Source organism: Adiantum capillus-veneris, chromosome 9 (assembly GCF_014529385.1).
Source record: "Adiantum capillus-veneris isolate H3 chromosome 9, ASM1452938v2, whole genome shotgun sequence".
NCBI lineage: Eukaryota > Viridiplantae > Streptophyta > Polypodiopsida > Polypodiales > Pteridaceae > Adiantum > Adiantum capillus-veneris.
The window spans coordinates 75699157-75987514 of NC_140939.1; the positions used below are offsets into that span (position 1 = coordinate 75699157).

The window sequence follows — 288358 nt, forward strand, 5'->3', positions numbered from 1 at the left end:
TCCAAAGGAGTTGAAAGTTCTTCATCAATTACAACATCCTCAGCCGCAATAGCCTGAGCTCTGTGTAAATCTTTCCTTGTTGACTCCCACATCCTTGGCCTAGTGTGCTCCTCAGATTCTTGAGTAGGGATAGCAGAGGAGATATCAACAGTGAGTGGCTTCTTCAACATTGCGAGGAAGTTTAAGAAAACACAGCAAAGGAGGTGCAAAAAATGCGCGTAGGAGAAAGAGTTGGTGTGTTGCCAAGTATAAACGTCCTGGTAATGTTTAAAAGTAAATTTGGAACTCATCTGACATGACATTCCGACATCCACATCACCAATCCATACGAAAAATATTCCATGTGCTAAACCATGATTATTTTTACTCTCTAATAAGAGATGGCTCACACCCACAAATGGTTTTAGCCTGAAGCCATTAATTGCCTTTGGGAAAATTTTGCCCTGCTCATCTGCCAGCAAAAATGTTGAATCTCCTATTTTTTCTGCTATCTGAAAAGGTCCCAAGTACCTTAACTTGAGTTTACCAGGTCTTTTTCCAAGTCTGTTGTTGTACATAAGTACACAATAACCTTCTGCAATGGATTTGTATTTAATGTTCCTGTCCACCCAAGCTTGTCTTCTTCTCTAAAATGCTTTAGTGATATATGATGCGCAAATGCTTCTCTCCTCTAATTTCAGTAATTGTTCCTACCTGCAAAGTGAAGACTCATCCCCTGACAATTTATACTGAATTGCAATCCTCAAACTTGGAACTACAAATTCCATAGGGACTATGGCTTCCAGACCATACACCATCTTAAATGGTGTCATCCCTGTGCTAACTTTAAATGTTGTCCTCAATGCCCACAGTGCTGAATCTAGTTTGGTATCCCAATCCTTCTTGTTTTCTCAAACAATTCTCCTCAGGATCCTCACTAGAGTTTTGTTGGTAGACTCTGCCTGACCATTAGCTTGTGGATAGTAACTATGGACTTCCTGTGAATAATCAGGTGATATTCAGTAAGATTCCTAATTACTTTATTGATGAAATGTCCGCCCTAATCTAAAACTAGTTTAACTGGATATCCAAACCTAGTCATTATGTTTATGTAAAGGAACTTTGCTACACTCTCTACCTTGTTATCCTTCATTGTGTGTGCTTCTACCCACTTTGTATAGTAATCTGTTGCCACAAGAATATACTTATTACCTGTAAATTTTGATGTTGGCTTCACATCGCCCACAAAGTCTAATCCCCACTTCTGAAAAGGTTCAAGTGGTAGAATAGGCTATAAAGGCATTCTATCAGCATTGAGAGGTCTATCATCCCTCTAACAAGTTAACAGACTTTACAAACTCATGGGAATTTTTAAAAACTGATGGCCACCACAATCCTGCTTGTAATATTTTCTTTTCAGTAATCTCTCTTGAAAAGTGACCTCCCGCACCACCTGAATGGGCTTCATTTAAAACTGCATGTTGTTCAAACTACTCAACACATTTTCTGAGTATCTGATCAATTCCATTTTTGTACAAAATTCCCATAATTACTGTGAAGGAGCTTCTGTGCCATGCAATTTTCTTCCTCTGGGTAACCACCATCTATCTGGGTAAAACCCCATTAAGAAGAAAGTATAACATATCTGCATACCATGAATCTTTGTCTTGAATGACCTAAACTGGAAATAGGTGTGCATCAGATAAGTCATCAATTTCCTGATTGGGAACTTCACTTGTAGCCAGAATTCTTAGGTAATCTGTAATAACCTATTCTTGGTCTAGTTTATGAATGACTGAATAATGAAATTCCTGCATCAACAATACCCATCTAGCCAATCTCCCTGAAAAATGAGGTTTATTTACCAAGTAGCAAAGATTGATGATCTACATGAATTGTCACCTGATTAGCTAACAAATAATGCCTGAACTTTTAAAGTCCAAAGATCATCCCGAGGCATTCCCTTTCAGTTATTGAATAGTTCCTCTCTGAAGAACATAAAACCTGCTTGCATGGTTTGAACCAACCCTTCTCAGCTTCCTGCATCAAGACTGCACCAATAGCTGATTGAGAGGCATCCACAAACAAGTGGAATGCTTTTTTCCAGTCAAGAGGAATCAAGATAGGGGCAATTACTAGCATTTTCTTCAACAATGTAAAAGCCCTTTCCTGCTCTTCTTTCCATGCAAACTCCACATTCTTTTTTGTTAAGTATGACAAGGGTAAACACACATGAGCCAGATATCTGAGAAACCTGGTGTGCCATTTAACCTGTCCAATGAACCTCATCAGTTGCTAGCACTGCAGAGAAAGCACCATAACTTTTGACCCCTATCCCATGAGATTTTTGTAAACCATATAGCAAGACTTTGTATTGATGACTTTTAGATCCTCGTGCCACCTTCACATCTTGAGGCTCGCAAATCTATAGATTGTTGCCCCAAAAATGGAGGAAAACCATCTAATCACCAGATATCACTATAACCTTTTGACTTTGATTAGGGATATCTCACTGCTCAAAACTTTGATCCACATTTTGTAATTTTCTTGTGGTTTACATACTCTATACTACCTCTAAAAAGGCTCTTGTAATCTTGAGACACACCTCTTTGCAAGGCAATCAAATCAATGTAGAGTCGGCCCTCGACAAATCTTCATTCACTTATAACTTGAGCCTTTAGACTTCGATTGTGGATTTGAAAAGATTGGCAAGCACCACAAATTAAGCACTTCGATCCTATTATCATGCATGTGACTGTAGCCATTGCCACACTTTTCCCACCTAGTACAGATCTATAAACCATCCTATCTTTCAAACCGCAATATCTTGATCATTATAGCCCCGATTGACGAGCTATCTAGACAAGCCCGGAGAGCACCATGAAGATCACCTTGTGCAACTTTATCTTTGCACTTTTAGAAGCTTCTAACATTGATAGTGATTGGTCCTAGAGCATGAATGCTTGGTCCAAAAAACACCAAAAGCATGAAACTCTGGATATATTTCACTGCATTGGCCCCTCATACCTCCAATTTCACTTTGGCATGCATTTGTATATTACCTTGGCTTGTCTTATATCCACTTCTAGCTTTGACACTTTTTGGCTATACCATTGTTGGACAACCCATTTGTTGAACATTTAAGTTTTTAAGAAAAAGAATGCTTATTAACTTAAAATCTACAAAACTAAGCAAATAATTGAGCAAACATAAACAAATTGGCAACAGTATATACAAGGTTTTATTTTGATGTCCTAGGAAACGCCACTTTAAGCTGGTTGCCCAAACCCCTGAGTCACAATTTGATGCACGTTTGGCACTAATTCCCTGTCAAAGTACTAGTTGAGATGCACCCCATTGACTTTGTGCCTGAGATGTTTACCATTTACTTGCATCAGCTTGTAGATACCATTAGGGAAAGCCTTGTACACTTTATATGGATGAACCTTAGGGTCTTTTAAGCACATTGTTGCACATTGCTCTTTTACAAATGCCCCCCCCCCCCCCCCCCCCCCCCCCCTTTGGATCCCTGCCATGCATCTATTAGCATGCATATCCATGCTTGTGCACTCTGCCATGGTCGACACACTTTGTCTCCACCAACGTATTATATAGTGGGATGGGTGGTTTGGTTTCAAGATATATATAATCTGTATGTCACTATGTTCAAGCATGGAGGGGAACAACTTCTATCTAACAACATAGAGAGATGCAAGTTGTACCACTTCTTCAAGTTAGTCCAACCTACACTATGTTGTATTATGGAGATTTTGGTTTGAGATTCAAAAGTTTCCTGCCTAAATTTTGGTTTAAATTCATAATTTCTCACTTAAACTCAAATTTAACCGCCCAAACTTAAAATATCTTTCCCAAATTCAAGTTGACCACCTAGATTGTAAATACTCTCTTAAATTCAAATTCAAATTCAAGTTTGCTAAAAACGATGTGGTTATCCCGCCTAAATCCAAAATATCCTACCTGAATTTATACCACGTTTAATCTAATTATATCGCCTAAATTCAAAGTGGCTCATCTCGAAACACATTTTTGCACCTATATTCAAACAATACCACCTAAATTTGAATTATGTCGCTTGAATTTGGATTATCCCACCCATATTTATGATAACTAGTCTAAAATGATACTAGTTTGTATGGTTTCAACCTATCCCACCTAAAATTTGCTGCCATATCAGAGCAAGTTGTATTCAAACAAGGTCCACCACCTGTCCAATCTATATACCAAGAAGGATTGAGTGTACAAGGTCTTTTTTTTAGGGTCCTTATAGTCCAATGGCCTAAAGGTTTACCACTTGTCCAACCTATATCCTATAGACAAATGCGAACATCATACATCTACCACATGTCTAACCTAAGCTACTGAAAGGGGAGAAATCACTAGTCTAGTGAACATTTCTTTGGATCCCAATAGCATATCATCTTTCTATCCACATATTGCTTGTTTACTTATCATAGTCTCAATTATTTACGCTCGTTAGGCATATCCCCAAACTACATTACTTTTTTTGAGAAAAAAGATTACAATGAAATTTACAAATGGATAAGAGGAAAGGAAACTCAAGAGGGCTCCATCACTTGCAATAAGAATTGATCTTAATGGATCACACAAGTAAATCATCTATCCATTCAAGTTTACAACTAGTATAATGTTTTATTTGTCTTTGATATCTATGTATATACTTATGTCTTCTATGTGGGTCAGATGTAAATGTGTATCAATATTCTTCATGACTATTACAATGAAATAACACACATCTACAATTTGATGAATCTATGTACTTAAGAGGGAAGAGCACGAAAATAACAAGAGTGATAGATCATGAATTTGTGTTTTCCTAATTTTTGAGAGAGGTAGTGAGCAAGAATGACAGATTTAACCGATTCATCAAGAGGAAAGAGGAGAAAGAGAGCAAGAATGATAGATCGTGAATGGGTAAGGATGATAGATTTGACTATTTTGTTGTATGTGCAAGACAAAGAGGGAGACAGTTTGGGAGATTATATGAATTTGTATGTGTTTGTACATGTGAGTTAGGGATGCAAACAACATTTAGAACTTTGGATCACAAACTCTCTACCTATGCACACAAGAAAGAGTGACAAAAAATGTTTAAGTATACATGGAAAAAGAGAGAGAGAGAGAGAGAGAGGACCTTTCAAAAGGTTACTACTTCTTCCACATTTCACTTATTAGCATGTATCTGTAAGGTGTGCAATGTGTCTTTCCTTTCTTGAGCACGATGATGTTTGCAATGCAGACTTCGTATCTTGTGCACGATGATGTCTTGTTGTCTGCGTTGTACGTGATGTGTCCATTGTTGATCCATATACATGCACGTATGCTCTATTTGCATCCAATGTCTGTGTGCTTCCTCTTTGTTTTTGTGATTTGTGTACGCATACGTTTCATTCTACGTAGGGTTTACTTACAAGACTACCACATAAGCTACAAAGCCACTTTTATAATAATATTGATATTGATAGGTTTTATGCTTTCTACTTTTTGGCCAAGACTTTTAAAAAGCACAAATCACATCTTAATGGGCAAAAAACATGATTCAACATAAAATTACAAAGGATTTTTTTTTTTTTGAAAGGCATGAAAAATGGCTCTTTTCCAAAGCAGGTAACTCAAACTTCAACAAGAATTTAGAGAGGCTTGTGAGAACTTAAAACGTTTGTATGAAAAAGATTTACGACCACCGAGATATCAAACTTTTTGAGTTTCACTTTCCTTTTCTCTAAAATTAGCCTGCAATTTTCAAAAGTCTAGAGAAAGAAGAAAATACAATCTTTATTTTGCTTTCACTAAATTTTGGAGTATCAAACAGAGCTCAAAATGAACAAATCCTTTTGAACATTCAAAGAGACAAAGTTGTTCTACATTAGATGAATTATATTTTGTATGTACAAAACGTTTTTCAATTCTTTCATTAATGTATTCACAAAAAGTTCTTCTACATTATGTGAACTATATCTTGTATGTATAAAACATTTTCCAACTCTTTCATTAATGTCCTCAATAGTAGCACATTAAAAGCACAGGCGTAGAGGTTTAGAGAGTGTAAAAATTTATAAAAACTATAATTTTTTCATTTGTTTATAATGACTTGAAAACCACTTATAAACATCTACTATATGCATATTTTAAAAAAAAATCAGCACATAAAACTACCCCCAGGAGGCTCATTCACCCAAACAAATTATAAGTACCCCTTACACACCTTATGTACACACGTTTTTGTAACTCTACAAGAAAACAAAGTCCCTTCTATTGATGCCATGTGCTATGTTACATTTACTTTAGTGAATTCTTTTGGTTGAAGTCCTTAAAAAAAGACTCATTGTAGTTGTGTGGTTTGAACATGCATAATTTATCGATTCTACGCACTTTTATAGTAGTAAGAGGATTGTTATTTTTAAGTATTGACCGTTGATCCATTCAGTGATAGGAGAACCTTGTCCAAGCTTAAAACCAGACATTCTCTTGATGGGATTTCTTCTCAAAGTCCACCAATTTCGTGGAGTATTTTTTTTGGCGGGGGGGATGGGGGGGGACTCTCCAAGCAAGGAATTGGCCATTAAAGCTAGATCCAACACTTGTCCAAGCTACATTCTAATATACCAAGGGGCTTTTGTTTTTAATATCCATCACTTGTCCAACTCCTTGTCCGACGGTGTTTCCATTGAAAGAAGAAAGAACTACTTGGAAATTGGGAAGCAACTTGGTCCTCCAGTAGTTTGCCTTTGGCACTCCTTTGACATTGGCCACTAGTCCTGTAAAAAATTCACACCTTTTATGGCTTTAAGAGGCTTTTATATAAAAAATTTCAACAGCTATTTAGATGTCTAAATATAAAACCCTCTGTGGGAAATACACCCAACACATAGTATGAGTTGATAAAAAATATTGAGAAATTAAATAGAGGGTTGAAGTTGTCTTTTCATGGCCATCTCTAAGGGATAATTTGGTAAAATGTGCATAGTTTTACTAAATTGACTTAATGGTAAACCAATTATTTTTTAACAAAATTAAAATTCTTTGAAAAATCCTTCAATAGGTAGGTAATGAGCCTATCACACTTCTATGTTGCATATATTAAGACTGAAGATACTGACTACTCACCCAAGTTAAGTAGTAAATTAGAATTTTATACAAAAGAGTTATTTTTAAAAAGTAAAAATTTTATTGTTAGCATTTTCAACTCAAATATGGCTCTCATAGTCTTAAAAACATCCTCACAAGATGCTCAAGAAGTTTCATGAACTTTTTATGTTATATGAAAAAGTTATGCTTAAATTACTAGAATCTAAGCATAAGCCACTTTTGTGGCCCATTACAAATTACAAGACTAGTGTTTAGAAAACTAAGTCCACCACTTAATCTAAACTACACTCTAATATAGAAAAGAGCTATTGGTTTCATATCCACCACTTGTCCAACCTTGCTTCAATTGTAAGAAGTGCTACTTAGACATTGGTGGGAAGCAAGGTCTTCCAATAATTTAGGATGAAATCAAAGGTTGGTAGTACAAAACAAGGGCTAACTTTTCCTCCACCTATTTGGTATTTTGGAGAAAAAGTGTGGAGGCAGAAGTTGTTTGTATTTCTATTTCCTTTAGATAAGATATTTCTATAAGAATGTTTTATATAGGTTTCATAATGGGCCACCTGTGTGGGAGTAGTGGTATCATGAGTGGATTTAGTGGTTCCAAATTTTTTTCCTTATATTTTGAACTCAAACTGCATAGCATGCTCTTCTCATTGCCTTGCGCACTCTCTCTCTCTCTCTCTCTCTCTCTCTCTCTCTCTCTCTCCTAATCATCGCATGTGCTTGTAGCAGAGCTGCTCTACTCTCTCCCATCAATTGTCCAACCATGAGGACCCCAAAGGCCAAGGGATATGTTTCCAGCAAACTAGAATCAAAGTCCAAGGAGATAATGTCCTCCCCTGGTAGAAGCAACAACAAAGGTGTTTCCACCCCATCCCCCCATAAATAGAACCAGTCTCAACACAAGGGCTAGTGCAAAAGCAAGATTGTTGATTTTGACTTTGAACAGACCTCCCTGATCTTTGACAATGATGAATCAAAATCTGCCAGCAAGTGAAGACGTGGTATGCGATTCATTATCATTAGGAATGTTTCAATTAAATGGTGCATGCTCACTCCCTTTGCTTGATATGACATTTAAAGTTAGATGTATAATAGTGAATTCGGTACTCTGGAGTATCCCATTTGATACTGTAAGGCATCACACCACATTTCATCTATATCTCAACATTTTTATTTCATGTTTTACAAATTTTAGATACGAAAAAAATGGAGGAGTACCTTCACCAAACCAAGGTTTATTACACAACACAAGACCTTCATAAGGAGTATGGCCTCAGTCTAGAAGGCAAACTCCCTAAGGACCTCGCTAAGGACCTGACTAATGAAGGCTTTCTACCCGAGCAATGGTGAACTATTTTCAAGTACTAGTACCAAAAGAACAACAGGATCTATTTAAGCCATTTGTAGCCACGTATGGTGGAAGACTGTAAATTTCTATTCTCCAAAGTTTATTAGGCCGCCCCCTTTATGTGGGGAATTGACCAACAAATTTGCTAGGTGATATGCTTTCGAGAAATGCTATGCATAAAAAAAAGACCCACTAGGGCATAAAGTAGCATGGGCCCGGTTTGAGGAAGGAGAGTTGCAGATGATAGCATCTAGGAATGGCGGTCTTGCCCATAAAATTGTGGTATGGAGAAGGAAAAATGGTTCCTTCCTTGGAAGTATCCTAGATTCAGATAAGAAGGCCCGAATGACTCAAAGTGGAAGCAACAGTTGCACAGAACCAGAGCAAGCTAGGAGAGGGGCAGTGGTTCACTACCTACCTGATTTGAGGTGTTTCTACAAAGACTGCTAAAACAGGTGTCACATCCAGGGTCGTCAAATCTAACAGACTTGAAGGCCTCTATTCAAGCAAGCAAGGACCAACTACTGGTATAAAAAGGTAAAGAGGGCATGGAAAAAAGTTTGATAGAGGACATTAATACCTTGGAAGCACACATTGTTCTACTGCAGCAGCAAATCCCTATCCATGATGAAGAGATCAGAGAGATTGAGGCCAAGCTGGGAGCGGGAGCAAGTCATCTCTTGTTACGAGAACTCAAAGTTTTCAAAAATATCCAGTAGCTCCAAGCTGAGGTTCAACAATAGGAGGTATTATATTTCTAGCGTATTGCATTGTTTATGACTGTTGAAAGTGTTTATTTTGCACATGGTTTGATGATTTGACATGTTTGACGTTGGAGAAGGGGAACGGGGACGACACCCAGCACGACCAGAAATGCCTCTCTATAGCTCAAGGTCAACACAGCACCCCAATCCTCTCGAAAACACCTTCGAAATGAAAATCTACACCTAATCCGCTTCACCTGCTCAGTTCCCAAGCGCACACACGCTATCCAGGACCGAAAAAGGAGCCGACACCTCACTGCACCTGTTGTGCCTCCCTCCACACATACACTTACTCTCTCTCTCTCTCTCTCTCTCTCTCTCTCTCTCTCTCTCTCTCTCTCTCGCTCTCTCTCTCTCTCTCTCTCTCTCTCTCTCTCTCTATGCAAAGCACCAACAATCCGGGCGTACACACGCTTCACCGGCACCGAAGTTGGCAACAGACGAGACGACAAAGAAAAAGGGGAAAGGGGGATGCGATACAGCACCACAGACCAAAAGGGTTGTGCATTAATGGCTTCCAAGCTCCATTACAATCCTTCTCTGAGCTTCTCTCTATTCTCCTCCCATGTACAGTGCAAAAAAAGAACCCCTAGTTACAAAAAAATTTTCCCCCTTATTGGGCTCGTTTTTGAGTTCTTTGGCATTTTTCATGGTAGGCCAACATGTGGCACTCCCCTTGGGAGGCTCAGCTGGACTTTGACTAGCTTGGTGTTCATCCCGAGGCTTCACACTTCACTTTACACACAAGCACCCTCTAGGGAGCAACGACGGCGCCGTCGTTGCCCCCCTAAGGGCTCACATTGCCTTCAAAAAAAGTTTTGGACCAAATTTGTCCGCGGGAAACAACCCCCCCATGGGCGGGCACCACGTCATCACCTTCCTCGTGCGGGCGGAGCCACCCGAAACCACCACCTACCGCCAACGCAGCGCCGGTGGCGCCATCCGCCATAGCTCACGAGCTCCCAAGGAGCCTCTCTTTCCCTTGTGACACTATAAGGGCCTCACGGCCCTGCCTTTATATTCTGAGCTGCCGGCCCGTCGCCCCGCATGTGGGTTCTTCCTTAGCCACATGGCGGCTCCTGCTTGAATGGCCCCCAAGGCTTTAAAGTTTTTTTATAAAAAACTCCATAGAAAACTCCCTTCTCCCCTCTTTTCTCTTGCCTGCCAAATGGCACCTGCTAAACCAATCACCGAGTCGTAAAGTGGTGCCGAGTCTCCACTTTGCCGGTCCCTGGCCGTGCCAACCCCACGCCATTTCGGATTCTTCAAGCTAACTATCTGAGGCCGCCAAAAACCGGGAAATGCATCTGCTAATCTTTCACTATCAAATGATCCCAACTTCCTCTAGCTGTATCTAACTAACCGAATATCCGATTGACGTGCAGTCAACTCGTGCTAGCTCCACATGGTAAACACTTCCACCGAGAACCTTGGCGAGACTCAAAAGACGCTAGATGGCGCATTTTCCAATGTGGCCAAGTGGGCTCAGACCCGGCCCCCGGAAAATCTTCAAATGGCCATTACTTGCTATCCAGAGCTCCGATTCACAATCCGAGAAGACAGGCATGCTCCATAACTCGAGCACTACACACATATGCACTGACATCAGCCCAGGCCAACTGTCCGTCGGGGATCTGCTACACACTTTACCTTTAAACTGCAATATCTTGAGCACCGGGACTCCGTTTGACGAGCCGTCTGGACCGGCTTCTAGAGCACGCTGAACTCTACATTCTAGAGCACTGACTTGGCATTTTGGGAACCTTGACTTGCCATCCCAACTGGACCATTCCACTGCACTTTTGGCCTAAAAAACCACTTCAAACACACTTTCCCGCTATCCTTTGGCTGCCAAGGGCATCGGCACCTGCCCTAGCATTTTGCACCGCACTCGATTGCACCCTTTGCCTGGCATAGACCACTACTTAGCTCCGACCCCCAACTTTAGCTGCACCATCATTGCCCAACCCTCTTGTTGAGAATTCATGCTCAACTAAAAGCACACTTTTGAACCTGAAAACTGCAACACTTGACAAGCATGGAATGAAGTAAAAAACCATAGCTGTATGTGCATGCTATGTACAGAGTATGTACAAGGTGTCCTCTCTCTTCATAAGCTTCTTCTGTCTAGGTTGGTTGCCCAACCCCCGTAGCTACAATCTGGTGTACATCAGGCACTAACCCCCTGTCAAAGTATAGCTTGAGCCGTACGGGCCATTCACCCTATGCCTCAAATGTTTGCCGTTGGCTCTCACCAGCTGATAGGTTCCATTTGGAAAGGCTTTATGCACTTTGTACGGACCCGTCCATTTCCTCTTGAACTTCTTTTGGAAGGTGAAGTCCAAGTAGCTTTCATACTTCATCACTAGATCTCCCTCTTGAATCTCCTTGTTTGGCAAGCTCTTGTTGAACTTCGCCACTCGCTTATCCCTCTGTTTCACATAAAAGTCTGCCGCATCCTCCCTATCCATTTGTAAAGCCCTTAAACTAGTGATCCGATCCTGCAACACGCCCTGTTGAGTGGGACTGACATGCCACATACCCTTCAATGCACCTAGTTGTGCATGCATTGGCAAAACTGCCTCTTTACCATAAACCAGATCAAATGGAGTGAAGTTTGTGGCCACTTTGTAGGATGTGCGGTAGGCCCACAAACACTTCTCCAAGTTTACCTCCCACTCTTTCACCTGCTTATAAACATATTTGGTCAACATCTTCACAATCTGCCCATTGGCACTCTCTACCAGACCATTGCACTGCGGGTGATATGGCGAAGGGAAGCGGTGTTGGATACCCAGCTTTTCCACTAAAGCCTGCATCAATTTTATTCGAAATCCTTGGCCTCTGTCCGAGATCAGCACCCATGGAACACCAAAACGGCAACAAATGCCGTCAAACACGAAATGAGCTACCACATTTGCATTTACCTCTTTGATAGCCTTGGCTTCAACCCACCTGGTAAGGTAGTCAATCGCCACTATAATGTACTTTTTATCGCTTGCCGACTTCGGGAGTGGACCAATGGCATCCAAACCCCACTTTTCAAAAGCATCTTTGGCAATGATAGCTCCTTGTGATTCGGCTATCAGCCTCCTCTCACCCATAGTCTAACATTCATGGCAGGTTTTGCACCAATAGTGCACATCCTTCACAATGGAAGGCCACCAAAAGCCTGCTCTGAGCACTCGAAACAGAACTTGATCTTTACCTTGGTGCCCACTTTCTTCATGGCATTGCTCCAGCACCATTCCTATCTCCTCTTTGTACAGCACCCTTCTAAGCACTCCGTCATGCCCGTAATTCATGAAATCTTCACCTACCAGTGTGAATTTGCAGGCCTTTTGCACCACTCTTCTCTTTTGTTGCTTGGACAAACCCTCTGAACATTTCCCTGTACTCAGAAAGCCTTCAATCTCCTTTAGAGTCTCTCTACCTGCATAAGTGGCTGGGGCCACATATAGACCTGCAACATATACCTGTACTTTGTTGCTAGCTAGTTGATCCGCCTCTTGATTCTGCTCTCTCCTCACATGCTTGAATTGGACTTCTTCAAAAGACTTCAACATCTTCTTGATGGAAAAGAACCAATGCTTCAAAGAACCGTGCTTTACCTGCCATTGGCCTAACAGTTGCTTGATGACTAGCAATGCATCTCCCTTCACCACCAACCTTGAAATGCCGAACTCTATGCACTGCTTTAAACCCAAATGCAGAGCGAGATACTCTGCCTCATTATTGGTGTGGACATCCTCTAAATCATACCCCTTTGAAAATATTTTTTTGCCATGTGGGTCGTGTATCACCACACCTCCTCCTGCTTTCTGCACTACCCTTCGATATGCTCCATCGAACCACATAGTGAAAGCATCTTCCAAGTCAGGTTCCTCCTTAGCTTCATCTCGCACCACTCTTGGATAGGTTGGCAAATCGATAGCCTTGCTGAGAAGAATGTCTGCCAGGTGAGACTGACTCGTGTGATCCACCTTAAACTCGAACTCGAACTCCTGTAGCTCCAACATCCACTTCATAATCCTCCTTCCTGGCTTCAAATGTAGCACTACCTCTGGCAATAGATTGTTAGCCATCAACACAACAAACTTGCGCACAATCAAATGGACTTTGAACTTCCTGCAAGCAAAGACTAGAGCCATCACCCACTGCTCCGCCTCAGTGTAGGTAGCCTCTCCTGGGCTAATAACCCTGCTCTCGAAGTATATCAGCTTGTAGCTTCTCCCTACCTTTTGCAATAGAACTGCTCCAATAGCAACTGTGCCCACTGTCATAGATACATAAAAGTCGTCCTCTCGATTGGGAGGACACACCGCTGGCAACTGGCATAAAATCTCCTTGACTCTATCAAAAGCCTCCTGAGCTTCCCCATCCCATTCATAGCCATGCACTTGCTGAGCCCTCTTTTGAAGAGGATGCACATATTGCGACAACATCCAAAAGAAACGTGACAAATACTTCAACTTATGAACAAATGAAGCCAAACCTTGAGCATCTGATGGCGGCTCCATCAACACCAATCCCTTCACCTTCTCAGGATCTGCCTCTATACCATTTTGTGACATTACATGACCTAACAGTTGCGCTCAAGGCTGTGCTAGCTTGCACTTTTTGGGATTCAACTGGCCTCCTTCTTCATCAAGCCTTTGAAAGCATAGCTGGAGCTTCGATAGGTGCTCCAACCTCGAACTATAGTTGCCGATATCATCCATGAAGACCCTAATAAAACGGCCCAAGTATGGACCAAATACCCTGTTCATCCAACCTTGGAAGGTAGCATATGCATTCACCAATCCGAACGGCATCCTACGGTAAGAAAAATAGCCCCATGGAGATATGAATGTGGTCTTCAGCTGGTCTTCAAGTGCAATCCCTATCTGAAAGTACCCCGAAAAGCCATCCATAATCGAGTACCTCTCATGCCCAGCCACCTGGTTTAGGATTTCGTCTTGAAATGGCAAGGGTAGTGATTCCTCTTGGTCACGGCATTCAATGGCTTGTAGTCGACACACACTCTCCATTTCCCATTTTTCTTAGGGGTTATGACCACTGGCGAGACCCACTCTGACTCCTTCACAGGATATATGATGCCTGCATCCAATAGTTTATTGATCTCCTGCCAAAGGGCTTCTTTTTGGATTTCCCCTAATCTTCTCAGCTTCTGTGCTTTAGGCTTATGTCCCTCCTGAAGAACAATCTTGTGCTCTACTCCCTTTGCACCTTGCAAATGATTGTACTCCGTTGCAAACAGATTTGGATAGGACTCACACAGTTGAACATAGCCCTCCTTTTCCCCTTTGTTAAGGTCTTCACTTATCATACTCAAAACCTCCTCTATGCTTAAACCATGAGCTTGAGGCTACATACCTTCTTCTTTAGGTGGAGAGTCATCTATGGTGACTCCGAAAAAATCCGCATCTATCTTCAACATGTCATCCTCGCTCTCCTCTTCCTCTGTGCTAGTATAGCCTTCATCATAGCCTGTCTCAGTCTCGTACTCATAGCTCGTCGTGTCGCCCTCATCTTTAACTGCCATAGGACGAGAACTGCTCTCCTTGGTCTTCAAATCAAGCACAATTTGTTTGCCTCTCTCTTTGTCAGGAAAAGTGAACACTTTGCTCTCCCTATCCTGCTTTGCTCCTATAGCCCAAAGCCATGGCCTACCCAAAATGATAGGGTAAGCATTATCCCTTGCTTTCATCACAAAGAAGTCAATCAGGCACTCTATGCCCATCACCTTGACCTTCACATCCTGCGCCACACCCAGACACCTGGCTTTAGTATGGTTAGCCATCCTCATGCGCACATTTGACCTGACCACTGCCTTGACTCCCGTCTCTTTTATGGCTGCTTCTGTCATGACACAAACCTGTGCTCCACCGTCTATGTAGGCTTGTACCTGCATCCTCTTCTCTATAATCGCATCCACCAATGGAAGAACGTCAGTGGGGCTACCCACTCTCAAAGCCATGTTTTGCACTGCTTGGACATTTCCCTTAGCTCTTGGCAGCCTGGTGCTAACACTCGTGGACCACTGCCTTCTTAACTTTGGATTCAAAGCTAACAACTAACCAAATTTAATATTTGCCTTTTGATTTTAATTTGAACATCACTCACCAGATTGTACTCGGGGTAGCCTCGTCCTAGCTAGAAATCCGCTTGCTTGATCTTGCGACGCCTCCTTCTTTTGCTAGGCTCAGGCTGCTCTCTGCCTTCGTACACCTTCTCTTTTCCCTTGCGAACTCTAGTTTCCCGTTCTACCTCTGTCTCCCTCTCAACTCTTGCCCTCTTATTGGCCAAAACTTCGATATCCTGCTTGTCTACCCCTATGATGTTCACTCTTGGAACCTCACCTCCGTTTTGCGAAGCTGGCTGCACAGGATTCTCCACCGCTTGCTCTGTTGGACCATTGTATTTCCCTTGACCCCGAACTCTACCAAAAAGCGGGTACATGCCTCCTCTTTCTCTCTGTGGTTGAGGACAATCAGGTGCATAATGCCCTTCTTCTCCACAATTGTAACACCTACCAGGCAGTGGCTGTGCCCTGCCCCTTGCTCCTATTGGATGTCCTCTATCCATGACACTGAGCCGCAACTCTTGCATGACACTGAGCCCCTTGCTCCTATTGGATGTCCTCTATCCATGACACTGAGCCCCTTGCTCCTATTGGATGTCCTCTATCCATGGCACTGAGCCGCAACTCTTGCATCTGCTCAGATAAATCTTGCACTGTGCGCACCCAATTTTGCGGCACAACAGCTACACCTCGAATTCCCTAATTTTCTTCATGTCCAGCCTCTTTCGGGCTCTGCGGTTGAACATGGTCCATCGTCTCGTAGCCTGACACGCCCTGCTCTATCTTCTTCTTTATCTTTGTGCTCTTCGACCGTGCAATGGCTACCGCACCATTATAATTCTTTGGGCTCTTAAAGTCAACTTTTTCTCTCACCTTGGGATGCAGACACGCCATGAATTTGTCTAGCTTGAAGTAATCTCCATTGGCCAATTGCATGGATGCCGCTAACTCTGCCCAACACTCCTCAAAATGACCCAAAAACAAATTGAACTCTTCACTTACATCTTGCTTAAGCGCCTTCAACTTTGCATCCATTTTGACTGGGGAAGTCTCCTTGCAAAATTCCTGAAGAAAACTCGCCCGTAGAGCCGGCCATGCTTGCTTCGGCTCACCTTCCAATGCGTCGTACCATGCTTTAGCTCTACCACGCATCACCAAAGGAAACGTCCGCATCTTGCTATCCTCGTTCGGCATACGCAACGATAGCATGTACAGCTCGAAATCTGACATCCACTCATCAGGGCTCTCTTCTCCTGTGAAAATGGGTCCATAGCTTCTACCTGCCATGACTTCCAGCACGAATACTGCTTCTTTTCGATCAACTCGGAGCAATAAGTGTGCTCCTCCATGGGGGCACCAGAAGATGGAGAGGGGGAATGGGGACGACACCCAACACGACCAGAAATGCCTCTCTATAGCTCAGGGTCAACACAACACCCCAATCCACTCGAAAACACCTTCGAAATGACAATCTACACCTAATCCGCTTCACTTGCTTAGTTCCCAAGCGCACACACGCTATCCAAGACCACAAAAGGATCCGACACCTCCACACATACACTTACTCTCTCTCTCTCTCTCTCTCTCTCTCTCTCTCTCTCTCTCTCTCTCTCTCTCTCTCTCTCTCTCTCTCTCTCTCTCTCTCTCTCTCTCTCTGCAAAGCACCAACGATCCGGGCGTACACACGATTCACCGGCACCGCGGCTGGCAACAGACGAGATGACAAAGAAAAAGGGGGAAGGGGGATGCGACACAGCACCACAGACCAAAAGGGTTGTGCATTAATGGCTTCCAAGCTCCATTAAAATCCTTCTCTGAGATTCTCTCTCTTCTCCTCTCATGTACAGTGCAAAAAAAGAACCCCTAGTTACAAAAAATTTTGCCCCCTTATTGGGTTTGTTTTTGAGTTTTTTGGCATTTTTCATGGTAGGCCGACATGTGGCACTCCCCTTGGGAGGCTCAGCTGGACTTTGACTAGCTTGGTGTTCATCCCGAGGCTTCACACTTCACTTTACACACAAGCACCCTCTAGGGAGCAACGACGGCGCCGTCGTTGCCCCCCTAAGGGCTCACATTGCCTTCAAAAAAAGTTTTGGACCGAATTTGTCCGCGGGAAACAACCCCCCCATGGGCGGGCACCGCGTCATCACCTTCCTCGCGCGGGCGGAGCCACCCAAAACCACCACCTACCGCCAACGCAGCGCCGGTGGCGCCATCCGCCATAGCTCACGAGCTACCAAGGAGCCTCTCTTTCCCTTGTGACACTATAAGGGCCTCACGGCCCTGCCTTTATATTCTGAGCTGCCGGCCCGTCGCCCCGCATGTGGGTTCTTCCTTAGCCACATGGCGGCTCCTGCTTGAATGGCCCCCAAGGCTTTAAAGTTTTTTTTATAAAAAACTCCATAGAAAACTCCCTTCTCCCCTCTTTTCTCTTGCCTGCCAAATGGCACCTGCTAAACCAATCACCGAGTCGTAAAGTGGTGCCGAGTCTCCACTTTGCCGGTCCCTGGCCGTGCCAACCCCACGCCATTTCGGATTCTCCAAGCTAACTATCTGAGGCCGCCAAAAACCGGGAAATGCATCTGCTAATCTTTCACTATCAAATGATCCCAACTTCGTCTAGTTGTATCTAACTAACCGAATATCCGATTGACGTGCAGTCAACTCGTGCTAGCTCCACATGGTAAACACTTCCACCGAGAACCTTGGCAAGACTCAAAAGACGCGAGATGGTGCATTTTCCAATGTGGCCAAGTGGGCTCAGACCCGGCCCCCGGAAAATCTTCAAATGGCCATAACTTGCTATCCAAAGCTCCGATTCACAATCCGAGAAGACAGGCATGCTCCATAACTCGAGCACTACACACATATGCACTGACATCAGCCCGGGCCACCTGTCCCCAGCTGCCCTGTCTGTCGGGGATCTGCTACACACTTTACCTTTAAACTGCAATATCTTGAGCACCGGGACTCCGTTTGACGAGCCGTCTGGACTGGCTTCTAGAGCACGCTGAACTCTACATTCTAGAGCACTGACTTGGCATTTTGGGCAACTTGACCTGCCATCCCAACTCAACCATTCCGTTGCACTTTTGGCCTAAAAAACCGCTTCAAATATACTTTCCCGCTATCCTTTGGCTGCCAAGGGCATCAGCACCTCTCCTAGCCTTTTGCACCTCACTTGATTGCACCCTTTGCTTGGCATAGACCACTACTTAGCTCCGACCCCCAACTTTAGCTGCACCAACGTCTTGAATGGTTTATTTACTAACATTTTCACGTGTTTTGGTAATTTCTTGAAGTACCTAAACATTAATACCTTGGAAGCACACATTGTTCTACTGCAATAGCAAACCCCTATTCCTGATTGAAGAGGTCAGAAAGATTGAGGCCGAGAGCAGGGAGAAAGTCATCTCTTGTTGATGACACGACGTTTTCAAAAATATACAGTAACTCCAAGCTAAGGTTCAACAACAGGAGGTATTGTATTTCTAGCTTGTTGTATTGTTTATGACTGTTGAAAGTGTTTATTTTTCACATGGTTTGGTGATTTGACATGTTTGACTTCTTTAATGGTTTAGTTACTAACATTTTTAGGTGTTTTGGTACTTTCTTGAAGTGTTTTGGTTCTTTCTCTAGTTGTTTAGATGCTTTTTTTAACACTAGCTGTTATCCAGGTACTTTCCTCAGTAGTTTATGGTGCATATTTATCTCATTTGGTACTCTCTTGAACTATTTTTGTATATTCTTGCTACTAGATTCTGAGTCTTATACGGTACTGGTGGTTTTGTCATGGGTGCTAAGTTGGCACAATCCATGGTACTTTTTGCTACTTTTTTGCTCATTTGGTACTCTTAAGAACTATTTGGAAGCTGCTTTCGTACTTTCTAAAACTGTTTTGATTCTTTTTTTATATATTTTTATAGTGCTTTGGTAAATTTTTGAACTGTAGTAGTACTTTATATACCTATTTGGATAATTTTTTTGAAGACTAGGTGCTTTGGAGTTTTGGATTTCTTGTTGTACTATTATAGTGTTTTTTAAATTTGTTTTGGTACAATTTGACTCGTTTTGGTACTATTTTGTTACATATTTGGTACTATGTTGTTATTGTTTTGAAACTGTTTTGGTGCTTCATTGTTACCTATTTACTACTACTTGGATTTGTCCTAGAACTTTGTGATACTTCATTGTACCAATATTAAGTGCTATTTAGAACTATTTTGGTACAATTTTACTTGTTTTGATATTGTCTTGGTCCCTATATGGTACAATTTTGAATTCATTTGGTACTGTTTTAGTTCCTATTGAGTATTGTTTTGGTACTGCCTTGGTATGTCTTGGAAGTTTGTGTTACCTTGTTGTACCAATTTAATGCTATATAGACCTATTTTAGTACAATTTGATATTTTTTGATACCATTTTGGTACCTATTTGGTACTGTTTTGGTTCTATTATGGTACAACTTGTGTTCTTCCTTACTAGTTGTTTTTTTTTAATACATAAGTTAAAAGAGTATGTTTGTTTTGCAGATGGAGTATGCCAAGCTCTAAAGTGAGTGCTTGGAAAACCAAGACCATTACAATTTTGCGAGCAAGTTGTTGTTGATGTGAAGAGGGGGATGAAATACACATTTACTCCAAGCCCTCATCTGGACATTGAAAACCCACTTCAATTGTTTGGTACTTGTGTTACATGTGACCATATACATGTGGTAGTGATGTGTGTGAACACACTAGGACCGTCATGGCAATTTTTTCCTCTTTAGGAGGTATTTTTCCCTGTGCATTGTATATACGTCCATCACTCTAGGGCTAACAATATTTCTATTGTACACTAGGTAATACAATCTCAATTGTGGGCCTTGAGCTTCCTTCGTCTTCTCCAAGCTGTGTGTGTTCCTCTCAACCCTAACTCCAACAATTGTATCAGACCGGGTCACATCCTCCCGGGCTTAGTCGCAAGCGTTGCCAAAACATCCCTGCTCGTTTTCTCAAATTTCAACGAGCTTTGACGAGTGTTAGCAGGTCGATTAAACATTTGGGAGAGCTCGTAGACCATGGTCTGCTCAGAAATTTCATTTCGGGCTAATTTCGACCTCCGTTTCCACACCACAAGAGAGAGAGAGAGAGAGAGAGAGATTGATTGATTTTACCATCGAGTTCATAGGGTTTGTCTCACCAAGGACACCCCTCAAGCCCTTCAAATTTCTAAAATATTTTGATTTTGCTGAAATTATATAGTATTTTCGAAAGCGTAGCTACCATTTCACCTATAGAAAATGGATAAAATGCTCGACAAAAACCAACCCCCACATTAGCACCCCAAATGGGGAGAGAGACCGGCGAGTCGACGGACCTTTTACAAATTCTCGGGGTTTCTTTTTTATACTTTTAAGAGTAAAATGCAGGCCATGCTTAAAAATTTATAAACTCTTTAAATTTTGACAAGCAAAGGTGCCAAAAAATGTGTGTGTGTGTGTGTGTGTGTGTGAGAGTGAGTGTGAGAGAGAGAGAGAGAGAGAGAGAGAGAGAGAGAGAGAGAGAGAGAGAGAGAGAGAGAGAGAAGAAGAAGAAGAAAAAATAATAATTTTACCCCATAGGAATAATCCCAGAAGATATATTTGACACTTGCATGTGAATAGAGTTATTTTTGTTTCGTCTTTTGACACTCTTTCTCTCTCTCTCTCTCTCTAACACACACACACACACCTCTTTGTAAAAGAATAATTCAAAATGTTGAGGAATGATCCAATAAAGATTGCAAAGATCTATTTGATGGTCTAAAGTTCAAGACCTTGTATATCAAGTACTACACCACTACACCACGATGACAAGTCATCTATATATGCACACACAAGCTCCACACAAATTGATATGCACCCAACATGTGTGTGTGTGTGTGTGTGCGTGGGGTCCCAGAGAGAGAGAGAGAGAGAGAGAGAGAGAGAGAGAGAGAGAGGGGGGGGGGGACCTTTTACAACTATGCCGATGTGGGCATAGCTACAAAAGGCCATGCTTAAAAGAACCGAACGACCTCACTTGTGTCGGCGTGACCACAATTGAGGCTAGGTAATTTGCCGAACTTACAGCCTATTGTGACCAGCACCTAAGCTGAAGCTGTTTTGAAGCATTGTATCCAGCTCAGCCATGGAAGGGTGTCTGTCCACCGGCATCGTGTGACAGCGTAACAGCTTAATAACGCATAAGTGGACCTTTCTTTTTCCGTCCTATGCTTTTTCATGGTAGGACAGAGGTGTCTACCGCTCTCTCCCTCTCTCTGCTGCGGATGTGTGATCGAGATTAGTACTGAACTGAACCCATAGATACAGATAAAGAACAACATACACAGTCCACTCTCACAGCCTGCGTCATCGTGTTCTCGTCCCCCCCTACCTCCCCCCGCCGCCGCCGCCTCTCTCTCTCTCTCTCTCTCTCTCTCTCTCTCTCTCTCACACACACACACACACACACACACACACAATGAGCGCACCTCGGCATTTTGTGCTAGTGCATGGTCTAGGACATGGTGCATGGTGCTGGTACAAAGTGACTGCCTTGCTGGAGGCCTCTGGTCATACTGTAACAGCGCTCGATCTCGCTTCCTCCGGCATCCACAAGACTGACGCCAACTCCATCACCTCCGTAGCGGACTATTTGGCTCCCTTAACGGACTTCCTCGCCCACTCTGTTGCGGATCATCAGGTACTTATTATTGCACTCCCGATTGCAACCCTCATCTATAGGTGACATGGGGAGGGATTCGTGGGATCGATGGCAGGGTGTGATCGGCGGAGCGGGGTGTTTTGGGCTGTCAAATCCCCCCCCCCCCCCCACCGGTGTCTAACTCTCCCTAGTGTCGCATGCTTTGCATTCACAGGCGCTAGGACTCCGGAGGACAGGTTGAAGTGATGCTCTGTGGAGTGTTAGCCCAAAATGTAAAAGGATGTCCATCTTTTTTTCCCTAAGGGGAGAGGTGTGGTGTGTGGTGGGATTGCCCTTAGTGTGAAGTAAGTACGTGCTCTCTCAAGGTAGGGACACACTCAGATTCAGATTGGACCAATCTGGTGCACACCACATTTGTGGTGTGTGGAGGGATCGCCCTTAGTGTGAATGTACTTGTAACTATCTCTTATGCTAATATATGGACGTGCTCTCTCAAGGTAGGGACACACTCAGATTGGTCCAATCTAGTGCACACCACACTATATTACCTTGGTTTTTTAAAAAAAATTGCATTTTTTCAATAAAGGTCAGGAAAAAGAAATTATCCCAAACATACACAAATCCCTTTAAGCCATATATTCATAAGCGAAAAAATTGCAAATCCAACTATGCTTTTCACTAAATTTACACTATTTTCTTGAAATTCTAAGTAGAAGTTTTCCTTTTCAATTATTACCTATTATAAATTTCTAACTGACTCAACACTAAGCCGCGAGATACTTTTCCCAAAAACTGGGTCCAAGGGATTTGATTTGATTTGATTTGGTATTAACGTCCGCAGGGGGGCAGAAATGACCCATGGGACTTCAAAGTGATACATAGTCTCCCCTCACGAGAGTGTATGGTGTGGTGTGTGTTATTCTCTTTTTGTGTTCCTATGAGTGTCTTTTGATGCTCAAGTATGCGGGTGAGGTATGTTCCGAGATCTGTAGGGGAGGGGTCTGTCTTGGATAATAGGTCCGCAAAGGTAGAGCAACCGCTTAGAAGTGGTTGAAAATTAGCTCGGATGTGAGCGTATTCTGGGCATTCCAATGTCACATGTGCTTCATCTTCGGGAGTTTGCATTGTACATGATGTGCATATCCGTTTAGAAGCATCAATTTTCAGCCAACCCTCTATTTCTATTTTGAGCATATGTGACCTTGTGCACATCAAAGAGATGGCTCTTCGTGCCATGTGGGGCATGGGTGTTCGTATGTGGGCCTGGGCTTCCATTGTGTTGGTGCTATAGTCTTCCCAATACTTTGTGTTGACATGCTCAAATTTCGAGCGGTGTTGTGTTGTCTTCCACTTGGTGTGGAGGCTATTTAGTAATGCAATTTCAAAATTCAGCATATGTTCTCCCTCCTTGCCCTCCTCAGTAAGCATGTCCACATATGTCTCTACATTCCATTTAGCGAACCATTTCTTAATGTCCTGTATGAAGCTCGATGACAGAAATTTTCTTTTTTTTGTCTTTTGCGGCGCACATCCCATTTCCCATGCAATGCGGGGGATTCGAGTAGTAGGCATCGCTTTGACCTTCATGATATACGTGTACATTTTTTGCAATGCTTTCATTTCTAATGGTCTCTTGCCTGTCTCCAAGAGTAGCACGGAGTATGGTGTCGTCTTTTTGACCCCCATGTGTCGACATAGAAACTTTTTCTGAATTTTTTCAATTTCATTCCATGTGTGGGCTGAAATGCTTGCTCCCCAGATTTCCACTCCATAGAGGATGGCTTGCACTACGCATGTTTAAAAAATGGTCGCTTTTATCTCCCATCTTTTTATGCTCCTTTGTGTGCACATGTTTTCAAATTGATAGTACTTGGCATGGCCAATGTCAATTCTATTATGTGCGCATTGTCCCCAAGCATAGTTGCACGGGATGTCCATCCCCAAGTACTTGAAACTGTCGACTTTCTCAATTTGTTTCCCTTGATACATGAGGGGGGAGTCGATATCCATCTTACGAGTCTTTACAATCATGAACTTTGTTTTGTCTACATTGATTGATAGACCCACATTTTCACAAAAAGCATGTAACGCATCGATCTATTTCTGTAGAGCTGTAATGTCATGGGCGAAAAGAGCCACATTGTCTGCATAGATGAGCATGAGAAGTGTAAGCATCCCGATGGCTAGTTCATCCCCTTCTAGTTGAGGGAGGAAGCTTTCTATTTGATCAATGCACAATCCAAAAAGAGTAGGGGAGAGAGGGCATCCTTTTTTGAACCCCATGTTACTCGAGAAAGCTTTGGACAGTCCTTTGTGCGTTTTTAGTTGACATATGACTCTGACATATGACTCTGACAAAGTAAGGAGGAGGAGAGCTCTCCTCGGCAGTAAGGCACACCATGCATTTAATGAGGGGGACTAATGGGGTCGAGCTCGGGGTTCACGAGCGTGAGCTTGAAGCGCATTAAACCCAAGCAGTGCAAAAATTGAGATGGTATGGGGACTTCACCATTCCCCACAACTAAGAGTTGAACCTTCAATGGACTTCTTAATTGTGGATCCCTTCACCCTAGTCCCTCTTTAGTAAATATCGATATTACTTGGTGTTGGGGAGAGGACTCCTGAGAAAGAGTAGCCACGATGTTGAGTCCCATGCCGTGCTTTCATACCATGTGAGAATGAGAGATCCCAGATCATGTACACACTCGTGTACACAAAATGAGGGAGTAACAGAACGAGAGCGAAAGAGCAATGATGCAAAAACACTAATAATAAAAATATATAGAGAGATTTGCCCAACACTTACACTAGTTTGATACCAAAAAGGATACTTTACTGTCCTTGTTTCATCAATTTAAATAAATGGCACATGAAATCTACAAAACATCTCAAGAAATTCTTTTTCAAACTTAAAAAATATAAGCCAAAGTATAATCACTCACCCCCGTGTACACAACCGCAATAGAAACTACACTCATGAAAAGCACCTACGTAAAAAAATAATAGTTGATAGTCTAAGAAAAAAGAGCGGATGCATGCAATAATCTATGGGAAAGAAAAATGAGCGGATGCATGCAATAATCTATGGGAAAAAAAAATTATATGTCCTTGTAACCTCATGTGAAAAAGAATTTCTTTGTAAATAGAATTAAATATAACAAATCATGTGGATCAAATATACATTGTTTGGAAATTCAATTAACGACCACATAAAACATTTGGTTTTATTTAAATTTGCATTGTGTTATGTTGTATATATACTAGATCTACTACTTCATTACTCAATGTGGTATAATTTGATGGTTATACAACCCACGTTTGATAATTAATTTCATATCCCAAAAATCGCATATTGAAATTTTATTTTTTATTATCAAAAATTGTCCTTAAAATAATGTCCACTTTTGCAATTTTTTCATTCATTTCATTTATTTTTATAAAAATGTGGCATGTCTTATATGAACACAATTGGAGAATCTATTTGGATACTTTCTTGAGTTTTTCATAGGAATGTTTATTTTGCAAAAAAATTATGCACTATAAATTTTCTTATATGAGCATAGCACTAGTTTTGTGTTATAACAAGACATAAAAAAAACTTATTCGGGGTTTTGGAAAAAAATCAAATACTCATGTTATTGTATGTGTTTGTAGAAGTTTCCTTACTTCAACTAAAAGATAACATCACAATTTATGTGGATAAAAATAAGAAACACTCACAAATCTTGACTCTGTGATCAAGAAGGAGCTCTCAATGTTAAAGAATTTCTCAATCGACCAAAAGCAACATATTTTCTATGTGAACCCTACTTTACACAAGGTACAAAAATCTCAAGACAGCAAACCTGTTTTGGGATTACATAAGGAGTCTTTAGTAAAGCGTTGGATTTTTTGTGCAAAAAACTTTCTTTTTTAATGTCTTTGTGAGGGGTGTCTACATTTGTGTACCTCTCTCTTTAGTACCATTGAATATTGGTTAGCCATTTTTTTTAATGCTTTTGGAATATATTTTTATATAATAAGTCATTGGTACAATTGTTTTCAAAAAGTGTAATACTCTATTTTGAAACAAGAGAAAGGATCACGATGGCTTTCTAAAACAAAACAAAAGTGATAAAATCATTAGGTTGAGTTCAACTGGAATCAATATTCGAGAAAGGATTGCCTCAGCTTAGCTGTGAGCTAGTTGAAAATCAAAACTAGCCGGTTGCAAACCATGGGTAAAGGAAAGAAAAACCCGTGAAATATGTGAGAAAATAGTTTAAAAGTCATGAGAATTTAAAGTTTTTGTTTAGTATTTCTGGTTTGCTACTTTGACTGACGATCGTTTAATAAAAGAGCCTTTTTCCAATATTGATTAAAATTAGGTTATAGGATGCAAGAAAAATCAAGAATGTGAGGTTGTGAAATGAAATGTGAAAAAAAATCATAAATAAATAAATATATATATCTATGTGTATGTGTGTGTGTGTGTGTGTGTGTATATATATATATATATATATATTTGTATGTGTGTGTATATATCTATAGAATTTATTAGAAATATGCAAGGTTAATGCAAGAGAAGTCAAGACATGTCACATGCGAAATGAAATGTGAAATAAAAAGATCCATTTATTATTTTCGAGCTAAAGATAAGTCTCCATTAATCACACAAAAAACATTTATAATAAGTCTCCATCATCACACTTAAAATAACATTTAAGATAAATCTCCACCATCACACTAAAAACATTTAAGATAAGTTTTCATCATCACACTTAAAATAACATTTAACATAAGTCTCCATCCTTTCAAAAAAAACATTGAAAGTATGCCTAACCCAACTCAACACTAAGGCTTTTTTTTAGAAAGAAAAAAAAAAAAACTAGTGTCACTTTCTCAATTTTCCTGTCACAAAGAATCCTCTTATTATTAAATTCATCTTAATAGCGTTATGTGGGCCATAGTGAACTTTCAGCTTGTTTCCATAAACGTTAATTAGTTCTTGAACAAAGTCTATGGTTGCTATAGGCTCAAAATTTTTCATTTGAACATAATACTAAGTATAAGTAATTGTAATTTTTGACAATTTGTTGACTTATCATTGGTGTTTCCATGCATAGGCCTATCATCACCTTTATACACGCTTCTACTTTACACACTTCGGTTCTTTACTTTCATGTTCAAGCATAAAAAGCATCAAAACATATCTCCCTAAGGAAACTTGAAATACACATATGAAGTGTAAAAAATGCACGGATGAAAAACTTGGCTTTCAGAATGTGGCATTTTGCATAGCATATAAACCTAACTAGTTGGCATTCTGTATGGCATATAAACCTATCAAGCTGACACCAAATTGAATTTGTATGCTTATATGTGGACCTAAGCTTAAAGTTGTGTGAGATTTAGCAATTTAAAGACAACATCGTATTTTCTCAAAATGAGTGTCATTCTAGTAAAATGAAATAACACTTCTCCCCTTTGTGTTGCTTTCAATTTGGGGTATTAGGCCTCCCAAAACTCAAGGAAGAAGAGTTGCATAATGATAACTCCGTAAATACACTCAAAACTTGTGATTACAAAGATACATCCAACAAAATGTGAATTTTACTATCAACTTAGTACATATAATTTATTTATAAATAGGTCATAGATTCCCATACATAGGCTTTCTATCTTCTAGAAGCATATTAACACATTTAGAACTATCTATGCTAGCTATGTAACACTTTAAATATCTTTGAGCTGAGTTTTAAGGTGATCTAATGCCAATTTCATGAAAATTGGCCAAAAGCAGTAAACATTGTTTGACTCGAGGTATGTTAAAAATTTTATTCAAACCCAACTCTAAAGGTGGAATCATTAGCCCAAAAAAACCAAGTTTTTATGGTAGCTATGTGGATATAGGGCAATGTAGAACTTCCTTGGCGTCTCAAGCTATAATTCTAAGAAGTTGCTAAGTTAAGAAGATATAAAAGTGTCCAAGGACATAATAAGTGTCCTATTACACTAGTGTTAAAGACTACACATAAATCATGTCAAAAAAGGATAATAAACTAATAATAATGTCAATATTAATAAAAAGGCTAAAAAAATTTATTAATCCCTATAATTTGTGGAAAATATTCCTCAAGTTTCATAAATTCTTAATATGCTCCTCCTATTTGGCAAAAAATTCCCCAAATAAATGCCCTTCAATTTTTCCAAAAAAAAATAAAATACCCCTCGTTAACCTCTTAAAAACCTTCAACTACAATCATTTTTTAGCTTTCTTTTCTATGCATGGGATTAATGGTTCTTTCTCAAGATAAAAGCTAAAAGAACTAGGATTATATATAGTACTGTTGGCTCTATCTCAAGATGAAACCGTTCATAATTTTTAGCCATGGACACCTCTATTTGTGAGTTGATTGGTCGATTGGTTTTGTCTAAGATAGATACTTGAAGATAGATCTCTATTGCTATGAGACATAAAACGATTCAAAAAATTGGGGCAATTCATTCAAAAATTATACAAGGCTATAATGTGACTTTTTAAATCTGAGGGGTGTTATTTAGGAAATTTCTCAAATTTCACCTTTATTTTAATAATTTTCTCATACCTAAACTAAGTATCAATAGGCCAAATGCATATGCTGCGCAAAAATAGCCATGCAAGAAAGAAATCCATGTAGATTCTAATTAGCATATTGGCCTTGGCACGCGTCATGGGGTATCCATTCCTTTGAAGGAACAGATAGACAATAGGTTGAAGGATAATTTAGGTCTCATAAAGGATTGCCCTTTTGCTGAAACGCGCTTTGACTCTTTGATGTAGGGTGTTAGTCGAGGTTACAGTGTAAAGAACAAGGGGCCACATTAAAGTACTTGGGGGAATTATATGTTGACATGCTCTGAATTTTAGCAAAATCGTATAAGTTTTATGTGTCTATGAATGCATTATCGACTGGCGAGTTGTAGATCAATAAGCTATATATTGATGCATACGAAAAACAACCTCACCTGCTCCCAACCGCCATACCAACCCCATGTACAAGAAAAATTCTCTAAAAGATCATCCTTCTTATTTAGAGATTAAAACTTGATATTTATATGCCTTAATTGTTTTTTTCAAAAAGTATTGTTGTATGTGCTTGTCTATACCTATATAAAATAAAAGAAGCCAAACGTGTTATTGAAGCTTTTTCAAAACTTAATATCTAGTAAATGTCCAGCATCATCATGATTCTTACGAAACCCAGATCTTAATACTAAAAAAAACACATTCAATACATCTCCATTTAAGTGATTATGTGTTTCAAGTGGCTATATCGTATGCCCTTTTAATATCTCAAAAGTTTTTGGTCGGCCAAAAACGGTGAGGCCTTAGTGATGCCTTCCCTTATTTTCTTTATAAAACGGAGAGGTTATTTTTTAAAAACCCACAATCTTTTCGTTGATCGAAAGAGATAAAATACACTCATTGTAAAGACATTCACATCGTCATTGAATCATAGAACATAGACTCATCAATTGTAGTCACAATGCATCCATGATGAGTTCTTGTGCCCCATGCGATTGTGTGTGTGTGTGTGTGTGTGTGAGAGAGAGAGAGAGAGAGAGAGAGAGAGAACCTAGCCTAGGCACTAGGGGAGAGAGAAGACTAGAGTCACAGTGAACAAAGAAAAGGGAGGACTAAGAGTCATTGGCAAATCAATTTAGGCTAAGAGGGCTAATTTAAGGACAATGATAAAATTGGGCAAGGAAACTCTGAGGGCCTATAGTGAGCACACAAAGCTGTAGACTATTGCATTGTGTAACAAGTGGGATCTGATTAGAAACCAGTCGAGGGGAGTTTAATGGCTATGAAGCTAGAAAGGATTTAGAAGATTGTCTTAGCAAATCATAGACTGACACATCAAGGATCTCGGGAGGTCATGAACGTGTGACATCATTTGCACTATTCTCTCAAATCATTTGAGAGGAAATCAAAACTGTCCTCTTGTGTGTAGACCCTCAGGACTAAGTAACACGGGGTCTTAAATGAACACCCCGTCATGGAATCCATGGCGAGCAGCCATGCGCACAAAAGCAGAGGCACACACGGCCGTTCGATATTAAACGGACGTGTCCGTGTTTACTTTTCTGTCCATGTTTACTTTTTGCCATTTAAGTTTAGCTTATATAGTTTATGATTTGCCTTGTTGAGACCGAAATGCACGCGCATGCGTGGTTAGCTCACCAAGTTGCCTTGGCCAAGGTGTCGGGTTCGAATCACCGAGCGGACGTTGACTTGCATTTTTGTTGACCGTCCATCTCCCTCGAGATTCCCTTGTGCCAAGGCCACCGTCGATCCCATGACAGGGTCTTCATTAAAGACCCCGTGCTCCTTAGCCATGAGGTGTGTAGACCAGAGTGGTCCACAAACGTGAGACAATCGCTGAATTTGATGTTGTGACCAATGCTTAGAAAATCTTTCAAAGCCTTTTCACTCACAATGAGCTAGTTTTTAGTAATTTTGAGAAGGTAAAATACACATAGAAGACAAAATTAACACTAGATTTAGTGGAATTTGAGGCTGTTGTTACTCCTTTTCACCCCAATGTGAGCGAGCCGATTTTCAATTAAAGTTATCTTTTCCCGAGCCTTGGTTGTGACCGCTCCACAATAATTTGGTGCGGCTCAACTGCTAGTCCACCACCACTCGTGCCCTACTCCATGCAGCTTTCTTCTCAAATATTGCCTTCTCTCCCAATCCTCCCCTCCTCACCTGTGCAACAACGAGGTTCATCGCATCGTCGTGTCCATTGTCCTCACTGTCCATCAGAGGTGTAGTGGGTGTCTCACCTTCTCTTATTAGCCACTGTAGTTGGCGAGAGCATCGTCTACACTAGCAGTGAGTAGTCCAACAATAGTAGTCGGCCGCACCTTCAACAAAGAACTTCACAAAGCTTGCTCTCTCTCTCTCTCTCTCTCTCTCTCTCTCTCTCTCTCTCTCTTATGTGTCCTGCAGGGAGCAACTATAGTGGCATAGATACTGTGAGGCTCAGACCTCCATAATTGAGAATTTAGTGTAGAAACCTACAAAATATAATCAAATTTCCGCGAGCGGCAATAGCACTCTCTCTCTCTCTCTCTCTCTCTCTCTCTCTCTCTCTCTCTCTCTCTCTCTAATGCGTGTGCTTGTGTGGACGGGCAACGTCCCTTATGACTAAGTGACACAGAGCATTTAAGAGGGGTGGTGAAGGGATCAATGGATGTGAACTCCACCCGCGGCCGTCAAGGCGATCTGCACCATAGATAGCTTGTTAAAACTAAACCTGGCCAAGAACTAAACTCGGACATGTTGCCTATCCGAGTTTAGTTCTAAGCTAGTCCAAGTTTATCCTTTATAACACCATGTAAAATGCCTTTGTTTTCACATGCACGCGGATGAGCGACGTGGTGAGCTCAAGCCTCAAAGGCATTGGGGCATGAGGTTGTGGGTTCCAATCCAAGCTCCTCACTTGTGCCGCCATTTTTTGGGGGGGAACTTGCCCACCTCGGGATGCTGCCAACCCTCCTCCATCGTCGATCCCCTTACCCACCGCCACGTGTGCCCCCGTATAACTTAGTGCCATGGGGCGGCCTCTACTAGAACACAGACTTGGATGGATGAGCAATGTACGAGGCTAGCAAGGTCAATACGAGGCTAGTAAGGTCAGTATGCTGTGTGTGTGTGTGTGTGTGTGTGTGTGTGTGAGAGAGAGAGAGAGAGAGAGAGAGAGAGAGAGAGAGATCCATGCATATACTAATTCCACCTACAATGCTCAAAAGTAAATGTACGCGCATATAAATTCAAACTACAATTTTGAATTTTGCCTTTACATTTTTAATTTGAAGGTGAGAATGTAAAAATTCAAGAGAAATGTTCTGCACAACTTTAAATATATTAATTTTGCTCAATACAAATATACCCCCCTCCTCTCACAATATAAAAAACACAATTGAAGGGTAAAACAAAAAGACAACTAAGAGTGATGCAAAAATGTAGGGTTTTGATTGGGATCACTGCTGGAGAAAAATGTGGCCCCGTTTTTCATTTCGAAAATGCCGGTTGATGGAAAGCGCAAAAACGTAATTTTAAAAATTTTCCTCTTGGCAAATTCAAGGATTTTGTATGATTCGGAAAATGGTTTTTCTCGAACATTGATTGGGACGTAATAACATCGCTAGACATAGACTAATAATGATATTAATGAAGTGGAAACGAGAAGCCACACCCAAATAATTAATTCTACCCAGATCAACTCTTTTTAGATGCATGTGAGACACATTTCGTTATTAAAACTACTCTTTTCTTTCTACTTCTACATAAATTTTAACCTCATAAATTTTATGTACTCTATTCTACTAGAATGGCTCTACTCTTTCGCTTTCATTAATTAATTAGGAGAAGAGATTCCTTTTGCAAATTAGAATCCAAAGCCAAAAGTCGCATGCCACGTATAACCTATCCTCCCCCGCAAAATGGGTCGCCATGGAGACCTGACCTCTCCTCACGACCATCACCTCATGTTGCACTCCACCTTGCCAAAACCTCACGACTATGGTATCCTCAGCTCTCGCGTTCAACCCTGTAAGGTACAAATCCACCCCCTCAGCACGAAATTTCTGCAGCGCAACCATTGGCAGACAAACGAAGACAGAGAGAGAGAGAGAGAGAGAGAGAGAGAGAGAGAGAGAGACCCCTGCATTGCCAAACAGAGATACCCCCCTCACATTCCTACATGCTTTCCTACATACACAGTGCGCAAAGATCCAGCGACTGGGCTACAGCGCAGGCCTACCAGCGTGCAAGGAAAAGAGAGAGAGAGAGAGAGAGAGAGAGAGAGAGGCCGATGTGCCCCTATGCCACTGCGCAACAAAACGGCCCCCAAAGTCCTACACGCCCTCTGCCCTGTCGCCTCGTACTGTTGCGTCATCACTGCCTTACCTCACCCTGCATCAACCGAACCTCACCTACCATCCAAGCTTGCTTCCTTGCACCTTCGCCTACACAAATCATCTATGTCCTTGTCGTGTCGACCTGACACATGAGAGAGAGAGAGAGAGAGAGAGAGAGAGAGAGAGTGAGAGACAGAGAGGGACAGTGACAACACTCCCGCACCCGTTCCAAGAGAGAGAAACGTCGCCAGCTCGCCTGAACCCCAAAAAAAAAATTTGCCGTTCTCTCTCTTTGCCACGTGTCGGCTCCACATTTTTTGCACCAGCTGGCAATGCTTGACTTGTCTTTTTTCCTTCAACCACCTTTTTCTTCTTAAGTGAGTGGTAATCTAGGTTGATTCTTTCTAATAAGCCCCAAAAAGGACGTTTTGGCCACCTACTCAAGTAAGTTGTTCATTAGTTGATTTCTTAAATGGCATTGACTACTCATCACAGATTGAGAGTTGATTTGGCAAATGACATTGATTAATTGTCACAAATTCTCTCTCTCTCTCTCTCTCTCTCTCTCTCTCTCTCTCTCTCTCTCTAGCTAGAGAATAATCTGTTTATATAAGAGTAAAATACAATGGCGACAAGTAGTAATTAACAGTATATTAACACTAGAATGGTAACCTAACAAGACATAAAAGTGTCCTAGTAGATCCACTCATTTTGAAAAATCCTTTCATGAGCTTATAGTTCAATAACTACTACATAGGGAAAAAATAAGAAACTTGTAATTTTTCTAATCCCTTGGTCACTACAAGCCTCCAAAGTTGATGGACCAATGCATTTTGCCCAAAAGAGCAATTTCTTACGGTTGATTGCATATAAATAAGAGTGGGGATTTTTGTAGGACATGAGATAAAATGACCCGTTAACTTCAATGGGTTGGTGACCAAAACATATGGTTGCTTTTACTTCACTAATGTTTTTTTGTGCAAAAAAAATAGGTACAAAAAAGTTGCATTTTTTCCATTCTGCGGACCTATCATCAAAGTTTCTATAGTCACGATCAATCCAGATACTATATACATGTTTTCTTAGTTCCCCTTGGGCCTTTGGATTCAAAAGGATCCATGGAGCATGTCAAAAGGATAATGGATCTCTTACAATTGGAACCTTGGGGGCAATGATAAAGTGCTAAATACAGCAAACATGAAAAAACTGGGTTTAGCATTATGACCTCTAGAAACCCATAGAAACTACTCAATATCTAGCCAAGTTTGTAGTCTATGATTAGATATAGTTACTACCTACAAAATGCACCCAATTGGCCTAAGAAACATGCAATATTGAGAAAGTTATACGTGATATCTAAAATGTATCATATTCTTCAGCAACAATCAAAAAACTCAACCATCATCATATACTATGCTATATAGCATATTAGACTCAAGGAAGATTAGCTTTATGTTATACATTACACTTACACAATCAAAATTGAATTTGGATATCAAGAAAGCCACCAAAAAAATCATAAAATTGCTAATTTTGGTCAAAAAACAAGATTATGCAATTCTTGTAAATTGGTCATAACTTTCAATTTTAACATTTAGCTCTCCCTAAAAGCATCAAAACATGCTGAGAACTATGAAGGCCTAACCTCTAGCCATCTAAACCTCACAAACATGAAGTTTAGAGTGGTATAGTTGCCAAAAATTGAAAAAAAGCCAAAAACAGGACCCGTTTTTTCACACAGTTTAAGTTCAAAAATGTTGTGCAAGAGTAAGGTTAATGGTGAGATCGATATTCCAAAAAAAATGCTAAGTTTTTTTCAGCTCATAAGGCAACTTTGTGGATATATAGCACCTAGAAATTCATTTTCATACTCTTCAAATAATTCAAGCAAAATGGTCACTTAACGGGACACAAAAGTGTCCAAGGACATAAAAGTGTCATGTTACCATTCTAGTGTTAAGAAACTCATGTTTTGTAAAATCAACCAAGTTCTAACTACAAAGGAAAATACAATTTTTCAATTTGCTCCAAAAAGACAATGTTAAGTTCGGTATGTGTGTCAATGGCTGCAAAGAGATCTAGGTTGGATTTTTAATTTTTAGTTTTTTTATGTTTGGATTTTTAATTTTCTAGATTTCTTATCTTTGTTTATTGTGAGGATATTATTTTGATATATGGGCTTGTTATTTAGCTGGGTATGTGTGCCACTTGCCACTCGCCACTTGCGACTTGGTCATAAATGTATGGATGCATATGCTAATTATTGAGATATGTATGCCTTATAGATTTGTTACCTGATATCATTCCTTTTGGTATGTGGTCATTTCTCTTGAATATGACTATCGACATGTGAAAATTTTGATGGATAAATATTCTATGATTGACCTAGTTTTATCATTGATTATAGCATAATTCCCTTCAAAAACTACTCAAGTAAGTTGTTATTAGTTAATTTCTTGAATGACATTGATTAGCTATCACAGATTGAGAGTTGATTTGGCAAATGACATTGATTAATTGTCACCAATTCTCTCTCTCTCTCTCTCTCTCTCTCTCTCTCTCTCTCTCTCTCTCTCTCTCTCTCTCTCTCTCTCTCTCTCTCTCTAGCCAGAGAATAATCTCTTTATATAAGAGTAAAATACAATGGCGACGAACAATAGTTAACAACATATTAAGAAACTATTGTTTTGTAGAATCAATCAAGTTCTAACTACAAAGAAAATTATAATTTTCCAATTTTCATAAAAAAAGCCAGTATTAAGTTGGGTATGTGTGTCGATGACCACAAAGAGATCTAGTTTGGATTTTTAATTTTTAGGTTTCTTATCTTTGTTTATTGTGAGGGTATTATTTTGATATATGGACTATGTATTTAGCTACGTAAACATGTTGTGTCTAGAGAATGAATGCCTCACTTGCCAGTTGGTCATAAATTTATGGATGCATATGCTAATAACTGAGATGTGTATGCCGATATCGTTCCTTTTGGTATATGGTCATTTTGCTTGAATATATTGATTCATTATTGAGACCATGTGTGACAAAATTTGATGGATAATCATATGATTGACTGAGTTCTATCATTGAAGATAGCATTTGCAACAAAAAATACAAACATATTATATGGACTTCCAGCTTAATTACATAAATTTCATATTTAGTGTCATCGCTGAGGAACTCCTATCTACAAATCATTGTTTTAGTTTGTTTCTTTGCATGTTCTTTCAATGCTTTGGTTGAGTTGAAGTTTATAATGTTAATTTGAAGGAGATAATTTTCATTTGAAGTACATAATGTTGATTTGAAGCAGATAAGTTGAATTGAAGTAGATAATGGCAATCGTAAACGCCACAAATTTTGGTTTTACATAATATGGGACAAAATAATGGCAATCATAAACGTAAATAATTTTTGTTTTACATGATATGGCACAAATTGTAACTTTTACCTTATGGGATCTCTCTCTCTCTCTCTCTCTCTCTCTCTCTCTCTCTCTCTCTCTCTCTCTCTCTCTCTCTCTCTTTGGGATTTTATCACTTTTTTTTTGAAACAGGTCATATTAGTTGGACATAGCATGGGAGGAAGTTGCATATCTTACGTGATGGAGCTTTTTTCAGAAAAGATTGACAAGGCCATCTTCTTATGTGCCTTCATGCCTGTTTCTGGTGACCTCTTCCTCAATCCTGAGGTACATAGATTCCTCTTGTCCATATAATTTTGGTTATATATGGGTTTGAAAGCATGTGTTCATGATTTTAATTTACAAATTTTGATTCAAAATACATCGAAGGAAAATCTAGACTTGTATGTATTAGACATTGCTTACGAGTATAATTGCTTTCATTAATTTGCAATCATCTTCTTCATTCCATGTTTGAAACGTCAATGCATTTGGGATACCCCAAAAAAATGGGGCATGAGTTTTTGCTTATAGTATACTAGTGTGATCCACGCATTCATATGGCCAAGAAATGCATGGCCATTGGGTTGCACACATACACATATCTGTAGATGTTTGTGTGCACAAGCAAGGAGGGTGTACTTTAGTCCCTATGACCACTCCAAGAAGATGGTAATTCCCTCTATCTTTCTTAGTAGATCTTGAGATCAAGGTCATCGAGTAGATCTTTGGTATATGCTTGCATTGTTCTTATGAGAATAAAAATTCTCTTCTTCTTCCCCCCCCCCCCCCCCCCCCCCCCCCCTCTCTCTCTCTCTCTCTCTCTCTCTCTCACACACACACACACACACACACAAAGTATTGAGTTCAATACTTTTCGGGTAGATCTTTGGGATCAGGCTTTTGATTAATAAGACAAGGAAACTCTAATAACCTTTGAGTGTGACCCAGATCAGTTATTAGATTTGTCTCTTGAAAAAGAAAAGGAAACTATAATAATCTTTGAGTGTGGCAGATTGGTTATCACAAATCCCTTTTAAATACCAAGTCTTAAGTTCAAGACTTGTCAGATAGACATTAGGAAGAGAATGGGGTTTAAGTGGACTTATTTATTTGGCAGTTTAAGGGAGTCAAACCTTTAGTTTTAAGAAATTAATTAATGGAGAACTTTTGAATTCAAATAGACAAAATGGATATTTTTTTTGAATTCATATTTCCTCCCAAAATAAAATTTAAAATCTAGCCAGCAAAACCAGATGTGTGTAACATATCTACGGAAATAACTCATCATGTAGATTAGAGATGTATAATCTCCACTCAAATCGGAGATCATATGTAGGAGGTATGAAAGGCCAAAAGTCATGAAGTTGTCCACCCCCTCTTTGGTGGAAGGAGTGCATCCTTTGAACACTCTTACACCTCTCTTACACACCCACCATTCTTGCACACATGGCATGCATCTATTTTTCAATATGTTAATCACCTCCATAATCTCTTTGCAAATAAAGAGGCCCTCATAGACCCCATCCTCTTCATAATGGCTTTGAAATCTCTTGATGTGCTTGTATGACATTAAAACCTCTCTCTCTCTCTCTCTCTCTCTCTCTCTCTCTCTCTCTCTAGCTTCAAGTCTTGGCCAAATGGATCTTTGAAGTTTGTTACAAAGGCTTTTTTGTGGTGGGTTGGAGCTCCCTTTTTTTCCATCCTCCCTCTCTCTATCACTCTGTCCCTCAAAAACACACACACACACACACACACACATACAATCTAAGACGAGGAAGGCCAAGGGCTAGGATGGACATGCAATCAAGGGGTGAGATATTTCAGTTGTCTATGAGTCTATATATAGCAAGGTTGGGTGGAGAGTTGCATGCTATAGTCCCCTCTAGTCTCAAATTGGTATTGGAGCTCAGGGACGAAGCAGCTATGGAGGAGGGGGAAAGTTGACACAAAGGTGGTGGCCTTGCATGGATGTGCATGTGCTATGTGCGTGTGTGTGTGTGTGTGTGTGTGTGTGTGTGTGTGTGTGTGTGTGTGTGTGTGTGTGTGTGTGTGTGTGTGTGTGTGTTTAAGCTTCCATGGTGTCTTCAAAAACATATGCGAGAATCACCCCTTGATTGGGAGGTAAGAAGTTATCCTAAGAGGTCAATCAACAGTCGACTATGGGAAACAAACCTAATGAGGGTAGTGAGTCACGATGGAGCACTAAAAAATCTCAAGCATACAATATCTATGAACTTGCCTACCATGTAGGGTAGAATTCGCTTCATCAACAACTCGTTTTGAGCAGCTACGTTGCTGTCTGCAGCAAGCCACCAACACCCAAGGCAAGTTCACTTTTTTTTTTAAAGAATTCAATGGGCATCCTAAGGGTATCCTAAGGCCAGCCTAAGGGCTTCTTCACACAATGATCAAGTCCATGCACGGCATACAAGGCCATGAACAAATGAGGATTCTGATGTTGATTACAATACATTCACAACTTGTAGTAGATTTCAAAGATTCTCAATAGGATTTGGGAATAAGTAAAGAAATATATCGATGAGATGGCCACAATTTGTCTCCGTTTTGCATGTTAGGAGAACTCAAATCTATACAAAAGTATTATGACATGGCTGTAAGGGCGGAAAGGCCATGTCAAGCCATTGATTAGCTAGTTGGGTAAGAATTCAATAATGCCAATTGCGTAGTAGGCAACATAAAGATCTCGGCAAGGCCCTCATATCCAAGGACCTTAGAACACATCCCCAAATACTTTAATATGTCCTTGAGGTTGAACCGGAGTTAATAGTTAAGTAGTTGCAATGGGGAAAGGATCAATAAAGAATGGCAACAGGTTTCAATGATTGTGTTAAAGCAATCCCATTGCAATAGATAGAGAACCGAAGTTTATTTCTGAACACGATGGTGCATCCAAAGTGTGTCGAACATGTTAGAGGGCACAAGCATGTATATGTGTGATAATAGGTGCATGGAAAAGGGCTAAAGCAAGTACAAAAGACTTGGGTAGGCAAGTGATAGTTGAAGTGTATGCTTGATAGGGTGTTGTATGTCAATAGGGCTCCAAAATGGGCCAAATGGAATGGCAAGTCCAAGTGTCCAAAGTGCAAGACCTTTGCTTTGGGATGTGTTGCTTGAAGTTCTTTAAAAGATAGTCTGGATGGCTCCTGAAACAGAGCTACTTCATTAAATTTATGGCTAATCAAATTTACCGCTACTCAAAGATTATGATCCCCAACGGACAGGGCATGTAATGATAGGTGGTCAAAGCTAGTATGAATGGATAGACATGAAGCGCCTGTGCTGTGGAGCATGCCAGTCCTTTTAGATTATCAATTGAAGGCTAGAGGGCAAGTTATGAACTAATGAATGGATAGACATGAAGTGCATGTACTGTGGAGCATGCCAATTTTTTTAGATTATTAATTGAAGTCTAGAGGGAAAGTTATGAGCTAATGAAGGTTTATTGGGGGCAAGGTGGTGGGTTCTGACAATGTGAGTGGTGATGAGGTGGTTGCTAGTTGATGGTAGTCAATGAGAATCATGCACATGTGATGACACGGTAGATTATATCGGGTGGGTTTCAATCGTGCTCTAAAAAAAGAAAATCTTTTTAGTGAGAGGAGGGCCCCCATTTCCTTGTAACGGCACCATGACAATTACAACCACGGCGTGCTTCACATGTAGTGGAGTGTGAGAGAGAAGTGATTGGCCGAGGTGGTAGATCATGCAATGTATACTATAAGATCACATGTAGTGGAGTGTGAGAGAGAAGTGATTGGCCGAGGTGGTAGATCATGCAATGTATACTATAAGGTAGACTAGGCACTTGGATGGCCCAAGCAATCAAAACTCTTAAAGGAGCTCAAAAGGAGCTGCACGAGTAGGGTAGGGACAATTATTTTGTGTGGGAATTTTAGCCTCTTATAAGAGGAGATTTTTGGATTTGTAAAGGGATTTTCATCAAAAGGTTTTTCCATTGTGTCTTTTTGCCATGGAGTCTATGTAAGAGTCTACGTGGAGCCAACAAGGGCTACCATGATTTTGACTTTGTGCTCGTCGATGTGTGTGCCGATGAAGCTTGGTTGTAGCCAATTGTGTTGTTTTGAGCAAAGTGAAGCCGTCATTGCCACATTTTGGTGTGGATTCCCCCTTCCTCCTTCTTTTTTTTGTTGTTGTGCATGTGTTTCCAAATGTGCATTGGCAGGTGTGTCCCCCCCCCCACCCGCGCGCGTGAGGGTATGTTATGCAAAGAGAGAAAAAGAGAGGTGTTGTGTTTATTCAAGGTTGTGTGGAGTGAGTGAGTTTGTTTGTGGTGTTGCAGTGAGTTTGTGCATTGGGTTGTGTGTAAACAATGGTTTTCTTGCCAAATTGTGGTGTTGTGATGGTGTTTTCTACTGGATAAGGGTGTTGTGGAAGCCCTTGGTTATAAAGAGGCCCTTTTTTTGTGTGCTGGGTATGTTCCCCTTCCCCATTTCCATCTTGTAGTACCCTCACTAAGGAGCACTCTGATTTCTCCTCTTTGAAGTTGAAGCGGTGATTTTGGTGATGCCAATGGTGCAAGTTTTGAAGAGTAGGTTCTGCTAGAGATGGCATGGTCTTGTTTATCCATTTTCACTATGGTGAAAGATGTTCGATTACAGGTTGTGTGACTGTGTCTGCTAGAGAGTATTTTGTTGAAGGAAGAAGGTACAATGCAAGTTTTCCCACTCCTGGTTTGGGGAAAAGCAAAGAGATGGTTCAATGGTTTGTGGGAAGAAGAGAAGACATATTTTGAATCCTTAGAAGCAGCTTTTAGAAGCAATTTTTTTTGGGAGGCACATTTATACGAAGTGAACATAAAGCTCTACGGGTGAAAGCAGAGCCTGGAAGGAGATTTTCAAGCATTGAAGTGGGAATTTGAAGCCCTTTGGGGGAAGCTGGTCAAGGTAACTCCTACTGAGAATGTTGGATTTCTTAAATTGGGAAAATTCATGGATTGCCTGCATGAGGAGGTGCGAGAAAAGGTGGATATGGATGGCCCAATGTCTTACAAATAAGCAGTGGCTCTAGCAAAAGGGCAGACAAAGAAGATACTGAAGAAGCGGGTTGATGCAGTGGTAGTCAAACCAAAAGTGGTGCAAATAAATGGGCATTTTTTAGAGGAACCAAGGATCTTATGGTTACAAAGAGATAGAGTGGTTTTGATGTCATGGATGCCAATTAGAGAGACTCAAATTATAGAAGCAGTGAAGATGGTTCTAGATTGGGCAAGAGATGCGCTGCCAAGTCTAGGTATGATTGTGCAAACTCGTTTGAAATGTGCTAGATATCAGAGGGTATAGTTGGCAGATGAGGTTGAGGCAATGAAGTTGGAGGAGGTTCCAAATCTTGAGACAGAAGATGGGATTGAGCCGAGTGATAGGAGCTCTATGGACGTAGATACGAGTTGGGAAACTAACTCGTCCCAGTCAAGGTATCAAGAGTTTGATCTTTTGCATGTGTATGGACAACTAGTGGATAGGGGTGATGTGGAAGGCTTGGTCTATAGAGAGACAATTTTTGTGTGTTCTAGGTGTGATCCCCTTTCCAAAATTTGGTAGCATAACGAGCCACTGCTTTAAGGCATCCAACAAACTGTTGTAAGATTATGTTCCAATGCATAAAAGGCATGAGTGGAAAATCATGTGGAGATTTTGGTAACAGAATCGAGATTACAACAATATGGAAGGCATTTCCTTGAGTTCTTTAATAACAATAGAGTCTTCAAGTATGCCATTTATTTATGTGTGCTATTTAATTCATATATGAACTAATCCTACAAGATTCTAGGGATGGATCTTCAAAAGTTAAACTTTGATGGCAAAGGCAAGGTTGCCTAGTAATAATGTAAATTCCAGGCAAGGCGTGTGGCCTATAAGGCAAAGATGAGCGCTCAACTTGAAGGTGCAAGCAAGACCTATGCCTGGTGAGGCAAAGATGCTTGGCATGGCAAATTATTTGTTTTCCATTCACAAAGCCGGCAAGAATTTCTCTCTAGTTCAGAGTTTTGGATTTTCTCGAGCATGGATCCCATTCAAATTTTCCAAACTCAATGCCATCATGATCAATCCATTTCAGCAAGCCGAGTCCGATTGGTTTTCTAGAGTGATTAGCCATGCATGCAATAATGGGCCACTCTGGTACGCTTTGTATGTACATTATATCGATACTTTTATGGTTTCAAGTACGGTATCATACTCAACAAGGTCGACACTTGGGCGAGGTTAATTTTCTTTTAGCTCCATGTAGTAAGCTCAGTTTAAGAGTTTGGAAATTAAATGACATTGCATAGCTAAGCTTTAGGAGCTATCTCTTTCAACATTGGGAAATCTCATGATTCTCAATAAGCTTCATGATTTGGCAAGGCCGATTCTCTATGAAAGATTGACAAGGTTGATTCTCTTTTCTTTTAACATGAGCGCCTGATAGCTATGAGCATTCACGCTACGTTCTGCTCATCTTTCCAATGAGTTTTTGCAAACAAAGGATTCAATTTAGGGCATATTGCATAGTACTTCCAAAGTTTGGAATATGCTATTAGCATACGAGCTTGGAGGAACTTTGCAGCAAGTCTGAATTATTTTTCATTAGAGGTCCTAATGAATCAAGCCATAAGAGTGTAGGCGACAGCTCTAAATTTCTCAGTATACAAGGCTATGAGCCAAATTCATCAACATAGATGGCTACAAGCCAACTTCAAGCATAAGGATAACAAATGGAGAGTGACACTCCTTCTCAAATAAGCATACCCTTCTAATTCTCAAGATCACGGGCCCGGGGGTGAGAAGGTTAGCCACTTTAGAGTCCTTCATGTTTTTTTGTTTAACCTTTAGATTGACCAAGATAGGATTTTCTTGTTGTTCAAATCAAGTGCTTTGTATGCTAACATTACCAAAAACTTCTTAATCAACAGGCCCCTCAAGACTAGTCAGCAGCTCCGCCTTGTCAACTTCATATGCCTACTCTTCCACTTCATCCTCAACCAAACAAGATAGAGAATCATCCTATACCACATTTCCCTAGTTTCCTTTCATATTTGAGTTTGCTTCATCTTTCACGGCAGAACTCTGCACCTGCTACACCATTGTAGCACAATCCATAGAAACTTTCACTAGCATAGGCCATCAGTATAACACCACATAGCATCTTTGCCTGCATTTCCACTTATGTATGCCTGACTTCCTCCACTTGCAAGCACATCAGTTTGCCCTTCCTCCTACTCCTCCAACTTAGCGTTCACATCTTTATCCACATGGAGAAGTTCAAATTCCTCATACCTTGAGTGGGATGCACGAGTATGACGAGCACAAAAGAAACACTTTAGAAGTCTTCTTCTTCTACTTCGCAAATATCTCCTAGGTGAGAGCTCTCCTGCTGTCCAAAAACCTCTCCTTGAAGAGTTCCTCTAAGCCTTCTATCAAGAGCTCCTCCAAACCCAACTAAGCACACCCCTAAACTGCCAATAAAAACTACCCTGTAGGGCCTGCGAAGTCCCTCTATTTTGGTCGAACCTTGTATTTTTGGCCCCCCTTTGCATCTGTGCCACCTCTATTCCAGGATACTTGGCATCCAAGGCCCAGTGAGTGAGTAATCCCTCCACGTTAAATACTCCACATAGTCCACTTTATATTGTGCATTTGAATTCTTTGTACTCCCACATGGCACCCACTAGACGACTTGCCCTCACAAATCCCTGAAGCTCACCAAAAAATTCCACAAGTTATCAAACAAATTGTTTTTTTTCCCATGCTTTTGCACCCTACAAACTCCTGCTCAGTTGCCCAATATTTCGAACCGCAATTCCGTCCTGTAGACCTAGTCCCTGGCTTAAATGTTTGCACACTTTATTGCATTTCAATCATGTTGGACCTGTGAAACTGAGACCGCCAAAACGACAAAAAACCTTTTGATATCGCCCCGCTGACAACCACCAGCTCATTCAACCTTCCATAACTTGGTGCTACAATCTCTGATTGACATGCTGTCACTTCTTGTGGCCTTTATATACCACATTATTTACATACAGACAGTGGCAATGCTCAAAAAACTCTTAGATGGCACACCGATTGAGGCAACCAATCTAGCACAGAACTAGTCCTCGATGAAACTTCAACTGACAATTTCTTGGCAACCGGGTCTCCAATTGACGATTTGAAAAGACTCCAAGACTCCACATAATGAGCTCTAAACATCTACTCCATTGAACCATCTTTGACCACTTGTCATCATTTGCTCTATCTGTCTGCCATATCTTGCACCCTGTAGCTCTGTTTGAGGAGCCGTCTGAACCTACTTGTATACCATATTGAGGGCCACCTTTAGAGCTCTCATCTCTGCACTTTCAACACTTTGATCTTGACCCTTTGGGAGGCACCATAATAGAGAATTCTAACTATGAAAACCACAGATAACATACATAATGGCTGCTCCTAGCCTACTCTTGACCTTTCTAGCTACTCCATCCCCTGGGACAGCCCTTGAGATCTCACAAAATCGTGCTTTGCACTCTTTGTAGCACCAACCATCTTTGGTTGCACCAACGTAGAAAAATTATATTATGTTAATGAACTAGTTAATTTGATAACTAGATGTGATGTATTTTCATATTCTATTATGGTCTCAAGATTATGTTCCAAATATGTTAGCATGATTTTTACGTGGGAAGTACTTAATTCTTTTTTGGTGAGCCATGAGCGTAATATTCGTCATAACCATCCGCAAGTATGGTTATGGATATGCAAGTTTAAATCTATTTTTGCTAAATGCATGGACACTAGGTGTTATGGTCCCTAGTGTTTAACAAAGGTTGATTTGGAGCGGCATGCACATCCATGACCTTAGTAGCTTCTATAGCTTTTCACACTATATATGCAATATTTCTATGAGATTAATTATAGATCTTTTAATCACAAACAGAGATCATGGCTCAGTTTGGATGCATGTAGATCAGCTCACTAAAGTTAACCAAGATGGTTGTTCCTAACATTGTTAATTAATCAATCATGTTGCAAGGAATTTGTGATCCCTATTTACGAGTCATTCTAGAGGGCTGTCTATAAACAATGGGGAAATGTATCTCAGTGTTGCGAGTCATTCAGAGAGGATATACAGACTATAAGTTTATTCTTGTGCTAAAGGATATGCTAAGCGATTACATTATGTTAAGAAATATGATGTAGCTAAGTAGATAATTGAGTAGATTACTTAATGGAGAGAGATAATTCACATAGAGTAGAGAGAGAGAGAGAGAGTACACACGATATACGTGGTTCACCCAATGTGGACTACATCCACAGAAAAGCAGCCCTTAATGGCTTTAGTACTTCAAACAAGAAGTAGGTTACAAAGGGATTATACCCTTAATTGAGCTCCCACATTGCTTCACCTCACCACCTCACACCCACCTTGTTGCATCAACTTCACACTGTGAAATGTGTGTAGAAATGGCCTCCTTTTATAGGACAAAAGGGCTGCCCTCTCTCATGAGAGGCAGCCATGTGTGCCGTCCTTGTGTAGATCTAAGTCCAAATCGGACCTTCAAAATCCGCCCATCTGTGGCCACCCTTGAGAAGACAAATCCGCTTTTGAATTCGGCCATCGGCCCAGCATTGACTTTCGACCATCGTCCACCGGCCATTGACTACCGGCCATCGGTCAACCAGCCAACCGATCGATCGTTTTTCGACCACTTTTTGGCCGCCCTCCTGGCATAATATTCCAGCGAAAAGAAATATTCCGGCGAGTGATTTTTCTGGCCGCCGTGAAAATTTTGATTTTTGGCGAGTGATTTTTCTTCACGCGGGATGGCTTCTCCTCATATTGGGGGCCTTAAAAATGTGCATTTTTACCACATAAATCACAAGGGTTAAATAACTTGGCTCTATACTTAACACATTTGTACCAAGCAATCTTACTAGTTGAATTTTGTTTGCCATGAGATAAAGCATGTTGCATCTAAGTTTAGCCTCTTCATGTTTAAGGGTTAAATCAGGCTCTATACTTAACACATTTGTACCAAGCAATCTTTGTAGTTGAATTTTGTTTGCCATGAGATAAAGCATGTTACATCTAAGTTTAGCCTCTTCATGTTTAGATCGGTTTCTCAACCTTGAACACTGGTTATGATGGGGTTGTTTACTGATGAAGAATGATATCAAGTCAAGGAGTTATACTTTGCTGATGAGTAAAGTCACCCAATTACTTTCATGGGAAGTGAAAAGAGGTACTCTTTTAGATATATATTACTTGTCATAACTCATTTAGCATACTCAAGCTAGTTCTAAATGGAGTCTATATTCAAGTGAGCTCTAAATTGAGTTTATACGCTATGTTGGTAGATATGGGCTAGTTACACAAGACGATTGCAAAGAGACAATAATGCAAAAAATCTAGATGCTCTTCTTGATTTCATTGGATCTCCTGTTGAACTGCGTTCCAATCAAATGGAAGTTGGCTCCATGAAGGATGCCACTGTAAAAATGTCAGGACAAGGGTCCTACAGGGCCAGGCCCAACCTAGGGGGTCAGGGACCTAGGCCAAGGGCTTGGACTGGACCAGTGTGGATTGGGGATCCGCTTAGGGCAACAGCTAGGAGCTAGGCCTATATAAAGGGCGGTAGGGAGGAGGATCCTACGTCTTAGTCCCCTAGGTCTTATATTGGTATCAGAGCTCAGTGGAGGAAGGAACTATGGAGGAAGGGAGGAAGTATTGCATGGCGTTGCGTGGGTACTCTCTCTCTCTCTCTCTCTCTCTCTCTCTCTCTCTCTCTCTCTCTCTCTCTCTCTCTCTCTCTCTCTCTCTCTCATCGTGGACAAGCCCCCTAGCAAGGGAGGAGCTCTGTAGGCCGTGGGCATAGCCTCTTCGATACACAAAGATCGAGAAGAGTCTTGAAAGCCGTGTGTGATGGACCCCTAGTGTCAAAGAGGGGGAGGACTTGAGTAGCGCCAAATCAGTCCAGAGCAGACTCATTAGGAGCGCGCTGCCACAAGGAGGCTTTTTCGTCACATGGAGCAGGCTGGGCAAGAAGCTTACAATGCTACAACAGCGTTTTTGCCCTAGCGTAGAGCCGCCATGGCGGTCGATGTAGGTTTTTCGTTTTTTTTTCCTTTTCGGCTTTCGCCGTTGTCAATTGGGCGCCCTCCATTCTTGGCAGCCCGTCCCACGCCATGGGCTTACCCCGGTTTGCCTAGATGCAATCATGCAACGGCTTCTACAAGGGGGCCACCTTTTGACACTGTAACGCTTCAAGCCCATGCCATATGCACCTCGCATGCATGGCATACAACGATGCAAGGCATGATTTACAACCACCATGGCTAATAGAACGGACCATGCGGATTATCCACAATCATGCATTACATGCAAAGCACAGCCTGCAAGGCATGTAAGGCTGCACACGAGCTCGAGGACATCCGCCAAACTGTCACTGCTAAAGCCATATCTTTTGGTATGGAGCACTTTGGGATGATAAAAAATGCAGGCACGGTGGCCGATACAACAAATAACTCGAAGGCATTTAGCAGAATTGCAGAATTGGAGACCTCGATAACGGGCCATGATTTTTCACACAAAGAATCAATGATGAAGACAGTGCTTGACCTTGGACAGGCACACGAACGGATTCTCAGGTTTGCAATTTCACGTTCTTGCAATTTTCATAGCTTTATGTAAAATTGTATTGCAAGCGTATGTTATTATGTTAATCTCGGCCATGGTGCCCTGAGAAATTTCCTACGAGTCTAGTATGAACAAGATCGACATATTACATCCAATTTTGGTAGTCATTACCATGATTTGGACTAAGGAGCACGGCTCCAATAAAGATAACCTCTGTACGGGTTTTCCCACAAGGCATGGTTGTCTCATAGTAGAGGCAACTCGGGCATGGCCTGTGCCTTATAAGGCAATGGTGATTGGCAAGGCCTGTCCCGATTATAAATTCCATTCTCAACAGCAGGCAATCAAAACAGGTGAAGTTGAATCCATTGTTGGCCATGTCTATTGAACCAAACATCAGTATCTGGAAAATCATTTCTCGATTTTCTTCTTGCTGGCAACTAATTCGATTCTTCCGGCGGTAAGCTTCGTCGACAGGTGTACTCAATAAGGTACGCAGTTGATATTTGTTTAATGAGCATGTGCTTCATAACTATGGTATCCAAAGTGCGTCTCGATTGATCGTGGATATCATTCATACACTCAAGCACGTACAAGATGAAGATACGTTGCAGATATAATTCTGTTTTTCCAGCAGATCTACAAGTAGACAAGGTCTATTTTCTGTGCATCGTCGACAAGGTCGAGTCTCTTTGCTAAGACATCTGTCGTCAACATAGTTCTATGAAGCAAGGCTTCAATTTATACATCTTGTATTGAAGCTGGCCACGTTTGGCATATGCTATGAGCATACAAAATCGGGAAAGAATAGACAATGTGTTCGCAGGTTATTTCATATTGCAGGTTATTTCATTATGTACCAGACGGGTGTATAGGATATACGAGGGAATCTCTGCAGATATGGCTATGGGCCGTTTTGCAATGATTTTTCCTCCCAACTTTCATGACAACTGGTTGCAGCAACAACGACCAGGTTAGCCAAGTTTAAGTTTTTTTGTTTTTTCCTGTTTACACTTTACTCGGAAATTACTATCATTGTGCAAAGCATAGTGCTTTGGCAATTTTATATGCAGCAAGGCTTCAGAGAACTAGCAAAATAGGGAATATCAACTCACCGAATCCCTACCAATCTACATTGTGCAAGGCACTTATGGTTTTGGTTCTCACGGTTGAGGACATCACTCTCCGCAAGGGCTTACCAAACGGGATGCAAGGCATGCTACTTAGGTGGATTCAATTCTACAGGCTCGTGAATTATGCTTCCGCTATCACACTTGCAACTCTGTCACGGACAGACTAAAAAAGGGATTGTTTACAACAAACACTAAACAGAACCTAAAATTTTGACTTATTTCACAGGCGAAGTGCCATATTAAGTCCATTTTGTAAAGTCATGACACCATACATGGTAAGTGGGGCAAGTTGTGGCTTGTTTTTTCTCTTTCCTCTCTCGATGACAGCATTATACAAGAAGATTGTTGCATGCTTATAGGATAAGCTTCCAGTCAGGCATAAGATGTCTAAGAGCACACATTCTGGGCACACACATACTAGAAATTTAAGGAAAGTTCCTCAGCCCATCATGCTCTTCTTTTCGTTCTCTATCTCTCTCTCTAAGAAAAAAATGAAACTCTTCTAAGAAGATTTTGATACATGTCTTGCTCGTGAGTCATCTTGAGCCAAGGTGCTCTAACTCACAACTAGCACGTGGCTAAGATGCTACTTAAATTAGTCTTCATCAGTTCGTCGATTGAACACTATTTTGCATAAGGCCTATGAGCCAAACAGGCTAACAGCCGTTGTCATCAGGCCAAGGGCAAGGCCCAACTATTGGCATTCTTTGGGTGATTGTTTTCAAGATCTTCCCAAAGAAGTACACATCGATATTAATGGACAAGCAATAGTCTGGTTATTACAGATGTTTAGGGTGTCATTTTTGCACTACATGTTTTCAGTGCGACACTCAAGTTGAGTTTTTTATCATCTTCAACTCACAGCAGCTGATCTCTACAAGAAAGTATAGATGCAGCAATCAATTGCGACAACATGGTTGTCCATAAGAGCTCGACAGTTCCCTTGTGTGGGTCTCCTGCTCTCTCTATAGCATACGAAGTGTCTATGAACATACTGTTTTGGGGTAAAACCCGACGGGTAACTCCTACATCACACTATAGACATTAAGGATCACAATTTGATATGCATTGAGGATCACAGTTGATCTCTCCTAGTTATACTTTCAAGGAAATAATTCTGCAATCTACCACACACGGTAGCGGACGGACGCACTTTTCATGATTGATTCCAATCAATTTGTACACGGTTAACTATGTTGGTAACTGTTATCTGCTAGTTGAGCAGTTTCTACAAAGAGTCTTACCAAGGGGTTTGCCAACGTAGATTCTAATCCAAGGGCTTGGATTGCAAAGGCAACACCCAGGTTTCCCAGTGCAATGCTGTTTGTTTTTCAAGTAGGGGACGTACTCCTCTCCATTTGAAAACAGGTAAGTGTGCATTACGTTCAAATCTCCAGGTACGCATCTATTGATTTGGTGTTATTCCATTTTTAGTATGCTTTGCTTGGTTTTTCAAGACATCTAAGTATGCTTGAATGTTACAGGGCCATGCCAAGGGCATTTCGGCACAAAGTATTTTGGGCCAAGTGTCCAATCTATCTTTCAGTCTTATGCTGTTACGAACCTACTTGTAGGGTTCAATTTGGAACATGTTGTCACATGGGATACAACATGGTCTAGGAACTCAAGGAGTTCGGTTTAGCCAGTGTGAAGCAAGCTAATAAAGGGTCCCTCTCACTCTTGTCGCAGAGTGTTTTGCGGTTCCTCCACACACAAGTACATCTTGTACTTGATGGATGTCACTTTTTTGGCCATCCTTCTTGAGACATATTCCACATGTGGTGAATATGAGTCTCTAGGACTGACACTAGCACCTAATTCTTAATGATGTGTCGCGACGAAGTCCCTACGTGCTGGTCGCATCCGTTTATTAGACTATTTGGAGCACACTGTATCAAACAATTTCAATGGGGCCAGAAATTGTCGGGTACTCAGTACAGATTTGTTGCAATGACAACTGCTGTGAAACCACCTTAACGGAGGGTCGTTTCTACATATAGCCAAGTATGCTAAGTTACTAAGAATGTCTCATGGTTGGTACCTAGGTGTGAGTGATCTTTCACATTCCGACTCTTGTTGAAAGGCTTTCACTTACTTACCATGGAAAGTCTCGTCATGGAATTGCGGTTTGGATAAATTTGTGTTAAATGCATGCACATGAGGTGTTATGGGCCCTAGTGTTTAACACTGATTTATTTGGAGCGGCATGTCAATTCATAGACTTTTATTCTCTCTGCACCTTTCTGCACTGCATGTGCAATCTCTTCTGCAGATTTATTATGAGTTTACACCCTGCTATAAAAGGCACTGCCTCAGGATGGGTGTCTATGGTTGGATGGTCTAAACTCTAGGAGCTTACTCCAGTCCACCCGCTTTCAACCTAGTTGGTTGTCTTCACTCCATATAAAAGGTATGGCTAGATACTCAATGATTGAGTCCTAGTTTACCGACAATCAGGGAAGACTGTCGGTAAGTGGTTGGGGAACAACACCTCACTCTTACTGCTGCTATTCATCTCGTGTTGGATGGGCAACTTACAAATATTTCTTTTGCTAAAGGATCTGCTAAGAGCATACGTTAGCACAATGCATTTCTGAATAAATGATTTTCTCCCTATTCTAGAATTTGCTTAAGTACAGTTTTCAACTTTGAACACCTGTTGTGGTGGGGTTGGAGATTGTTTCAATAGTTTCATACAACAAGGACTTACCAGGTGCGCTGACAAAGTATGTTGGCAAGTAACCTTCATTAAGGATGAACATGTGGTTCTTTATGTTCCAAACTATTCAGAATTCTAACAAGAGGACACTCCCTATCTTTGAACTTTTCAAGATACTCACGCGAGTAGGAAATCTGGCTCACAACTGCATGGAAATTTATGCCAAGGTTTCCTTGCATTATTCCAGGACCTTCAGAAGATCTGAAAACTGGTTATGCCTTTGGACAACTCTTAGTTGTGGTTACTCCTTTATAGTACTCAAGTGAGTTATAAATGGAGTTACCATTTAGACCAAGTGGTTGCAACAGGACAACAATGTTGAAAATCAAGATGTTACTCTTGGTTTCATTGAACCTCCTCACTGCACCAATTATTGGTCATACAGACAACTGGCACATATGGGACGTCAATAAAGAAAATATCAGTATTCTTAAGAAGATATTACTACTTGTGTTTTCGAGGAAGAAAACTCTTCCTTAAGGGGGGAGTAATGTTAGGACAAGGGTCCTACGGGGCAAGGCCCAACCTAGGGGGTCAGGGACCTAGGCCAAGGGCCTGGACTGGACCAGTGTGGATTGGGGATCCGCTTAGGGCAAGAGCTAGGAGCTAGGCCTATATAAAGGGCGGTAGGGAGGAGGATCCTACGTCTTAGTCCCCTAGGTCTTATAAAAAAAAATTAGTGTTCTGACGAAGATATCACCACTTTTGTTTTAGAGGGTGAAAACACTTCTCCCAGAGGGGATTAATGTCATGCCTAGGGTTAGATTGGGTAGGCCAAGGGCCATGACATAAATGTGATCAAGGGGTGCTATATTTTAGGAGGCTATGAGTCTATATATAGCGAGTTTGTGTGGAGCGCTGCATGGTCTAGTCCCCTCTAATTTTACACACACACACACACACACACACACACACACACATACATGTACAACCATTGGTGTTCAAGTCCCTTAATTACCCTTTCTATATCCCTCCATCAATATTTATCTCCCTATGGAAAAATGCAGGCTTGTAGGGGGCTATAAATATGTGTGTGTGTGTGTGTGTGTGTGTGTGTGTGAATGCATAAGCGAGGAGAGTGGATCTTAGTCCCTACAATCACTTCAAAAATATGAAAATTCTCTCTCTCTCTCTCTCTCTCTCTCTCTCTCTCTCTCCAAATCTTGAGATCAAGACTTGTTGAGTAGATATTTTATATATGTTAGGATTGTTCTTTTGACAATGGAATTTCTCTTCTTTTTCCTCCTTCCCACTCTCTCTCTTTGTCTGTCTCCCCCTATTTCCAATGCGCTCTCTCTCTCTCTCTCTCTCTCTCTCTCTCTCTCTCTCTCTCTCTCTCTCACACACACACACACACACACACACACAACACATGCATGCATGCACAAGCTACACACATCATTTTGAGTTCTAAACTTGTTGGATAATCCCTCTCAATGAACCAGAAGAGAACATCATAATACTCTTTGAGTGTAGTAGATTGGTTATCACAATTCCCTCATAAATACCAGGTTTTAAGTTCAATACTTGTCAGATAGATCTTTGAGGTCTCTTGATGTTTTTTTATGATATTAAAACCTCACTCCTTCTCTCTCTCTCTCTCTCTCTCTCTCTCTCTCTCTCTCTCTCTCCCTATATATATATATATATATATATATATATATGTGTATATATATATATATATATATATATATATATATATATATATATATATATGTGTGTAATATATATATATATATATATATATATATGTGTATATATATATATATATATGTGTGTGTATATATATATATATATATATATATACATGTTGAAAGGTCAACCTTTCAACAACGCTTCCACAAAGATTCCATAAATATTCCTCAAAGATTCTCTAAAGATTCCAAATAAAGATGTTGATGAAGTGATGAAGACGAAGATGGATGCTGTAATGTGAAGATACAAGCTCATGGACATCATCGAATATCTCGTTATTATTATTTTGAGCCATTACGTCCACTTTTGTAATGTTTACGAGAACTTCATATTTTAAGTCGACAATTGTATTTTGGCCAGAGATGCTTGTTGGATGAGCAAAGCCAGCTCACAGTGTTGTAATTAAGCTCTATAGAAGCCTAGGGACAAATCAGGTCATTTTGGTCGGACATTAGGTTTTCCAAGGCTTAGTATATAAGCCAAAACCTAAAGCATTGTAAGGAGACTTCTAATAAATCTGATCTTCTGTGTCGTTGGGAGACTGCGAGAGAGTGAGAGAGTGTGTGTGTATGCTACGGTGGTCGGAATCGCGAACAGAGAGCAGATGTGTGTTGCCCACGAGGAGAGCTACGCATTGATGCTTACATCACGTGCGTTCGTCTGTGTTTTGGCAGATTCACCCGCGAGCTAATTTTGGAGTTTCGGTGAGTAACTGTTCTCCGTTTTTGCATTTCAGCATATCCATGCGATCAGAGCGAGTAGAGCTACACATTAGGCACTTTAGTTTTCGGAAACGTCGACCTGCAAAAACCGGCCAGACATCCTACACGTTTTTTGCACGGAGGGTATTGAGTAGGTTTTTTTGGTCACGGACCTTAGGAAGAGTGGCCTATTGGTGTTGATAGGATATCCCTCAAGTTTCGTAACGTTTCGAGAACGTCTTATGGGCTTTTGGCTTGCGGTAGCATCATAGGAGACTCTCACATTCACAGAACCGATGGCATGTAGAGTTGATATCTCTGTAGGAAGTAGTCATTAGTCGATCGAGTAGAGGTTGACACCCTTTGCTTGCTTCCACGCGCCTGCAGGTTAAGCTTCGTCCTCAGTTGACATTATATGTTAGGTGAGTTCTCGCCATGCTGACGTCCGTCGTGGCGTACCCGTCTAACAATACACACACATACAAAGGAACACATCAAGATTTAAAGATATATATATATATATATATATATATATATATATATATATATATATATATATATATATATATATATATATATATATACACACACACACACACACACACATATATGTATATATATATACATATATATATCTTTAAGTCGATGTGTTCCTATGTGTTTCATGAAAAACCCACTCCTTCTCTCTCTCTCTCTCTCTCTCTCTCTCTCTCTCTCTCTCTCTCTCTCTCTATAAAGGTAAGCTCCATCTCCTCTCTATCACTAGCCCCCAAAAAAATTTGGAAAGAGAATTTCAAGTCCTTAAGCTCGAGACATTCATGAAGAGTTGCCCATCACTAGCATCAGGAAATATTCTTCTATTCACACATAAGAAGCTCAATGCCAAGAGAATATCCTCCAACATCTTTAGCTAATCAAAGTACAAAATTGGAACGATGCATCAAGTGCAATGAATGTTGTCTAGTAAGCCCCAATCTACTCTGTAGTTGTGGTCCTGACATGATGTCCAATTCACCTGGGTCAGTACCTTCCACATGTTGTACCTAGATCCAAATTATTTCCCATATAATGATGGACACCAGACTTCTACAGCATTGCATAGTACTCAATTTTGAACTTTCTTAGTGGCGGACAGTTGTTAGAAATGATTACAAGCTTACCCTTTGCACCCTTGAGAGATTTCAAGGTGGACTTATATCCTCGAGGGAAGTTCCCACTCTTCCTAACAAGATGAAGCATGTTGTTGATGCTTTCAATAGCCTTTTTTGTTTTCTTACTAGCCACCATCGTGAGGAGATACTACAAATCATGCCAGTAGTAGTGAGCAAAGAAGGTCATGATCGCTCCTCAAAACAACAAGGATCTTTAGATCTCTCTCTCTCTCTCTCTCTCTCTCTCTCTCTCTCTCTCTCTCTCTCTCTCTCTCTCACACACACACACACACACACACACACACACACATACACACAGCCGTTTTTTGACCTAGTAGACAGTAGTTCACTCTTTTTATCATAACTTCTTCATTTGAACTCCGATTTAGGTGATCTATAGTCTCAATCTAAGATGACAAATCACTCTACGCATTAATGTAAAGACATAATTTTTTGAGCAATGGAAGGCTTTGCTGTAACAGCATCTCAGAACTAAAAAAATTGTCAAAACTTTGTGCTTTTGTTGCCGACTTGAAGGCAATGTCGGACAAAACTCGCAAGGGTGGAAAATCCACACTTGCCATGGAGAATGATACAAAATCTCCAAGGAATTTGGATGCTAATCCAACCACATCTTCTACAACAACGGAACCAATGATCATGGCTTACTTGATCTCATTACAAGAAACCATCAACAAGCAAGGTGAAGAGTTGCGCGCACTTGCAATGGAGAATGGTACTTTAAGAGTTCTTGTTGTGGAGAATGAGCACCTCAAAAAGGTTCTTGAAATGCAAACAACACGCTTGGTGCATCTTGAGAATGAAGTTCAAGAATGTAAGCGCTCTCTTGTGGACATGAATGTATTGAAAGAGCGCTTGAGCAAAGTTAAGAGTGATCATGTATTGAAAGAGGAAACGATAGATACAATACGACATGAAGTATGTGAGATGAGAAATGCATCCAAATCATGGGCTGATATATATAAGGATAATATGGTTTCTACATCTCCTATCATGCAAGCCGTTGTCCAAGCAATGAATGTCGAGAATGTGGACACTCAAGAATTGCAAGAACGGCAAAAACGCTCAAAGAACATGGTCATTCGTGGAATCAAGGAGGAAAGCATGGAAACACCCCAATCTCTTGCGGTTGCTAATGAAGAGTTTTTTACTACACACTTTGGCATGTCTGGAATCATGGCTTATGGTGCACATCAAGTTGGAAAACAAGGAGTCCCTCGCTCGGGAGAAAGACCTACTGTATGTACCATGGCTAATGAGGTAAAGAGAAAGATCATCCTTGACAATAGTTGGATCTACCTCAAAGGAACGGGTTGTAATGTATATGCAGATCGCACTCTTATGCAACAAAATGTACGTTGCAAAGCATATGAGGAAAGAACCAAGAAGGTCAAGGTGTCATCTCAAGAAGAAAAGTCACTTGAGGAGGATGCAAGTCCACCCAACAAATAGGGACACATGATCTATGAGACCAAATCGTGCTTGAGAATAATATTTTGGAATTGTAACGACTATCCATGGAATGCAGGAATTGGCATTGATGAGCTTACCAATGATTCCGATGTGATACTTCTTGTCGAAACATGGGAGCATGATGCGCAACGAATTCTTGGATTTGACAAATATGATGTGCATTCTTTGATGTGGACCAAAAATGTAAAGCAACGTAGAGGCCAAGGAGGCGTAGCATGTATGATCAAAAAGGGTTTGAAAGATGTTTCCATTGTCAAAGAAGATAAGTATAAACGCTACTTATGGATGAAAATCAGTCCACCCAATGGTCAAGTCATATGCTAACATGGTGGAGAAGAGGCATGGTGAAAGCAAGTAGGGAGAAGCTTCAATAGGGAAATGATCATTGATAGCATAGTTGTTAACACTGGCCGTGATTGGCACATTTGCAACTAGCTTGAGAATTCTCTCAACCTTCATAAACTATCATCTATAAACATAGAACACAAACACATTCTCTTGTTGGCTACTATCATAATGGTCACAATCTCTCTCCCTCCCAAACCCCTACAACCTATCTTTAAATACCAGTCTTCCTCTTATTCTCTTTCTTCTTCTTCTTCTTAATTCTTTTTTGGAGAAATGTTTATAATAAAGGACACACAAATTCTTCGTCTCCCCTCCCCCCCCCCCCCCCGCTCTCTCTCTCTCTCTCTCTCTCTCTCTCTCTCTCTCTCTCTCTCTCTCCATTTTCATCTATAGATTATGAAATAGTAGAAATAGACGCACAAAGACACACCTTATACAAAAGATGCACAAAGAATAACTAAAATGAAATATGTCTATTATAAAATAAACTTTCCTAAAGATAGTATAGAATGATAATTAGGACTTAGATTTTTTTAAATTTTCTACATTAGATGGATATATGTTAATTTCTAGAAGAATAATTTCAATGCAATATAGAATAGAATAGTACAAATAGATTATCCAAATTTATTGAACGTGGATCTTAGATTTTATCAAAATTTTACAAATTACTTTAAAATTTTGAAGAGTAGAAATAATTAAAATAAGCTAAGTAAACATATAGGATCATTTAAAATAAGGCCTGATGAAAATGAGAGAGAGAGAGAGAGAGAGAGAGAGAGAGAGAGAGAGACTTGGCCGCTTCAATATGTCCATGTTGGCCATTGATGGCAGATTGGATGTTGCTGGCTGTGGTAGTGCCCATACTCTACATGAGAGAGAGAAAGAGAGAAAAGAGGAGGGGGGGGGGGGGGGGGGGGGGGGGGGGGGGGGGGGGGGGGGCAGGGAGGTCATTTTCCGCCAGGCGTTTAGGGAGATTGTGGTTGCTGTTAGTGCGAGAGGTGCAAAAACCTAGAGGAATTCAATGTAAAAATATTTAAATATAGTAAAGTACCTCTGCAATGTTAAATCTGAAGATTTTTCAAGTTTTTCAAAAAATAATTATTTTGGTATTGCTGGTCACATGCCTCTTTATGTTGCATGGACGTCTAAACTGGGACTTTAGTTAGGGATGAGCTTACCGCCCAATCCATATTCTATGTGTGGACTAGCTCTAATTGAGCTGCCCATACCTCAAGCTTAGTGTTAACTCTCCCTAATATTATACCACCATTGTAGAAGACAACAACAAAGTTGCATTACTTTGTTAGCCTTTATGTCGCCGCCGCATGCGGTTACTCTCCCATAGGTGAAGGGAGTCTCATTTGTAGAAAGAAAAAAAGGAGTACTTTATGGCCTTCAAAATGCAAAGTGGATCCACCCATCAAATAGATTTCAAAAACAAAAGTAGTCAATATATTAAAAATAGGTAAAGTACTAAGTTTTTTTACTTTACATTGCCACAAATCAACGCTTAAGTCTTTTGATTTTCTAACAGCTTGGCAGCTTAGTTCTGACCCTTCACTTTTCTTTGAAATAAAGCCATAGTTTGACACATAGATGCTCTCTCCTTTCTTGAAGATGTTTAGTTCCATTATCTATAGTATTGAAGATTTTGGATATGTCAGATCTCTCCTAGGACTCAACTCATTTTGTTTGAAGGACACTACGTGGTGGGCAAAGTCAACGAGGGGAGGTGGCATCATAGGGAGGTAGGGACAAAGAAGGGGGCCAGAGTCGATGTTTTCTTTTAATGCATGGCCTAGCATGAGAAACAAGGAGTGGCTCGCGGTGGAGTGGTTAGTGTGTGCAAAGTCTTGTCACAAGACTCAGGTGGCGAGGTCGATCCAAGGATGATGATTCTTGGATTTAAAGCTTGGAGTGTGTAACTAGGGTAAGGTAAGGGATTCCACCTAATGAAGTGGGAGAAGAGCCACTAGGTACAAAGAGTAGCATGCACCAATTGTATAGATTTTGGATATGTCAGATCTCTATCTCTAAGTATGCTTTTTCCTTTTAATGTGAATTCATTTATGGAGTAATGAAATCACTCTTGTTTCTTATCTTAGGTCATCCATGTAAGGTGAATAATAACTTGTCTTTTGTGGTTTGAATTGGAGGAGCACAAATATATATGGCCAGTACTCACTTGCAGTAAATGTAATATTAATTAACGAAGTAACAAAAAGATAACATTTTGAAAGGTTTCTAGGCTTGACAGGAGCTGACTTTATACCATCCATTTGCACCAAGGACACAAAAATCATACATTTTGAAAAAAAAATAAAACTTCTAATTAAGAAAATTTAGGCAAGATAAAAATTTAGTAGGATTTTTTTCAAGAATATGCCGATAAAAGGTGTGAGGGCAAAATCTTTTAAGTTGTCTTGTTTGATTAAGTTTAAGAAATTTGTGACTTATACTTAGTTGCGAGATCACTGCATTTGAAATGAGAGAGCCCTGATAGTAAAGGTTATTTTGCAAGCAGGCACTCAAGACAGGGATTGCACTCGATGTCTTTCAATTTGTGTGTAATCCAAATGTCAAAGGGGACTCAATTGTGCCTACATCTATACATGTAAATCTCAAGGGAGTTTCCAATTTCTTTTACAACAAGTGCTGCAAGGAGGTAAGCCCCCCCCCCCCCCCCCCCCCAAAAAAAAAAAACATACAAGGAGGTAAGCTCCTTATTGTACACTAATAATCAGAATGCATCAAATATCGGTCAATATAGGTATGGTATGTATCTTCTCATGCTTGTCAGGACAAGATAGACCAAGGTAGCTGACAATCAAACTAGCTTGTAGAAAAATACTTAGAAAATATGCCAAAAAAGAAGCCCTTAGTAGACAAATTCATAGCAAGATATTATATATAGATAGATAGATTACATATAAGGACAAATAGATATATATAGCAAAACCAATGAACATACCTAGTTTCTCTTTTGGACTTCCTCACTAGTTTCCTTCTGATGCCCCCCAGACTTAGGGTAGACCATGTCGGGGCTAAGAGTTTGTCATGAAGCTCTACTCCTTTCCACTTACCACCTTTTGAACCAATTTTAGTTGCATCTAACATATCTTTGGTCATAATAGCCCAATATTGGTCCTGTTTAGCCAATGAGACCACAAATTTGGTGAAACAAGCCTAAGCATGGGTAGCTGGGTCAAAAAGTCCGAGACCTCCTTGGTCCACTAGTCTAGTGACCGACTCCCATCTGGCCCACTACCATGGTTTGGAGGATTTTGTGTTGTTTTTTTATAAAAATCTTTTTACTAGTTTTAAGAGCTCTTTCTAGTGACCCTTCGCCATCTTGAAATGTGGAATACTAAAGGAGATATACGGGAGCATAAATGAATTAATCACTTTAATCGGCTCGGGAATGGGAGAAGAGCATACTCCCACCTTCTCATTTTTGTTCTGACTTTTTCAAGGACCCAATAAAATCTTTGTTTGTGAGCTACATCCACCTCCAAGGGGGTCCCCAGGTGCCTGAAGATATTCCCTTTTGGGACAATCTCACCTTACCACTCAAAAGGGTCCAAGGAGTCATTTTTCGATGGGGAGATCAACCTTGAGTTTTCAATGTTATACTTGGAACCCAAGGACACACGGCAAACGTTTACACAATCTCTAGAGCTTTCTTGCCAACCCGGGGACACGCCTTCAAGAAGAGGAGTGAATCATCTACAAAGATTTTTTCTATGAGCTGGTCATTGCCCAATAAAGTCATGCGCCTTGTAACTCCCCTCATGCAGCACTGGCTTTGAGCATCATGATGAGAGTGTGGAGATGTAGAGATAAAGAGAGAGAGAGAGAGACAAGACAAGAGACACACCATGTACGCTCCCAAAGACTAATTCATATTGAGGACAAGATACAAATATATAGGTGAGACCAAGTTGAGTAGAGTGAGCCATATATAGCTCCAACACCCCCACTGAAACAAGGGTCTCTAGCTTTGGATGAAAAAACCCTTGGTTAGTTCAAGGGAACCCAAGCCCCTATACAATGTGAAAATATGAGCCAGTGATTATGATGTGAAAGTGAATTGTGTATCTATGTATAAATATACAAGTGACTCAGAGATCACAGTGTGCAAGTGTGGATTGTGCATAGTGCATGGTACCTATAGGATTACAATGTCATATGTACAAAGCTATCAAAATAGCAGAGAAGCTAATCTAGAAAGAGTGAGGCCAAAGCAACTCCAAGCTCCGAGCACAAGACGATGAAACGTTACTCATTGAGGCCTTTGGTAAGAATGTATGCAGCCATCTGGTCACTTGGACATTGTTCAAACATTATGGTGCCTTTGGTTACCTCATACCTGACATGACGATAATGGACAACAATGTGCTTTGACTTATTATGTTAAACATAGTCTTTTGCAAGACTAATAGCCACTCTGGTTGTCACACCACAAGGGTGTTCTAGAAAGAGGAGAGTGACCAATATCAACCAGAATTTTTTCAAAGCCAGATCAGCTCACAAACTGCAAGTGATGCCGCAACATATTCTGACTCAGTCGTAGAAATTGCAACAGAGTGTTGTTTCTTGCTGGTCCAAAAAACAAGACAACCATTTATAAAAAGAAGCAATTTCCACTAGTAGATTGCATAGATAAATGTGAGCTTGCCAAGTTTGCATTTATATAACCCAAAAGAGAAAGAGATTGCATAGAATCCAATGTCAGTTGTTGTCAATAGACCAAACCAAAATCTGTAGTGTCTTTTAAGTATTTCAATACACACTTTGCTGCAGACCAATGCTTAAGACAATTACGTTCAAGATGTCCAAGATAAATAGCAACAAACAAAATATTAAGACAAGTGTTCATGCCAATAAACTGAAAACATCCAATCAAGTTAGCATAAAGTTGATTTACGATAAGTTGACCGCCACTGTTAGAAGTGTTCTTCATAGAGCTCGCAAGACAAGGTGTGTTGGTCAAATGTGCAGATTCCATACCAAATTTTTGCATAGTATTTGCCATAAAATTTGACTGTCAAAGGAGTAAAATACCTTTTGTACGATTTCGTTGAATCTAAATGCCAAGACATGAGTGAATCTCTCCAAGATCCTTCATATCAATTGCAGAAGACAATAACTTTTTCACTTGCTAAAAAAATCCCAAATCATTGGAAACAAGGATGGTATCATCCACATAAAGATCAAGAATCACAAAACTACTACCTTGGCATGTTATATATAACTTGGGGTCTAAAGAGCAAGAGATGAATCCTTTAGAGGTGAGCAAAAGATCAAATTTTGTATACTAGGCCCGCGAAGCTTGTTTGAAACCATATAGTGCCTTATGGAGGTGAGCAACAAGGTCTTCTTTACCTAAAATAACAAACCCTTCTGGTTGTTCCATATAAATTTTCTCTTCTAAATCACCATTCAAAAAAGCAATTTTCACATCCATTTGATGAGCTTCTAAATCAAATTGAAGAGAAAATGCTAATAAAACTTGAACACTTGTAATGCGAACAACAGGTGAAAAGGTCTCTTGCTAATCGACACTAACAACTTGGGAGTAACCTTTTGCAACTAAATGTGCCTTGAACTTGTTAAAATATCCATCTTCTTTTACCTTTGTCTTATACACCCACTTACACTCAATAGTTGTACGACCAGGAGGTAGTTCAATTAGTATCCATGTACCTTTAGAGATAAGAGAATTGTACTCTGTTTCCATAGCCTTTTTCCATTGATCCTTTTGTGGTAAAGAGATAGCTTCATTATAAGTAACGGGATCTTTAAAAGTAGAGAAATCATTACCAACAATATCGTCATCATAAACAAAAGTATCAATATCATCATTGGCAATCTCTACATAGATGTGGTTATTTAGTGGCAATATTGTGTTCTTCACCATATTGACGTGCCCGACAATCATCTTCAATATGGCCATTTCTGTCGCAATAAGAGCATTTCTTATTAGGAAACTTGAGACGAGAGAAAATATTACCACGAGGACCACCTCTACGGTTTCCTCGTTAAAATGGACGTCTTCAAGTATAAAAAGCACGTTCCATCTGTTGTGACTCGCTCTCCTCTTGTGAAATTATAGTTGTATTATGACCATCGTTACGTCGTTCTTGATGTTGAGAGTATTCAATTAAAGACATGCAAGCTTGGTCGAAATCGAGACCATCTTTATTAGAAAAAATCGTAACAATGGTATCATAAGAAGAGTCCTTCACTGTATCAAGGAGAAGTGTAATCAGTTGTTTTTGTGAAAAAGGATCACCGACAACAGCAAGTTGATTAATAATGGATTTGCAGAAAGACTCAATATGTCCCATCATGGCAGTACCAGCTTCATATTGTAGCTTGTTAAGAAAACCTCTCAAATAAAGTATTTTTATAACAGATTTCTTCTGAAAGTTTGCAAACAATAAGGTACTTCCATACATTGTGGGAAGTAGGTAATTCATACACATCAAGCAAAAGGGAATCAATAAGAGCAAAAAGAATATACCGACGAGCTGCTTTATCACATCATTGTCAATCCGTATGTGCAACATATCAATCTTTAAATACAGGTCCTTCAATGATAACACGTTGTCGTGATCCGTATCAACAACTTGCTGAGGTGTACATACACAATTTCCAAGGACAATATCAGAGACTGCATTGCCTTAAGAATCAACAGCATCTTTGCTTTCCAACCTAGAAATCCTTGGCCTTGGAAAGGAGGAATAGAACGCTAGCCAGAAGGAAAATCGTTGACGAAAATAGCCATAGCCATATCCGGTTGTGAGAAAACGTATAAGATAAGATAGCAGAATTTGCACACCATATATGGTGAAGGCTGCAATTGAGAATGAGAGAAAGATTTGAGGGACGTCACCCAAAAAAGCAAGAAAAAGGAGACATTGGAGGGGGGGAACGGGGAACACACCCGACACACACGCAATGGCCCCTATATAGCTCAAGGTATTCATAGCACCCCTTTCCTCTCGAAACACCTTTGAAAAAAACAACTTTCACTAGTAGGGTCTCGCTTGCACTCTACCCGATGCACCTACCGCCAACAAGATCACCCACCCACACACACACAACTCTGCTACTAATCTCGACCCTCTCAACCCACACGACTCCTCTTACTCACTCTCTCTGTGCACACACACATGTCGTCGGTTCGGGGGGCACACACTTCCACACTCTCGACACCACACAATACGAACGAGAGCCAGAGCAAGAGAAAGGGGGAAGGGGAAATCAACACTTGATAGGGAAAAACTGGGTTTGATTTTGCTTCAAGAAAAACTGATTACAAACTTCAACACACCATATCCATGGCCATTCCCAAAAAAAACTCTTTCACTACACAGGCACAACCCTCTTTGTAGGAGGCTCCTAAAATGCTTCTTCGCTGCTCGTCAAACACTTCTTTTGCGACAAGTTCTTCAACTGCTCTCGCCTTTCCACATCACCCATGCGAAGAGTCACCTTGGTGATTCTTCTTATTTTCTCTCCTTCTTAAGCCGCTATGCGGCGCTCCACAACTACTTCGATGACTTCCCGCTTGTCGCTTCGACAATGACTTGCACGGGTCGCTTCCTCTTGGTAGCCTTCGTTGGCTTCCTTTTCTATAGAGCCCTTGCCCTTCCAAGCCTCTTCACGGCAATTCCCCTTCCATGCATGCTTCCATCCTCGAGCGCATGAAGCCTTTTTCCTTTGTCCCAACTCTCTTCCTTTTCTTCTTCCCCTCAAGCCCAAGAAAAAACCAAAGGAAAAAAACCCCTCTCAACAGTGGCGCCCGGCGCTATTGTGCCTTAGGCTTTTTCCTTTCTTACTTAAACCTCTCTTTTTGGACTTCTACACTCTTTATAATGCAACTTAAAATTTTCAAGGAAGGAGAGGACGTCCACGTGTCACTCCCTCGTTCATTTCAAAAAACACCTTACAAATCATCTAATGTAAAATGCAAAAGTAAAAGGTAAGATTGTAAAACATGACAAACTTTTCAAAATGTAAGAACTGACAAGCCTTTTCAAATGTAAAGTCAAAAGACTTTCTATTCTACAAAAGATAAATGTTGAAGTTTGATTGCACATAAGAAAAAGGGGATAACTTTAGTGAAAGTTTTGTTACTTAACGCGAATTTACTTTTTGAAAATATAACAAAAAAAAAGAATTTAAGTGATCTTTTTTTTGTTTAATGAAAATATAATTTTTATCTTTTCAAGGGGCTTTTTTCAAAACCAATATTGATATGTTTTAGAAAATTTTGGAAGCATGTATTTCTTTAAAGAGCTTGAAAAAAAGAAAAAAGTTCGTTTAACGTCGACTTGGAGTTGTCTCGCTTTGAGGACATACATGCGATGTAAATGCAGGGGTCCTTATCCACATTATTAATCATGAGAGAGAGAGAGAGAGAGAGAGAGAGAGAGAGACCATTGCATTGCTTGTGTGTGTGTGTGTGTGTGTGTGTGTGTGTGTGTGAGAGAGAGAGAGAGAGAGAGAGAGAGAGAGAGAGAGAAGGAGAGACCATCACATTACATGTGTGCATACACATGTACATTTATGAGGGGGAGAGAGAGAAAGAAAGATTTTATCGTTGAACTCATGTACTTTTCAAACTTTTAAGATATTATTTTTTGGCATTAGTGTATGTTTAAAAGGATAGCTAAAGTTTCTCACCCGTAGAAAATGGATTAAATTCCCGACAAAGACCAACCCTCACATTAACACCCCAAATCGGTAGAGAGATTTTCCAATTGATGGAGCTTTTACCAATTCTTGGATATTTTGTTCTTTTATTTTTAAGAGTTAACATGTGGGCCATGCTTAAAAATCTATAAATTCCTTAAATTTTGTCAGGCAAGGGTTCAAATTTAAAATCAACGAGAGGGAACACCCTAAATGGGTAGAGAGATTTCCCAATTTATGGAAATTTTACCAATTCTTGAATATTTTGTTCTTTTTACTTTTAAGAGTTAACATGTGGGCCATGCTTAAAAATCTATAAATTTCTTAAATGCTTATAACATGTGGGCCATCGGAACAATCCCAAAAGATATATCTCACAACATGGGTAAGAATAAAGTTAATTTTGTTTCATCTTCTCTCTCTCTCTCTCTCTCTCTCTCTCTCTCTCTCTCTCTCTCTCTCTCTCACACACACACACACACACACACACACACACACACACACACACGTCTTGATATATCTCACAACATGGGTAAGAATAAAGTTAATTTTGTTTCATCTTCTCTCTTTCTCTTTCTCTCTCTCTCTCTCTCTCTCTCTCTCTCTCTCTCTCTCTCTCTCTCTCTCTCTCTCGCACACACACACACACACACACACACACACATCTTGATAAAAGGAGAATTTGAAATGTTGTAGGAACATCCAATGAGATCTCAAAGATCTATCTGATGGTAGTGAGAGAGAGTGAGAGAGAGAAAGAAAGACCAATCATAGTCATCTATACTTTTCTTTTCAAAAAAATGAGAAAAAGTAGTTCGCCTCTCCGGGTTTGGGGGGGACGAGGGGAGCATAGAAACTTTGAATGTCATAGTTACTGTATTGGAACCATAGAATGATGTATCAAGACCTATGTGACAAATCTTTCCTTCAAGCATATGTGTGTGTGTGTGTGTGTGTGTGTGCGTGCGCGCGTGCTATGTGTACATATAGACATAATGGGAACATATCAAGATCCCTCAAGACCTATGTGACAAATCTTCGCTTGATTCATATATATATATATAGATGTGTGTGTATGGGTGTGTGTACTATGTGTACATATAGATATATATGTATACATACATCCATACATACGTACAAGGATAGAAGCAAGTAAGAGAGTGGAGCAGAGACATTGAATCCAATTGCATTCCTATCATTGAAACCAATTCTAGAACCCCCTCCATTTATAAAAAGAAGTTTTATTATTACATTGACTTCTCTTGCTTTCATCTCTTCACACCATGCTAGCTTATCTAATCTCTATATTCAAGCTTGGTAGCATTGCTAGATCAAAGCTAGACCAAAAGGAGGAATCTCTCTCTCTCTCTCTCTCTCTCTCTCTCTCTCTCTCTCTCTCTCCACACACACACCCCAATAGAATTAGAGCACTCCTAAGTCAATTGAACAAGGGCTAGCACCTAATAATGTCTATGAGAAGCTTCCAATCTTGGTATCAAAAAATGATTTTCAACATCTATTAAGAGGTCGTGTCATGCATCACTTTTATAAATACGATAGACTATACGTGTAGGAAGAGAGTATTGATAGTGTTCCACTTCGAGGACAAGATAGCCCTATGAGAATAGAGGCATTGTTTCCTTGGCCGCAACAACGCGCACGTCACATACTAGTAGCCTTTAACTTCCTTAAGTCCAACCACCTTTTCCCCTTCTTTTTCAATTCACAACTAAAGGGATTTTTTTGTCTTTGTTTCCCATGCATCGGTGCTTTTTACTCGCACATGCTTGTCGGCCACCCGTTCGATCCTGCCATACCAAATTTCATCTCGTTGAAGCCATATCCAGCTATCTCGCATCCTCGAACGACGACCCATAACATTGGAAAAAAACCCGATCCACCTTTTTTTTCTCGGTTATCCGTGAGCTTGGCTTGGACGTATCTCGACATTCACAACTCTGCTCAGCAAGCCGTAAACTCTGGTTGACTTTCCATATCGCATGCCACTTTCTAGAACTTTGGCGAGGATAAGAGACCTCCACATGGCACGTCCACGGAGATGGTCAAACCATGCCAAAACTGCCCCCCGACAAATGTTCATCGGCCCATAACTTGCACATCGAGACCTCGATTGACAATCCGAAAAGATCGGCATGCTCCACAGCTCAAACACTTCACGTGTATCCACTGATCCCGATTCTGTCCGCATGTCTGTACTGCCATGTTCGTCGGGGATTTGCAAAGCATTCCATCTTTGGACAATCGTAACTTTCACCCCCAGACTCCATTTGAGAAGCCATCTGGATGGGCTCATAGAGCATCTCAAAGACCATATTTTAGAGCACCAAATCAGCATCTCAGGCACCTTCACCTGTCACGCCCATTGGACCATTTTGGGGCCTTTTTGACCAAAAAAACCGCATTAGACATACACTTCCACTATTGAACTTGAACTTGAAACTCGAAACACTTTGCAAACACCCAAGCATGCTGGAAAACACACCACCATATGTACAATATGTATAATATGTACAAAACTGTATGTCTGTTACTCTTGAGTCTTTTCAGGTGGGTTGCCCAACCCCCTGGTCACAATCTGACTTACATCGGGCACTACTCCCCTATCAAAGTACAGCTTGAGCCATACACCATTTACCCTGTGCCTAAGAAGCTTACCATTGGCTCTCACCAGCTGATAGGTCCAATTTAAAGAGGCCTTTTGTATTTTGTACAGACCCATCCATTTCTTTTTGAACTTCTTTTGGAAGGTGAAGTCTAAGTAGCTTTCATACTTCATTACTAGGTCCCCTTCTTCTATTTTTTAAATGGCAGACTCTCATTGACTTTGGCCATTCTCCTTTCCGGCTGCTTCACGTAGTAGTCTGTTGCTGCCTCTCTATCATTGCAATGCCTCAAGGCCAACAATCCTATCTTGTAAGACAGCTTGTGGAGTGGCATTGATGCGCCACATACCTTTCAGAGAACCCAGTTGTGCATGCACTGGCAGCACTACCCCCTTACCATAAACCAACTCAAATGGAGTAAAGTTGGTCGCCACTTTGTAGGACATCCTGTAGGCCCATAGACACTTCTCTAGATTGATCTCCCATTCTGTCTCCTGCTTATACACATACTTCGTGAGCATTTTGATGATTTGTCCATTGGTACTCTCCACAAGACCATTGCATTGGGGACGATAAGGCGAGGAGAACCGATGCTGAATCTTTAGTTTTTCCACCAATGCCTGCATAAGCTTGATTTTGAACCCTTTCCTCTACCAGAAAGAGTACCCACGGCACTCCAAAACGGCAACAAATGTTATCAAAAACAAAGTGGGCCACAACCTGTGCATTTACCTCCTTCACAGCTTTGGTCTCGACCCACCTGATGAGGTAGTTGATGACAACCACAATATACTTCTTACCACTTGTAGACTTAGGGAGTGGACCGATGTCATCCAAACCCCACTTCTCAAAAGCATTCTGAGCAATAATGGCTCTGTGTGACTCAGCTACCAAACGCATCTCTCCTATAGTCTGACATTCATGGCAAGTCTTGCACCAATAGTGCACATCCTTTACCACTGAAGGCCACCAAAATCCCGCTCTCAACACTCAAAACAATACTTGACCTTTCCCCTGGTGTCCACTCTCCTCATGACATTGCTCCAACACCAGGTTAATCTCTTCTTTGTAGAGTACTCTCCTCAACACCCCGTCTCTGCCGTAGGTCATTAGGTCTTCACCTATTATTGTAAATTTGTGTGCTTTCTGAACTATCCTCCTCCTTTGCAGTTTAGACAAACCTTGAGGACACTGCCCTGTACTTAAAAAATCTTCCACCTCCTTCAATGACTCCCTACCTGTGTACGTGGCCCGGGCCACATATATACCTGTGACATGTACATGCACCTTACTGCTTGCTAGCTGGTCTGCCTCTTGGTTGTGCTCTCTCTTCACATGCTTGAATTGGATCTCTCTAAAGAACTTCAACAACTTTTTGATGGCAAAGAACCAATGCTTTAAGGAATGTCGTTTTACCTTCCATTGGACTAATAGTTGCTTGATGACCAATAACGCATCACCTTTGACCACCAACCTGGAAATGCCAAACTCGACACATTGTTTCAAACCTAGATGGAGGGAGAGATATTCTGCTTCATTGTTGGTATGGACATCCTCCAAATCATAGGCTTTTGAGAAGATTACCTTATCGTGTGGATCGTCTATCACCGCACCTCCACCAGCTTTCTTTATCACCCTCCTATATGAACCATCAAACCACATGGTAAAAGCTCCCATCAGGTCGGGTTCCTCTTTGGCTTCATCTCGTACCACTCTTGGATAAATCGGTAAATCCCCAGCTTTTCTAACCAAAACGTCGGCCAAATGGGACCGCAACTCTATCACCCACTTCATGATCCGCTTCCTTGGCTTTAAGTGTAACACCACTTCAGCCAATAGATTGTTAGCCATCAACACATAGAAGTTACGTACAATGAGGTGCACTTTGAACTTTCTACAAGAAAAAACCAATGCCATGACCCACTGCTCCGCTTCAGTGTAAGCCACCTCTCCAGGACTTATTACCATGCTTTCAAAGTAGATAGGCTTATAGCTCCTTCCTACCTTCTGTAGTAACACTGCCCCAAGAGCCACGATACCTACCTTCATTGACACATGGAAATCATCCTCTTGGCTTGGAGGGCACATAGCTGGCAGATGACACAACATTTCTTTCACTCTGTCAAAATCTTCTTGAGCACCTTCATCCCATTCAAAGACATACACCTGCTGAGCTCTTTTTTGGAGAGGATACACATATTGTGACAGCATCCAGACAAAACACGACAAGTACTTTAGCTTATGTACAAAGGAGACCAAGCCTTGCGCACTAGCGGGAGGCTCCATCAAGACTAGCGCCTTGACCTTTTCCAAATCTTCCTCAATTCCATTTTGTGACACCAAATGGCCTAGCAATTGTGCTCGTGGTTGTGCTAGCTTGCACTTCTTAGGGTTTAACTGACTTCCTCATTTGTCCAGCCTTTGAAAACATAGCCGGAGCTTTGACAAATGATCCGCCCTTGAGCTATAACACACAATGTCATCCATGAAAACCCTAATGAATCTGCCCAAGTAGGGACCAAACACCCTATTCATCCATTCTTGGAAGGTGGCGTAGGCATTCACTAAACCAAAGGGCATCCTACGAGACGATAGGCAAAGCACCCCCATGGAGAGATAAATGTTGTCTTCAGCAGGTCTTCAAGAGAAATCCCTATCCGAAAGTACCCAAAAAATCCATCCATAATAGAGTACCTCTCATGACCTACCACCTGATTTAAGATTTCATCTTGGAATGGCAGCGGGTAGTGGTTTCTCTTGGTTGCCGCATTCAATGGCTTGTAATCGACGCACACCCACCATTTTCCATTCTTCTTAGGGGTGATAACCACTAGAGAAACCCACTCCGACTCCGTCACGGGGTATATGATACCTGCACCTAACAATTGGTTAATCTCCTGCCAAAGAGCCTCCTTCTGAATCTCCCCTAACCTCCTTAGCTTCTGTGCCTTTGGTTTGCACCCTTCTTTAAGAACTATCTTGTGCTTTGCACCCTTTGCTCCTCGTAGATCCTCGTACTTCGTTGCAAATAAATTTGGAAAGGAGGCACACAGCTCAACATAGCCTTCTCTCTCTTTCTTGGTCAAATCTTCGCTTAGCATAGCAATTACCTCCTCCACACCTATGCCACCAACCTGTGGTTGCACCTCTCCTTTTACATGGGAGCATTCAACAGTGACCCCAAACAAGTCGGCATCTATCTTTAGCATATCATCCTCGCTTTACTCTTCCTCAGTATATGTGTAGCCCTCATCATAGGCCGTCTCGATCTCGTATTCATAGCTTGTTGTATCACCTGCATCTTTCTCCGCCAAAGGGTGAAAACGACTCTCTTTGGTCTTCAAATCAAGCACCACCTGTCTCCCTCTCTCCTTGTCAGGCAAGCTAAACACCCGGTGTCAAAAGTTTTTTGGAGCAAGGGATTGCGCATATGTACATACACATGCATGGTGCATCAAATAAAGGATTGCCCATTTTCCAGAGCCAGGTGGTTACGTGGGGCCCACATGTGTACAGGTAGGACAGCATGTACATAGTGCATCGATTTTCACTATCACCAGTACCAGTATGTTTTTTCTACAATAATGAGGAGTTTATAGCGCGTAAAACTTCTCGAGGAAGCTATCCGCGGGCCGACGACGTGAGGTCAGCAAGTGCGTCAGATGGCATCTAGTGGCGTCAGGAGGGCGAACGAGGTCAATATTTGCACGCGGATGAGGACGGACACAACGTGGGTGTTTTCTCGTGAGAATTATGCAGAAAGGTCATCATTAGGACCACTTTTTGGGGCCACTTCACGTGGTGGCGAGATGCATTATTGGAAAAAAGCTGAGTGCCAAGTGTGCAAATGATGCAAAAAGGTGACAACTATGCACTGCGAGGTCAGTTTTTTGCCTGTTCGGAGTCCGTTTGAGGTCATCTAAAAGGCCAAGGGTGCCCAAGTAATAAAGCTAGGTGTGGGAACTGAAAAAAAAGAGATAAGACCAGAAAAAAACGTGGAGAAGAGAGGAGGAACAGCCGCAGGCGTGTTTTTGGTGTTTTTGGAGCCTGTTTTGGCCGTAAACTGCTCATCCGAGGTCGGATTTGAGCACTTTGACATTGTAGACTGGGGTTTTGGGCCGTTCCGGAAGCGATGGCGCTATCCATTTTGCCAAATTTCTCACTCTATTCTTGCTGTTTTTCTGTGTAAGTTTCTCCTATGAGCGAAGTTTCTGCTCTAGTTTGTGATAGTATCTGGTATCTTTTACCCATATTGTGTGAGCTGTTTGTCCCATTGGTGTTGGACCAAGCTCATTTGTATCTAAACATCAGAAATTCTCCTCTTTTGAGCTGAGTTTTTTGGGGGTGTGTGTGTGTGTGTGTGTGTGTCTGTGCGGAGTGGGCAAGTGGATAGTCTCTCTCCTCTCACTCTAGAGGTGTGTTCCCTGTCTCGGCCAGGTGTGTTGTTTAAGCCGAGTGGTGCCCCATAGTGTGTGTGTGTGTGTGTGTGTGTGTATCTTCCCAAGAGTGTGTGTCGGATCGTTATAGAGGCGCTGTGTGTGTTTTCATCCCGCTCACATTCTTTTGGCGCCCCCACGGAGGATCTTCTTCGAGTACCTTCTGCTTCGAGCTTCAAGCTTCGAGATTCGGGATTACAGGTTACAGGGACAGGGACAGGTACAGGTATAGGTGATTCACACAGGTACAGGTAGCTGGAGTACAGTGATATACTAGCAGTGATGTCACTTGCAGTTGTTGTGGGAATGCATCACTTGGCGCCTATTTGAGCGCATTGTCTGCTAGATTGTACATTACTTGTGGAAACTGCCATTGTACACATTTGTGGAGCCATACTTGGTTGTATTTGGCAGTCCCAGCCATTTCTGAGACTTGGTCTGGAAGATAGTCATTTCTGAGACTTGACTATATGCGATTTGCATTAGCCTTCGTGTGAGGGTCGATAGTGTGAGGTTTTTATTGAGCTAGGGGATTCTCAAATGTGGAGATTCTTTCGGTGATACAGGTAGCTGGAGCACCCTTTTTGTGACCTCGCCATAGGCTATGTACTAGTGATTCCTACTTGATGCTCGGGTTCTATTGTTGACAGTTTATGCATACATAGACAGTCTATATTTTGGGTTCCTACTGCTCTACTTCTGGGGAAACTCTGTCGAAATTTTCCCAAGTTATGATGGCTGGTTTTTTGGTATTTTGAGCCATTTATGCTGTTATGCTGCTGAAATTTTGGCAAAACCAGAGGTTGAGTCAGGTGTGCCTTCTTGGGAGCTTCATGGTTGGCTTTAATGGATGATCAAAATGGCCCTCAGTTCACTCCTTTTCATTTAACTCAAAGAATTCAGATTAATGTTCATGTGTCCAGGAAGATCTTTTTCCAGCAGAGCATAGTCTTTATGTTTGGGCCAAGAAGATTGAGAGAGATCCTGGAATGTCCTTTGCCTGTTGTCATTCCGATGATCAACTATGAAAACTCATTTGATGTACATGTGTTTGTCCTTATCTAAAGTTGAGCTCCATTGAAGTTCCTGGGGATTGGGTAGTCAAAAGTTTTGGGTTCTTGCACGTGTGTTCAAAGGGGTTCTCAAAGCATTGTAACTTGGGTAGCCATGGCTTTCTCTTATCCGGAGTTTCATGGAAGAAGTGATGAAGATGTGGAAGAATTTTTGGAAAAGATGGAGGTTGCCTGCATTAGAAACCAGATTCACGACCCTACGCAAATGTTACGCCTTCTCCAAATTTGTTTGAAGAGTGATGCACGAGTTTGGTCCAAGGCATTTGAAGAGGAGTTGCGTGCAGCAGATCCACCTATAAGATTGAGTTGGGACAATCTAAGGCATGGATTGGAAGTGGAGTTTGTGAAGATAGAAGATCCTGACAAAGTGTGGCAAGAAGTACAAGGTTTGGTGCAGAAGGAAGGTGAGCCAGTAGATGCGTACATACGTAAGTTTTCATTGGCATGGGAGCGAATGTGCAAGGCTTTAGCACCACAGGTACCCCCGCCTGACATGATGAAGAAGGACAGGTTCTTGGCTGGTCTTTGGGAGAATATACGTTGGAGAGTGGAGCTAAAGAAGCCTAGGACATATGAGGATGCACTAGAGGTAGCAAGGAACAAAGAGTGGAAGCTGAGGAAAATGAGCCAGTTAGGGGTGGAGTCTTTGCCAATGAGGTCTGAATTTCAGCCTATAGAGTCTTTACAAGGGCGCATGTCAGGGGTTTATCATGAATCAGTAGTTCCTGTTACTACTCAGGTTATGTAGCAGTGGTCACTACAGCAGTGCAAGATGATGGGCTAAGGAAAGACATGAGGCAAATGGTAGATTTGATGAAGAATCTCAACCTAAACATGCTAGGTCATGTGGGAAATAATCGAGGTCGAGGGCGGTTTGCAAATCAGCCAGGAGGTGAAGAAAGGCCTAGTAATGGTGTTGGACAAAGCAATGGTAGGTTTTGGAGGCAGACGCCCACATGTTATAATTGTGGAGAGTTGGGTCACATCAGCCCGTAATGTGATAAGCCACCAAGGATGGGGGGAGACATGTATCCATTGCCAAGACAGGTGCTAACTAGGTCAAATGATTATGGCATCGAAATTAAGGGAGACGAAGGAACCAGTGGACTGACCCAGGAGGAAAAGGGAAAGACAAAAGTGCTAAGTGTAGTCACCTTGGAGAAGGCATCAAAGCTAGAGGATACATTAGTGATGCCTATTGGGAAGAGGACCACAGAGGATAAGGAAGGAAGAAGTGCCTCAGGTCCTAGTAAGAAGAAAGGAAAGAGCCATGAAGGCGAGGATGTCAAGGCCAAGAGGAAAAGGAGAGCTCGTCGAAAGTTTCATGTTTCAGATTTTCCACTAGGGGATGGGCAATTAAGCTATGACTTGAAGGAGGATCTGACGAGCAGGAAGACAGATGTTACTTTTGGGCAGCTTATAGAGATGGTGCCTAAGCTAAAGCGACAGTGGAAGAGGATAGTTAACCCAATGGAGAAAGAGCCAGAGAGAGGTTCAGTAAAGGTGTTGGCAATGGATGAGCTACCAGACATTTGTCCAATAGTAGATGTGTGGCATAAAAGGAAAAATTTGGGACAAGTTTATGTGGATGGCGAAGCCCAAATATGCGTCATAACACACTCATGCGTTGAGAAGATGGGTCTCACAGTGGCTGGGGTGTCAGGTTTTCGGATCAGATTGGCAAACCATCAAAAAGTAAAATGCTTGGGTGTTGTAAAGAGCTTAGAAGTGGAGGCATATGAAGCAAAGGCAGCGGTTGATTTTCATGTGATGCTAGCAGGGTTGGGAGCATATCCTATTATACTGGGCAGACCTTGGTTACGTGCAGTGGGAGCTGTTCAAGATTGGCGACATGGTACGATTAGCCTCTATGGAAAGACCGGTAACAAGAAGCTTTATAATATGGACACAAGGAAACGATTGGAGGAGCTTTATGAAGATGAGGATGAGTCTAGTGATGAAGACTATTCCACAGTGACTGATGAGGACAGTGATACTACTACCAGCAGTGATGAGGATGCTGATGTTTCATTTCTTTTTATGGACAAAGAAATCCAGGAGGATGGTTTAGTTGCATTTGCGAATGAGGATGAAAGTGAAGGGCCTTATGAAGTGATTGAAGGGCTGATGCAAACCAAGGTTGAGTTTTCAAAGAAGCAGGAATTAATGACGCAAATGATTAGTGGAGACCTCTCAGCTATGGAGAAGGAGATATATTTGCACATGCAGGTCTATGCCAAAGTAATTGATGATTTTTTTGATGGGAGGTTGATAAATGGCATCTCTACAGGTTTTCCTTGGGAACCAGGTGAAAGTTTGATTAAGCTTTTGATGCAAGGAATGCCAAGTGTTTTTGTGTGGGATCCAGGTGGAATGAGCATCTACTAGTGTTGCTGCTGCTGAGCATGAATGCTCTAGCAGGCTAGGGGGTGGGCAAATTATGTCAGGAGTTTTTTGGAGCAAGGGATTGCGCATATGTACATACACATGCATGGTGCATCAAATAAAGGATTGCCCATTTTCCAGAGCCAGGTGGTTACGTGGGGCCCACATGTGTACAGGTAGGACAGCATGTACATAGTGCATCGATTTTCACTATCACCAGTACCAGTATGTTTTTTCTACAATAATGAGGTGTGTGTGTGTGTGTGTGTGTGTGTGTGTGTGTGGAGTGGGCAAGTGGATAGTCTCTCTCCTCTCACTCCAGAGGTGTGTTCACTGTCTCGGCCACGTGTGTTGTCTAAGCCGAGTGGTGCCCCATAGTGTGTGTGTGTGTGTGTGTGTGTGTGTGTATCTTCCCAAGAGTGTGTGTCGGGTCGTTATAGAGGCGCTGTGTGTGTTTTCATCCCGCTCACATTCTTTTGGCGCCCCCACGGAGGATCTTCTTCGAGTACCTTCTGCTTCGAGCTTCAAGCTTCGAGATTCGGGATTACAGGCTACAGGTTACAGGTTACAGGGACAGGGACAGGTACAGGTAAAGGTGATTCACACAGGTACAGGTAGCTGGAGTACAGTGATATACTAGCAGTGATGTCACTTGCAGTTGTTGTGGGAATGCATCACTTGGCGCCTATTTGAGCGCATTGTCTGCTGGATTGTACGTTACTTGTGGAAACTGCCATTGTACGCATTTGTGGAGCCATACTTGGTTGTATTTGGCAGCCCCAGCCATTTCTGAGACTTGGTCTGGAAGATAGTCATTTCTGAGACTTGACTATATGCGATTTGCATTAGCCTTCGTGTGAGGGTCGATAGTGTGAGGTTTTTATTGAGCTAGGGGATTCTCAAATGTGGAGATCCTTTCGGTGATACAGGTAGTTGGAGCACCCTTTTTGTGACCTCGCCATAGGCTATGTACTAGTGATTCCTACTTGATGCTCGGGTTCTATTGTTGACAGTTTATGCATACATAGACAGTCTATATTTTGGGTTCCTACTGCTCTACTTCTGGGGAAACTCTGTCGAAATTTTCCCAAGTTATGATGGCTGGTTTTTTGGTATTTTGAGCCATTTATGCTGTTATGCTGCTGAAATTTTGGCAAAACCAGAGGTTGAGTCAGGTGTGCCTTCTTGGGAGCTTCATGGTTGGCTTTAATGGATGATCAAAATGGCCCTCAGTTCACTCCTTTTCATTTAACTCAAAGAATTCAGATTAATGTTCATGTGTCCAGGAAGATCTTTTTCCAGCAGAGCATAGTCTTTATGTTTGGGCCAAGAAGATTGAGAGAGATCCTGGAATGTCCTTTGCCTGTTGTCATTCCGATGATCAACTATGAAAACTCATTTGATGTACATGTGTTTGTCCTTATCTAAAGTTGAGCTCCATTGAAGTTTCTGGGGATTGGGTAGTCAAAAGTTTTGGGTTCTTGCACGTGTGTTCAAAGGGGTTCTCAAAGCATTGTAACTTGGGTAGCCATGGCTTTCTCTTATCCGGAGTTTCATGGAAGAAGTGATGAAGATGTGGAAGAATTTTTGGAAAAGATGGAGGTTGCCTGCATTAGCAACCAGATTCATGACCCTACGCAAATGTTACGCCTTCTCCAAATTTGTTTGAAGAGTGATGCACGAGTTTGGTCCAAGGCATTTGAAGAGGAGTTGCGTGCAGCAGATCCACCTATAAGATTGAGTTGGGACAATCTAAGGCATGGATTGGAAGTGGAGTTTGTGAAGATAGAAGATCCTGACAAAGTGTGGCAAGAAGTACAAGGTTTGGTGCAGAAGGAAGGTGAGCCAGTAGATGCGTACATACGTAAGTTTTCATTGGCATGGGAGCGAATGTGCAAGGCTTTAGCACCACAGGTACCCCCGCCTGACATGATGAAGAAGGACAGGTTCTTGGCTGGTCTTTGGGAGAATATACGTTGGAGAGTGGAGCTAAAGAAGCCTAGGACATATGAGGATGCACTAGAGGTAGCAAGGAACAAAGAGTGGAAGTTGAGGAAAATGAGCCAGTTAGGGGTGGAGTCTTTGCCAATGAGGTCTGAATTTCAGCCTATAGAGTCTTTACAAGGGCGCATGTCAGGGGTTCATCATGAATCAGTAGTTCCTGTTACTACTCAGGTTATGCCAGCAGTGGTCACTACAACAGTGCAAGATGATGGGCTAAGGCAAGACATGAGGCAAATGGTAGATTTGATGAAGAATCTCAGCCTAAACATGCTAGGTCAAGTGGGAAATAATCGAGGTCGAGGGCGATTTGCAAATCAGCCAGGAGGTGAAGAAAGGCCTAGGAATGGTGTTGGACAAAGCAATGGTAGGTTTTGGAGGCAGACGCCCACATGTTATAATTGTGGAGAGTTGGGTCACATCAGCCCGCAATGTGATAAGCCACCAAGGATGGGGGCAGACATGTATCCATTGCCAAGACAGGTGCTAACTAGGTCAAATGATTATGGCATCAAAATTAAGGGAGACGAAGGAACCAGTGGACTGACCCAGGAGGAAAAGGGAAAGACAAAAGTGCTAAGTGTAGTCACCTTGGAGAAGGCATCAAAGCTAGAGGATACATTAGTGATGCCTATTGGGAAGAGGACCACAGAGGATAAGGAAGGAAGAAGTGCCTCAGGTCCTAGTAAGAAGAAAGGAAAGAGCCATGAAGGCGAGGATGTCAAGGCCAAGAGGAAAAGGAGAGCTCGTCGAAAGTTTCATGTTTCAGATTTTCCACTAGGGGATGGGCAATTAAGCTATGACTTGAAGGAGGATCTGACGAGCAGGAAGGCAGATGTTACTTTTGGGCAGCTTATAGAGATGGTGCCTAAGCTAAAGCGACAGTGGAAGAGGATGGTTAACCCAATGGAGAAAGAGCCAGAGAGAGGTTCAGTAAAGGTGTTGGCAATGGATGAGCTACCAGACATTTGTCCAATAGTAGATGTGTGGCATAAAAGGAAAAATTTGGGACAAGGTTATGTGGATGGCGGAGCCCAAATATGCGTCATAACACACTCATGCGTTGAGAAGATGGGTCTCACAGTGGCTGGGGTGTCAGGTTTTCGGATCAGATTGGCAAACCATCAAAAAGTAAAATGCTTGGGTGTTGTAAAGAGCTTAGAAGTGGAGGCATATGAAGCAAAGGCCGCGGTTGATTTTCATGTGATGCTAGCAGGGTTGGGAGCATATCCTATTATACTGGGCAGACCATGGTTACGTGCAGTGGGAGCTGTTCAAGATTGGCGACATGGTACGATTAGCCTCTATGGAAAGACAGGTAACAAGAAGCTTTATAATATGGACACAAGGAAACGATTGGAGGAGCTTTATGAAGATGAGGATGAGTCTAGTGATGAAGACTATTCCACAGTGACTGATGAGGACAGTGATACTACTACCAGCAGTGATGAGGATGCTGATGTTTCATTTCTTTTTATGGACAAAGAAATCCAGGAGGATGGTTTAGTTGCATTTGCGAATGAGGATGAAAGTGAAGGGCCTTATGAAGTGATTGAAGGGCTGATGCAAACCAAGGTTGAGTTTTCAAAGAAGCAGGAATTAATGACGCAAATGATTAGTGGAGACCTCTCAGCTATGGAGAAGGAGATATATTTGCACATGCAGGTCTATGCCAAAGTAATTGATGATTTTTTTGATGGGAGGTTGATAAATGGCATCTCTACAGGTTTTCCTTGGGAACCAGGTGAAAGTTTGATTAAGCTTTTGATGCAAGGAATGCCAAGTGTTTTTGTGTGGGATCCAGGTGGAATGAGCATCTACTAGTGTTGCTGCTGCTGAGCATGAATGCTCTAGCAGGCTAGAGGGTGGGCAAATTATGTCAGGAGTTTTTTGGAGCAAGGGATTGCGCATATGTACATACACATGCATGGTGCATCAAATAAAGGATTGCCCATTTTCCAGAGCCAGGTGGTTACGTGGGGCCCACATGTGTACAGGTAGGACAGCATGTACATAGTGCATCGATTTTCACTATCACCAGTACCAGTATGTTTTTTCTACAATAATGAGGTGTGTGTGTGTGTGTGTGTGTGTGTGTGTGTGTGTGTGTGTGGAGTGGGCAAGTGGATAGTCTCTCTCCTCTCACTCCAGAGGTGTGTTCACTGTCTCGGCCACGTGTGTTGTCTAAGCCGAGTGGTGCCCCATAGTGTGTGTGTGTGTGTGTGTGTGTGTGTGTGTGTGTATCTTCCCAAGAGTGTGTGTCGGGTCGTTATAGAGGCGCTGTGTGTGTTTTCATCCCGCTCACATTCTTTTGGCGCCCCCACGGAGGATCTTCTTCGAGTACCTTCTGCTTCGAGCTTCAAGCTTCGAGATTCGGGATTACAGGCTACAGGTTACAGGTTACAGGGACAGGGACAGGTACAGGTAAAGGTGATTCACACAGGTACAGGTAGCTGGAGTACAGTGATATACTAGCAGTGATGTCACTTGCAGTTGTTGTGGGAATGCATCACTTGGCGCCTATTTGAGCGCATTGTCTGCTGGATTGTACGTTACTTGTGGAAACTGCCATTGTACGCATTTGTGGAGCCATACTTGGTTGTATTTGGCAGCCCCAGCCATTTCTGAGACTTGGTCTGGAAGATAGTCATTTCTGAGACTTGACTATATGCGATTTGCATTAGCCTTCGTGTGAGGGTCGATAGTGTGAGGTTTTTATTGAGCTAGGGGATTCTCAAATGTGGAGATCCTTTCGGTGATACAGGTAGTTGGAGCACCCTTTTTGTGACCTCGCCATAGGCTATGTACTAGTGATTCCTACTTGATGCTCGGGTTCTATTGTTGACAGTTTATGCATACATAGACAGTCTATATTTTGGGTTCCTACTGCTCTACTTCTGGGGAAACTCTGTCGAAATTTTCCCAAGTTATGATGGCTGGTTTTTTGGTATTTTGAGCCATTTATGCTGTTATGCTGCTGAAATTTTGGCAAAACCAGAGGTTGAATCAGGTGTGCCTTCTTGGGAGCTTCATGGTTGGCTTTAATGGATGATCAAAATGGCCCTCAGTTCACTCCTTTTCATTTAACTCAAAGAATTCAGATTAATGTTCATGTGTCCAGGAAGATCTTTTTCCAGCAGAGCATAGTCTTTATGTTTGGGCCAAGAAGATTGAGAGAGATCCTGGAATGTCCTTTGCCTGTTGTCATTCCGATGATCAACTATGAAAACTCATTTGATGTACATGTGTTTGTCCTTATCTAAAGTTGAGCTCCATTGAAGTTTCTGGGGATTGGGTAGTCAAAAGTTTTGGGTTCTTGCACGTGTGTTCAAAGGGGTTCTCAAAGCATTGTAACTTGGGTAGCCATGGCTTTCTCTTATCCGGAGTTTCATGGAAGAAGTGATGAAGATGTGGAAGAATTTTTGGAAAAGATGGAGGTTGCCTGCATTAGCAACCAGATTCATGACCCTACGCAAATGTTACGCCTTCTCCAAATTTGTTTGAAGAGTGATGCACGAGTTTGGTCCAAGGCATTTGAAGAGGAGTTGCGTGCAGCAGATCCACCTATAAGATTGAGTTGGGACAATCTAAGGCATGGATTGGAAGTGGAGTTTGTGAAGATAGAAGATCCTGACAAAGTGTGGCAAGAAGTACAAGGTTTGGTGCAGAAGGAAGGTGAGCCAGTAGATGCGTACATACGTAAGTTTTCATTGGCATGGGAGCGAATGTGCAAGGCTTTAGCACCACAGGTACCCCCGCCTGACATGATGAAGAAGGACAGGTTCTTGGCTGGTCTTTGGGAGAATATACGTTGGAGAGTGGAGCTAAAGAAGCCTAGGACATATGAGGATGCACTAGAGGTAGCAAGGAACAAAGAGTGGAAGTTGAGGAAAATGAGCCAGTTAGGGGTGGAGTCTTTGCCAATGAGGTCTGAATTTCAGCCTATAGAGTCTTTACAAGGGCGCATGTCAGGGGTTCATCATGAATCAGTAGTTCCTGTTACTACTCAGGTTATGCCAGCAGTGGTCACTACAACAGTGCAAGATGATGGGCTAAGGCAAGACATGAGGCAAATGGTAGATTTGATGAAGAATCTCAGCCTAAACATGCTAGGTCAAGTGGGAAATAATCGAGGTCGAGGGCGATTTGCAAATCAGCCAGGAGGTGAAGAAAGGCCTAGGAATGGTGTTGGACAAAGCAATGGTAGGTTTTGGAGGCAGACGCCCACATGTTATAATTGTGGAGAGTTGGGTCACATCAGCCCGCAATGTGATAAGCCACCAAGGATGGGGGCAGACATGTATCCATTGCCAAGACAGGTGCTAACTAGGTCAAATGATTATGGCATCAAAATTAAGGGAGACGAAGGAACCAGTGGACTGACCCAGGAGGAAAAGGGAAAGACAAAAGTGCTAAGTGTAGTCACCTTGGAGAAGGCATCAAAGCTAGAGGATACATTAGTGATGCCTATTGGGAAGAGGACCACAGAGGATAAGGAAGGAAGAAGTGCCTCAGGTCCTAGTAAGAAGAAAGGAAAGAGCCATGAAGGCGAGGATGTCAAGGCCAAGAGGAAAAGGAGAGCTCGTCGAAAGTTTCATGTTTCAGATTTTCCACTAGGGGATGGGCAATTAAGCTATGACTTGAAGGAGGATCTGACGAGCAGGAAGGCAGATGTTACTTTTGGGCAGCTTATAGAGATGGTGCCTAAGCTAAAGCGACAGTGGAAGAGGATGGTTAACCCAATGGAGAAAGAGCCAGAGAGAGGTTCAGTAAAGGTGTTGGCAATGGATGAGCTACCAGACATTTGTCCAATAGTAGATGTGTGGCATAAAAGGAAAAATTTGGGACAAGGTTATGTGGATGGCGGAGCCCAAATATGCGTCATAACACACTCATGCGTTGAGAAGATGGGTCTCACAGTGGCTGGGGTGTCAGGTTTTCGGATCAGATTGGCAAACCATCAAAAAGTAAAATGCTTGGGTGTTGTAAAGAGCTTAGAAGTGGAGGCATATGAAGCAAAGGCCGCGGTTGATTTTCATGTGATGCTAGCAGGGTTGGGAGCATATCCTATTATACTGGGCAGACCATGGTTACGTGCAGTGGGAGCTGTTCAAGATTGGCGACATGGTACGATTAGCCTCTATGGAAAGACAGGTAACAAGAAGCTTTATAATATGGACACAAGGAAACGATTGGAGGAGCTTTATGAAGATGAGGATGAGTCTAGTGATGAAGACTATTCCACAGTGACTGATGAGGACAGTGATACTACTACCAGCAGTGATGAGGATGCTGATGTTTCATTTCTTTTTATGGACAAAGAAATCCAGGAGGATGGTTTAGTTGCATTTGCGAATGAGGATGAAAGTGAAGGGCCTTATGAAGTGATTGAAGGGCTGATGCAAACCAAGGTTGAGTTTTCAAAGAAGCAGGAATTAATGACGCAAATGATTAGTGGAGACCTCTCAGCTATGGAGAAGGAGATATATTTGCACATGCAGGTCTATGCCAAAGTAATTGATGATTTTTTTGATGGGAGGTTGATAAATGGCATCTCTACAGGTTTTCCTTGGGAACAAGGTGAAAGTTTGATTAAGCTTTTGATGCAAGGAATGCCAAGTGTTTTTGTGTGGGATCCAGGTGGAATGAGCATCTACTAGTGTTGCTGCTGCTGAGCATGAATGCTCTAGCAGGCTAGAGGGTGGGCAAATTATGTCAGGAGTTTTTTGGAGCAAGGGATTGCGCATATGTACATACACATGCATGGTGCATCAAATAAAGGATTGCCCATTTTCCAGAGCCAGGTGGTTACGTGGGGCCCACATGTGTACAGGTAGGACAGCATGTACATAGTGCATCGATTTTCACTATCACCAGTACCAGTATGTTTTTTCTACAATAATGAGGAGTTTATAGTGTGTAAAACTTCTCGAGGAAGCTATCCGCGGGCCGACGACGTGAGGTCAGCAGGTGCGTCAGATGGCATCTAGTGGCGTCAGGAGGGCGAACGAGGTCAATATTTGCACGCGGATGAGGACGGACACAACGTGGGTATTTTCTCGTGAGAATTATGCAAAAAGGTCATCATTAGGAACACTTTTTGGGGCCACTTCACGTGGTGGTGAGATGCATTATTGGAAAAAAGCTGAGTGCCAGGTGTGCAAATGATGCAAAAAGGTGACAACTATGCACTGCGAGGTCAGTTTTTGGCATGTTCGGGGTCCGTTTGAGGTCATCTAAAAGGCCAAGGGTGCCCAAGTAATAAAGCTAGGTGTGGGAACTGAAAAAAAAGAGAGAAGACCAGAAAAAAACGTGGAGAAGAGAGGAGGAACAGCCGCAGGTGTGTGTTTGGTGTTTTTGGAGCCTGTTTTGGCCATAAACTGCTCATCCAAGGTCGGATTTGAGCACTTTGACATTGTAGACTGGGGTTTTGGGCCGTTCCGGACGCGATGGCGCTATCCATTTTGCCAAATTACTCACTCTTTTCCTGCTGTTTTTCTGTGTAAGTTTCTCCTATGAGCGAAGTTTCTGCTCTAGTTTGTGATTGTATCTGGTATCTTTTACCCATATTGTGTGAGTTGTTTGTCCCATTGGTGTTGGACCAAGCTCATTTGTATCTAAACATCAGAAATTCTCCTCTTTTGAGCTGAGTTTTTTGGGTGTGTGTGTGTGTGTGTGTGTGTGTGTGTGTGTGTGTGTGTGTGTCTGTGTGGAGTGGGCAAGTGGATAGTCTCTCTCCTCTCACTCCAGAGGTGTGTTCCTTGTCTCGGCCAGGTGTGTTGTCTAAGCCGAGTGGTGCCCCATAGTGTGTGTGTGTATCATCCCAAGAGTGTGTGTCGGGTCGTTATAGAGGCGCTGTGTGTGTTTTCATCCCGCTCACACCGGCTTCCCCAATATTTCTTAGCCCCTATTGCAAGTAGCCATGGCCTACCCAAGATGATTGGATAAGCATTATCACCCGCTTTCATCACAAAGAAATTGATTAGGCACTCAATGCCCATCACTTTCACTCTTACGTCTTGAGCCACGCCCAAACACCTGGCTTTGGTATTGTTAACCATCCTCATGCGTACATTTGATTTAGCTATTGCTTTCACCCTGGTTTCCTTCATACCAGCCTCCGTCATGACGCAAACGTGTGCTCCACCGTCTATATAGGCCTGAACCTGCATCCTTTTTTCAATGAACGCATCCACTAGAGGAAGGACATCCGTCGGGCTACCCACTATCAATGCCATGTTTTGTATTGCATGCACATTCCCCTTAGCCTTTGGTAGCCTCGTGCTGACACTTGTAGACCACTGTCTTCGTAGCTTGGGATTTAAAGCCAACAACTGACCAAAGGTTATGTTAGCCTTTTGATTTTGAACATTGCTTACCAAGTCATATTCGGGGTACTGGCGCCCTAGCTGAAAGTCTGCTTGCTTGATTTTGCGACGTCTCCTCTTCTTGCTAGTTTCCGGTTGCTTCTTGCCTTCGTCCACTTTCTCTTTACCTTTATGGGCCCTCGTCTCCCGCTCAGTTTCTGTCTCCCTTTCCATCCTTGCTCTTTTGTTGGCCAAAACTTCAACATCCTGCTTATCCACTCCAATGATATTCATCCTAGGGACTTCACCACAATCCGGAGGAGCTGGCTCACCTGATTCTCGACTACCTGCTCCCTCGGGCCATTCAATTGTGCTTGGCCTCTATCTCTCCCAAACAGTGGATAAATACCGCCTCTCTCTCTTAGCGTATGAGGGCAATCCGGTGCATAGTGTCCTTCTTCACCGCAATTGTAACATCGACTAGGCAGTGGCCTTGCCCTGCCCCTTGCTCCTCTTGGTTGACCTCTATCCATCACGCTTAGCCGCAGTTCCTTCATTTGCTCAGACAAATCTTGCAAATTCGCACCCAATTTTGTGGCACAACGGCTACACCTCGGTTTGCTTGGTTCTCATCATGAACCACATCTCTCAGACCCTGAGGTTGGACCACTGCTTCATAGCTCGACACACCCTGTTCAATCTTCTTTTTGATTTTCCTGCTTTTTGCCTTTGCGATGGCCACTACACAATTGTAGTTTTCTGGGCTCTCAAAATCCACTTTCTCCCTCACTTTAGGATGCAGGCATGCCATGAATTTCTCGAGTTTGAAGTAGTCGCCATTGACCAATTGCATGGCACCCGCTAACTCTGCCCAACACACTTCAAAACGATCCAAAAACAAACTGAACTCTTCACTTACATCCTGTTCGAGTGCCTTCAGTTTGGCATCCATCTCGACTGGGGACGCCTCTTTGCAAAAATCATGTAGGAACGCAAAGCCGGCCAAGCATGCCTCGGCTCACCTTCCAAATCTTCCTACCATACCTTTGCCTTCCCGGGCATCACCAAAGGAAATGTATGTATCTTGCTGTCCTCGTTCGGTATGCGCAACAACAACATATACAGCTCAAATTCTGCAACCCACTCATTAGGATTTTCTTCACCTGTAAAAATTGGCCCATAGCTTCGAGACGCCAAGTCGACCAACACCAAAAACTATTTCTCTTCACTTAACTGGGAGCAATCAGTATGCTCCTCAGTGGGGGCACCAGAAGATGGAGAGGGGGAATGGGGAACACACCCGACACACATGCAATGGCCTCTATATAGCTCAGGGTATTCACAGCACCCCTGTCCTCTCGAAACACCTTTGAAAAAAACAAATTTCACTAGCAGGACCTCGCCTGCACTCTACCTGATGCACCTACCGCCAACAAGATCACCCACCCACACGCACACAACTCTGCTACTAATCTCGGTTCTCTCAACCCACACGACTCCTCTTACTCACTCTCTCTATGCACACACACATGTCGTCGGTTTGGAGGGCACACACTTCCACAGTGTCAACACCACACGACATGAACGAGAGCCAGAGCAAGAGAAAGGGGGAAGGGGAAATCAACACTTGATAGGCGAAAAGTGAATTTGATCTTGCTTCAAGAAAAATTGATTACAACCTTCAGCACACCATGGCCATGGCTATTCCCAAAAAAAACCCTTTCACTACAAAGGCACAACCCTCTCTGCAGGAGGCTCCCAAAATGCTTCTTCGCTGCTCCACAAACACTTCTTTTGCGATAAGTTCTTCAACTTCTCTTGCCTTTCCACATTCACCCACGCAAAGAGGCTCCTTGGTGATTCTTCTTATTTTCTCTCCTTCTCAAACCGCTATGTGGCGCTCCACAACTGCTTCGATGACTTCCCGCATGTCGCTTCGACCATCACTTACACGAGTCGCTTCCTCTTGGTAGCCTTCGTTGGATTCCTTTTCTACAGAGCCCTCGCCCTTCCGAGCCTCTTCACGACGATTCGTCTTTCGTGCGTGCTTCCATCCTCGAGCGCATGAAACCTTTTTCCTTTCTCCCAATTCTCTTCCTTTTCTTCTTCCCCTCAAGCCCAAGAAAAAACCAAAGGAAAAAAACCCCTTTGAGCAGTGGCGCCCAGTGCTATTGTGCCTTGGGCTTTTTCCTTTCTTGCTTAAACCTCGCTTTTTGGACTTACCTTTTAACTTCCTTGAGTCCAGCCACCTTTTCCCCTTCTTTTTCAATTCACAACTGAAGGGCTTTTTTTGTCTTTGTTTCCCATGCATCGGTGCTTTTTACTCGCACATGCTTGTCGGCCACCCGTTCGATCTTGCCATACCAAATTTTATCTCATCAAAGCCATATCCAACTGTCTCGCATCCTCGAACGGCGACCCATAACGTTGGAAAAAAATCCAATCCACCTTTTTCTCTCGGTCCTTTGCGAGCTTGGCTTGGACGTATGTCGACATTCACAACTCTGATCAACGAGCCATAAACTCCAGTTGACTTTCCATATCGCATGCCACTTTCTAGAACTCTGGCGAGGATAAAGAGACCTCCACATGTCACGTCCACCGAGACCGTCAAACCATGCCAAAACTACCCCCCAACAAATGTTCATCAACCCATAACTTGCACATCCGGACCTCGATTGACAATCCAAAAGATCGGCATGCTCTGCAGCTCAGACACTTCACGTGTATCCACTGATTCCGATTCTGTCCGCCTGTCTATACTGCCCTGTTCGTCGGGGATCTGCAAAGCATTCCATCTTCGGACAATCATAACTTTCACCCCCGGACTGCGTTTGAGAAGCCGTCTGGACAGGCTCATAGAGCATCTCGAAGACCATATTTTAGAGCACCACATTAGCATCTCAGGAACTTTCACCTATCACCCCCATTGGACCATTTTGGGGCCTTTTTGACCAAAAAAACCGCATTAGACATACACTTCCACTATCATTTTCCTACCCAAGGTCCTCCACATTGGCCTTGTACCTTTGTCATGTACCTGCTAGTACCCATAGCTTGGCATAGGGCGTGTTCCTGCATAGACCAACTTTGGCTGCACGAACGTAATAATAAAAGAGTCTTCAAAATAGAGTGACACGAGATGCGACATGAGACTCAAGATTGACGGCCACAATATGAATAGAAAAAGTCTAAATTTTCTCAAAAAATGTGATGCCAAAATTAGAAAAACGATCGCGGATGCTTCACAAAGACACACGATGACAAAACCTGCGACAAGTTCGATTGCAATAGAAACAACATAACTTTTTGTTGCGAACTCCGGTTGATGCAAACCTAGAACTCAAATTGAAGAGCTCAAGGAGACGAATAGGTTTTGGATGAAAAGTGCTGCTACGTCCTTTAGCACTTTTTTTGTTTCTCCAAACTTTGAGCAGAAGACCCCCAAAAATTGAGAGAAAGTTGAGGGTATTAAAAGACAAATCAACAAGAAAACGTAATCAGCAATTCACCATATCGATTAGCAATAAGCGCCACACAAAACACTAATCATATTCTTCTTAACACAAAACAACCATAGTTAGCAATAATAAAAAATAAAATTTGTAGCAATTCTGAATCTTACATGTGAATCGCATACACATAATCTTTTTTGTCACCACTGAATTGAATTGTCGCGCGATCGTTATTGCTCTTATACCATGTTGAGATGTAGAGAGAGAGAGAGAGAGAGAGAGAGAGAGAGAGATGAGTCAAGAGACACACCATGTACGCTCCCAAAGACTAATTCATATTGAAGGACAATATACAAATATATAGGTGAGACCAAGTTGAGTAGAGTGAGCCATATATAGCTCCAGCAACAGAGAGGATGTGATCCTATGAAAAAAAGCAAGGGCGATAGGGGGCATCCCTGCATTATAAACCTTTTGACCTCAAAGGAGCCCACAATTATACCATTAAGCAGGAGCCCTGAGTGGCTGCAAGAACAATGTGCGAATGAGGCGACATAGGCGAGGCCCAAAGCCCATAACTTCCATGACAACTAATATATATGGCCATGTTATTCTGTCATAAGCCTTATCAAGGTCCAACTGTAGCAGAATTCAGTTTTGCTTGGTGGAGGTTGTGTATTCGATGCCCACCATTGCTTCCAAGATGTTGTCATAAACAGATCTTCTTTTAATGAACCCATGCTGATGGGGAGAGATGATCCTATAGGGGGGACTGGTCTGAGGGCTACTGCCTTGGCAATAATTTTGTAAGCTACTGACATTGTCATTATAGGGCGCCAATGCTTTAGTTCAGAGCATCAAACTTGTTTGGGGATGGGTTTGATAAGCCCTCTCTTCACACTTGTATCCAATGACCCTTTGGTAATCGCTTGGTTAGCAATCGCATGTAAGTTTCTTATACATCAATACCAAAGCCACAATAGTAATATATATATCCCATAAGTAGTCAAGTGCTTAGTGATTGCCATGATCCCATGAATGTCACACAATTAGTGACTATTTTAGAAGAGAAGTCTTAGTAAAATAAGAACATTATAATGAAATGCCATTACTGTAGGAGTAAACAAGAGTTTTCATGCAGCCTAGTGGCACGATCATTTGAGCGGTCTATTAAACACCCATGTTACATTTTGAATGTTGTACTCCATAAAGGAGGAAATTTGAAGAATAGGCATATTAAACGGTAGCAATGATCACTCGCTCCACATTTTAATGCATGGAATCTTCCAAGATCGGATCTCAATCTGGCCTATGTATTGAATATGCCATGCAGGGACTTGCAATCGAACCCCTGACATCCTACTTTTGTACAAAGAATTACGATGAACCACTTGGCCACAGCCATCTCTCTATCTGCAATGCAACGGACTTTGTTAAAAAAAAAGCCCCCGATTGATGCCTCACCCTTGTTGCTTGACATTCCAATGTTGTGCAACAAGTGGCACCTCCTGCAATCCATTGGTCTCCACACGACACTTGCCATGCTATCCTTTTTCCTTTTTGGACTACATAATTAGTCCTTAGGAAAGTGTTAGATTTTGGGTATATATTTGGACCATTGGATAAAACTTGTGATTAGTTTTACATGGCAAGCTAATGATGACAAACTTCTTTGTTTAACATTTTTTTTTGTAGATCCTTGTGTGAGAGTGTTGAGATTTGTTTACCTCCCTCTTTAAAAAGGGGCATTGGGTGTTGGGCCACACACAATCTTTCCCATCCAATTTCACTTTTTTTTCTCAATTTTTACAATGCTTCCAAGTGTTTTTTATCCATCATCTTTTAAAATTGAAACATATTGCAATTTAAATAGTTCGTTGCTGCATTAACCCTTTCAATAATCTAATACTTTATTGTGACAGCTAATGTTGGTGTCACTCTCTTATTTTATCTCTCGCAAAGAACTATCTTTTAATTATTAAAACCCTCTCAATAGCCTTGTGGATGCCATAGTGAACTTTCACCTTGTTTGAAGACAAACGAAGCATCTCCCTACGAATTTCCTTTTAAAAAACGGGGTGCCAACCTACTAGGAATGTGTGGTCCTTTCTTCCTCATGGATAGTCGTTCCATATAAGGTACGGAAGTAGTGAAGCACTTGCTCTGAGAGCCAAGAATAGGGGAGGGTAGGATTTGTAGCATGAGACTCTGGCTCTAGCTCTAGCTGCTTTGTACCGAAGAGATGGCCTTAAAGGCACACGGTCTAGGGGTTGCCTCTTCTCTCATTGTGGACATTTGTGGATGTTGCACCATGAGCGGGCCTCTACGACTGGTGTGGTTGAGGCTAGTGGACAGGGGAGCTCTTGGTTTTAAGCTCCTGGTTGCCCTTACTTCCCAATGGCCCTTGCAACGTAGGCTCTATTTTTGGTACAATTGGCTTGGCGGCAGTCTTGTTCCAATCCAGAACTGATTATCATACCTTAGCAAGAGAAGAGAAGGAGGAAGGGGGAATCGACACCAGAAGACAACAATGATGGCTTTACTAGCATCCGCACAAGCCTTTACAATCATATTCCAAGTCGGCACAGTCCTCGGCAACATCTGTTGGCTCCAATGGCCGCCTCAGCAAAAAAGTCCTTCATCGACCTCAAAATCGTATCCATCTCCTTTTATAGGGGTGACTAAAGACCAAAAAATAAAAAAAAAGAGCTCCTTAGCTCTTGCAGTTCAACTTGAATCGTTTAAAGCATCTTACGTGCACTACATACACTTGGTCTTACCACTTTTAGCAGCCTTTGCATGAGCCCAACACATGGCCACATTCCTTCATGAACTGCCTATTGGCCAGTCTTGGTCTCTCTCTTTTGGCTCCTCTACTTCACCATCCCGGGACAACCCCCCAACACTAGTGAGGTCGCTAGTGGGGGCTCCCCCTTCTTTCAAAACCTTAGCCCAAGGCGGGCGTGGGACTGAAACCTTTTGGCTTGCCACGTCACCATGCCGCGTTCACCACCGCCTGTAACATTTAATGGCCTAAAATCTTATGTGTAGCGGAAATTAGCATGAACATAGTGGGCATTTCATTAGAATAGATTCCTAATGAGAATTACAAGAGTGCTTGGGTGGAGAGAGCAACAAAAAGCATAACACCTAGTTAGATAGCATCGACAATACTTTCAAAAGAGAGAGAAATTAAGCTATTGACAACAGTTGAGGACCGGATTTGCATGGAGCCGGTCCCCCCTCCAAAAGGCTTTGTATTATGGTTTCTCCCATCAAGAGAGACATTGTACAATACAATTCTTTGTGTTCCTTCAAGACTAGCTAGTGCAATGAAGATGGAAGCTTCATACACCAAGCAAAACACTTAATCAACACAACTTGAATTATCCCCGTTCTCAGACCCAAGACCTCACACACCTTCGAAGATGGTGAGAGCTAGCAGGGTATGAGAGTAGGTTGAGAGGAAAAAGAAGTATCTTACGAGAAAGATGTACATCTCCTCACATAATCACTCATATTAGCATAGCTTAGCTTAGTAATTAGCTTGGTAGAGAAGATGAGCATGCATTGAAGCTTGGCTCTTGGTTGGATTTGCATCCACATGCCAAGAGAGTGTTGATGTAGGCTTCTATCTCACAAGCTTGGAGTAGGTGATGAGCTCTCCATTAAAGCTTGGGAGGAGATAGAGTATTCTTCCTTCACACATGGTCAAGTGTGAGTGTGTGTGTGTCAATGCCAAGCAAAAATCAGCCCCCCCTCTCTCTTGGGCGAGCCCTAGCTACTAAATAGGTCTGGCTTTTGCCTCATTGGACCTCCCCAGGTCAAGCCAATAGGATTTAAGCAGCATACGTGATAGCCTTCTGACATGTGTCCCCCTTTCCCCTTTTGTGAGAGCTTTAGGTAATTAAATAATTAAACTAAACTCTCATTGGACCCCTTTGCCTCCTAGCCAATAGGAATCAGGCAAGCCATGGGGCTCCTGAATGCTCATTGGACCCCTTGGGAGACTGCCCAATAGTCTTCTAGGAGACTTATTTCTCATTGGTTTCTTTTATTAAATGTTTTTAAATTAATTAAACTAGATTTACTCTAGCTTAATTCTCATTGGTCCACTTCAAGGGTCTTCCAATAGGAATTGGGCACACCTTGTGGGCATCTGGCCTAGGGAGCTGACATGTGTCCCTCATTCCCTTTGTGTAAAGGGAGCCTGTGTGTGTGTGTGTGGCTTTCTCTCTCATCTCCTACCTTTGGGGCTCGCCCCCTCCCATGTAGGGATGTGCAAAGACTTTTAGGGCACACACTAAGCATCCAATTTTCCCTAGGGTTGACCTTTGGACACAACCTTTGAATTTTGGAACCTTAGCATTTTGGAAGTCTTAATGGGCTGAACCTTAGGGTCTTTTTGGCCCATTGTTTCACATGGCTCTTTTGCAGATGGCCCCCCCTTTGGATCCCTATTTTCCCTCCTTTGGATCCCTACTGTGGCCGGTCTGCTAGCTTAACCAATATTCTAGCTTTTTCTCCCTTGGTACTTCCCCACATTAAATGATCAGTTTAATATGAGAAAATCATTTAGGAGAATTAGATATTGATTATTATGACATTACCTCTCTCTTGAAATCATAGTCGTCCTCGACTATGGTGTAGAGAAGATAAAGCATATGCATGAGTCCTTTTCTTAGCGGGTAGAGGATCCCTATGTTACCCTACGACATCATTCCATAATGGATGACTAGTCCATTTGGCGCTTGAGAGCCTGAGGCTGCCGCAAGCATGTCTGCACATTAGTCCTATCAGTATTCCATAGTAGAGTGACAAGCTCTACTTGGTGTTTGGGAGACGTCGTCTCCGCAAACTTGATCTAAGCATGCATACTACTTCATTTTTGTGCACAAATAAAGAAAAAGAGAGTCTTATAAGACAAAAATTTTTGTTCATTTTTAACATTTTGTACATTTGCTTACTCTTGGGAAGCATTGTAAGCATTGACAAGGTTTAGGTTATCCTTTAATTGTATGCCTTGCATCCATCTAGCATCTTCAAAAGGATAATTCTTAAACTTAATAAGATATCGTCGGATAGTCTTACCACCTCTTAATACCTTGTCTTCATGTCGGAGAATGGACTCGGGCTACAGCACCTCCTCGTGGTCCTCGATCTCCGGTGGGTCTTCAATAGTTGGTTCTTGAGGTGGCTCTCCTTTGTAAGGCTTTAAGAGGCTCACATGAAAAGCATTGTGTATGAGCCAATGATTGGGCAACTTAAGTTGATAGGCCATCTCATTGATTGGCCTAAGAATCTGGAAGGGACCATAGTACCTTTTTGCTAGTTTAGCATAGTACTTTTGGTGGCCCGTAGGATTCTTGCCCGTCGTGTGCCTTAATCAAGCCTTGGGAAACTTTAACAAGACCCAATCGTTTTCTTTAAAGGCTTGGGCTCTTCTATGCTTGTCAGCAGCAGCCTTTTGCCTTTGCTGTGAGATAGAGATAGCATTCTTAATCTTTTGGAAAGATTCTTGTAGGTCTCGGCTATACTCATCTGCAGCGAAGATCTTCCCATGTACCTTAAGTAGCAAGGGACTTTTTGATCTTCCCTCAATTACCTCGAAAGGTGCTTTTCCTGTGGAAGTATGTACAGTGCTATTGTAAGCATACTCTACTAAAGGTAAGTACTTCTCCCATTGGGATCTTTGATCTACTTCCGTTACATAGGCTTTTAGTAGATCAAGAATGGTTAGGTTAGCTATTTCACTTTGGCCATCAGTTTGTGGATGATAGGCCGAAGAGAAGTTTAGCCTTGTTCCTAAATTCTCAAAGAGACCCTTCCAGAAATTACTGGTCATTCTAGGATCTCTATCCGACACTATGGACATTGGCAAGCCATGGTACTTGAAAATTTGTGAAATGAAGAGGGTTGCCATTTGATGGGCTTTGATAGTCTTTTTGACAGGTATAAAATGAGCTTGTTTACTGAACCTGTCTACTATCGTCCATATTCCCGTATTCCCATGGATAGACTTAGGCAATCCAAAGATAAAATCCATGGATATGCTCTCCCAAGGTGAATTAGGGATTGGCAAGGGTTGAAGCAATCCAAGTTGCTTCCCTCTATCAAATTTTGTCTTTTGACATACCACACATTTGGAAACATACTCGTGTATGTTCACTCTCATGGTAGGCCAATAGAAATATGTTTCAATTCCCTTTAGGGTAGACTGAATCCCTCTATGCCCCGCATATGGGGGAGCATGAGATTCATACATTACTTTCTCACGTAGTGAGTTAGTAACGCATAGTCTATTGCCATAGAGAAGATAACCATCTTGTAAAGTAAATGGTTCTTCTTTCTTCCCTAATGCAAGGGCTGAAATCACATCTCTAAAATCGGGATCAATAGCATACTCATCTATCATTGAAGATAGATCATTGTGAGTTGCTATGGAAACCGCATTCACTCTCGGTCGTCTTGAGAGTGCATCGGCTACTTGATTATGCTTGCCAGCAATGTGAGCAATATGAAAATGAAATTGCAAAAGGAAATTTGCCCACCTCATTTGTTTGTCAGAGAGCTTGGTCTGCGTCATGAAGTACTTAAGACTTTGGTGATCCGTTCGCAGAATGAAAGGAGTCCCCAATAAATAGTGCTTCCATGAGTCTAAGGCATGTAGAACTGCAAGGAGTTCTTTTTCGTATATGCCTAAAGCTTGCTCAACAGGGTCGAGCCTTCGACTCTCATAGCCTATGGCGTGCCCTTCTTGGAGCAAAACAGCCCCAAGGCAATCACCACAAGCATCACATTGGACCTCAAATGGTTTTGAGAGATCCGGTAGTGTAAGCACAGGTTGAGAGATAAGCTTTTCTTTAAGCTTTTCGAAAGCATTGTTCTCCTTAGCAGACCACGTATACCTAACATTTTTCTTTGTTAGGTCATGTAATGGTCCCGCAATTTGTGAGAACTTTTCTATGAAGCGTCTATAGTATGCACACATACCTATAAAGCTTCTTAGTTCATGAAGATTCCTTGGTTTAGGCCATCCTTTTATTACCTCTAACTTGGATGGATCCATTTGGATTCCATCTTGAGAGATAATGTGACCTAAATATTGAATCTCTTGCAAGAAAAATTCACTTTTCTTTCGATTAACATAAAGTTTATTCTCTCTTAAAACTTGAAATATTACCTGGAGGTGTTGCTTGTGTTCCTCCAATGAATTAGAGTAAATGATAATATCATCAAAGAACACTCCAGTGAAGGTTCGATGAGGCCTGAACAGCTTCTCCATCAAGCGGTTGAATGTGGCTGGTGCATTAATCAAGCCAAAAGGCATGACAATGTATTCGTAAAGACCAAATGTAGTACGAAATGCGGTCTTTACAATGTCTTGATCAACTATCCTTATTTGATGATAGCCACTTTTTAGGTCAATCCTACTGAAGTAGGTCGATCCTTGTAGCTTATCAAATAGGTCTTCTACCCGTGGAACGGGAAACCTATTCTTGATAGTGATCCTATTTAGTGCTCTATAGTCGACACACATACGATATGTGCCGTCTTTCTTTTGCACTAATAGCACAGGTGAGCAAAATGGAGATGAGCTAGGCCTAACCATTCCCTTCTCAACTAACTCATGCACTTGCCGCATAATCTCCTCTTGTTGAGCTTGAGAAACTCTATAAGGAGGTTTGTTAGGCGGTGAACTTCCTGGAAGAAGTTCAATTGCATGGTCGTCATTACCTCGTTTAGGAGGTAGCTCACAAGGGATGTCGTCAATAAAGACATCTTGAAACCCCTTGAGAAAATTGGATAACTCTAATTCCTTTTGGTTGCTTTTATTTTCTTCTGCTAAAGCATTAGGTTCATTTTGAGAATCTTTAACAAAAATCATGTACACGGAAATAGAGCTCTTTATTGACTTGTTGAAAGCTGGTGTATGTACAATGGGGATGGTGTTACCCATCTCCTTAGCATCTATATACATGTCCTTTTCCCTGAACTTAAAGGAGATTCTCCTTTCAGGAAATTTAACATGGGCAGCCAGGCGGTCAAACCATGGTGCCCCTAGGATTACATCCTCATGCTTGAGAGGAGAGATAAAGAAGTCCTCTTTGTCCACATAGCCTTGGACATGAAGCCTCAATTTCCCGTTTAAGGGAGTGACTGAAGCTTCTTGCCCCTTGAAGGCACTGTCTGCGGGTAGGATATCTCCCATCTCGTAGGATTGTATGCCTAGCTTGGTGGCTAACTCCATAGATATGAAATTGTGAGTAGAACCAGGGTCAAAGAGAATAAAAGCATCATGTTCTCTTACCTTTCCCCAAGCATGGCATAGAGGAGATCCTTTGTGGTGAGTTTGATGAATCTCCTCCTCTTGGATTTCAACCAAAGAAGCTCTAGGAGGATCTTGGCGGTTGTTCTTTTGGGGACAAGCGCGGTACGCATGCCCTTGTTCGCCGCACTTGAAACACCGGTTATCTTTACGATAACGCTCAAGCTCTTCAGGAGAGAGTTTATTCTTTCCTTTGTAAACTCCCTTCTCTTTAGCTTTGTTGGAATTGCCCTTAGGAGACTTTTGGACATTGTCCTTCCCCTTAGGCTCATTGGAACCCTTGTTTTCCGGGGGCTTATTATTTCTTTTACCCCCCGTTTGGAAATTGATTCGCGAGGCCACCATAGTATGGTGTATTACCGCCGATATGGTACGTGGCCTTTGGGAGTTGACATACTCCGCCATTTCTTCGGTTAAGCCCGCACAAAATTGTTGCTTTTGCTCTCCAAAATCCAACTTTTTGAAGACAGTGGCTTTGAGTTGTAGGTCCCAAAACTTGTCTACATATTTGTGGATGGATTCATTGGGAGAGAGCTTTAAGCTTCGCCATTCGGTGAGTACTTTGTCTTTGGCATCGGTGGCCAAAAACTGCTTCATAATGGAAGCTCTTAAAGCCTTCCATGTTCGTGGAGCTTCACCGTTGGCTCGTAGGCTAGACCACCATTGTCTGGCGGACTTTTGAAAGTGCATAGCTACATGGCGTAGCTTAGAGGACTCCGTGAAGCCCTCATCTCCAAACGCCGCATCGAATTGCTGGATAAAGGCCAAAACTTTGTCTGTAGCACCGAAGGTGCCATCATAGGTAAGGAAAGAGATGCTCTTCCCTCCCTCTTTGAATTTCTTCAGCTTGGACGACCTCTTCCATGCGGCATAGGATTTCCTATGGCCTCTTCTTTTTGATGGTTCAAAAGTTGCACCATCACTTTCTTCAGAAGATGAAGAATTTGAAGAAGGTGGAGAAGAGGGTGACCTCTTTCTCGCCTTTTTCTTGTCTTGATCTTTGTCGTCTTCACGATAGCTTTCATAACAGGAAGAGGATGAAGAAGATGGAGAAGAGGGTGTCCTCTTTCTCGCCTTTTTCTTCTCTTGCTTTTTATCATCCCTTTTTGAATTATGACGTGGAGAAGAGTGTGATGGTCTTCTCCGCTTTGGTGGTGATGGAGAGTGTTTAGCCCGCCGTCTTCGTGGAGCCATCTCCGCCGAGGTGGCGGGAGACTCGCTTCTTTCTCGTTCCTTCGGTGGAGGCTCTTGAGTTCTCCTTTGGGAAGGAGATGCATCATCAAGAAGTAAGTTCTTGAGCCCTTCATATGGATTCTCTTCTTCTTCTCGAATCGGAGAGAGACCTCTTTTGGTAGTCTCACAAGGAGGCTTCCTAGGTGTTCTCTCGTCATGGTGATGAGCTTGGAGAATCCCGTGAGCACGGAGCTGCCGTTGCACTTCACTTTGGAGAGATGGATTGCCCATGGCTTGTTGAAGCCTAGAAACAAGATAGTTAACAAGCATTGAAGCATCATTAGTAGCTTGCTCATGAGCAAAATCAAAGTTATCAACATTAATTTCACTCTCTTTACTATTGTCAGCCATTCTAACAACTTTTAGGTGTAAACTTTTTAGGTGTACTTTGGCACTTCAAGCCCTAGTTGCTACTCCTCTTTACCCTTTTAGAAAAAGCACTCAAGCTACTGTACCCGCGGCTCGAATACCATTAATTGCAAGGAATAGAAGAGAGGGTCTTTCGACACCAAGACAGCACCGGCTCCTGTCAAGCTTCTAATACTCAATAGTGGTTAAGCCATAGGCAAGCCCCGTAGGACTCCACTATAAAGACCATAGCTCTCGACGGTGATGCCCCGTTAACTGCACAAAGGCAGGCGCACTGCAAGGCTGAAAAATCCCTAGTCTACTTACTCACAGGCAATTAATAATACCAACCATTTGTAGCTAGCTTGAGGACCTCCCTTCTTGAGCAAGAAAAGAGAAACCTTGAGCTCTGATACCAATGTAACATTTAATGGCCTAAAATCTTATGTGTAGCGGAAATTAGCATGAACATAGTGGGCATTTCATTAGAATAGATTCCTAATGAGAATTACAAGAGTGCTTGGGTGGAGAGAGCAACAAAAAGCATAACACCTAGTTAGATAGCATCGACAATACTTTCAAAAGAGAGAGAAATTAAGCTATTGACAACAGTTGAGGACCGGATTTGCATGGAGCCGGTCCCCCCTCCAAAAGGCTTTGTATTATGGTTTCTCCCATCAAGAGAGACATTGTACAATACAATTCTTTGTGTTCCTTCAAGACACACCTTCAAAGATGGTGAGAGCTAGCAGGGTATGAGAGTAGATTGAGAGGAAAAAGAAGTATCTTACGAGAAAGATGTACATCTCCTCACATAATCACTCATATTAGCATAGCTTAGCTTAGTAATTAGCTTGGTAGAGAAGATGAGCATGCATTGAAGCTTGGCTCTTGGTTGGATTTGCATCCACATGCCAAGAGAGTGTTGATGTAGGCTTCTATCTCACAAGCTTGGAGTAGGTGATGAGCTCTCCATTAAAGCTTGGGAGGAGATAGAGTATTCTTCCTTCACACATGGTCAAGTGTGAGTGTGTGTGTGTGTCAATGCCAAGCAAAAATCAGCCCCCCCTCTCTCTTGGGCGAGCCCTAGCTGCTAAATAGGTCTGGCTTTTGCCTCATTGGACCTCCCCAGGTCAAGCCAATAGGATTTAAGCAGCATAAGTGATAGCCTTCTGACATGTGTCCCCCTTTCCCCTTTTGTGAGAGCTTTAGGTAATTAAATAATTAAACTAAACTCTCATTGGATCTAGACTGCCCAATAGTCTTCTAGGAGACTTATTTCTCATTGGTTTCTTTTATTAAATGTTTTTAAATTAATTAAACTAGATTTACTCTAGCTTAATTCTCATTGGTCCACTTCAAGGGTCTTCCAATAGGAATTGGGCACACCTTGTGGGCATCTGGCCTAGGGAGCTGACATGTGTCCCTCATTCCCTTTGTGTAAAGGGAGCCTGTGTGTGTGTGTGTGGCTTTCTCTCTCATCTCCTACCTTTGGGGCTCGCCCCCTCCCATGTAGGGATGTGCAAAGACTTTTAGGGCACACACTAAGCATCCAATTTTCCCTAGGGTTGACCTTTGGACACAACCTTTGAATTTTGGAACCTTAGCATTTTGGAAGTCTTAATGGGCTGAACCTTAGGGTCTTTTTGGCCCATTGTTTCACATGGCTCTTTTGCAGGTGGCCCCCCCTTTGGATCCCTATTTTCCCTCCTTTGGATCCCTACTGTGGCCGGTCTGCTAGCTTAACCAATATTCTAGCTTTTTCTCCCTTGGCACTTCCCCACATTAAATGATCAGTTTAATATGAGAAAATCATTTAGGAGAATTAGATATTGATTATTATGACACCGCCAGTGGCAGCGCCGCCCACCACAACCACTATGCCACCTTTGTTCTCCAAAATTTGTTGTGGCTGCCATATGGTGCCACGCATGCAGCGCCCACGGGATGAGCATCATTGCCACGAGTGCAAGAGGAGCTCTTTCTACTTGTTACAGACCCAAAGTGGCCCACGGCCCACCAGGCCATATACCTTGCGTTTTGGCACCCGAACTGCACATGTGTGGGATATAGGATCCACCACATGGTGGCACACCATGACGCCCCTCTATAAACTCAAAAACTTAATAAAAAATCACTTAAAAAACCTTTTGTCCCGTGCCACTTCAATGCTTCATCATCTGCTGCTCAAGAATCCAATGCCCAAGGTGCAAACTCAACTAGATTTCCTCAGTTCTCGACTTTGATTCTTCTCATACTCATTTTGATTTTCGTGTTGTCGGAATGCGTGCGGTCTAGCTGGGAAGGTGCAAAACCTCTGGCTGTGAGAGTTTGTGATGAGAGTCACAAACACTTTGTGAAAAATCGATTGTGGAGATTCACCAACCCTCTTTCTAAGGGTGACAGAAAATCTAAGAGCGTTCGTGACAGCAAAGTCACAAACCCTCTTTCCTATCGTGCTTGGAGTCTTCTTGTTTTCGTAGTCGAGATTATGATGAGAGGATCACCAAATCACATTCAATTTCACTTAAAAAGACCATTGAAAAACACTAAAGTTTCAGCCATGAAACCTTGCTGCTCATACAAGCACAATTCTCAATCAAAACCCAAACCTCTTTCATGGTATCATGTAGCCTCGCCCCCAAGTACATAGTCGTAACATCAAACAGTTGAAAGGAATGCTCGAGCTTCCACCTTCACGAAGACAATTTTCTGATTTTGCAAAGATTTATGAGCTTCTAAAGTGAAGCCCACACACCATTTTGATAAGGGGAAACCCTAATTCACTCCCTCACAAGCTCAGATACAAGATTGCGAAGAGGCGGGACTACAGCACACATAGATTGGGCAACCATAGAAGCTATTGCACAGTAGAGAAAAATTGTTGGTCTTTTCTGTAAAAGTCTCCCTTCTCTCTCTTCCCCGCAGCAATATAAGCTGATGTGTCAATTTTTGGGCCATTTTGCCACTTTGGACCAAAACTAGGTCATTTTCAACTCATTTTTGACCCAAAAAATGCCACCTTTTGATGGAAAAAATCCCAAACGGAGTCAAAAAAATCCCTAAATTTGTGGGGTCCCTCGCATAAGCATAAAAATCATAGATAAGTATCATTTTCCATCAATATACCATTTTGGGTCACTTTCCATGCAATTCTGCAACGACGCCTGTTAGCTGCTCTTTTTGGCAATTTTTACCCGCATCAGTCTTTATAGGCGAGATGAGTGTGCCACCATGAAACACTTGGAATATGTAAATTGTCAAACCAAATTAAGAATCTTATCAAGTGGAAAAGCATGCAAATGCGCCACATCCAGGGCCACGACTCTCCGGATAGGTATGTATATGATAATGACGGCATGAGACACTTCAACATATATCACAATATGTACATGATTGCTTTTATTTTCATACATCGAGAAGTTTCAAGAGTGAGGTGAATGTTTTTATTTCACACTATGTACGTGCCACGGCACGACATCCACCCCCTCTGAACCTGCACATCCTCCGGTATGTGCCACAACAACATTTGTAGAGCATTAAAACTCATGGTCAGACGCCATATTCTCACTTTCATCCTCAGTTTGCATATAGTTGGCTTCATCATCCTCTTCACTTGGTTGTGCATCAAATGGATCAACATTCCCTCTTCTTTTGATTAATTAATTATTTTTCATGCAATGGGAATTTTCAGCTCTGTCCCATCCAGTTCACGCAAGGTGTAAGTTGCATTTCCATGCACATGTTTGACAACATAAGGACCAAACCATCTCTTTGCAAGCTTCCTTATTGTAGAGTGCTGGTTTTCAAGGCTACTATCGTACACCAACACCCAATCACCTTCTTCAATGTCTTTTGGTCTGAGCCTATGCATCTTGTCAAATCTGTCTTTGTTTTTCAACCTTGCATTCTTTAGTCAAGCTTTTGCAAGCCCAATGTCTTCAAGCCTTCTTTCCAGTTGCCGTATGCGCAATGCAAGAAGGTCTTCTCTACTCATTCCATCTTCCCATGGCAATACATTCCATGTAAGAACTACATCTTCAATTGGCACCATAGGTTTTTGACCATACATCAATTCAACAGGCATATAGCCAGTGACTAAACTATGTGTTGTACGGTCAGGCCACAATGCAAATGGTAGTAACCTTAGCCACTCTCCAAGCTTACCTTCACAAGCCTTAGCTAAATCTTTGATTATTGGAGGATTCCTTCTTTCACTTTTGCCATTTCCCTCTAGGTTATAAGCACAAGTTAAAGCTACTTTGAGCCCATTCTAGAGAAGAATTCCCTTGCTTCATCAGCATCCAATTCTCCTCTATCTGCAGTTATCTTTCCCACATTCCCATAGCGACACATCACATCTTCAAGAAGAAATTTACATATAGCTTGTGTACTCTTTGTCCTCAATGCACGCCCTTCAACTTGATTAGACAAGTCTTCTCTTGCAAGCACCAGATACCTCATTTGCCAAAGTCCCAAAGGCATTGTGACCAAGTCCACAACCCATTTGTAATGCATGGCTAATGGATAAGTAGGATGTAGTCCATCATGATGCCGTACATTTGAATAAATTTGGCATGTCACACAAGACTCAACAAACTCATCCACATCCTTATATATCCCTTTCCACCAATACCTTTCTTTTACCTTGGCAAATGGTGCCCATACACCTCGATGTCCTGCCCATAGACTTTCATGGAACTCCTTGATGATTTGTTGTTGAGTAACCTTATCGCATACTACCCGCAATGGTGTTCCAACTCTTCGTTTAGGATGCTTCCATTAGTAGCCATCCCTCAAGAAGTATCAATATGCTTTTCTTCTAATCCTCTTAAATTTTTATTCAGTCCAATCATCCTGCTTCTACAGAGTACTTAAGTAGCGACCTATCAAGAGCCATTCATCCTCGTTCCTCATCAACTCCCTCAATTATCATGTCCAGTTCATCTTCATACCTTGCCCTAGATAGCATATCTACCATTGGATTGTCTTTCTTTGCAATATGCTTGAACTCAGGATTCAAGGACTTTATGTAGGCTATCCATCATAGCATTGCAATATCAGGAGTTGAACAGTTTTTGATCATTCCAAGAAGAGGCAAACAATCAGTTTCCACAACCACTGATGCCCCTATCAAGTACTCCTTATCACACCTCAATGCTATAACCACCTGCCATAGTTCCCTTTTTACTTGTGCATAATCGCGTTGGTGAGAACTCTGAATCTTGGCTCCAAATCTCACCACATACCTTTTTCCTTCATCATCATCTTGTCCTACTGCCCATCCTATCCCTGTAGGACTCATGTCCACTGTCACAATGAAAGGTCTCTCACATGCATAGTCTACCTTTCTCAAGGTTGGCAATGAAATAAGTAGCTTCTTTAGCTTTCTCATGGCTTTTGTGTGCTCTTCTTCCCATCAAAACTTCTGATTCTTTCTCAACAACCTTTAAAGGGGATTTGCTACATGTGCATAATGTGGTATCCAAATAAGATAGAAGATGCAAGAACCAAGAAAATCTTCGAACTTCAGTTATAGTTGTACATGTTTTTGATTGCATCCATCTTTTTTGGACAAGGCCTTCTACCATAAGGACCACACATATGCCCCCCAATCAACACTTCATTAACTCCAAATACAGTTTTTTGCCCTGACAGGGTAAGATTAACTTCTTCCAGCCTTGACAAAATATCCTCACAATCTTTAATATGGTTTGCAAGAAACTTACGGCACCCCCTTGAATCCATAGCTTCATCTTTATCTTTGCCTTCACATCCTTTGATGGGCACATCATCAAGAAATGGCATTGTGATTTGAGGTATGAAGTCACGTAGAACCTTGTTCATCCCATTCATCATATGTGCAACTGATTTTGTTGCTCCTTGAGGTAGGGTACACATCCTTACCAATCCCAAAGGTATTTTCATAGTTGTCAGATCTCTACTCTCAACATCTATCTGAAATTGATTGTACCCTGAATAGAGATCCCCCATTGAGTAAATTGACCTTCCTGCAATCTCCTCTGTAAACTCATCCACTATAGGTCATGTACCCACATTCCTGATGGTAACCTTGTTTATAGGTTGCATATCTTGTATGAATCTCAAAGCTCCATTCTTCTTATAGAAAGTGAACCACCTGTTCGAATATGGCGCACAAGAAGGCTCCAAGATATGTAAAGAATGAGGATGCAAGAGAGCTACACAAGACAAGCACAAAGCACATAGAGATGGAAAGCTTCTTCTTCTTCTTTACAGAAAAGAGAGTACAAAATGACTAAGTGCTAAAGCTGAAAAGTAGTACATATGTACATGCGGTCACTAAGTGTGAACTTATTAGAAGCGTTCTAGGCTAGCACTATAAGTGTAGTCCAGCTGTAGAATCACTGGCAGAGATCCTCCGTGTCGGTCACCTAACGCGCCAGTGAGTAAATGTCGTAAGCGGCCAAGACTCGTAGTGGATGCCAGCTCAAGGTGTAGAGCTCGACATCTCAACACTCCCCCTCGAGCTCTGCATGTTGCAGAGTCCAAGCATAGTCCGGAAACGTCGAAGCTTCTCAGCTCTGAGGGCCTTGGTAAAGATATCCGCTATCTGCTCCTCTGTGCTGATGTAGACCAAGTCGATGTCGCCCGCCAACACTCGCTCTCGAATGTAGTGGTAATGGACCTCTATGTGTTTGGTCCTAGCATGGAACACTGGGTTCTTAGCACTGCATGATGCTGAGGTTGTCACAATGAACGACAATCTGCTGGTCCACCTGCACTCCCAAGTCCTCAAGTAATGTGCGTAGCCAAGCTACCTCGCACGCCGCAACTGCTACACCTCTGTACTCGGCCTCTGTGCTCGATAAAGCAACCGTAGGCTGCTTTTTGTTGCTCCAAGTAACAGCAGCACTCCCAAAAGAGAACATGAAGCCACTCGTAGATCTCCTATTAACAATGCTACCTGCCCAATCTGCATCTGTATAGCCATACAATGCTAATGGTGCATCTGCTGCATAGAACAATGTGTAGTCAAGAGTCCCTTGCACATACCTAAGTGTGCATAGTACTCCATCCAAATGTGGCTTCCTCGAAAGCTACATGAACTGAATCTCCAAGCCTACTGTGTAGCTCAAGTCTGGCCTCATGATAGTCAAGTAGATTAGACTACCCACCATCTTCCTGTACATATTGACATCCTCAACAACATCACCCTTCTCTACACTCAGCTTTGCATTCACATCCAAGGGAATAGATATTGGCTTACAATCATCCATACCATACTTTGACAACATGTCCAAAGCATATTGTCTCTGTGATAGCCATACACCCTCTGGAGTCCTGATCACCTCAATGCCAAGAAAGTAGCGCAACTCGCCCAAATCTTTCATTTCAAACTCCTGTTTGAGAAGACCCTTCACATGGTCAATCTCCATAGCATTGTCACCCACAATAATAAGGTCATCTACATATATGGTAATGACCACAATCCCCATATCACTCTCACGTACATAGAGTGAATGATTAGCATGAGCTCTCCTAAAACCAATACTGACAAGATACTTGGCAATCCTGTCATACCATGCTCTAGAGCCCTGCTTCAAACCATACAAAGCTTTGACAAGTCTGCATACATAATCTGGGTAACCTGGATCGACATAACCAGGTGACTGATCCATATACACTTCCTCTTGCAACTCACCATTCAAGAAGGAATTCTTTACATCCATTTGATGCATAATCCATCCTCTAGATGTAGCCACTGCTATGACAGCTCTCACAGTCGTCATCTTTGCCACTGGAGCAAAGGTCTCCTCATAGTCTATGCCATACGTCTGTGCATAACACTTTGCGACCAGCCTTGCCTTATGACGCTCAATGTTACCATCAGCCTTATGCTTGGTTTTATACACCCATTTACAGCCAATAGCTTTCTTGCCACTTGGCAATGGCACCAACTCCAATGTGTCGTTTGCTTCCAATGCAGCCATCTCTTCATTCATTGCATCATCCCAATGCACATTTCCAACTGCATCCTCAAAACATGTGGGCTCCACATCCTGTATCACCTTAGCCATGTAGGCTTGGTGATGCGCTAGATACCCATCATAAGTCAATTTCTGAACTGGATATCTGACTCTATTAGATCTGCGCGGTCCTGGGTCACTCCTTTGCCCTCTAGCATCTTCTTGTACTTTCCTTACACCAGGTGTCCTGACAGCCGAAATTCCAAATTCCTCATCAAGACTTTGTTCAGAACCATGTGAATCCATGTCTACATGTGAAAAACCTGATGATGCATCAGCCATAAAGGGATGTTCATCAAACTTTTCCTTTCCTTTTCATGATACATTCCCTTTACCTGTTGGTGGAGTAACCTGCGTACGTAGTCTACCATTCCATGGTTTCTCAACAGAGCCACGAGAAGAGGACTCTTGTGGTCCACTCAAAACCTGTGACTGTGGCCTCACATTTTGTACAACCACATCATCTTTTACAGCAGCCCCAATAGTGCCATGTGCATTACTGTACCAGCTGCTCATCTCATCAAAGACTACATCTCTGCTCACTCGTAATTCTCGTGTAGTAGGATTGTAGCACCTGTACCCCTTTTGTTCAAGGGAATATCCCACGAGAATACATTTCTCTGCTTTAGGATCCAATTTCCTACGCAACTCATCTAGTACATGCACGTAAGCTATGCAGCTAAACACTTTCAAGTGTGCCAAATTAGGCTTTGTACCTGTAAACTTTTCCTCAGGTGTTACATCATGCACCACAGCTGTAGGTGTCCTGTTCATAATATACACAGCTGTATTTACGGCTTCAGCCTAGAAATGATGAGGCATGTTCTTCTCATTCATCAATGCACGTGCAACCTTTGCAATGTTTCTGTTTTTCCTTTCTGCGACCCCATTCTGTTGTGGAGTATATCTGCATGTAAACTGCCTGCGTATACCATGCATTTGCAGAAAATCTAAAAAATCATTGGAGAAGTACTCTCCCCCTCCATCTGACCTCAATTTCTTGATTTTCATATCTATCTCCTTCTCAATCATGACTTTGAAGTCTTGAAAGTGACCAAACACTTCACTTTTGTTACGCATGAAGTAGACCCATACTTTCCTTGTATGGTCATCAATGAACGAGACATAATACCTGCAACCATGTATACTTGCAGTATCGGTTGGACCCTAAACATCTGTGTGCACCACCTCAAGTGGCTTTTTACATACATTGCGCTCATGTGGAAATGAGCCCTTTGACTGTTTTCCAAACTGGCATGCTGCACACACTTTATGCATACCATCCACCTTGAATTTGGGCAAACCTTTTACAATCTGTTTTGATTGCATGCTGCGCAATCTCTGCTCATTGACATGGCCAATGCGTTTGTGCCAAATGTCAACATCAGCCACAACACCTATGCCCTGTGCAAATAATGTAGCTTTTACCTCAGGCATGTCTACATTCAGCGTAAACATTCTGCCCACACATTTGCCCTCTGTGATCAGCTTACAGCCATTCTGGAAATCTTCTACATAACAGCCATTTGGATTGAAGCGAACCTGCAAACCCTGCTCAACCATTTGTCCAACAGAAACAAGACTCTTTGTAATGTTTGGGACATGAACTACATCTGCTAAGTACTTTGATTTCCCACTCTTCGTATTTAGAGGTATGTCCCCTACATGAGCAATGGGGTGAGCTGTGTCATCTCCTGTCTGCACATAGCCTAACACATCTGGTTTGCGCATATCTCTAAACCACTCTCCACGAGACGTCATGTGATTAGAGGCACCTGAATCCACATACCAAACATCATCTTGGGTGGAATTCTCTGCAGTCATTGTATTCATTACATGCTTCATAACAAACATGCGCTCATTTTTGCTGTCATCTGCATCTCTGCTAGTAGATGCATAGTTGCCCTGTTCTCTCTTTCCACTTGCTTTTCCCTTTGGACATTCACGTGACATGTGACCTCTTTCACCACAAGTCCAACATTCTCTACTATCTGGAGTATGTTGCTGCTTGCTTGATCCTGCACCACGACCTCTTTGAATCCCCCTGCCTTGAGACTGGTTTCCCCTTTCACCTGTATTGTTTTGATTTGATTGACCTTCCAGAAATTGGCCCCTGCAACCCCTTGGGCCTCGACCACGACCTCTACCTCTACCTCTGTTGGAGCTAGAATAGAAGGCCTGTTCAGAATTATTTCTACCATGAGAAGAAGATGTGTCAAGGTTCTTCTCCTCAAGAATAAGCATAGAAATCAAGTCTTGGAACACGGGGATGTCGTCTCTTGTATTCATGGAAGACCTAAAATGTACATACTCATCTCCTAGACCATCCAAGCATGCACAGAAAATGTCATCATCTTCCACTGAGACTTTAATAGATCCAAGAGCCTCAATGATACTCTTGATCTTCAAAGCATAATCATTGATGGAGAGGTTGTTCCTCTTAACCTGTTTTAGCTCCGACTTTAGTTGAAGCTTCCTGGCCTTGGTGTTCATCTCAAACACTCTGCCTAAGTTTCTCCATGCAATGGCGGGGGTTTCAGCATCCTGTAGATAGCCCATCATGCCATCTATGATGCTCATAGAAAGCCAATACATCACTTTGCTCTGGCCTTGTTGCCAGTCCCTCAAAGCTTTCCTTTGTTCTGCTGTAGCATTTGCCTCGGGAATCTCTGGTTCCTTTTCATTGTCTCCTTCTACATAGTCCCAATAACCTTTTCCTTTTAGGAAATTTGTTATTATGAACTTCCATGCAGGGTAGTTATTTTTCTCAAGCTTCTCAGTAACAATCTAACTGAAACCGTCATACATCTTGAAGCACTAAGACAAAAAAGCTGCAATCTGCAAAAACCTGCAAATCTGTTGAGCCTGCTATCGTGGTACCTCTAACGCTTTCTACACTCAACGAGTGTCCACAATCAAGCGTACATACAACCACTGTACTTGTACATTAAATCTCTGTATACTGCACTTTGGAGACCTGTTCAGAAACTTGTGCGAAAAACCCCTAAAAACAATTTCGCTGCGCGAGGCGCCTTCGGCATCTGGTCGTGGATTGCGAACGCAGGGATTGTGATGCTCTTGCTCTCTTAGCCTCTCTTGCCTGCACCAGGCTCTGATACCATGTAAAGAATGAGGATGCAAGAGAGCTACACAAGACAAGCACAAAGCACACAGAGATGGAAAGCTTCTTCTTCTTCTTTACAGAAAAGAGAGTACAAAATGACTAAGTGCTAAAGCTGAAAAGTAGCATGAGGTCACTAAGTGTGAACTCGCTAGAAGCGTACTAGGCTGGCACTATAAGTGTAGTCCACCCAGCTGTAGAATCACTGGCAGAGATCCTCCGTGTCGGTCACCTAACGCGCCAGTGAGTAAATGCCGTAAGCGGCCAAGACCCGTAGTGGATGCCAGCTCAAGGTGTAGAGCTCGACATCTCAACAAGATACCCATGCTAATCTTTTCATTGAGGAGTTCTATTAACTTTGGCAAATGTGCTTTTGGAACCGGAATTGGGCGTAGATTCCACGTTACATGAGGGATAGTGAAGATCACCATAGGTGCAACAGCATTATGATCACCACACCCTATCTCATGTGTCTGGAAAGCAAAAGCCTTACCATGTCTTGAAAGCATTTCTTCTTCTCTTCTTCTGTTAAAAACTCTTCACGACCAACTTTTATCTCTTTTAGGGATTCCATTGTGAACTTGTGTCCAATTCTTTTTGGATCCCTGAGACTCGGCTGCAAAGAAGCTTGTTCTAGCTTTCTCCTGCAATCTGATGGTAAAGGTAAGGCCATTGGTCTCACTTTCTTTGCCACCATTCTGTACTTGGTCTCCACATGCACTTTTTGTCCTTCATTAGCATTGAAATATTTTTTATCTTCAAAAGACTCAATCACATCATACATTTCCATAGAGCATACTTCGACAATGTGGGTTCCATCTTGCATGTTAGAGTCCATTATAGCCTCGAGCTCAAGCATAGTATCTACATGAGAAACTTGTTCAAAGAAATCTGAAATGCATTCACTATCCTCTATGAAACCATTTTCTTTCATGTATTTATGTACACTATATACATATTTTCGTGCACTTCTTTTCATATCCTCAATCTTGATAAAACATACTGACCCACGCTCTGTTAATCCCTGGAAACCTGTAGGAAAATCTTCTTCTCACTTTGGGTGAGGCAAGAATCCTTTTCTTCTTGTACCATTGCAATCCCGCTTCACAATGGTACATGGCCAAAACCCCTTGTCTCCATGTACTCTTTGAACTCTTTGTTCACTTTTGGTAGAGGATACTCACGAAGATTATTGTGGTTCCTCTCGTGATTCACACACACAGTAAAAAATTGAACAGCTCGCTTCCCATCTCTTGTCTTTACCCTAGCATAAGGAGAGCCATCATCCAAGACCTTTGTTTCCATGCAAACGGCTGTGATGTATGGCTGCCCAAGGATAAGAGGATAGGTAGACATCTCCTGCACAAAGAATTTTTGCTCATCCTTCACATTACCAATCATCACTTTCACATTTGGACAAGCCCCATATAGCTCCCCTGATGAGTTATTTGCGGCTCTAATCATCCACCCATGGTCTGTATCTATCGGCCACTTACCCTTCATGTAAAGACTCTTGGACATAAGATTGATCTCAGAGCCATGATCTATCAATGCAACATATGGCTCCTCAAGATCACCCACCTTGACTTAAGTTTCTGTTGTAGCTCTTGCCCCATGACTTTTGGAGTAGTGGCTTTTATAGGAGGCTTCATCTTCATCATCATCATCTGCAAATCAAGCATGTGCATCTCTTCGAGAAGACTGGTAGCATCCTACCACACTGTCATCGCAATCACTCTCTTGGACATGTATTACATGTGCCTTAAGTGAGAATCGAGAGGGTCATCCCAACCTGCTGTATGGCATATGCAATCACCAGATTCATGTAATACCTGTTTTTAGTTTCCTTCGCTTTTTCGGCTGAGGCTATTGCATATGGCCACAAGCTATCAACCTCCTCAAAATCATCTTTAGCACTTTCTTTGGAATTTGCTCTATCTTTGCCCCATAGGTAACAACCTTCACTGCAGAAATAGCATGATTAGTTACCATATCCTCCACTAACTTCCGCATACCTCCTTTTCCAAAGTTAGTTCCTAATGGCATACCTGTCTCCCGCAGATGGATCTTGCCATCCTTAAAAAAACACAAGATCTCTTTTTAACGCATCACTAAAGCTATGACAATCCCTTCTTCCATGGTCTGCGCCATCACAACATATGCATCTGTGCACAAATCCTTGTTTGCTTTGGGATTTTTGTCCTGCAGAGTAGGTTGTCCTTTCTCTTCAAGCCTTGTTAGCTTTAATTTCATTTCTCGCATGCCCTTAACAAGCTCATCAAGCATTGAATTATCACCTTTTGTACTCACAACAGCAGGCTTTGGTGGAATCTCTGACGTTCTAGGAGGAGAGGTAGTACCAATCACCACCATCTTGTCCCTACAACGTTGCCTCTTAGCAAGAAATGAGACCGCGTCTTCAACCTCTTTCCACTCAGCCTTTAGACCCTGTTATGTATTCTTGTCTTCAAGGAGTAGCTCTAGCTTTTCTTGGAGCTCATGACCTGCAGCTTGAAGGAACAATTCGGTCTTTTCACTATCCAAAGTGGCTCGCTTTGTTCCTGACAGCTGAGCATAGTGCCGCTCAAACTCTCTCAACAGTTCGGTGATGGAAAGTCTTTCTTTTGGCTTTGCAACCCATTCCAAAAAGGTCCTTTTTGTAACCCTTTCAGATTCCTCCATGAAGTATTCCTCCTTTAGGGATAATTTAAATTGCTCCCAACCTTCTCCATGCTCCTCCCTGATTCCCCTTACCTGGTCTCTAATCTGGGGACCACAACAAGCTCAAAACTACGAATCATGTCCAGCTCTGGAACCTGTTGTAGCTTTATCTCCTTTACATAACCACAAAAAAACTTTGTGACATCTTTACCTTCAAATTGGTCCATTGTTCACAATAGCTTGAAGGACTTTGGTTGTTGACACCTCCCTTCTTTCTGCAGCCTGTTGTTGTTGCACGGCAAATGCTTGAAACATTTGCATTGTGCCTTGATCAAAATGTATGCATGGTTGCTCTTGCTAATCCATAGATTTACTTATTTGTAATTAAACCTTTCAAAACAAGTATTTGAACCCCCACCCCAGCTGCTTCATGTCAGGTTCACCAGAAATGTTGGAATGTGTGCGGTCTAGCTGGGAAGGTGCAAAACCTTTGGCTGTGAGAGTTCGTGATGAGAGTCACAAACACTTTGTGAAAAAGCAATTGCGGAGAATCACTAACCCTCTTTCTAAGGGTGACAGAAAATCTAAGAGCGTTCGTGATAGCAAAGTCACAAACCCTCTTTCCTATCGTGCTTTGAGTCTGCTTGTTTTCGTAGTCGAGATTATGATGAGAGGATCACCAAATCACATTCAATTTCACTTAAAAATACCATTGAAAAACACTAAAGTATCAGCCATGAAACCTTGATGCTCATACAAGCACAATTCTCAATCAAAACCCAAACCTCTTTCATGGTATCATGTAGCCTTCCCTCAATTACATATTCATAACATCAAAGGAATGCTCGAGCTTCCACCTTCACGAAGACAATTTTCTGATTTTGCAGAGATTTATGAGCTTCTAAAGTGAAGACCACACACCATTTTGCTAAGGGAAAACCCTAATTCACTCCCTCACAAGCTCAGATACAAGTTTGCGAAGAGGCGGGACTGTAGCACACATAGATTGGGCAACCATGGAAGCTATTGCACAGTAGAGAAAAATTTCTGGTCTTTTCTATAAAAATCCCCCTGCTCTCTCTTCCCCACGGAAATATCAGCTGATGTGTCAATTTTTGGGCCATTTTTCCACTTTGGACCAAAACTAGGTCATTTTCAGCTCATTTTTTACCCGAAAAGTGCCACTTTTTATGCGAAAAATCCCAAACAAAGTCAAAAAAATCCCTAAATTTTCCGTAAGTATACCATTTTGGGTCACTTTCCATGCAATTCTACAACGGCGCCTGTTAGCTACTATTTTTGGCAGTTTTTACCCGCATATCTCTTTATAGGTGAGATGAGTGTGCCACCATGAAACACTTGGAATATGTACATTGTCAAACCAAATTAAGCATCTAATCAAGTGGAAAAGCATGCAAATGCGCCACATCCAGGGCCACGACTCCCCGGATAGGTATGTACATGATAATGACCGTAGTAGACGCTTCAACATATATCACAATATGTACATGATTGCTTTTATTTGCATACATCGAGAAGTGTCAAGAGTGAGGTGAATGTTCTTATTTCACACTATGTACGTGCCATGGCATGACAACGTGCCCTCTTTTGGAGGTCGTCCAAATTGCCAAAATTAGTATGACACCATGACATTGCGACGAACAAACGCCCACTTCAACCTTCAATATCTCCCTGATCCGGGCTCGGATTCATGAGCCGTGACTTCTTGTGGCCTTCCCATGCCGCATGTGTTTGCCTTCACTTGATGCATATAAGACGTGCAGACTCTAGTGAGGACCTTAAAACTCCAAATGGCATGCATACCGAGGCGGCCTATAACTGACATATACCTGGCCCCCGGCAAAATTGCAAAGCCTCGTATCTTGATATCCGTAACTTGGATCGCCAATCTGAAAACACCAATAGGCTCCATATTCAAGCTCTACACATGAACCCATTGAAACTCGCTCAGACTACTTGGCACCACCTGCCCTGCTTGTCTCAAATCTGCAATGCACTGCACCTTCAAACTCAAATATCTTGGGTTCTGTAGCTTTGTTTGACGAGTCATCTGGTCCTGCTCCTTTAGCAACTAAAGATCTACATTTCTAGGTAGAAGTATTGCACCTTGAACCTCCTTCATCTACCACCCAAATTGGACCTTCTTGGAGCCCTTCTTGGCCCATAAACCGCATCAGCCATACACATCCGCTACTAACTGTTTGCCCAAGATCTTTGTAGCTGCTCCTCCCCTTTGTCATGCATCTACTAGCTTGCACATACTTGCCCATGCCATTTTCTATGATTGACCAACTTTGGCTGCACCATCATTGCCGACCCCCTGGTTGAACATTTATGTTCAGCCAAAAAAGAGCTTTATTCCAATACTATCTGCACAAAGTTGGCAAACAATATCAGCAAACCAAAACCATTTATAAATAGTTTTATTCAGCCTATTGTCAAACCTCGAGTGAGCTGCCCCACCCCCTGCATCACATAGCCTCCGCTTGGATCAAAAACCTACCATTGGTGTCTTCCACCCATTTGTAACTGCCTACCATAGTGATGTACCCTGGCACATATCCCATCATCTATGTATACTGCCCATGGTCTGCCTTGAGCACTCCATGCATTCACCCGCAAACAACCCACTACATACCAAGTAACACCAAGCATACCATTATCCAAGAAAAATGTACGTGACAACACATTTGAGCACATGGATAACCCTCCCTCGCATCCATGTAAAGTGGAGGCCTCATCCATAGACCCCTACAGCTGTTGAACCATCCACTACACCACATTATCACCACACTCACAACCATAGCTCACATACCTCATTTGAAGCAAAGATACCCCCTAGGATTCTCCTTTATCCAGCACTGCAAATTCCTACTGCATTGGAATCTCCACCATCTTTGGCAAACAACCTCCTCTTCACTAGCAATATATGCGATCTAGCATCATCAGTCCCTTCTACTACAACCAACTGCTCCTCAATGTCAATCTACTCCACTTGATCATCATCTTCAACTTGTCGCACCTCAATCTCCTCTTCTATCACTGCATTATGCCCTACCAACGTAGAGAGAAACTATCCCCACACTGCATCCTCTTAGTCATCATCCATAGGTAGGACCACTTCATCCCTTGTGGCAATAAGAATCTACACCATTTCTATCCGCATACCTCAATTGGTGGGCATAGACTCCTCCATTTGGTTTCCCTTAAGCATAATGGCTTGCTCTATTCCCTACTCTTCTTGAACATTGGCTATCACTATATCATCAAACACATAATAAGGAAGCTTTATCTTTACCACCTCAGGTTCATCAGACTCCATTTCCTTGCCATAGAATATGGAATCATTTCTCTATCCTCTTCACTTGTCTCCCAGCAACTCAAGCTTGTATCTTCTTCATCAAAGGCATCATATACCGACTCTGTATCAGCATCTCCATCTGCTTGCTTCTCTGCAAAAGCTTGATTATCTCCATGGCCTTGCACACTTTCTTCATCCACTTATGGATCCTCAGTATATGCAACCTGATTGCACTCTGCTACATTTTCATACAAGCTTTCCACAAGAACATGCTTTACCTCTTTAATCTGCTCTAGAACCTCATTATTTGCTACTGCTTTTGCCCCCTGGTTCCCTTCAACATGGGGCTTCTCCTCGTTGACAAGCTCGTCCACCATCGGCACAGGCACATCATAAACTAGAACCTCCAAGATCATAACCAACCATAGGCCTTACCTCCATTGGCGATCTGCACTTCAAACAATTGGTACTGGCGGTGGACCAAAGAGCACTCCACTACTGCTTCAATAGGCATATAAAGCTTCAACATGCCCAGCTCCAGCTTCCACTTTACCTCTTGGATCTTCATCTTGGCCAGATAGACCATGTATTTATAGGTATCCGCACCGTACTCCACCTTTTCTATGATCTTCAGATACAAGCACTCTAATAGCTTTGACAACTTTAGATATTGCTTTCTTTTTACTCTGGTAGCAATCTCTAACTGCTTCCAAAAGGCTTCAAACTACACAAGAAAAATGAAAAAATGTTTATTTACATCCTAGCGTACTGCCTTAAGCTTTCCACCAGCTTATTTCGGAATAACCACCAAACTACTTTAAAACCTAACTCTACACCTTTTGTCATGAACTTTGATCACTGCTCTTTAAACCATCAAACCAAATCATGGCCCATCCGTGCATCAGCAACGGTATTGTCTGCAACTTTTCCACATCCATCAACATGGTATCGATAGCAGCTAAAACTCAAATCTACTGACCAATCTTCAAGATCTTCAACACCCATAAATATGGGGCCAAAACTTGGCTCCACCATCTCAATCATCTTTGAAATCGACCACCGAACACTTCGACCATCCGCCAACCTCTTTGTCTGCTTTCAAGAATCACTTCAAACTTCCAATATGAGCATGAGATATCTCCTCGGTTGAGGCATTAGAAGATGGAGAGGGGAAAAGGGGAACACACCCATAACACAACACAATGCCTCGCTATAGCCCAAGGTTTACACAACACCCTAATCCACTAGAGTTCACCTTGAAAGCTCAACAATATCCGCAAACAAACCACCATTTTCACATGACCATACACACACACACACACACACACACATTGCAACGTACTGCACTAGCCCAAGAATCCTAGTCTTCTCAACGCACAGTCTTCCACGTTCACATAGCCTCTCTCTATCTCTCTTGCACGTCACACCATGGGGGGGGTACACACACCGACACACATCCAAAAACACATGCACACAAGTAGAGAAGAGAAGCGGGGAGGGGGAATCGATGCAATAAGACATCAATGATGGCTTTACCAGCATCAACACAAACCTTTATAGTCATATTCCAAGCCGACACAATCCTCGACAACATCTTTTGGCTCCAATGGCCACCTCGGCAAACAAATCCCTCCATCATCCAAAAGCCATTTCAAAATCATGTGCATCTCCTTTTATAGGGGTTACTAAAGACCAAAAAAGGAAAAAAAATTAGCTCCTTAGCTTGTGCAGTTCAACTTGAGCCCTTTATAACATTTTGCATGCACTACATACACTTGGCCTTACCATTTTTAGCAACCTTTGCATGAGCTCAACACATAACCACAATCTCTCATGAATTGCCTCTTGGACATCAGTCTGGTCTCTCTTTTGGATCCTCTGCTTCACCATCACGGGATGGTCCCCGAAGCACTAGCGAGGCGTCTAGTGGGGGCTCCCCCTTCTTTCAAAACCTTGGCCCAAGGTAGGCGCATGACCAAAAAAATTTGGGATGCCATGTCATCATGCCATGTCATCATGCCATGTTCACCACTGCTTGTGGGAGTGCCACCCACTACAACCACTATGTCGTCTCTGTCATCCAAAATTGGTTGTGGCAGCCATCTAGTGCCACGCACGCAGCACCCACGGGATGAGCACCATCGCTACAAGATCAAGAGGAGCTCTTTCTCCTCGTTACAAACCCAAAGTGTCCCATCGCCCAATCCATATTCCTTGAGTTTTGGCACACGAATTGTGCATGTGGGATATAGGATCCACCACGTGGTGGCACACCATGACCCCCCTCTATGAACTCCAAAACTTCATAGAAAATCTCTAAACAAAACTTTTGTCCTATGCCACTTTAGTGCTTCACCATTTGCTGCTCAAGAATCCATTGCCCAAGGTGAAAACTCCACCCAATTTCCTCAGTTCGCGGTTTTGCTTCTCCCTGTACTTGTCCAAATTGCCAAAATTAGTCTAGCACCATAACATCGAGAACAAATGTCAATTTCAATCTACAACATCTCTCGAAATCGGGATCCGATTGACAATCCGTGACTTCCTCTCGCCTTCCCTTGCTGAATATAATACATACAAACCCTGGCGAGGACCTCAAACTCCAACTGGCACGTATACCAAGACGGCCTAGTTGACACGTACCTAGTCCCCGACAAAATTGCAAAGCCTTGCATCTTGATATCCATAACTCGGTTTGCCAATCAAAAAAGACCAATAGGCTCCATAATTCAAGCACTACGCATCTATCCACTGAAATTGGCTCAGACTACCTAGCACCACCTACCCTGCTTGTCTCATATTTACAATGCACTGCACCTTCAAATTCAAATATATTGGGTTCCATAGCTCTATTTGATGAACCGTCTAGTCTTGCTCCTTCAGCAACTCAAGCTCTACATTTTCACGCAAAAAGAGTGCATCTTCAGTCTCCTTCATTTGGCACCCAAATTGGACCTTTCTAGAGCCCTTCTTGGCCTATAAACGCATCAACCATACACATCCACTGCTACCTGTCTGCCTAGGATCTTTGTAGCTGCTACTCCCCTTTGTCATGCATCTGCTAGCTTGCATATACCTTCCCATTCCATCTTCTATGGTTGGCCAACTTTGGCTGCACCAACGTGTAGTTAAATCTAGTCGATGTTGAGCAGTTTGCCCCGGTACCAATGCATCAATGATCTCATCCCACTTTGGATTGCAAGTGAAGGTCATAAACAAATTAGGTTTTCTTATTCTTCCAACACACTAAATTTTGGAGGTCTTTAATGAAGCTAACCCAAGGTCTTTTAAGCTCCATTATATGCACATTTCTCTTTGATAGACTACCTCCTTTTGGACCCCTATTGAGATGTAACCATCTTTCCTCTTGGTCCCTTACTGAGGTAAATCTAGAAGCACTTATTGCACATTTCTCTTTTGGTAAACCACCTATACAACCATTTCTCCTTTTGGTCCCCTGTTGAGATAGGTCTATAATCACGTATCTATATCCTGACTCTTGTCCCCCTTTTGTATTGCCATATTAAATGATCAATTTAATACGATTGAATCTTGATAACATTGATTCATAGATCTTGGACATCTAGTGTAAGAAGAGGGAAAAACAACTCTTCTTCTTGCATCTCTACCAAATACATTTCTTAGAACATCATGAACATTAAGCATGTCAGGAAGACCTTGGTACACTTCAACACGTAGTGTTGATTGATGATCAGGTACCCATAATAATCTACAGTCTTCAATACTACTATAAGCATCTACTATATATTGTTGTAGCAACCTTCCTCCATGAAGAAGACATTTGTTACTATCTTCTTGCACTTGTAAAACTCATGTTGAGTAATAATTTGTCTTGTATCTCATCCACAAAGAGGAATCCCTATATGCCATTCATATTCTCCATTTGGGAACAATATAACATACATCAATGGCATATATGACTTGTGCAAATTTGAAATCCTCTTGACAACCCCACTATGTGTAAAGAGTTTAATATTTCAATGATCAATATCAAGGTGATCACCTTGACGAGGCATGATGGCTGCAACTTCACTTGCAATTGGAACAAAATACTATCTAGAGGTATCTCTAGTCTCAACAATAACCATCCTTAATTTGATATGTAGTGTCAATGCTAGATGGCCTCTTATAGTAGAAATTACACGTGCATATGGATTATATACATGCATCTATTGTAATTGATGCATTACTCAGTCATCTAATGAAAAAAAATCCTTGTAGCCTATTATGTAGTTCATGATTAGTGTCATGGACATATAGCTGTGCATATCTTGGACAATGTTGTTGTGGTGCATTAAGAAATAGAGATCCAATGCGATGAAATGTTAACCCATTGATCCAAAATGTATAAAAACCCCCACATTTAGTGACTTTATCATCTACATAAGCACCCAAGGATACAAAAGATAAGGAGTTATTGTATGCTCGTATATTTCTTTAAACATCTTGACGTGCTCATCATCACCACTCAAAAGAGATTCCAGATCCTCTATCTAGGGTTGTGCAAAGGAGGCAAGAGATCTTTTCCCTTTGAAAAACAATACCTACTCACAAATCCCTCAGAGGTACTACCTCACACTTCCATAGATATGCATTACAAAAAAAGCATTGAAAGTTCATGCTATCCATATGGTGTAGACTACAATTACCAAGAAGAAATGTAAAGTAGATGGGTGATGGTTTTCAACTATGTGTGAATTATATGGCGTAAGATAGAGCCGCATCCAACTCGTATTATAGATGCATCACCCACCATAAAAGTAGTAGAATTTCTTGTTTCTCTTTGGATTGCACTCACATTGTTTCTTTGATCATCGCAGTTGTTTGTATGTGTTGCTCCCATTTTCTATAAAGTCTCACCCTCAAATGTCCTATGATAGTTTTCTATATTTAATGCATTGCATCTCCTTTGGTTTGTCATGTATGTCTTATCTCGTGCACGGTTATGGCGTATTGAGCCTCTTACACTCAAATTTTTTAACCGTTGAACTTGAGGACCAGTTAGAAACCTAGGAGGGGCCATCCTGATGTTGTAACTGTAACAACAAACGTTTTAAGAAATAAGATGTAGTAAAAGAAAAGGAAGTATTCTCTTTCTCTATCTATAATTATTAAAGTACAGTTATTACAATAACACCTAGAAAAGAAGTTTCTTTATAAGCTTCATACATTTTTGTAGCCATGTAAAACCTACATCTAGTAAAGTGTATATATTCATATCTTTTATATCCCTCTTCTACCTTAGAAGTATACATGAAAGAGTAGACGCAAGTGAGAGTCCAAGTCCAACATTAAAACTGCAAGCAAAGGAGAAAGTGTAAGTGAAAGTGAGAGAGTAAATGTTGATTTAGAGGCAAGGGTAGGTTTACAAATAAATCAAAGAAGTGGAAACATAGTAGTCAATCTCAAACAACATTGAAAAAATTTCAATTTCAAAGATTCAAAGTCCAGATGTAATTGATAAGCTTAGATCAACATAACATGGCATTGAGAAACATTTCAAATCAAATTTCCACCACTAGATAAGCACATTATTGCTATAAATATGGGAGACAACATCAATACATATAAAATTTCTTTTGATTTAATGAGTATACTATGTCCACAAAATGGAGAATCCAAAATTTTCCACATAAGAAACTTTGGAGGGGCCAATCTTGATACCATAACACTTGAAATACACATGAAAGAGCAGGTGAAAGTGAGAGAAATTCCAATATTAAGTGCAAGTGCAGCAAGAGGAGAAATCCAAGGGCTATCAATATTCAATAACAAACAACTCTTGACTAAGCTTTTTGCTGATGTCTCACTATTCTTCTTGAAATCCATCACTAAGTTGATGAGAAAGGCTCTTGAGATTTTCCAAAAAAAATTCATAGCCTCTTGATCTAAGTGTAATGTGAAGAAGTCAAGAATGATCTCTCTATCAAAACGTCACTCACGTAACTCCTCGAAATGTTTAAGAGAGATTGTTTGAAAGGGAAAGGTCTTATGCCACCTTGAGCCTCCAGCTGGAGTGGGAGTATCTTATATAAAAGATTTCAATGGGCTATGGACAAAGTTTTAAGCAAGTTGGAAAGGTACGAACATGTGCTCCTTCCTTTCCATAGAAACCTGAAGGTGATCAACACGTTTATGATTCTATAAATATTTCCTTCCTTGGGCCCTCCTCAAACTAGCAAAGTGTAATTGGAAGAAAGTCTTGAATACTGTGAAAAGATTACTATGGCAAACTAGCATCAAAGATGTCATCAAATATCTAATATCTAGCCAATCCAAATGATTTTCTCATATTAAACTAATCATTTAATATGGGATAATAAACGGGAACAAGGGTTAGATTATAGACATGTGCTTACGGATCTATCCCAATACGGGGCCAATGGTAAAGGGGCCCAAATGAGAGATGGTTTGCCAAAGAGCAAGGTTAACTAATGAAGCTTAAAAGACCTTAGGGTTAGCTTCATTAAAGACCTCCAATGGTTAGTGTTAAAAGTCCTTTTGACCTTAAGCAAGCTAGGGTTGTGCTTGAGGTGAGAACCTTAGGCAAGCTAGAGATGTGCTTGAGGTGGGAACCCGATCTAAACTTAGGCAAGCTAGGGTTGTGCTTGAGGTGGGAGCCCGACCTAAACTTAGGAAAGCTAGGGGTGTGCTTGAGGTGGGAACTCCACCTAATGTGCTTGTCATGTTTGATGACTACGGTACTTGAGGTACTTGTCACATTTAATGAGGAAGTTGCTTCCTATGCATGGGGGGTAAGATTCTTGAGTCAAAAAGAGAACCTACTCACGTGATGAGGAAGTTGCTTGAGAAACTTCCTATGCATAAAAATCTCAAAGTTAGGGAAATTCCAAAAGAGCACATGGGACACATGTCAAACTGTCACTAAGCTTAACCACATAGGTGCTTGAATGCTATTGGTTGGGCTAAAGAGGGGTCCAATGAGCTTTTAATTCCACCTAACAAATATCTAGATATTTTCAAGCTCTCTCTCTCTAAGGGGTAAGGAGGACACCAAGTCTCTCTTGATGGGAGAAACTATAATTGTATTGTACCAAGTCTCTCTTGATGGGAGAAACTATAATACAAATGCCTATTGGAGGGGGGACCGGCTCCATATGAATCCGGTCCTCAACTATTGTCATGTTCTCTAAACTCTCTCTCTTTTCTCACCTATGATGGAACCTTTGGTGCTACCGACAAAGTATTGGCCTTCATCCAACAAATTGATGCGGCCTTTTCAGACGAGGGCTTCACGGAGTCCTCCAAGCTATGCCATGTAGCTATGCACTTCCAAAAATTGGCTCGTCAATGGTGGGCTAGTCTTCGAGGCAATGACGAAGCACCAAAGACATGGAAAAATGTATCCATCATGAAGCAATTCCTTGCAAGTGATGCAAAGAACAAAGTGCTCACCGAATGGTGGAGTTTAAGGCTTCTCTCTCATGAGTCTATCCACAAATATGTGGACAAGTTTTGGGATTTACATCTCAAGGCTACTGTCTTTCAAAAGATAGACTTTGCTAAGCAAAAACAACAATTCTGTGTAGGATTACCTGAGGAGATGGACGAGTATGTCAACTCTCAACGGCCTGACTCTATCAACGAAGTAATCCACCATACCATGGTTTCTTCACGCATCAATTTCCAACAAGGGGTTAGACGGAATGTCAAACCCATGGAAAATAAAGACAAAAGTGATGCAAAGGGAAAAATTAATGCCCAAAATGTTTCCCACAACAACAATCGATCCAAGGAGAAAGGATTTTACAAAGGTAAACTTAATAAACTCTCTCCTGAAGAGCTTGAAACTTTTCACAAGGATCACAAATGTTCTAAGTGTGGGGAGCAAGGACATGGCTATCGTTCTTGCCCCAAAAGAAATGCCCGCAATGAGACTCCTAGAGCTTCCACTATCGAAGCTTCAAAAGAGGATACTCATTACAAAGGATCACCTCTCTCCTATGCTTGGGGAAAGGTAAGGGATCATGATGCTTTCATCCTGTTTGACCCTGGTTCTGGTCTCAACTTCATATCAATGGAGTTGGCCACCAAGTTGGTCATTCAAGCTTTTGAGATGGGAGATGCTGTAACGGCCAATGCCGCTTTCAAGAGACTATCGCGCACTAAATCATATCACTATCAAAAACAGATTTCCCATACCCCGGGTAGAAGATTTGTTTGATAAGCTACAAGGCTCTATCTACTTTAGTAGGATTGACCTTAAAAGTGGCTACCATCAAATAACGATAGTGAATGAAGATATCCTAAAGACTGCGTTTCGTACAACGTTTGGCCTTTATGAATATCTAGTCATGCCTTTTGGCTTGACTAATGCATCAGCTATATTCAATCGATTAATGGAGAAAATTTATAGACCCTACCACAAATTCACTGGAGTGTTCTTTGATGATATCATCATCTACTCCAATTCCTTGGAGGAACACAAGCAACATCTCCAAGTGATTTTTCAAGCATTAAGGGAGAATAAGCTTTTTCTCAATCAAAAGAAAAGTGAATTCCTTCAAGAGATTCAATACTTAGGTCATATTATCTCTCGAGTGGTATCCGTATGGATCCATCAAAGTTGGAGGTAATAAAAGCATGGCCTAATCCAAGGAATCTACATGAGCTAAGAAACTTTATTGGTATGTGTGCATACTATAGATGCTTCATAGCAAAATTATCTCAAATAGCAGGACCATTACATGACTTAACAAAGAAAAACATTAAGTATTCATGGACTGCTAAGGAGCAAAGTGCTTTTGACAAGCTCAAAGAGAAGCTTATCTCCCAACCAGTCCTTATGCTTCCGGATCTCTCAAAGCCATTTGAGGTCCAATGTGATGCTTGTGGTGATTGCCTTGGAGTAGTCTTGGTTCAAGAAGGGCATGCCATAGCCTATGAGAGGCGAAGGCTCAACACGGATAAACAGGTCTTAGGCATTTATGAGAAAGAGCTGCTAGCTGTTCTACATGCCCTAGACACATGGAAGCACTATCTATTGGGGACTCCATTCATCTTACGAATAGACCATCAAAGTCTCAAGTACTTCATGACGCAAACAAAGCTTTCCGACAAACAAATGAGGTGGGCAGATTTTCTTTCACAATTTAATTTTCACATTGCTCACATTGCCGGTAAGCACAATCAAGTGGCTGATGCACTTTCACGACGACCAAAAGTTAATGCTGTGTCAATAGCAACTCACAATGATCTATCTTCTATGATAGATGAGTATGCTACTGACCCTGATTTTAAAGACATAATGTCAGCCCTTGCTTTGGGGAAGAAAGAGGAGCCATTCACCTTGCAGGATGGTTATCTTCTCCATGGAAATAGGCTATGTGTTACCCACTCCCTTCGTGAGAAAGTCATGTATGAATCACACGCTCCTCCCTATGCGGGGCATAGAGGCATTCAACCTACTTCGAGGAGTATAGACGTAATTTTATTGGCCTACCATGAAAGTGGACATAGAAGAGTATGTTTCAAAATGTGTAGTATGCCAAAAGACCAAGTATGATAGAGGGAAGCAACCCGGATTACTCCAGCCATTTCCAATTCCTAATTCACCATGGGAGAGCATATCCATGGATTTTATCTTTGGATTACCAAAATCTATCCATGGGAATACGGAAATAAGGACAATAGTCGATAGATCTAGCAAGCAAGCACACTTTATCCCTCTCTAGAAGACTATTAAGGTACACCAAATGACAACTCTCTTCATATCACTGATTTTCAAACACCGTGGATTTCCAACGTCCATCGTGTCAGATAGAGATCCTAGAATGACCAATAATTTCTGGAAAGGTCTCTTTGAAAATCTAGGTACAAGATTGAATTTCTCTTCGGCCTATCACCTACAAACGGATGGCCAAAGTGAGATAGCCAATCTTACAATTCTTGATCTACTAAAGACCTATGTCACAGAAGTAGATCAACGCTCACAATGGGAAAAGTACTTACCTCTTGTAGAGTATGCGTATAATAATACTATCCATACTTCTACGGGAAAAGCACCTTTTGAAATCATAGAAGGAAGACCTAAAAGTCCCTTGCTACTCTAAGTACATGGGAAGATCTTCGCTGCCGATGAGTATAGCCATGACCTGCAAACATCTTTTAAAAAGATTAAGGAGGCTATATCCATCTCCCAACTAAGGCAAAAATCTGCTGCTAACAAGCACAGAAGGGCCTTAACGTTCAAAGAAAATGATTGGGTCTTACTTAAGTTTCCTAAGGCTCGATTGAGGAAAACGACGGGCAAAAACCCTACGGGCCATCAAAAGTATTATGCTAAACTAGCAAAAAGATACTATGGTCCTTTTCAAATTTTGGAGTCAATCAATGAGGTAGCTTATCAACTCAAGTTACCTAACCATTGGCTCATACACAATGCTTTTCATGTGAGCCTACTTAAGCCCTACAAAGGAGAACCTCCAAATGAACCAATTATTGAAGACCCTCCCGAAATCGAAGATCAAGAAGAAGTACTACAATCCGAAGCTATTTTTTGGCATGAATACAAGGTACTACCACATGGTAAGATTATCCGGCGGTATATTATTAAGTTCAAAAATTATCCTTTTGAAGATGTTAGATGGATGCAAGGAATCCAGCTTAAGGATAGTATGAACCTTGTCAACGCTTACAATGCTACATTAGAGTAACCAAATGTACATGTTTCTTTCAAATTATTAATGATTTTGTCTTATAAGACTAATTCTCTCTTTATTGTACACAAATTTAAGTAGTATGCATACTAAGAATCATGTTTGGGATGACGACGTCTCTCAAACACCTCCTAGAATTTGTCACTCTACTTGGGAGGATGAAATCGACTAAAGAGCAGACATGCTTGCGGCAGCTATGTCTCCCAAGCACCAAATGGATTAGTCATCCATCTTGGAATGATGTCGTAGGGTAAAAAGGGATCATCTACCCGCTAAGACAAATTGACTAATGGCTATGACTTTATCTCCTATACCTCATAGTCGAGGACGACTATGATTTCAAGAGAGAGGTAATGTCATCAAATATCTAATATCTAACAACCCCAAATGATTTTCTCATATTAAACTGATCATTTAATATGGGATAATAAACGGGAACAAGGGTTAGAATATAGACATGTGCTTACGGATCTATCTCAACACGGGGCCAATGGTAAAGGGGCCCAAATGAGAGATGGTCTGCCAAAGAGCAAGGTTAACTAATGAAGCTTAAAAGACCTTAGGGTTAGCTTCATTAAAGACCTCCAATGGTTAGTGTTAAAAGTCCTTCTGACCTTAAGCAAGCTAGGGTTTTGCTTGAGGTGAGAACCTTAGGCAAGCTAGGGCTGTGCTTGAGGTGGGAACCCGATCTAAACTTAGGCAAGCTACGGCTGTGCTTGAGGTGGGAACCCGACCTAAACTTAGGGCTGTGCTTGAGGTGGGAACTCCACCTAAGGTGCTTGTCATGCTTGATGACTAAGGTACTTGAGGTACTTGTCACATTTAATGAGGAAGTTGCTTCCTATGCATGGGGGGTAAGATGCTTGAGTCAAAAAGAAAACCTACTCTCTTAATGAGGAAGTTTCTTGAGAAACTTCCTATGCATAAAAATCTCAAAGTTAAGAGAATTCTAAAAGAACACATGGGACACATGTCAGACTCTCACTAAGCTTAACCACATGGGTGCTTGAATGCTATTGGTTGGGCTAAAGAGGGGTCCAATGAGATTTTAATTCCATCTAACAAATATCTAGATATTTTCAAGCTCTCCCTCTCTAAGGGGTAAGGAGGACACTTTTCAAAAGACTACCCATATGCTTGACTACATGCTGGATGTGATTGGCTAAAGGGAGAGGGGTCCAATTAGCTTGTAGCAAGTAGAATTTTTTCCCTAAGCAAGAAAGGGAGGTGCTAGGGGGATATACACCATCACACACACTCATTGGAGACTTCATTCTCACTTGGTGAAAGTTGAGGAACACCACCTCCTTCTCGAACCTTGTGAGAGTGAAAGCCTACACCAACACTCTTGGCTATGGAATGCAAATCCAACCAAGAGTCATGCTTCAATGCTTAAGCTTTCCATATTCTCCATCTCCATTATTATGCTATTATGTATGCTAGCAAGAAGAGTAATGATAAGTGAGGAACTACTTCTTTCTCCTATGGAATGTTTCTTCTTCCTCTTCCCTATCCTCATTCCCGGCTAGCTCTCTCCACCTTCGAAGGTGTTTGAGGCGTTGGGACTGAGGCTTGGGATAGTTAATGCTTTCTTCAAGGAACACAAATATTGTATTGTACCAAGTCTCTCTGGATGGGAGAAACTATAATACAAATGCCTATTTGAGGGGAGACCGTTGAGGGGGGACCGGCTCCATATGAATCCGGTCCTCAACTATTGTCATGTTCTCTAAACTCTCTCTCTCGCAAAAGTATTGTTCATGCCAAGTTAACTAAGTACCATGTTTATGTTGCTACCATCAATTAAGTTCACCCGCTATGCTCACAAAGTAATCTCTTAAAAGTGCTTCACCTACTTTCCTAATTCCGCTACTCTCAAAGTTCATAGGCCATTTCCATTACAAAAGATATCGTACCTTGGTAATGGGATAAATTGTAGTGTGTTGCTAGACCCAAGGAGCAAGGTGGAATTTGGATCTTCAACCCTCTACTACATGCTAAATCCTAGTGTCCTAACTTTTTGTTAGCTAATTTCCCAAAGGGATCTGGTGGAAAGAGATCCAGGTTCATGAAAACTACTGGCACCTCAATGGACTAGCCTAAAACTAGGCAACATCATAGGTGACCCGTTACAAAAATGTGCCAAATCTTCAGAGGCATTTGAATGGGGTGAGACAACCAAATACTTGAAAAACTTTGCAACACACGGGTCGTCTTGGCTATCAAAAGTGGGAATGACTTATTATGTCCATCCTAGAGAGAACTTGCTAAAAGAGTTAGAAATAAAGGGCATATACATTCATCCCAAGTCATCCCAAGTTTAGGATGGAGACAATATGAGATACAAAGAAGGAGATAAACTATCTTCTTTATATAAACTCAATGGAACTAAACAACTACTAATCAACAGAGCTTTTGAAGAAGGACTTAGCAATGTGCTAGGGCCAAATTTGCGAGGTTGAACCTCCCTGAACTTGATTAGAAATTGAGGCATTGATGTGAGCACCGAAACTTCACTATTTCATAAACAAAGGCAATCTATTGTGCAAGCTTGTGTCCAACAAAGATTGGTTCTTTCCCCTCAATAAACAATGGTAGAAATAGTGGACAAAATCCAAATAAACAACTATACAAGCAACATATGGGACCCTCAGTGGGGACATCTATGAAAATCTTCTATGGAAGGTGGTATGGGGGATATCCCCATAGAGGTAACGATTTCAATCAGAGGGATAAGCTTTGATAGATGCTCATGGTGTAAAATAGCTACTAAGAACCCCTTCACTTATTTCAAAATTGTCTAACTATCATAGGCCTTGCAAGAAAATTTTGTAAAGAGATACAAAAGACCTAGAAGACCGTGTCTTCAAAAACTATCTAATCTTGGGAGGAAAGGTTTGGAGAAACCAAACCATTTTAATTTGTACATAAATTTTTGCTTCTACTATTTCAGACAAGCTTGGAAGTCTAGGAACTGGGGCATCTTCATAAACGACCACTTGATGGCCAGCTTCAACCAGATTATCCAAGAAAGTAGGGAAGTTAGTTATCACTTCTACTAAAAAACACATGAATAAGTGTGAAGAGTGGAAGCAAGAAGTCAAATCCAATTCGGTTTTGGTATCAACCAATCCAAAACATATAGGTATCAAAGTCACTCTCTTTTTTAAGAGGATGTGTATTTTGCGACTTGCCTCAAGGCACCTTGGCGTGGTTGAGGAAAATTGTACATTACTTTCTAGGTTAATATAGCACATGCACTTGCAATTGTGGGTATGGCTCAAAAAAAAGATAAAATAAGAAATCTAATGATTTTGTGAATCCTTTTTTATCATGAAAAAATGTTTTACAATTTAGTTAAAGCCTTTTACAATAATGGAATACACTGTTGGATTTCTATTGTTCAATGTTGAGTTTTTTCTTCTTGATTCTTACCAGGATGTCAGCCTTTCTCATGCTTGCTTAAATGCCACACCTTTTGTGACGACTAAGGAGTTGATTCATCTCACTATCGAGAAATATGGAAGCATCCCACGATTTTACATATTTTGTTTGGAGGACAATGCCATACCTGCAAGTTCCCAACATTCCATTGTTTCCCGTAATCCTCCTCTAGAAACATTCACCATGCCGTTGAGCGACCATTCACCCTTTTTTTGTGAGCCAGATGCTCTTGTTCAAATTTTGTTGAAGGTAGGAAACTACAAAAAGGGCTAAATTATTTATTGGATTTTTGAAAGATCTTTTAGACAGACATTCGTAATTTTATTATTTCAGTTCCATCGATTGGAATGTCCTTTTCATGGACATTTGTAAATTCACCTTCTTATTATTTCATTTGAATTGGGCATGTAAGTCTTTTATGAGAAGCTCACCATTTTTGCACTGCAATTTGGATTTTATATATTGACTTGGCTCTTTTTTTAAAACTAAGGTCAATACGATACGAAATAGAGTTTGTAATGCCTTGGATCAAGGGCCATCATTTATAGGTGCTTCATTATTGCTCATAAGGCACTTCGTTTGAGATATTCTATGCTTTTTTGTAGAGAACACACTTTCCCTTGCAAGGTGATACAATGGATGTCAGTGAGGGCTACCAACGGGTCAATACGACATAAACTAGAGTTCAAAATGCCACGGATGAAGGGCCATCATTTATAGGCGCTTCACTCTTGCTCATTAGGCACATTGTTTGAGGTCTTCTGTGCTTTTTTGTAGAGAACACACTTTTCCATGCAAGGTGATACAATGGATGTCAGTGAGTGCTGCTAGAGTTGCTTGGCTGCGTTTGAGAACCCATGACCTGGATCGTGGAGGATGAATGCTTAACCAACCGAGCTAGCTCCTTTGGGACGAGATCTTCTATGCTTATCACATGTTGCCATTGAGGTCTTTAAATCTGTCAAAATACAAAACATTTATTTTTTTTTGGTTGTTGTAAAGGGTCAATAAGGAGGTTAGATTATGTAAGCAACTAGAGGTAGTTTTCTTTGAAATGGGTCACTATAATAGAACATGAGCAATAATATATTCACGTAGGAATTGAATAATGTCATTGGATGGGCTTTAGCATGGAAATGGCATCGATGTAGATAATATGGAGCTAAAGATTGCATAAACCGTATCCTTGCGTAGCTCTCACTATGCAAGGAATCATTAACACTAGTTTGGTAACCTAGCAAGACGTCAAAGTGTCCTTTCAGGGTTTTGGAAACAAATCAATTACTCTTATCAGATGTATATATATTTGTGGACATCCTTAATTTAGCTCAAAAGTAACACCACAGTTTATGTAGGAAAAATAAGAAATACTCACAACTTTGTTTTTTGAAGTGCTCAGCTAAGCTTAGAATGCTTAAAACTGAGAAAATGACAAAGAGCCTTGAGATATACTTTGCATAAGGATAACCAAAAAAGAATGTACATCACACAGCAATATGAAAATCATTACATCTTTAACTCGTAGGTCTTACTACAATGTATTCACCACCAGCACGTTGGAAAGGGGGAAGAGGGAACACACCTAGCACACACAATGTTTGCCTCTCTATAGTCCAGGGATTTCGCTGCATCGCTATCCACACAAAATCTTACACACAGACACACACTTTTCTCAAATGAACTTGCAAGTACACCCAAATCAATGCACACACACTCGCGCAGACCACAATCTATCTCACACCCATAAACACATCAATTTCTTGCTCCCTTGCACACAATCACCTCTCTCTCTCTCTCTCTCTCTCTCTCTCTCTCTCTCTCTCTCTCGGTCTCTCGGCACATCACACCCTCGGGGAGCACACCTGCCTACACACACCCGAAAACACCGCGCAACAGAGAAGAAGAGAAGAGAGAGGAGGGGGAACAACATCAAAAGCAACACAACCAGAGCTTGCTTCTTCTTCAATTGATGGGTTATGGTGGAGCATACAACCATCAAAGCTCTCTCCTTCTCTGTTCTGTCTGTCGCCCCCCTTAACACAGCAGATCACGAAAAGTTAAATATCTGCTAATCAGCGCAGAATTTGCCTATGTGCGTGAGACACAAAAATGCTCAAAACGCCAGTTTTTACAAGAAAGCAGTTTTTCAAAAAAAAATCAGAATGAGACTTTTCGGTTTCCCTCATGCAGAGGTGTGAAGTCTCTCCCACACTTTCCTTTCTTCCAATGACCACATGTCTTCCTCTACCCAAGTTTCCTTGCATGTCCTAAGAGCCTTTTCCCATGTCAAAACATTCTCTTCAAGCACGAAATCTCTACGCTTAGATCTTCATAACCACATAAAACATGCACTTACTCGATCTCCTTGCTTGTAATGGGCCTTCGTATCTGCTTTATCACCCATGTCTGCACCTGCAAGCATACACATCACTACCTGTGCTCTCTGCTAGGGTCGACACACTTTGGTTGCACCAACGTTTCTAGAATAACATTTGAGTCCAGGCACTCATGCTTTTGTTGAGACAGTAGTGTATTCGTGGACTGCCAAATAACTGTAAATATCGTGTCTCTTACTATGAAAATATCATTCATAGGTTCCAAATCCACAGTGGACTTGGAGCCCATAGCAAGTTCGCACCTAAAAAGGGAATCCCCAAATGTGTGTGCACCCTCCTATAGATTGGGCGCGTGAAATCTCTTATTTTTGGACATCCCTAGAACATATGTGAAAGGGATTCATTTGGGTTCTTGCATGTGATGTACGTACCATTGGAAATACCTCTAGCTTTGGCTTTGTCTCCACCCGGGACAATGCCAAACATAACTCTCTAGAGAAAGACTTTGTCCCTTTCTTCACATTTGGCCCTCTAGATGTTCCCAAGAACTTGACCCCATTTGCTTGCAACCTACTTTTTGGACCAGATCTTGTTGAGGTGAAATACTTGCAACTTTTGATAGTGTATGGGCATGAGGAGCTCTGAAAGAGAAAAAATTGCTCAACTTGACCAAAAACAACATATTTGCTAGGTGGACCCCATTTTACACAAGATTAAAAAATTACCATACAACAAGTGTTGGGGTAAGCCTAGCTTATGCCCTAGTATGGGACTCTCCCTAAGTCCAGGTGCATGGTTACATATCCAAAATGATGCCCATACATGTATATATGACCCATGGACCTTTCTAGCACTTTTCCACTTGCATATGAAGCCACTAGATAGGTCCAAAGCAGCCCCAAAAAGGTATGCACGAGTTTTTCCACTTGATACTCTCCTCTTGGGATGATTTGATTAATTTTCCACACCTCATTGGTGATGTCACAATCTACCACTTTTTTCCCCTATATATTGAGCTCATTTCTATGCTCAATTGAAATGTTACTTTATGCTGGAATCAGAACTAGACCAATTTCAATCACCTTGTGGTCTTGAGCATCTTCCTTATATTAATTAGGATTAGCATTGTCGAAGCATGAATGATTCACTAACTCATCCTCCTTAACCACGCTAATCCTAACAAGTAATATCAAAGCCTATGGCTCATTTCTAGGTTTAACAAATTTTCCATCACATTAGCAACTAGTACTCTTGCATTTAGGAATAAATCTACCCCTAATTATCACCTGAGATATGAGTCCCCTTTTCTCTAGTACTCATGGTAATTAGGCGAGGGAGAGCGATTTAGGTCAAAGTTTTCTTTTTAAATTTCTATCTTTTGCTTCCTTAGGACAAAATCCATAAATCACCCTTGACAAATAGTCGTTGGAGGCTATCATTTAGTGATACAAATATCAACTACACTTGCTCTTATTTTTTCTTGAAGGCTATACCCCACTTTTGGCCGATTGGCTCCCACAAGGTCAAAATGGGTACTCTTTCATGGAGATTTTCATAGAAAAGGGGAGACAACTAGGTATGCCCCATTTGCAAAATCTCCAGTGCTCTCTAAATGACATATTTAGCTTTGACTTCAATACGAAACCTCTTGCTCAGCTTAGGACGCACCCCCATGTCACCTCAATGCACATCCTACTTGTGTATATCTAAAAAATCTTATCACCTTCTTGCAAACACAAAAGTTGACTTCATAAATACCAACTACGATTTTCACATAGCCAAGCTATAGGGTTTAATTAGATCTCTTGCACTTGCAGTGCACATGATTGCAAGTGGAAGTGATTGCTGCCTAAAAGATAAAACAATGCAAGAATCTTGAGTAACGTGTGGTTGATAAATTTTGTTTACTCAAAGGTGTTGTCCATAGGGCCACATGTTGCTATATGCAAATACCTAAAAGTATAGAGGCAAGTACATAAACTCCAAGTAAGAATATTACAAATTCAAAAAACTAATATACGTTCATGGAGAAATTCAAGAAACTTTGTGAATATACATTCATAGAAGAATTGTTACTTCTCTATCACAGCCAAAACAAATCTCTCACTAATCATTAGTGATGTCTTCTTCCTCGAGAATTCCATCTCTGATACGTTTTGATAGCCATGAAAGAATGGATGGAGGTGTATCCTTGGTAGATTTGCTAGCTCTTTGCCTTCTTTGTGGGTTACAATATTCCTGGTATTGTTTGAAAAATCTTTCCATACACTTTGAGATGTAAATAACAAAACGTTCAAGAGTTCTGCATATGTGACCTTGCGAGGAATGCCCTTGCCACATAACACCTCATCTGATAATGTAAAAGACTCTTCCATTGTCCATCTTTGAGGAGCAGCTATGTCAACACGCTCAAGGTATTCTGAACGGTAATACATGCACTCTCCAAGCACCCATCCCTCGGCCATTGAACCCTCTAGTCTTCCTCTTTGGCGAACAAGCCCCTTGAAAACTCCCATAAACCTTTCAACCCCGAACATCCAATGAGTGCTAACAACACTTGTAATCTCTATCTCATCATGAGATGAATGAGTACGTGGACTTGGATATTGAAAAAGGATGTTTGTAACTCTTTCTCTGTTAAACAAAGGAGTTCAATGCATTCCCTTTTCTTTTGCAGCATTGACCTTGTATCAATCTCCTTAGACATGATTCATCTATTTTTAAAAAAATATAAGAACAATGTGTGAAATGTTCATTAAAAGCACATATACAAATATCCGCAAGCGATACACATACCTTGCTAGCTTTCATAAACGATAGATAACATTTTGGATACCACTCATTAAGCAACCATCAATAACCATGGGGAGAATATGCTACATTTATCAATTTATAGTCAAATTAATATCTCTTGGTTGGAGGAGTTATTACGACTAGAAAATATTGGGTTACCTTGATGAAATTATGTCAATTATGTGTCTTCAAGTTAGAAAGACTTGTGTCATCCACAATGAATATATTCTTCAATGAGGCACCATATGTTGTGGATGTTCAGATAGATCGTATTCATTGATTAATCTTGTCAATCTCTTTGGAGGTAAGCACCCATGGTGCTGGTGTACATTCTATTCGACCCATCTCTTTATCAACATAAGTCCACAAGTTGCATTTGTAATTTTGATCTTTTAAGTCGTTTCAAGTTGCTTTCGTTTTTTTCAAACAAATCAGATGTTTCCACAACGAGTGCCCTACATTTTTGAATATATGCATAGGATCAAGAAGATGAGCGATCTTCAAATCTTTCCAAGACGGAGTTAGAGAGGGTCATCCTTGCGATCGGTCATTATCTACATCGCTTGTAAGCTATAACTATGGATTGATAATGGGCCCTTTGGTCCATCTCTAGGGATGTCATCCATTTTGGACATCGTCCACTCTTGATCTTTCCATTGAATGTCTAGTTTGTGTGCTTTCACATAGCAAGTGACCTTCGGAAAGAATCAGTTGTGTCAAAGGTGTATATTTTTAATGAGTTGCTTATTATACATAGATTTCAACCAATCACCACATGAGGGACAATCTTTATAACCTTTGATTGAGCACCCTACATCCATAGTGAAGTATTTAGTAAGATAATGAAAAATAGAATGAAATGAAAAGTATCTGCATGTATTGCTTAAAATGAAATCAATATGACACATAATTATAGCCGAAAAAGTCGTATATAGACTATGCTAAAATTTCTCTCACATTAAATCTCCTTTAATTTTTTGTATTGACATATCAAGCACATTTATGGCTCTCCACACTCTCGGAGGTCGTCAATTAGAGGTGCCAACTATACGTTAATATTTTTAACTCAACGTTTTCTTGGAATTATGAGAGACAAAAGTAAATGCTCTTTTTTAAAGAAAATAAAGGGTGGCAAATTGTAGTTAACTAGAACTACTAAACAAGTAGACTATTTACTTGAGTGCATGGAGAATGGATTCATATTATCCAAACCAATGTCCATCTTAATATGTCATGGTTCTGTTTCAGACTCAGAACCTTTTGTATTGATATATTTGAATGCAGAGCAATTCTAGGGAATTCTCATAATCCCCTTTGTAATTGCATTCTTTGATCCCCCGTCAAGAAGCCTTGCTAAATGTGGGGTTTGAAACATGTGTTGTATTCGAGGTGCCAATGAAAAATATAAGAGCACCTTACGACGAATCTGTCGACTTGTGTCTTTATAACAAGATGTTTTACATTTTGGACATGCTTTTCTATTTCATATTTGTTTTTATATAAAATACAATTGTTGGGACATGCGTGTATGTTGTTGTAATCAATACCAAGCTTAATCAACATTTTTTTCACTTCATCTCTTGATGGAAAAAGGACATTGTTTGAGGATAAGAACTTTTGAGATAGTAGCCTATAACATTTTAAGTAAACACCACATATAGATTAAGTATTAAAACATTCAAAAATAATACAATAAACATTGACAGTGGAGAATACATTTACTTTAATAATCTCAAAATGGATGCATTACTCCAAACATAACAATTTTGGAGGCTCAAAATATTAAGCAAACTTGTGCTTAACCATAAAAAGTTTGTACCTTCGTAGATTTTCTCAAGCGCCTCCGCTCTAAGAAAAGTCTCATTATCACACGCTTCACTTTCTTCGCACCAATCATAAATAAAATCATCCATGCCATCATCGTCATCAAAAAAATCATTCACTTTGCCAAAATGCAAACCATATAGTTTCTTTAATCTTTCATAGCTATTTGTATCACTCTTACAAAGGAGCTTCATACACTTGATTGACATACATGAGATGCCATGAGAAGATAGACGCACATCATTTTCAACATCATACTCGGAAACCTATCACATAGACACAATTATAAGTATTTTATATACAAAAATTAAACTTAATATTTTATAACACATACTTAGCATTTAAGAATAAATCAAGAAAAAAACTAAATAGTATCGAATGTAGACATGTAAATTTTAAAATTTTGATACATAATCCACAAGTGCATATTTTCTATATATAGTTTTACATCTACAATCTAAAGGTGAAGGTGTTCTTTTTGGCCTATAAAATCTGTAGTTCACTAAAAGCTCATCACCAACCCGTAATGGTATAATGACATTTACAAGAATACATCTTTCAACATCTCTCCTTATGTATTTCAATTCATGTCCATTTTTGCATTCCTCAAATGTGAAGTTGGTTCTTGCATTCCATCCCCGCCAACTATTAATTAAGCCGGCTATGTTTCCATGTATATAGAGTCAGCCATCTACATAAAGTCTTTGAATTTTTGCATGGGTAATGCCTCTATAAAAAAGGGATGCTACATTGAGACACAAACCATAAGTCGTCATGCTATGAATGTAGCGTACTAATTGATGCCAAGGGCCCCATCCATATATGGGTCCACAAAAGCACATAAGGGTCACCTTTGAATGTGGTGGGACTTGTTGCTTTTGTGCAATGAATAGGCCATGTCCCACATTTCAGAAGGCTAGAAGGTAACAAGCACCCCAAAAGCTAAAAACCTCTCTATCTTAAGGAAGATATCTTCTGTGCGGTCCTCCAAAGTGTCTATGACTATACGTTTGTACCAAATACAATAGACGATTGGACAATGCATAATCACCATGAGTCTTGCTCTCAAGGTTGGGAGACAAAGGTAATCCCAAGACGTCTATTTGTAATTCTTGGATTGCATGACCATGTCATGTGTGAGAATGACAAGCAGCTTGATCATATATGGCATCCTCATCATCAACTACAAATGCATGTCCCTACATGTGAAATATTATTTATATTATTGACACAATTAGCTATAAGAATTTAAATAAATATAAACGAGAATAAAGAATACTAACCATAGGTTGATCTTGGTGTGCGAGCAGTGGTGCATGAGCATAAACACCCCAATTCAACTCATGTGAATTGAACCGGTGTCACTGCCTTGGATGTAAGTATTGGCATCTATCGCACCAACATGGAATCTACTCCTCTTCATAATAAACTGAAGGCGTTCTCTCTAAAGACTCTTCTTCATGTCTTATTGTATGAGAGTGGTCTCCATGGCTATAATATAGAGACGATGGAGTACAAGAGAAATCTCAATATGTATTAAAAAAAGAAGTTAAACTTAATTTGATTGAAGTACTAGTGGGTGTGGGTGTGTATGTAAATACATACTCAAATACATACATACATGTATGTATGTACATATATACATACATACTCAAATGCATATATATATATATACACAAACATATACATACATTTGTACATATAAACGAACAGTGTTTCCTCTTGTTGTGAAAACAAACAAGACATATGCTATGGTCCCTGAAAACAAGAGACCTTTGGGATTCCATGAGGAGTCATGGATCCACTTTTGACAAGAGATGTGATACGGGTATCATTCCCGCACTAGAAAGTATGTCAATTTGCAATTTGAATTTCTAATTGATTTACTTATATGTATTCACCTATAATGTAACTTTAATATGATTTTAGTTTCAATGAATGCAATGTAGGGAGTAGATAGGCTAGAGTGGTGAGCAACCACACATCCCACTTGGGTCACATGGGCAAGACCGGATTCATAGCCACTTTTGTAAATAGATATTTATAGATTTTCACAGCATAGTTTTTAGAATGATATGAATAAGATCAACCCAAAACTTTGCATCTTTTTTGTATAGACTAAAGATTATGGTTGGCCTTTGACTCCAACAGAGATCAAATAGGGATATACCAAGGATATTGAGCCTTGTAACGCATCCTTCCACTAGCACATCCTTTTGTGAGTAATATTTGTAACTATGAGTTATTTTTTAAGTTAAAATGATTTTCAAACTAGTTTTTAATTATCAATCAATTTGATTTAGCTTTTATGAATGCAGGAGGTTCAGGCAAGAGAGATCTCAAGCTTGTTGCGAGAAAGGAGGAGGAGGATAGGAGGATAGACGAGCAGCGGGTACGTGCTGCATCGTCTTCACATGCTGGGGGACAGGCGGATCATGAGGATTGTGAGCACGAGTACAATACTGATACATAGCCGTAGTGGAATTTAGATAGATGATCATATTTGGGTATTGACATTGTATATATACATACATTGATGATTTATATATTCAATCTACTTCAGTCAGCAGTCCTAGTCTACTTGTATAATATTGTTCAGTTTCTTCATTCATATTCAGTTTGTTTCGATTGTTTTTGTTTTTACTAAGTATTTTTGTTCATATTCAATCAATTTTAATTGTTTTTGTTTGATCGCATAGTGTCAAGGAAGAAAATACCATACCGTGATCATTTATACTTTTGATTTTGTGGTTTTCATCGGTTGACTTTTTGTTGTAGTGTATGTAAAACACTCCACTTTACACTTCAAATCTTATTTTTGGGCATGTGTGTGTGTGTGTGTGTGTGTGTGTGTGTGTGTGTGTGTGTGTGTGTGTGTGTGTGTGTGTGTGAGAGAGAGAGAGAGAGAGAGAGAGAGATCCTTGGTAATTAAGCTTAGATTGAGAGTCCAACCAGCAATTTCTATAAAAAATTTGTAATTGCATTGCTTAAGCGACACATATAGTATAACATCGCTTAAATGATGCAGTAAAAATAGAAATGTTTGCGTCGCTTAAGCGATGACAAGGGTCGCCTAAGAGATGCAAAATTATGTCGCTTATGCAAGGTTTTTGTGTTGCTATCCTGATGTCACTTAAGCTACGTTCTTGTAGTGACACAGATAGCAACACTATTTTTGTTGCTTATGCGACGCTAAAAAGCCCTTGAAACAAAGCCGCCTAGTAGTGTTAGGGAATGATATTTGGACAATCATCCAAAACTCAACCCCAAATCGCATCAGACTTGAACATGAGATTTAGACAACTAGCCAAATCTCATAGGGTTGTTATAGTCCTTGAATGCACGTGATATACATTACTTATATAAAGTTACAAACACCCCAACCCCCCCCCTCCCCCCCCCCCCCCCCCCTTCATAATACTAATAGTTGTACACTCTTCTCTTGACATTTGGATGAGCATCCAAATTTCATGCCTTCACTCTTGATGCAATTCCCTAATCAAATTTCAATCCTAGAAGCCTCACCACTACTCATAAATGTGCACTCATTAGTGCAATGATCTTGGAAGTGCATCATTTTTAAAAACATTTCTCTTTGTGTATGGATGGTTGTTCAAAATATCAACCCTAGCCATTCCTCTTCAAAAGGACAATAAAAAATATATTTGGACTCTTAGCATCCTAACAAATACACAAACCTAGCGGGTGAGATTTTAACAACCATCCAATATTGAACTTAAAAGATTTGAGACTTGTTATCATAGAGTTAGAAATCTTAACTTCTCTAACAAATACAAAAACCCAGGGACAATTTAAGGAAATTTGTTCAAATCTCAATTCTAAACCAAATTTGAATAACCATCTAAATGTCAACCCAAAGCTTTGAACATCATCTTTATTATGGATTTACTACAATCTTATACTAGATTATACTTTTATTGATTTTATCTATGGTCTTGCACCAATTGTGGTTCATTATTGAGTTCTCCATTTCAATTTCAAATCCCAGACTTTTATCAATGTTGTTTAAATCTAAATATCCCTAACAAATACACAAATTTAAAGGATGAAATATGGACAATCACCCAAATCTAAATCCCCACCGGTTGATAATTTAAATCCCCATTGACAACCATCCAAATTTTAAATGAAATCTTCAAAGACCACTTTTCACATGGGTTTGCTACAATCTATGGGTCTTGCATCAATTGCAGTCAATGTCAAGCTCTTGAATGCAACTTCAAATCCGAGGCCTTTGATGGGAACTTAATATCCCTAACAATTACACAAATTTAGATGATGGTATTTGGACAATCATCCATATCTAAAGTCCAAACTAGATCCATGATTGAATATGTGATTTGTCAATTGTTCAAACATCATAGACTTGTCACTTGTAGATATGGACACTTAACATGTCAAAAAAATATATCAACTAGGGGATTATGATGTTTGGACAATGTAGATAGATATAATCTTTGAACCTAATTTGGAAAACCATTCTTAACCTCAAGTTTCAAAGGCCACCTTCTTCATGGGTTTTCTACAACCAAATTTTACTTTTGTCAATCTACCTATGGGTCTTGCCCCAATTATGTTATATTATACAGTTCTCAAGGCTTGTGTCAGGTCTAATACCCTTGGATATTGTTATTCACATCTTAACATCCCTAACAAATACACGACCCTAGAAGATGGTATTTGAACATTTATCCAAATCTCATTTTGAATGTGAATCCATGCTTGAACATAAGATTTTGGTGGTCATTCAAATCTCATAGACCTGTCACTCAAAGATTAAAAAATCTTACCATCTCTAACAAAATACAAAAAACTTACAAGGGATGATAAGATTTGAAAAATTGTTGAAATCACATCCCCAAACTAGATTTGGATATCCATCCAAATCTCAAACATAAGCTGAAAAAACCACCTTTTCCATAGGGTTGTTGCAACTAAACTACTAGCTTTCACTATTATTACTTCTACATGTGGGTCTTACAACAATAATGGTCTACTGTCCAAATCTCAAGGCTTACGTCAAATGATTATTGTTGTTGAGATTAAGTATTTGCTATGTCTTATCCTTGTTCATTTAAATTCAAGTACTAGTATATGTCTCATGCATCCTCCTCTTGAGGTTTGGACAACCATCAAAATCTCAATCCCAAGAACCCTTCTTGATGAGATTTGGTGTGCCATCCAAATCTCAAGAGAAGTAGGATGCACCCAATTTCGACGCCCTTCCAAATATCAATCCTAGCAACCACTAGAATACTAGTCTCCAATGTATAATATTCCATGCATTGGTCTTGCAAGTGAAGCCATTTTTGAATTCCTCTTTCACATGTAGATGGGCATTCAAATCTCCTACTGAGTTTGGAAGCAATCATCTCACAACAAAGTGCTCAAATATCAACCTTAGTAGCCTCTCCAATACTAGTCAATGTACACTCTTCTATGAAATAGTCTTGCAAGTGCACCCACGTGCTTCCAAACCTCAAGATTTATTTCAAGTTGAATACATTGAGCATTTGTAATTGATTCTACTTGTGAATCTTGCACCAGTATAATGTTCATTGTCAAAGTTGCAAGGATTATCTCAAGTCCAAATCCATTAAGCATTTGCAGTTGAGATTAATTCTTTGTTATGCCATCTCCTTGTTTGTTTAAATTTGAGTATTACTTTCAATTTTTTAGATAAGTAAGCAGCTTTTAACTTTCTTTATTTATTGTTGTCTTGCTTGAAAGAAATTTTCAAGAGAATATTGGTTTGGTTTTTATTTAGTTTTATTTGAAAGATAATATGACTTAGTTTTTGTTTCATTGTGTCCTAAAATTTGCGTATGTGTGAGTGCTTTAGCCTCTTTTATAGTCTGTTGATTCAGAATTGCTAACCTTGTGAATGCATATAGTTGTTGATACTTAAAGACCCATCGAAAGTTAATTGTATTATATGCTACTTTGAGAGTGATTTAATTATCAATATTGTAAATCTAAATACATGTATTAGAATTATTTTACATCACTGATAGAACATCAAGCCAAACAAGGAACTGAATAACCCCTTTGATCCTAGGTGTATAATTCTCATTGATGACTCACCTCACAAGAGTTGTATAAACCGTCGAATTAACTATATTTATTCATGAACTTTTTAGTTGATTTCCTCTTTAGTTTTTGGGATTGTAATCCACATGAAAATTTTTCAACCATTTCCTCAAGGTGTAATTGTAAGGCCTTTTAATCAACTTGCAAGAATTATTTACATTTTGGTTATAAACTACATTTATAGTACTAGTGATTCGTATATTGGCATCATGAAGGTTCTGTATTTATGGTTCAATGACTTTGTGCTTATTTCCTTGTTTGGTTTGCATCTTGGTGTTTATCAAGAGCACCAATTAGGTATGGAAATAATCTCTTCTTTGGTTGTTAGGATTGCAACATGCATAAAAACAATTTAGTCATAGCTCAAAGCTCAACAAATAGAACTTAAACATAGATAGCATTTTTGTCCACTTTCAAACACCATAAACATTTAGGTATGAAACTCATATTTATAGTTCTACTGGGGTTCCTTAAGTGATTTGTATTTTGTCACCATAAAGGTTATGCTTTCATGATTCAATACCTTTATGCTTGTTTTTTTGTTTGGTTCACATCTTGATGTTTATCAACACAATCAATTAGGTATGATAATAATATTATCTTTGATTTTTTGGAATTTCAATGCACATAGAACCTATTTTTTCATTGCCTCAAAGTGTAACACATAAACATAAAAGATATTTTTCTCGACTTGCAAAGTCATAGAAGTTCTTGTTATGAAACTCACAAATTATGAAGTAGGAATTGGAATTTTCCCATTTTATCTAATATGGTATTGTAGATTTACCACATGCATTGTTATTATGGGAGGGATTTGTAACAGATGGATTGCTACTTGAAGAAGGAGCATTAGAAGTAGCAGCAATGTTATTGTTATTTCCTTTTTGTACAACAAGAAAATCTAATTGATAGCACATTATCTACAGCTATTTTTTATTGTAGCCTTTATAATAGTAAATCAATTGCCAAGCCCATCAAAATTAATAGCATTATCATTGCCATGTGCAATGAGCGTCAAAGTTGAAGCAAAATTTCATCAAAAGTCAAATACAAATTTGGTAACGTATCCAGGATTATTTGCACAACTGAATGGTTGGGAATGACTTCATTTGTGGTAATAAGTTGATAATCGAGATCTTTGATTTTACCACAAAAATTATGCATTTCATCTTCCTCATGCCTGATTTTTTATACCCTCAAACAGTTCCTTTCACATGTAGTCTTTAAAGGGGAGTAAGCTCAAAGCTTTGCGGAAAGCTTCAAGCTTCTCACACGATGGTGGAACCAAGGTTGGTCCGCGCTATAAAGTGTGCAATGCAAAGGGTGCTATAATGCGCATGGCAAAGGGCCAAAGCAGGTATGAAAGCCCTGGGCAGGAGAGTGGCAACGGAAATGTATGCTTCAAGTGGTTTTTTAGGCCAGGGGGGCCTCCAAAGTGGGATAATGATAACGGCAAGTCACGGTGTTCCAGATGTGGGAAATTTGCCCCAAAATGTGGTATTCGAGGTTCTCTAGAAGCTCGTCCAGACGGCTCGTCAAACGGGGCTTCGCTATGAAAGATATGCCAGTCGGAAGATGAAAGGGTTCGTAGGTCCGGACGGGCAGAGCAGGTACAGACAGGTGGCCAAAACCGGGATAAGTGGATAGACATGTAAAGCTCAAGTTGTGGAGCATGCCAGTCTTTTCGGATGGCCGTTCGGAGCTCAAACAAGAAAGTTAAAACTAGTTGAAAGTTTTCCGGGGGTCAGGTGTGTGCAAGATTGTCCGCATCAAAAGGCGTGCGGCCAGGTGTTTTTCTTGCCTCGACTAGGTTTGGCAAGGTAGCATACATTATGGGAAGTCAGTCAAAGTTTACGGCTTGCCGACGCGATACGCACAGTTCAGTTGGGCAGGCAATCATGATAGGAAGGGATCGGATATTTTTTTCTCTCTCTTGAACGGGTTGTCTGAGGCCAAGGTGCGGAATGGTGGGGAATCACGAGGATTTTGGGGCCGGCAAGTGGATCTCCCATGCAACGTGGTCAGAAAATTCCTATGGCGAGCCCTGGCTGTGTTGTGGGCACCGAACGTGCGGGAACATATGCCAATTATTTCCTTGGTTGTAAACTCAAAAAAGAGAAAGTATAGCTTGGAGGGTTTTATCATAATACAAAGGAGGGCTTCAAAAGCAAAAAAAGAAAGGGAAAGAAGGGAAGCTCCCAGCCCAAAAAAAGAAATTTTTTTTCTTTCTTTGGTTTGGAAAAACTAAGAGGAAAAGGGGAGAAGACAGCGTTTTCAAAGAGGGCTTTCTTTTTCTTTGGCTGGAGGGGAAGAAGAAAAGGAAGAGAAGTGGGAGAAAAGAAACACGCTTCGTGTGCTCACGATCAAGGGTCAAGGCCGGCACGCGTGGTCCGCAAAGCGGTTCGAAAGAGCGAAGGGCTTGCACGAGAGGTAGCAAGTGAAGGCGATGAAGACGAAAAGTTGTTGTCGAAGTGAAGCTATAAGTGGATGCTTCGGTCGAGGGTGTACCGACAGATGTGAGTTTGGAGGGAGGTGTGTGCCCCTCTGTGTGGAACAGGGATGGCTATACTGCGGCCATGAGTAGACCATATGGATATTGTACAAGTGTTTTTTTTTTGAACAAAAAGCTATGATTGCCGATTTTGGTGTCCCCTTCCCCCCTTTCTTCTTTGCTCGTCTCCAAGGTGTGTGGTGCCGGTGTGTGTGAGCGTGTGTGCCCCCCCGGGCCCCCTGTGTGTGTGAGAAAGAAAGAGAGAGAGGTGTCGAGTTGTGGAAGAGTTGGAAGCGAGCAAGATCGGTGTGATCTCTTTCTGAGGATTGTGCAAAGCGTGTGTGCATTGGACGAAGTGCAGGCGAGGCCCTGTTAGTGTAAATCGTCTTTTTTGAAGGTGTTTTTTGAGAGGACAGGGGTGCTATGAATACCCTGAGCTATATAGGGGCAATTTCATGTGTGTCGGGTGTGTTCTCCATTCCCCCTCTCCATCTTCTGGTGCCCCCACGGAGGACCACACTGATTGCTCCCAGTTAAGTGAAGAGAAGCAATTTTTGGTGTTGGTCGACATGGCGTCCCGAAGCTATGGGCCAATTTTTACATGTGAAGAAAATCCTGATGAGTGGGTTGCAGACTTTGAGTTGTATATGCTGTCGCTACGCATGCCGAACGAGGACAGCAAGATGCAGACATTTCCTTTGGTGATGCGCGGGAAGGCAAAGATATGGTATGAAGCTTTAGAACGGGAGTCGAGGCATGCTTGGCCGGCTCTGCGGGCGCGTTTCCTACATGATTTCCGCAAAGAGGCATCCCCAGTCGAGATGGATGCCAAACTGAAGGCACTCAAACAAGATGTAAGTGAAGAGTTCATTTTGTTTTTGGATCGTTTTGAAGGGTGATGGGCAGAGTTAGCGGGTGCCATGCAGTTGGCCAATGGCGACTACTTCAAGCTCGATAAATTTATGGCATGCCTGCATCATAAAGTGAGGGAGAAAGTGGATTTTGAGAGCCCAAAAAACTATAATGGTGCAGTGGCCATCGCAAAGGCAAAAAGAAGGAAAATCAAAAAGAAGATTGAACAAGGCGTGTCGGGCTATGAAGTGGTGGTTCAACCTCAGGGTCTGAGGGATGTGGTTCATGATGAGAACCAGGCAAACCGAGGTGTAGCCGTTGTGCCACAAAATTGGGTGCAAACCGTGCAGGATTTGTCTGAGCAAATACAGGAATTGCGGCTAAGCGTGATGGATAGAGGTCAACCCAGAGGAGCAAGGGGCAGGGCAAGGCCACTGCCTTGCCGGTGTTACAATTGCGGTGAAGAAGGACACTACGCACAGGATTGCCCTCATCTGCTAAGAGAAAGAGGCGGTATTTATCCACTGTTTGGCAGAGGTAGAGGCCAAGCACAACTCAATGGCCCAAGAGAGCAGGTAGTCAAGAATTAGGTGCAGCCAGCTCCTCAGGATGGTGGTGAAGTCCCTACGGTGAATATCATTGGAGTGGATAAGCATGATGTTGAAGTTTTGGCCAACAAAAGAGCAAGGATGGAAAGGGAGACAGAAACCGAGCGGGAGACGAGGGCCCGTAAAGGTAAGTAGAAAGTGTATAAAGGCAAGGAGAAGCCAGAAACTAGCAAGAAGAGGAGGCGTCGCAAAATCAAGCAAGCAGACTTTCAGCTAGGACGCGGCTACCCCGAATATGACTTGGTAAGCGATGCTCAAAATCAAAAGGCTAACATTACCTTTGGTCAGTTGTTGGCTTTAAATCCCAAGCTACGAAGACAATGGTCTACAAGTGTCAGCACGAGGCTTCCAAAGGCTAAGAGGAATGTGCATGCAATACGAAACATGGCATTAAGAGTGGGTAGCCCGACGGATGTCCTTCCTCTAGTGGATGCGGTCATTGAAAAGAGGATGCAGGTTCACGCCTATATAGATGGTGGAGCACAGGTTTGCGTCATGACAGAAGCTGCTATGAAGGAAACAGGGGTCAAAGAAGTAGCTAAATCAAATGTACGCATGAGGATGGCTAACCATACCAAAGCGAGGTGTTTGGGCGTGGCTCAAGACGTAAGAGTGAAAGTGATGGGCATTGAGTGCCTAATCGATTTCTTTGTGATGAAAGCGGGTGACAATGCTTATCCAATCATCTTAGGTAGGCCATGGCTACTTGCAATAGGGGCTAAGCAGGATTGGGGGAGTAGGGTGTTCACCTTGCCTGACAACGAAAGAGGGAGACTGGTGGTGCTTGATTTAAAGACCAAAGAGAGCCGTTTTCACCCTGTGGCAGAAAAAGACAAAGATGATACAACAAGCTATGAGTACGAGACCGAGACAGCCTATGATGAGGGCTACACAGATACTGAGGAAGAGGAAAGCGAGGATGATATACTAAAGATAGATGCCGACTTGTTTGGGGTCACTGTTGAAAGCTCCCATGCAAAAGGGGAGGTGCACTGCAGGTTGGTGGCATAGGTATGGAGGAGGTAACTGCTATGCTAAGCGAAGATTTGACCAAGAAAGAGAGAGAAGGCTATGTTGAGTTGTGTGCCTCTTTTTCGAATTTATTTGCGACGAAGTACGAGGATCTACGACGAACGAAGGGTGCAGAGCACAAGATAGTTCTTAAAAAAGGGTGCAAACCAAAGGCACAGAAGCTAAGGAGGTTAGGGGAAATTCATAAGGAGGCTCTTTGGCAGGAGATTAACCAGTTGTTAGATGCAGGTATCATATACCCTGTGAAGGAGTCGGAGTGGGTTTCTCCAGTGGTTATCACCCCTAAGAAGAATGGAAAATGGTGGGTGTGCGTCGATTACATGCCATTGAATGCGGCAACCAAGAGAAACCACTACTCGCTGTCGTTCCAAGATGAAATCTTAAATCAGGTGGCCGGTCATGAGAGGTAATCTATTATGAATGGATTTTCAGGGTACTTTCAGATAGGGATTGCACTTGAAGACCAGTTGAAGACGACATTTATCTCTCCATGGGGGTGCTTTGCCTATCTCGCAGGATGCCGTTTGGTTTAGTGAATGCCTACGTTGTTATGCCGCTCCGCTTCCACAATGGAAAAAAGAGTAAAGAGAAGCATAAAAAGTCTATTTGAAGCTCACACATTTATTGAGCAGTGACCAGGGCTCGAAAACAAGCAAGGAGATCCAGAAAGTGTATGCTTTATGTGGTTATGAAGGCTAAGCGTAGAGATTTTATGCTTGAAGAAAAGGTTTTACATGTGAAAGGGTTCTTATGACATATAAGGCAACTTGGGTAGAGGAAGACATGTGGTCAGTGGTAAAAAGGAAAGTGTGTGAGAGACTTCACATCTCTGCATGAGGGAGGCCGAAAAAGTCCTATTCTGGAAATTTTTTGTAAAACAGGTTTCTGGACAAAACGGTCCATTGCAACTAAAGGAAAAGGGCGTTTTGAGCGTTTTTTCATCTCACGCACAGAGGCTAATTCTACACCAATTGAGAGATATTCAAGTTTTTGTGCTCTGCTGTATTAGCGGGGAGGAAGCCAAAAGCTTTGAGCACTCTAATCACGAGCCAAGCTTCCATAGCCCACTCTCATCCAATCTTCCATAGCCAACTAATCAAAGACACCATAAGACACTCTAATCCAAGCTTCCAAGCCACTCTAATCATGGAAGGAGTTTTAAATAATGTAAGCAGCAGTACTGTTAATCAAGCTTCAGGATCTTGTTCAAGCTATTACTTTCAAGCTTTGTCTACATTCATTGTGTCTGCTGCAACTGTCTTCCTCACACCTCTCACAGCCAGAGGCCCCGCGCCTTCCTGACTCACCTTTCGAACACAAATCCCCCGACAACGCCACCTTCCAAGACTGGATGAATAGGGTGTTTGGTCCCTACTTGGGCAGATTCATAGGGGTTTTCATGGATGACATTGGGTGCTATAGCTCAAGGGCGGATCATTTGTCAAAGCTCCGACTATGTTTTCAAAGGCTGGACGAAGAAGGAGGTCAATTAAACCCTAAGAAGTGCAAGCTAGCACAACCTCGAGCGCAATTGCTAGGTCATGTGGTGTCACAGAATGGAATTGAGGCGGATCCAGAAAAGGTCAAGGCGCTAGTCTTAATGGAGCCTCCCTCTAGTGCGCAAGGCTTGGCGTCCTTTGTACATAAGCTAAAGTATTTGTCGCGTTTCGTTTGGATGTTGTCACAATATGTGTATCCTCTCCAAAAGAGGGCTCAACAAGTGCATGGCTTTGAATGGGATGAAGATGCTCAATAAGCTTTTGACAGGGTGAAAGAAATTTTGTGTCAGCTACCAACTGTGTGCCCTCCAAGCCAAGAGGATGATTTCTATGTGTCAATGATGGTAGGTACCGTGGCTATTGGGGCGGTGTTACTGCAGAAGGTAGGAAGGAGCTATAAGCCTATCTACTTTGAAAGCAGGGTGATAAGTCCTAGAGAAGTGGCTTACACTGAAGCGTAGCAGTGGGTCATGGCATTGGTTTTTGCTTGTAGAAAGTTCAAAGTGCACCTCATTGTGCGTAATTTTGATGTGTTGATGGCTAATAATCTCTTGCCGGAAATAGTACTACACTTGAAGCCAAGGAAGCGGATCATGAAGTGGGTGATAGAGTTGCAGGAATTTGAGTTCGAGTTTAAGATTGACCATACAAGTCGGTCCCATTTGGCGGACATTTTGGTCAGCAAGGCGGTGGATTTGCCAATTTATCCAAGAGTGGTGCGAGATGAAGCCAAAGAGGAGCCCGACCTGATGGGAGCATTTACCATGTGGTTTGATGGTACATATAGAAGGGTGATAAAGAAATGTGGTGGAGGTGTGGTGATACACGATCCACACAGCAAGGTAATCTTCTCAAAAGCCTATGATTTGGAGGATGTCCATACCAACAATGAAGCAGAATATCTCGCCCTCCATCTAGGTTTGAAACAATGCATCAAGTTTGGCATTTCCAGGTTGGTGGTCAAAGGTGATGCGTTATTGGTCATCAAGCAACTGCTAGGCCAATGGCAAGTAAAGCGAGATTCCTTAAAACATTGGTTCTTTGCCATCAAGAAGTTGTTGAAGTTCTTTAGAGAAATCCAGTTCAAGCATGTGAAGAGAGAGCACAACCAAGAGGCAGACCACCAACTAGCAAGCAGTAAGGTGCAGGTACATGTCGCAGGTATATATGTGACCCCGGCCACATACACAGGTAGGGAGTCATTGAAGGAGGTGGAAGATTTTTTGAGTACCGAGCAGTGTCCTCAAGGTTTGTCTAAACTACAGAGGAGGAGGGTAGTTCAGAAAGCTCGCAAGTTTACACTAATAGGTGAAGATCTAATGACTTACGGAAGAGACCGGGTGCTAAGGAGAGTGCTCTATAAAGAAGAGATTAACTTGGTGCTGGAGAAATGTCATGAGGAGAGCGAACACCAGGGGAAAGGTCAAGTATTGTTTCGAGTGATGAGAGCGGGTTTTTGGTGGCCTTCGGTAGTGAAGGATGTGCACTATTGGTGCAAGACCTACCATGAATGCCAGACTATAGGAGAGAGGCGTTTGATAGCTAAGTCACAGGGAGCGATTATTGCTCAAAATGCTTTCGAAAAGTGGGGTTTGGATGCCATCGGTCCACTCCCTAAGTCTACAAGTGGTAAGAAGTATGTCGTGGTTGCCATCGACTACCTCACCAGGTGGGTCGAGGCCAAAGTTGTGAAGGAGGTAAATGCACAGGTTGTGGCCCACTTTGTTTTCGATAACATTTGTTGCCGTTTTGGAGTGCCGTGGGTACTCATTTCTGATAGAGGGCAAGGATTCAGAAGCAAGCTTATGCAGGCATTGGTGGAAAAACTAAAGATTCAGTTCAGCATCGGTTTTCCTCGCCTTATCATCCCCAATGCAATGGTCTTGTGGAGAGTGCCAATGGACAAATCATCAAAATGCTCACAAAGTATGTATATAAGCAAGAGACAGAATGGGAGATCAATCTAGAAAAGTGTCTATGGGCCTACAGGACGTCCTACAAAGTGGCGACCAACTTTACTCCATTTGAATTGGTTTATGGTAAGGAGGCAGTGCTGCCAGTGCATGCACAATTGGGTGCTTTAAAAGGTATGTGGCGCATCAATGCCACTCCACAAGGTGTCTTACAAGATAGGATTGTCGGCCTTGAGGCATTGCAGATGGATAGAGAGGCAGCAACAGACTACTATGTGAAGCAGCGGGAAAGGAGAACGGCCAAAGTCAACGAGAGTCTGCCAGAGAAAAAGATAGAAGAAGGGGAACTAGTAATGAAGTATGAAAGCTACTTGGACTTCACCTTCCAGAAGCAGTTCAAAAAGGAATGGATGGGTCCATACAAAGTGCAAAAGGCCTTTCCGAATGGGACCTATCAGCTGGTGAGAGCCAATGGTAAGATTCTCAGGCACAGGATAAATGGTGTACAGCTCAAGCTGTACTTTGATAGGGGAGTGGTGCCCGATGTGCATCAAATGGTGAACAGGGGGTTGGGCAACCCACTTGAAGGGACTCAAGAGTAACAGACATGCAATTTTGTACATATTATACATATGGTGGTGTGTTTTCAGTGTAGTTAAGTGTTTGCAAAGTGTTGCAACTTTCAAGTTCAATAAAGCTACTTTTGGTTGAACATGAATGTTCAACAGGGGCGTGGGCAATGATGGTGCAACCAAAGTTGGTCCGCGCTATAAAGTGTGCTATGCAGTGCAAAGGGTTCTATAATGCGCATGGCAAAGGGCTAAAGCAAGTATGAAAGCCCTGGGCAGGAGAGTGGCAACGGAAATGTATTCTTAAAGTGGTTTTTTAGGCCAGGGGGGCCTCCAACGTGGGATAATGATGACGGCAAGTCACGGTGTTCGAGATGTGGGAAATGAGCCCCAAAATGTGGTATTCGAGGTGCTCTAGAAGCTCGTCTAGACGACTCGTCAAACGGGGCTTCGGTGTGAAAGATATGCCAGTCCGAAGATGGAAGGCTTCGCAGGTCCCGACGAGCAGAGCAGGTACAGACAGGTGGCCAAAACTAAGATAAGTGGATAGACATGTAAAGCTCAACTTGTGGAGCATACCGGTCTTTTCGGATCACCGTTCGGAGCTCAAACAAGAAAGTTACAGCTAGTTGAAAGTTTTCCGGGGGTCGGGTGTGTGCAAGGTTGTCCGCATCAAAAGGCGTGCGGCCAGGTGTTTTTCTTGCCTCGACTAGGTTTGGCAAGGTAGCATACATTGTGGGAAATCAGCCAAAGTTTACAGCTTGCCGACCAAAGTCATGAGCATCGCGATACACACAGTTCAGTTGGGCAGGCAATCATGATGGGAAGGGATCGGATATTTTTTTCTCTCTCTTGAACGGGTTGTCCGAGGCCAAGGTGCGGAATGGTGGGGAATCACGAGGACTTTGGGGCCATCAAGTGGAGCTCCCATGCAACCTGGTCAAAAAATTCCTATGGCAAGCCCTGGCTGTGTTGTGAGCACCGAACGCGCGGGAACATATGCCAATTATTTTCTTGGTTGTAAACTCAAAAAAGAGAAAGTATAGCTTGGAGGGTTTTGTCATAAGACAAAGGAGGGCTTCAAAAGCAAAAAAAGAAAGGGAAAGAAGGGAAGCTCCCAGCCCAAAAAAAGAAATTTTTTTTCTTTCTTTGGTTTGGAAAAACTAAGAGGAAAAGGGGAGAAGACAGCGTTTTCAAAGAGGGCTTTCTTTTTCTTTGGCTGGAGGGGAAGAAGAAAAGGAAGAGAAGTGGGAGAAAAGAAACACGCTTCGTGTGCTCACGATCAAGGGTCAAGGCCAGCACGCGTGGTCCGAAAGCGGTTCGAAAGAGCGAAGGGCTTGCACGAGAGGTAGCGAGTGAAGGCGATGAAGACGAAAAGTTGTTGTCAAAGTGAAGCTATAAGTGGATGCTTCGGTCGAGGGTGTACCGACAGATGTGAGTTTGGAAGGAGGTGTGTGCCCCTCTGTGTGGAACAGTGATGGCTATAGTGCGGCCATGAGTAGACCATATGGATATTGTACAAGTGTTTTTGTTTTGAAGAAAAAGCTATGATTGCCGATTTTGGTGTCGTCTTTCTCCCCTTCCCCCCTTTCTTCTTTGCTCGTCTCCAAGGTGTGTGGTGCCGGTGTGTGTGAGCGTGTGTGCCCCCCCGGGCCCCTTGTGTGTGTGAGAAAGAAAGAGAGAGAGGTGTCGAGTTGTGGAAGAGCTGGAAGCGAGCAAGATCGGTGTGATCTCTTTCTGAGGATTGTGCAAAGCGTGTGTGCATTGGACGAAGTGCAGGCAAGGCCCTGTTAGTGTAAATCGTCTTTTTTGAAGGTGTTTTTTGAGAGGACAGGGGTGTTGTGAATACCTTGAGCTATATAGGGGCAGTTGCGTGTGTGTTGGGTGTGTTCCCCATTCCCCCTCTTCAACTACAATGCCTTTGTGAAAATATCTGCAAGGTTGTTTTGTGTTGGAACAAAAGCCAAGTTGATCTCTCTTGCTGAGAGCCTCTCCCTGACATAGTGGTAATGCACCTCGATGTTCTTTGTACGAGCATGAAAAATTGGGTTTCTCGCAACTGCCAATGCGCTCTGACTAGTGTTGGCAGTGTCTGGGCCATACACACTCAACTGTAACTGTGAAGAATGCCTCTATTCAGCCTCACAATTGGAAGTGGCCACACAATAGATTTATTCCTACTCAACCATGATATGCACGAACTATCATGCATGAAACAAAAACCACTGATGGACACTTGTGTGTCATAACAACTAGCCCAGTGTGAGTCCAAAAAATCATGTAAATCTGGTGGCAATGATCCCCCCTTGGGATAAAACAAGCCAAGATGTAAAGTGCCACTAAGGTAGCGGAAAATCCTCTTGACATCTTACCAATTCTTAGACCCTAGGCTATGCATAAATTTGCTGACCTGTGAGACTGCAAACTGAATATCCGGCCTCGTGCTGCATACATAAATGAGGCAGCCAACAACAGTTTGATAGAGAGTTACATCAGTAGGATTGCCAGCATCATGTAGACTCAACTTTAAACCTGTTTCCATGGGAGTGGCAATAGGTTTGCAATCCTCAAGTCCAAACTTAAGTAGCAATGTCTCTATGTAACTTTTTTGACACAAGGCAATACCACCATCACACTGCTTAAACTATATACCCAAATAATTATGCAACAGCCCCAAATCTTTCATCTTGAAAGTAGCATTCAAATCAGCTTTAAATTCAGCAATATGTCTCTCATTTGGTCCAATGATCAGCAAATCATCGACATAAAGAACCACAATGAGAAGTACATCACCCTCACACTTTACATACAATGTGCTTTTTGTTGGACTCTTACAAAATCCTTGTTTGACCAAATGAGTGTAAGCTTTCTCATACCAAGCACGAAGAGATTGCTTCAACCCATACAAAGCCTTCTTACATTTGCACACTTTGTCCTCTTGTCCTTTTATGACAAAACATCGAGGCTGCATTACATAAACTTCCTCAAATATGTCACCATTCAAGAAAGTAGTAACAATGTTTGATTGATGTACATCCCAACCAAAATGAGCTTCCAATGCACATAGAAAACGCACAGTAGTCATACGGCAAGTGGGAGCAAAAGTCTCTTCATAATCCGTGCATTTTTGTTGTGCATAACCCTTTGCAACAAGTCAAGCCTTATGGCGATCAAAATCTCACCATCCGACTTGCATTTCAACTTGTAAACCCACTTCGTACCAATGGCCCTTTTGCCAGGAGGCAAATCACATAAAGTCCATTTGTCATTTTCTATAAGTGCATCATATTTTGATTGCATGGCAGCCATCCAATTTTTTGAATTATGGGCTTCATCAAAAGACAGAGGCTCCTCAACATCATGGCTAGACATAGCCAAAGCATAACAATCTGATGCATAAGATGCATGGTGAGAGCCTGAAGGAGTACGACTAGACAAAGATGCATCCAATTTACTGTCACACAAAGAGTGCACCAACCATTTTGGCATACCTCTAGCCTGGTCATTTTCAATCCTTTCCTCATCAAGTACATCATGTACATCTGCATCAGTAATAGGCTGATCTGTAACATTTTTAGAAACCTCCATAGGTTGTACATTTGCCTCATTGGAACTTACATTCGTATTTCCACCACCAAAAAGAGGCAACAAAGTGTCATAAATGTCTTGTGAGCTTACATTATTGTCTCTAGTACATGACAGCAAGGGCTGAACAGAATCTTCCACAAACACTACATCCCGTGAAACCAGAATATGTTTTTTTTGCGGATGATACAACCTAAAGCCTTTGCTTTCAACACTATAACCAACAAAAATACATTTGATAGCCTTATCATCCAATTTTTTGCGGTGTGTTTGTGGCACCAAAGCATATGCCAAACAGCCAAAAACACGCATGTGCTCAATAGAAGTCTTTTTATTATGCCATGCTTCATATGGAGTAATAGACTGTAAAGCTTCTATAGGACACCTATTTAGTACATAAGTGGCACACATGATGGCCTCAAGCCAAAAAGAATGCGGCAAAGCTTGACTTTTGACATTACATCGTGCCATATCTGTAAGTGACCTGTTTTTTCTCTCAGCAACACCATTTTGCTAAGGTGTATAAGGCACTATACATTGGTGTTTTATCCCATGACTAGCCAAAAATGCATTGAATTCATGAGACATATACTCCCCCCTCGATCGGAACGGAGGGTGCCCATAGTACATTTTGAGACATTTTCAGCCATAGCCAGAAATTGTTTGAAGCACATAAAAACTTCGGCCTTCGCTTTAAGCGGAAATACCCATGCATACCTGGAGTAATCATCAATGAAAGTCACGAAGTAAAGGTAATTGCCCAAGGATGGAGTTTGCATGGGCCCACAAATATCACTATGCACAAGCTGCAACCTGCAACCTGCATGTGGCCCAAATTGAACCATCCTTTGGAAACTTAAAACGCTACATCTCACCCAAATTACAGCCTTCACAAACATGTTTGACATGTGCTTCAAGAGGCGGCAAAGAAGCAACCATATCAGATTTTTGCAAACGCAGCAAACTGGAAAAATTCAGATGACCAAAACGTGCATGCCAAAGTTTTGCATCTAAAATAGCCCTTGAATATGCAACAGCATTTGCAAAATTTTGTCCACACTTGTCATACAAAGTGAGCTTATACAGCCCATGACACAAAAGGCCAGATGCAGCAATTTTATCACCAATACTGAGATCATGAACTGTATATCTATCATCCACAAATTTGACTACAAGTCAAAGTCTAGCAAGTGCGGATACAGACAAGAGATTCTTCTTGATCCCAACTACATAAATTGCATCAACAAGTGTGAAGGAACTTCCATTTGCAGCAGTAAGCACAATCTTTTCAACTCCCTGAACCGGATAAGAGTGGAAAAATCCCAATTCCCAGGTTGGACAACTTTCAATATATCATGTACAAAATATTGAGATTTTGTCAAAAATTTGAGTTTTCTTAAGGTCTCATTCCACTTTATGTACATACAATACACAATGAAAACAACTAAAATTCCATGGTTTCAATCAATTGGATTATTAGGAGACTAGTATATTGCATCCATTATTGTTGTCTATGTCCTACTGTCCTACCTACAACTTATCTCAACATGGAGAGCTTGGTTTCTAGGTCCACCACTTGTCCAAGTTAATGTAAAAGTGACTCAAGGTTCACAACTTGTGAAAGCAAGGATCCATTGAGAAATACAATTCACTTGGCTATGTGTCCTTACTTTAATGCATGTGACATTCAAGCAAGGTCCACTTCTAATCTACAACTTATCTCAACATGGAGAGCTTGGTTTCTAGGTCCACCACTTGTCCAAGTTAATGTAAAAGTGACTCAAGGTTCACAACTTGTGAAAGCAAGGATCCATTGAGAAATACAATTCACTTGGCTATGTGTCCTTACTTTAATGCATGTGACATTCAAGCAAGGTCCACTTCTAATCTAGAACTTCTTAATTTGAGGCATGGAGCATACATAAAATATGTAGCATATGATCTATTGCCTCATAGGAAGGTTGATTTCAAGGTGCACTTATCCAGGCTAGCCTATCTTGGAGAAATGATGGAGCTTGCTTCTCTCCTTGTTTCAATGGAGACTAGCTTGGATAAGTGGTGGGCCTTTGCTTCTCTCTATGTTTCAATAGAGTTAGCTTGGACAAGTGGTGGACCTTGGAACAAAACCCCCATGTAAAACATATCATGGGTATTCCAAGTGATTAGAAAGATTACCATTTAAGATATAACCTTATAGGTTGGACAACTGGAGCCTAGCTTGGAGAAATGGTGGACCTTTGATTCTCTCCATGTTTCAATGGATCCTATCTTGGAGAAATGGTGGATCTTTCTTCTGTCCATGTTTCAATGGAGCCTAGCTTGGACAATTGGTGGACCTTTGCTTCTCTCTATGTTTCAATAGAGTTAGCTTAGACACGTGGTGGATCTTCAAACTAAACCAGCTACTATCAATGTTTCCTAGCTTGGACAAGTGGTGGAGTGTTTCTCCTCTTCATGTTTCAATGGAGCTTAGCTTGGACAAGTGTTGGACCTTAAAACAGAAACCCCATGTACAACATAGCATGGATTTTCTATATTTCAATGGATTCTAGCTTTAACAAATGGTGGAGATTGCCTTCATCCATGTTTCAATGAAACTAGCTTGGACAAGTGGTAGACCTTGTAACAAACCCCACCATGTACAACATATCATTGGTTTTCGAAGTGATGGGAAAGAATACCATTCAAGATATAAATTTATAGCTTGGATAAGTAGTTGACCTTAAAACCAAATTCATCATAATACAATGAAATATAGGTCAGCCAATTCCTAAATCTTGAGACCAAACCTCCCATGCTATTAGAGATAATATATTGGATAAGTGGTGGACCTTCTATTATTTTCCCATGCCTAGTTTAGACAACCAGTACACTTTGCAGCTCTAAAGGTTGGACGAGTGGTGAAGCCTTGTTTCTATCCATGTTTTAATGGATCCTAGCTTGGACAAGTGGTGGACCTTGGAAGAAATCTTCCATGTACAACATATATGAGGTTTTCCATGTTTTAATGGAACCTAGCTTGGACAAATGGTGAAGCTTGCTTCTCTCCATGTTAATTTTGGAACTACCTTAGACAAGTGGTGGAGCTTTGCTTTTCTACTCTTCATAATACAATGAAGTATAGGCTGGTTACATGGTGAATCTTAAGGCCAAACCTCCCATTTTACTAGAGATGATAAGTTGGACAAGTGGATCAACCTTCTATCATTTCTCCATGCCTGTATCAGAAAATTAGTAGACCTAGCATCTCTCTATGTTGCCTAGAGATGAGCTTGGACAAGTGATGGACCCTACTTATCTCTTCCCTTGGTTTACTAGTTTGAAGACTCATTATATTTACTTTCTTAGATCTAGCTTGAGCAAGTGTGGACCTTGTATCCACAATCTTAATCGATTACAAAAAAGTATATGAAAAAACAACATAGGAATCTTGGTTTGAAGGTCAAGCAATTAGGTTCCAAATGCACATAATAATATATTTTCCACCCATAAGAAAAGAAAGTTAAATATGTTATTTCATACCAAATTGACAAAGGTAACGTCCAAGAATTCTAGCTTTGAATCTTGCTAGATCTAAACCTTTATCATGGCGACATGCATGTATACATCAACTTTCAAGCCATTCAAGAATACATGCACTTAGATTCCATAGTTTTCTTTTCAAAGTCTTTTAGGTTCTAAAACTCTTCTACATGAAGGATGTAATGATAAAATTCTTGAAGCAAACATTTGTGCCCAAGAAAAATATCCCTCTCACATTTTTAAAGTCCAAGAATTCTCTAATCTCACTTAGAAGTTTTATTTTGATATCAAACATCAATTCTCTCCTAGTTACAAATAAATGCAACCTCAAGATGAATTGACAAAAAATGAATTTCTTTTACTATATGATCCAACATAGGCCCCAATCAAATAAAAAATGAGTCCCCAAAAATTTGGGTGCACTCTAGCAATACATCAGAGTCCCCTTACAATAGGATTGACTCCAATAGTACATTGAAGTCCCCTTAGAGTAGGGTGCACTCCATTGAAGTGTTCATAAAATTGACACACCTTTGTTTTTAAAAAAATAGACTATATCAAATTATACAAATGTGAAAAGATACACTATAGAATAAAGAAAGCATCTTATAGCCATATTTATTCAATGCTTTCGTGTTGACAAGTACATAGCAAGGACATAATTTGTCTCAGAATCACTGTACTGATTTACAATTGTGTTGTATGTATAGACTCTCTTACCTCTTACATACAACCATCCTACCAACCATGGAATTATTGTTCTCTGCAAGAAGTCTTGAAGTTTCTCAAAAGTTTCCCTCCACATCTTTGGAAATATAAGATATGTCCCTGGTATGTTCCACATCACCCTATATGGAGTGTCATAAAAAATTAAGGTATTGTTGGCATCCAAATCCTCAAATATCTTCCAAATATCACTCAAATTTTTCTGATAAACCCTTGTAAATCCTAACATGATATTTGGATTTTGGCAATTTTTGTTACTCATAAACACCCTTGAACTTGGTATACTACTTAGGAAAACATTTCTGTGTGATGCATTGCACCCTTGTTAAGTTATAGCAACTCCATATCCATAGCTTGAAGTATTGAGCACAAAAATCCAAAAAAAATTGTGCGTCTGGTCGCACCACATGATAAACTTCATCTTTATCCTCCACAAGTCACATGTGTTGAGCCCAAGCTGGCATAGAATCTCCATGTTTCATTTCAATTTTCTTGAGAAGTAACCCCTCTAGATCCAAGATAAGTACTCTTTTGATGTCCTTGAAAGCAAGTGGTAGGTGATAAGGAGGTGGTTGATTCCTTGGACAAGGTCTTGGATGAGGTTGGATGAGTAATTCAATAGTTTCCTTCAACTTATGCCAGCATATAGCCAATCTATTTTTCTGTAATGATTTTGAAATTAAAGAACAAGAACACTTAATGCAAACACAACAATAGACATGAGGTTTACATTGTCTACCCTAAGGTTGTATTAGATACGAAAATCCATCTATGATCTACTCATTAATAGAAAGAAAGTCAAATTAAAAGCATGACCCTTTTTTATGCTACACTCTCTCTTAGTCTCAATACCATGGAGTTCAACTAGATTTAAGTCAACTAATAACTACTACTTGTTGTTAAAGGTATGCCTAAAGTGCATAAGGCTTAACCAATCTCTAGTGTAGAATGGGTATTTAGGTCTCAAGGTCTACCACTTATCCAAGCAAAGATCCATTTAGATATGGAAATAAAATTTTTCTTAATATAATGACATAGAGTGGACAAGTGGTGAACACTGAGACCAAACCACTCATGCTACTAGGGATAATAGGTTGGACAAGTGGTGGACCTTGAATGTAAACCCCCATGTACAAAATATCATGGGTTTTGAGTATTTCAATGGAGCCTAGCATCTTGGAGACATGGTGGAGCTTACTTCTCTCCATGTTTCAATGGAGCCTATCTTGGATAAATGGTGGAGCATCATTCTCTCCATGTTTCAATGGAACCTAGCTTGGACAAGTGGTGGACCTTTGTTTCTTTCTATGTTTGAATAGAGCTAGCTTGGACCTTGGAGCCTAGCTTGGACAAGTGGTGGACCTTCGAAAAAAACCCCATGTAAAACATATCATGGACATTACAAGTGGTGAGAAAAAATACCATTCAATATATAACCTTATAGGTTGTACAAGTGGTGGACCTTAACACCCAATTATTCTTAATATAATGACATAGAGTGGACAAGTGGTGAATCTTGCAACCAAACCTACTAGAAAAAATTACGTTGGACAAGTGGTGGACCTTGAATGCAAACCCCCCATGTACAAAATATCACTCATGCTACTAGGAATAATTTGGTATTAAGGTCCATGTTTCAATGGAGCCTAGTTTGGACAAGTGGTGGACCTTTGTTTCTCTCTATGTTTCAATAGAATTAGCTTGGACAAGTGGTGGACCTTGGAAAAAAACCCCCATGTAAAGCATGTCATGGGCATTACAAGTGGTGAGAAAAAATACCATTCAAGATATAACCTTATAGTTTGGACAAGTGGTGGACCTTAACACCCAGTTCCTCTTAATGTAATGACATAGAGTGGGCAGTGGTGAATCGTGAGACCAAATCTACTAGGGATAATAGGTTGGACGAGTGGTTGACCTTTTCTCCAAGATAGGCGCCATTGAAACATGAAGAGAAGCAAGCTCCACCATGTCTTCAAGATGCTAAGATCCATTGAAATACCTTAAACCCAAGATATTTTGTACATGTGGGGTTTAAATTCAAGGTCCACCACTTGTCCAACCTATTATCCCTAGTAGAATGAGTGATTTGGTCTCAAGATTCACCACTTTTCCGCTCTATGTCATTATAGTAAGAATATTTTGGTGTTAAGGTCCACCACTTGTCCAACCTATAAAGTTATATCTTAAATGGTATTCTTTCTCACCACTTCCAATGCGCATGATATGTTTTACATGGGGTTTTGTTCCAAGGTCCACCACTTGTCCAAGCTAGCTCTATTGAAACATAGAGAGAAGCAAAGGTACACCACTTGTCCAAGCTAGGCTCCATTAAAACATGGAGAGAAGGATGCTCCACCATTTGTCCAAGATAGGTTCCATTGAAACATGAAGAGAAGCAAGCTCCACCATGTCTTCAAGATGCTAGGATCCATTAAAATGCCTTAAACCCATCATATTTTATAGATGTGGGAATTAAATTCAAGGTCCACCACTTGTCCAAGCTATTATCCCTAGTAGAATGAGTGGTTTGGTCTCAAGATTCACCACTTTTCCACCCTATGTCATTATAGTAAGAAGATCTGGGTGTTAAGGTCTACCACTTGTCCAACCTATAAAGTTATATCTTAAAGGGTATTCTTTCTCACCACTTGGAATGACCATGATATATTTTACATGGGGGTTTGGTTCCAAGGTCCACCACTTGCCCAAGCTAACTCTATTGAAACATAGAGAGAATAAAAGGTCCACCACTTGTCCAGGCTAGGCTCCATTGAAACATGGAGAGAAGGATGCTCCACCATTTCTCCAAGATAGGCTCCATTGAAACAAGAAGAGAAGCAAGCTGCACCATGTCTCGAAGATGCTAGGCTCCATTGAAATACCTTAAACCCACGATATTTTGTACATGGGGGGTTTACATTCAAGGTCCACCACTAGTCCAACCTATTATCCCTAGTAGCATGAGTGGTTTGGTCTCAAGATTCACCACTTTTCCACTCTATGTCATTATATTAAGAAGATCTGGGTGTTAAAGTCCACCACTTGTCCAACCTATAAGGCTATATCTTAAAGGGTATTCTTCCTCACCACTTGGAATGACCATGATATATTTTACATGGGGGTTTGGTTCCAAGGTTCACCACTTGTCCAAGCTAACTCTTTGAAACATAGAGAGAATCAAAGGTCCACCACTTGTCCAAGCTAGGCTCCATTGAAACATGGAGAGAAGGATGCTCCACCATTTGTCCAAGATAGGCTGCATTGAAACATGAAGAGAAGCAAGCTACACCATGTCTCCATAATGCTAGGCTCCATTGAAATACCTTAAACCCACGATATTTTGTATATGTGGGGTTTCAATTCAACGTCCACCACTTGTCCAACCTATTATCTTTAGTAGCATGAGTGGTTTGGTCTCAAGATTCACCACTTTTCCACTCTATGTCATTATAGTAAGAAGATCTGGGTGTTAAGGTCTACCACTTGTCCAACCTAAAAAGCTATATCTTAAAGGGTATTCTTTCTCACCACTTGGAATGACCAGAATATGTTTTACATGGGGGGTTGGTTCCAAGGTCCACCACCTGTCCAAGCTAACTCTATTGAAACATAGAGAGAAGCAAAGGTCTGTTACTTGTCCAAGCTAGGCTCCATTGAAACATGGAGAGAACGATGCTCCACCATTTCTACAAGATAGGCTCCATTGAAACATGAGGAGAGGCAAGTTCCACCATGTCTCCAAGATGCTAGCCTCCATTGAAATACCTTAAATCCATGATATTTTGTACATGTGGGGTTTAAATTCAAGTACCACCACTTGTCCAACCTATTATCCCTAGTAGCATGAGTGGTTTGGTCTCAAGATTCACCACTTTTCCACTCTATGTCATTATAGTAAGAAGATCTGGGTGCTAAGGTCTACCACTATAAAGCTATATCTTAAAGGGTATTCTTTCTCACCACTTGGAATGACCATGACATGTTTTACATGGGGGTTTGGATCCAAGGTCCATCACTTGTCCAAGCTAGCTCTATTGAAACATACAGAGAAGCAAAGGTCCACCACCTGTACAAGCTAGGCTCCATTGAAACATGGAGAGAACGATGCTCCACCATTTGTGCAAGATAGACTCCATTGAAACAAGAAGAGAAGCAAGCTCCACCATTTATCCAAGATGCTAAGCTTCATTGAAATACCTTAAACCCATGATATTTTGTACATGGGGGGTTTAAATTCAAGGTCCACCACTTGTCCAACCTATTAGCACTAGTAGCATGGGTAGTTTGGTCTCAACAATCACCACTTTTCCACTCTGTCATTATAGTAAGAAGCTTTGGGTATTCAGGTCCTTCACTTGTCCAACCTATAAGGTTATATCTTAAATGGTATTCTTTCTGACCACTTGGAATGCGCATGCTATGTTTTACATGGGGTTTTGTTCCAAGGTCCACCACTTGTCCAAGCTAGCTCTATTGAAACATAGAGAGAAGCAAAGGTCCACCACTTGTCCAAGCTAGCTCTATTGAAACATAGAGAGAAGCAAAGGTCCACCACTTCTCCAAGCTAGGCTCCATTGAAACATGGAGAGAACGATGCTCCACCATTTGTCCAAGATAAGCTCCATTGAAACAAGAAGAGAAACAAGCTCCACCATGTCTCCAAGATGCTAGGATCCATTGAAATACCTTAAACCCACGATATTTTGTACATGTGGGGTTAAAATTCAACGTCCACCACTTGTCCAACCTATTATCCCTATTAGCATGAGTGGTTGGGTCTCAAGATTCACCAGTTTTCCACTCTATGTCATTATAGTAAGAAGATCTAGGTGTTACGGTCTACCACTTGTCCAACCTATAAAGCTATATCTTAAAGGGTATTCTTTCTCGCTGCTTGGGATGACCATAATATGTTTTACATAGGGGTTTGGTTCCAAGTTCCACCCCTTGTCCAAGCTAACTCTATTGAAACATAGAGAGAAGCAAAGGTCCACCACTTCTCCAAGCTAGGCTCCATTGAAACATGGAGAGAAGGATGCTCCACCATTTTTCCAAGATAGGCCTTATTGAAACATGAAGAGAGGCAAGATCCACAATGTCTCCAAGAATGTAAGATCCGTTGAAATACCTTAAACCCACGATATTTTGTACATGTGGGGTTTAAACTCAAGGTCCACCACTTGTCCAACCTATTATCCCTAGTAGCATAAGTGGTTTGGTCTCAAGATTCACCACTTTTTCACTTTATTTCATTATAGTAAGAAGATGTGGGTGTTAAGGTCTACCATTTGTCTAGCCTATAAAGCTATATCTTAAAGCGTATTCTTTCTCACCACTTGGAATGACAATCATATGTTTTACATAGGGGTTTTGTTCCAAGGTCTACCACTTGTCCAAGCTAACTCTATTGAAACATAGAGAGAAGCAAAGGTCCACCACTTTTCCAAGATAGGCTCCATTGAAACATGGAGAGAAGTATGCTCTACCATTTCTTCAAGATAGGCTCCATTAAAACATGAAGAGAGGCATGTTGCACCATGTCTCCAAAAATGTAGGATCCATTGAAATACCTTAAACCCACGATATTTTGTACATGTGGGGTTTAAATTCAAGGTCCATTACTTTTCCAACCTATTATCCCTAGTAGCATGAGTGGTTTGGTCTCAAGATTCACCACTTTTCCACTCTATTTCATTATATTAAGAAGATCTGAGTGTTAAGGTCCACCACTTGTCCACCCTATAAAGCAATATCTTAAAGGGTATTTCTTTCTCACCACTTGGAATGACCATAATATGTTTTACATGGGGGTTTGGTTCGAAGGTCCACCACTTGTCCAAGCTAACTCTATTGAAACGTAGAGTGAAGAAAACGTCCACCACTTGTCCAAGTTAGACTCCATTGAAACATGGAGAGAAGGATGCCTATTATCCCTAGTAGCATGAGTGATTTGGTCTCAAGATTCACAAATTTTCCACTCTATGTCATTATATTAAGAAGATCTAAGTGTTAAGGTCCACCACTTGTCCAACCTCTAAGGCTATATCTTAAATGGTATTCTTTCTCACCACTTGGAATGCCCATGATAGGTTTTACATGGGGTTTTGGTTCCAAGGTCCACCACTTGTCCAAGCTAACTCTATTGAAACATAAAGAGAAGCAAAGGTCCACCATTTGTCCAAGCTAGGCTCCATTGGAACATGGAGAGAAGTATGCTCCACCATTTCTTCAAGATATGATCAATTGAAACAAGAAGAGAAGCAAGCTCCACCATGTCTTCAGGATGCTAGGCTCCATTGAAATACCTTAACACTAGGATGGTAATGGGACACTTTTATGTCCTGCTAAGTGACCATTTTCCTTGAATTATGTCAAGAGTTTCAAAATGGATTTTGAGGTGCTATCTCTCTAGAAAGTTGTCTCATGAGCTGAAAAAAACTCGACATTTTTTTGGAATATCAATTCCATCTTTAACCTTGTCCTTGCACAACATTTCACAACCTAAACTGTGTGAAAAAACAGGTCCTGTTTTTGGCTTTTTTCAACTTTTTGCAACTATACCACTCTAGAATTCATGTTTGTGAGGTCTATAATGCTATAGAACTATCTTTAGTAGTCCTCAACATGTCCTAATGCTTCCAGGGAGAAATAAATGTTTAAGTTGTAAGTTATGACCAAATTACAAAAATTGTCAAATCTTGGTTTTTAGCCAATTTTAGCTCTTCTATGATTTTTTTTGGTGGCTTTCATGATATCCAAATGCAGTTTTGATTTTCTATGTCGCGTATTGTAACATAAAGCTAATATTCCTTGAGTTTTGGGGCACCTAATACCCTATTTTGCATAGTAGACAACGATGGTTGATTTTTTCAATTATAGAAGAAAACGAAACATTCTAGTATATATATCAAGTATAGCTTTTTCAATATTGTTAGTTTCTTGTGACAACTACATGCATTTTGTAGGTAGTAACCTTATCTAGTCATAAGGATCAAATTTGGCTAGATATTGAATAGTTTCTATGGGATTCTACAACTCATAATGTTGAACCCAGTTTTTTCATGTTTGCTGTATTTAGCACTTCATCTTTGTCCCCAAGATTCCCCTTGGTAAGAGATGTATTATTCTTTTGACATGCTCCATGGCTCCTTATGAACATAAAGGACAATAGGGAACTAATAAAACATGCATATATTATTTGTATTGAGCGTGACTATTGGAACTTTGATGATAGGTTTGCAGAATGGTAAAAATTCAACTTTTTGTACCTATTTCTTTTGGCAAAACAAAAAATAGTGAGTGAGAAGCAATTATATGTTTTGATCACCAACCCATAGAAGTTAACTAGGGAATTTATCCCAAGTCCTACAAAAATCCCTAATCTTATTTTTATGCAACAAAACGTAAGAAATGACTGTTTTTATGAAAATGTACTGGTCCATCAACTTTGGAGGCTTGGTGTGACCAAAAGATGAGAAATTTTACAAGTTTCTTATTTTTTCCATGTGTAGTAGGCCTTGAACTATATCCTCATGAAACGATTTTACAAAATGAGTGGATCTACTATGGTTTTGGAGGTTTTTTTAAAAACCATGAAAGCACATTTTTATGTCCTGTTAGGTTACCAACCTAGTGTTAAACCCACGATATTTTTTACATGGGGGTTTAAATTCAAGCTCCACCACTTGTCCAACCTATTAACTCTAGTAGCATGAGTGGTTTGGTCTCAAGATTCACCACTTTTCCACTCTATGTCATTATAGTAAAAGAAGCTTTGGGTGTTAAGGTCCACCACTTGTCCAACCTATAGGGTTATATCTTAAATGGTATTCTTTCTGACCACTTGGAATGCGCATGATATGTTTTACATAGGGTTTTGTTCCAAGGTCCACCACTTGTCCAAGCTAACTCTATTAAAACATAGAGATAAGCAAAGGTCCACCATTTGTCCAAGCTAGGCTCCATTGAAACATGGAGAGAAGGATGCTCCACCATTTCTCCAAAATATGCTCAATTGAAACAAGAAGAGCAACAAGCTCCACCATGTCTCCAAGATGCTAGGCTCCATTGAAATACCTTAAACCACGATATTTTGTACATAGGGGTTTAAATTCAAGGTCCACAACTTGTCCAACCTATTAAGTCTAGTAGCATGAGTGGTTTGGTCTCAAAATTCACCACTTTTCCACTCTATCTCATTATAGTAAGAAGCTTTGGGTGTTAAGGTCCACCTCTTGTCTAACCTATAAGGTTATATCTTAAATGGTATTCTTTTTTATCACTTGGAATGCAAATGATATGTTTTACATAGGGTTTTGAGGTCCATCACTTGTCCAAGCTAGCTCTATTGAAACATAGAGAGAAGCAAAGGTCCACCCCTTGTACAAGCTAGGCTCCATTGAAACATGGAGAGAACGATGCTCCACCATTTTTCCAAGATACGCTCCATTGAAACAAGAAGAGAAACAAGCTCCACCATGTCTCCAAGATGCTAGGATCCATTGAAATACCTTCAACCCATGATATTTTGTATATGTGGGGTTAATATTCAAGGTCCACCACTTGTCCAACCTATTATCCCTAGTAGCATGAGTGGTTGGATCTCAAGATTCACTAGTTTTCCACTCTATGTCATTATAGTAAGAATATCTGGGTGTTAAGGTCTACCACTTGTCCAACATATAAAGCTATATCTTAATGGGTATTGTTTCTCACCACTTGGAATGACCACGATATGTTTTACATGGGGGTTTGATTCCAAGGTCCACCACTTGTCCAAGCTAACTCTATTGAAACATAGAGAGAAACAAAGGTCCACCACTTGTCCAAGATATGCTCCATTGAAACATGGAGAGAACAATGCTCCACCATTTCTACAAGAGAAGCTGCATTGAAACATGAAGAGAAGCAAGCTGCACCATGTCTCCAACATGGTAGGCTCCCTTGCAATACGTTAAAGCCACGATATTTTGTATATGTGGGGTTTAAGTTCAAGGTCAACTACTTGTCCAACCTATTATCCCTAGTAGCATGAGTGGTTTGGTCTCAAGATTCACTAATTTTCCACTCTATGTCATTATATTAAGAAGATCTGAAACATGGAGAGAAGGATGCCTATTATCCCTAGTAGCATGAGTAGTCTGGTCTCAAGATTCACTAATTTTTCACTCTATCTCATTACATTAAGAATATCTGAGTGTTAAGGTCCACCACTTGTCCAACGTATAAGGCTATATCTTAAATGTTATTCTTTCTCACCACTTGGAATGCCCATGATAGGTTTTACATGGGGTTTGGTTCCAAGGTCCATCCACCACTTGTCCAAGCTAACTCTATTGAAACATAGAGAGAAGTAAAGGTCCACCATTTGTCCAAGCTAAGCTGCATTGAAACATGGAGAGAAGGATGCTCCATCATTTCTCCAAGGTATACTCAATTGAAACATGAAGAGAATCAAGCTCCACCACGTCTCCAAGATGCTAGGCTCCATTGAAATACCTTAAAACAAAAATATTTTGTACATGGGGGGTTTAAATTCAAGGTCCATCAATTGTCCAACCTATTAACTCTAGTAGCATAAGTGGTTTGGTCTCAAGATTCACCACTTTTCTACTTTATGTCATTATAGTAAGAATTTTTGGGTGTTAAGGTCCACCACTTTTCCAACCTATAAGGTTATATCTTAAATGGTATTCTTGCTGACCACTTGGAATGGAAATGATATGTTTTACATGGGGTTTTGTTCCAAGGTCACCACTTGTCCAAGCTAATTCTATTGAAACATAGAGAGAAGCAAAGTTCCACCACTTGTCCAAGCTAAGCTCCATTGAAACATGGAGAGAATGATGCTTCACCATTTGTCAAAGATAGGCTTCATTGAAACAAGAAGAGAAGAAAGCTCCACCATGTCTCTAAGATATTAGGCTCCATTGAAATACCTTAAACCCACAATATTTTGTACATGGGGGATTTGAATTCAAGATCCACCACTTGTCAAACCTATTAGCTCTAGTAGCATGAGTGGTTTGGTCTCAAGATTCACCACTTTTCCACTCTATGTCATTATAGTAAAAGAAGCTTTGGGTTTTAAGGTCCTCCACTTGTCCAAAATATAAGGCTATATCTTAAATGGTATTCTTTCTGACCACTTGGAATGCGCATGATATGTTTTACATGGGGTTTTATTCCAAGGTCCATCACTTGTCCAAGCTCGCTCTATTGAAACATAGAGAGAAGCAAAGGTCCACCACTTGTCCAAGCTAAGCTCCATTGAAACATGGAGAGAAGGATTCTCCACCATTTCTCCAAGATATGCTCAATTAAAACATGAAGAGAAGCAAGCTCCACCATGTCTCCAAGATGCTAGGCTCCATTGAAATACCTTAAACCCACCATATTTTTTGCATGGGGGGTTTAAATTCAAGGTCCACCACTTGTCCAACCTATTAACTCTATTAGCATGAGTAGTTTGGTCTCAAAATTCACCACTTTTTCACTCTATGTCATTACAGTAAGAATATGTGGGTGTTATGTTCCACCTCTTGTCCAACCTAAAAGGTTATATCTTAAATGGTATTCTTTCTCACCACTTGGAATGTGCATGATATGTTTTGCATGGGGTTTTGTTTGAGGGTCCACCACTTGTCCAAGCTAGCTCTATTGAAACATAGAGAGATGCAAAGGTCCACCACTTGTTCAAGCTAGCCTCCATTAAAACATGGAGAGAAGGATGCTCCACCATTTCTCCAAGATAGCCTCCATTGAAACATGAAGAGAAACAAGCTCCACCATGTCTTCAAGATGCTAGGATCCATTGAAATACCTTAAACCCATAATATTTTGTACATGTGGGGTTTAAATTCAAGGTCCACCACTTGTCCAACCTATTATCCCCTCGTAGCATGAGTGGTTAAGGTTCACAAATTTTCCACTCTATGTCATTATAGTAAGAATATGTGGGTGTTAAGGTCTACCACTTGTCCAACCTATAAAGCTATATCTTAAAGGGTATTCTTTCTCACCTCTTAAAATGACCATGATATGTTTTACATGGGGGTTTGGTTCCAAGGTGCACCACTGGTCCAAGCTAACTCTATTCACACATAGAGAGAAGCAAAGGTCCACCACTTGTCCAATCTAGGCTCCATTAAAACATGGAGATAAGGATGCTCCACCATTTCTTCAAGATAGGATCCATTGAAACATGAAGACAAGCAAGCTACACCATGTCTCCAAGATGCTAAGCTCCATTGAAATACCTTAAACCCACAATATTTTGTACATAGGGGGTTTACATTCAAGGTCCACCACTTATCCAACCTATTATCCCTAGTAGCAGAAGTGGTTTGGTCTCAAGATTTACCACTTTTCCACTCTATGTCATTATAGTAAGAAGATCTGGGTGTTAAGGTCTACCACTTGTCCAACCATTAAAGCTATCTCTTAAATGGTATTATTTCTCACCACTTGGAATGCCCATGATAGGTTTTATATGGGGGTTTGGTTCCAAGGTCCACCACGTGTCCAAGCTAACTCTATTGAAACATAGAGAGAAGCAAAGGTCCACCACTTGTCCAAGCTAGGCTCCATTGAAACATGGAGAGAAGGATGCTCCACCATTTTTCCAAAATATGCTCAATTGAAACATGAAGAGAAGCAAGCTGCACCATGTCTCCAAGATGCTAGGCTTCATTGGAATACTTTAAACCCACGATATTTTGTACATGGGGGTTTTACATTGAAGATTCACCACTTGTCCAACCTATTATCCATAGTACAATGAGTGGTTTGGTCTCAAAATTTACCACTTTTTCACTCTATGTCATTATATTAAGAGGATCTGGGTGTTAAGGTCCACCACTTGTCCAACCTATAAGGCAATATCTTAAATGGTATTCTTTCTCACCACTTGGAATGCCCATGATAGGTTTTACATGGGAGTTTGGTTCCAAGGTCGACCACTTGTCCAAGCTAACTCTATTGAAACATAGAGAGAAGCAAAGGTCTACCACTTGTTCAAGCTAGGCTCCATTGAAACATGGAGAGAAGGATGCTCCACCATTTGTCCAAGATAGGCTCCATTGAAACATGAAGAGAAGCGAGTTACACCATGTCTCCAAGATGCTAGGCTCCATTGAAATACCTTATACCCACGATATTTTGTATATGTGGGGTTTAAATTCAAGGTATACAACGTTTCCAACCCATTATCCCTAGTAGCATGAGTGGTTTGGTCTCAATATTCAATACTTTTCCACTCTATGTCATTATATTAAGAAGATTTGGGTGTTAAGGTCCACCACTTGTCCAACCTATAAGGCTATATCTTAAATGGTATTCTTTCTCACCACTTGGAATTACCATGATAGGTTTTACATGGGGGTTTGATTTCAAGGTCCACCACTTGTCCAAGCTAACTCTATTGAAACATAGAGAGAAGAAAAGGTCCATCACTTGTCCAAGCTAAGCTCCATTGAAACATGGAGAGAAGGATGTTCCACCATTTCTCCAAGATATGCTCAATTGAAACATGAAGATAAGCAAGCTCCACCATGTCTCCAAGATGCTAAGCTGTATTGAAATACCTTAAACCCACAATATTTTGTATATGTGGGGTTTAAATTCAAGGTCCACCACTTGTCCAACCTATTATCCCTAGTAGCATGAGTGGTTTGGTCTCAAGATTCACCACTTTTTCACTCTATGTCATTATAGTAAGAAGATTTGGGTGTAATGTCCACCACTTGTCCAACCTATAAGGTTATATCTTAAATGGTATTCTTTCGTACCACTTGGAATGCACATGATATGTTTTACATGGGGTTCTGTTCCAAGGTCCACCACTTGTCCAAGCTAGCTCTATTACATATAGCATGCATACAATATTCAACTAGATTTTCTACCTATCATGTCCAGTAGCGTGGATGCTTTGGCTTTAAGGTCCGCCACTTGTCCAGCCTATACTCTCTTGTGTAAGGGAGATCGTGCTATAAATTTAAAACCTTCCCACCTAAATTTAAAATTCAGATTTTATCGCCTAAATTTAAAATATCCCGCTCAAATTTTAAAATTCAAACTTTTTTATTATATTCAAATTTTACCGCTTAAATTTAAAATATCCCATGCGAAATTGATTTTAAATTCAAGTTTACCACAAAAAGATGTGATTATCCCGCCTAAATTCAAATTTGCAAACTTCAAATCATTATATTGTACATAAATTGAAACAAAATCAAATTAACAAGCTTAAACTGATATTAGTTTGCATAGATATCAATTTATCACACCTAAATTATGTCACCATGTTAGAGAGAGTGGTTAGAGAATTTGAACAAGGTCCACCACTTGTCCAACCTAGATACCAAGAAGGATTGAGTGTACAAGGTATTCTTTGGAGGTCCTTATAGTCCACTGATCTCAAGGTCCACCACTTGTGGTAAGGGTCACCAACTAGTGTATCTATTCATCCAAAGAAATACACGTATTTTTTGTTCTTTGTTTGAAGAGTATTTTTCTATGAATATGGATTTAACAATGTAATCTTTTTCACTTACAGGATGGACTTTGAATCTGGGGAGAAAGTACATATGATACTTGACAATGAAATTGTTGGTATTGGTTGTGTGTGTAGAACAAATCCATATTCCACTTGTGGTGGTACAAAGATAGGGCAAGGAAATGTCTCCATACTAGTGGAGGAATGCTTGAAGGATGCGGTCCTACCTTTTCCTACAATGGATGCTTCATTTCTCCAAGGTTCATTATGGAGTGTTGTTCGATGGTCAAAGCTTCTTTTGAGATCTTCTATATTGAATGGGAACTTAATTGATCCACAGGAAAGCTACAATGGTGATGAAGAACAGGATCATTCTGATTCTCTAGTTATAGATGCAATACCTATGACAAGCCCAGAATTTGAAGCAGTGATTTGAGAGTCTTGGAGAAATCAGAGGGTACTTTTAAAAGATGACACAATGATGCAAACCATGAATGAAGGGACCAGCTTATATGTATTTCCACATGATTATGTCAACTTTCAGAAACTTGGTTATGATTGTGTGGGTGTGGGTATTGAAAGAGAAAATGCAAGCATCGATGATGTGGTTGAACTGGGTAGCATCACTTTGATAAAGTGGCCCATCAAGTAGACAACAATGTTGAATGGGAGCCCATTACAACCCTTTGTTCCTGTTGATGGCATGCATGCTACATATGAGGATGTATCCAATGATGACAATGTTAGAAAAAAACTTGATGGGAGTAATGTTGTCCAGTTGTCAAGGAAGAGACGATACACTTTCATGAACAGGACTCAAAAATCAAAAGCAGCACCAGCTTCCATTTTTTACCTTTCAAACAAATCAATTCAAAGGGTCTCATGCATTGATTGTTGTGCTAAAAAATGTTGCCAGTTTGCAGATCGTGATATGGTGACAAGGTTACGACAACAATTTGAGTCTCAAAAATCATGCACTAATTATGTTTATGATGTTCTTTCTATATGCTATCAGAAAGATGAGAAGTCACGATATTTAGGCTAAATGGCTCTATTGTTTGTTGTAGAGCATGGTATGAGCTGCATGGAATACCAAAGACATCATTTTATCTTTACAAGGAGAACTTTGAAAATGGTGTGCACCAATATGTACATGGGAACACATGTACATTGAGAAGGGGACTTCAACATACTAGTTTAGCAAGAGCACTGCTAAATGAGTTTGTTAAAAACAACTCTGAGAAGATGCCACATAGAAGTAGAACACTGCTAGATGGCTCAAGAGAGACTCAATTGGTGATTCCATCAACATACAAACAAGTGGATATTTTATGTGAAATCAACACGACACTTGACCAAATGGGCTATGAGAAGAAGACATCCCAATCCTCTTTTGGAACAAATAGTACCCACATGTCACTTTAACAAAGACGAGTGAGTTCTCTAAGTGCAATATTTGTAGCTCAACCAAGGCAAGGTTAGAAGCTAAACCTTCTCTTGAAGAGAGAGCTCTTCTCTTGAGGGAGAGAGAAGTTCACGTGGCACAACAAAAGAGTTGCAGAAGCCTATATTATGCATGGCGCACATATTCAGAAACGCAACCACAAAAATATGTATGCATAATCCATGATAAGATGGATCAAAAGAAGACTGCCATTCCTAGATTACACATTGTTCCTAAGGGTGTGGATTCAGGATATAATCTACAGGTGGCATTGATTGGCATGATCACTCATGGACATGGAGAAGGTCATTACGGACACTTTGTCTTGAATGGTTTGTGAGTAGCTCATCCAAATCTTACAATTGGCTCAATTGCTAATTGTTTACATAACCTAGAGAGGATAGATAAGCATCCTCTTGGTAATCTAGTAACAAATGGACTTCCAAGGAGAAATATTTCACTACTACATGCTTTGAACTCAAGGGATGCTTTGGACTACCATAACTTCAGTGATGGAAAAGAGCCCATTGCGTATCCATCAAAAATTGCAGAAGAGGAATTGGGGTCAACATTTCTCAAGTTTCCAGAGAATTTGTTGCTACAATTGGATAATTGTGCAGGGGAAAACAAAAATCGATACTTATTTTCCTATTTGTCAATGCTGTTGAGATGTCGAGCTCTACACCTTGAGCTGGCATCCACTACGGGTCTTGGCCGCTTACGGCATTTACTCACTGGCACGTTAGGTGACCGAGACGGAGGATCTCTGCTAGTGATTCTACAGCTGGACTACACTTATAGTGCCAGCCTAGTACGCTTCTAGCGAGTTCACACTTAGTGACCGCATGTACATATGTGCTACTTTTCAGCTTTAGCACTTAGTCATTTTGTACTCTCTTTTCTGTGAAGAAGAAGAAGAAGCTTTCCATCTCTGTGTGCTTTGTGCTTGTCTTGTGTAGCTCTCTTGTATCCTCATTCTTTACATGGTATCAGAGCTTGGTGCAGCCAAGAGAGGCTAAGAGAGCAAGAGCATCACAATCCCTTCGTTCGCAATCCACGACCAGATGCCGAAGGCGCCTCGCGCAGCGAAAAAAATTTTAGGGGTTTTTCGCACAAGTTTCTGAACAGGTCTCCAAAGTGCAGTATACAGAGATTTACTGTACAAGTACAGTGGTTGTGAAACGCTTGATTGTGGACACTCGTTGAGTGTAGAAAGCGTTACAGGAACCACGATAGCAGGTTTTTGCAGATTGCAGCTATTTTGTCTTAGTGCTTCAAGATGTATGACGGTTTCAGTCAGATTGTTACTGAGAAGCTTGAGAAAAATAACTACCCTGCATGGAAGTTCAGAATAACAAATTTCCTAAAAGGAAAAAGGTTATTGGGACTATGTAGAAGGAGACAATGAAAAGGAACCAGAGATTCCCGAGGCAAATGCTACAACAGAACAAAGGAAAGCTTTGAGGGACTGGCAACAAGGCCAGAGCAAAGTGATGTATTGGCTGTCTATGAGCATCACAGATGGCATGATGGGCTATCTACAGGATGCTGAAACCCTCGCCATTGCATGGAGAAACTTAGGCAGAGTGTTCGAGGTGAACACCAAGGCCAGGAAGCTTCAACTAAAGTCGGAGCTAAATCAGGTTAAGAGGAACAACCTCTCAATCAATGATTATGCCTTGAAGATCAAGAGTATCATTGAGGCTCTTGGATCTATTAAAGTCTCAGTGGAAGACGATGACATTGTCCGTGCATGCTTGGATGGTCTAGGAGATGAGTATGTACATTTTAGGTCTTCCATGAATACAAGAGACGACATCCCCGTGTTCCAAGATTTGATTTCTATGCTTATTCTTGAGGAGAAGAACCTTGACACATCTTCTTCTCATGGCAGAAATAATTCTGAACAGGCCTTCTATTCTAACTCCAACAGAGGTAGAGGTAGAGGTCGTGGTCGAGGCCCAAGGGGTTGCAGGGGCCAATTTCTGGAAGGTCAATCAAATCAAAACAATACAGGTGGCAGGGGAAACCAGTCTCAAGGCAAGGGGAGTCAAAGAGGTCGTGGTGCAGGATCAAGCAGGCAGTAACATACTCCAGATAGTAGAGAATGTTGGACTTGTGGTGAAAGAGGTCACATGTCACGTGACTGTCCAAAGGGAAAAGCAAGTAGAAAGAGAGAACAGGGCAACTATGCATCTACTAGCAGAGATGCAGATGACAGCAAAAACGAGCGCATGTTTGTTATGCAGCATGTAATGAATACAATGACTGCAGAGAATTCCACCCAAGATGATGTTTGGTATGTGGATTCAGGTGCCTCTAATCACATGACGTCTCGTGGAGAGTGGTTTAGAGATATGCGCAAACCAGATGTGTCAGGCTATGTGCAGACAGGAGATGACACAGCTCACCCCATTGCTCATGTAGGGGACATACCTCTAAATACGAAGAGTGGGAAATCAAAGTACTTAGCAGATGTACTTCATGTCCCAAACATTACAAAGAATCTTGTTTCTGTTGGACAAATGGTTGAGCAGGGTTTGCAGGTTCGCTTCAATCCAAATGGCTGTTATGTAGAAGATTTCCAGAATGGCTGTAAGCTAATCACAGAGGGCAAATGTGTGGGCAGAATGTTTACGCTAAATGTAGACATGCCTGAGGTAAAAGCTGCATTATTTGCACAGGGCACAGGTGTTGTGGCTGATGTTGACATTTGGCACAAACGCATTGGCCATGTCAATGAGCAGAGATTGCGCAGCATGCAATCAAAACAGATTGTAAAAGGTTTGCCCAAATTCAAGGTGGATGGTATGCATAAAGTGTGTGCAGCATGCCAGTTTGGGAAACAGTCAAAGGGCTCATTTCCACATGAGCGCAATGTATGTAAAAGGCCACTTGAGGTGGTGCACACAGATGTTTGGGGTCCAACCGATACTGCAAGTATACATGGTTGCAGGTATTATGTCTCTTTCATTGATGACCATACAAGGAAAGTATGGGTCTACTTCATGCGTAACAAAAGTGAAGTGTTTGGTCACTTTCAAGACTTCAAAGTCATGATTGAGAAGGAGACAGATATGCAAATCAAGACATTGAGGTCAGATGGAGGGGGAGAGTACTTCTCCAATGATTTTTCAGATTTTCTGCGAATGCATGGTATACACAGGCAGTTTACATACAGATATACTCCACAGCAGAATGGGGTCGCAGAAAGGAAAAACAGGCACATTGCAGAGGTTGCACGTGCATTGATGAATGAGAAGAACATGCCTCATCATTTCTAGGCTGAAGCCGTAAATACAGCTGTGTACATTATGAACAGGACACCTACAGCTGCGGTGCATGATGTAACACCTGAGGAAAAGTTTACAGGTACAAAGCCTGATTTGGCACACTTGAAAGTGTTTGGCTGCATAGCTTACGTGCATGTACCAGATGAGTTGCGTAGGAAATTGGACCCTAAAGCAGAGAAATGTATTCTTGTGGGATATTCCCTTGAACAAAAGGGGTACAGGTGCTACAATCCTACTACACGAGAATTACGAGTGAGCAGAGATGTAGTCTTTGATGAGATGAGCAGCTGGTACAGTAATGCACATGGCACTATTGGGGCTGATGTAAAAGATGATGTGGTTGTACAAAATGTGAGGCCACAGTCACAGGTTTTGAGTGGACCACAAGAGTCCTCTTCTCGTGGCTCTGTTGAGAAACCATGGAATGGTAGACTACGTACGCAGGTTACTCCACCAACAGGTACAGGGAATGTATCACGAAAAGGAAAGGAAAAGGTTGATGAACCTCCCTTTATGGTTGATGCATCATCAGGTTTTTCACATGTAGACATGGATTCAGATGGTTCTGAACAAAGTCTTGATGAGGAATTTGGAATTCCGACTGTCAGGACACCTGGTGTAAGGAAAGTACAAGAAGATTCTAGAGGGCAAAGGAGTGACCAAGGACCGCGTAGATCTAATAGAGTCAGAAATCCAGTTCAGAAATTGACTTATGATGGGTATCTAGCGCATCACCGAGCCTACATGGCTAAGGTGATACAGGATGTGGAGCCCACATGTTTTGAGGATGCAGTTGGAAATGTGCATTGAGATGATGCAATGAATGAAGAGATGGCTGCATTGGAAGCAAATGACACATGGGAGTTGGTGCCATTGCCAAGTGGCAAGAAAGCTATTGGCTGTAAATGGGTGTATAAAACCAAGCATAAGGCTGATGATAACATTGAGCGTCACAAGGCAAGGCTGGTCGCAAAGGGTTATGCACAGACGTATGGCATAGACTATGAGGAGACCTTTGCTCCAGTGGCAAAGATGACGACTGTGAGAGCTGTCATAGCAGTGGCTGCATCTAGAGGATGGATTATGCATCAAATGGATGTAAAGAATGCCTTCTTGAATGGTGAGTTGCAAGAGGAAGTGTATATGGATCAGCCACCTGGTTATGTTGATCCAGGTTACCCAGATTATGTATGCATACTTCTCAAAGCTTTGTATGGTTTGAAGCAGGGCTCTAGAGCATGGTGTGACAGGATTGCCAAGTATCTTGTCAGTATTGGTTTTAGGAGAGCTCATGCTGATCATTCACTCTATGTACGTGAGAGTGATGTGGGGATTGTGGTCATTACCATATATGTAGATGACCTTATTATTGTTGGTGACAATGCAATGGAGATTGACCATGTGAAGGGTCTTCTCAAACAGGAGTTTGAAATGAAAGATTTGGGCGAGTTGCGCTACTTTCTTGGCATTGAGGTGATCAGGACTCCAGAGGGTGTATGGCTGTCACAGAGACAATATGCTTTGGACATGTTGTCAAAGTATGGTATGGCTGATTGTAAGCCGATTTCCATTCCCTTGGATGTGAATGCAAAGCTGAGTGCAGAGAAGGGTGATGTTGTTGAGGATGTCAATATGTACAGGAAGATGGTGGGTAGTCTAATCTACTTGACTATCACAAGGCCAGACTTGAGCTACACAGTAGGCTTGGAGAGTCAGTTCATGCAGCTTCCGAGGAAGCCACATTTGGATGGAGTACGACGCACACTTAGGTATGTGCAAGGGACTCTTGACTACGCATTGTTCTATGCAGCAGATGCACCATTAGCATTGTATGGGTATACAGATGCAGATTGGGCAGGTAGCATTGTTGATAGGAGATCTACGAGTGGCTTCATGTTCTCTTTTGGGAGTGCTGCTGTTACTTGGAGCAGCAAAAAGCAGCCTACGGTTGCTTTATCGAGCACAGAGGCCAAGTACAGAGGTGCAACAGTTGCGGCGTGCGAGGTAGCTTGGCTACGCACATTACTTGAGGACTTGGGAGTGTAGGTGGACCAGCAGATTGTCATTCATTGTGACAACCTCAGCAGCATGCAGTTGGCTAGGAACCCAGTGTTCCATGCTAGGACCAAACACATAGAGGTCCATTACCACTACGTTCGAGAGCGAGTGTTGGCGGGCGTCATCGACATGGTCTACGTCAGCACAGAGGAGCAGATAGCGGATATCTTTACCAAGGCCCTCGGAGCTGAGAAGCTTCCACGTTTCCGGACTATGCTTGGACTCTGCGACATGCAGAGCTCGAGGGGGAGTGTTGAGATGTCGAGCTCTACACCTTGAGCTGGCATCCACTACGGGTCTTGGCCGCTTACGGCATTTACTCACTGGCGCGTTAGGTGACCGAGACGGAGGATCTCTGCCAGTGATTCTACAGCTAGACTACACTTATAGTGCCAGCCTAGTACGCTTCTAGCGAGTTCACACTTAGTGACCGCATGTACATATGTGCTACTTTTCAGCTTTAGCACTTAGTCATTTTGTACTCTCTTTTCTGTGAAGAAGAAGAAGAAGCTTTCCATCTCTGTGTGCTTTGTGCTTGTCTTGTGTAGCTCTCTTGCATCCTCATTCTTTACAAATGCTTGTTGCAAGGGTGTTTTCAAAACCATCCAGCTAGGATTTTTAATGGTTGGGCATACACATGAGGACATAGATGCCATGTTTAGTAGGTTTTCAGAGAAGTTGAGCGTTACACAAACCTATACTTTGCCACATTTGATGGATACATTACGAAACAAATCATCTTCATCTCCAGCTCCATTTTTTCTCACAAAGATCCCCGATTTCAAGCACTATTGTGATGGCTATCTTTGTGATGGACAAGACATACTTGTTGGACATTCCAAACCGCTTTAGTTCAGGTTTTTTATGCAAGATGAGACACCAATGATGCAATATAAGGCACATGTAGGTGTATCAAGTTGGAGTGGAAGTATTCGCCTTTGAAAAACCGACACAGAATGCAAGACAATGTTACCACATGGAGATCCACCTCTGGTACCAATGGCGGAGTATGTCAAGGCCCACGAAGAAGTCATTTTGGGGCTAAAGAACTATATAGGGAATGGTTCAAGTGTTCCGCGATATTATAGACCCGTGATAGATTATTGGAGTAAGATAATTGAAGAGATTGGAAAAGCAATCATATCAGAGGGAGTCTTGTATGAAATGTTTTGGCCAAAAACGCAAGAATATTCTCACCTACAAAGCACTACAATGAATTTGCAACAAGGAGCAGAAAGATTCCTAGGCCTTGAAGAGTTGAATGATCATTTTTGTGGGCCTCAACGAGATAGGCCAAGGCAAGAGTTTGACCCATGTCTGATGTGCACCAAGGTGACTTTCTTATGCTTGTTCCGAGTGACACAAAAATCTATCCAATGTGGCTTGCAATGGCTTTATCTGACATTGATAATGAGCATACATTACCAAACTACAAAAAACTCTTGATTCAATATTGGGCACCTTGCGCGAGAAAAAGTGGGATGACAGATACTCAAGCTTACAGTAACTGTTGGAAGGGTTATTGAGTTGTCAACTATAAGGACCCACAAGTGTGGGAAACTGTAGATGCAATTGTTTGGTCCTGAAGACCCAACAAAGAAGGACCATTTTCTAGAATAAAGATTCCAAAAAGGCATGCTCTAAAAGCCAAAGAAGGCATCACTCGTGCACATCAACCACACTTGGATCAAAGTTTAGATATGGTATCAAATGTGGAATAGAATTATGTGGAGCTTCTATTGTGACTATACTAGTCAATTTTGTAAACAAATTTTTTTTTTGTATCTTCCTTTGTTTTATGTAATTCGTAGTTTTTATTCAAATCCATGTGTTGTACATCCTCTTGACTTTTGGTGTTTATCAACACCACAATCCTATGAGATTTTCACTTTATTTACTAACCAGACACCTCAATGTTTCCCACTTTAAGTGGAAAATTCCCAAATTACATGAATTTAGTTTATTTGAAGATTACCATAATGTGAGATTTTTACCAAAATACCTAATATGGTCTTATCACAATCTCCTTTCACAAAAGAATCTACAATAATTGCACTTGTAGTGGAACCGGCTTCTTTCTTCTTAGCTTCTTTTTCCTTCAACTTAGGACGCTGCTTGATCAAGTGATCATTAGATTTACAATAATGGAAACACATCTTCTTTCTTCCCATTTTACCAGAATTCCCAGCGACAGTGCTACTAGTAGAAGCATTCATTAGGAAGAGAATGGATTCTAGGAGGGCCTCCTTATTTGGCAGTTTAAGGAAGTCAAACCTTAAGTATTAAGAAAGCAATCAAAGGACAACTTTTGAATTCAAATAGGTAAAACGGCTATTTTATTTGAATTCAAATTTTCTCCCCAAAATGAAATTTAAAATCTAACGGGCAAAAGTATGTCATGTAACATATCTATGGAAAGAGCTTAGCGTGTAGATTCTAGATCTAAAACCTCCGCTCAAATCAAAGATCATATGTAAGTTGGAATTAGGGTTGTAAAGAAACGAGCACAGCTTGGAGAAGACGAAGGAAGCTCAAGGCACACAATAGAGAGTGTGTCTCTTAGTGTGCAATGGAAAGATGGATAGCCCTAGAGTGATGGGCGTATATACAATGCACAGGGGGAAAAACCTCCTAAAGAGGGAAAAAATGCCCCGACGGTCCTAGTGTGTTCACACACATCACTACCACATGTATATGGTAACAAATCTCCCCTGGAGTGATGCGATGAACGAGAGCTGGCACATGAGTAAAGGGAAGTGCCATGCCCTGAGGACATGATCAGTCCACAAAGGGGAGTAAGCTCAAAGCTTTGTGGAAAACTTCAAGCTTCTCACGCGACAATGCCTTTGTGAAAATATCTACAAGGTTTTCCTGTGTTGGCACATAAGCCAAGTTGATCTCTCTTGTTGAGAGCCTCTCCCTGACATAGTGGTAATGCACCTCAATGTGCTTTGTGCGAGCATGAAAAATTGGGTTCCTCGCAACTGCCAATGCGCTCTGACTATCACTGTAGATAGTGTTGGCAGTGTCCTATCCAACACCCAAATCAACCATAAGGCATTTGGGCCATACACACTCAACTGTAACTGTGAAGAATGTCTCTAGTTAGCCTCACAATTGGAAGTGGCCACACAATAGATTTCTTCCTACTCAACCATGATATGCACGAACTATCATGCATGAAAGAAAGACCACTCGTGTGTCATAGCAACCAGCCCAATGTGAGTCCAAAAAATCATGTAAATTTGGTGGCAATGATCCCCCCTTGGGATAAAACAAGCCAAGATGTAAAGTGCCACTGAGGTAGCGGAAAATCCTCTTGACAGCCTGCCAATGCTTAGACCCTGGGCTATGCATAAATCTGTTGACCTGTGAGACTGCAAACTGAATATCCGGCCTCGTGTTGCATACATAAATGAGGCAGCCAACAGAAGTTTGATAAAGAGTGACATCAGCAAGATTGCCACCATCATGTAGACTCAACTTTAAACCTTTTCCCATGGGAGTGGCAATAGGTTTGTAATCCTCAAGTCCAAACTTACATAGCAATGTCTCTATGTAACTTTTTTGACACAAGGCAATACCACCATCACACTGCTTAAACTATATACCCAAGTAATGATGCAACAGCCCCAAATCTTTCATCTTGAAAGTAGCATTCAAATCAGCTTCAAATTCATCAGTATGTCTCTCATTTGGTCCAGTGATCAGCAAATCATAGACATAAAGAACCACAATGAGAAGTACATCACCCTCACGCTTTACATACAATGTACTTTGTGTTGGACTGTTACAAAAGCCTTGTTTGACCAAATGAGTGTCAGCTTCCTCATACCAATTTTGAGGAGATTGCTTCAACCCATATAAAGCCTTCTTACATTTTCACACTTTGTCCTCTTGTCCTTTTATGACAAAACCGCGAGGCTGCATTACATAAACTTCCTCAAATATGTCACCATTCAAGAAAGTAGTAACAATGTCTGATTGATGTACATCCCAACCAAAATGAGCTGCCAATTCACATAGAAAACGCACAGTAGTCATATGACAAGTGGCAGTAAAAGTCTCTTCATAATCTATGCCTTTTTGTTGTGCATAGCCCTTTGCAACAAGTCAAACCTTATGGCAATCAAAATCTCACCATCCGGCTTGCATTTCAACTTGTAAACCCACTTCGTACCAATGGCTGTTTTGCCAAGACGCAAATCACATAGAGTCCATGTGTCATTTTCTATAAGTGCATCATATTCTAATTGCATGGCAGCCATCCAATTTTCTAAATTTTGGGCTTCATCTAAAGACAGAGGCTCCTCAGCATCATGTAAGCTAGACACACCCAAAGCATAACAATCTGATGCATAAGATGCATGGTGAGATCCTGAACAAGTACAACTAGACAAAGATGCATCCAATTCACTGTCACACAAAGTGTGCACCAGCCATTTTGGCATACCTCTAGCCTGCTCATTTTCAGTCCTTTCCTCATCAAGTACATCATGTACATTTTCTTCAGTAATACGCTGATTTGTAACATTTTTAGAAACCTCCATAGGTTGTACATTTGCCTCATTGGAACTTACATTCGTATTTCCTACACCAAAAAGAGGCAACAAAGTGTCATAAATGTCCTGTGTGCTTACATTATTGTCTCCAGTACATGACAGCAAGGGCTGAACAGAATCTTCCACAAACACTACATCCCGTGAAACCAGAATATGTTTTGTTTGCGGATGATACAACCTAAAGCCTTTGCTTTCAACACTATAACCAACAAAAATACATTTGATAGCCTTATCATCCAATTTTCTGCATTGTGTTTGTGGTACCAAAGCATATGCCAAACAACCAAATACACTCATGTGCTTAATAGAAGGCTTTCTATCATGCCATGCTTCATATGGAGTAATAGACTGCAAAGCTTTTACAGAGCACCTGTTTAGTACATAAGTGGCATACATGATGGCCTCAAGCCAAAAAGAATACGGCAAAGCTTGACTTTTGACCATACATCGTGCCATTTTCGTAAGTGACTTGTTTTTTCTCTCAGCAACACCATTTTGCTAAGGTGTATAAGGCACTGTACATTGGTGTTTTATCCCACGACTAGCCAGAAATGCATTGAAGTCATGAGACATATACTCCCCCCTCGATCGGAACGGAGGGTGGCGATAGTACATTTCGAGACATTTTCAGCCATGGCAAGAAATTGTTTGAAGCACATAAAAACTTTGGACTTCGCTTTAAGCGGAAATACCCATGCATGCCTGGAGTAATCATCAATGAAAGTCACGAAGTAAAGATAATTGCCCAAGGACGGAGTTTGCATGGGCCCACAAACATCACTATGCACAAGCTGCAACCTGCATGTGGCCCGAATTGAACCATCCTTTGGAAACTTAAAACGCTACATCTCACCCAAAATAGAGCCTTCACAAACATGTTTGACAGGTGCTTCAAGAGGTGACAAAGAAGCAACCATATCAAATTTCTGCAAACGCAGCAAACTAGCAAAATTCAGATGATCAAAACGTGCATGCCAAAGTTTTGCATGTGAAATAGCCCTTGAATCTCCAACAGCATTTGCAAAATATTTTCCACACTTGTCATACAAAGTGAGCTTATATAGCCCATGACACAAAAGGCCAGATACAACAATTTCATCACCAAAACTAAGATCATGAATTGTACATCTATCATCCACAAATTTGACTACAAGTCCAAGTCTAGCAAGTGGGGTTACAGACAAGAGATTCTTCTTGATCCAAGCTACATAAAGTGCATCAACAAGTGTGAAGGAACTGCCATTTGCAGCAGTAAGCACAATCTTTCCAAGTCCCTAAACTGGATAAGAGGCATTGTTGGCACAAGTTACTGAATTCCCATGAGGGACAGACTCGACAAAGGTGAACAATTCATGATGTGAGGTAATGTGCTTTGTAGCACAACTATCGAAATACCACACATGTGAATCTGCAGCAACTGACAAGCATGCATAATGGACAACAGGATTGTAAGTGCACTCTGCACTAAAAGCCATTCTGCAGCAACATCAGCAACACGGTCTCCTTTCACAGAAGACTCAACAATGGTTGCATTTAAAGTGGAACCAACATTTGCAGTGGAACCACCCTCTTTCTTTTTTGCCTCTTTGGTCTTCAACTTAGGACACGACTTGATAAAGTGATCATTAGCTTTACAATAATGGCAACGCATTTTCTTTTTGCCCTTATCACCAAAGTTTCCAGACGAATTGTTGCTGCCAGCAGAAGCATTAGGAACAGAATCTTTTCCACTCGCAGCAAAACCATAAGAAGTGGTTGTATTGTTGTTATCACCCTTTCTCTGAGAAGCAATAAAAGCCTGTTCAACTGCACACTACCTAGTCCTGTTTTTTCTAGAAAGTGACTCTTGCAACAGCAATGTGCATAATGCATCAAACTTGACAACTTCAGGATTTCCTTGGGTCAAAAGTCTCCAAGTACTAGCAAAAGTCTGGTAAGAATCTGGTAAGGCATCAAGAACAGTTTGCACAAGGGAACTGTCTGAAATGACTTCACCTGCAGAAATAAGTTGCTCATTGATATCCTTGACACTAGCAAGAAAAGTGTCCATATCATCTTCCTCATGCATAATCTTTGACTCCAGCTCTTTACGCAGCAAAGCAATTTTAGCCTCATTGCGACTTTCATAAAGACCAGCCAAAATATCCCACGCCTATTTTGCAGATTTGGCTGAACAGATGTGAGGAACAATGGTGCACTTCACAGACAACGCGATTAATGCATGAGCCTGTGCATCCTTTGCATCCCAACGAGCTTGTTCTATCGTAGGCAAAACAACTCTTATAGTAGCAATCCTTGCAGCAAGACCTGCAACATCCTCAACATCGCCTACATCCTCAGAACCAGGACGTACATCAATGTGTATAAGCCCACATAGGGTAATTGTCCCCATCCAACCTGTCCTCAGCAGCAAACATCTTGAAGACATCTGTGTTGTTGTCAGCCATGGTAAATGTTGCACCTGATGTGAAAACTGCCCGAAAACAGAAGAAACAGAGTGGGAACAACACATGCTATATAGCACAAACCGTAGAAGACTGTAAGGTACCTGCTATACAGAAATCGGCACTGACAAAAATTCTACACAAAATGACAAAATTGCCTGTGCAGACCTATATGTAGTGGAAACGGAGGCCGAAATGAGCCCAAATCAAAAATCTGAGCAGACTGAGATTTTTCCTATAATCGGAGAAAGTGAGCACGCGTATGTTGGAGTAGCTGGCGACTAAGCCCGGGAGGACGTAACCTATTCTGATACCAATTGTTGGAATTAGGATTGCAGAGAAACGCACATAGCTTGGAGAAGACAAAGGAAGCTCAGTAGAGAGAGTGTTTCTTAGTGTGCAATGGAAAGATGGATAGCCCTAGAGTGATGGGTGTATATACAATGCATGGGGGGAAAAACCTCCTAGAGAGGGAAAAAATGCCTCGGCGGTCCTAGTGTGTTCACACACATCACTACCACATGTATATGGTAACAATGTAGGAGTTATGGAAGGCCAAAAATCATAAATTTGTCCTCCCCCTTTTTTGGGGGAAAGTGCATCCTTTGACCACTCTTACACACCCACCATTCTTGCACACGTGGCATGTATCTGCTCGTCCAAATGTTAATCACCTCCATAATCTCATGGAAAAATAAGAGACCCTCCTAGACCCCGTCCTCTTCCTAATGTAGGTACATGTGATTTACCACTCGCAAAAGAACCATGAGAAGTGGCTACATTGCTGTTACCACCTTCTCTTTGAGTAGCAGTAAAGGCCTATTCAATGGCATAACACTCTTTTAGATAAAATGGGAAAATTCCACATCTTTAGACTGATTTCAATGCCTATGGATTCCTATTTCCCATTTGATTTGGGAAAATTTCATTTATTTTGGGACTTGTCTTGAGGACTTGTGTTACATTAGACAAAGAGATAGATTCTCAAGAAAATGGTGGTGTTGAGAAACACCTTTTTTTTTCCCATCCAAAATTTTATTTTCATGTTGGTGTTAATTGATGCCATGCTGTTTAGCCCTTGTTTTTTTTTAAGGTGACTCTTGCAATAGCAATGTGCATAACGCATCAAACTTGCCAACATCAAAATTTTCTTGGGTCATAAGTCTAGCAAAAGCCTGGTAAGAATCTCGCAAAGCATCAAGAACAGTTTGCACAAAGGAAATGTCAAAAATGACTTCACCTGTAGAAATAAGTTGCTCATTGATATCCTTGATACTAGCAAGAAAGTTGTTATTTTATCTTCTTCATGCATAATATTTGATTCCATCGCTTTACGCAGTAAAGCAATTTTAGCCTCATGGCGACTTGCATAAAAATCAGCCATAATATCACAAGTTTGTTTTGTAAATTTAGCTAAGAGAACATGGAGAGTAATAGTATACTTCACAGATAATCCAATAAATGCATGAGCTTTGATATTTCTAACATCTAAACAAGCTTGCTCAGCCATAGGCAAAATAGCCCTAGCAGCAACAACCCTGCCACCAAAACCTACAACATCCTCAACATTGCCTATATCCTCAAAATGTCCTACACAACATTCCAAACACCCTTTCACATAAGAACATGCTGCATCATGTAAGCCCACATTGGGTAATTATCCCCATCGAATTTATCCTCAACAACAAACATCTTGAAAACATATGTGTTGTTGTTAGCCATGGTGAGTGCCTGTACCGGATGTGAAAATTGCCCAAAAAGAGGAGAAAGAAAGCGAGACCAACACGTTCTATATAGCACAACCATAAGAAAATTGTAAGACACCCGTTATGTAGAAAATGGCACTGAAGAAACTCCGCACAAAAGGATGAAATTGCCTATGTAGTACTACCTGTAGTGGAAACAAAGGCAGAAACAAGCCCAAATAGAAATTCTGAGCAGACCAGCCTCAATGAGCTATCTAAATGTATTTTTTAAGTAAGCATGCATGTGTTGACGATGCTGACGACTAAGCTCGGGAGGATGCAACTTGCTATGATACCAATTGTTGGAAATAGGGCTGCAAGGAAAACATAGACCTTGGAGAAGATGAAGAAGCTCAAGGCACACAATAGAGAGTAGTATTACTTAGTGTGAAATGGAAAGATAAGATAGCCTTAGAGTGATGAGTGTTTAGACAATGCATGAGGGAAAAAATGCATCGACCTTCCTAAGTGTGTTCACACACATCACTACCACATATGTCAAGCCTAGGGTAAGACCATGCAGGCCAAGGGCCAGGACAAAGCCATGAACTCAAGGGGACCCTATTATTAACAAGGCAGTGGGTATGTAGCTCATGGTCAAGTTGAGAGTTGCAAGCTCTAGTCTCCCGAGTCTCCTAAGTCTCACACTAGTATCAAAGCCTAGGACAGAAGGGTAGCTATTGAGGTGGGGGAAAAGTAAGCATGATGATGCATGCTCTCTCTCTCTCTCTCTCTCTCTCTCTCTCTCTCTCTCTCTCTCTCTCTCTCTCTCTCTCTCTCTCTCTCTCTCTCTCTCTCTCTCTCTCTCTCTCTCTCTCTCTCTCTCTCTCTCTCTCTCTCTCTCTCTCTCTCTCTCTCTCTCTCTCTCTCTCTCTCTCTCTCACGAGAGTCCCATGGCGGGTTGTACAGATGGGAAAGGTCGTGGGGCAAACACCCCCACATGCACAAGGACATCGAGGAGGTTGCATATTGGAAGTGAAGGTGGGCAACTAATCTATGACAAGGATGCTGCCAAAGAGAAGTGTCATGGCGAGAAGGGGATTTCACCTTTTAAAGGTGTTCCATTTTGAGGCTTGCATGAGGTGCAAAAAATTCATCTTCTTCACCATGCTTTGCTATGCGGAAGAAATGCCATACCTCTTTTCTTTCTTTTACATGTTTCACACAGGGCACCCTAAAGTGCCCTATGAGCATCTTGATGGGCCATTTTTGTGCAGAAAATGAACACCACCCACACCTTTAAACAACCATGTAGTCAATACAATCCTCTCACATCGGTCTACATGCAGGGATTCTAGGAAATTAAGGGCAGTAATCCACGGATAGCCATGGTGTGCTGCATTTTTGACAAGGCGGAAGCTTGTCAAGGCATTCAGAAATTTTCTAGGCAAGGCATGTAGAACCCTTAAATCTATGTAAGGCGTGGTGGTGGTTGCAAAGTTTCATAGAAATTCAAGGCATGCCAGCAACAAGATTTACACCACACATCATGCAAAGTATGGATGTAGCAAGAATATACTTTACAAGCTTTGGTTTGGGCTCCAAATTGGACAAGACTTTCAATAGCAGACAATATGACATCTATTGGAAAACAATAGATGTATTATACGAACTAAGAAAATGTATCTAGCACAGAATTTATCCGTTTGTCTTCTTGATTGAAGTTCGTTCCATTGTTACAATGGCAAGGCAAGCCAGCCCTAGTACTTCATGAGGTACACCGTTAACTTATTTTTCCTATTAAGAATGTACTCGTTAGTTATGACATGCAAAATATGTGTGTGCACTCTAAAAGATTCAGAGGCAAGCACGACTTGACTACAAAAAAACTCAAGAACAAGCATGCCTTCTCCTGAATGCCTTGATAGAGGATGCTCTTTAGAGGTTAAATTTTGCTGCAACGCCAAGGCCAGTTTAGCACTGCCTTCCACTCTGAAGGAGATTGGCATAGCCTCTTGTTAGCATTGATGCAGGAGACACAGCTGCTTGGCACGGCTGCCCTTCTGTTCTCATTCTAAAAAGAAATATTGGGCAACTCAAGTACACTTATGCTTCTACAATTAGTGTATGTGTTTTTTAGTTTTTGGTCTGGTTTATTGCTAAACAAGGTCGACAATTGGCATGATTAATTTCCTTTTAACTTTGTTTAGCATGACAATTCCTTAAGATGCATCACAATACATCATTTGTAACTAGAGAGCAAGGCTTGGTACAATGATTCTTAACAACCAGCTTGTGTATTACATCGGCTTTTTTTTTCTTGAATATCTCCTCCTTGTGCTACCTAGAGGAGGGGAAAGCAAGTCTTCTAGGAGCATGGCTCCATGCATTGGATAGATACCCAATTCAAAGACATTATAGCTTGCTAGTGTGCAGGCAACATAAGTACACAAAGCATATTGGAAATCACATTGACATCCATAGCTATGAGCTGAATCCAATGTCCACCACCACACATACAGGATGCTATGACTTTCAATGCCAAGGGCAATCTGTAAGTATGTTAACTTTAAATTTCACTTTTGGAAGAATTTTCACAATGCCAAATTGTCAAGCAAATGTTGCTTCAATCAAGTAGTGTTTGGCAATAGATGACATTTGATAGCTAAGTTGTAGATGCTATCTCTATCTGTATTGGGCAATCTCATGATTCTCAATAAGCTGCATGATTTGGCAAGGCCAATTCTTAATGAAATTTTAACAAGGTTGATTCTCTTGTGATTTGTCAATATGTGTGTCAGTAGGAGCACCTATTAGTTATTAGCACTCAAGTTGCATTATGTCTCACTACAAGGCATCTTGCTTAGAACTTCCAAAGTTTGGACTATGCTATTAGCATACAAACTTTGGGAAACTTAGCACAATCTCATCTAATTTTCCCTTGGAGGCTGGTATAACCCAAGCCAAGATGGCATGTTGGGCACATCGGATAGCTCTCAATTTCTCAACATATATGACTATGAGCCAACTTCAAGCGATGAAAACTGATCTCAGAGAGGCAACAAGGCTGGTAAATTTCAAGTTATACTTGCTATTTTGTACTTTAATATTTTATTTGAAAAATATTTCTCTACTATGCAACGCAAAGTGCTTTGCTAGATTTCATGCAAAGCAAGGCTTCTTTTATGTGCCAAGGAACTATCACTTGACTTGAGATCAAGGATAATGGAACATTTATTTGACTTTAAGTGGATATAAGCTCATGGTTTGAGTTTGGAAATGACACACTATGATGTATTCATGCCACTATAATTGTGCAAGGCAAGTATAATAGTAGCTCACAAGGTTGAGACTGTTATTGAAGCCAAGGGCTTACCAATTCATTTTCTTGATATGCATGCATGGCATGCGAATATGATGGGATTACAACCACCCCATCGTTGTATATGCTTCCACAATAGTATTAGCTTCTCTATCGATGAATATTTGATAATGGGACATGGAATTTTGATCGTTGTATTTGTATATACAACGGTGAACACTTTACATTATTGTCTCTATACATAAGGTGCAACCAATTCCACTAACGGTTTCTATGGGTAGCAAGTAGGCATGGCCTAGCTATCAAGTAATTGATTCATGGAAAGACATGAATAGATTAAGAGAGCCTCCATGCAAGTAATCTTTTGTGTAAACACCTAAGAGAATCTGGTAAGACTATTTTCTTTGGGGATATTTGACGTCTTGTCCATGGATGAAGAAGATTCTATCACGACTAAGTTGTGAATAAGATTCCAGTTGAAGAATATATGTTGCTTAGTTGCAACATCGATTAGGCCTCTAGGAGTGGAATTTTTAGGGGTGTGATCCTACTAATACACAATCATTCCACGCGTGTTGAGCAAACAGTTTCATCTCATCGCAATTCTACTTTCACGGGAAGAAATCCACAATATACCAAGGGTAGTAGATGATTTCAACTTCCAAAGTTGACTTCAATTAATATTGATTCCTAGTTGAGCAATTTCCTTGCAAAGTCTAACCAAGGGGTTTGACAATGTAAATTTTAACCAAGAGGTCTGGATTGCAAAGGCAACACCTAGGGTTATCAGTGCAATACTACTTCATTTTCACTAGTTTTCAATTAGTGTTCCAAGCCTTTGCAGGTAAAAAATTTGGGCGTGTACATTTGACTATAGGTAAGTGAACCATGTTCAACCTCCAAGTACACATCTAATCTGGTTTTAATTTATTTTTTAATATGTTTTTGTTTACTTTTCCAAATAGGATGCATAAACTTCTATGTTTTCATCCATTTTTCCCTTTAAGAGACATAACAAGGTCATGTAGGAGAAAATTATTTTGGGTTGTAGTGTCCAACATACATTCTTGCATTACATAGATATGGATAGGGTTTTCTTTAAAACATCTTGTGACATGGGATACAACATGGTCTACGAACTCAAGGAGTTTGGTTTAGCCAGTGTGGAGCAAGGTTAATGAGAGTCCCTCTCACTTATGTCATTGTGTGTTTGCAATTACCTCCACACACAAGAATATCTCGTACTTGAAGGACGTCCTTCTTTTTATGGACATCCTTATTTGCGACATATTCCACATGTGGCAAATATGAGTCTCTAGAACTGACACTGACACCCACTATGTCAATTATGTGTCACAACAAAGTCCCTAGGTCCTGGTCAAATCTGTTTTATAGACCATTTTCACCACGTAGTATCAGAAACAATTTGAGTGGTCATGAATTTTTGGGTACTTAGAGGGACTTTTATGGTTACAAGAGATGCCAAACAAGTTTAATGGATAGTTGATTATGCATATAGCAAGGCTCTGTGTTGTAATGAAAATGTTTCATTGTTTGTACCTAGAAGCAATTTATATTTCACATTCTATTATGGTTCAAACGTTTCAACAAGGCTTGCAAATGCTTACGGTACATAGTATTTAGTTTCTTTTTAGTACTATTTACACTCCTCTTTCATGTGTGATATGAGCATCACATTCACCATAAGTATGATCATGGATATAAAGATTTGGATCTGTTTTTGCTAAATGCATGCACACTAGGTGGTTATGGGCCCTAGTGTTTAGCAAAGGCTGATTTGGAGCGGAATGCACATTCATGGCATAGATCTAACAATCACCAATAGAGGTCATGGCTCGGTTTGAGTTCTTGTGGATCTTTCGAGTCAACCAAGAGGGTTATTTATAACATTGTTGGTTTTTTGCGACAATGTTCTCAGGCAGTGTGATCCCTATTTACAAGACATTTTGGAAGACTGTTTGTAAACGGCGGTCTCTTGCCAGCACCACACACCTCATTCCCTCTTTGCTCCACCGTCTTTTTCTCCAATGCACTGAGAGCTACCAGCTTCCTCCCTCCTTCTCTATCTCCCCCCACGTTCCCTACCTCCACCTTCCACAAACTCTCATTCCCTTCCTTTTTTCATGCCCAAAAAGTTTCTTAATGTATCTCTCCCTTTCCCTCCCTAAGCAACGATGGTGCTTAAGCAATGATGACGCCGTTGTTGCTAGGTCCGTGGGAAGAGGAGAGATGATGTGGCAACTGGAATGTCGAGCTTTTTCAAAGCCTCCACAAAGAACACCAAACAAGAGCACCATGGCACACTGAGAAATTTTGGTTTTTGAGAGATTCTCATCCGAGCCTTCCCCTGCCCACCATGATCCCCTCAATCACCCCAGCACTATTGCTCACTGTGCTCGCACCCTCCTTTCTCATATTTTCCCCCCGATTCATCCACATTAAAAAGACCATCACAAAAAGTATCCATTCCACTTTGGTTGATGACCATGAATTGAGTACTAGGGTTTCAGGATACTTGGGGTTGGTAGTTGGCGTACATGGGGTTCTTGGTACTTGGGGTATTTGTGGTTCTTAGTTACTCTGGGTGCTTGAAATCTATATTGAAGTATCCAAGATCAAATGGGTGCACTCCTTGGTGGCCTTGCCCTCACATGAAGGTTTCTTTTCCCCACCTCACATTGATTGGCTCGCTACAATGTGCAAGGTACAATCGCAATGAGTGTAAAAGAGGAACACGAGGAGCAAGAGAAGGCTAGCCAAGGCCTTCTTTTCTGTTACTTGCAACTCTTCAAAAACACAAATTAGAGACATTGAAAAGCCCAAGTAGTCTTAATTTACTATGGTTCTTTATGGCTTAATGGCCCTTAAGACATGTCGACAAAGACTAGAGAATGTTGGATGCATGATGAACTAAGGGCGCGAGTCAATAATAAGTTTTGGGCACATAAACAAAGCTTCTTTGATAATAGATCTCAAAGAGTTTCTTAGGGAGTCTTTTCTTGAGTGCTGATACCAAACACTACCAAAGACCTTAGATACCGATGTTATGTGTAGTGGAGGTGATTTATGGTGATAACTTAATATGAGTTATCAACATAAATCATATACTAATGCTATGTATAGTAGAGGTGATTAATAGTGATAACTCAATATGAGTTCTCGGTGCATACTCAAGGTTCCTTTTACTTCATGAGAGAGTTACTTTTTATTTCATGAAAGAGATGTGCCATAGACTAGAGAGAGAAGAGAGAAACTCCTTTGCTAATAAATATTAGAGAGCTTCTTTAGGTTCTTTTGTTGAGTGATTATGAGAGTGAACATTACCAAAGAGCTCTGGTACGAATGTGTTATGTGAAACAAAAGTGGTTTATGGTGATAACTTAGCGTGAGTGCTTAGTGCATACTCAAGGCTTCTTTAACTTCATGAGAGAGTTCCTTTTAAGTTCATGATAGAGATGTGCAATAGACTAGAGAGAGAAATGAGAATGATATTGTGAGTGATGGTTCTTCAAGTGATAGAGAGAGAGAAGAAGATTAACACTAGATAGGGTACCATACTCCCTTCCGAGGGCCCCACTCTCCATTAGGAAGAGAATGGGGTCTAGGAGGGGGCATATTTAATTTCCATGAGCTTATGGAGGTGATTAACATTTTGACGAGTAGATGTATGTCATGTGTGCAAGAATGGTGGGTGTGTAAGAGATGTGTAATGGTGGTCAAAGGATGCATTTTTTACGCCAAAAAGGAGGTGGAAAATTTTATGAATTTTGGACTTCCATAACCCCCACATATTATCTCTGATTTGAGTGGAGATCATATATCTACAATCTACACGTGACTCTCTTTCCATAGAAATGATACATGATATGGTTTTATCCACTAGATTTTAAATTCTATTTTGGGGACAAAATTTGAATTCAAATAAACTAGCCGTTTTGTATGTTTGAATTCAAAAGCTTTCCTTTGGTTACTTTCTTAATACTAAAGGTTTGACTTCCTTATAATGCCAAATAAAGAGATCCTCCTAGACCCCATTCTCTTCTTAATATATTGCAAGGGAGGTTTTTGCTTTAGATTGCACACTTGCTACTAAAATAGATTTGGATGTTCAGTGAGATACTAATGAGAATCTTGCAAGAAATGTTTTGATTTTTCAGGATAAGGGCTAAAAATAGAAAAGGTTAGGACTGATTTGGGTTGGAATTGCAATCTAACTAGGAGTGAAATCTGCAATTGATGGTGCTAGATATTGAATGCTAAAAAACACTAAGTGACCTGCAATTGTGGAGTCGATATGCAAGCGTTAGTAATGTTACTACACTACAAGAGGTTGTGTGCTCTTGTGACGTTGTTAGCGACGGAAATACACTGGGTTTTTATAACCCCCGGCGTCGCTAAAACCGTCGCTAATAGCGTCGCTACGAGAGCGTCGCTACGAGAGCGTCGCTATGAGAGCGTCGCTACGAGAGCATCGCTATATGCGTCGCTATATAGAGACGCTCATAGCGACGATTATAGCGACGTTTACACAGAAGTCTATAGCGACGTTCCAGAGCCATAAATAGCGACGGTTATAGAGACGTCCGAGAGAAATTTTTTTTGGTGACAGGGCATTGAATGCCCTGCCACCCATCAACCATATTGTACTTGATTCACTTTTTAAAAAAAGTGCAAGGGTAGATAATAGACCCAAAATAGTCACCCACAAGACGCATTGTTTGCAAAATTGACAAGCGTAAAATTGACAATTGTACACATCATAGGCAAAATGAATTGATTGGCAAATGTAATAATGACAATTGTACAACATCATAGGCATAAAGAATTGATTGGCAAAATGAACTGCGGTGACAAATGTAATAATATACATGGTTCAAAAAGACGTATAAAATCCGTCTCATGATACATAAGCTATGAGAAACCCTAAACTAATGCTATCTAGCTACGACTAAACTGACGTCGTCTAGTCAAACGTCTCATCGCATCCAAGCGGCGTATCTGTCGAATTCTGCAAAAAAAGACAATAAGACAGCTTTCAATAAGTATAAACATATAACGACATTTATAAAACAATACAAAAAATAGAAAAGAGTAAACCCTAATACTAACCATGCCGCCGCGAGAACTGAGAATGTCCATCAGGGCGTTTAAGCCCTTCCTGCCTGCGTACTCGCGCTCGTACGGTGTGGGATCACGTCCTGTCATCGACCACTGTCAAAACATACAAAGATTTCATTATGTTAGAATTAAAAAACTCATAAACCCTAAACTATCGAACATAAAGAGCAATGCGAAAACACTTACAAAATCGGCCTCAAATGATGCCCATCCACCGCTCCCCAAGTGGTGCGAGCTCCCTGCCTCTACTCGCGCTCTGGCTGCATCCTTTTTTTGCTTTCACTTGTCGGGATTCTCGCGCGCTGCTTTCTTCGCATTCTTCCAATCTTCTTTGGCCAGCCAATCTGGCCTGTTCCACCCATGCTTGATTGCTTTTTGCACTTCGGAACGCTTGTGTTTGCAGTATTCGCGCATTCGAATCTTCATCAGGTCTTCATTGAAGCGCTGATCCCGTGTTGGAACGGAAAACTCATCATGAAGTATGCTGATGACTCTGGCTTTTAAATCACTTGGTACTTCACTCCATTTGTTTAGTATGTAGTGTCTAAACAGCTGAGAGCAAAGACCACGCATGCGCGAGATCACCTTCTTGCCGTCATCATCCATGATGATGCCGCCGCTGAAGTCGACGGAGTAAGGCAAGCCCTCTGGCCGGTGACGCGTGAACCTGGGTGTCCCGGCAGGGGTCTCTAGCGGCGTGTCGATGGGGGTACGGACGTCAAGTGTCTCCACCGGCGTCTGGGCCCCGAAGCGAGGAGTGTCGAGTGGGGTGGCTCCTAGCGGAGTAGGTAGAGGTGTGTAGCTGCTAGGAACAGTCAGCCGCACAAAACCTGGTGTAGATGGCGATGTTGTGGCTGGTGTGGGGGCGGGCAAAGAAGGGGAGGGTAAAGAGCCTCGTCGAACACGAGGCGGTGTGGAGGCATCGGCGACGGAATCCCCACAACAACCGCCACCGCCACCACTAGAGCGCCGGTGTCTAGACGAGTGTGAAGATCGTCTCGTCGACATCGAAGCTTCGGAGCGCGCCGAATGCTCCGAAAGAGAGGGAGATACGGATGGAGTAGGAACGCGCGATGATGCGCCAAAGCGATGACGCTCCACGTACCACTGTCTCTGCTGCGGTGACAAAGAAGAAAGAAACTCCTCATCATCCATACCTGCATTAAACACACGAATATTTAAACTTAATATTGAATGAATAGAGTAGACAATGACGCAAAGACCATTAAATACAATGACGTAATGACGCATATAAATACAATGACTCAATGAATTGAGTGATAAAAGAGGCAAGTCGAAAACTCAGAATTTTCAATCAAAAGATGTGAGCGCGAGTAGAAAAGAGCGTTATATACTATGGAAGGTACTTAGAGAGCCAGAGCTTTTACAACACGGAGCAAAATTGTTCAAATACAATATTTGTGGCTTTAAGAGATCTCTCTCTCATCCTCGCATAACTCAGCATAACTTCCTATATCTATATAGAGCTCTCCATTTAAACACATATCCTCTGTTTCATTTTGTAGCTCCTCTGCATGCACCCCATATAGAGTAGTAGCATCTTGATGCTCGTCTGGCACCACCGCAGCGGCTTCTAATTGAGCATCTTCTCTGATCTCCTCCATTGATGCCGTTGTGATTGGCACATGGTAGCCTTCATACGTCCTTGCACTACGAGGGGCTACCTCTATGACGTACCACCAGTTTGATGTAGACTTTGTAGGATGAAATATTACCTGCCAGAGCCACATAACTTACATGAGAGCTTTCAAGCACATAACTTGTAAAAGGGGGATGTTAACTATTTACATACTTAATTGTTCACAATGCTCGGGTAGTACGAAAGTGTCTCTTAGGTCAGTCCATTTCTTAGTAGAATCCACCTCAAGAAAACCAGACTCTCCTCTACGCACAGTAGCGTTGCGACCCTCCATGATTATCTTGAACCATTGCACGTCGAACAAGTCAACAAAAAATCCTCTGTAATCGATCCTCAAAATCTCTTGTAGCGTGCCGAAGTAAGCGAGTTCCGCCACCACAGGATCTGCATCAAAGGAACGTCGTCGACTAGACTGTTCAAATTTTTCCATGATTCCACAATCTTGAGTAAAACGCTTTTTGTCGATCCGTTCCACCCTAAAATGTCGACCTTTACACCATGTTGTTGTGTATGACTTATACTACAATGAACAAAGATTATGAGTGGCCGTTCAAACGTTTAGAAATAAAGTCACTAGCTAGTCATACATTGCAAACTTACCTTGGTCGCGCAACCCCGAGAGTACTCCCACTCTTCCTCAGTCACTTCGTCACCGCATTGTTGTGCGCTTTTCAATTGGTTGTGCAACCATCTTAAGCTCATGAATGTTGGTAGGCTCTCCAGACCCGTCGGATAGTGCATCGGTGGTCGTCTTCCTCGTCTCCACTCGATTCGTGCCCTTTGTCGCTCTTGCTTTGCATCCTCATATTGTGAAATCCACTTTTGCATCACTGGATTGTGAAGCATGCAAAATCGGTTGATTTTAGCCTCTAGATCTTCCGTCATCTTCTTCTCAACACCGAGATTGCACATGACAATCCCAGATATGCGCTCATCATCTATGGTTCGCCATAGCGTATCCCGGGCTTTATCAAATCCGTCTAGCCACTCTCCAATGTACACTAGGGACTCTGATACCAACCAACCTTCTGCCATGCTACCCTCCGGACGTGCCTTTTGACGCACATATCCCTTAAGCGTTTTCATGAAACGTTCTAAGAAGAACATCCATCTGGAATGAACTGTGCCAGCTATTTCCACCTCATCAACTATGTGAACAAGAAGATGCACCTGAATGGTTAGCATGGTAGTAGGAAAATGTTTCTCAAACATCCCTCAATGGCAACCGGTAAAATAAACTGTAAAGTATGTGCAGCAATGATATTAAAGTCCACTATGAACGTACCTGACACATTTTATGCCAATCGTGTGACTTCAAACCGGTAAGCTTTCCTTCTTTAGTAAAACACGTTCGGAGCGAGTGCATTACGCCAGTGGGGGTCCGCAAAGATCGAATGGTCTCTTTTACTTTGCGTTCTTGGGCTCCTGTGAAAATCCATGGTGCTTTAGGGAGTTTTATTGATCCATCAGATGCTATTTGCGGCCAATATTGCTCCATACGATCCACATTTCTAAGGTCAACTCTGGCTCCCAAAGTATCTTTCTTGCCAGTCAGATGGTCCCATAGTAGATTACCCACATTCTTGAATATGTGCATTGGATCGAGCAAGTGATTGATCATGAGTCGGGGCCAGTATGGTAACTCGTACCATAGAGATAGTCTCTTCATCCCTGGAGGCAATCCGTCATCGCACATCTCCTTCTGCTCTAACCATGCTTGTGTAGACATCCTTGGTTGCTCTCTTCCCAAAAAGCCGTCGCGTAACACATGATTCTCTGGAAGATACGCTTGATGACCTTCGTAGATTTGTTTCTTCAGTGAGGGCGCCCTACGTGAATTCAGTCTAGGTCCACATGTGACACATGCTCTGTATCCGCTTGTTTGAAGCCCTGCATGTATACACATGATAATAGATCAACTATGGGAAAAAACAAGATTTACAGTGTCTGAGTGAGGAGTGTCAATAGATCACCTGAGCATTCTGTTAGCCCGGGATAGTCATGCATGGTCCACATTAGAATGCCTCTGATCAAAGCATTCCGTCGTCCTGTGTGTCGGCTCATATCCACCACCTCTATGCCAATCCACAATTGTTGTAGCTCTTCCAATAGTGGACGAAGATACACATCCATATTCTCCACTTTATATCGCCCTGGCACAATCAAGCTTAGCCATAGGTGCCCCTTCTTCGTAGTCAACCACGGGGGAATGTTGTAGTTGACGATGACAACGGGCCATACACTGTAAGATGTTGATCTTTGACCAAATGGATTTACGCCATCCATAGCCAGGCCTAAGCGCAAATTTCGAGCTTCCTTGGCAAAATCCGACCATGTTCCATCTATATGTTTCCAGGCTGCGCAATCTACAGGAATTCGTAGCACACCATCCGAAGATTTATTCTCCTCATGCCATGATGCTAGGGCGGCCATGGACTTACATTCGAAGAAATGCTTGATGTGAGGAAGTAGAGGAAAATGTCGCAAAACCTTTTGTGGAATTTTTGTCCCGTGGAGATCTACTCGATATCTTTCGGAATCACATTTCGGACACTTCTCCATGTCTATGTATTCCCCTCTGAAAAGAATGCAGTCATTAGGACAAGCGTGGATAGAATTGTAATCCATCCCCAAGTTTCGCAAAATCTTTCTTGCTTCATCTCGAGAATCTGGCATCACATTGTCAGCTGGTAGTATGTGCTCTTTAAGCAATCTACACAACATAAAAATACGATACAGTCGTGTAAAAATCTATCAGATCATTATACATTTAGAGTTTTATTAAAGTAAACTAATTGTAATAGATCACCTGAAAAGCGCTGTGACGCTAGTGTCACTCCATCCAAACTTTGCCTGCACGTTGAGAAGAACCAGGAGTGCTTTCAATCTAGACATACGTGCTCCATTATACAATGGCGTATCGGCTTCACTTTTCATATCATCATAGATAAGCCTTTCTGAATCCATGATCGTCTCGATCATTTCATCAATCTCGGGCTCAAACATTGCCTCGTTGGGAATGTGCTCTGCATGATCATCCCCCGAGCTGTCAAAGGCTACATCTTGTGGCCTCACATATGCTGCTTGACCAAAGCGCCTGCGAACACGTCTATTGGGTTGCAAGATTGCTGCTTGTTGGCCAGCGTCAGAGTCCGACGAGTTATAATTGGCAACAACTCGATCTATAATAGATGGATCGAACTCGTCAAATTCACGAACGTGCTGCAAAGAAACACGTCTTGTCCATCGCACAGCATGCTTGCATTGATTACAAGGACATAAGACCCTCGTTGAGAGATAGGTGTTTCGATTGGACGGTCCCACATCCTCGTCACTACTCATAATGAGGATAAAAATCTTATAACCTGGACAACAAATTTAATATTCTATTGGCATTCTTCGTCTTATCTCTCTCTCTCTCTCTCTCTCTCTCTCTCTCTCTCTCTCTCTCTCTACCTCGCATTCTCTAGTCATGTCCAATCCCCGCACACCTCGGTCTAGAGGTGCACGAAGATCAGAACCACCGGGTTATAATCTCGTCTTTATTGGTCAATACCTATATTTGTGGGTACAAGAAATCTACAGACCCACATCTACATGATACTGCATGTAGTGGACAAAACCCCTTTGCCTCTTCTCTAGCTGTAGCACTTCACAGCATCTTAACATCTTTTCATAGTAGATCTTTTCACTGTTCGTCTAACTCTAAACCCTAAATCGTAAGTAATTCTTGCGTGGACTTGATCTAACGTAAATAAGCGTAAATCTAAATAAACGTAAATCTAACTAAAAATAAACCTAAATCTAATTTAACGTAAGTCTACATCTAACCTAATCTTTAACGTCTTTTGGGATAGTTTCCTACGACGTTAAAACTCTCTTCTTCTTGTGTGTGTGTGTGTGTGTGTGTGTGTGTGTGTGTGTGTGTGGGTAAACCTAAATAAACCTAAGTCTAATCTAATATAACATAAATCTAAATCTAACGTAAATTATGTTATATTAAAAACAAAGAACTAAACTAACAGGGATTATAAGAACCTTAAAACTGATTTAACACATAATTTTTCATATAACTCGGCAAGAGTTGGCATTCTCATCACTAAAGATGTGAGAGTTAACTTCCGGCGGTGACGCTACCTCATCTCCATCCACAACTGACAATAGCAATTGGCCCTTTGGACCGTTCTTGCTCTTGTTACTAACTTTGAAGTTGCTGTTGAATGACTAGAGGTTGTCTAGATGGTCATTGTCGGGGATGTAGTGACTCTTGCCGCCCTGAAGATCCACCTTCTTCCCTATCTTCTAAGGACATTTCACCAGTACTTTGGGATCGACAGAGCCCACCATGAGTGAAGGCAGCAATACCCTATATTCCATTGAGGGCTTTCTTCACCCGCTTCATGCAGGCATCGCAGTCTATGGAGACCTAAATCTAATCTAATATAACGTAAATCTAAATCTAGCGTAAATAAACGTAAATCTAACTAAAAATAAACCTAAATCTAATCTAATTTAACTTAAATAAACCTAAATCTAATTTTACGTAAGTCTACATCTAACCTAATCTTTAACGTCTTTTAGGATAGTTTCCTACGACGTTATAACTCTCTTCTTCTTGTGTGTGTGCGCGTGTGTGGATGTGTGTGCCAATAAAAAGAGATAAATGGTATAACCTTTCTATCACCCATGCCAAGTATGATAAATTGGTTATGCCATTTCCCTTTTGAATAATAGGTCTTGAGTTCAACTCCTCGTCGGCTAGATCTTTAGGTCTTTTAATTTTAATTAGTTTCCTACGATGTTAAATTAGTTTCTCTCTCTTTCTCTCTCAATGTGTGTGCGTTTTTTTGTTTATGCATGTTTTCTCTCTCTTTTCCTCTCTCAATGTGTGCGTTTTTTGTTTATGCATGTTCTCTCTCTCTTTTTCTCTCTCAATGTGTGCGTTTTTTGTTTATGCATGCTCTCTCTCTCTTTTCCTCTTTCAATGTGTGTGTGCATTCTTTGTTTATGTATGTGTGTGTGTGTTTTTGTTTATGTTTGTACTCTTTCTCTCTCTCTCTCAAAAACACTATGTGTGTGTGTGTGTGTGTGTGTGAGAGAGAGAGAGAGAGAGAGAGAGGGAGAGAGAAAGAGGGGAAGGGAACATGAGAGTGAGGAGAGGGAAGGAGCATACCTGGCTCTCCTTCCTCTCCTCGTGTGTGTGTGTGTGTGTGTGTGTGTGGAGAAGAGAGAGAGAGAAAGAGAGAGGGAGAGCGTTACCTGCTCCTTGATTGAGGGCGTCGAAAAACTCAGATCTGAGATCTGAGTTTTTGGGCGCTCTCTATTATTTTTTTTAGCCCAGCCGACGTCGCTATGAGCGTTGCAAATTTACTTGTAAATTTACGACGCTCACAGCGACGCTGGATTTTTTTTTTTTTGAGCGTCGCTGTGTGAGCATCACTAATATGAATAGCCTCTTGTAGTGCTATAAAAATGGTGAAGGACTGAACTAAAGATGCAAAGATGAAAAGGTATTATAAAGACATAAATGTCAAGGAATTCTTGTGTTATTGATACTTGCAATCTAGGTGTTGTTTCTCTATTTGCAGAGGAGACCTATAGGGTCTCATGTATAGCTTAGCAATGATAGATTGAGCCCTTATGAATTTATGAAATGATGATCTAAAATTTCAACTATTAATAAGTTGGAAACCTACTAATAAGAGGTCCTTTGTGTGCAATTATCCCCTAGGCTTGGTACAAAGGATGCTATTTTCAAGCAATTTTTGTGTGTCGATAGCATTACCAAGTACCTAATAACTACTGTTTTGTGCAGTGCGACAACTCTTGGCTCTCACATTTCCCACAGCCAGCAGCCCAACGCTGACCTGACTCACGTTTCGAACCCATATCCCCCGACATCGCGAACGAACGGTGGCCATGGTGAACGGGGGGGGGGGCATTTGTTGTGGTGCGGTAGTTTGCAAGATGTTGGGAAAGAAGCCAAAATAAGGCGGGCCACCGCATTAAAAACCGAACAAACAACGTTCGGGAACGCCTCATGTGCGCACACAAGAGAGAAGCTAAAAATTGAGACTTTTTGATCGAGGTTAAAATAAGTCCACATCTGACTTAAAATGGGCTTCTTGGTGTGCGTCACACCCCATCACTGTAGCACATGGACATGGTCAAATGGGATCAATGGTGGAGGAGGAAAAGGCGGGGTGCGTCAATCATGGACCGTCGGATTTACCAGTTTGTCCGAATTTACTAATCGGCCTACATTTACAATATGACATACTCGAATCCCCTATATTTCAACGTACGCAGGAGGACGTAGTGGTTAGTGCACATGGCTCGTGGTGGGGAGGTCGGGGGTTCAAGAAATGGGGTGCGGATCGACCCGAATTTACAAGCCTGCCCGAATTTACCAAATGCGCATTGACGGCCTCAACCCTCGATCCCATTTGAGCATGGCCATGTGAGATAGTGTGGAGGTGCGTCACAGCACGTACAGTGTCGGTACGGCCGGCATGCAATTAAAAGCTATCTGAGCCAACTCTCCTCGTGGGTTAAGGTCTCTTGAAATACGACGTTAAAACTCTCTCTCTCTCTCTCTCTCTCTCTCTCTCTGCGTCTCCCACTGCACGGCTGCCATATAAGAAGCGTGCAGAAAAAGTTCCCAGCAGGCCTGCCACTGGAACAACACCCAAGCTTGTCTCTGGTTTGTACCTGCCAATTCACTCATGCGTATATATATATGCTTTGAATGCTGCAAGTCTTAATGCAATTTTCAAATTCTTGTATTAATCGTCATTACACAGGTATTAATCGTCATTGCATCCAGGGGTTGAAGGTTTCTATCAAATAGCACTCAAACAATCCGTCATTTGTCGCATGTAAGACATGCATACAAGGTGAGGATCTCTCTCCCTCGCTCAAGATCGGCTAACATGACGATGGAAGTCTCTTTATAAATCTGTGTTTGGTGCATGCCTCTGTCTGTTAGTGCCTTGTTTCTAAAAGCTTGGAAAGTCTTTTATGTGGTGGAATGGGATGCTGATGCTCCTCTGTGAGACAAGTTGGGTGGCCTTAAACATTCTTGCAACTCTGGATGTTGTACAAATTCTGTTCCTTGTGTTTTGACTCCCCGCCTTTGAACCTCAATTTCTGAGGTATTGAGTCTCCCTGAGACGTATTCTCTTCACACCGGTGTTCAGGGAAAATCATTTTTGCAACCATACACAATTCCTTTTTATGGATTTTCTAGTTTTTGAATAAATCTACATCGTCTTTTTCAAATATTAGATGGAATTTTCCCCTTTCCTCTTCCTATCAAGTGGCATCTTTGAATTGCAAAACGGCACGATTGGAAGTTGAGACAGTTTTCCCAAACACTTCATGATCTAGTGTTTTGGAAAAATAATTTTTCCAAACATACAAAGTTCCTTTTTTTGAATTTGCCAAGAGGAAATTTTAGAAAATTAGGTTTATTTTTTGGGTTTTTACACTATTTTCTTCTATGTTGGGATGGAATTTCTTCTTTTACCCGTGTCCTCAACTAGCATTTTTCAAAATGGAAAATGGCACGATATTAAGCTGAGACACATTTTTCTCGAACACGGACTTCATCGGACTCGAAAGCTACTACAAAGATGCTTTTTGTGCACCCCAAAGCAGTGTTAGAAAAAACCGGGGTCCTATGTATTTTAACTGGTTGAAATCCTAAAATCCCGGTTAGATTTTGAGCTTGCCTTGAAGAAAACCGGGAAATTTTCACAAGTTTTAGTGTATTTACCGGCAAAAGCTTCAAGTTTTCACCTAAAAACTGGGATAATTTCAAGTTTGCCCTTATTTTCTTCGGTTAGAAAAAATGTTTTTTTCTAGCCCTGCTGGCTGAGAGAGAGAGAGAGAGAGAGAGAGAGAGAGAGAGAGAGAGAGAGCTATTAATGTTTTCCAAAGGCTGAAGTTGGCCTACAAGACAAACTATAATATACACGAGTGTGTGTGTCTCCCGTAAAATTAGTGTGGCTTTTGTATTGTATTGGATCTTGTTCATGCCACTTTGGAACATCTATGCTTAGCCTCAAGCACTGTCGATGGCTTGAGGAGCACAAAGATACAAAAGGATGCACATAGAGCCAAGTCAGGCTGTGTTACAGCTGGTAGTTGGAAGCTCATAGTTAGTACTTTTTCGAGTATCTGACTTTGAGTAGTGCTTGTTTCCAATTTTGAGAGATTTTGTGTTTTCCTTTGGAAAGTATCCACTCATTGCTTTCGTAAATGATTTTCTTCGAATTTGGATTTTGCAGGGTTTCTTTCCAAAACTCCAAGGTTTCTTGTTGATTTCCAAGTTTTTTTGACATAACAGAAGTCGACAATCTTTGTACAAACCAAAATGACTTGGTTATTGAACACCTTTCCTCTTAGAATTAGATCATTCTTGAAAGTGCGGATTTTCCAAGTCTTTTGCACCCATTTGCAGATTTTGCCCGCGAAACCTCTCGTGGCCGTAGTCTCTAAACAGATGGAGGGGGACTTCTATTGCTGCTTTACATCTTGAACATAGGTTAGTGCTGAATCTTCTAAGTTTAGCTTTGATCCCCGTTGGTAAAACCCTCCACATCACCTTCCATATGAAAATCTTCATTATTCTAGGCCATGGAGGATCCTATGTATTCTGTGTAACTACTGCCCACTTCATCTCAGGCCATGGATTGTTCCTTTTGAAGTTGATTCGAAACTTTACAGATATTATTAAGTAGAGGCATCAATGTTGTGCACACAATGCTTGTGACTATTAGAAAAGAAAAAGTCCTACCTCCTACAATAGGGAGGTGGCATTAATGGTCGCAAAAAATAGGGGTTGCAGAAAAATGCAAGTTTAGTGTATTTTTAACTTGCTAAAATTGTAAAATGCGCGCTAGAGTCCGAGCTCGTCTTAAAGAAAACCATCCAAGTTTGAGTGTAAATATTGCAAAACGCTTCAAAGATTACCGGAAGAACAAAGAAAGTTTGAAGTGTGGCCTTCATTCTTTGGTTAGAAAAGAGCCTTGGTTGGCATAGCCTCCACCACTTTTAAGATAATTTTAGGAAACATACATTCGTCTCTTTTACTATCTTTAATGTTGGAGCCGGACTTGTACCTCTCCTCAATTGCTAGAAGCTATTTGAAAAAAAGACTAATTTCACAAGGAGGATTTGTTTACCTTTAAGCGTGTGTACACTCACAATGCTTCTCATTTGTTGCAGATGCCATGTAAAGCTATTAGGTGCATGTCAAAAGGTTATTCGCAAGTCTTAAGTTCACTTTGTAGATGCATAAACTATTGTTACTACTAGGCATCATAAAAGATACGGGCAGTTGAGGCTCGATTATCATCGATAGTGCATGGTCTACGTGAGTGCTATACGGAAGTATGGTGGAGAGTCGGCACTGTGTCTCTCCAAAATTTATAAGAAACTGAAGCTGTGCCTTGCACCCTATAATATTGGCATGGTATTCAAGAACAAGATAATGATCTTGAATTTTTCTTTGAGAATTTGGTATTCAAGTCCATGCCATGACCATACAAATTTCTCTCTTGTCCTTGTCACAACCATGTTGGACATGTCCAACAGTCAACATGCTCCAAGAGGCTATATTTTGGATAAAAAGCTTGTTAACAACTTTGTTTGAATTGCTTTAGATAATGAACATGATTTTCTCTTTGACAATTTGGTATTCAAGTCAATGCCATGACCATGTGAATTTCTCTCTTCCTCATCACAGCCATGTTGGGCATATCCTAGAGTCAACATGTTCCAAGAGACTACATGTTAGATCAAAAACTTGTTAGCAACTTTGTCTGTATTGCTTTATTGATAGCTTTGTCAGAGTTGTGTTATTGATAGATTTGACCGTTGACTAAATGTGGATGCCTGACCCAATGCATCCTTTCCACCTGTAACATGTCATATGCTGAGAGTCCTACACCACAAAGTCCTCGAGCAAGATCTTGCTTCCCAGTTTTGGGGGCATGGGATCTTCCCAAGGACAATTCACATTCTTTGCTTCTCCCATAACTTTCTTCTCTCTTTGGCCAAAGAAGTAGATTGTTTTAATGAAGCTCTGTGAAATGAATACGTAGGAGGCTTACGATTTTTATAGGTAATATATCAATGGAGTATGTTGTTTTTTCTCTGGATAAGATTGATTTGCCCTCAATTCAAGCTCTGCTCCTCCCCAGTTCCTTTGTCTCAATAGAAGAGCAAAGATCTATCAGCATCATAGTGTCACACCCAAGACTCTTGACGCCATCAACAGCTAAAGTTAACTCATTCTCTCTATTGGTTGCCTACAAGAGCCATTTTCATCATCCTCTGTGGTTTTAATCTTAAAAATCCCTTTGCCACTTGTTAAAGTTTGATTTATAATAAAGGGATTAGATTCCTCGTTCGAGATCAGCTTCTTTTCATCGGTAGAATATCTTACCCTCTCATATGGTCCATATCCCTCATGGAAAGGCTGATTTTATTCCTAGTCATGGAAACAATCTTAACCCATATCTTATGATCTCTCTTCACAACATATTTGTATTAGCAATCATACGTGTGGCAATTTACGACATGTACAACCTCTTCCTTTCGTTCACGAAAGGCCGCAAGTCGCACAAAGAAGCCATGATCCTTGACACTTGAAACACTAACTCAAGTTGTAGTTGATGCCCTTTTAAAGAGCTAGGCTTTTTATCATCTCGATCCCTCTTGCTCTTCTTTGCATTCATCATTGTGATCGTTGCTTGTACCTCCGTTGTATCTATCCTTGCGATCAACATGCTCTCTAATAGTCCTTAGATCACTATATCCCTGTTGCTCTACGATCCCTTCTATATTTATCCTTTTCGTCATGGTCTCTTCGACCTTATAACATGTCGATTATGTCTACCCTGACCTCCATCATCATGTCGATCTTGTCTATTGCAATCTCTATCATCATCTCTTCTTTGACTTTTGTCCTTATGTTGACTATTGTGTTAACTTTTGCTATCATGTCTACCATCACGATTGCTTCTGTGTTCTGTTCTGTCAACTTGGCCTGATCGTCAAGCTCCTAATGCAAATCTTTTATTCTCCATCTATCATCACAGATAGAAAGTTTCTTACTTTTGTATTTCTCCTTGTTTACAGTCTTGCTTTTAGGGGGAAATTGGAATATCAGCCACATGGGGACAGATGATAACCTCACGGGTTGTAGTTGATAAAAGCTTAGTTGACAAGCCAAAAATGTCGACATCAAGCACAAGTCATCAAGGATCCTGAGTGTTTGGTGCGCATGTGGCTAAGACCCCTCATCAAATTCTCGTGTGCACTGTGACTTGCATGTGGGTAGACCTTCGAAACGCCCCCTCCAGTAGCCCCTCGTTTTTTCCATCCCGCCATGTACCGCTCAACTCCATCTCTTTTCAAATGCTTCTTTTACGTTATCAAGTGTTTATATTTAGTGATGCTTTATTATCGTCATCGTTGGGTGATAATTAATTTAAAGCATTTTGTTTACTACCATGTGGCTGTTGGCCGTGCGATATGAATTGAGAACAATGGCCTAGGTCATGCCAAGCGGCTACCTGTAGGCGCAAGAAAGCGCAAAATCTCATTAGGCTTACCAAGTAAACATAAATTTGGCTTGAAACTCTTTAACATATTTTATTGTTCAAGGTGGTTGTTTAGTATCGTACAACCATTTTTTTGTACTTTACGTATCATATTTAACATATCTATCTACCTTGGTTTGTTAGTCTAGGGTTTTTTTAAGTTTTAGGGTTAGTTTACTGTGGGTTTTTTAGGAGTGAGTTTAGGATTTATCTAGGATTAGCTGAGGGTTGAGGATTGATAGAGACCTAGTTAATTAGAGGTAGAAGTAAGACTCCGATCTTGTTTTGCATAGTTAGTTTAGGGTTAGTGGAAGGTTGATAGAGACCCATGGCTAGTTAATCAAAGGTAGAGGTAGCTAGAGGTACTTGCCTCCAACATAAGTGCTTTAGGGTTAGTTTTGGGTTTAGGGAGACCTAGTTTAGGTTGTAGAGAGCCTCATGGTTGGCAAGCCATTCTCGGCCATAAAAGCGGACCGCTTTGCATTGGGTTGCCATTCATATATGGATGAAAGAAGAGCGGTCAAGGGCATTGGAGTAGGGAAGCTCATATATTGTGGAGGAACCAAAAGCTCATAACTAAACAAAGGAAAATGTGCACAAGTGAAAGGACCCTCTATTGCACCTGTAGGTAATTGCAGTAGCTGCAGAATTGGATGAGCTCGTGGCATGAACGAGGTATGAAATCCTTAGTAGTGGGGTCCAAGGTTTTCTTCTTGAAGGAAGCAGTGATAAGAACATGTTTGATGCTATGTGTGATTAGGGGGTTAACTTCATGGATTAATTGCTAGCTTAAGCATTAGATAGACATGACCATGCACAAAAGTGAGTAATTAGAGGATAATTAATGTAATTTTGTCACTAAAAACTAGTCTCTTTGTGGGAAGTAATGCATAGTGCAACATTAAAATCTTAACCGGGTTTCTTCATTAGCTTTATGATAAGAAATGCTTTATTTAAAGACAACCCTAACTAAAATCTTCGAAGAATCTAGAAGCTAGATCACATAGTACTATGTCATCTGAACCTCACAAAGAGAGAGAGAGAGAGAGAGAGAGAGAGAGAGAGAGAGAGAGAGAGAGAGAGAGAGAGAGAGAGAGAGAGAGAGAGAGAGAGAGAGAGAGAGAGAAGATGAAGAAGATGATTTTGACGTCTTCAAAAGGCCAAAATGACCTATGAGACCAATCCGTTACAAATTGGTGAATTGATACCATGTCTGAGTACAAAAAAAGAGATACTAAATGAATTTGGAAGCGCTACTAGTTGAAAATGTGTTGGGTATGTTGCTAAATTGGCTTTATCTGACAGGAAAAATAATTCTAAATGAATTTATTGGAATTTTAAGTGAGGGTTGGTGAATTGATACCATGTCTGAGTACAAAAAAAGAGATACTAAATGAATTTGGAAGCGCTACTACTTGAAAATGTGTTGGGTATGTTACTAAATTGGCTTTATCTGACAGGAAAAATAATTCTAAATGAATTTATTGGAATTTTAAGTGAGGGTTTTTCTCACTGGAAACATCCGAGTATAGAGTATTCCTAGTACGTTATTCAGAGTAATGACAGGAGCACTGTGAAAGGGATATTTGTAAGGCCACTAGGAAGAGGTACTTCTGATGCGTCACATCGGATGGGTGACAGGGAGCATCGGGAAGAAGTATTCGACCATCCGAGAACGGACATCTTTGATGCGTCATAGGATGGGTGACATAGAGCATCGCGAAGGAGATTGTACCGTCAGTTCGGTAGGAAAGGGCTAGGTGATGGGTATTCCTGATGCGTCACAAGGTGGGTGACGGGTGCATCGGAAAGGGGATATCCATAGTCAAGAGGAAAATCCGAACTGTGTTAGAAAAGCAAGCACTTGAATGAAGATGGGTTCAGAGGAAACTGTGAGGAAAAAATGGATGCTTTCTGAGAAAGCGGGTTGCTTTTCGGGAAAGTGCTTTCCCACGAGGAAGTCTATGTCTGCATTGCATTTGTGCATGTGATTGCATCCAAGGACGCTTGGGTAGTGTTGTGAAAGTTTTGCTTTTAACTATAAGGTTTTATTGAGCTTTTGGGCAGATTCATACCATTTTTAAAGGTGACCGGCTATCCACTTAGTAAGTGGGCAGCTATTAAGTGGGCAGCATATGATTAAATAAAGCAGAAAAAACAAGCCAACGATTTTTCTCTCTTTTTCTGGCATAGAAGAGGGAAAAAAAAAAAAACCGAAAAACGGCCGTGATCTCTACGTGAGCTGCCAATGCTTTGCTATCTTCGCCGTAGCCAGGGAGCTATAAAAGCATCACACGTCCTCTCCCAGAGGGAAGACCAGTTTTCGCAAGGAGGAGATGATGTTGTAGATTTCAGCCGCAAAGAAGACGTTGCCGGTGATGCTCATGGCTGCCCCAAGTGTACCAGACGTCGCCAGGACCCAGTGCGCGAGCTCCCTCGCAAAGAAGTGCCTACAACGTGTTTCCATCGTGACAAGCTATTGTTTTTCTCTGTTTTCAGCTCATAAACGTCGTAGACAGGGCTAATTTACAAGAAGGAACCCATGTGTAGGATTGGAAGAGAGGATTTTTTATGTAGAGATCTCTTCTGGGGAATTTCTTTTCGAGAACCGAGGTGCGTTTCGAGCGTAGAGACTTTGAAGGTAACGATTTTTATGTTATGATCTCTAAGTATTTGTTTATAGGTGCACTTCCCCTAGGTGAGGGAGTAGGAGCAGAGGAAGCCATGAGCCTCTACAGGAGAATAGCGCTCTGAGGAACTAGAGCCAGATCCGGCAAAGGGTTTCGTACTCGAGTTTGGGACGTAGATCCACGGATCTAAGAGTGGTAGACTCTCGAGTTGGGATTTGGAAGTTGAGATTCCCAAGGAAGGACTTTGCGTCCGGGAAAGCAGAATTGTTCTGCGAGAAGAGGACTCTAGAAACAGAGTCGAAAAAGAGTTGCAAGGATGCCATGCCCTGAGTTTGGAAGGTGAGATCCAGAGGTGAGAACCTTGATTCTCAAGGATTTGGAATAAGGAACGAAAGTTCCTTGGAATAGGGTTTTGTCCTAGGAATAGGAAGTTGAGGTTTCCGGGAACCATCGAGTTTTATTCTAGAACGAACGTGGTAATACGTTCGGTTCAAGTGCTTGCATAGACTTCTCCTCAGTAATAAGATACTATTATGGGGGGGGGGGGGGGAACCAGTCCATCTTTTGGTCCCAGTACTGTGTCGATCTCTCTCTCTCTCTATCTATTTCTCTCTATATCCTCTGGCTTCAAAAATTAAGTGATAAATTCTATTTATCCGAGTATATTCTATATTGCTATGCGCTCCCGCTTGTGACAGTGGTATCAAAGCATGGTCTTCTCTCTTTCCCTGGAAAGGACGACTTTGGGAAGATACGGGAAGAAGCCATGACAAGCCAAGAGAGAAGTAAGTAGGCGGAAACCGAAGTCCTATAGGAAAAGCTTGCCGTGTTGGAAAAATTTTTCTCTTTGCAAGAAGTCGCCACAAGACTTTAGATTCTCTGAGAAGGTGACAAGAGCATGATGCTCAAGAACCTAGAGAATCCAAGGAGCAGAATGCTCAAGATCCTTCAGAATCCTGACAATATCTTTGAACATCAATCCAGAATCATAGTCAAGAATCCCGTCATTCCGGGAAGGATATGAAGGTCTTTAGACTCAGAACACTGCGGTCAAGTTTGATACTTTTGACGGAAGGGAAGATGTCTCGAAAGCTACCGCTTTAATTCGATAGTTTGAAGTTGCCTTTGCAAATGGCAATTTCTCATAAGCGTCGAAGGTGAGGCATGTGACCAAACACCTCAAGGGGGATTGCAAGTACTTGGTGGTATACCAAAGCTCTGCAAGGAACTTACAACAAGACTTGAATTCAATTCAAGTTTGAATTTTTCGACATTTTTTTTTCCCTCTACGCTTTGAGGAAGGCATCTAAGAAGATTGGGATCGGTTTGCCCATTAGGAAAATTCAACGAAGGACTTTTGTCCGAATTATGTAGACGCATTTGCCAGATACTGTAGCAGTTGGTGGAGTCAGCAATAAAAGCTGAAAGTGTACACCTTAGTGTACATAGAATCTAATCCCCGCAGTGGGACGGGAACCATTGAACACAGAAACATCAAATTTTTGTTATTTCTTCTCAACGGATATGTGGCTATCCGAAGAATGTTTGGAATAAGGGAATTCAAATTGACTCTTGAGATTTTGAACAGAAGACTCTCAAACTTTAACTGACAGGGTAGGTCTTTGATCAAAGTTAAATCTTTGAGGAATTCATAAACTGCGTATTTCTTTTATACACGAGATATGCATGTCTCTAACCAGGACAATCACTTTCGAGTATTTATGAGAGTAGGATGAAGTTGGAACATTGTACTATGAGATGTATTGGTTTGCTAACCATCCAGAAGGTCAATGATTGATCTGGTATCCGGTACTTCTCAAACTGATTACCTCCTACTGTGGGTAGGAAATTATGAAGGAACTATTGTGAGCTTTCAAGCAAAGAAAAGCTTTCATTAAGCTTGAGTACTCTTTAAGCCCACATCGCCTACCCGGTGAGGGAAGATATGGTAGTGCTTTTCGCACAAGTGAAGGAATACTCTCTTTATGAGGGAAGAAGCAAGAGATGGCCTTGGCCTATGCCCGTAGAATTCCACATTTGAAATCCAAGTTTATTTGATGAGCGGGTTTTGCTCTAAGATCGAGCCAAGGAATTGTCAAGTTGAGCGTCTGCGCTCTTAAGAATCTTACGAAGGGAAGGTAATTTCCCAAGTTCACCGAAACTCTAAGACAACTTAAGAATTACGTACACCTTTGGGTACATGGATAACACACGAAGATGCAGACCTATGCCAAGGAACTGGACGGGAGTTTTTTTATACTCTCTTGAGTGCCTTTTTGCGCGCAAGGATATTCCAACCCGAGAATCTCTATTTGAGATGTGTTTGGTAGAAGGAATTTGAGTTTCTCTACGGAGAAGAGGTTTTTTGATGGTCGTTGATCATTGAGTACGCTATGTGCTTTTACCATTACATTAGCAACTTTTGGTTGCGGTATATGTTTCTCCATGAGCAGGTCAAGTAGCATTTATATGTTGCTTGAATAAATTGAACTATAATGTTCGTAAGAGTATAACTCGCCAACCATTTTAAAATGGTAAGAATTACCTTAACCACATATGGGAGAACATCATTGAGATCTACAGTGGGTTTGCCCTTAAGCGGGCCGAGTTTGAACTTATGTTCATAAAATGGTATGGCTATAATTTTTATCTGCCTAAGATTTTGTGAGCAGTCTTAGATGCTTGCTAAGTGAAAAATTCTTGATGATTTGCGTAAGAAATAGACGCAAGTAGGTGTAAAGAAAACACTGCAGGTGGTAACAACCCACTGGAGGAAAAACGCGGAAAGACATGTAGCAATGCACAAGGAATCTTCGGATTGGAACCGTCCGCCTACGTTGAGCGACGGCCCGGAACAAGAACCTTCTTTAACACTAGAATGGTAACAGGACACTTTTATGTCCTTGGACACTTTTGTGTCCTATTAAGTGACCATTTTGCTTGAATTATTTGAAGAGTATGAAAATGAATTTGTAGGTGCTATATATCCACAAAGTTGCCTTATGAGCTGAAAAAAACTTAGCATTTTTTTTGGAGTATCGATCTCACCATTAACCTTACTCTTGCACAACATTTTTGAACCTAAACTGTGTGAATAAACGGGTCCTGCTTTTGGCTTTTTTTCAATTTTTAGCAACTATACCACTCTAAACTTCATGTTTGTGAGGTTTAGATGGCTAGAGGTTAGGCCTTCATGGTTCTCAACATGTTTTGATGCTTGTAGGGAGAGCTAAGTGTTAAAATTGAAAGTTATGACCAATTTACAAGAATTGCATAATCCTGTTTTTTTGGCCAAAATTAACACTTTTATGATTTTTTTGGTGGTTTTCTTGATATCCAAATTCAATTTTGATTGTGTAAGTGTAATGTATAACATAAAGCTAATCTTCCTTGAGTTTTGGGGAACCTAATATGCTATATAGCATAGTATATGATGATGGTTGAGTTTTTTGATTGCTGAAGAATACGATACATTTTAGAGTAGCAAGTATAACTTTCTCAATAATGCTAGTTTCTTAGGCCAATTGTGTGTATTTTGTCGGGTAGTAACCATATCTAATCATAGACTACAAACTTGGCTAGATATTGAGTAGTTTCTATGGGTTTCTAGAGGTCATAATGCTAAACCCAGTTTTTTCATGTTTGTTGTATTTAGCACTTTATCATTGCCCCCAAGGTTCCAATTGTAAGAGATCCATTATCCTTTTGACATGCTCCATGGCTCCTTTTGAATCCAAAGGCCCAAAGGGAACCAAGAAAACGTGTATATAGTATCTGTATTGAGCGTGACTATAGAAACTTTGATGATAGGTCCGCAGAATGACAAAAATGCAACTTTTTTGTACCTATTTTTTTGCCCACAAAAAAAATTAGTGAGGTAAAAGCAACCATATGCTTAGGTCACCAACCCATTGAAGTTAACGGGGCACAAAAATCCCCACTCTTATTTATATGCAATCAACCGTAAGAAATTGCTCTTTTGGGTAAAATGCATTGGTCCATCAACTTTGGAGGCTTGTAGTGAGCAAGGGATGAGAAAAAATACAAGTTTCTCATTTTTTCCATATGTACTAGTTATTGAACTATAAGCTCATGAAAGGATTTTTCAAAATGAGTGGATCTACTATGGTTTTGGAATTTTTTCCCAAAACCCTGAAAGGACACTTTTATGTCCTGTTAGGTTACCATTTTAGTGTTAAGGTGATCGCAAACTCTCTTTGTGGAAGAAAGACGTCGAGATTAATACTCTATGATTTGGGCATTCCCTATGTGGGAGGACACAAGAGGTTTAATACCCTCTCGACTAGCAACGCAGGATTATGCGCAAGGACAAATGCTTAGATTGATTTCTAGGAAGATTATTCTTCTCGAATTTGAGAAGACGGAATCAAGTTAACAGAGTCTCAGATAAGGAAACTTTGGATCTGGAGGAAAAACGTGGAAAGATGTGCGGCAATGCACAGGGGATCTTCGGATCAGAACAATTGGCTTACCCAAAGCAAAGGCCCAGAATAAGAACTTACTTTGGTAAGATGGCACACTTTGTTTGCCACATGAAGATTCACATGAGCTTAATGCTCTCGACATGCCCTATGTTGAAGAGCACAAGAGGTTTAATATCCTCAGGACTAATAGCGCAAGGTTATGCGCAAGGAAAGAGACCTAGATTGATTTTGAGGAGGATTATTTTCTCGGGATTGAGAAGGTGGAATTGAGTTAACAGATTCTCGGAAAGACGGGAATGACGAGTTCTTACATGGCTCGTAAGTTTAATAAATGGTGAATGATATCCTTGAGGTACTAGAGGAAGGACATGAACCGGTGAGGTAAGTATTGAATTATTGAGTTTTTGTTTAATTTAATTTTTAAGTTCTCTCCTAAGAAAGGACTAGTTCAACTCACCATTGAGCAAGACTTGGAATTTTTCCGGTTTCTCCCCGGCAGTTCAGTTGGATCTCTATAGTTGAGGACAACTGTTTATAAATGAGAGGGATGTTGCTAAATTGGCTTTATGCGACAGGAAAAATAATTCTGAATGAATTATTGGAATTTTAAGTGAGGGTTTTCTCATTGGAGACATTTGAGTATAGAGTATTCCTAGTGTGTCATTCATAGTAATGACAGGAGCACTGTGAAAGGGATATCTGTAAAACCACGAGGAACAGGTACTTCTGATGCGTCACATTGGATGGGTGACAGGGAGCATCGGGAAGAAGTATTCGACCATCCGAGAACGGACATCTCTGATGCGTCATAGGATGGGTGACATAGAGCTTTGGGAAGGAGATTGTACCGTAAGTTTGGTAGGAAAGGACTAGGTGATGGGTATTCCTGATGCGTCACAAGGTGGGTGACGAGTGCATCAGAAAGGGGATATCCATAGTTAACAGGAAATTCCGAACTGTGTTAGAATTGTGCACAAGGAAAAGCAAGCACTTGGATGAAGATGGGCTCAGAGGAAACTTTGAGGAAAAAATGGATGCTTTCTGAGAAAGCGGGTTGCTTTTCGAGAAAGCAGATGCTTTCCCGCAAGGAAGTCTATGTCTGCATTGCAACTGTGCATGTGGATTGCATCCAGGGATTCCTGAGAAGTGTTGTGAAAGTTTTGTTTTTAACTTATAAGGTTTTATTGAGTTTTTGGGCAAATTCAGACCATTTTTAAAGGTGACCGACCGCCCACTTAATAAGTGGGCAGCCTATCTAACTATTATACTGGAGAAAAGCTTTCGTGAAAAGTGCCATGTGGCAGTTTGAGGAGGGACGAGAGGCTACGTAGAACTCACAATTTTTAAGATTTCAACCGATGTCCTAATCTGCAATGCGCACCTTCTCTAACTTTCAAATCAAATTTGCTGCTACGCATCGCCGTCTCCATTTTCAAGTAAGCTTTTTGATCTGTGTGTGTATGTGTGTGTGGAATTGTTTGCGATTGCGGCTGGTCTTAAAGTCAATTTTTGTAAATCAAAGCTTTTGCCACTTCGTTCTTGTGATTGGCATGCTCTGTTGTGGCCAGTAGAGATTGTTCTTCCGAATGTAATCACCAGGCATTTGGGTTATCCAATTGGATGGAATGTTACACGCAGAAAGTGGATTGGTTTATGAACCGCTTGAATGTTGAATTGCATTACTTGAAGCTTTCTACTTGGTCATTGCATGTTCGCATGCGAATTGTTCAAAGTATCCTCATGGCATATGTTCAGTTATTTTTGCCATTGTTGCATTGGCCTCGCCATTGTCTTGATTCTCTCATGTCGGCCATTTTGTCTCATTTGTGGTGAACGCATGCTCACAAAAAAGGTTTGCGTCTGATGTCAATGGCAAAACTTTGTACACCAAAGCGCTTTGGTGGTCTGAATATTTTGGACCTGCGTAGGCATGTCCTTGCTAGGAAGGCTATGCTTTTGCCTACACTTACGCAACAATCTCAGCCTTGGACTCTTATGTTCGCACACATGAGTCAGCATGTGGTTACATCATCATTTGGTCCCTGACAATCATCCATTTGGGAGGCAGTATTTGGTAAGATGGATGGTCATATTCTTGGATGCCCACTTTCTTCCATCTTGCTTTCTGCGTGGAAACAGGTTACGATTCATCTATCATAGAATGCTCGGAGGGAAGGAAATTCACTTCGCGTGGAGAGCCTCCATTGGAGCCGGGCTTTTTCTCTTACTTTGGTCGACCGCTCGCCTCGCCAGGCGTATTTCCTCTCTTGCCGTGGCATTTGAGTGGTTGAGGATGTGGTGGATGCAGCTTGTTTCACTTTCGAGTTTCCATTTGCCGCTCACCGCTTTGGATTGGGCATGCACTATCTCCAGTTTTGGAGAAAATTACAGCAAATGTTGATAGGTTTTTTACCCGTTTTACCTTTGGCTGATGGTAATCGCATGTCTGACTGGAAGCTTGGGGAAATGCCTTTTCAAGATATTTCTGTCGGCTGGGCTATGCTCTTCTTCTGTCTCATCCATGGCTTGCTGATCATTGCAATGCTATTTGGCACATGCATAAATCAGATATTTGGTGGCGAAGGCTTATATCTACATTATGGGAAAGCCATTTGCCGTTGAAGGAGCGATTGTTTCTTTGGCGGTGTTTACTTGGTGTGCTCCCTGTGGGTACCTTTCTTAGGATGCGCCGTATATGCCCTTCATCATGTGTCTGTTGCTTATCTGCCGAGGAGGATGTTTGTCACCTCTTGTGGGATTGCTGTGTTACTCGAGATTTCCTTCGTCGAGTATCTGCGTGTATGCAGCTACGTTTTCCCAGGACGGTCTTCCATAAGCGGTTTTGGGTTTTTGGTATCTTCTCACCGGCGTTGCAGTGCTTTGCAGTCTTCTTCATGTGGGTCAGGTTTTGGGCGTACCGGAGCCTGTGGCGACAGCGTATTGGCTATATGTTCCATCGCATTCATACAAATCCCTTGCCTTTCTTCAAGCTTTCCCTTAGGCAGTCTTTGCGGTTCGCCTTGGAAGTTGGTGATATCACGGCAGAGATACATCAGCTTTCTTATGAATGCTTTTAGCTATTTTGTACAGCCGAACACTTTTGTGTTCCTTTTCTTGTACATCTTTTTGGTGGGTTTTCCTCTCTTTGAGGTTTCCCATAGATAGATAAATCAAATTGATTTACAAAAAAAAAAACTGTGTGTGTGTGTGCCGATCGCTGTCACTCGGTTGGTGTCGACGTAGTGCTGGTCTTCTCACATACAAGGGCCGCCATGCATAACACAAAGAGTGAGCGTACACCAACTGCAACCTGCAGTACGACAATTTTCCTATCTCCTGATCTTGCCAATCCATCACGCAGGCGGCAACAAGATGCATTAACGAGCCAAAGATCTCCGTCTTGCAAGGGCTGGTCTGAGTCATTCGGCTGGCATGGGGCCCCACTGTAGTGCTGGTCTTCTCACGGACAAGGGCCGCCATTGTGGTGGGGGTCTTCCAAAAGAGTGAACCTAGAGCTGCTGCAATCGGCAGTGTAGCAATTGTCCTTGTACCTCCTACTCTCATCAATCCATGCAATAGTGAGCCTAGAGCCACTGCAACCTCCAGTGCGGCAATTGTCTCGTTTCCTGCTCTGGCCAAACCATCTTGTGCAGGTGGCAACCGCTGTGAAGGACCTTCTGGATGTTCTGGAACAGGTTGGTCAGATTGTGGAGGCACTGGTTATGCTGAACATGCCCTCAAAGGCGGACTGGTGAATTTTTCTGCATGAGATTGAGGCCGTAGTAGAGGGAATATTACCGATAGAAGTCTCGAAGGTTTCGGCGTGGATCAAGAAGGCGGCCAAGTGTGCAAGAATATGGCTGCATTGGGTAGGGAGATGAGCTTCACGACAGTTCAGATTTCTGAGCTCCAATATGAAATCTGGATGCAAGGCTTGATGTGGGATATGGCTCGAAGCCAGGAAGACAGGCTGGCGGTGATTCAACCTGCGGACATTATCAATTACTATTTAGAGATGGCAACAAAGATGGATATGCAGACTACAAGGATGTTGATATGGCTTCTCAACATAGTGCGTAGCTAGAATGCGCCACTTGTACGAGTACCTTCTAACACCCACGGAGCTCATAGGTGCATAGCCGCTGGGTATGGATATCGTGGGCACCTTTCTCATCGAGCAGCAAGCTCACACGATGGTGAGGATTGGGAGTTCGAGATCCCTATGCAAGGTGGCATGTCCATCTTGCATCCGGATTCGGCACCTATAGATGCACTTTGTGCAAGAGGAGGCGAGGGGTGGCGGTGAGATTATCCACCAGTCTGCCATCGGCCATACGGGGACCTTTTACATCCTCCCGCAGTTTTTGCATAGCCCCTCCCGTTGCAGGGCGTCACTATCTTCCAACACAGCAGAAGAGACGAGGTGATGACCTTTTAGGCCGCTCAACCACCATTACGCATACCGTTGGAGAAGCCGCTCTAATGAACGAGCTCTTGGAAGAGTTTGCCAATACGTTCATGCAGATGACACCCTTCACTCACTGGAGGCTTGGTCTCTTGCCGCTTGCTGAACTGACAAAATTCAAAGAACCAAATATTAAAAAAAAGCCTAATCATCGGTGTCTATATTAGGTGCACGAGTTATGCAACGTACGATTGTGCGTGTAGAGAATGTGCAGGTAAGAGCAAACGTTTCTTGGTGGCCTCTCTCTCTCTCTCTCTCTCTGTCTCTGTGTGTGTGTGGGGGTACGACGTGTACCCATGATCAGGCTCAATATCTAGGGTGTAGCAAACTCGGCTGCAGAGTACCTACAATGCGAATCTGTACCATATCTTAATTTTGAAAACGGCATCTTGCACAAGTTGTTTGCTATTCGAAAGCTTTTGATCGATGATAAGCTCGAGACCATGTCCGTCTTTAACATTTAATATGAGAGGTGGCTAAAGAGAAGCACAGATCTTCAAATGCAAGGAAGATTTTAAAGGTTGATCATTGGGCTGCGCAGGCCAAGACGGCCGTACAAGGAATTAGTACAATGCAAGCCCAAGCTAATTAAAAGTGCATAGCCAAGACTTGGAGTGCAAGAAGACCACCATCATTGTCGTTGATGGCCGCTCGACATTCTCATGAACACCCACATGTGATTGCACGTTGCATGACAATTGCTTGGAGGGCACGAGCAAGAAAAAAGCAGCAATGAGCAAGTTTGTCTTGCTACCGGGACGAGGCCGTGCTCCCCAAACTCTATGATTTCAAGCTAGACAGTGGCTGATGTTAAGTGAAGGCTAAAGGATTGGTAATCTTCTCTCCCTCTTTGATGTTAAGTGAAGGCTAAAGGATTGCTAATCTCTCTCTCTCTCTCTCTCTCTCTCTCTCAAGTCCACTGGTAAGAATATACTAAAACGTATCCACATTCTTACACACATTAGTAGCTGGTATATCATATAAACACAAATACAACAACTCATGTCCATTATCCAAACATGAAATAGATGGTGCATGTAAAACGAAAGCAAAAAATTGTAAGTAATTGCTTTTAGTAAGCATGTGTGAGAGAGAAATCAAATAAAATGTTATATTAAACGTATTCAAAAGGCTAAAATTACCGATGACAACAAAAGCTACATCCCAGTAGAGTCTAATACTCTCTTTAGAAAGCAATGAAAATAGAAATTGAGAAGAAAATATAATGTTTAGGTCTGTCATATATCAAGGGACAGGTGGGAGGGAGTAACAGAGTAATTATGGTGAACAAGGTAGGGGAGATGAAAGCTAGAGACTATTATCATATACATCAGTACATCAATTCACGGGGGGAGGGGGGTATAGGTGGAAGAAGCTCAAGGTGTACAATTGCTCATCTCAAGACAATGAGAGAGAGAGAGAGAGAGAGGTGCCTCAAATTTCCAGCACAAGGGTCTTTCTTTCCTTGTTTGAAGGCACCTCTTGGAGTGTAGTTATTGCAAGTTATGGTTAAATGTAGGCACTTTTGGGATGTTTTCAGTGTGCATAGAGCCATGACCTCTCCCCACATGTGATCACCTTCACTTGCATTTTGAAGACATGTGACACAATACAAGAAGTTAAGATTAATATGCGGGTATAGTTGAAAAGTAGCATCTAGCTTGGTGAATCTTTGGTCTACATATTGGCCAAGTGTGGCTTGAATAGAGATACTATGTTTCTCTTCTCAGCCCGAAGGATGAATCACATACTATATATATACATCATGGTGCACTGCAAGACTGAGCTATGCAAGTACACATTCTGATCCATATGATTAAGGCTTGGAGAGCAAGCTCAGAGATAGAAAAAGAGAGGGAGAGGGAGAGGGAGAGGGAGAGGAAACAAGAGATATAATACTATTTTGCTGCCATGGGCAGCAGGTTATGTACTAGTGATTAAATAAAGCAGTAAAAACCAACCAGCGATTTTTCTCTCTTTTTTTGGTAGAAGAGGAGAAAAAAGAAACGAAAAGAAAAAAGAAAAAAAGAAAAAGAAAAACAGCCGCGATCTCTACGCAAGCAGCCAATGCTCTGCTATCTTTGCCGTGGCCAGGGAGCTATAAAAGCATCACACGCCCTCTCCCAGAGGGAAGACCAGTTTTCGCAAGGAGGAGAGGATGTTGCAGATTTCAGCCGCAAAGAAGACGTTGCCGGTGATGCCCATGGCTGCCCCAAGTGTACCAAACGTTGCCAGGACCCAATGCGCGAGTTCCCTCGCGAAGAAGTGCCTACGGAGCGTGTTTCCATCGCGACAAGCTGCTGTTTTTCTCTGTTTTCAGCCCATAAACGTCGTTGACGGGGCTGATTTACAAGAGGAACCTGTGTGTAGGATTGGAAGAGAGGATTTTTTATGTAGAGATCTCTTTCGGGGAATTGCTTTTCGAGAACCGAGCTGCATTTCGAGCATAGAGACTTTGAAGGCAACGAGTTTCATGTTATGATCTCGAAGTATTTGTTTGCAGGTGTACTTCCCCTAGGTGAGAGAGTAGGAGTAGAGGAAGGCATAAGACTCTAAAGGAGAAAAGCGCTCTGAGGAACTGGAGCCAGATCAGCCCAAGGGTTTCATACCCAAGTTTGGGACGTAGATCCACAGATCCGAGAGTGGTAAGACTCTCGAGTTGGGATTCGGAAGTGGAGATTCCCAAGGAAGGACTTCGCGTCCGGGAAAGCAGAGTTGTTCTGCGGGAAGAGGACTCTGGAAACAGAATCGAAAAAGAGTTGCAGGGATGCCATGCCCTGAGTCTGGAAGGTGAGATCCAGAGGTGAGAACCTTGATTCTCAAGGATTTGGAATAAGGAACGAAAGTTCCTTGGAATAGGGTTCTGCCCTAGGAATAGGAAGCCGAGGCTTTTGGGAACCATCAAGTCTTATTCTAGAACGAACGTGGTAATACGTTCGGTTTAAGTGCTTGTATAGACTTCTCTTGAGTAATAAGATACTATTACGTGGGGGACCAGCCCATCTTCTGGTCCCAGTATTGTGTCGATCTTCTCACACTCTTATCTCTCTCTCTATCTACTTCTCTCTATATCCTCTGGCTTCAATAATTAAGTGATAAATTCTATTTATCCGAGTCTATTCTATATTGCTATGCGCTCCCATTTGTGACAGGGTATGTGTGATCACTGACACACTGGTTGCTCAATACAAGAGGGTGATATAATGGGTGATAAATCCATCCTAATTTGCACTCTGGATGTCGATATATTATGGCTCAAATCCTCTATTGTAGTCTGTGGATGTTGTGAAGCACCTCTCTTCAATTGTGGGTGTCTCGATTTCCCTAGCTCCAATGCTTGGTCAATGAAAGTACAGTGGGTGTGAGTATGAGTTGAGCTTTGCAATGGTGACTGCTCCTCTATCTGTTCAGTGCATGGTGTGAAGAAATCAATAATGTGTCTTTGGGATTGTCTCTCTCCAGATCCTCAATAAACCATCTGTGTGTGTGTAACTCAAGTAGATATAGTCCAAGACATCTCTAGTCTTGATAGCTCATGACTTTGGAGAAGGGTTCGAAGCCTTCTCTAAATAGAGAGTGAAAGCGACCCCATATCTTGTAATACACTGTGCACTGACATATATAATGCATCTCCTTCTATAGCTTTGTATGGCATAGGTGGCATATCTTGCTAGCTGTTGGTATCCCTCTGAATCTACTAGTCTCAATCTCAAGGTGGTATGAAGATGTCCGTATTTGATCAATGGCACACCGTAACCCATGAGATAGATGTGTATCCACATACCCCTGAGATAGACGTGTATCCATATACTTGGGTCGAATCACAAACCCATCTCTTGTGAGTTGGTGGAGAAGATTTTCTCTATAAAAAGCCATCTTTGTGTCCAGCTCGTGTGTTGGCTCTATCCATGTCCTCCTAGTGTCCAATTCGGTCGTGTCCAGGCGAATGAGTCTAGTAATCTCCACTTGTGTAAGAGACAGTGATGGTGAATTAAGGAAGTACTGGAGAAAGGTGGCTAGCTGTCCATGTTGAAGCAAAACTCAAGTATTATAGCGATCTCCACTCAACAAATCTAAATCCATACCCATGTCCAAATAAAAACATCGTTTTCTTGATTGGCGACCAATGTAGTAACTCTTCTTTAGTCCTCATCACCTTTTTTGTACTTTGATCCAATGCTCGAAAAAACCATTTTCTTGGCAATCTTTTTAAAGGGCAAAGTAGTCAAACAACTCGGATTTATGCCAAAATTTTGGGGTAGTCTCTGGGATCTAAAATTGAAGTGCCCAATTTTGGCCTTGAAAATCAAGGTCAAATGGAATTTCAAACAGGATTTCATTTCCAATTGAGAAATTTAGACTACGAACAGGGATATGTGAGCATTGCTTTGATATGCTGACCCTTCTATGGATACAAATTTGTTGAGGCGTGCATCATGTCCCAATATACAGCTCACAAGTGATGAGTATTCTAGCTTTTAATCTCAAATCAATATCTCACCGTTTTAAATGCATGAACATATATAATGACCTACTACATTAATTTTATAAGAGGTGCACATTTCTGTTTTTTTCAACCTAATACGATAGTGTGCATGCCAAGAATACGATTTTCTTCACCAAAAGATATTTATCTCAAAGCTCTCATATAATTTTCCCGCTTTGAACATATCTCCAATACTTCTTACTCGCCATTCCCAGCTTTCATACAACTTGTTACCAAAAGATATTTATCTCAAAGCTCTCATATAATTTTGTCGCTGTGAATATATATCTAATACTTCATACTCGCCTTAGGGGATAGAATGCAATCATTAGGACCCATTAAACGTTGTGTGTTTGCAAGATGTGTTGCTTAAGCAATCGTATAAATAAAAGCAACGAGGCAGCTTGCAAGAATAGTCATTGTATAAAGAAATAAACAAGGTATCTAGAGTCACCTAAAAAGATCTGTGACGCTAGAGCAAGGCTGTTCACGTTCCACGCATGGGATAACTTTTATGTTCTATGTGAGTGCGTTTTGAAATAGGCTTGAACACTCCAAGCCGCGAATCTACCACAACACACGTGAGAAAACTGAAAGAACTGAACAAACCTGAGAAAGAGTGTTGGAAATAGGGTTGCAGGGAAATACACACATCTTGGAGAAGACAAAGAAGCACAAGGCACACAACAGAGAGTAGTATTACTTAGTGTGCAATGGAAAGATAAGTCAGCCCTAGAGTGATGGACGTATATACAATGCACGGGGAAAAAAACCTCCTAGTGAGGGAAAAAATATGCCCCGGCGGTATTAAGCGTGTGCACACACACCACTACCACATATGTATGGTAGCAAATCCCCCGAGTGATGCAGTGAATGGGAGTTGGTACATAGAGTATAGGGAAGTGCCATGCCTTGAGGAGACGATCAATCCATAAAGAGGAGTAAGCCCAAAGCTTTGCGGAAAGTGTTGAACTTCTCACAAGACAATGCCTTTGTGAAAAGATCTGCAAGTTTGTTGTGTGTTAGGCACATAAGCCAAGCTAAATACTGCTCACTCTCCACCTCCTCTCTGCATACTTGAAAGACTCTCTTCCCCCTTGGAATGCCATGAACTCACCCCACCTCTATCTCTAGTCTGTGTGATGATACTCTGAGTTGACCAATTGCCATTTGTGAGCTGTGTAGCATGTCGGTGTCCATATAACGTGGTTGTTGTATGAACCTGTCCTCGAGTATGGTAAGAAAATGATCTCTGTAGCGTGACATCTTCCCTTGAAGGGGAGATGTGATCCAAGTCTGTCCAATATATAGTTGCCAGAGATCTTGTCGGAGCACTATGTTTCTCTTACTACGAAGAGATGAACTTGGGGTGAGTCGGGGTCATATTGGAACGATGGTAAGCTCTCAAGATCAAGGCCATATGTGCAGAACCATATTGTAACCTGGGCGTACCAAGCTCTGTCATATCTAGACTTCGTTATCTGTATGTATGACTCGAGTGCTCGTCGTGTGAGTCTATCAGTTGGGAGCTCTTTCACTCCTTGGATAAAGCAGATTGTCTAAAAGAGTGGCCCCACTACCATGGGGGGGCTGGTTGTAGCAAGCTTTGCCTTGATGATGTCCTGTGGCATTGTGGTGCTTGCCCACTAGCTATTTGCCAACTTGGGTGCCCATACTGCTGCCGCATACATCAGGGCTGGGGCGACTAATGTATCTACTATCAAATAGCCATCCCTTTGTGCAAGGCTCGTGAAAGTGTGCATGATGACATCTCCGCTCTTAACATGGCTAAAGCTGCATATCCTCGGATGAGTGTGTCAGTGGCGGCTTGTGCCATGGATAAGGGGCCTTGTCTGCTAGTGAAGGTGACTCCCATATAGACGTAGGAGGTGATCACCACTACTGGACCTCTTGTTGCTGTAAATTTGGCTACTCATAGGACGTATGTGGAGGTGTGTGTGTGTGGGGGGGGGGGGGAATTGGGCAATCCTTACACTTTACCCTTGATGTTGGGGACATATCCTTGGATATCCTACAACTCTACTATGTGTGCTTTTGATACCTTCCCCGCTCAGAACACCTCTATGTTTTGCTTTGTATTTGATCTTTTGGATGGGTTTTCCTCACGTTGAGGTTTCCCATTTGTAATTAATCCAAGATTTACAAAAAAGGTGGAGAGAGAGAGAGAGAGAGAGAGAGAGAGAGAGAGAGAGAGAGAGAGAGAGAGAGAGAGAGAGAGAGAGAGAGAGAGAGAGGAAAAGACCAGTGTCTGTGGTTGCATTGTTCCTCAGTGTCCTCAAATAAAAATAAGAGAAGAGATTTTAAACATCATAGAAACGATCTCAAGAGACAGTTTCCTCTTCTTATTCATAAACACACTCATCAGAAAAGACATACTAACGGCGTAAGAACAATCCCAAGAGACCCCAAAGATCTATTTGACAAGCCTTGAACTCAAGATCAAAGCTATTACAGTTTTCTCTTCTTATTCAAAAAGACATACTAACGGCGTAAATACAATCCCAAGAGACCTCAAAGATATATTTGACAAGCCTTGAACTCAAAATCAATGCTCAAGAGGAAACTTGGATAACCAATCTACCACACTCTGGTGATCGAAAGGTTATTTGAGTTTCCTTTTTTTATTTACACACTCATACCCATTAGAGAGAGCAAGAAACAAGAAGAAAGGAAACTGGCCATGCTTGGTTTGCCTTGTCCAAGGAAGTTTCCGACTATTAGTTTTTGCAGAACTCCTAAAAATGGACCACATAAAGAAAGAGTGCTAATCTAATGAGCAAGATGTTTGTTTTGTTATGTCCGCAATTCACAAAATGGTACGTTGGTGACCTACAAAAAATGTAAAGGAAACAATTAAGCTCTCTGGATAGCAAAGATTTTGGCTAACACATGGAACATATACAGTGTCTATTGAAGTGCAATACAAAAGTAGACGGAGAGTTAAAACAATTTTTTCTAAAATTATGTTATCCACCCTCCCACATTGGCATGGGAATAAAGAGCGAAGTGACAAATGTAAAAGTGTTGTTGGTTCTATGTTGTGAGCTTGCTCCCTTTGTCCACATACTTGTTTCATTGTGGTCCTTGAAACGAGCTCGACTGGGAGAACAGAGTTTTGCTTCACAAGGTCTATTCAAGCTCGATAGAACATAATATACACAGCAAAGGCTTTCAAACGATTTCAGTTTGAAACCTAATAAAGAGGGTATTATATATATAAAGAGGGTAGTTTGTTGCACTTACAACAAGAGAGGAAGTTGGAGAGAGATTGATTGAGAGAAACAAGACACCTTGGAAATCATAATGTCTTCTCCGGGATGCATTTACTTTATCCCATCTTAGCCTTGCTCACGTCCTTCTCCTCTAGACGGGGCTAGGGGGTTACCCTTAGCACTATCTCACACGGGCATGGGTAGGAGGGGATCAATGGCCCACGCCTAGTTCTTGGAGCGCGGGCATCATGGGCCGTCGATCTTGCGGCGTGCCCGAGTTTACAAAACTGACCCGAAGTTACAATGTGGTGGCTTCATCATAGAAGAAATGAATTTACCAATGCTTTCAACAAGCACGCACAGGTGAGGTGGTTAAGGTGATAGGCTTGCAGAGGGGGCATCTTGGATTCAAGTCCGGGGGAGGAGATGGGGGGGAAGGGGACGCTCGAATTTACAAGTTTTGCTGCACCCGAGTTTACCTATTTTCACAAAGCGCATTGGATGGCTCAGATTGTACCCGATCTCCGAAATGGCCGTGGGACACTGATCCCCTCTTGCCCATGCCCGTGTGAGATAGTGAGGAGGGTTGGTTATTGGAATATTTGAAGGTAGTACGTGAGTTCAGCAGAAAGGCTTTTTTAGCCTCATGTTTTATTCATTTTTAAAATATAGAAGGGTACAACAGAAAATGGTATTTTATCTTTTGTGAATTATCTGCAGATTTGTTGTGTGCAAGCCCCCAAGGAAACGTGTATATATGAAGCTACTCTATGTATAGTTCTACGTCTTCCTCTATTATTTGTGTGCTAGCTTTGTGTACATGTGCACATATTACATACATTTGATGTTAAGAAGATTTTAGGTATTTCCGTGATGAATCATGTATGATGTCGAATGAATGGTATTTTAATGTTGTCCAAAGAGGGGTGTTACAAATCGTCGCCAAAGACATTGTGCTTATGCTCTCTAGCTGCTAGGTGCAGCGGAACGATTGTTTGCGCTTTGCTCAAGATGAGTGCTCCGAACGTGCATAGATATTTAGAAAGACCACAAGACAACCCTGAACGTGCATAGTGATCCACTAAGCCCTGCCTGACACAATAATCTCTCTGCCCACAATGGCCTGCTGCAAAGAATCCGCAATAGTCATACATATCCCGCCATGGATACCTCTAGGTCCAAAAGCAACTGGCCAAAAAGTATCATATCGTCCATGCAAAAGGTGACCACAACGTCTAATGCGGCTCTCACATAGATGATACTCCTGTAGCATAAGAAGGTCTATCTCTCCTCCCACAAGGCATCGTTGAAGCTCCTGACAAAGTCGGCCCCTCTGACGTTGAAACTGGGGCCCACTTAATCCCTGAACGTTCCATGAGACGATCCTCATGGGGAGCGAGAGAGAACAGATGCTGTCGCAGCAGCTAAACGTGCCATCTTCGAGGTTAGCTTGGATGGGAGTAATCTGTATCCGAGCGTCCTCGAGATAAGCGTGATTGCAAAGAGTGCCTAGCCCAAGCCCAAGTAGACCGAGCCGGGCGTAAAGCAACCTCCTCTGTCCAAGAGTCCTCATGTATGTGTACATAGCAGGGCGGGCACTGCGTATCAGCAAAAACGTGAACCACAATGTGTCTACATCCTACTGCGTCTAGAGGTGTCACAACAAACTTGGCCAATGGCCAAAGAGTCTGAAGCATGTCTGTAACCCCTAGGTCTCCCATGTGATGAGAGAACTCTAGGGCATGTGTCTGAAGCCACTCCAATACCGAGTCTAAAGTCCACTCAGTCTGGTCCCTGCCGCACAGGGGAAAAGAGAAGCCAACCGTTGAGTCCAAGGTCTCTATCCCCCTAGCTGCAAGGAACAGAACATGAACCTTGAAGCAGCTTGCCTCAAGGTCTGGTGAGGAGTCACCGAGAAACCGCGTAAAGTCGTAGGCAAAGAAGTCCCAGTGACGCCGAATGTCGAAGCTCGTCAGACCACGAGGGACTGTTGCAAAGGGAGACTTCTGTACTAGAAGAGGGGGTCGCAAGAGAGGCTGACCCTCTCTCGCCAAGCGACTCGTGGCAAAGGCGCTGCAAAGAAATCTCCTAGCAGCCGAGGATGGCCCTGCCTCCTTGGTCGATTGTGGGATTGGAGCGGGAGGGGGGGGGGGGGGGGTAGGGGGAGGGGGGGCGAGGGGTATCGGCAAAAGTAGGAGGGCGAGGTGGAGGGAGCAGGAGGCGGAGGGGGGGTTGAAGAGGAGGGGGGGGGGAACTCGGGTGGAGGGGGGGCTGTCGAGGTCGAGGTCGAGGTCGAGGTTGAGGTTGAGGTGGAGGTTGGAGCAGGGGCCTTATCTTGTTGCTGCAGAGGGTCGAAACGGTTCCCTGTGGGAACCCACTCCTGCTGGGCAGGAGCCTGAGGGCCACTCTTAGTGTCCGGCTGGGGCGGTGGCTTCTATCGACGTCAACCACAAACCTGCTGTGAGACCTCCTTTGCTTGAGCCCCAGGCTCGGAGGGTGGCTCTTTGTCTGCGTACTCTGTGACTCTACCTGTTGCTGCTGGCCAGCCTTTGAGGGCTGGTGCTGGGCCTGTGGAGTAGGTCGGGGTCTCCTTTGTGGACAGGTCTTTGCAAGATGGCCCATTTGTCGACAAATGAAACACTGATTCGGGAGGCCCGAATACTCCACTCTCTGCCGAAACCACCTACCTCTCACCCGAGGTAGTAGGATGACCTTCGGGAGGGTGTGGGTGTCCCGAACCAGAACGCGTACCGTGGGGATGCCGGCCGCCTTGGCAGCTACGGAGGCTGTCGTGCGATGTGTCTCCAGGATAGTCCCAATCGTTGAGCCTTTCGTGGAAAGGAGCGGAAGGTACTCCCTCCTCAGGCCGGGGAAGCAAACTGAGATGGGTAAGTTTGCCTCCTCGACAAGAACGTCGATAGTTGGGTCAAAACCATGGCGTCACTGTCAAAAATGTGCTCTTAACTGCACGGATGGCTAGGGGGCTCATCGCAATGACCTTGGATGCCATCTCAGGAGTCTCAAACTCTATCTGGTAGTAGCGACGTCCAAGAAGCTGAACATCGAGAATCTTGCCCACCTTTGCGAGAAGGCGGGCCTGAAGGAGATCGCACACTTCCCCTCTGCTGGGTCTGGTGTCGAGAATCTTGCAAATAACAGAGATGGCCTGGAGGCGCACCACCTCTGCCTCTAGACTCGCTTGCTCTGTCGGCGAAAGAGCAAGTCAGATGGTGGGTTCTGCAGGGTCGGACGAGGGGGGGGGGGGGAGCAAATGATGGCGAGGGAGGGGAGGGGGGAGGGTGCGCAGCAGAAGCGAGTCCTTGATCCCCATATCGATTGACTTGATCATTGCATTATCGACAACTAGAGGGAATTTCGACACTATTTTTATCGTGGCTGATAGATTAACGAAAATGGCACATTTCTTTCCAATGAAGAAGACCGATATTGCTTTGCATTTTGCTAAATTGTTTGTCAAGAAGATTTTTCGATCGCATGGTATGTCCAAGAGAAAATGATCAGAAAAAGACACTAAAAATACCTCATACATGCGAATACGAAAAAAATAAAAAACTTTTTAAAAAAAAGTCCTAAATTTTTGGCCATTTTTAACGGCCTATAGCTTCCAAACGGCTCTGAATCTATTCGGCATCATCTCACATGAAATTGTTCGTCTCGTCGTGCCCTTCAACAATCGTGTGACGCAAAAAATTTACATCTTGTTCGTATTCTTCAAAAATCAACTTGCAAGTTTGCAATTTCTACAAAAACGGCGTAAAACAACAGTTTTTCACTTTTTGCTTAATCTACGGGCTGAAACTAGCATCCAAACGATGGAATTTGAAATTATTCAAAGATCCAAAATTTTTCCTTGTGTTAGGGGCTATGTTTCCTAGATGCAAGACTTTTCCAAAATTTTCGCTTCATCCCCCTCAAAAGTGGCTCCCAAAGTGTTTCCCGGGTCAAAATTTGAAACGGAACAAATATCATCAGAATGAATATTCAGATTGTGGACAAACCCTAAAACACCCAAAAATTCCTTCAAAGCTATTGCTAGAAATAAAATAAGTCCTATTACAGACATGCGGCATCTTTGGAGCTCCAAATGAAGAGTCGGAGGCATGTTTGGTCCTCATACTCCATGACATGACGAAGGGGCCCGAAACCTTCTCGAAAGAGTCAGTGATACCTCCTTCATATGCCATAGTATACTCATTGTTCTTTCGTCTCCAGCTCTTGGCTGCAAAGCTGAGAGAGAAAAGAAAGAAAGAAAGAAAGATTTTTAACGTCTATGTCAGGCCGAAATCGGCCTATGAGACAAATCAAATGTACATGGTGTGTATGTCATCCGTCTATCGGAAAGACAAATGAAACAAAATTGATACAAAATTGAACTGAATGTAGGTAGTGGAGTATCTGAGGAGGGATGGAGCTCTATCTCTAGGGGTATATGCATGTCTGTATGCTCAAGGTAGTACAATCATGAGAATGCATCAAGCTATCTAGCTCCATCCTGTACTAATGGGGGGATGTAAGATGTAAGATGTAAGAGAGAGAGAGAGAGAGAGAGAGAGAGAGAGAGAGAGAGAGAGAGAGAGAGAGAGATGAGATGAGATGAGATGAAATATTAACGTCTTCAAAAGGCCAAAGTGACCTATGAGACCAGAAAGTTACAATGTGGTGGTTCTGATACAAAGTCAGAGTAACAAGATGACAGAATGACAAAATGACAAACTAAAATACTATGGAATCCTAAACTGCTAGGTGTGAACTAAGCAGCTAAACAACTAGCTGGGATAGCTAGATCACATGAGATCTAGCATCGGTCGCTGGAGGATCTCATCAATCTCCTCCATGGTCAGTAGTATGACCGGGCGTCGTGCATGTTGAGCCAAAGTGACCCGAATCCTCTGATGCTGCCTCCATCGATGCTGTGTAGTCCTCCGTAGGCGTGGGCGTCTGGATCTCCCTAGCTCAGTCGCTCGGTGGATCAGTATGCCTCTGGTGTAAAGCGACGAGCTCTGCTGTGGTAGTAACTCCTCCGGGTGTCCAGTGGTAGCTCTAAAGAAGTCTGTGATCTGTCTCTGAGACTGGCTAGCCTCTCCTCCCATCAGGCGCTCTCTGTGTCTGTGCAGCTCGAGCAAGAACAAACCCAGGCATCTCTGATCCTCGTACTGCATGACTCTAGAGAATGGTCCAAAGCCCTCTCTGAACAAGCAATGGAAGCGGCCTCGTATCTCGTAGTAGACGGGGCAGTTGCATGTGTAGTGCAACTCTGTCTCAGGCTCGATGTCACAGAGGGGGCTAGTACGCCGTTGTATCTTCCAGTCTCGATCCGTGGCTGGTGTGAAGATGTGCGTATCTGGCCGATAGCACATCGTATCCCATGAGACAAGTGGGTGTCCATGTATCTGGGCCTCGTCACAAAACCATCCTCCGTAAGCTGGAGGAGATGCTCTTTGTAGAAAGCCATCTTCGTGCCCAGCTCCTGTGCTGGCTGTATCCATGTCCTCTTGGTGTCTAGCTGAGTCAACTCCTGGCGAATGAGCCTGGTGATCTCGGACTGTGTAAGAGTCAGAGAGGGCGCATCCAGTGAGTACTGGAAGGGAGGCAATCTGTCTATGCTGAACCCATGCGCCTGAAACCATGATGTCATCTCCCCATACCAGCATGCTGTATCTCCCTGCATGGCTAACTGTCGAGAGGACTCAAGTGCAAGGCGTGCATATCTGTCTCTGGGAAGTTCCCACATGTAGTGTATGAAGGAGACAGATCTGGTGCAAGGAAAATTGTGAAATTTACTGAAAATTTCTATTAAAGTAAAGATTAAATTCTGAATGCTTTCAAATTTTTTAGTATGCAACATGATGTTGAAGTCATACCTAGCCAACCTTGACAAAGTTCTTTTGTTGCAGATCTCTATGTATAATATCACTAGCAAGACCATCGATCCATCAATAGTAGCATGTCACAAGAAGTCTGATGCCAGCTTTCTTGCGTTTATGTCCCCCAAGGTGTTCTCCAATTACAAACCCTCATTATGCCGATCTTCCATCAAATGGAGAATGAACTGCTCTAGACAAACAATACTACAAGGCGTCTGGAGACGGACATTGGCACTACCTTTTACTCTGGCTTCCAACAAGACCAAAATGGCTTATGAGACCAACAGGTTACATCCATGTGTGACTCTAGTATAGTGTCCGGGGAGCATGAAGATAAAAATAAACGAGGGTATGTAGAGTGAGTAGGTATGTAAGCCTAATTTACATTCTCATCACATAATACATCAGCTCAAAACATACGAGGAGGGGTACAATCACATGAGGGCTAATGAGGTGCACAATGGGAGAAAGTAGATAATGGTCATCATCTCATGAACTCTCTCACGGGTTTGTGTAGTATGGCCTCAATGTCCTCCATGGTCAGCTCTCCCCGGAGGAGGGGGGAGGGGCTTAATGTCGCTCAATAATGATTCGTAACCTTCGATGTAGGCCTTGTCTACTGTGTGAAGATCCTCGTATCCTCAGGCATCGCGAGCAGCCAAGCTAGGTGGCTCGATTAAGAAGGATGCCCCAATGAGGGTGTGATTGGGTAACCTCTGGTGGGCCATCCCGAGTAGTCCCTCTGTAAAAAGTAGTGATCTGTCTTTGTATGGATCCTCTATGTGTAGGTCCTCTGCTCCGAAGGGTAGTCTCTTTGACTCTACGGATCTCCAGCAAGAGGAGACCTAGGCACCTTTGATTATAGTAATCCATGACTTGGGATAAGCAGCCAAAGCCCTCTCTGAATAAGCAATAAAAATGCCCCTGGATCTCATGCTGTGCATTGGCAGATATAGTGCTCCTCTGCCTCTGGCCCTCTCTGGCAAACCTAGCATAATCTCTCCTCTAGGGGTACATCTCTTTATCGGCCAGTCTCTTATCTCCAACTAATGAGCTGAGGTACGTAGTGTTGACCAATCACACAAATAATGCCGTGAGATAGGTGGTGTCCATATACTTGGGGCGTCAGATAAACCCATCATCTCTCATGCGGACAAGATGGTCTAGATAAAACGCCACCTTCATCCCCAACTTGTGTGACGGAGATAGCCAAGTCCTCCTAGTGTTCGGCTGAATGAGATCAAGTCTGATAATCCTTCTAATTGGTGAATGTGAGAGGGTGAGAGATGGTGCATCCAAGGAATACTGAAAAGGGGGCAGCCTGTCCATACTAAATCCATGTAACTCAAACCAAGATGATATCTGTGCAAACCAACATGAAGTATCAACTTACTGGCCAGTTGTCACGATGACTCAAGCGATAGTCGTGCATATCTGTCGCATTTTAGCTCCCATGTGTGCTATGAATCAAAGACATTGATCTAGCAAGAGCCTTCACTACAATCAGTGGTGCACTGAGTGCAATTATGGGGGCCTAGCCTGGATCATCATAGTAGATCAGGGCGAACATATGATGGATGGAGATCCATGATCTCCAGGCTGATTTGGGTGAAAGCTGAGCTCAGTGTCGATCAGGATAGGCTTCATGCTACTGCTGTATTGTATCATGGTGACACTTATCCCCACTTTGTACCTTTGTGGCATGATACCATTGCTCAGCTTACCAGCCACCCATAGGAGTCGGTAGCACTCCTATCTCAGTTTCTAGTTTGTAGTTTTCTTTGTTTGTACCCAGACTTGGTACTAGACTCACCATTGTAATCAGTTTGGTCTCATAGGTTATTTTGGCCTTTTGTAGATGTTACTATATCATTTCATTTCATTCCTCTCTCTAGGAGGATATGTCAGTTATGCCATGCAGAGCTAGAGATAGAGTTTCACTTCATATGTCACTGCACAGTCTACTATGAGATTCGGGTACGCTTTCACTGTTTATTCAGAGATGGTTTTGACTCGTTAGATAGAGTCATGAGATATCAGGATCAAAGATGTCTTGGATTATTTCTACTTGAGATACAGAGAAATAGAGACTCTCTATTGAGAGGACATAGACAGAGACAGTCCCAGAGACGCATTTCAGACTTCTTCAGTCCGAGTACCACAGAGGCAATGGGGCCACCACCACCACAGAGCTCGGTTCCCACCCATACACACACCAGTGGTACTCTCATTGACCGAGCTTTAGAGTTGGGGAGATCGAGATGACCACCACTGAGGAGGGGAGCCACGCAGCACCGACAGAGATTGCGGCAGAGGATCCTCAGGATTGTAGCGCGACACCCAGAGTGTCGATCAGGATAGGCTTCATGTTACTGCTATATTGTATCATGGTGACACTTATCCCCACTTTGTACCTTTGTGGCATTATACCATTGCTCAGCTTACCAGCCACCCATAGGAGTCGGTAGCACTCCTATCTCAGTTTCCAGTTTGTAGTTTTCTTTGTTTGTACCCAGACTTGGTAATAGACTCACCATTGTAATCAGTTTGGTCTCATAGGTCATTTTGGCCTTTTGTAGACGTTAATATTTCATTTCATTTCATCTCTCTCTCTCTCTCTCTCTCTCTCTCTCTCTCTCTCTCTCTCTCTCTCTCTCTCTCTCTCTCTCAGGAGGGCCTTAGGCTCCTATAGATAAGAGACATTTTGAGGGTTTGGGGTTCTCTCTTGGAGCTCCAGAGACACCGAGCCGCCACCGTGCGGGAAAAGAGCCCTCACCCAGTCACTTTCATCAAGGTAGAATAAGGTTATTGACTTTGTTTTTGTCTCACGGCCCAGTATGGGTAGAGCTGCTGACACCACCCCCGCTTCATCGAGTCCGCAAAGCCTTTGACACCGTCCCGAGAGCGAGATTGAGACATCAACTACATGACTTGGGACTCCTAAAGAAGCTTGTATGGTGTAGCATTGCACTCACTGTATGAGACAGTTTTAGGGAGAGTAAGGTCTTTCAGACCCTATTCACTCTACTATTGGGGTGAAGCAAGGATGCCCACTTTGTCCGTGTGAGTTAGGATTGTATATTGATGAGATTTCTGACTACATTGAGACTACAGGGGATAGAGGGGCACAATTATCAGGTAGATGCATACCTCTATTGCTATATACCTATTGTGCTTATTTCAGACTCTCCAGAGGGTATGCAGAGACATCTAGATGTGTTAAATGCTTATGCACATGACAGTGGGCTCTCCACAACCTTGGCAAAACCAAGGTGATGGTATTGCATACTACGACATAGTGGGTCAGGAGATCAACACCTGTTATGAGATATGGACAAGAGATAGTGGAGTATGTAAACTCTCATGCATATTTTGGTGTTGTTTTTAGTGGACCTACTTTCTCTAGGAGAGTCGGTGCACACACTTCTACTATGCTGTGTGTGTGTGTGTGTGTGTGTGTGTGTGTGTGTGTGTGAGAGAGAGAGAGAGAGAGAGAGAGAGAGAGAGAGAGAGAGAGAGAGAGAGAGAGAGAGAGCAGGCGTGGTGCAGACACTTCTACTATGCTGTGTGTGTGTGTGTGTGTGTGTGTGTGTGAGAGAGAGAGAGAGAGAGAGAGAGAGAGAGAGAGAGAGAGAGAGAGAGAGAGAGAGAGAGAGAGAGAGAGAGAGAGAGAGAGAAATGAAATGAAATGTTATATTAACGTCTTCAGAAGGCCAGAGTGACCTATGAGACCGAACTGATACAAAAGTGGTGAATCTGTTACAATGTCTGGGTACCTTAGTACTAAAGTACTAAGTGTGAAAAGTGTGAGTGTGAAAATAAATGCGAAAAAAACTAAATACAAAGTATTAGATAAACTTAGGAGCATTCTGGGTGTCTGGCTAGAATGCTTCTAATCCTTTGTTGTAGTCTCCTCCGGTGAAGTGTGCTTCTGCATCTCGGTCGTGGTCGTCTCGATTTTCTAAGCTCAATCGCCCTGTCAATGAGGGTGCCTTTGGTATGAATGTGGGTATTCCTTTGTGCTCGTTGCTGGCCGAACAAATCTGTGATCTGCCTCTGAGGCTGTAGTGCTCTTTGTCTTCTCATTAGATTATCCCTGTGCGGATGTAGTTCCAGTAGGTACAGGCCTAAGCATCTTTGATCCTGGTATTGCATGACTCTATCTAGACGTCCAAAGCCTTCTTTAAATAGGCAATGGAAATGCCTATGTATCTCATAGTATACGGTGCAATGGCATATGTAGTTTAATTCTGTCTCCGGCTCCATTCCGCATAACTTGCAAATTCTGCTCTCAGGTGGGATTCCCCTAAATCTGCCAAATTCAATTTCCAGCTGGTGTGAGGATGTACGAATCTGACCAATAGCACATCTCAAACCATGAAACAGGTGGGTATCCATGTAGCTCGGGCGAATCACAAAACCATCTTCAGATAGTTGTAGGAAGTTTTCTTTGTAGTCGGCCATCTTCGTGCCCAATTCTTGTGTAGGGCTACCCATGTCCTCTTAGTGTCCAACTGTATAAGATCCTGGCGGATGATTTTATTAATCTCCGTTCGTGTGATTGCCAGTGATGGAGCCTCGAGAGAGTATTGGAAGGGGGGTAATCTTTCCATACTAAACCCGTGTCTTTGAAACCACGAAGACAGTTGCGCATACCAGCATGATGTATCTCCTTTCATTGCTAATTGTCGAGAGGATTTGAGGGCCAATCTAGTATATTGGCAATTATTTGTATCCCACAAACCATGTATAAAGGACACTGATATGGTAAGAGCTTCAAATTTCTATCGGAGGGGTAGCTAGTTCCGCTCGGGTAATCGCGTGTGGTACGGAGGCCTTGGCTCTAATCATTCGGGAAATCATAGATACCAAAGGTCTCTCCATTGACTTCCAATTATCCTGATCCACAGATGGTCCCCAAATCTGGACCCCATAAAGCATAGCCGAAGCCACCACAGTATCAAAGAGCCAAAGTTTTGTTCGTGGTTCTTGAAACTACACTTGAGAATGCATCCTCTCCGACCCTCCCAAGGCCGCAGAGGCTCTGGACAATCTAGCATCCGTTTCTTTTTTAAGAGTAAACTTCGGTCCTGTAAATACCACACCAAGGTATGTGTATGCATCTGTGTACTCTACTGTATCCTGGCCATATGCAAATGTAGGTGCCGATCTCCTAACCCACTGCGGTGTGGTGTTAAACACCATGACTTTGGTTTTACCCAAATTTACACAGAGAGAGAGAGAGAGAGAGAGAGAGAGAGAGAGAGAGAGAGAGAGAGAGAGAGAGAGAGAGAGAGAGAGAGAGAGAGAGAGAGAGAATTTTCAGTGCTATGTACAAGGAATTCTGCTGAAAATTTTCATTTAAACTAAAGATTAAATTTGAAGGCTTTCAATTTTTTTGATATGCAACATGATAAGTCATGCCTCGCCAATCTTGACAAAGTTCTTTTGTTGCAGATCGCTCTGTATAGTATCACTTTCACTAGCAAGAACATCGATCCACCAATAGTAGCATGCCACAAGAAGTTTGATGCCAGCTTTCTTGCCTCGATGTCCCCCAAAGTGTTTTCCAGTTGCAAACCTCATTATGCCGGTCTTCCAAGGGTATAACAAGGCGTCTGGAGACTGACGCTGGCATTGCCTTTCACTCCGGTTTGGAGAGAGAGAGAGAGAGAGAGAGAGAGAGAGAGAGAGAGAGAGAGAGAGAGAGAGCGCTTTCAAGGGTACTCTGGTGTACAAGGGCTGAAAGTCCCTCGGCAGACACTCGTAACTAGGGGTTTGTTAAGTGGCGTCCAAGGGATATACTCCATCAGATGATCTGATACAGTAGTCTTGCTTCATCCTTACTCTGGCAATGTGTTGCTTTTACTTATGTCGTCAGACTTGGATGACTTACAACGTGGATTTGGAAATCTCATGATTTTGCCTTTGTAAGGTCCTACTCATTTGATTGTAGCAATTGAGCTAATGTGTAAATCTCTCTGCATTTTCCAATGTCTCAAAACAATCCTAAGAAATCCTTTTCATTACTGTTGATACTCAACCTCGTGTACAAAAATAATGTGTCCATCTTGGACATGTTATTCTTGATCGAGGCGACAACTGCAATGTTGTAAACGTTGAATTTGTATTGTTTCCTTGCAAGCTTGATAGTTCAATTTTTAATTGCTACTCCCTTTGTTCATGATAATTCTTCTACTACTTGAAAAGTTCCACCTCCACATGTAAGATTAACCCAAAAAAAAAGAGATGCCTATCATCTCAGAGCAGTCACTCATCAAAAGCTCTCCTATATCAGAGCAGTCACTCATCAAAAGCTCTCCTATATCACTTGCATTCAAGAGAGTATTTATAGTATACATGTTATATTTACACTAAGGGTGTATTTAAAAAACCTCCAAGTATGCATATTTTTTTTAGTATTAGAAGTCCTCCCTTGTTAACTCACGCACCTTTTGAGCTTTGGGTGGCCAAGGGTAAGATGGGGGTGGGCACAATCCCTAAGCAAGGGTGGCTAGTGGTGCATATTTAGGGGATCTTAAAGAGGCTATGGGCTTGTAAGAGGATGCGGATGGGTGGAGAAGAGCATGCCAGTCCCTCTTGTCCTTACATGAGCTGGAGATTTGAGAAAAAGGGTCATGTTGGTCAAGGACATAACAAGATTTGGCATGACTATGGAGGAGTAAGGTTCAACACTTGGCAAGCTCAAGCAGTATTGCATATATGCAATTACATAAGGAAGAGCATATAGCTCGTCTCCTCTCCGCATAAAGTGCATGACCAGAGAAGAAAAGGGAGCAACGTACTAGAGTTTCTACATTTGAGATGAGCAACAACTCATCTATGATTGAGTTCGGCTATTCTCTATGTACGCAGTAGATTCTATTTTATCTTATCTATCACCTAGCAAAGTGTTTTCACATCGTGAATTTTTAATTGCAATTTTTACGTCTAGCAACGTGCTCAAGGGACATTTTTTTTTGCAATCTACCCACCTTACAATGGGTGTCAATTTATTAAATCTTGCATGGATAATCCAAATAGTCTAGGCTTTGGCCTTGAGCCTAGCTAGCCATTCAAGTTTCACTGAGCAAGGCTTTGCGTATAGTGTGTCAAATTAACCTATAGTAGACAACAATGCAGTGGATATTTCAGTGGATATTTCTTCTCTGTGATGTATTGGTGATATGGGATACTCAATGGATCACAATTAAGCAATATTGTCTAGTTGCTTTCTAAGTACCTCTACAAGGTGATCATGTAAAAGGAGGAGTACATTGCTTTATAAGCATTCAACCCAACGTCCATTCTCACTAAATCAAGATACTACAAGTGTCCAATTTTGAGGTTAGTATGAATGTTGTGATGCATATATGGCTATGAGCCAGGAAGAATTCTCTGGCTCTTTTTATTTTCTTATTGTGTCGCTCTGGCAAAAAATACAAGTGTTCACTTTGCAGTTAGCTTTGATCATACGTTGCTCATATATGGCCTACTCAAGCTAGAGGCAAAGTGCAAGCATCAAGGCACAAAGGTTTAAGCAGAGGGATGTAAGTGTAGTTCGTGTGTAGCTATGATTGGGCACACTGTAGCATTCATCAGATTGTGGAGTTAAGACGTTTAGGGATCTAGCCTTGATAAGCAAAGATATTCCATAGACGGCTCTTCTTCTTTAACCAAAAAAATTACTATTTTGGGGATTTACTTCAGAAGTGGAGAGTAAATGTACCCACGGATTTAAACACAAGACTTCATCCTTTTGTTATATTACACATGCAAGTTCAAATGCTCATTATTGTGCATAAGAAAAGAAGCATTCTAGTTTTCGAAAGGAATTGCTTGAGATGAGTGGGCGAGTTTTTCTCCATTAGAGAATCTTCTTTGAGATAGGATCTACATTCATAGAAAAATGAGAGTCAAAAGTTAGAGCTTCTTGCTTGAGAACGCTTCGCACATAGTTAGCCAATAGGAGCAATAAGTTTGCTTAGTTCGAGCATCTTCTTTGAAATTGCCTCCATTACTAGTATGAGAAATATTTAGAGGTTCCGTTTGGCCCAAGGAACAGTCTCTTACAAAGATAAGGATTTCATTCATTTAATTTAGTTTCTTGCTATGAGAAGATAGCTCCACATATGAGTACCACCTTTTGTATCACATGGATGAGTTCACTTGATGTAGAGAAACATTGATGTTCTTAAGAAGAGATGTTCCATTGATAATTTCGAGGACAACAAAGTCCCTACAAGGGGAGAATAGTGTTAGCACAAGAGTAAGACTAGGGCGGGCACGGTCCCTAGGAAAGATAGGCTAGGTGTGCATGTTCAAGGGATCTTAAAGAGAGGCTATGTGCCTATAAGAGGTTGTGGTTGGGTGGAAATTAGCACGCCAATCCCTCCCTTGTCCTTACACGGGTCTATCATGCAATTAGCTGCAAAGAATCACACATACCATACGCAACAAATTTTTTGTCTTTCTCTTTTTACTTCAATTGTTTTTTTGCAAGCCATATACTCAATGATGCAGGATTGCTATTCATTTGTTCATGATGCTTCTTTGATTGCTTGAAAAATTGTACCTTTGTACATGTAAGATTAAAACACCTTTATCTCCAAAAAGTAATAGACAACTATCATGTGACTAATGGAAAAGGATCACACCAAAGCTCTTTATTACTAGTTTTTTGATAGATTTCAACTTTGGAATCTAATTAGGAATAAGCTACCTACAAGTGTCATGGCTTAAGTGGAAGGTAATGGGGAGAAGTAAGCCTTCTCATGTGACATGGCATAAATTGGTAAACTTGCGGTCAAAGAAGGGAACACATGATTCATTTAAGGACATACCCTTACTAAAGAATTGAGATGTCAAGAAGCATATGTTTGATTGAATACATATTAGAAAAGCTATAATTCTCTTTGAAATGTTGTACAACATCTTGATGGTTGCTGCAAAGATTGCCATAATAATCAATAAAAATCAAAGCATCAATCAAAGTAGATTTGGATTGAGGCCTTGCCTTGCGGGTCCACCACTAAGAAACCCCCTATATAATGTTCGTTCACACGTAAAAAATCCTTTTGTTAGAATGTTGACAGGAATAGATTGACCCCTCTTTCTTGATGAATCAAAGGGGGTTTCCTTTTGTTAATGTACCTTTTTAAATCGCGTAAAATTCTTTTTATTATAAAAAAACCCCTCTTGTTGAACTCACATGGCGTATTAACATGGTTATACAATGGCCCCCATAGGGCCTTGCATTGCAATGGGTGAGTATGCAATCATATTTATCTTCATAGTGCCAACAAGAGGTAAAATAGGAGGACCAGCTATGGTGTAAACTTCCATATTATAAAAAAGAAAAATATGATGATATTTGAAAAAAAACATGAGCAAAAGATACTATTGCACACAACAAAGCAAAGTAATTAATAATCTTGACATCTAAATCTCAAATCATCTACTCAATTGTCAGGCATAGCTTTGGTAGTTTCTTTTAGCTTGAAGTCTTGTTAATTCAAAAGTGACAACATATATGAAAGACATAAACCAAGCTTCCAACTGCAATTGGAATAACTACAATCAAACCATTAATGAATTCTAAAGTGATTCGCCAACTCTACCCCTTGTTTTTGCAAAAGAGACTAGTTTTTGTATCATGACATGACATAGGTGGTTCACTAACAATGTTTTTTTTGTGTGTGTGTGTTTGTGTGTGTGGGGCGGGGGGGGAGGGGGGAGGGTACATTTCCTTGCACACTAAGTGGGAAAGAGGAGCAATACAGATGTCTACTACCATCAATAACCAAAGATCCTTGCTCTCTTCTGGTAGGAGTTCCGGCTTTAACTCCTACTTGGTCATGTATCAAAGTATCTTGTAATGTACTTTTTATCAAGACATTACTCTATATTTTGTTCTATACACAAGTGCTTTTGCAAACAGTATTTAAGTTTATCAGTATATGGTTTTGAAAGATGGGATTTTTAAATTCAAACACACACACACACACACACACACACACACACATTGCTGTACTTATTTAACTCCTTACTTATTTGTTCCTCCTTTTAAAAAAAAGGGGGAGCTTCAAAGTGCTTGAACCTCCATTATGGGGCTTGGCCTTTCATAACTAGTAAAGGCCTGATAAGGTGTTGGTATTTTATGATCTAATGGCATATACACACACTCCTACTTTACCACCTAGCTTGGGGATATTCCCGAGATCACTTGCCTCCTAGTACTTTAGTAAAAACCTACCGCCTATGAGCACTACCATTGGCTATAGCCCTTCTCAATACTTGAGTGAATTAACCTCGGGTGGAAACCTTGCCATGAATTCTCATGGTTGCCTCTTCATTACACCCCGCAGGCGGCCTCACCTTCTCTGTGGAAGATCTCCCAAGTGCTTGGATTACTGCGCGATTTGCAGTTATGGCGACCTCCCTCCCTTCTCTATTTAAAGGTGAGGGCGCATCTCTTCCCCTCACTTAGCTTTGGTTGTACTCTGTTTGCTTGCATGAAATTTGTGACTGCATATCTGAATCTCCACCACAATCGAAGCATGGAGCTGTCAACTCAAGTAACTCAAGTCGGAAAATGTTATTTCGTGGTTTGTTTTACCAGTTGTACTGCTTTGTGTTTTTACCGCGAGGGTTTGTTATTCTGAGATGATGATAGTTTTTTCACAAAGGTTGTAGGAAGTTATGGTTGATTCTTCCTACAACATTGTTATCCCAAAATTGAAGGTACTCTGCGTCGTGTGAGTACTGATGGTTCACAGACTACTGTCTATACTTATAACCGTTTTTTTTTGAAAAACTCCACCTAAAGGGTCGTTGGTTTGTTCAGTGGGTTTGCAAGGGCTTTTTCTGTTGGGATAAAGCCCCATGTGGCCGGCTAGTCCAGGTGCCCGCCCACTATACTTATTCATTATGTACATAATAGAATAAGGGGGCTCACATGTAGAGAGTGAGTTTTAGCCACTGCAAACACAAGGTCTCCTCTTCTCCTCTCTTCTCATTGCTGCACACACTCACACATGCTCTCGTTCGTGCACTTCAACTGGTATCAGACCTCAGGGATTGGGAGCACCATTGGAGCTCAAGGGAGAAGCAGGCAGAGAAGTAGCAAAAATTGTAGTACACTTTTGCAGATCTGTTTTGACCTACTAAAACATCTTCATTTAAGCCGATTCCTGCGTTACTTGACCATTTTTTGTCCTCTTCAACTTTGTAGAAGAAAGTTTTCTCAAAATCTTCACCAATTTAAGATACGTCACTCAGACTGTCGCATGTCTAGGATACACAGGTGCATATTTTTATAGATCTGTTTTGATATGTAAAAACAACACATTTCAGGTCCATTCTCTCTAGACCCAACTATTTTTGCGTGGTCTACAACTTTGCAGAAGGACGTTTTTGCAAATTTTGAGTGGTTTGGAAGATATGGGCTGACAAGCTGCATGGTATTCCGAAAGTTGAAGATTATTTATGCCTATTGTGATGATTTGCTACATTCAGAGAGCTTAGATTGAGCTTTTGTCATTCTCTTGTTTTACGCATTGATATTTTTCTCTCAGTGAAGAGAGTGTAGATTGATATTTTCAACACATTTATGCGCATACCTTGAGAACACTTGTGGATGTATTCATTGTTGTGGATTCTCAGGATCGAGAGTGGATTCATCACAGGTTATGTGCACAAATTTGCAGAGAGTTTTGCAAGCATTTTTGGCATGATTGTGAGCTGAATTTTCAGCTGATTTGGATGCTCATTTGATATACATTTGGTATATGATTGATGCTCGTTTATATTGCCATGTGGGTGCACATAATGTGCGCTTTTCGGTGGATGGTATTCTTCGCCTTGCAATGGCATATGTGGACTGATTTTCAGCTGTTTTGAGCATCAATTTGTGTCATATTTTGGTTGGTTTGTGTCCAAGTTTATGCTAGTATATACCTCACTTGTAGAGTGCGATTGATGCACTTTGTGTTTCGGATACATGATTGTTTTCCAAGCTTACGGGAGTTGAGCCTTTGGGGCAGCTCATGTATGCTTGAGTGCGGATTTTACACATGATTTGCTCATGATTTTGAGCATGTTTATGGCATGTATGGTTATTATGGTTAGATAGCGAAATACTGCCAAAACTTTGCCGGATTTTTCTTACGAGTTTATTTGTTTATGCGCATGGTTTGCAATCGTGTTTTGATTGCATTTGGCACTCAGTGGTTGCTTTGCCATAGTGTTTTGGCATCACATTGTGAGAGTGTTTGCTCACTGGATTATTTTATTTGACATACATGTGGTAATCTCTTCAGGAGGGAGATTGTTGATGATAGTTTCATCGATTACCACATAGTGCTCTTTGATTAGAGCGGGTGTTTTGACATCATTTGAGCGGTTTTGTTCATTTTGTTTCGTTACATTGATTGCCATATTTGTTGACACTTCTTTGAGACAGCTTATGCCAACTTATGTTGTATTTTGACAATACTTGGTGTATGAGTTAGCCAGGCTTTGGCTATTGTCAATTGATTGATTTGTGCTCGGTCTTGTCACAAGTTATCGCCATAGATTTGGCATGTATGTCATTGTCAAGTTTTGTGCTTTTCCATACAAATTTTGATGGTTCAATCTTTGAGCATTGGAAAGCAGGTATGCATGATGCATTGACTCAGTTGGGCCAAGTGTTGCCACTACAGGGCATGGATGCTAGGCTAGAGTCTATGACTGACGGTGAGTGGGAGGACTTGGATGAGCTTGCATGTTCCACAATCATGTTACACCTTGATGAGTTTGTCTATCGCATTGGTTTGGATGCATGTACAACTAGAGAGTTATGGAAAAAATTGTGCAATGCTTTTGGCACAAATGAGTCTAGAGAGATACCTACAGTCAAACAACGATCTTGCTAACATAGAGATGTTGTGTGTTGGCATTGTGGTCATACAGGGCATATACATAGGCGTTGTTTTTGGCGGATGAGACAACAAAGAGACAACACAAGAGGAATGCTATCACTTTGGATGATGTGGGAGTAGATGTAGCGTATATGACTACGCATGACGAAGATGTCACCTTTGCTTCCATGTTTACTCTTGACTTTCTTATGTCAGTTTTTGATGACACATTACCTTCGCATTGGATACTAGATGTGAGTGTCATATTTCATGTCTGCCGAGTCGTGAGTGGTTTAGCACATATGCTAGTGGTATGCTTGGATGTGTGCGTCTAGTTGATGGTTCAATGCATGATATAGTTGGTGCAGGAGATGTCAGACTATTGTTGCCGAGTGGTGCATCATATGTGTTGCGAGATGTACGCCATGTGCCAGGTTTGACGCATAGCTTGATCTCTGTGAGTCAGCTACGAGACAATGGATGCCAAGTAGTGTTGGACGAGCACAGTTTTAGATTGCATCGTGGACAACTAGTCATAGCTAGAGATGCTAGTGTTGGCACGATTCATGTGATGTGAGTATGTCATGTGTGAAATGACACATTTTTTGTGAGTACACAGCCATGCAGAGAGACGAGGCATGTCTCCTTTGCGGATAGGTTGCATGATGCTCCAGTTTGTGAGCATGTTGAGCCAGTTGTGCAGACAATTGTGCAGCACGGCATGTCATTCGTTGATACAATGACGGATATGGATGGCTTGAGTGTTGGGTATTCATCCGTGATTCAGTCATTCATGGATATGCTTAGGCCAGAGGCTGATGTGTGTGAGTTAGAGCTAGGCATTGCTCTTACCACACAGGGTTTAGGACAGACAGATGCTCTTGGTGCGCATGTGACATGCGATGGACACGAGGATGGATTCCAGGGGTCGGAGTTCGGGTGTTAGGGTGATTGCCATGAGTGGAGTTTTGAGCCAGATTTGACTAAGATGGTCAAATTGGCAGAGATTGCCAAGGTTGCATCAGCATTCGGGAGTCTCATGTACGAGATACTCATATTGAGACCCGAGATTGCATTTGCAGTAGGTGCATTTGCAGTGGGAGCAGTTAGTCATGCAAGACTGACGTTGGCCTTGAGCATAGGGGTACTTTGTAGCGTATGGTGAGATACCTGCAGGATGTCTTTAGCTTTGGTGAGGAGTATGGTGTCAATCGCTCTATACTTCCTCTACAATTAGAGCTGGATGCACACAGATTTAGTGAGCCAGTGGGCGTTGGCTGAGGTCATACTTGTGATGGCCTTGTACATGTTATGTATGGTTTCCGTTTCTCTCTCACGACCACATTGTCCTTTACGTGGGAGGTTGTTGGGGTAAAGCCCCATGTGGCCAGTTAGACCAGGTGCCCGCCCACTATACTTATTCATTATGACATAATAGAATAAGGGGGCTCACATGTAGAGAGTGAGTTTTAGCCCCTGCAAACACAAGGTCTCCTCTTCTCCTCTCTTATCCATTGTTGCACACACTCACACTTGCTCTCGCTCGTGCACTTCATTTTCTGCCCTGGAAATCGGTACTAAATGGGATTTGTATTGTTCTTTTTTGCCTACTAATCTCGGTTGTAGGATGGTAGGCTGTTTGATACCTTGTTGCTTGACTATTACTCTGTATCGAGAAAAACTCATGATATCTTGGAAAAAGGGGGTGTAGCTGTACTCGCCGCACAATATAATGGGTATATATTTTTTTGGCCGGATGCTTACCGTCGTTGTTTTGGTACATGGATTTATATTAAGGGCTCTAATTTACGTTCTGGCTCACTAGCAGTTACTTGGCTTGTTTACTTTTTTGCTGATTAAAACTGCTAGCTAATGCTTGGGAAGGATTGTTTTGGAAAAAATGAGAGGGATTACCATTTACATCACTAGGATTTTGGTTGTCGCCATGATTACTTCGGTGATGGTTCCCTAAAGTCTGATTGTTACACTACCTTTGTCAATAGCTACATAGGTGCTATGATCTTGTAAATTTTGGTGTAAATTTTGCCTAAACTTGTCACTTGTGGGCGTTTGATGGTAACACTGCTTCTTTTGTTTTTTTGATCGAAACCGTCTTGGGGGAATCTCTACAAATGATTAATTTCTCATATATGATTGCATATTGTAGCATAAACTTTTAGGGCTTCCTGCTACAGTGGTTGGCCGAAAGCATATTCAAGGTAGGGTAACTTAAAAAATATGGTAAGTTCTGATTAACCTAATTACTTTACGCAACCAAATAACAAACATTGGACTAGCTTTTGGCTGGGTTGTGACTACTGTAAGAGAGTTTTATTTTAAAAAAAACCGACTACACTAACTAGTGCTTTCATAAAAAAAGTTGAACTGTGACTTAATATGGGGGGATTCTGACACTTGTATTAGAAGGGGTAATGGCCTTCTAATCAAAATGATGTAAATTTTATCTATAAATGGAAAATTTTGGGCTCCTTTGTTAAAAAACACATTTACTATTTGGACTAAGCTTGTACAAAGTTAAGTAAAAGTTTTTAAGATCGACATGGATAACAAATGGTATGGTCCATTGATACATGTAATACACATCCAAGGCTAACATATTTGTTGTATTGTTTAGATGGATGCAGGTAAGGAATCTATTTTATCTTGGAAGGTTTTTTTGACTTTGGTAAGCTGACCTACACTGGATTGCACACTCACTTATGATTCGGGAAGTTCTTCTACTATCTATATACTGGAACGGGACCTCATTCCTACAAACATTGTACAAAAATTATTCTAATACAGAGTTGTTTCTGCACTTATCTTTTCGTTTTTCTAAAGCTAGTTGTCTTTTGAATGTAAAAGTTCACTTATGTCTTATTATCTAAGGTAAAACAGCTACACACACAAGACAAACATTATTAGCCAACCAAATTTCTAATGCAAAAACTGGTTGTCTTTTGGTTCCTTGGAAGCATGTGCCACCAAGTCCTCTCTAATAGTGCTTTACATCTTTCTTCTCGACATGGTAGTCCAAGTGAATGGTGATGAGCATTGGATGTTTCACAACTCTAATGTGTGCCTCGATCATTGGTCTCCTAGTAGGATGTCAAGAAATTGCTTTTTCTTGTGTGGGTGAAGTCCCCAAAATCTCCCCTTCATCAAGCCTATAGTAATATCAATCTAAAATAATTTCGTAGTTCAGGAGGAGAGAATGGCTAAAAAGGTGTAAAATCCTCAGTAATAGCTCTTGTATGTGCCGGTTATGCATATTCAAATGCCATGTCCTAACAATCGTAGAAAAAGAAATGACCTAGTAACCACATCATCAACACGACGTATACAAAGTATGCTTTCTTGGGATAAACCAAAGCTAGCGACTACATAAAGGCCCTATTCCGATGAATGCCATGAAAACGCAACCATTCCAATGAATGCCAATCATGCTAGCGACTACAAAAAGATCCTATTTCAATGAATGCCATGATAATGCAACCATTTCCATGTGTGGCAAGTAGCTAGAACAATGAAGATAGCACAATATTGTTGTAATTCTATTCTCATTTATGAATGAAAATCCCATCAAGTCCAAAAATTGTACTTTATTTTATTCATTTCAAGATGTACAATCGATAATTGGGGCCACGAGCTTCCAAATTCTAAGTGTTTATTACTTAGATGTGATCTCTTGCCCCACATTACTCCAAAGTTTGAGTCAAAATATTCATTCTAAGCTTAGCTAAGGTATAAAAGCTAATTTTTATAGAAATGACCTTAGTTTTGGATAATACAAAGTGAGTGTAAAACTATTGTTCCTGCCTATGTCTCCCCTCTTGCTCCTTCCATTCATATCTCTTTCAAATGGAATAGCATTGTGTCTTGGAGCATAGCTATGAGTTTGGAGGTGAAAGCTCTTTTATTAAATGTAAGTTTCTCATGGTATTGTGTTACTTTGAGTGCAATTTTCTACTTTCTTTTCTTGCTTGTAGCATACGATTTGCATGTTTAAATGAAGTTCCTTGCGTTTGTAGAACATTTGACGTTGAACTTGGAAACTTTTCTCCTTCATCTGCTCTTGTTTGCGGTTCTTCTGTAGTCGACTTCTTTGAAACAGCTTATGGTGTTTCTTCAGGTATGTCAATGATGACATATTCTCATTGTTGCTCTGCTTCCTTCATGTGCACTTTGGCACCATGCTCCATGATGTAACTATCTGTCTCACATTTTTTGCTCACACTCACAAACCTTGTTAGCTTCATTCAACACCTTTATCATAAATAAGGGAGTTATATCATACCCATGTTCATCACAAAATTTAGTCAGGGTCACCTCATTCACACACACATCAAGAGTGGCCAGTATTGGATCCCATCCAAAGGGTTCAAATAACTCCTCTGGAAATGGCTCTGGTACATATGCCTCATCTTCTACTGAACGATCTAGGATGTAATCTTGCTTTCTAAGACTTCCACTCTCAGGAGCTCCATACATCCAAATATGGGCTTAGCTTTCCAAATCAGTTTTGTGGAGTTTAAGTCTTCCCCTGGGGTTCGCACTACATCTTTATAACTATGATCTTTGACACTAATTTTCGTAGTAATTTCCTTTTGTCTTAAGTAAATATAGTCATAGTCCCAGTCTTGTATCATTTTGAGCTGACGCATGAATGGTCTGCCCAATATGATATCAAAGTTGTTGCTCTTGTCAAAATCCATTATGGCAAAGGTATGCTCATACTCGATGTCCCACGAGGATACAATGATTTGTTCTAATATTCCAATCGGTTTCTCCGTGTATCCATCCGCTAATTGCAGTTTCATTTGAGTTTTCCTAAGAGCAGGCTTTCCCCATTTTTTCCATATCTCTTTGGTTGCAGTGGCAATTCCTGCCCCACTATATAATATAGCAACCGTCTTTACTCTCAAGTGGTAAGGTGGTGTTTCCTTCATCTCCTTCGCAGTAGTCACCCACCTTATTTACTGGTACGGGATTTGTTTGTCGCTTCTTTGGCGAGGTTTCATCCATGTTTTTGTCCGCAAGTTGGTCATGAGAAGGGATTTTCAACCTCATGTTTTTAAGGTGTTTGCCCATTTGGCCCCGTAGATGCGGTCTAATTTTCAGTAGCTCTGAGAGATAAAGTGTGCATTGTATAGGAGAAGACATCAATTCATGCAAGCTCTTTGTATCCATCATTTTTGGAGTGGCTTTCCACTAAGAAGGTACCATTTTAACCTCCGATTTTGTCTCGTGTTCTCCTATGAAAGATGGCAAAATCTTTAGAGAGCGTGGTTTACTCTCTTCAGATGTGAGAGACCCGACATCCCCATATAGAGATCGTATATCTCCTGGGAAAAATTCATGATCCATGTTTATCTCAGGGATAGGTACTGATTGTAAGGTAGCACTACCATCTTTTTGGTTTCTAATCGATTCCCACAAGCATTGTGGCCACGGTTCTTCTACCTCCGGAATAGGCATCACTGCTTGTGAGCCCATCCCATCTGTGGTATTGGCTACTTCCCTTGTATCTAAAGGTGCCTCAACTCTCGACCCTCCTTGGTCTCTGCCAACAGTACCCTGGCTCTCCAATTCTTGGACTTTATCGCGGATTAGCACCTCCATTTTTGGAGCATTTGGAACATGTGGTCCCATAAGAGCTTGGGCCTTCTGGATGAGCTCCTTGCACATTTGCAACCTCTCTTTTTCATACCTTGGATGAGGGTATGTTAGCCATCTATCCTCTTGGGTTTGGTTGGGTTTTAGCCTAGCTTCATAAGCTTTCAAGATCGCATCCAAAGGTTCAACCACTTTGTCGACCAAGACTGAACCTCCCGAGTTAGTCTTTGACTCTTTAGGTCGCTTTGTGTTTTTGTTCCTTTCTTGATCTTGTCTAAGCTGCTCTCTTGTTTGATTCACTTCAATTTCCAAAGCCGCTTTCTCCTTCAGCCTTTTCAATTTCATTTTGTCCCGTCTGCCTTTCCATGATCTTCTTCCGAAGCTTCTCACCGATTTCTTCTCAAATTCTGTTTGAACAGGCAATGTGGCTTTTTTAGCTGGTTTGTTTTTGGCAGCTTCTTGAGCTTAAGCTCGAGTCATCAAGTTTAAAGGAATGGAGGGTTCTACCTCGGATCCGCTTGAAGAAGGCATCACGCCTACAACATTCATCACTTTCCCTTTGTAGTTTGGATTTTTAGCACAATGTTGGCATAGATGGTCTAGACCACAACGTTCACAGAATACAAATAATTCGATTTGTGGACCCTTGTTTGGACAACTTCGTGCCCAATGATCACCTCCACACTCATAGCATGGACCTTCTTATTTTACAGCTGGTGATCTAGCCAATGGTTGTTCTTGCCTTATGAGAATGTTCTTTGAACCATACTCCTGATGATTGGCTATGAACATGAGCGTATTCACATCGGAGTAACTGGTTTCTCACGGGTTGCGGCATATACGTTGGTGGAGCGTAGTTAACTATCACTCTCCCATCATTCAAAAGAGGTGGTTGTTGCCCTAACACACGTTGTGGCTTTGGGCTGAGTGTTACACCATGGAACGGGGTGATCCCCTCCACAAGTATTACATCTCCTCAATTGAGGATGTCGTACATCTAGATTTTGTTGGTGGCCTTGGTTTATTCTTCTAATCACCCCCTCAAATGATTGGTCCATGATTGGTTCCGAAGGAGTTTGAAAATCTGTATTTGTTGTTGATTTTCTCTTTGGAGATGAGGCAATACTAGTCGTGTTGTATGTATCTTCACTCACCTCTCCGTAGGCCTTGCAATTGTCAACTAGATATAGAGCTTCTCTAGTGACTTGCTCAAACGTTGTGCATCCTTTTAGATGTAGGTCCTTTTTGAGAGTTTCACTCCTCAAGTCCTCTATGAAGAGAATTGATAATCTCTCATCTTGCGGTAACTCTCTCACAGGACATCTATCAATGTATTGTTTGAAGCGAAGCAAAGCTTCCTTGACCCTTTCATTCGCTTTTTGTTTGAAAGCGTACATTTGGGACACTATGTTATGTTTGATTCCCCTTTTCGAGAAATACTCTATAAACTCTTGTAAGAGTTGTGCTATGTTTGGAAAACCATCTCTATTTAGTGGTTGGAACCAAGTCAAAGCTGTTCCTTCTAATGTCAACCCAAATCCCTCATACTGAGTATGGAAATCTGCAATCTGTTCAGCTCTCAACACTTGTTTGCAGAGTGAGACATGAGAAAATGGATCCCCTGATCCATCGTACTTTGTCTTGACACATTGAGCCACTTGATATGGTCTTAATCGTTGTGGTTCAGTCACCAGTCTAACCAATTCGTGGTCTCTTGGAAAGATGTCTCTCACTTTCTCCTCTCGTTTTGGAGAGAATCCCGGTGGAATCCTCTCAGATATGTGCTTTGGCATCGTTTTTGGTTGAAATTAAGTAGAGATCGGAGTGCCCTTGTATGTATATCTCTCTAGGTCAGTTGAATCAACAAGTATGTACTCTCTTCCATAATTATCTACCATCAAAACTTGCACTCCGTTGGCATCTGTGTATGTGAATGCATAGAGGTTCTTATGGGTGGTCAACTCTCTAGCATTGGGCTCTACACACCTGTAGAAGATATATGGATCCCCGTTTGTGAATCTATACAAGCCCTCATGAGTGTAATCTGTAAGCACTCTCCTGGATTCATTGGCTTTGATGAATTTCACGTTTTTCTAATCGATTAGAGGATGTCTCTCCTCTATGTATTCTCTCAATCCCTCTGTTGAAGGCATTGCAACGTTTCTTGCGTTTTTCATGTCTCCGAGTGGAGTAGAGAACCATGGTGGTGGATGATTTGTCATGGTTAAGGCTCACTCAAAAGTCTCAAGATAGTCCTTGACAATCCCACTTTGGCTTAGTGCAACATATCCCCTGCTGTCCTTGGTGAGGTCTCTCAAAAGTTAGGAAATTTTGACTTTTTGGTCTGTGGAAACTGGTCTTGGGGTACCCTAAAAGTTTGGATTTAGGAAACCTAGTGAAATTCAGCTCTAAAACTCAACTAGTTTAGGTGTGTGCTATTGCCCGCAAGCTTTCTTCCTAGCTATATCTGACTCAATTTTGAGTTGTCTATCAAAAGTTAGAGCACTTTTAGTGAACTGCACTTAAAACAGCACTCAAAACAGTTCTAGGACCATAACACGGGAACTTTGGCTTGTATCTTGGCCTCCCGAAGGTACTTTTATCTCAAACTTGAGATTTGGGATGTACTCAAGTACGTCTACAAGATCATCAACTCAAATACCCCCACTATGCTGAGAGGTACATGGATCGCGATCCATGTTCCCTGTCAAATTTTTTTCTCCAAATTGTCCCAAATTTTTACTGTGTGTAGACAAGGTCATAAGCAAGCTATATACCAATTTTCATCAAATTCTGAGGTGGAGGTACATGGATCGTGATCCATGTTCAACCACATTTGAACTTATCCTCTTAGGGGTTTGTTCCGGACTATATCCACAAGCTAAATCTCAAATATTTTTGGATTTGGACTTGTTTTGACAGGTCAAATTGCCAACACTAGGTCTGCACTGCGGTTTTCAGTCTGTCACCTGTTTTGCTTTCTTTTGACCCAAATTTGCTTATTTTTTTCCAAAACTGGACTTGGGGATATGTTTCTTTGTATATGCACTACTGATCTGGAAAGTTTCAGGTCAAGCTGCCACTATGAGTACATGGATCGCGATCCATGTTTGGAGCCCAAATTAACTTTTCTTGGTACCATCAGATTTAGCATGATTAGGAGATCCTATGGTATCAAAAGTTTTGAAAATGGACCTTTGGATTGAAAGTTGGGTCTGTTCTATCACTTTGTCAGAGTACTTGGCAGTTCTAGGATTTTGGTTTGGTTTTTGATATCCAAATTCACTTTTGAAAAGACCGCTAGACTCCTTGTGATGGGCTCTAGCTATGGTGCAAGTTTGGTATCAGTCTGTGACAAAGGAACATGGATCGCGATCCATGTACCTATGTGTCAGATGATAATGACTCTTGGCATGCAGCTTCCCCCTGGTCTACTGATCCCTGCTATGTGGTTTTTATGTGATTTGGACTTGTTTAGGTCAGACAAAAGTCAATTCACAGGTCTGTTTTAGAGTTTTCACCTTGAACAGTTTTTGGCTCTTTTCACCCACTTTTTGAACTTTTTTTGACAAAATTTCCTTGGGGACTTTTGTTCACAATAGTCTCTGCTATAGGCTGGAAAAGTTTCTGTCCAAAAATTTCTCAAGGGTACATAGATCGCGATCCATGTTCCACCACTGTTGGATCTGAATTTTTGGTGTGCTAAAAGCTCATGATGTTTGTACACTGCTCACCAAATCTTTTTGAATTTGGATCAGTTTTACCCTACCAAATTTAACTTTTACATCTGTTGTGACAGTTTTGACAATGAACTGTTTTTGGCTCTTTTGACCACTTTTTACAAGTTTTTTGCATATGGTTCCTTTGGGAAAAGCGTTTGTCTATGTGTCAACTATCCACTGCTCAAATCTCAGCCAAAAAAGTTTCCAAAAATTTTCATGAGGTACATGGATCGCGATCCATGTTTGACCACATTTTGACATGAAACTTGGTCAGCTTGTAGTCCCTGTTATGATGATACTCTTCCCCAAATCTTTTTGAATTTGGCTAACTTTTTTCTAATCAAAAGTGATTTTTTCTGTTTGCCCTGCGGTTTTGACTAGTTGCTGTATTTGGCTATTTTGACCAACTTTTTTCAATTTTTTGACATGGTCTCTTTTGGCAAAGTTGTTCCAAATGATATCAGGAGTGTACTTGTCAAATATCAACCCAAAATGTCAAAAAGGTACATAAATCGTGATCCATGTTTGACAACATTTTTTCATTTTCTGCCATGTAGAATCCAAATCTCACCCCTTTTTGAATTTGGATCCCAAAATCTCAAGATTTGCTCAATTTTGTGTCTGCAATGCCTGTTTTACTATTTTTGCCATGACAGCCAATTTTGAAGTGATTTTTGAGTTTTTCTTTCAAGCAAACTTGATCAGAGCAGTTTTCAATGATGCTCATTGTAACTGGTCACTTTTCACCAAAAATGGTTTTTTTTGGGGTACATGGATCGCGATCCATGTTCCTCTACAGAATCTGGTCAAACTTTCCAGATTTCTTCTAGAGAGTTTGTTGATGCCCTTGATCCAAATTTTTTTGAATTTGGACCACTTTTGAGCTCTCTACCATCAAATTTTTAGAATTTCAGAGTTATGGTTATTTTGGCCAAAATATGGTTTTCACTCTTTTTACCCTCAATCTTTTAGCCCAAATTTGATGGTGGTAGTTTCTACTTACCCTAATCCTAAGTAATGAAATGAAACATAAAACAAAAACAAACTAAACAGTACAAAATAAAGTTGAAACGGAAAACGATACAACACTGTGAAAGCATAGAGAAAATTGAAGAATAAAATTCTTTTGGCTATCTCACTCACAATCCTCTTTACTTCTCAAGAATAGATCTGGCAAGTCCTCGACTTCTAAACTCTATCAAGCACTAAACCCCGTGTCTAACAGATTCACCGCTAAGGTGTAAATGGAATGAAAGACAAATCTTTAGAAAAAGAACGCTCTAAATACGCACTAGGTCACTCACCATCTAAGGATCAGGTCCTCGGCAAAGCGGCACCAATGTTAGCGGGTCGCCGTGACGGACGTCTGCAACATAGCTCTTTTGTACTAACATAATGTCAATATGCAAGGAAGCGACTCGGGGTGAGGCATGGAGACTTAATGAGAGTGTCAATCTCACCAAAGTGAACTCGAAGACTACTCGTTCTTACAACAAAAGCAAATTAACCACTTCCTAGTCAGACAATCAGTATGCGTCCATTCTCAACACTCAACACAATCACGCCGTTTCGGTATCCAAACGAATCCGGAATGTCACGAAACTTAAGGAGAGGTATTACAACACTTATGGGCTCAATCCTACCAAGTTGTGTCATCATCTGGGAAGGTACATAAATCACAATCCATCACAAAAAATGTGCAGAAAACTGAAACAGAAGTACTTGGAAAGATCCACCTTAAGCATAGAAACACTTATGCAAGGTCAAAACATCAAAAAACAACCATTTTAATGCCCAAATCAATGCATTTAGCTCACAAACGACTCGTCGAGAACCAGAAAAGGATTGGAAATGATTACACTTAGATCGAAGAGCAAGAGACAAGGAACACAATGTACTATTCAGAATAGAATTTTTATTACCCGTTCAGGAGAAATGATTACAAATTGTAGTCACAAGAAGCTCTTGCAGTGCACGTTTTCTTTTCCAAGCTAATGATAATCCACCTTTTAAAACTAAGGGTTTTGACTTTAAAAGTTAGGGGGATTTCCCATGGCTATCCGGCCTCTTACAAGGGGTAGACTCAGAGAAAATAAAAAGGAGTATGGTCTAATCTCGCTATGATTACAACTCATTTTAGGCAGAATTACAGGGTTTTTGCCAAAAAAATAGAGTATCCATCGGGTTTTGTGTGCATACGCCTGTTCGCTCGTATCCACCAAACACCCTCTTCAACTTCTTCTTCACCTTCCTCTTCTTTTGATGAAACCTATGGCTATTCTCTTAGAGAATACAAATGGGGAGGAAATTATAAATCTTACCCTGCATGGCAAAGGTCACAAAAGCTCAAGAAGTTCAAAGAGGGAAGAAAGAGTATCTCTTTTCTCACCTATGATGGCACCTTTGGTGCTACCGACAAAGTATTGGCCTTCATCTAGCAATTTGATGCGGCCTTTGGAGACGAGGGTTTCACGGAGTCCTCCAAGATATGCCATGTAGCTATGCACTTCCAAAAATTGGCTGGTCAATGGTGGGCTAGCCTTTGTGGCAACGGTGAGGCCCCAAAGACATGGAAAACTCTACGAGTTTCCATCATGAAGTAATTCCTTGCAAGCAATGCAACGGAAAAAGTGCTTACCAAATGGTGGAGTTTGAAGCTTCTCTCTCATGAGTCTATCCACAAATATGTGGACAAGTTTTGGATTTACATCTCAAGGCTATTGTCTTTCAAAAGATAGACTTCGTCAAGAAAAAGCAACAATTTTGTGTGGGATTACTTGAAGAGATGGCTGAGTATGTCAACTCCCAACGGCTTAGTTCTATCATTGAAGTAATCCACCACACTATGATTGCTTTGCGCATCAATTTCCAACAAGGGTCTAGAAGGAATGTCAAGCCCATGGAAAGCAAAGACAAAAGTGATGCAAAGGGAAAAACCAATGGCCAAATTCTTCCCAAGGCAATTCCAACAAGAACAACAACAAAAACAATCCGTCCAAGGAGAAGGGAGTCTACAAAGGTAAAAATAAACTCTCTCCTGAAGATCTTAAAGCTTTTCCCAAGGACCACAAATGTTTTAAGTGTGGGGAGCAAGGAAATGGCTATCATTCTTCCTCCAAGAGAAATGTCCGCAATGATACTCCTAGAGCTTTCACTATCAAAGCTCCAAAAGAGGATGCTCATTGCAAAGGATCACCTCTCTCCTATGCTTGGGGAAAGGTAAGGGAGCATGATGACTTCATCTTGTTTTAACCTATCTTTACTTGCAATTTCATATTAGCAGAGTTGGCCACCAAGTTGGGCATTGAAGCTTTCGAGATGGGAGATACAGTAACATTCGACACAACTTTCAAGGGAAATTGAGGCTTCATGTCCAAAGCTACATCAACAAAGAATATTTTTTCATCTCACCTATTCAACATGAGGATGCTATCCTAGCGGCACCATGGTTCAATCGCATGCTGCCCACATGAAGTTCCTTCAAATGAGAATCTACTTCACCTACAAGGAAAAGAGCATGTATATAGATGCTAGTGAGTCTAGTCATACTATACCACTTGTAAATCCTCCTGCTTTTGACAAATCAATGAAAAGCTAAGTTTTTGTTTAACTGATTTTTGTCAAAGAGTCCCTAAAGGTCCTAATGATTCATCAAATGTAAGTGGTGGGAATCAAAAAGAGTTAAACTTGTCTAATTTTCTAAAAAAATTCCAAGATGCGTTCATCGATGATATTCCTATGGACTTGCCTCCAAAACGAGGGGATGATGACCATGGAATTGAGATCCTATCAAGAAGCTCACCACCTAACAAACCTCCTTATTGAGTTTCCCAAGCTCAACAAGAGAAGATTATGAGGCAAGTACAAGAATTGGTAGACAAAGGGATGGTGAGACCTAGATCCTCTCCCATTTGTTCTCCAGTCCTGTTAGTGCAAAAGAAAGATGGTATATACCGCATGCGTGTGGACTATCAAGCAATAAGCCATATCACTATCAAAAATAGATTTCCTATACCTCAGGTAGAAGATTTGTTTGACAAGTTAGAAGGCTCTACCTACTTCAGTAGGATTGACCTTAAATGGGGCTACCATCAAATAAGAATAGTGAATGAACATATCCTAAAGATCGCATTTCGTACAACGTTTGTCCTTTATGAACATCTAGTCATGCCTTTTGACTTGACTAATACACCAGCCACATTCAATCATTTAATGGAGAAAATATTTAGACCCTATCAAAAATTCACTTGCGTGTTCTTTGATGATATCATCATCTACTCCAAGTCCTTGGAGGAACACAAGGAGGATATCCAGGTGATTTTTCAAGCATTGAGGGAGAAAAAGCTTTTTATCAATCAAAAGAAAAGAGAATTTTTCCTTCAAGAGATTTAATACTTTGGTCATATTATCTCTCAAGATGGTATCCGTATGGATCCATCAAAGTTAGAGGTAATAAAAGCATTGCCTAATCCAAGGAATCTACATGAGCTAAGAAGCTTTATTGGTATGTGTGCATAATATAGGCGCTTCATAGCAAAATTCTCTCAAATAGCAGGACCATTACATGACTTAGCAAAGAAGAACGCTAAGTACTCATGGACTACTACGGAGAAAAATTCTTTTGAACAAACTCAAAGAGAAGCTTACTTCCCGACCACTCCTTATGCTTCCAAATCTCTTAAATCCATTTGAGGTCCAATGTGATGCTTGTGGTGATTGCCTTGGAGCAGTCTTGCTTCAAGAAGGGCATGCCATAGCATATGAGATCTGAAGGCTCAATGCCAATGAACGAGTCTTGGGCATATACAAAAAATAACTTTTAGTTGCTTTACATGCCCTAGACACATGGAAGCACTATCTATTGGGGACTCCTTTTATTTTACAAACATACCACCAAAGTCTCAAGTACTTCATGACGTAAATGAAGCTTTATGACAAACAAATGAGGTGGGAAAATTTGTTTTTGCAATTTTATTTTCATATTTCTCACGTTGTTGGTAAGCACAATCAAGTGGCTGATGCACTTTCACGATGACCAGAAGTTAGTGTGGTGTCTATAGCAACTCACTATTTTCTATGATAAATGAGTATGCTACTAACCCTAACTTTAAATACATATTGTCATCCCTTGCTTTGCAAAAGAAAGAGGAACCATTCACCTTGTAGGATGGTTATCTTCTCCATGGCAGTAGGCTATGTGTTACCCACTCCCTTCGTGAGAAAGTCATGTATGAATCCCATGCTCCTCCTTATGTGGGGCATACAGGCATTGAACCTACTCTTTAAGGAGTAGAGACATACTTCTATTGGCCCACGATGAAAGTAGACATACAAGAGTATGTTTCAAAATGTGTGGTATGCCAAAAGACTAAGTATGATAGAGGAAAGCAACTTGGATTACTCCATCCATTGCCAATCCCTAATTCACCATGGGAGAGTATATCCATGGATTTTATCTTTGAATAACCCAAGTCTATCCATGGGAACATGGGAATATGGACAATAGTTGACAGGTTTAGCAAGCCAACAGATTTTATTCCTGTCAAAAAGACTATTAAGGTGCACCAAATGGCAACTCTCTTCATATCTTAGATTTTCAAACACCATGGTTTGCCAACATCCATCATGTCAGATAGAGATCCTAGAATGACCAGTAATTTTTGGAAAGGTCTCTTTGAAAATCTAGGTACAAGATTAAATTTCTCTTGGGCCTATCACCCACAAACGAATGGCCAAAGTGCGATAGCCAATCTTATGATACTCGATCTACAAAATACTTATGTTACAGAAGTAGATCAATGCTCACAATGGGAAAAGTACTTACCCCTTGTAGAGTATGCATACAATAATACTGTCCATACTTCTACGGGAAAAGCACCTTTTGAAATAATAGAGGGAAGACCTAAAAGTCCCTTGCTACTTAAAGTACATGGGAAGATCTTCGTTGCCGATGAGTATAGCCGTGACCTACAAGAATATTTCCAAAAAATTAGGGAGGCTATATCCATCTCTCAACAAAGGCAAAAAGCTGCTGCTGACAAGCACAGAAGGCCCTTAACATTCAAAGAAAATGATTGGGTCTTACTTAAGTTTCCCAAGGCTTGATTGAGGAAAAAGACGGGCAAAAATCCTATGGTCCATCAAAAGTATTATGCTAAACGAGAAAAAGGATACTATGGTCCTTTTCAAATCTTAAAGCCAATCAATGAGATGGCTTATCAACTCAAACTTCCCAATCATTGGCTCATACACAATGCTTTTCATGTGAGCCTAATTAAGCCCTACAAAGGAGAGAAACCAAGTGAACCAATTATTGAAGACCTCCTAAAATCAAAGACCAAGAAGAGGTGCTACAACCCGAAGCTATCCTTCGGCATGAAGACAAGGTACCACGACATAGTAAGATTATCCGACAGTATCTTAATAAGTCCAAAAATTATCCTTTTGAAGATACTAGACGGATGCAAGGAATACAGCTTAAGGATAGTATGAACCTTGTCAATGCTTATAATGCTACATTACAGTAAGCAAATCTACATGTTTCTTTTAAATGATGAATGTTTTTGTCTTATAAGAATAATTCTTTTTATTGTGCAAGAACTTAAGTAGTATGCATGCTTAGAATCAAGTTTGTGATGACGACGTCTCTCAAACACCAAGTATAATTTGTCACTCTACTTGGGAGAATGAAATGGACTAAAGAGGAAACATGCTTGCGGCAGATACGTCTACCAAGCACCAAATTGATTAGTCATCAATCTTGGAATGATGTTGTAGGGTAAAAAGGGATCCTCTACCCGCTAAGAAACATTGACTAATGACTAAGGCTTTATCTCTTTTACCTCATAGTCGAGGACGACTATGATTTCAAGAGAGAGGGTCATAAAATCTAATATCTAAACAATCCAAATGATTTTCATATATTAAACTGATCATTTAATGTAGGATAAAAAATGGATCAAGGGCTAGAATATAGACATGTTCTTACGGGTCTATCTCAACACACGGGGTCAATGGTAAAGGGGTCCAAATGAGAGATGATATGTCAATGAGAAAGGCTAGCTAATGGAGCTTAAAGACCTTAGGGTTAACTTCATTAAAGACCTCCAATGGTAAGTGTTAAAAGTCCTTTGACCTTAGGCAAGCTAGGTGGAAACCCGACCCAAGCTTGAGGTGCTTGTTGTGTTTGCTGACTAAGGTGCTTGTCGTGCTTGCTGACTAAGGTGTTTGAGGTGCTTGTCATGTTTGATAAGTAAGGTGCTTGAGAAGCTGCCCACACATGGGGGGTAAGGTGATTGAGGGGCTTGAGTCAAAAAGAGTCCCAACAAAGGAGGAGGAAAACCCCAAAGTTAGGAGAATCTTTGACTTAACTTCCCACACACCCAAAGGGCACCCCCTTTATCAAGGGGCACATGGACACATGTCAAACTCTCCCTATGCCTAGACACATGGTGTGCTTGAATCCTATTGGTTGGGCTAAAGAGGGGTCCAATGAGGTTCCAGTTCAATTCAACAAATATCTAGATATTTTCAAGCTCTATCTCGCAAAGGGGTAATGAGGACACATGTCCAAAGACTACCAATGTTGCTTGAAATGCATTGTGCATGTGATTGGCTAGGCTTAGAGGGGTCCAATGAGCTTCAAGCTAGACCTACAAGGAGGGGTCGCCAAAGAAACCAAGGGGTGTGCTTAGGGGTATACACCTTCTCACACACTCATTTTTCACACATTCTCACTTGGCGAAAGTGCAAGAACTCCATCTCCTTCTCCAAGATTGTTGAGAAGTTGGGAGACTATACCAATACTCTTGGATATGGAATGCAAATCCAACCAAGAGGCATGCTCCAATGCTTAATCTTTCCATCTTCTCTACCTTCATTACTATGCTATTATGCTATGCTAAGCAATAAGAGTGGTGATAAGTGAGGAACTATTTATTTTTCCTATGAATGTTTCTTCTTCCTCTTCCCTATCCTCATTCCCTGCTAGTTCTCTCCACCTTTGAAGGTGTTTGAGGACTTGGGACTAAGTTCAGGGATGGTTAATGTTTTTTACAAAGTCTCTTCTATGCTCATGATGGATGAAGCTGAAGGAGTACGAGCGGAAGTGCGACGCGAGAGAGAGTGCAAGAAGAAGAGCACGACGATATGGTGAACTCGCTCTACTGTAATGTGTAGATCATAGTGAGTTCTTATTAGGTTTTTACAAAAGAATATGTGTACATACCTGGCGGCCCGCCCACTTACCTGGGCGACCACATTGGGCTTTATACCCCAACAACCTCCCACTTAAAGTCCAATGTGGTACTTTAAGTGTGAGAGAAGCTACTATACAAGCTAATATACAAGAGATGTAGAGAGAAGTGATGTACTACCCTACACCTAATTGCTTGCAAAAATGCGCAAAGCTCTCTGCGGGAAGTCCTTTTGTAAGTAGATCAGCAGGATTTTCTGTGGTGTGAACTTTGACAAGCTGAAGTTGCTTATCCTCGAGCATTTCCCTCATGAAATGATACTTCACATCCACATGCTTTGTCTTTGAGTGATAAACTGGATTGCGAGCCAATTGTATAGCACTTTGACTATCACAATATAACACAGGCATCTCTTCTTTGATTCCCAAATCTGTTACTAGTCGATTAAGCCAAATTGATTCTTTTCATGCCTCTAATGCTGCAACATATTCAGCCTCTGTAGTAGAATGAGTAACACAATCTTGTAATCTAGAACGCCATGATACTGCTCCACCAGCCAATGTAAAGACATACCCTGACGTAGACCTTCGGTTGTCTAAGTCACCTGCATAATCTAAGTGTGTAAAACCCTTTACACTTAGCTCCTGACTCCCATAGCTTATACGCATACTCTTTGTAGCTTTCAGGTATCTCAATATTCCTTTCACTGCCTCCCAATGTTTCTTGCCTGGGTTTGACATGTATCGACTTACTACTCCCACTGCAAATGCAATGTCTGGGCGAGTAGCAATCATTGCATACATCAAACTACCCACTGCAAACGCATATGGAATCTTATCCATTTCAGCCTGTTCTTCCTCAGACACAGGAAAATCTTGTTTGCTAAGTTTCACATATGGTGGCAATGGAACACTCAATGCCTTTCCCTTCTCCATATTGAAACGTTGCAAAACCTTGTCAATATACTCTGTTTGAGATAACCAAATCAACTTCTTTGATCTGTCTCTCTCAATGCGCATACCAAGTATATGACTTGCCTCACCCATGTCTTTCATGTCAAATGATTTTTCCATCTTTGACTTCAAAGCTGAAATTTCTTCCAAGTGCTTGCCAGCAATCAACATGTCATCCACATACAAAATAAGGATCAGCCAACTACCATCCTTAGCCTTCTTTGTATATAGAGAGTGATCGAACTCACTACGTTTGTAGCCTTGAGAAAGCATAAACTTGTGGAATTTATGGTACCATGCCCTCGGTGATTGTTTTAAGCCATAAAGACTCTTTAACAACTGGCATACCCAATCTTCCTTGCCTTTCTCAACAAACCCTTCTGGCTGCTGCATGTAAATTTCCACATCTAAATCACCATGCAAGAACACTGTCTTGACATCCATTTGGTGCAACACCAAATCTAATATGGCAACCAATGCAAGAAAGCATCTCAATGTAGTCATCTTGACCACCGGAGAGAAGACTTCATCAAAGTCAATGCCTTGTTCTTGCTTAAAGCCCTTGGCAACAAGCCTTGCTTGTACTTCGGCTGACTATCATGAGCGGTGATCTTATACCTGTAAACCCAATTACAAGGTAGAGCCTTTTTGCCCTGTGGTAATTTAACTAGCTTCCATGTCTTGATTTTATGCAGAGCTGTCATCTCTGACTGCATGGCCATTGCCAATTCCCGGAGTCCTTCATTTGCGCTGCTTCCTTGTAACATGAAGGCTCATTTCAATCAGTCAACATGACATAGTTCATAGATGGAACAAACCTATCAGGAGGTCGCGTGACACATCTAGATCTACGCACAATAGGTGGCTGAGGCTCAGCCACAACCTGTGGTTCCACTCTATCCTGTCCTTGCTCCTCTTGAGCCCTGACATTTTGTCTTGCACGTGCAGTTCCATCTTCTTGGAAGACAACTCTTCTAATCTCCTCAACCCTCTCTGGTTTAGAATGATATTTGGATTCATTAAAGTGAACATCATTGCTGCGGACAACCTTTCTGGATTCGGGATCCCAAAGTCTGTACCCCATCTCACCAGAATTACCATAGCCTAGAAAGATGCACTTTCTACTCTTTGGCTCAAGTTTGTTCCTAAATTCCTTTGGAACGTGAGTATATGCCTCACAGCCAAAGACTCTGAGATGCTTGTATGAGGGCATTTTGCCCGACCATATCATCTCTGGCACTGAATCCTTCTGCAAAACCTTGCTAGGAGATCTATTTACAAGATGGACAACTGTTGATACAGCTTCAGCCCAAAACCCATTTGGCAGCTGTGCATTAGACAACATACTTCTGACCTTCTCTTGTATGGTCCTATTCATCCTCTCAGCAACACCATTTTGAGGAGGATTCTAAGGAGCAGTAAGTTCACGTTTTATACCTTTTGACTCACAAAAGTCCTGAAAGGCCCTTGAAACATACTCTCCACCATTGTCAGTGCGTAAGCATTTAAGCTTCTTGCCACTCTGATTCTCCACAAGTGTCACAAACGTTTTGAAAACAGTAAACGCTTCATCCTTGTGCTTGAGAAAGTAAACCCATACTTTCCTAGAGTAATCATCTATAAATGTCATAAAGTAAGAAGCTCCCCCTAGAGATAGGTTAGGCATAGGTCCACACAAATGACTATGAACAAGTGCCAACTGTGTATCTCTTCTACTGCTTCTATGCTTATGTGGCTGCTGTGTTTGCTTACCATACAGACAATGTTCACAGAATTCAAAATCATTAAATGAAAAGCCAGGCAAATAACCAGAACGAGACAAGATTTCCATTCCCTTCTTGGACATATGTCCTAACCGGCTATGCCACAAAGAAACGTTCGGCTGCTCGGTTACATTGATTACATTTTTAGGGACATTTGATACATAAATCATGTAAAGTCCTCCAGACTTTACTCCATGTGCTACTGTCATAGAACCCTTGGATATCTTCCACATGTTCTGTCCAAAAATGGTGACGTAGCCAGCATCATCAAGTAAACTTGTGCTGATCAAGCTCTTTGTAATTGCGGGAACATGTCTCACATTCTTCAGCGTGAAAGAAGAGCCATTCTGAAACTTCAATTGAACATCTCCAACACCTAAGATCTCACATGTCTGCCCATTGCCTAGCCGAACATGATCTTTAGTGGTCACATAAGAAGTAAACCACTCCTTGTTTGGAGACACATGAAGTGATGCCCCTGAGTCTATAATCCAGTCACTCAGTGCATTTCCATCAGATGCTGTAAGAAGAACTGAGTCCATTGTATTCTTCAAGAATTAGATGTCTCCTGACACTAGACTGTCATCCTCTGCAACAATGTTTGTCACATTTATTTCTTGAATCTTCACTGAGGACTTGTTCTTCTCACCATGGTCTTCAGCTTTCTCTTTGTCTTTTTCTGCTTTCCATTCTCTGCAGTCTCTTTTCATGTGACCCTTCTTGCCACAATGGTAGCATTCTATGTCACTCTTTCCTTTAGCACTGCGGGACTTGCTACGAGACTGATTCCTCTTTTCACCTTTGTACTTTTCTTTGGTCCTTCCCCTGACAACTAAGGCTGTTCCTTTGCCTTTGTCCATTGTCTTTCTATTGGTTTCTTCAGTAAGCAGACTTCCTTCTACACCTGCTATGTTCAAACCATCTGGAGGTGCAGAATTACTCAAAGATGTGCGAAAAGTGTCCCAACTTTCCGGCAATGTGATCAACAGGAACATAGCTCTAATAGGTTCATCAAACTTGACACCTTGAGCTGACAACTGACTATAGATTGTGTTGAATTCATTCAAATGATTGGACATAACCATGCTTGATAAGCCGACATCTCGTATGCTACATTGAAGTAAACGCTTTCTGCTAAAGTCAGCATAATGGTAGAAAGTGCCAATTCATCCATTTCGCTCCATTCATCTTCGTCCATATCTTCTGGTTTTATCCCCTTGAGCTTTATAGGTTTTATTTGCTTCTTTTGTACCAACACGTGCCAAATCTGCTTCTTCCACAATGGAAAATTGGTTCCATCCAGCTTCTTGATATTGTAAAGAGCAGTGTCCTGTGATCCAGCCATAGCTACGCTTTATAGTAGTTTACTTTCCTGGGAAAAATTCGGCAAAGTTTCCCCTGTAAACTGACCTCTGAACCAATATCAACCTATCAAATGAACCAAGAAAGCTTGAGGTTCTTCAGAAATTTTGGCAGAGTCTCCTTTGTAAAATGGCTATGGTGTACTAAAAACAGACCAAAAACAGCTCAAAAAACACTGTCTCTCTGACACTGTAAGCTGCGGGTAAACCTGTCCTGCACCTGCACTGTCTCTCACTGTCCTATCACTGTCCTATAAGCATAGACTGTGACAATGCCTCAACGGCAGTAAAGCAAAGATGCAATCCCAACTGTCTAACTCATAGTCAATACATCCTAGCTGCCTATCTAAGGGTGCTCAAGGGATCGCTCCAAGACCTGTATCACTGAAAGGATCTCAACATTCGAGAATCCCCCAGCTCAATAAAACCTCACTCGACCCTCAACAAAGGCTGCAGTAAATCTGACAGTACATAGACTTCCAACAAAGTCATACATCCACAAATTTCCCACTGTATGCTGTAACCACTGCGGCGGTTGTTTGCTGCGTGACTCACAGCCAGCAAACCCTCAACAGACATACATCATCTTTGACAATACATCCCATGTGGAAGTACCTGCAATGTCAGGATGAAATCTGGAATATCAAGCAGCAAACACAAGCTACCTGATGAACTAGTGGATGTCGCCTACAGTCTATGTGTAGATGCGCCCGTGTTGTATGTGACATGCCTCCAAGAACTGTGAGCCGTCCTTCGATGTGTAGATAGCCACAAATCAACACTCTGGGAGTGTCGATATCCTCAGCACCTGCAGTCGTAGGTCAAAAACCCCAAATTTGCAGAGTCGGATCTACACCCGTCAAGACCACGTAGTCGAAAATGGCCTGCGCAGACCTTTGTCGAAGCTGAACGGTGGCCGAGATGACCTCAGAATGAAATTTTGACAACACCAAGCCCTTTGGGCTTACCCACGTGATTTGGGGCCATGTCTTCGCCTGTCGAATTTCACTCCAATCCGAGTTGGTGACTCTAGCCTCCTGCAGTGCTGCCCCGAGCCTCGATCTGAGCTCTGATACCAGTTGAAGGAGTACGAGCGGAAGTGCGACGCGAGAGAGAGAGTGCGAGAAGAAGATCATGATGATATCGTGAACTCGCTCTACTATAATGTGTAAAGCATAGTGAGTTCTTATTAGGTTTTTACAAAAGAATATGTGTACATACCTGGCGGCCCGCCCACTTACCTGGGCGACCACATTGGGCTTTATACCCCAACAGAAGCTTTCCATATTCATTGCATGACCGAGGTCACAAGGAACACAAAGACCGTATTGTACCAAGTCTCTCTTGATGGGAGAATCTATAATAAAAAAGTCTATTGGTGGAGGGGATACCGGCTCCATGTAAATTTGGTCCTCAATTGTTGTCAAGTTCTCTAAACTCTCTCTCTTGCAAAAGTATTATTCATGCCAAGTAAATTAAGTACTATGGTTATGTTGCTACTGCTAATTAAATTCACCCTCTATGTTCTCAAAGTAGTCTCACAAAAATTCTCACTTTAATTTTCTTAATTTTGCTATTCTAAAAGTTCATAGGCCATTTACATTACAAAACATGCCTCCTCTTTCTCTCGGTGGGTGTAGACAATGTAGAACATAGTGCCTTTCCTCTTTCCAATTGTAGCATTGACCAAAACAATGGCCTAGCTCTACCCCTACCTACTCTTGAGTGTCCTTTTTCCATGACACTCAAACGTAACTCCTTTGTTTTGACAAATTTTGAACAGCACGTACCCATTATTGTGGAATGGTAGCCACACCTTGGTTTGCTCGATTCTCCCCTTGAGTTTCCTCTCGTGGAATTTGAGGCTGAGTGGAAACCCCGTGCATCTTCAACAAAATGGTTTGTGTCTTGATTTCTTCATTTGGCATACACAACGATACTCTATACAGCTGAAAGCTGAAAATCCACTCATCTAGATTCTCCTTTGCGAGTAAAAGTCACTCTATAGCTCCGTACCACCATTTGCTATACAACGATGGTCTATATAAGTTAAAGTCGGAAATCCACTCATCTACATTCTGGTTGCAAGTAAAAGACAATCTATAGCTTTGTGCCACCATTTTCTACCCAAATTTCATAAAACAAATTACTCTTCACCTTGACCAAATAGCAATTAGAAGGCTCCTGAGTGGGGTATCAGAAGATGGAGAGAGGGAATAAAAAATACACACAAGACAACCCACCACACACACGCTTGTCATGATGAAGTTGTGGAGGGAAGAAAGGGACGAAATGCTGGTTAGACTCCCTTGAATTCAAATGGTTGCGCATGGGTGCACTAGAGAGAGAAATGTTGGTGCACATAGAAAGAATGGAGTAACCCATTTCTCTAAGCTAGAGTTGGATATGGAGGCACATGAGAGAGAGAGAGAGAGAGAGAGAGAGAGAGAGAGAGAGAGAGAGAGAGAGAGAGACGAAAAAGGAAGAGAGTGAATAGATCTGCAACCTTAGAATAACTTCACTTTTTGTAAGAACTAAGTAGGAAAGAATGTCCCATCAATCATTGGGAGAGGGAAGTGACTTTGATAAGAGAGAGAGAGAGAGAGAGAGAGAGAGAGAGAGAGAGAGAGAGAGAGAGAGAGAGAGAGAGAGAGAGAGAGAGATCATTTTAGAGAGATAATGTAATGAGAGAATGTGAAAAATTTGTTTTTTTTGGTAGGGAATGACTTAAAAGTGCTTCGTTTAATGACCTTTAAGTGAGGGAGAGAGTCGTTTTGACGTAAGAGAGAGGACAAGGGGGGGTGAGAAAAAGATAAATTAGAATTCAAAAAATATGTTAGGCTATCCACCTCTATTTTTGGTTAAAATTTCCTATTTTCAAAGATAAAATATAGAAATAGCATTTTAAAAATCCCAGCATATGCCCTTCAGCCCACTCTTTTAGTCTTGGTCAAACTTGGCTTAAGCTTTAAGCATTTTCATAAATTTCCAAATAAAGAGGCCCTCCTATACCCCATTCACTTTCTAATGGGACATTTAAGCTAATCACTAAAAAGTACAAACTCTCTAAGGAATTTTGTGACCAGCTCAGTGCCAAGACAAAGAAATCATCAACTCCTATTGGGAAGAAATGAGACTCAACAATTGGGAAGGTAGTAGGTACTTCAGCCGTAATAGCTATTTTCTCATCTTGTACAACACCAGACATAGCCATCAAGATCCAAAAGAAATTGGAATATATATATATATATATATATGTATATATAGGTACCTCTGAACATGCAACAATGGTGGCTACTACTATTATCAACTAGTTGACATATTGTGTGCTCTCTACAAGAATAGATTGGTCAAAACAATAGTGATGGATTCATCAAAAAATTTAGCACATGAAGTATTCAAGTTGGAGTCACATATAGAAGATGGACATGCAGGGGTGTACGTAGTGCACATCAAGGATGAGCCCTAGTGCACATACCCTAATTTTGTTCGATGCCAAAACCAAGAAAAAGTATTATTTGGCGTGCAACATGAACTTGTACTTCATCTTCTTGAGAGTACTTGGATTGAGAGTTTATACATGAGACAATGCTAGGCAAGAAGGATGTCTACAATGCTCTTAGCCCATGAATGCACATATCCAAAAGCCAAAATCAAATGGTACAAAGTTTTAAGCTAGCTATGGTTCTTGAGATCAGAGAGCATGTAAGATGAATTGGAAATGAACATGAGGGAGCTTGAGAATAGCATTCAAGTTAGCCCTGATATAGGAGTATTTCATGGTGGAATCTGAAAGGGTGACAAAGAGAATATTTTTTGAGTGGGTAGTTAGGCCAAATGAGGGATTTTGACCTATCATTTTTCTAAGAGAATCTAAAATTTGAGACTATTACCAATTATCAAGGACCAAATTTAAGGCTACCCTAAACTCAAAAAACATGGAGCTCTTTTTGCAGATGTTGTAGAAAGAGAGATACAAGAGTAGTTGGAATTACGGCTTGAGAACAAGTATGCTGAACAAGGCCTAAAGGCTGATTGGAATGAGGTCAAAGATAAAGGATCACTGCTAGATAAGTGACAAGTATGAAGAAACAAAATGATAGCTAAAACTAATCAAGACCAGAGCATTCATAAGAGTTCCATAAAACCTATTATTGTGGTTTTAAAGAGTGAAAAATCCACCTAGTTGATATTGTTAAAGGGATGCGAGAATTGAAGGTGAAACTTGCTAGGCTAGAAGAGAAGGGCAACCATTGTTTTGAGAGAGAGAGAGAGAGAGAGAGAGAGAGAGAGAGAGAGAGAGAGAGAGAGAGAGAGAGAGAGCTTGAGACTTGCAAGAACACACACACACACACACAAAGATGAAGGCAAAACTTGTTCTTCTTCTTCTTCCTCTTCACTAACTCAATATAAGAGGTCTACATAAAAACATAGGGAAAATAACAACATAAAAGGAAACTAGTACAACAGTCTATTGTGAACCGCTAGTGAAGAGGTGAGTGGATAAGTGTGCCATCACTCTAGTAGGTAGACCAACTTTTTGTAGTACAATTGTAGTATCACTGGCAAAGATATGCATGTCCACCAAGTTGGACCGGTGTTGACTGTCAATGATAGTCATCCAAGATTTGTACATGTTGAGCTTGACATCTCAACAGTTCCCCTCAAGATCAACGCCATCTCCTATATGCCAAGCATCACTTGAAATTGCCATAGATTCTCCCCTCCAAGGGCCTTTGTGCTGCAACCTTCTCATCCATCACCACATACTTAAGGTCGTGGCATGCAAATCTATGGACAAATTTTACACTTTGATCAATTTTTTTGCAATGTTTATGAAATAGAAGGGTAATTTGGATTGTGCATATAGAATCATTACTATATATTGCACCTTTTTTGAGTTTTGGGACACCTAATATTCCTAATAGGTAACAATACAAAGTCGGAAAAAAATTTCATTTTATCAAAATCAGAGTCACTTTGAGTAGATATGTAGTACTGAATATTGCTTGGAACTACAAACACTTAACTAAAAGTAAGAAAACTACTAAGTTTGGCTTCAACACTTGGCAAAACTATTGGTGGAAAGTTTTTTTTCAACAACAAAAAAACTTTGGCTTGAACTCACAAAATCCCTTCTTCAAAATTAAGTGATCACAGCCTATTATAGTGCAAAGTGCAATGCATGGTACTTAAACCAAGAATCTCAAGCTACACCATAACAGACCATGAAACACTCCCCTTCTATTGCAACCAGCATTGTGTCACAGTTGGACAAAGGAAAAGGATCAGTGATTGTGGCAGCATTCAGTTTCTTGTAATCTACACACACCTTGGTTTTCCCATTCTTCTTTGGGACCACCACAAATAGTGATAACCAGGTAACCTTATCCAATGGTAAATAAAACCAACTTCCAATAATTTTTCAATATTTTCTTTCACATGTTTAGCATAATTAGGGCTCATCCTGTACCTTTGTTGCTTCATTGGAATGGCATCCATTTTCAAGTTTATGGTTTTTTGGCATACAGTTGGATCTTCTCCCTTCATATTGGTATATCACCAAGAAAATACATCCCTAGATTCCAATGAAAAAGTTTTCAATGCCTTCTTAAACTTGGTATCTAATTCAATAGATACATTCACCATTTTCGGAGAATCTCTAGCTCCCAAATTTGTTTCTTCTAGGTCAATGTCTCTTACTCTGGAGCTCTTGGACATCTACTCTTGAAACATTGTTTCTACATTCTTAATAACTTCAGTTGCTTTATGTTCATCTTCCAATCTCCAGTCTTTAGCTGTTTTAACTATTTCTTCCCGCTTTCTTTCAAGTTCACTTCAGGTACTTGTTTTGGAATTTCACCTGTGTCTGCAATCTTTTGCACATCTACCTCAAAAATTGGAACTACTGATACATTTCTCTGAATAAACTCATCTTCTTCATCTTCCTTAATGGCTTCACCCATATTAATTCCTTTTGCATATAAAGGTTTGAATCCAAGTGGAATAGTTTTCTTTGGAATCATCTACATCTTGACCTTCTTTTTCCTTTGCTAAATCACAATTGTGTTTGCTCCCCACAAGTGCTTCAATTTGGCTTCCCTTAGGCCATGCCCTCCCCAAGAGCATGTTGACTCTTCGTACTTTAAGACCACAAAATTCACCACAAAAGTTAGTCATGCAACACTTATTGTGTGATTCTTGAGAATACTCAAAGGTTGTACTCTTCTCTAGTCATCCATTTTTACTTGAAAAGGTGTTGGTTCCCATTTCATGAGATTTGGTTTCTTAAAATTGATTCAGGAAGGATGTTCACACATGAGCCACCATTTACTAGTACATTTGACAGATAAACCTTCCCCATGGAAATATTTATCACAAGCACTTTGTAATCTATATCCATTGTAGCTGCATCTTCACAATCAACCTATGCCAAATCAATTTTACTACTCTTTTCCTCTTTTTTACATTCCTTCTCCTTGATGTGACTTGTCAGTTGCCTTAAAAAAATTGGTTGAAAATAGGAACCGATTTTAATGATTGTCTCACTTTTATTGAAATGGGTGCTTCCATCAAACCTTCAAAGAGTTCATCTGATAATCCGTTATTGGGTGATTCCTTGGAACTACCTCCTTGTTGGATAGAAACTAATTTCTCAGGTTCTCAAGATTTCTTGCCCAGATCTTTCAACTCTGCCTTCATTTTCCCAGTTGGCCATGAATTTGGAGATCCAATAGTACCTTGATTGAATTGAATCTCCTTCAGTACTCCTAATATGATCTTATCCTGAGCTTCCGAGCCAATAGCACCTTCCTGACTATTTCCTTGTTCCACTTGTTTTTCCTTTATCTTCCCTTTTGACCTAGTTATTGCTAGGATTTCCACTTCCAAAGGTTTCTCCTAGAACTCTTCAATCTTGATACATTTAGAGCAATCTGAAAACAATGCACGGTTTCACTTCCATCTTTTATCATTCCTCCATGGACATGTTTTTTCCAAGTCTCTTCTACTAATTGATTTGTCTACTCCTCAACTACAGAGGTTATCTCATCCAAAAGACTACATTCACCTAAGCAAGTGACTTCATCCTCCCATCATTGGAGGAACTACTTCTTGTTTTTTCAAGTGTATAATTAACAATTAGAATTTCCTCTCATTCCTATGTTTACTTCGCAGTTCACATGCATGTCGTTGCCTACATCCAAGAGTCCCACAATAAGTACATGGATGCATTGGATTATTTTAGAGATTGATATCAATTATAGACAAGAAAAGTTTATTAGAGGTTGGTGCGAATGAAAGGGGGAGAAATTCAACATTGCAAGAGGGTTTCCCATGCCTTTTGCTACTAGTGTTTGCTCATCATCCTCTACTACTCCTACAAGTAGCCCAACACAACATGGGTAGAGAGAGAGAGAGCCAGAGAGAGAGAGAGAGAGAGAGAGAGAGAGAGAGAGAGAGAGAGAGAGAGAGAGAGAGAGAGAGAGAGAGAGAGAGAGAGAGAGTAAGTTGTGTGTGCATGCTTGGTGTGCCCGGTGGGCTTTCATTTACATAGAGGTCAAGTCAATCAAAGAATCAAAGCCTCACAATTCGTGACACTTACTATCTGATTAGCAATGACATGGCCCATCTTTGCAAGTATTCGATCTTGCCTCATAACTAGAAGCACTCAAATTGGCTTGTGAACCATGTAACACAAAGGAATCTAATCCCCATGAGATGTTTTGTAGCCATCTTGTGGCATTGTTATGCAAAATATGCACCCAATCTTGTAATTGTAGCAACTACTACACCAAAGTTACAATTTAGAGAAGCCTAGTTTTCCTTTGAGCACAGGTTAATTATGAATAGGAATCTGCGACAACCTATCATTCAATTGGCCATATACCCTAAACCTTTGATAAAGTTTGATGTACACAAAAAATAAGCTCAATTCAGATACATTTGTTGGTGCTCTACATTCTTGTCTTTAGCCATTCTCATGCCATTTTTGGACACAATATGTCCCAATAGCTATCCCTTCTATATCGTGAATACTGACTTAAGGAGATTCCAATAGATTCTCTTCTCTCTGCATATCTTGAATAAAATCTCCAAAAATAGAAGATTCTATACAAGAACATTGTGAGGTCATCCACGAATATTATCAAAAACTTGTGCAATGGCTCAGTGAAGATCTCCATCATACATCACTAAAAGGTAACTACATCATTACATAAGCTGAAGGGGATAACCAAAAACATGAAACCTCACCATTCAATGATGAGTGTCGTTTTCAACGGTCTTCTAGTGCTAGCTTCAATTGACTATATCCATTGTACACATCCATGAAACTATACATGTCATGTCCAACTATCTCATCTAACATCATATCTACGAAAGGCGATGAAAATGGATCTTTAATTATTTGAGCACAAAATTTACTGTATTCCACATAGACCCTGGGATTTCCATTCTTCTTCAAAACTACAATAATAGTAAATAACTAGGCACTACTTGTTGGGGTAAGCCTTAGCTTACACTCACAGCCAAAAAAAACCCCTTAAGCCAAGCATGTACTATTTAAGTGCATAGTCATACTTTTTCTATGGAGCCTATAAAGCCTTCCACATTCTACACATTCCCTATACACGTGCCACACACTTGTTGGCCACATGCTACTTGTTGTGGTAGCTCACATGACCCTTTCCATTTTAACTTGTGGTGCATATACATCCACTCATTGAATGCACTTCTCCACATTGAGCTTATAAATGGCCAATATCTAAAGATTGCAAATAGTTTTAATCAATCAAGCAAGTTAGCCTCTTATTGCATTGAATACATTTCCCTAATTTACCTATTTCTAATGGTTATGACGAGTGCCTTGTTGGTCTATCCATCATAGGCATTACATGTGGTATCGGAGCTAATGCATAATTAGCATGTCCTAATTACATCGATTAAAATCTCTATGCTAGATCTAGTGCTCTCTCTTTAAGCACTAAATCAATTAATAACTCTTTAAGAGTAGGGAAATTAGGCTCCATGCTAATTATCTCTCTCCTGGGATTTGGGTACGTCTATATGGAAATTTTTCTAACCAAAGTAGTTAGAGCTAATTGATAGTAAGCATTAAATTTTTTGCTTCACTAGATTTGCTTGATTAATTGTGCTTTGTTGGTTGCTCTTCCCACTTTTCCAACTTGCTTTATTTTTCTTGAAATCATTAATTGAATGTTTCAATGTATGTGTGTGCATAGAGGTTTTCACAACCTTTTGATTGCGCTAATCTATGCCTATTTCAGCCCAAGCACCAAGCAATATTATCGTGAATAAATCCTTGTGTTTTGTGCTTCTCTACCTTCGCCACATGCGACAGCTCAGCAATCATCCATCACCAAGGTTACGAAAATATGGGTCAAGAAATCAATCATGGCAACCAAGCCCAGGAAATTGTGAATACCTAAACGCCAAATCAATACCTGTAAACCTACATTACCTACAAAAAATTTAAACCATTACGAATTGCCCACCGCTGTTGTCAAACGTCCTAAGCCGATGGACCACTCTCTTCGACATACAACCACACTCTCTTCGACATACAACCACACTCAAATGGGTAAGGCAATCGAAACAACATCGCCTCACGATGCCTCTTCTAGTGGATCCACCCCTAGGGAACTTAGATGGCAACCCAAAAAATGCCAACAACCGACACCATCGGCAACATCAAAACTTTTGCAGTTCATAGTCAAACACAGAGCACGCCTTCTACAATTACTATTGTTCGGGCCATGCAGCTTCCAAGGAACCTCGCCACCAGCAGCCATTGAACATATTTTTCAACACCTATCTCTTGCACAACAATTTGTTTTCCCATGCATATCCTCCATGAGCATCATAGAGCCACACTATATGGCTATGCATAGACACATGCTTTATTCCAATGCACTCTGACACATGCTCGTCGCGGACGACTCACTTTAGGAAGGGGGGAAAAGCGGTTGGAGTACCACTTGTATATACCATTACTATCATCCTGTTTCTTTTCTTTTCTTTTCTTTCCTTTTCGTTTCCTTTCTTTCCCGTTTTCTTAAAAAACACAAGTTTTTGGAGCCTGACAGACTCTTAGTTGGCATAATCATGAGCCATATCGTCACGATATGATACCAGAATAAGAGTATCTATATAAGGGAGGTGACTAATAATCATTGTGATTTTGGCTAATTTTGGCCGACTAATAATCATTGTAAATAATTTTCTTTTACAAAAATGCAAAAAATGACAGGTAATCAACAAAAAATTGATAAGTCGAGCCAAGAAAGTCATAATCGACTTTTGAAAGCAAATGCCAAAACTTCAAAGCAAGGACTACAACCATGGCAAATATGGAAAAATTCAACACAAAATGAATTTTGGACCAACTTCTGAAGGATCAAAACTGTAGATCGGACGCCATTTGTAAACCGAGTGTCAGAATGACGAATGGTTCGAATCGCAGGTGATGTGCCCAACAAGATATGAGCAATGAAGGTAAGTATAAATGGGGCACTCCGGGTAGATTGGGATCATATAGTCCAAAAAGGGCAGCAGAAGCTCATTTGCATTCAAAGAGAGAGAGAGAGAGAGAGAGAGAGAGAGAGAGAGAGAGAGAGAGAGAGAGAGAGAGAGAGAGAGAGAGAGAGAGAGAGAGAGAGAGCCACAGGAGAATAGGGTTTTCGGATTTGCTTATGCCTGGTACGACCACCTCGATGGATCTCACTACACGAGATTTGACAGGTATGATCATTTTCCTTGCAAGAGCATGTGTGTTTAACCCATACTGCATCAACATTACCAAAACAACAAATCAAAGCAGTACAAGGTCACAAAATCGACAAACTCACAGGGCCAATGTGGGAGTCCAAAACCCATCAGAAATAAGAAAAACTTCATCAGTAGACCACAACTACCTGGCAGAATCAGCCAACTAAGAACAGTAGGAAAAGGTGCTGGAATATGGATCACGATCCATGTTCCCAAAACCCTAAAATCAAGGAAACTTCTACAGGACCAACTATAGAGGCCCAGGAACAAAGCCCCATGACTGTTTTTGCAAAAAGCTTCCCAACATGGATCGCGATCCATGTACCTTTCTGCCAAAATCAGGATCAAAGAGGTTCACTAGCTAGACAATGTACCAATAGTCCTAGGGTTGCAAAATGATAACAAACAATGCTCTAAAGATCATCAGATCCACCTAGATTGCTACAGTCAGTTTGTAAATGGTCTTTTGGTCAAAAGTACTACTAATGTAATTTGAAAAACTTCAAACTTTCCTCGAAGTCTATCAACAAGCAATTGTAACCTAAGAATGGTGATTGGATCAAAATCAAGCAAAAGTATACTTGCAAAATGGTGAAACTTGCAAGATTCAGTTTGCCTTCCCAAAAGAATTCAAAGTCTGAGGAAACTTGCCAGGAAACCAAGCAAAGCTATGGACTACAGACCTCAACCATAAAAAATCAATGCAAGGAGATTTCAAGCAAACCATGACTCCAAAAGTGGTGTCCAGAACCGGATCTGGTCAAAACGAAAAAAATATGGCCAAAAACTAAGAAAGGGAGAAAACTATGGAAAAACATGTCCAAAATTGAAAAAATTTCACCAGTGTACTAGGAAAACCTATAGGAACCAATGTGCACAAGAACTGTGTTCAAATGCTTCCCAACATGGATCGCGATCCATATACCTTTTTGGCCAAAATAAGTAAAACCCATGCCATTTGATTCAGTATGATTAAGAAAGCCAAGCCATGAAGTGTCAAGCCATTTGAATCCCAAAAACCCACTTCCAAAAGCCAAAATCTTTGAGTTTGTACATGATTTCCAAAATTTAGCCCAAGTGTCAAACCATTGATCCAAATCCCAAAATTTTTGGACCAAGTCATAATCAAGATGAACCCTACTAGATGGTATCAACAGTTTTCCAAAATATTGCCCAACATGGATCGCGATCCATGTACCTTTAGCTCTAAATCCATAGAAAATTGCTCAATAGCATCCCCTTATGCCTAGGGACAACTTCCCAAAGTTAGAATTTTAAAAAATTTTCCAACATGGATCACGATCCATGTTCCTTTTTGCCAAAATCTATTTGTTTCATTACAGTTTTGTGCCTATAGTAATCCTAGCTGCACTCGTGAAATTTGGTCAAATTTGGAGTAGTTTTGACAGAGTTAAGCTCACTTTTTTTTTTTATGGTCAAGTTTACACTTTTTGACAATTTTGATCAATGGTTAAAATCTGATTTCACTTACAAATTGGCAACAGGATGCCTCGAAGGAAAGCACAGAAGGAGTGGCATGTGGCACCCTATGAGATAACGGACATCTCATCAAATGAGAAAGCTCACCTCACAGAACAAGTACTTGAATCAATTCCGGCAAACATTTTCATTGGAAGGTTCCAAGCCGCAGACGAAGAAATTGTAAAGGCCACCATCTTTTCCTAGGAAATGTGGACTTTGCATCAGAATCCAGAAGTGCAAGCAAGGGTCAGGTGTCTACAGCTCGATAATTTCTTAAGACTGCCTCCTTGGGGAACGGATTTCAGACGGGCTTACGAGCTCACGAGCTCATAAACACAATTCAGTACAATGGGGAAGCAACTCTGACACACAAGTACGGGGCAATCATTAAGGTAAAAGTTACAGCTGAAATCATAAATGAAGCCCTCCATTTGTTGCAAGGGATGCACAACCTCTTGCAGAAAACAAAGGCAATCGGCAATGATAAGGCCTTTTTGAAGAAACGTGGTCACAAGCTGACATATCAGGACCCGATCTACTCAGAAACGCAACTGGCGTTGCGTCTTATATCCCAACATTTCAAGGTACAGAAGCCACCAAGATATGCTAAACCTTTCTTGCATATGGCATTGGTGATGGCGATGGGTTTGGCTGAAGGTAGGGTGGTCAGTTGCGACTTTGGCAACTACCTGCTTGACACAATTGTGGAAGAAAATCTAAAGGGCGGCCAAAGAAGTAAAGCTTACATGAACGGAGGACCTATGCACACACAAATAGGCTATCAAGCATTGTGCATGATTGATGATCTACCACCTGCCCAAGTACAGATAGACCTAATCCACAGGTCCAAAAGAGTAGTGAGACTAGTGGCAGGACCTTCTACAAGACCGAATCCTGGAGTCAGAAAAACCAGTCAAAGTGCACCTTTAAGGGATTCGGACAGTAGGACGCTCGGAGTAGCCAGGAGGAGGGATCCAACCCACGAGATACTCCTTCTGTGTACCAATCTTTGGAAGAAGAGAAGGATACCCTGTACACCCTGGGATACACTCGATTAAAGAAAAAGGCTACACATTTGGCAGAAGCTATCCCCATCACTCATGCCCGAAGGACAATGTGTTGGAGCTATATATGGCTCACTCTACTGAACTTGGTCTCACCTATATATTTGTATCTTGTCCTCAATATGAATCAGTCTTTGGGAGCGTATATGGTGTGTCTCTTGTCTCGTCTCTCTCTCTCTCTCTCTCTCTCTCTCTCTCTCTCTCTCTCTCTCTCTCTCTACATCTCAACATGGTATCAGAGCGGTAATGATCACGTGCCGATTCAATTCATGGTGACACAACAGTATGTGTATGCGATTTGCATGTAAGATTCAAAATTGCTACAAATTTTATTTTTGAGCGTTGATTCTTGTTAATTGTGATTGTTTTGTGTTAAGAAGAATATGATTAGTGTTTTATGTGGCGTTTATTTCTAATCAATCTAATCGTTGATTACGTTTTCTTGTTGATGACACCCTGAACTTCATCTCAATTTTTCTTGCTGTTCTGCTCAAAATTTGGAGAAATGGGAAAAGCGCACTAGCACCTTTCATCCAAAACTTGTTCGTCTCCTCGAGCTCTTCGATTTGAGTTCTAGGTTTGCGTCAATCGGAGTTTGCAGCAGAAAGTTATGCTGTTTTTACTGCAATTGAGCTTGACGCAGCTTTCTTCGTCCTACTTCTTCGTGAAGCGTCCGCGATCGTTTTTCTTATTTTGGCGTTAACTTTTTCGAGAAGATTTAGCTTTTTGCTATTCGTATTGTGGCTGTCAATCTTGCGTCTCACGCCACTCTATTTTGAGGACTCATTTATTATTAACGTCTCCTTTACACTGCCTTTTTTGGGTGACGTCTCTCACATCTTTGGACGTTCCTTGAGCATCGTTCTTACGTTTATCGTTGACAGCACGCAGTACTCATATCTCTCTCATTCTCAATTGCAGCCTTCACCATATATGGTGTGCAGATTCTGCGATCTTATCTTATACGTCTTCTCGCAACAAGATATGGCTATGAATATTCTCGTCACTCTGGCCAGCGTTCTGTTCCTCCTTTCCAAGGTCAAGTATTTCCAGGCTGGAAAGCAAAGATGTTGTTAATTCTTGAAGGCGATGAACTCTCCAATGTTGTTCTTGGAAATTGTGTTTGTCCACCTCAGCCTGTTGATACGGATACTGATAACGTGATTATCACTGAAGGACCTATATTTGAATATTGGAATGTTGCCTATACGGATTGGCAACGACGTGATAAAGCAGCTCGTCGGTATATTCTTTTTGCTCTTACTGATTCCCTTTTTCTTGATATGTATGAACTGCCTACTTCCCACGACGTATGGAAGTACCTTATTGCAAACTTTCAGAAGAAATCTGTTACAGAAATACTTTATTTGAGAGGGTTGCTGAACAAGTTACAATATGAAGTTGGTACTGCCATGACGTGATATATTGAATATTTCAAATCTATTATTAATCAACTTGCTGCTGTCGGTGATCCTGTTCCACAAAAGCAACTGATTACACTTCTCCTTGATATGGTGAAGGACTCTTCTTATGATAACATTGTTACTATTCTCTCTAATAAAGATGGTATTGATTTCGACCAAGCCTGCATGTCTTTAATTGAATACTCTCAACGTCAAAAACGTCGGAATGCTGGTCACGATACAGCTATGATTTCACAAGAGGAGACTGAGTCACAACAGATGGAACGTGCTTTTTATGCTTGAAGGCGTCCATTTCAACGAGAAAACCGCAGAGGTGGCCGTCGTGGTAATATTTTCTCTCTTCTCAAATTTCCTAATAAGCAATGTTCTTACTGCAATAGAAATGGCCATACTGAAGATGATTGTTGGGCACGTGAATATGATGAAGAACAAAATATTACCCAAAAACAACCATGTTTATCTAGAGACTCTTCTTCTTCTTCTTGTGAATATTGTGGACGATCTGGTCATCCCACTCATATGTGCTATAAGCGTTGATTCAACACAGATAAGAATAGAGCATATGCTAGTGAACATCGAAACAACATTGTACCAAAAACAAGCTGCGTCCTATGTGCAGTTGCTCCAGACAGAATACTTCATGTACGTGATGGATCACTTTTTATTGTCGATTCTGGTGCTACAAGAAATATGACATATCAGTCTAAGTGGCTCCATAACTATCATCCACTACCAGTTCAACGTGTTGTTTATCTTGCTGATGATACTACTTGTCAAGTAAAGGGTGTTGGAGACTTATATCTTGGTACCTTATCTTCTTCCACTCGAATTTTGCGAGGAGTATTACATGTACCAGATCTTCAACGTAATCTTCTTTCAGTTGCTAGACTTGTTGATCTTGGTCTGTTTGTTGGATCTGATCATACCAAATGCCGAATTGAGAAAGATGGACAAACTATAGCCATTGCTCCTTGAAACGGTAATTTGTTTGAACTCTCTCTCAACGATGCTGTAGCAAATATTTTCACTGCTCCAGGTGATCATGATTGCAAAGTATGGCATCACTGTTTTGTTCATGCTGATTTCTCAAAACTCCTTGATCTTCAATGTCGTGATCTTGTCCATGGCATGGATCTTAAAGCCCATCCCCATATGGGAATTTGTGAATTTTGTGCTCTTGGGAAACACAATCGTAAACCCTTTCCTCTTTCAAATACAACTCATTCTCATGACATATTGGATCTTTTTCATACTGATATATGTGGACCTCTACCTTCTTCGAGATCACAATATTGCTACTTCATTACTTTCATTGATGATTTCTCAAGGTATACGACTGTATTTCTACTTAGACAAAAATATGAAGCCTTATCTGTTTTCAAACAATTCCACAAGGCTGCGGAACTTCAAACTGGTCGTCGCCTTAGGAAGCTTCGTAGTGAAAATGGAGGCGAATATGTTTCTCGAGAGTTTGTGAGTTACTGTGCTGACAGTGGAATTCATCATGAACACACTATTCCATATTCGCCTCAACAGAACGGTGTTGCTGAACGAAAGAATCGCACTATTCTCAATGCTATAAGATGTATGCTGATTCATTGTGGCTTATCTCGTGTTTTCTGGGTTGAAGCTACTTTGACAGCAGCATTTATTCAGAATCATCTTCCTACTACTGCACCCTCTGGTAAGATACCCATCACAACATGGACATGTGACATTCCTTCTGTATCTCATTTTCGAACCTTTGGATGTATTGCTTATATTCATGTTCCCAAAGAAACACGAACAAAGCTTGATGCTCCTGGTCTTAAAGTTATTTTTATTGGATATTCTGACACTTCCAAAGGCTACAAATTCTATGACCCTTCCTCCAAGAAAGTAATTGTGAATCATGATGCTACTTTTAACGAACAGCTTATGGGGGGCTCATGGTCCATGGATGATTCTGATGATACTAAATCATTGCTTCAGGCTTTTCCATTTCTTTCAGAAGATGAAACTCTTCCTATAGAGCAACTTTCCTCTTCACAACCATCCATTCCAAATGTTACCAATGATGATATTGATATTTTTGTTGATCTGCCTATTGATTTTGAACATGGCTCATGTCATGTTTATGATGACGATATTGCTGATAATGCTTTTTCTACTTCTGAAGATCCCGTTACTTATGATGAAGCTATCTCTTCACCACAAAAGGATCAATGGAAAGAGGCTATGGAAGCAGAGTACGATTCTCTTATCTCTAAAGGTACATGGATACTAACTGAATTACCTCCTGGTCGTACAACTATTAAATGTAAGTGGGTGTATAAGACAAAAGTAAAAGCAGATGGATCTTTTGACAAGTTCAAGGCGCGTTTAGTTGCAAAAGGTTACTCCCAAGTAGCTGGTGTTGATTATCAAGAGACTTTTTCACCAGTTGTTCGCATTACAAGTGTTCGAGTTTTATTGGCATTTGCTGTTCAATTTGATTTAGAAGCTCATCAAATGGATGTGCGAACTGCTTTTCTTAATGGTGACTTGGAAGAGGAAATTAATATGGAACAACCAGAAGGGTTTGTTATTCCAGGTAAAGAAGACCTTGTTTCTCAACTCCATAAGGCACTATATGGTCTCAAACAAGCTTCGCGAGCCTGGTATACAAAATTTGATCTTTTTCTCACCTCTAAAGGATTCATCTCTTGCTCGTCAGACCCCAACTTATACATCAAACGCCAAGGTAGCAGTTTTGTGATTCTTGCTCTTTATGTGGATGATACGATCCTTGTTTCCAATGATTTGGGATTTCTTCAGCAAGTGAAAAAGTATTGTCTTCTGCATTTGATATGGTGGATCTTGGAGAGATTCACTCTTGTCTTGGCATTCAAATCCAACGGAACCATACAAAAGGTATTTTATTCCTTTGAAAGTCAAAGTTTATTGCAGATACTATTCAAAAATTTGGTATGGAATTTGCACATTCAGCCAACACACCTTGTCTTGCGAGCTCTACGAAGAACACTTTTGACAATGGCGGTCAACTTGTCACAAATCAACCTTATGCTAACTTGATTGGATGTCTTCAGT

The 288358-nt window shown here is 41.3% G+C and overlaps 1 protein-coding gene, 1 long non-coding RNA gene and 1 pseudogene across 4 annotated transcripts; all 3 read left to right on the forward strand.

Annotated features, from left to right (window-relative positions):
• The first annotated feature begins 21667 nt into the window (after window positions 1-21667).
• LOC147450692 (putative inactive methylesterase 20) lies at window positions 21668-131411 on the forward strand. 3 transcript variants are annotated; one of them, XM_086519801.1, is made up of 4 exons: window positions 21668-22014; window positions 36419-36553; window positions 59671-59811; window positions 130903-131411. In XM_086519801.1, the coding sequence occupies exons 1-4, from the start codon at window positions 21793-21795 to the stop codon at window positions 130972-130974; spliced, it is 570 nt and encodes a 189-aa protein (XP_086375927.1). In that variant the 5' UTR covers window positions 21668-21792; the 3' UTR covers window positions 130975-131411. The 3 variants fall into 3 exon arrangements, with proteins under 3 accessions (XP_086375927.1, XP_086375926.1, XP_086375925.1); XM_086519799.1 differs by lacking the exon at window positions 130903-131411 and adding an exon at window positions 130292-130722 and having other exon boundaries at window positions 21681-22014; XM_086519800.1 differs by lacking the exons at window positions 59671-59811; window positions 130903-131411 and adding an exon at window positions 130292-130722 and having other exon boundaries at window positions 21673-22014.
• A 74324-nt stretch (window positions 131412-205735) lies between these two features.
• On the forward strand, window positions 205736-242190 carry LOC147450693 (uncharacterized). The gene is made up of 3 exons (XR_015189294.1): window positions 205736-205966; window positions 206067-206159; window positions 241477-242190. It is a non-coding gene; the product is annotated as an uncharacterized LOC147450693 (long non-coding RNA).
• Window positions 220393-232713, forward strand: LOC147450694 (uncharacterized; annotated as a pseudogene).
• Window positions 242191-288358: the final 46168 nt, after the last annotated feature.

What these genes read in the sequence shown, in the direction of transcription:
- LOC147450692 (XM_086519799.1), top strand. Translation starts at nt 21,793, where the DNA reads ATGAGCGCACCTCGGCATTTTGTGCTAGTGCATGGTCTAGGACATGGT. An exon ending in ACTCTGTTGCGGATCATCAG is followed by an intron (nt 22,015 to 36,418) that starts GTACTTATTATT and finishes TTTTTGAAACAG; the next exon opens with GTCATATTAGTTGGACATAG. An exon ending in ACAACAAGTGCTGCAAGGAG is followed by an intron (nt 59,812 to 130,291) that starts GTAAGCCCCCCC and finishes GATTCTTACCAG; the next exon opens with GATGTCAGCCTTTCTCATGC.